The 288,358-nt window shown below is 38.8% G+C and overlaps 3 protein-coding genes across 15 annotated transcripts; all 3 read right to left on the bottom strand.

The window, feature by feature from the left end:
• Positions 1 to 9,732: 9,732 nt before the first annotated feature.
• On the bottom strand, positions 9,733 to 28,775 carry CHRNA9 (cholinergic receptor nicotinic alpha 9 subunit). Its single transcript, XM_036908420.2, has 5 exons — positions 28,567 to 28,775; positions 28,143 to 28,288; positions 27,056 to 27,210; positions 18,134 to 18,666; positions 9,733 to 13,516 (listed from the first exon to the last, which is right to left on the bottom strand). Exons 1-5 carry the CDS (start codon positions 28,628 to 28,630, stop codon positions 12,975 to 12,977), a joined length of 1,440 nt encoding a protein of 479 aa, XP_036764315.1. The 5' UTR covers positions 28,631 to 28,775; the 3' UTR covers positions 9,733 to 12,974.
• Positions 28,776 to 87,241: 58,466 nt separating this feature from the next.
• On the bottom strand, positions 87,242 to 132,200 carry RHOH (ras homolog family member H). Of its 2 annotated transcripts, none has more exons than XM_036908526.2 (3): positions 132,033 to 132,200; positions 90,917 to 91,039; positions 87,242 to 90,639 (listed from the first exon to the last, which is right to left on the bottom strand). In XM_036908526.2, the coding sequence occupies exon 3, from the start codon at positions 90,418 to 90,420 to the stop codon at positions 89,845 to 89,847; it is 576 nt and encodes a 191-aa protein (XP_036764421.1). In that variant the 5' UTR covers positions 90,421 to 90,639; positions 90,917 to 91,039; positions 132,033 to 132,200; the 3' UTR covers positions 87,242 to 89,844. The 2 variants fall into 2 exon arrangements, with proteins under 2 accessions (XP_036764421.1, XP_036764420.1); XM_036908525.2 differs by lacking the exon at positions 132,033 to 132,200 and adding an exon at positions 127,357 to 127,643.
• A 9,426-nt stretch (positions 132,201 to 141,626) lies between these two features.
• N4BP2 (NEDD4 binding protein 2) lies at positions 141,627 to 277,321 on the bottom strand. 12 transcript variants are annotated; one of them, XM_057502165.1, is made up of 21 exons: positions 277,168 to 277,318; positions 265,867 to 265,958; positions 238,440 to 238,529; positions 236,721 to 236,770; positions 234,171 to 234,263; positions 231,613 to 232,756; positions 225,629 to 225,753; positions 223,036 to 223,124; positions 219,211 to 219,287; positions 198,592 to 198,747; positions 194,574 to 196,954; positions 193,870 to 193,955; positions 193,305 to 193,350; positions 191,791 to 191,987; positions 188,856 to 188,974; positions 184,486 to 184,624; positions 179,406 to 179,594; positions 167,333 to 167,501; positions 163,012 to 163,080; positions 162,701 to 162,824; positions 157,710 to 161,459 (listed from the first exon to the last, which is right to left on the bottom strand). In XM_057502165.1, exons 6-21 carry the CDS (start codon positions 232,743 to 232,745, stop codon positions 161,414 to 161,416), a joined length of 5,145 nt encoding a protein of 1,714 aa, XP_057358148.1. In that variant the 5' UTR covers positions 232,746 to 232,756; positions 234,171 to 234,263; positions 236,721 to 236,770; positions 238,440 to 238,529; positions 265,867 to 265,958; positions 277,168 to 277,318; the 3' UTR covers positions 157,710 to 161,413. The 12 variants fall into 12 exon arrangements, with proteins under 12 accessions (XP_036764416.2, XP_057358148.1, XP_036764409.2 ...); XM_036908514.2 differs by lacking the exon at positions 234,171 to 234,263 and having other exon boundaries at positions 236,428 to 236,770; positions 277,168 to 277,319; XM_057502166.1 differs by lacking the exon at positions 234,171 to 234,263.
• Between the last annotated feature and the right edge of the window lie 11,037 nt (positions 277,322 to 288,358).

Below are 288,358 nucleotides of genomic sequence, written 5' to 3'. Positions count from 1 at the left end.
ACCACACAGGAACTGCTTTTTTTTTAAGAGAAAAGAATATTATCAGAAAAGTGTACCTCCATAGCTGATTATCTGACACCCTTTAAGTGATCAAAGTTAAGGATATTTAAAGCATGCATTAATCTTTGATTTACAGTTAGTTTTAACCTATCATGGAGTAATCCCCCTTTCCTTTCTTTTTTTTTTTTTGTTATCTTTAATCTACACGTACATGAAGAATATTATGTTTACAAGGCTCTCCCCTATACCAGGTCCCCGCTATAAACCCCTTTACAGTCACTGTCCATCAGCATAGCTAAATGTTGTTGAATCACTACTTGTCTTCACTGTGTTGTACAGCCCTCCGCTTTCTCCCCCCACATGCTTGCTGATCTTAATACCCCCCTTCTTCCTCCCCCCCTTATCCCTCCCTGCCCACCCATCCTCCCCAGTCCCTTTCCCTTTGGTATCTGTTAGTCCATTCTTGGGTTCTGTGATTCCGCTGCTGTTTTGTTCCTTCAGTTTTTCCTTTGTTCTTATATTCCACAGATGAGTGAAATCATTTGGTATTTCTCTTTCTCTGCTTGGCTTATTTCACTGAGCATAATACCCTCCAGCTCCATCCATGTTGCTGAAAATGGTAGGATTTGCCCTCTTCTTATGGCTGAGTAGTATTCCATTGTGTATATGTACCACATCTTCTTTATCCATTCATCTACCGATGGACATTTAGGTTGTTTCCAATTCTTGGCTATTGTAAATAGTGCTGTGATAAACATAGGGGTGCACTGGTCTTTCTAAAACTTGATTGCTGCGTCCTTAGGGTAAATTCCTAGGAGTAGAATTCCTGGGTCAAATGGTAAGTCTGTTTGGAGCATTTTGATGAACCTCCATACTGCTTTCCACAATGGTTGAACTAGTTTACATTCCCACCAGCAGTGTAGGAGGGTTCCCCTTTCCCCACAGCCTTGCCAACATTTGTTGTTGTTTGTCTTTTGGATGGCAGCCATCCTTACTGGCGTGAGGTGATACCTCACTGTAGTTTTAATTTGCATTTCTCTGATAATTAGCGATGTGGAGCATCTTTTCATGTGTCTGTTCGCCATCTGTATTTCTTTTTTGGAGAACCGTCTGTTCAGTTCCTCTGCCCATTTTTTAATTGGGTTATTTGTTTTTTGTTTGTTGAGGCATGTGAGCTCTTTATATATTCTGGACGTCAAGCCTTTATCGGATGTGTCATTTTCAAATATATTCTCCCATACTGTAGGGATCCTTTTTGTTCTATTGATGGTGTCTTTTGCTGTACAGAAGCTTTTCAGCTTAATATAGTCCCACTTATTCATTTTTTGCTGTTGTTTTCCTTGCCCAGGGAGATATGTTCAAGAAGAGGTCACTCATGTTTATGTCTAAGAGGTTTTTCCCTATGTTTTTTTCCACGAGTTTAATGGTTTCGTGGCTTACGTTCAGGTCTTTGATCCATTTTGAATTTACTTTTGTATATGGGGTTAGACAATGGTCCAGTTTCATTCTCCTACATGTAGCTGTCCAGTTTTGCCAGCACCATCTGTTGAAGAGACTGTCATTTCACCATTGTATGTCCATGGCTCCTTTATCAAATATTAATTGACCATATATGTTTGGGTTAATGTCTGGAGTCTCTAATCTGTTCCACTGGTCTGTGGCTCTGTTCTTGTGCCAGTACCAAATTGTCTTAATTACTATGGCTTTATAGTAGAGCTTGAAAATGAGGAATGAGATCCCCCCTACTTTATTCTTCTTTCTCAGGATTGCTTTGGCTCTTCGGGGTCTTTGGTGTTTCCATATGAATTTTTGAATTATTTGTTCCAGTTCATTGAAGAATGTTGCTGGTAGTTTCATAGGGATTGCATCAAATCTGTATATTGCTTTCGGCAGGATGGCCATTTTGACGATATTAATTCTTCCTAGCCATGAGCATGGGATGAGTTTCCATCTGTTAGTGTCCCCTTTAATTTCTCTTAAGAGTGACTGGTAGTTTTCAGAGTACAGGTCATTCACTTCTTTGGGTAGATTTATTCCTAGGTATTTTATTCTTTTTGATGCAATTGTGAATGGAATTGTTTTCCTTATTTCTCTTTCTATTGGTTCATTGTTAGTGTATAGGAAAGCTACAGATTTCTGTGTGTTAATTTTGTATCCTGCAACTTTGCTGTATTCCGATATCAGTTCTAGTAGTTTTGAGGTGGAGTCTTTAGGGTTTTTTATGTACAATATCATATCATTTGCAAATAGTGACAGTTTAACTTATTCTTTGCCAATCTGGATTCCTTGTATTTCTTTGTTTTGTCTGACTGCCATGGCTAGCACCCCCAGTACTATGTTAAATAGCAGTGGGGAGAGTGGGCATCCCTGTCTAGTTCCCAATCTCAGAGGAAAAGCTTTCAGCTTCTCACTGTTCAGTATGATGTTGGCTGTGGGTTTATCATAGATGGCCTTTATTATGTTGAGGTACTTGCCCTCTATTCCCATTTTGCTGAGAGTTTTCATCATGAATGGATGCTGAATTTTGTCAAATGCTTTTTCAGCATCTATGGAGATGATCATGCGGTTTTTGTCTTTCTTTTTGTTGATGTGGTGGATGATGTTGATGGATTTTTGAATGTTGTACCATCCTTGCATCCCTGGGATGAATCCCACTTGGTCATGGTGTATGATCCTTTTGATATACTTTTGTATTCGGTTTGCTAATATTTTATTAAGTATTTTTGCATCTACATTCATCAGGGATATTGGTCTGTAATTTTCTGTTTTGGCGGGGTCTTTGCCTGGTTTTTGTGTTAGGGTGACGTTGGCTTCATAGAATGAGTTTGGGAGTATTCCCTCCTCTTCTATTTTTTGGAAAACTTTAAGGAGAATGGGTATTATGTCTTCTCTGTGTGTCTGATAAAATTCCGAGGTAAATCCCTCTGGTCCGGGTGTTTTGTTCTTGGGTAGTTTTTTGATTACTGTTTCAATTTCTTTGCTCGTAATTGGTTTGTTTAACTTTTGTGTCTCTTCCTGGGTCAATCTTGGAAGGTTGTATTTTTCTAGGAAGTTGTCCATTTCTTCTAGGTTTTCCAGCTTGTTGGCATACAGATTTTTGTAGTAGTCTTTAATAATTCTTTGTATTTCTGTGGAGTCTGTCATGATTTTTCCATTCTCATTTGTGATTCTGTTGATTTGTGTTGATTCTCTTTTTCTCTTAGTAAGTTTCACTAGAGGCTTATCTATTTTGTTTATTTTCTCAAAGAACCAGCTCTTGGTTGCATTGATTTTTGCTATTGTTTTATTCTTCTCAATTTTGTTTTTTTCTTCTCTGATCTTTATTATGTCCCTCCTTCTGCTGACTTTAGACCTCATTTGTTCTTCTTTTTCCAATTTTGATAATTGTGATGTTAGACTATTCATTTGGGATTGTTCTTGCTTCTTCAAGTGTGCCTGGATCGCTATATACTTTTCTCTTAAGACTGCTTTTGCTGCGTTCCACAGAAGTTGGGGCTTTATTGTTGTCATTTCTATATATTCCTTGATCTCTACTTTAATTTGTTCATTGATCCATTGATTATTTAGGGGCATGTTGTTAAGCCTCCATGTGTTTGTGAGCCATTTTCTTTTCTTTGTAGAATTTATTTCTAGTTTTATACCTTTGCGGTCTGAAAAGTTGGTTGGAAGAATTTCAATATTTTGGATTTTGCTGAGGCTCTTTTTGTGGGCTAGTATGTGGTCTATTCTGGAGAATGTTCCATGTGCACTTGAGAAGAATGTGTATCCTGTTGCTTTTGGATGTGGAGTTCTGTAGATGTCTATTAGGTTCATCTGCTCTACTGTGTTGTTCAGTGCTTCCGTGTCCTTACTTATTTTCTGCCCGGTGGATCTATCCTTTGGGGTGAGTGGTGTGTTGAAGTCTCCTAGAATGAATGCATTGCAGTCTATTTCCCCCTTTAGTTCTGTTAGTATTTGTTTCACATATGCTGGTGCTCCTGTGTTGGGTGCATATATATTTATAATAGTTATATCCTCTTGTTGGACTGAGCCCTTTATCATTATGTAGTGTCCTTCTTTATCTCTTGTTACTTTCTTTGTTTTGAAGTCTATTTTGTCTGATATTAGTACTGCAACCCCTGCTTTCTTCTTGTTGTTGTTTGCCTGAAATATGTTTTTCCATCCCTTGACTTTTAGTCTGTACATGTCTTTGGGTTTGAGTTGAGTTTCTTTTTAGCAGCATATAGATGGGTCTTGCTTTTTTATCCATTCTATTACTCTGTGTCTTTTGATTGGTGCATTCAGTCCATTTACATTTAGGGTGACTATTGAAAGATATGTACTTATTGCCATTGCAGGCTTTAAATTCGTGGTTACCAAAGATTCAAGGTTAGCCTCTTTAGTATCTTACTGCTTAACTTAGCTCGCTTATTGAGCTGTTATATACACTGTCTGGAGATTCTTTTCTTCTCTCCCTTCCTATTCCTCCTCCTCCATTCTTCATATGTTGGGTGTTTTGTTCTGTGCTCTTTCTAGGAGTGCTCCCATCTAGAGCAGTCCCTGTAAGATGTTCTGTAGGGGTGGTTTGTGGGAAGCAAATTCCCTCAGCTTTTGTTTGTCTGGGAATTGTTTAATCCCACCATCATATTTAAATAATAGTTGTGCTGGATACAGTATCCTTGGTTCAAGGCCCTTCTGTTTCATTGCATTAAATATATCATGCCATTCTCTTCTGGCCTGTAGGGTTTCTGTGGAGAAGTCTGATGTTAGCCTGATGGGTTTTCCTTTATAGGTGACCTTTTTCTCTCTAGCTGCCTTTAAAACTCTTTCCTTGTCCTTGATCTTTGCCATTTTAATTATTATGTGTCTTGGTGTTGTCCTCCTTGGATCTTTTCTGTTGGGGGTTCTTTGTATTTCCATGGTCTGTTCAATTATTTCCTCCCCCAGTTTGGGGAAGTTTTCAGCAATTATTTCTTCCAAGATACTTTCCATCCCTTTTCCTCTCTCTTCTTCTTCTGGTACCCCTATAATTCGGATATTGTTCCTTTTGGATTGGTCACACAGTTCTCTTAATATTGTTTCATTCCTGGAGATCCTTTTGTCTCTCTCTATGTCAGCTTCTATGCGTTCCTGTTCTCTGATTTCAATTCCATCAATGGCCTCTTGCATCCTATCCATTCTGCTTATAAACCCTTCCAGAATTTGTTTCATTTCTGTAATCTCCTTTCTGGCATCTGTGATCTCCCTCCGGACTTCATCCCATTTCTCTTGCGTATTTCTCTGCATCTCTGTCAGCATGTTTATGATTCTTATTTTGAATTCTTTGTCAGGAAGACTGGTTAGGTCTGTCTCCTTCTCTGGTGTTGTCTCTCTGATCTTTGACTGCCTGTAGCTTTGCCTTTTCATGGTGATAGGAATAGTTTGCAGAGCTGGGACGAGTGACGGCTGGAAGAACTTCCCTTCTTGTTGGTTTGTGGCCCTCCTCTCCTGGGAGAACAGCGGCCTCTAGTGGCTTGTGCTGGGTAGCTGCGCGCAAACGGGGTTTCTGCTTCCTGCCCGGCTGCTATGGAGTTTATCTCCGCTGTTGCTGTGGGCGTGGCCTGGCTCCGGCAGCTGCTCCACAGTGGTGGAGTCGCGTTGGAGGGGGAGCGGCCGGGAGGCTATTTATCTCCGTAAGGGGCTTCCGTGCTCCCTGCAGCCCAGGGGATTAGGGTGCCCAGAGATCCCCGGATTCCCTACCTCTGGATTAAGTGTCCCGCCCTGCCCCTTTAAGACTTCCAAAAAGCACCCACCAAAACAAAACAACAACCACACACACACACACACACACACACACAAAATATTTTAAAAATAAAAAAAAATTAAAATTTAAAATTTAAAAATGGCCTCTCGTTTTTCTTTATTCTCTGGTGCCAGCGTCAGGCATCTGCTCACCGGTCTTGCTGCCCTGTTTCCCTAGTATTGGGGTCCCTATCCCTTTAAGACTTCCAAAAAGCGCTCGCCAAAACAAAACAGCAAAAAAAAAAAAATGGCCGCTCGCTTTTCTTATGTCCTCCTGCGCCAGGCCTCCAGTACCCGCTCACCGTTCTTGCTGCCCTGTTTCCCTAGTATCCAGGGCCCTGCATACGCACTGTGTCTGTGCTCTGGTCTGGATGGCTGGGGCTGGGTGTTCAGCAGTCCTGGGCTCCGTCTCCCTCCCTTTCTGCCTACTCTTCTCCCGTGGGGCGCTGGGGGGAGGGGCGCTCAGGTCCCGCCGGGCCGGGGCTTGTATCTTACCCCCTTTATGAGGCACTGGGTTCTCGCAGGTATGGATGTGGTCTGGATGTTGTCCTGTGTCCTCTGGTCTTTATTCTAGGAAGAGTTGTCTTTGTTATATTTTCATAGATTTATGTGGTTTTGGGAGGAGATTTCCACTGCTCTACTCACGCCGCCATCTTGCTAAGTCTTTAGTTTTTATATAATCAAATATGTCTTCTTTGATAGCTTCTGATTTCTGGTTTTTGTTGAGCTCTCAATAAATAAATAATAAGGATACAATGTATAGCACATTGACTAGTTTGCAATACTGTATTGCATATTTGAAAGTTGCTAAGAGACTATTAGTTAGTTATCACAAAAAAAAATTTTTATAACTATGTATGGGGACAAATGCTAATTGGACTTATTGTGGTGATCATTTCACAATATATACATGTGAAACAGCTGTAATGTTTTATCTCAATTACACTGCAATTTAAAAAGATCTCTTCCACTACTTGCATGTAGCCTCCTAAATGTTCTTTCTCTTTTTACCCAGTTTTATTGAGGTAGGATTGACAAATGAAAATCATAATAATTTAGGTAGTACAATGTGATTTTTAAGGTTCAACAGGTGTGATTTAATATGTGCGCACACTGTGAAATGATTATCACAATCGAGTTAACACATCCATCGTCTCACATAGTTATCATTTTTTCGTGTATATGGTGAGAACACTTAAGATGAAGATTTCAGTTCGGCCCCAGACCATAACTGAGAAGACCTGGAACCAAGTCACAGGGCTGCTATAGGATCCACAGTCAGACCAAGTTTGGTGGGCCTGCCTCTGGCCACAGGGAGGAATGTGCCTTCCACTGGGTCCTTGGCTGGGCAGGATTGGTCCTGGATTGCAGTTGAAAGGGGGTGAAACCAAGTCATAGGGCCATTTCAGGATTGTGGTTGGACTAAGTGAGGTCAGCAGGTCTACCTCCATGGGCATAGAAGGCATGTCTCCTGGTGGGCCCTTGAGTAAGAAGGAATAGTGCTGGCCCATGACTGGGAGGGGCTGGGGCCCAGTTATGGCTATCTCAGGATTTGCAGTCAGCCTGAGGTTGGCAGGCCTGCCTCAGGGAGAAGGTGGGCACGTCTCCTGGGTCCCCTGGCAGACAGTGTTGGAGTCAGGGTCAAGGCCAAACGGGGCCATAGCGAAGTCCACAGGGACTGCCTCCAGGACTGTAGCCAGGACCACCTTTGGTGAGTCTGCCACCTAGACACTGGCCTGCCTTCTCAAAATGGCTCTCTTTGGTCTTGGGCTCTACCAGGGTCCCACAGTGCTCCAGCAAAGGCACTTGTGCCTGTGAGTGCTTGCCAAATTATTGTTGCTGATGGGGAATACCTCCTATTCCACCATTTTACTGATGTCCTCTTAGATTTTCTTAAAGGATTTATATTTGTTTGATTTTATTTTTTACACCCAAGCCTTTAATCCACCTTGAATTAATATTTGTATCTTATTTAAGATAGAGGTGCAATTTATTTATTTTTTAATGGATAGTCTTACCCCACTGCTTTGAACTACCCTCATTCTCATATATTAAATTTTCACTTACACTGAGGTCCATTCCTAGACTCTTGGTTCATTTCTACTGATATTGTTTGTTTGCTTGCTAGCTTTTGTCTATTTCTAGCCTACTCCTAATCTGACTTGCTTATCATGGCCTCCAATATCTTCTCAGGCAAGTACTCCTTCCTGTTTTCTTTTGCATATTTTTCTTGACTATTGGCATTTGGTATTCATTCTTTCATATAAACTTTAAGATTCAAGGTCTCAGTTGAGGGTACATGTCTAGCTCAGCCTAAGTCACAAGCCCAGGGTGGGAAGCCAGCTTAACTCCTCCTTTTAAGACCAACAAACACAATGTTCCTATTTTTATACCCTGTCTCATAATGAAGACCCTGATTGCTCCAGGGATCTCAGACCCTCACAATAAAAAAGGTCTGATTACTTCCCTTGCAAGAAATAGTAGGGTGGTTACTTTTTAAGCCAAAAAGATAATTTACACTTCCAGGGTGAACAAAGAAACACCTTTTACTAGAGCAGCAGAAACATACACACACACACACACACACACACACATATTTTTAATCTCTGCTATATCATATTAAGGAAGTTGGGCTTTACCCAACTTGCAGGTATTCAGTTAGCAAATTAAAAGTTTTGGGTGGAAGAGTCACAAGATCAGCTTGGCCGTGGTGAAGAAGTTGGAATAGAAGGGGAGGAAACCGGAGACAGGAGGCCCAGTGAAGGTACTGCTGCAGCAGTCTGGGCAAAGGTAACAAAGACCTGTTATAAGACAACTGTCAGTACAGAGAGAAGAGGACAGATTTGAAAATCACTTAGCGTGTGGAAATGACAGGATCAGTGATTAGTTTCATGCCAGGTTAGGTAAGAATCCAGAATGACTGTCTGATTTTTAGCTTACATGGTAGAGTTAATGGTTGTACAGCTAAATGACACAGAAATACAGGAAGAGTAATAGACTTGGGCGGCAATGTAAATAATGAGGTTAGTTTGGGACATGGTGAATTTGCAGGTCTGTGAGACATTCGGGTTGACACAAAGATTATACTGGATTTGGAGCTAAAGAGAACACAAGACTGGACAGGTGGTTTTGAGAATTATCAGGATACATGTGGTAGGAAAAACCATGTGGGAGGGGAGCTGAGGATGGAATGCTGAGGGACATCCACCTTTACCAGAAGAGGAGAAATTGCACCCAGCCAGGGGTTCTGAGAACCTGCCATTGAAGGAGCAGAAAGTGGTAACACACAGATAAAAGAGGTTCAAGAAGGAGAAGGTGGACAGTTGTGTTAAAGGCAGCAGTAAGGCCTCAGTAGTATCTGGTGGATTTGGCAATTATCAAATGGTGAACTTGGCTAGAGGAGGTTCAGTTGAGTGGGATGAAAAGAAGTCAGGTTTTAAATGTAAAGTCAAAGAATAAGGGAATGTGCCAGATGTCTCCCCTTTGTCAAGATCCACGCTCTACTCTTGGCCACTTTGCTCTCTCCTCTCACCACGTGCCAGGTGGCAGCATCAGCAGAGTCCCACGACTCCATGGTGCCTGGCCAGTGGTGACTCCTGGGAGGAGACTGGAAGGGGGGAGAGTGAAGTGGGGCTATAGATACCCCCAATTCCCTCCTTACAGAGCCTGCTGCATTCATTCAACCAAAGGTCTCAACTGTCTCCAGCTGGGATCAGGTAACACTCCGTCCCGCTTCCTCTCAGGCCTCAGAGTGGTCCCAGCTCTGCTGCTAGTCCCGGGCTCTCTACCACTCCTTGTGTTTCTCTACATCCTTCCCACGACTTCATAAATAGTCCTTTCTTAAACCTTCTTTGAATTATCCTAATTTGAGCACAGCACCCATGTCCTGTTGGAACCCTGAATGATGTGGGGAGGGAGCTTGGCTGGGAAGAGTAGAGAGAGAGAAATACTCAAAGACAAGGAAGGCTTTGTTATGGTTTTTTTATTTTTTAAGGTTCATCTTTTTTGAAGGGTAGCGATACTTGGCTATATTGACAAGCTCATGGAGTTTTAATAGCCACAGCCAGTTTCATAGATCTAAGAGGAAGGAAGAAATAGGCAGAGAGCTCTTGGCTGGCCTCTGCAGCTGATGACATTACAAGTGGCCTCACCACTGTTGCTCAAGACATTCTAGAACCTGTGTTTCCAGTTTGACCAAGATAGCCCATTTGCCAGGTTTGCCCATGGCTGTGCTGGCAACAGTTGGTCTGAGCAATGAGCTCATGGAAAAGTAGACACAGAGGCTAAAGAAGGAGAAAGAACAAAGGTCAGGACCTCAACAAACCCAGGCACACCTCAGCGCACCAAGGCCATCAGATAATGAACAAAGTCATCAGTGTTTTCTTAAACTTTGCAAGGCTGTGCATGAACTGGCCTTGCTCAGCTTGCCAGCCTCCTCTCCTGTGTCTCTTGTGGCTCACGTATTTGATTGTACTGCTCTGCCTCGAGGGCCTCCTTTCTGTTTCTCAAGTGATAATAAGCCCCTTTCTGCCCTTGAGCCTGAGCTCTGAACTTTTCACTGCCAGCAGCCTGGCACTTATCCAGGATGATGCCATCTCACCTGAAGATCTCATCTTAAACAGATGATGCCACCTTAAAGCAGGCTGACCACCCAATCCAAATCACTCCCCTTCATTATTCTCCTTCAGAGGGGCCCTGGACTCCACCTTTTACAGCAGTCACCACATTAAAAAATTTATTGAAGTGGAGAATTCTATTCAGAAAATCTCCTAGATTTTCTTACAAGCTTTTTGTTTTTGCATCTAAATCTTTAATTCATCTGGCATTTATTTTGCTGTGTTGCATAGGATGAGGCCCTTTCGTAGTCTGAACTTGTGCAACACTTCGTTGGACCCTCTAACACACAGACCCTCTTCCTTTCACTTGCTCATCCACTCAACAACCATTTAGTGGCTAATGACCTGTACTAGGCCCTTTACTGTGCACAAAGAATAAAAAGAGAATAGCCTTACTACAAAGGAGAAAGCAAATAATGATAGAGCTTTTGTGCGGTAAGGCCCAGAGATGATCTCAGTATACTTGGGGAAGCCTACATATTAATGCAGAGAGGACACTGTAACAAGGTAAATGCTTTAGTGGCAAATGATGATTATAACTTTCCGGAATTGTGGCAAAGAATGTGTTCCTATTCATTTGAGACTCTCATGGTTTGTAATGCCGTGTCTTACCCACTGAAATCACTTAAAAAATACTTTAACAATTAACCTGATTGTAAAATCTTTTCTTTTGAAGCTTTCACTTTTCTCCAAAGTTCTAAGCACATGTTCCACTGCTTACCAGGCATCTCCACTGGGATGTCTTTATAAGCATTTTCAACTCGAGATGTCCTAAGCAGAATTTTTTTGTCAGAAGAAATATACAAAGACAAGGGAGTTTTTGTCATGGGGCTTATTCTTTTTATTTTTTAAGAGTTTTTTTTTTTTTTAAAGGTTAGAGATGCTTGGGTATGTTGACAACCTCATGAAGTTTAACAGCTAGAACCTATTTCACAGAGGTGATCTGAGAGGAAAGAAAGTTATTTCCCCCAAAACCTGTTCCTCCTTTACTCTTAACCTCAGCTGTCTGAGATAGAAAGGTCAGAGTCATTCTCAGGGCCACCCTGTCCCTCACACCACATCTAATCAGTCACCAAGGCCCGCTATTCTAGGTCACAAATACTTTGGGATCCCTTTTCTTATTCCCGCCATCTTGCGTTGAGCCTACATTATCGCTCCCCTGAAGTTGGTTGTTAGAAAAACATTCCAACAGAGCTCTCTGCCTCTTCTCCTTTCTCTACAATCTTCTAATTGCCACCACAATCTTACTGCTGAAACACAAATCTGATACTATCACTCCCTTGCTTAAAATCCTTTTATGGCGCTCCAGTGTTTTTAGGATAAAGTTCAAATTTTTTTGCATGGCTCATAGGAACATTTCAATCTGGTTATAGAAAAATCTCTCAAACAAATAATCTAAAATATGGAAAAACTTACATACACAGAGTTGTTCATTGGGTACAGTATTAGGTTTCTCCTGCTGTTGTAACAAGTTACGACAAAGTTAGTGCTTTAAAACACATAGAGGAAAGATGGAAAGATCCCTGGACTTTCTAACTCTGTTTTCTTTTGTGTGTGTGAAGATGAATAACCTCTATCTGCTTAAGTCATAGTCTATTGAGTTTTCTGTTGTTTGCAACCAGATGCAATCGCAGCTGATAAAAGTACTTCAATAATTAAAATAAAGAAGAAAAACTGTCTGATTCCAGGTTAAATTTCCTTAATTCCTCGTAGTCAATTCCATGAATAGTCCAAGGATTTCACTCGTCTCCACTCTGCTCTTTTCTTTTTCCTAGTGACTTCTAATCCCTACTCCACTTATCTCTCTGTTTTGAAACCCTCAAGTAGGCCCAGCTCAACTTTGTTCAAACCTCCTCAAGGACGCTCAGGTATAACTTAGTTATACCCCCAAAAAGTCTTTCTCAAGATTTCCCTCAGATTCATCATCATTTTTCCCATGGTATGCTGTTCATGCTTCTATGGTAGTACTCTTTAATACTATATTGTAGTTGCCTGTTTTCTTGACTGCCTGTAAGCAGCCCCTGAACTGTAAGCAACAGGTGAACAATGGGGGCTCTCCCCCTCCAACTCAGCTGCTGATCCTTAGACTTCCTTTATATGCAATAAAACTTTTTATTCCATCATTTGAGATATGGCTTGAAATGCACTATGCCTCAGAAAGGTAACATTGAGATTTAAATCACATTAAGGAATATGTGACTATTTTCCTTTTTTTGAAAGCATGTTTTAATAGGGGCTAAGGGGAAAATGAGCTTGTTTTGTTTTCTTTTAAGTTTTGAGCAGTAATATAGTGTACTTTGTTACCTGCATTGCTAAAGGGAAGAATAATTGTGTGATTATTACTACCACTCCAGCAGGCTGTAGAAGGGGTCCCTCTCTTTCTTCCATCTTCTTACTCTTGAAATTTTGGACCTCCTCGTTAATTTAATCTGAATGTCTATAATATTTATTAAAAAATAAAAAGTAAAGACAAGATAATCCCTAAATTATACACACACACACACACACACACACACACACACATATATCTTGGAAGAACATTAGAGTAGATTAGGTTAGATTATTGATTTATCTCCATATACAAAATGCTCACTACTTTTAATCTGCTCTGGCTATGATCAAAATAGTCATCACAAACACCATAATAAAAAAAATCCACATGAAAAATCGGTCTATGACTTTTGCAACCTTCTTCCATTCGCTCCCCTTGGAATTGGTGGCCTTGTGGTCCTTGAGGCACTGGGCAATATATTCAATATTCCTTGTCAGCACTGTGTACCGTGCACAGTGGCTGCCAGCATCCTGCATGTTCTCACCCTGGCACCCCAAGTCATTCTTTAAGAGTTTGTTCATTTCCTTCTTTCTGGGAAGGTCTTTGTTCCTGGCTATTTTCAGATTAGGCTCTGGAATTTTGCCATAAACCGTCATGAGATGATCCTGCTCCCTGTCTTGGTGGGGGCTAAGGCAGCTCTCACCCACATCGTAGACAAATAAGATCCTGGACATGTATTTCAGGATGACCACCCTAGCCCAGTGTGGCACTGGCCGGGCCTCGGCTCCACAGAAGTGGATATTCATCACCATGATGGTCAGGGCAGTGGAGGCTGTGATCAAGGCCATCGTGGCTATGTAGTATTTGCCTGGAAAATATTCACAACCAAGTTAGCTTAAAACAGTCATAAAAAAGAACAATAAGAAATAGCAAGTGTCAGCAAGGATGTGGAGCAAAGGGAACCCTCATACATTGTTGGTGGGATGGAAATTGGGGCAGCCACTGTGGAAAGCCATATGAGGGTTTCTTAAAAAACTCAAAATAGAAATACCATGCAACCCACTACTTCCACTTTTGAATATTTACCTGAAGAAAACAAAAACACTAATTTGAAAAGATATATGCACCCTATGTCATATATATGCAACATTATTTACAATGGCCAAGATATATAAGCAACCTAAGTATCCATAGGTAGATAAATGGATAAAGATGTGGTACATATACACAATGGAATATTACTCAACCATAAAAAAGAATGAAATCTTGTAATTTCTGACAACATGGATGGACCTAGAGGGTATTACACTAAGTGAAGTAAGTAAGACAGAGAAAGACAAATACCATATGACTTCACTTATATGTGGAATCTAAAAAAGAAGCAAACAGAAATAGACTCGTCAAACAGAACAGACTGGTGGTTGCCTTGGGGGATGAGGGGCGAGCAAAATAAGTGAAGAGAATAAAGAGGTACAAAATTCAAATTATAAATTAGTTAAACTCTGAGATGGAAGTACAGCATAGGGAATATAATTGATTAATAATATAATATCTTTGTTGACAGATGGTAACTACACTTATGGTAAGCATTTAGTAATTATTGAATCACTATGTTGTATACCTGAAACCATTATAATATTATATATTAACTATATTTCAGTTTTTAAAAACTGTCCTAATATTGGCTCAATGAAACAAAGAACTTTTCTAAGGAAGCTGTATATACTACCAGTTACTAGCATAGACTTTTTTTTTCCACTTTTATCAATGATTATTTTTTAATGTTTACTTTCATTTTTTTATTGAAACATAGTTGATATGCAATATATTGTTTTCAGACATACAACAAAGTGACTCAATAATTATATACACTACTAATGCTCACCATGGTAAGTGTAGTTACCCTCCTTGTTACTATACCAAGATATTACAATATTACTGGTTATATTCTCTATGCTGTACTTCCATTCCTGTGACTAATTTATGTTTAATTTGAAATTTGCACTTCTTATCCCCTTTATTTATTTATTTATTATTTTGGTATCATTAATCTACAATTACATGAAGAACATTATGTTTACTAGGCTCCCCCCTTCACCAAGTCCCCTCCACATACCCCTTCACAGTCACTGTCCATCAGCATAGTAAGATAGCATAGACTTTTGAATCAAACTTCCTGGGTTCAAATCCCAGCTCTGTCACTCACTAGACTTGTGACCTGGAGCAAGTTATATAATCTTCTAAGCCTTGGCTTACTTCTCTGTAAAATCAATAATAATACTATCTAACTCTTAAGAATATGGTGAGGTTTAAATGAGATGATCCATGTAAAGTTCTTAATATTCTCACTTGCACTGGGTTAAAAGGTTTGTAAATGTTTGCTGAGATCACGATGTGGAAAATTTCCACCTTCTACAAACAAACAGTGATCCTGGGCAGTTCTCAGAACTGTCTTCAGACTTCAGTAACAAGAAAGCTCATTACTACTGGGTAAGAAAGAGATGCTGTGTCACTATTAGTCTTCAACACGTAATTGCATAAAACAGATATTCATGAAAAAGGAAAGTTAAGGAAGGAAACAATAAAGATAAAGGCACAAATTCATGAAATATAGAACAAAATACCAAGAAGAGAAACAAAACCAAATGCAAGCAATTTGAAAAGAGTGGTAAAATTGATAAACCTCTGATAAGGCCATTCCTGGAATACAGGCAGGGTGGTGATAGGGGAAAGAAAGAGAGAGGAAAATAACAGAATAGAAATTTTAAAACAATAAGTAACATTATAAATAGCTGTATGATAATATGAAATTTCCAGATTTTGAAAACCCAGATGAAATTTCTAGAAACATGTAACCTGTCAAATTTAGTGTAAGAAGAAAGAACACTTGAATAGAAGTGGGAATTAATCAAATACCTTTACTCACCCTCCCCCAAAAAAGCTGTAGGGTCAAAAGTTTTACCAAACTTTTAAGGAATAGATAACTCATATCTTATGCAAGTTGTTATATAAAAAGAGGAAAAACTGCCTAGCTCATTTTATGAAGTCAGTTTAGCCTTGATTCAGAAAGTAACAAGAAAGTAAATATTAAGGTCATTTCACTTATAGACGTATTTGATAAAGACCTACAAAATTATTAGCTAACTAAATCCAATGGTGTCTTAAAATGATAATTCATCATGATAAAGGAGGATTTAGTTCAATGTCAGAAAATCTAATTCACTACATTAGTAGGGAAAAGAGAAAACTCACATGATTATCTTTTTTTTTAAGGTATGATTGATATACACTCTCACGAAGGTTTCACATGAAAAAACTATGTGGTTACTACATTTACCCATATTATCAAGGCCCCCCCCACACCCCAATGCAGTCATTGTCCATCAGTGCAGCAAGATGTCAGAGATCCACTATGTGCCTTCTCTGTGCTACACTGTTCTCCCGGTGATCCCCCACACCGTGTGTACTAAACATAATACCCCTCAGTCCCCTTCTCCCTCCCTCCCCACCAGCCCTCCCATGCTCCTCCCCTTTGGTAACCACTAGTTCCTTCTTGGAGTCTCTGAGTCTGCTGCTATTTTGTTCCTTCAGTTTTGCTTCATTGTTATACTCCACAAATGAGGGGAATCATTTGGCATTTGTCTTTCTCCTCCTGGCTTATTTCACTGAGCATCTCACATGATTATCTTAACAGTTGAAGACAATGCATTTGATAATGTTCATCATCCATTTTTAGTTAAAAGCTCTAATAAACTAAAAATAAATGGGACCTATCTTAATATGGTAAGAGCTATGGAGCAGAAACCTAGATCAAATGTTACACTTAATGCAGAAAAGTTAAACACATTTCTGTAAGATTGGTAGTACATTTAATGGGTATTAGAAATAACAAATTGTGATTAATAAACACTCTCAAGATCTGTGTGCACACTTTCTAACCAGATACATTTTATATTATCACAGAAACAGAACAAGTAATGCTTGTGAAATTCCTGAGACATCTCTCCTCAGAAATTGAGCCAGCTTGCTGTTGAATTGCACTATTAAGGAAGAGAGATCTGCTAAATGACCCTGCCTCAAATAGGGTTATTATTGGATATAATCACTGTCAATCATTCCTGTCTCAAGGGAGATATAATAAACATGCCAAAATAACTTTCCTCTTAGTGGTAATGGGTAAGAGGAAGAGAACCTCTGTGTCAAGTTTCTCAAAATGGTGTGTCTGTATGTCTGTGTGTATATGTATGTCTGTGTTTTGCTTGGAGAGACTTAGCAAGGAACAAATCTCCAAGCAGAAACCAATTTAGTAACATCTGAATATTTGGTAATAATGGATTCAGTAGAGGGTGTAAGTACAATATCCCTTTGATTGGTCTTTTAGTCTCTTTGGTGTTCTGAAATTTCTCCTCATTGCTTACTCTAAGGAACTACAAACCAAGTCTAGCTTTTGATTCTGGTGAGCATCTATTACAACGGCAAGTGTTTGAGACAGAGGTATTGGAGCTGAGTGGTATAGAGGTGGCAGGGAGTAGGTATTAAAGCTGTTAGGAAGGATCTCAGAACAAGGTAGGTAAGGAAAGGGGAGGTAGGGACACGCCTGCCCTTAGAGGAACATTTTGTTATTGCACGTTTTTGAAAAGGAGGTCTACTTTAGAATCACCTCAAATTCCCAAATCTTGCCCAAGATTGCTAAGTCAAACTCTTTGAGTATAAGAGACAGTATTTTAACAAGCTCTCCCACACCTATCATATCCACTAAAAACTGAAAACTTTTCTTTAAGGGTAGATGATAAGCTTAGAATCCAGTTCATCATTTTGCCACTATCGTGCTTGCCACCCTCTCCAAGAAGAGATTACCTTATGATGTGAAAAGGTAATAATAGTCACTATTTACTTGGTACTTACCCTTTGCTAGGTTCTACACTAAGCAGTGACACAATGAGGGAACAATTACACAAATTTCACAGGTGATGAAGCAAAGACTAAAAGATTAAGTAACTTGTCTAAGGTTGATCAAGGAATGAGCGATGAAGTCAGAATTCAAATGCAGATTTCTTTTACTTCAAAATCAGGGCCTGAACCTCCAAGCTAGTGGAACAGCAAGTCCACCAGAACACCCAGAGGGCTTGTTAAAACATACTGCCAGGCCTCACCTCCACAGGTTCTAATTCAGTAGGTCACTGGTGGGCCCCAAGAATTCACCTTTCTGAAATGATGTGGTGCTGTGGGTCAGGGGCCACACTGTGGGAACTACTGGCTCTAAACTATATTGCTTCTTCTTTTGTGTAAACCTAAAGACCATAAGACCAGCTCTGTTTCCACTGGCACATCTGTATTCAAAGATGCCAGCTGAAGGCACTAAGGGAAGTACGTGACAGCTTATATCGAGCCTTAAATTCAAGTCTAATTGTTATGAGGTTCAAGATGCAGAAACAGCCCCAGTCACCACTAAGCTAGGCTCAAAGTGTAAACCGCTTGAGCTCACCTATGAGAGGGACGTCTTCGGAGGCCGGCATGATCTCTGCCACCATGAGCTGGAACACGGTCATGGCCAGCAGGACGGTGACTCCTAGGGAGACCTTTTCCCCAGAGGCTGCTGGGAGATAAAAACTCAAGGGAGCCAGAAAAGAGATGAGGACACACGGCATGAGGAGATTGACAATATAGAATGAGGACCTCCTCTTCAGAAGGAGAGTGAACGTCACATCTGGGTAAGGCTCAGAGCAGCAGCCATAGGAGATCACATTCTTCACAGCAGGCATGCCATGGACCTCCCACTCCACATCTTCGATGAAATCAGAGAGGTCTCCACTGTCCAGGGCATTGAATATGTCCACCTGATTGCCATTGTAGGTCCAGGAACCAAAGGTCAGGTTGCATTGCTGGTTATCAAAGGGGAAGTAGGTGACATCCACCACACAGGAGCTTTTGGTGATGACCGGTGCATCCCAGGTGATCAGCCCGTCATACCGCAGGACCACGTTGGTGTTCACAGGCTCAGAAGACTCATCATCAGCCCTGGAGGTGAACAGAGGAAAATGAAAGTGCTTACCAGAACAACTCACTAACTTCCGGAACCCAGACAGCTCGCCGCCTGGTGCTCCTCACAGTAATGTCTTTGGCAATGATCACCATTCTCCCCATTACCCTAGCTTGTCTGCAGCCAACTCTCATTTGCCCTCTCCTCCATCTCTTGTAGCTAGCCAGGGCCAGGGTCTCATGGATTCTTCCTTGAAAGCATCGCTGCTCTTATCTCCTTTCCTCTCTATCCCTAATGTGACTTTGGGGTCTCTGAGTCCAAGTATGATTCAAACATTTCGCTTACCTGATTATGCTAATCAGGGGTACAAGAATATTAAAGTAGATTTTTGTTGCTGTTGGAAGAGTCCTACATGTGTTGATTGTGGAACATTTCGAAAATACAAAGAAAAAATTCATTTGTCCATAATCTAAGAGTTAATAATTTATGCTAGATATATCCTCTTCTGGCTTTATCAACATTTATGCCTGGCATTTTGGGTACAGAATTTCTATTTTCCTTTAGGGAATGACTCTTTCTGCACTAGTGCAAGGCAGGTGAATGTTGGTCAAGGAACCCCAGCCTCCCCTGGCCACGGGCTGACAGTGTGACCTGACCTAGATCCAACTGATTCACTCCCCCTGGAGTCCAGATCTTAATCAGAGTGACACAAAGACCAAAAACAGTCACCCTGGTGATGGCTCCCTATAAAACAAACAGATAAAAATTGAAAAAAAAAAAATACAGCGTAATAGTCTCTGCTGTTCCAAATTCTAGGGTGGTCTCAGCCTGTCCTTTCCAAGGTCTGGTCATTGGTTTTCTCCTTAAATTCAGTGAGCTGGGCTATATTCTTCCAACAAGTTTCTTTTTCACAAGGTAGTCAAAGTCAATTTCCAATGTAACTTAAATTGATATGTTTCTGTTAACATTTAAATGCATGTTTTTCCAGTCTTCCTCATAATTTTTTCCCTACATGTTAGGGCTAAATGTAATGTGGATCCTGAATTGATTCCTGGAACAGAAAAAAGGACATTAGAGGACAACTGGTGAAATCCAAATAAAATGTAGTTAATAGTATTGTATTCATTTTGACAAATATGGTTATGTAAGATGCAACATTAGGAGAAGCTAGGTAAAGGGTATACAGGAGCTCTCTGTACCATCTTTGTAAGTGTTCTGGAAATCTAAAATTATCCTAAAATAAAAAAGTTAATATATATTGACCAAAAAAAGATAAGACAAAATTTTTTATGTGGTCATACATTTCTGTGCAACATTATTTTCATGGCCAAATAGTTAGTATTCCTTTATATTCCATTGTATAGATAAATCAGAGTTATTTAACCAATTCCATTGATATTCAGCAGTGTTTCCAGTTCTTGCATTTATAAGCAATGCTCAAGTGAACATCCCTGTAGTTGAATTTTTGCTTTTATCCAGTGAGTCTTTCCCTAGGTTAAATTGCTAGAAGAGGAATGTGCTGGATCAAAGAAATGGCATGTTTTTAAAACAATTTTTTCCAATTATTCAGACCATTACAGATACCATTGTGCTACCCAATTTTTAATGAGATTCTTTAATGAGGGTTCAAAGAGAGGGATATTTAATGGGGGCTAGTGGAGATAACAAAATGAATCTTCTGAAAATGTTGAATCTACCCTCTGTAAGAATGAGAAATATGCATAGTTAACTATATGAGAAATGAGAACTGTGCATGAACTGAGAGTATCACTCACCCATCCTACCTTCCTCGGTGTAAGAGGAGAGATCTGAGGATTAGAGAGAATCTGTTTGGAGCCAGAACAGTTGTATTACTCATGGTGCTACAGGAAATGAATGGCCCATTCACATTAGATAATTTGGAGAGTCTACAGAAAGAACTATTTCCAAAGGTATGGATAAGTTGTAGGGCAGTCATACCACACCAGCTATGAACAGCAGAGCTATTACCATTCTAGGACATTAAGAGGTGGAAGAGAAGGTGTAATTACCACAACCTGGAAAGAGAGGGTTGCATGAAGAGGGTCACCATGATAGGAAGTGTGACTTTCTGTGGAGAGATACAGCCAGTCAAAGACAATGAAGGGAACAAGGGAATACATACCATGACCTCACTCTCTTTTCTCCAACTCATTTCTCACTGGTGACCTGCCAGTGGCCAAACCCAACCAGAAATCAGAGGGCAAGGAAGCCCACTGTCTGAAAACATCACCGCAGCTACTCAGGAGGAGTTAAAAGATGTCTATTTAATCACCTCATGAGCAATATCCTATTGTTTTATCTCCCTGGTTCTTCTGATCGTATCATTTTACAGCTCAAAATTTGCAGTGATCTCCTATAACCTGCCAAATACTTCCAAACTTCCTTAGTTTAGTGTTCAAGATGTTCCATGATTTACTCCCATCCCACTTTCTAACCTCATGTCTCACACTTGTCTTCATTCACATCTCACCAGTCAAGGCTGAAACCCTAATAGATCCTGTGAATTTCTCTCTTTTACTCAAACTCTTTCATTTATCTGTAATAGCCCTGCCTTTGCAGCATGTACAAATCCAGTACATCCTTCAAGATTCAGCTCAAATGCTACCTCCTCTAAGAAGCCTTCTCTAACTCTCCAATCAGATGAAATCTGTCCATTTTTGAAGGAGTGGTACTACTTAATTTCTGTCTTGTAAAGGACTTATATTTTCACCTTGTACTTTAATTTTTACATGTATTTCTTATTAGACTGTTCCTTGAGGTCAAAGACTCAGTCTTAAAATCTTTAAACCCCTCAGCACACTGCAGAATGCCTTGCACAGAAAACTTAACAAAGAAGGGTAGGTCGGTAGGTAATTGGGTTGGTTGAATGAATGAGGTTCATTGTCCACTAGAAAGTGACATGGTGTCACAGAAATATCACAGAGCTTTGGGTTCAAAACCGGTTCAAGTTTTGTAAACCTGAACAAATTACATCTCTATCACTCACCTGTAAAGTAGGGATTATAATACTTTTAAGGTTTCTTTTTAAAATTCATATTAAGTAAATAACTATATGTGTTATTTTCCTATTGCAGTGTAATAAATCACCACAAAACTGGGGTCTTAAAACAACACAAATTTAGCATTTTAAGAGTTCTAGAAGCCAGAAGTCAAAAAAAAGTCAGAGTAGACAGGGCTGCATTCTTTCTGAGGGCTCTAGAGGAGAATCTGTTTTCTTACTTTTCCAGCTTCTAGAGGCTGTCTGCCTTCCTTGGTGCAGGGCTGTTTCCCTCCATCACTCTGACCTCAACGTCTTTTGTGGTATCTCCTACTCTGACCCTCCTGCCTCTCTTTATAAGGACTACTGTGTTTATATGGGCCCACCGGGATAATCTCCTCATTGCAAATCCCTAATTTAATCACATGTGCAAAGTCCCATTTGCCACGCAGGTTGACATATTCACAGGTTTCTGGGATTTGGACATGGACACTTTGGGGACCATCATTTTGTCTATCATACTGTGTAAAGCTCCAACTCTGCCTGACACATACGTGTCCAATACATACCACTTTCTTCTCTGTCCCTTCCCTCTGTTTCTAACTGGATTCTATGTTTTCTCAACTAGAACATGACAAACTTAGAAAGACAAAATTCAAAATGAAAGTTGGAAAATAGTGTTCAATAATATGATCCTAAGAGAATAGTTAAATAGTTTTCCTCTTGTCTTCCCTTTCCTCAGCTGCTTAGTGCGCTTTGGGCAGCTCCTCCCCCCCTCATTTTGCACTTGAGCAGACAGGCCTTTCTCAGGCTGTAAGAAGCCACTTCCTTGGAACTGGAAAGTGTGGGCTAGTCAAGGAGAGAACAGTGAGTCAGCCGGGTTTTTCAGTCACCAGAGAGTTTCTAGAACCTCAGCATAGACTTGTCTGTTTATTTAACCCAACTATCCCTTCCTTTTTCCATATCCAATAATTCATCTTTCATGTACCCACTTTTTCTTCCCATCCATATCAAAAAGAAGTCCCCCTCTTTCTTTCTAAGGCTAACTTCCCTTGCTGCGCTGCAACTCCTTTCCTCCCAAGTGTGCCTCAGGATTTCCCCTCTCTCTAGAAGGTTCCTCTAGTCCCTTCCCAGCTCTGTCCTACCAACTTCCCTTCTTCCTAGGCACTTCCTGCCTCTGTCATCTCTTCCCACACACTGCTCTCAAGAGTTAAGTGATACATGCTACTTTTACTGCCCCATCTTTTTTTTCCTATTTTTTAAATTATCGTATCATTAATAAACAATCACATGAGCAACATTGTGGTTACTACATTCCCCCCATTATCAAGTCCCCACCACCTCCCCATTACAGTCACTGTCCATCAGCGTAGTAAGATGCTATAGAGCCACTACTTGTCTTCTCTGTGCCCCCCGCTACATTATGTGTGCTAATCATAATTTACTGCCCCATCTTGCTTGTATTCTTTCAGTTTGGCTTTTCCCAACATCTGCTCTTCCAGAGGTCATTCATGACTTGCAAATAAGCAAATCTAAAGACCTGGTTTAAGCCCTACCTTCTTCAACTCTTCCCAAGCATTTCACTCTATGGGTTGTTCCTAAACCTCCTTTCTTGCCTTTGTTTCTATGACACAGCTCCCTGTCATTTCTCCTTCTGCCCTTTTAACCATTTCTTCTAAGTGTCTTCTGAAAATCTCTTTAGTGAAGAGTTTCCCCAACTCCATCCTTTATCCTTTAGCCATTTGTTCCCTTCCTTGAACAGTGATATAATGGCTTAAAGGGCTTTTCATGTCTCTAACCCTGACCTTCTTTCCAGGCTTATGACTTGCCTTTGCAATCTCTTGATTGGTCATCTCCATGTCGATGTTCCCCAAACTGATCAGGACTCACACCAAACCCATCATTTTTTTTCTCCAGAACTGTTGCTCTTCCCCCTCTTTTATTTCCAATTTCATCTAAAAGTTTTGCTGTCCTCTCAATCATCTAGGCTACATAAGGGAAAGTTTTATCCAAATTCTAGACAAATCTTTCTGAATATAAAAGGGCACCCAATTCCTTGCTGAGTCTAAAATCCAAGTATTAAAAGTGTCCATTAAGACCCAACCTTTAGAACTCTCTCATAATGCACATTTGGAATTTCTGTAACCCAGTCTTTACCTAACCTGAAAATGTCAGGAATCCCTGCAGTCTCTTATATTAACAATTATATTGGCCATATACTTTCACTAAACAACTTCACCAGAACTTTGAGCTCCAATTTATCTATTCCTTTACTGACTTGGTAACAGAGCCAGTATCTGTATGAACTGTTATACTGCCAAAAGAGCTCCCTACCTCTTGGAAAAATTCATTGCTCAAGTTACTAGTTATATTTTTTAATTGTTTATTTTCCCTTTAACATCTATTCATTGTCTTGGGTTTTGTTCTGTGGTGCAATTTTCTTTCTTTTCTCTATGTTACTTTCTCTGTGCTCACCTAAGATAACCACCAAGTCTTCTCAAGAACTTCCCTCTTCCAAACTAAGCATCAACAAATCAACTGCTCCTCGAGTGCAGGAGCTCCCTGGTCCAGCACTACCCTGACCGCTCCCCAACAAGTCCATCCCCATGGATTCAGGTACCAACGGTGGATCCAGATGTTAAGTATCTTCCTGCTCAAACTACCTTCATCACATCTACCTTCTACCTGTTTTTCCCTCCCTTCACCACCACTCAGGAAGCCCATTTTATGGACTACCAGGTTCTGTACTAGGCTCCAAGAGCTAGTGATAGTATATCTGGTATTGAAAGATCCGGCAGGTCCAGGGATTCAGCTAGAAGGACCAGGTTCAGGGAAATGGCTATGACTGGGGTCCCTCCTTTACCCAATCCTATAACTCTCTTCTGTTGTCATTCAGTTGCTTAAAAGAATGCAAATGACATCCAACCATAGCTATATTTAGATTTTCCTTTAAATAGTAAAATGTTACTGAGAAGGAGAGCATGAAGGAGAATAGAGGATCTGAAACAGAACTATCCACGACAGGAAGGCAGAAAGACTAAAGAGTCAACCCAGAGGAACAGAAAATAGTTGGTTAATCAGTGTGGTGAAAAGGCTTTGTACATGAAAGGATGGGAAACAGAACTAACACCTCTCAAGGCCAGTGATCTGGGGGAAGGGAGGAAGATTGGGGCCAGAATTTACCAAAGCCACAGTAGGCTTGTGTGAGCTCATGAGTGCATGAACTGGCTTCTCTATGAATGGGAAACTGGGATAGGTTTAACTTAGGTTACCACACAAGCTGAAGTGTTTCAGGAAGAGCTGGATGGTCACTGCTTCAGCCAGTCAGAGCAGAGGCAGAAGAGGACCAGCATTCTGTTCATTTTCTAGGGAGAGTTGTTCAGACGTATAGAATGCTGTAAACAGCATATGTAAACTGTGTTCTTTGATTACTCCCCTGCACTCTGTGGGTGAGAGGAGGTAATGGGCAACACGGCTCATTCTCTTGTGTGTGCCTGTGGGTGTGTAAAGGGGGATGAACTAGGATAATAAAGCCAAGCACTTGGATGTTAACTTGCTTAGGAAGGGATATGCAGGACTGCTCTGACCACTCAGAGTGGAGAATGGTCAGCAGAATCAGGGCTGTGATTCAAGAAGTCATGACCCTAGAGTGAGAAGTGAGACTAAAATCCAGGCTGCTCCCTACCTGTGTTGCACGCTGAAGGAAAACTCATGTCCACAAGAGAGCTGAGCTCTCACAAAAGCCCCCCTGAACTGCCCCTCATTCACCTTGTTCTGAGTCAGAAAGGTACCCTTCCCAGCCCATAGAAACTTGGGTTCCAGAATAGTGAGAAGACCCTTTGACAACAGGTGGAGTAAGTGTGCATGAATCGTGATGGAATGACCTGGTTCCTTCTCAAAGTGTGGTTCATGGACCACCAGCACTAACATCAGGAGCTTATAGAAATGCAGAACAGCAAACTCTACCCCAGACCTACTGAATCAGAATCTGTAATTTAACAAGCTCCTCAGATCATCCTGTGTACTTTACAGTTTGAAAAACATAAACCATACTTACCCATTTACTCAAGGCCTCTTGCTCTGGCACCAGGAAAAGGCCAACTGGTGATTTTATGATCTCATTCATTTTCCACTCTATACAAAGTCGAAAATCCATAGGCCAACTTCTATCTGGCCTATTCTGATGTAATCTTAGTATCATTATTATTGATACATGATCTTGGGCAAAGGAGCACTGCTGTTACAGGTTGAATGGGTTCCTGAGAAATTCTTATGTTGAAATCCTAGCCTCCAGCACCTGAGAATGTGACCTTATTTGGAATAGGGTCATAGCAGATGTAATTCGTTCAGATAAGGTCATAGTGGAGACAGGTCAGCCCCTTATCCAATATGGCTTGTGTCCCATGGACACAGATAATACACAGGGAGAATGCTATGTGAGGAAGGCAGAGAGAGGGGTGAGGCTTCTATAAGCCAAGGAGCTGCAGAGAGTGCCTGCAAACCAACCAACAGAAGCTAGGAGAGAGGCCAAGAACGGTTCCTTCCTCACCACCGAGAAGGAGCCACCCCTCCCAGTACCTTTTTCTTGCACTTCTAGCCTCCAGAACGTGAGGCAATGCATTTCCCTCGTTTGAGCCACCCAGTGTGTGTACTTTGGTACAGCAGCCCTAGGAAACTAAACCAGCCCCTAATACAATTTCTCACCTGAAAAGCAGAATGTAGCTCTAAGCTTTTATGACCTGTTATTTTATCATCTAAGATTTCACGAGCATCATTTCAGGGCCTAGGTACATGAATTGGTACTTTAATTCACACATGTTTTAAACCTTGCTTTTTCATTATGTATAAATTTTGTTACATATAACAAAATTCTCATCAACATGTTTTGTTGCCCTTGTCTAGCTTGGATTAATACTTAGTCTACAGGCACACACCTGATCATCTACATTTGCCCTCTTACAGCACTAAACTATGTTTTCTACCTTTATCTTGCATCTACCTACCACTTCAGCATTTTATTAAAAAAAATAATAATAATAATAATAATGGAGAAATGTGGGATTCACATATAAATCAAGTATAAAAATCAAACAAATATTCATATGTGACCTGATTGTTTATAGTTCATAATGCATGATCAAAACCGAAAGTTTCTGTGATGACTGCCCTTGTACTGTTCACCACGTAAGAACTTATTCACTATGTAAGAATTTGTTCACCATGTAAGAACTTGTTCGTTATGCTTCAGAAGATTGGAGACTGATGAGAATTAGGCTTGGGGTGGATTAATGATTGTGCATCGAGTCCTCTATACAGAATTTTATTGTTGTTAACAACCATTTGATCAGTAAATATGAGAGATCCCCTCTCAAAAAAAAAAAATTCTCATCAACAAGTTCATGTCTAAGAAACTACTGGCTTGCACTTACTTGTTATACAAGACAATATCTGGCCTCCACACCAGGTCGCTGGGGATCCTGATGGAGTCTAGTCCATCATACTGGTCCCGATCCCATGTGAGATACGCATCATGCCAGATTTGGCGGATCCACAAATAGGCAGTCAGGATTTGGTTTCTTTCATCCTGCACAATTAACCCAGATACAACTTGGTCTGGTGGACTCCTCAACCAAATGTACCCATCTCTAGAATACTTGTTCTTCACAACAGGAATTCCAAGAGCACTCATCTATTCTCAATAAATAGGTGAGAGCTTTTCTAGTCTATTTTCTTGTTTGACTGTCAGGGCCATATTTTTTCAGCTTGGTTTCATGTTAAAAATATAAAGTGGACAAATATTTAAGTCATCAGATCTTTGTATGGGACAACTGCCCAAATTTCTTTGAAAATTGATCAACTGATGATTCACTTGAATGAGAAAGTCAGGAAATATCTACAACAGACAGACAAAAAGTCTTTCAAGTTTCACGATTTTGTGTAATTAAATGCATATAAGCACTAAATAAGATGTCATATTAAAACACCAACTTTCTTTTTTATAATCGGGATAAATTCACATAACATAAAACACACCATTTTAACCATTTTAAAGTCTGTGATTCAGTGGCTTTCAGCATATTTGACAATGTTGTGCAACCATGACCACTAATTCCAGAACATTCCTGTCACCCTCCAAAAGAAACCCTATCACCATCAAGCAGTCACCACCAATCCTCTGTCCTTTGGACAGCCCCTGCCATTGCTACTCTGATTTCTGTCTCTTTGGTTTTGCCTATTTTGGACATTTCATAGAAATGGAATCATACAATATGTAGAACCATCTTTCTTTAGATGCTCTAAGACTGTTGCTGCTAATGGCCAGGATTAGGTAACATTTAGTGAAATTAATTTTATACAAAACCTCCTTCCCGTGGTGTTCTTTTCTCTCACCAGCTTGCACACAGAGCTATCTGTTCTCATTCCCTCTCAAATTCCCAGTTAAGACAACCCCTTGGAAAGCACGGCTAATTTCATTCTAAGTACCATTCCAAAGAATCACCACTGCATGTTACTCACCATATCCTTAATCTGAGAAAGTGTGATCTGCAGCGTAACATTGAGGACTTTATCTGTATCTTCTACTGGCCGAAGAGCATTGGAATAATCTTCAAAAAGGTCACTAAACAACTTCTGAGCATATTTTCCATCTGCTGTATCTACAGCTGCCCAAAAAGAGGATCTGGATCAACATTCTCTGTTGTGTGTATTTCAAGGCAAAGAACAACAGACAGAGGACTAGACCTGGAGATGACCCAGCATCACGTAGAGACAAGCTCTGGGTAGATGAGAGTTACTTTCCTGGCATTTGCTACCCCAATCAGCACCCGTCAGTAAGAAGCATAGGAACACTTCCTTGCAGTTAGACCATTTGTTCTGCTCCCTCCCACCAAAGAAGTGCCCCGGATGAGCTGAGATGGTTATATACCCACCAGCCCCTTACCTCTCAGTCTGGAGGCAGCAAAATAAATCCAGCAAAAGGAGATACAGGAATGGAGCCAGTTCATCTTTTCTCCGAGCCTTTATAAAGTCCCAGCCAGGCAGCACAGTCTCCCACTTCCCTCTGTGAATGGGGAGGGTCTGGGGGCAAAGGTTCCAGTCTGCTGCAGTCTCAGTGTGGCAGGTGGAGAGCTCAAGCTTGTGTGCACTGAGACCTGCGGTCCTGATCCAGACCCGTCCTCCCTCCTCTCCAGTAATCTGAGACCTGCAGCTCCGGGAGAAGGGGTGGGCTAAGCCAGGCAGCACTTCTCTGTGGGGCTGTCCTGGGTGAGGGTCACTAGACACCTTCAGCAGGGGCAACCAGACCAAACCTCCACACCCCAGAGACTCCACCTAAGCAGAATGGGTGCACTACACCTGCAGCAAGCAGACTCAGACTGAGTCCCAGCACTAGGGAAGCTAAACCAACCTCACCACCTGGCAGCCCTCCAGGGAGGCCCTATGAATGCACTTTGAGGACATTGGAAGGGGGAAAGAGGCAGTTCCATGATCTCTAGAAGAGATGGCTTTCTGTTTCTCTTCACTCCTTTCGTTGTCCCACTGGGCATGCATCTTGTGTAGGAACGTGGGTGAGTCTGTGTGTGCGTGCGTGTGTGTGGGGGGTGCAAGCATTCACTCCCTTCCGAAGTAGAAGCATTGTGATTAGGATTAGAAGTCACAGATATATGTTCGACTGCCAGCTCAAACCTTTCCTAGCTCTATAACACTGAGCCTTCCTGTGCTGGGAACATAATATCCCCTCTCTCGCAGAGCTACTGGGATACTATATGTGAAAACACTCTGTAGTGTAAAGTACCATGTAAATGTTATGTACCATGTAAAGTACCAGAACTTCCTTCCATATGTATCAAGTCACTCTGGATTTACTAGCTCTAAAAAATATATAGTTTAAAGGCTAATCAAATCAGCACAAGAATGATTCATACTAATGAAGAGATTACTAAGGCTGCTACCCTTTGCATTTGAATGCTACTTTATTTAACTTTTTAAAATTTCACATGCATTTCTCATATGTGATCCAGTTTCGCTGCCACAAAAGCATGTTGATTTCCAATTTCTATAGCCTGTCCCTCTTCTTGCCTGGGGAAACAGCCTTGGAAAACCAGATTAAAATCATTCCGTTGCCTGGCATCAGAGCATAGAAATTGGATAGCTCTATTTTATCAGGTTACAGCCATCTGATGAGTCACCCTGTCCCTCTTCAGAAATATATCCTCCGAATGGAACGGACACTCCAGCCGTCAGCTAAGTGTGTTTCTTAATTGCCTATGCCCTTGTGTTGATTGTGAAGACATCACTTTCCCGACGCTCCTAGTCTGACGCACGCATCGAATGACACAGCTCCTGGTGCCCACGCTCAGGCCTCCTTCGACAAATCATCCGCTCTGGAATCTCAGAGGCTGAAGGTCCTTTGAAGCTAACTGAACTCCGTATTTTCACACAAGGAAACTGAGGTCTAGAGATGTTAGTGGCTTGCCTCCAGCACCGCTTGGCCAGCAGCAAATCCAGGCCACCTGCTCCGCCCCGTGAGCTCACTGTGCTGACCCTGCCCCACCTCCTTCCACTGTCACTCATCCAGCTAGGCGGGTCCTGCGGGCAGAGACTCTCTCCCATACGCGTCTTTGATCCTTGTGTCACGCAGAGCAGCCCCTGGTAGTAGATGCCCAGTGAATACTTCCTGCTCGCTACTACAGCTGCTGCTGGAAAGCTGCCTGGAAGACAGTCCTCCCTTGTTGTCTTTGATGGAATTTGATTAACTTGGCTCGTTCAATTGGTCACTTAATAATTTTTTTAAAATGGCAACAGTTGATGCTAACCTGTCAATGTTAGCACAATCCAAATTAAACCAATACTTGTAGGGGATAATTCTGCCTGTTTGAGCCAAGATACTAATGACTAAAAAGCAAAATCCTCTGAAATTCATTCTAAAAGAGCAGTGCCTCAACAAAGTGGGAATTTCAATAGAGACAGAAAATACATGTTTTTTAAAATTAATTCTAAAACCACTACTTGGTGTCTTCCCAGGGACCTGCTCATATTTATCCACTCACTACCTCTTCCTCATCTCCAAACCCTTTATAAAAAAAAGAGAGACCTGTCACTGTACCATAACTTGCAGGACACTAAATTGAAGAAGACACCTGTTGAATTTACTATTTAGGGCTCAGGTTCAATAAGGCTGAAAAGCAGGCAGATATACTTCAGACTGATCATCTAAAATGTAAGTCAGACAATGGAAATAATCTAAGGAAACCTCAACCATCCAGAAATTTAAACCCTCTTGAGTACACCCCATTTCCTGAGTTCCCCATTAACTTAGGATTGGTCATATGTGTTGGCATATTAATTCAGGTTAACAGAACTATGTGTTTGCAAGTTCATGATTTTCATGCCAGCCGCTATCATTCCCTGGTTCACGGGTAGAAATTCTGAATAGCATCTCACCATAGTTTGTATGAAATCATCACCCAAGGGAATACACTCGAGGGACCCACATTCACAGACTTCCTAGATATCACAATAATCTTGTCAGCATCTGCACCTTTTGCAAAACAGTGGTCCCTGGTCCCAAGTTCACAGACATGAAGTATTCCAGCCATTTCAGGATTTCTGGGAACCAAATCTTCCCCTATGGACCAATTTTGAGGTATTGCCAATTGTCAAAATATGGTATTAGGGTATTAGAGACATTTCATAAGATCTTAATATTTTTAAACACAATTTGTATTTCATAAGCAATATATATCTATTGTAGAAAGATTAGAAAGTATAGAAAAGCACAATGCAGGAAAAGAAAAGTCACCGAGGAGAATCCACCCAGGCAGAGGTGGACAGGGTTCACGTGGAGTTGTCTTTTTAAAATGCTCACGGAACCGTGTTGTCGTGTCCTTGAGATGTGGAAGGACACACACCATTAGCAGAACTCCATGCAGATCATGAGCACATAGAAGTGCAGGGAATGCTTTGAAATATTCCTTCCCTGTTCTCTTGGGCTTTCATTTTAGTTCACAGCCTACCTTGAATGGTCTCTCATCCTTTCCTGCCTCTCTTCCCACCCCCAGAGGGTCCCTGCTCCACCTTTTCTGGTTGAGACTGCTGAGAACACTTCACCCACCTGGGCCAAGCCTCCTGGGGGGCCTCCTTGTCTCCATTCCGGGAGAATGATGGCAGTGCTCCCATTCCTTAGAATAGGGCTCCTGCCTGACAGGGAATCCTGGTGTATTCTTTTTCTAAAAGACCCTCCTCCAGAGGGGAGTGGAGGAAGACAAATCCCTGTTTTCTGCTACAATTTTTTTAAATTACGAAAGTCAAGCATAATGTTTTGTAAAGGGTTTCCCCCACACACAAATTAATATAGCATGAATATTTTCTCCATTTCATTAAATATGGAATCAGAATAGTATGACCCATGAAGAGCTCTTAGAGACTAGCTAGCTGAGCTCCCCCGTTTGACAGATGAAAATACTGAGGCCCATCCTTTCCTGTCTGCCAACTCCCCATTGCCAGCCAAGCCAGAGACACTCAGTGCCCCTGGAAGCCCAGACTCTCAGCGGAGGAGACTGTCCTTGATGCTCAGAGCTGTGACACCCACTAACAAATGCTTCCCAACTCACTGAAATCTCTGGAGGTGCCCCCACCATCCTTTGTGCCTGAGGACCCGTTTCGCTGCTACTTTCTCAGTTTGCTGGGTTCATTCCTGGGCATGTCTCTTGAAATTAAAAACTCAAAGTTCCTTTAAAGGAGTGGCCTCCATGCACCAGAGTTTGGGATGAGGCTGGTAGCTGGGATGCCAAGTCATGCCCAAGGAGCTACCCACTAAGGCAGTGCTCTCTGACCACTCGGGGGTTTGTTTCTGCCTTTGTTTTCGTAACTGAGAACAGTATAATGAAGAGTTTAAGAGCATAGGCTCTGGAGTCAAGCCACTTGTATTTAAGTCCCTCCCACACTTCCTGGATGTGTGACTTTGGGCAGATTAATTGACCTCTTCGTGTCTTGGAGACGGTTATAAGAGTACCTGCCTCTTAAGGTTTTGTTCATAGTGAAGACTAAATGAGTTAATATATGGAAACCCTAAGAAAAGTGCTTAACCATGAAAGTGCTGAATAAGTGATCATGAAGGGGGGGAAATGCACCCCAGTATTTTTTTACATTGAACATGTACCCTTATAACCACAATTCCTCTATCATCTTCATATCATCTACCTATCATCTATCTATCATCTGTCAGTCTGTCTATTTACCTACCTATCCATCCATTCATTCATTTCTCTCTCCCCACCTTGCTCTCTCCACCAACTTCTTAACAGACCTACATAGAGGATAATTGTTTTATCTGACAAGCTGTTTGTACTTTGGGTGGAAGAGTGCTGGCCCTGCCAGTTGATTGTCCTTTTTTTTTGTAATGTTAATATTATTGTTAATCCACAGTGGATTTATTTGTTTACTTACTCATTTTTGTAGTAGTGTTTTTAATGCTTTTTTCCCCTTTGTGAGGGTTAGCCCATCTAAATCTATCAGAGGTCATCCAACTCTTTCTGTAAAGGGCCAAAGAGTAAATATTTTGAGCTTTGCAGGCCATATAGTCTGTGCAGCAGGCACTCTTCTCTGCTGTTATGCCGTGAAAGCAGCCACAGGCAACCTGGAAATGAATGCGTGTGCTGTGTCCAATAAAGCTTTATTTACAAAAGTAGGTGGCCAGCCATGGTTTACTGACGCTTGATATACATCATCAAATCCTTACATCCACATAACCAGGCCCAAGCAAACCGCAATGGAGTCAGCGTCCACATGCAGAGGAGGGCAGCCTGAGGAAGAGGGAGTTGCGATGCACAGACCTGATGTAGGCAGATGCATGTGCTGAGAGCAGCTCATCTAGTTAAATTCAAACTGTCTTCCAGTGCAGGCTCCCTGGGGCCCCACACCAGACCCCTGGAGAGCAAGTGCTCACACCCAGCAGGAGACCTTCCATTGAAGAGGCGGAGCCCATGGGAACTGAGAGCGCAGGGCAGCCCTGTTTGACGTCTAGAGGCAGGGCAGGCCTCCTCCCTTCCACATGGTGCCCTTAGAGGGTCATGGGCAAGGAATTAGGATCCTCACATACGGGTGACATACTCTGATGGTAGCTGGCTACAGCTAGGCTAGGGGCTGAGAGCAGTGGACACAGGGGAATGTTCCAGAAGACAGCCAGGGCCTGGAGGCAGGGCTGGAGCAATTTCACTGAGTAGAGTCCCAGAGCACTGTTTGGTTTCTAGGATGGTGACCCCTGTCCCTCATTTGTACCCCAATCCCTTTGGCTTGAGCAAATGCAGGTGAAATCAGAACAAAAAGGATTCCAGAAAGGAAGAGGGTAGGCGCTCCCCGAAAACAGGAGCAGTGGACTACACAGCTCAGTGTGGTGTTGGCACCAAAGTGTTCATGCTGATGTGGGGCCTTCCCCCTTTTGTAACTGCTCATGTCCGTGTCTCCCTCTTTCCCCCGGGTCTTCTGGCATAGTTAGAGGTGTGTAGTAGACGGCAAAACCCAGCAGGACAACATCTCTTGGTGCTTTGGAGGAAATACCCAACGCCCGAGCTTTCCTAACCAGGACATAAAACAGGCGCACCCTTGGGCATCATGTCAGATTCCTCTCTCTCTCTCACACCACAGACTGGGTGGTGTAAACACCAGAAACTTACTGGCTCACAGTGTTAGAGGGCAGAATTCTGAGATCAAGGTATGGGCAGGTTGGCTTTCCCTGAGGCCTCTCTTGGACTGCAGAAGGCCGTCTTCTCCTGTCTTCACCCGCCTACCCTCTGGGCATGTCGGGGTCCCAATCTCCTCTTCTTATCAGGACACCAGTCGTACTGGCTTAGGGTCCACCCCAACGGTAAGACCTCACTTGCCTTTAGTTCTCTAAAGACCCTTTCTCCAAATACAGTCACATTCTGAGTGCCAGGCATTAAGACTTCAACATATGAATTCTGGGGGACACAGTTCAGCCCATAACACCCCACATCCAATCTGTCAACACTCCTGGCTGTGCCACCTTCACAACAGATCTGGAGTCCAGCCACCTGTCACCCCTTCACCACTGTTTTCCTGGTTCAAGCCGCCGCCGACTCCTATCAGACCACAGGACTTGCCTCCCAACAGCAAACGTTGCCCAGCTCTCCATTCCAAACCATATGCGGCGGGGTGGTCATGTTAAAGCACAAGTCTGACCGTGTCACTCTGCTTGGCATCTCTAGTGGATTCTCAACTTGCTCAGAGTAATAAAGGCCCAGATCTTTACCAGCTAGCACCTGGCTTGGATTTTCCATCCCTAATGCCCTCCCTCTCCCTGACTCCACTCCAGCCGCAACAGCCTCTCTGAGGTTCTGCAAACACAGTCCTGCTCAGGACCTTTGCCTTTTCTGTTCCCTCTGCCTGGCTTACACTTGGCCACATCCTCTCAGCTCCCTCACTCTCTTCTGTCTTGGTTCAGCTCCAGTGGCCCCTTATCAGAAAGTCCTTCCCTGACAACCTTGCACACACCACACTCCATCCCTGTAGCTGTCTTCCCTGCTCCGCTTCCTCCTCACGCTGTGGCCAGCTGAGCTGTGGGCATGTGTGGGCCTTGCTTACGTATTGCCGGCCTCTCCATTAGATACCAGGTTTGGTGAGAACGGGCACTTGGCCTTGTTCTGTACTTTACTCCCAGATACAGAGGGGATATTTATTGACTGAGTCAATGAGTAATACCATGAATGAGAAAAGAAACCTAAGGAATTAAAAAGTGGAGAAAAGGCCACCTATCAGATGAAGGATGATGGATAGATTTCCTATGATTTATAAGTTTACCAAAATCATTTTAGCATTCATGGCTGGCGTGTTATTTACAGCCTTCCATTGCTAGCCTACCATTGTAATATATTTTAACTTGTGTCAAAGCAAAATTCCTTGAGAACCATAGTTTCTACTTCTCTGTATATGGACTGTGACTGATACATAGTCCTAGCTCAAGGGGAACAATCAGCACAATCATTAGCACCATCTGCCATGGATGCAGGAGGAGAGCATGAAGGCATCTCCCCCATGTCACTGCTCACCTAATGCAACAGAAAGAGTATAAATACCTGTAGCCCAGGTTCAAGTCCTAGGGCCACCACTTACTAGTTATGTGAGCCTGGGCAAGCCACATAATTTTCTCAGTTTCCTCATTTGAAAATTTGAAAATTGTAATATTTACTTTAGGGATTATACCAAGCACACATAGGACACATAGTGGGCTCTCTATGAATGTTGAGCCAGCAATCAGAAATTGCTGACAATTTGGCCCTGCTTACAGGGACCAGGGTGGGTGGGGTGTGGGGAGGTGAGGACTTGGGACCTTGGGGGCCTGCTGCCTTGGAGGGGGCAGCCCCATGGGAGATTGTCAGCAAAACCTCCCATGGTCAAGAGACCTGTTACATCACCAGAAGAAGGGCCAAGATTGTGAAGAGACATGAGCAGGTGGTTTTCTGGGTCAGGAGAGCAGCCGATACATGATACAGGGGATCTGATGTGGGCGGGTGAATGCTCCGGGGCCCTGGCAAGCTCTGGTGTCTGTGCTTTGCCAGAGGGCACATGCTGTTCTCCCTGAAATCCCCTAAGGGAATATATTTAAAAGCTATAAAACTTTACAGTTGTTTAGGGTGAATATCTCTTGGCTTCCCCTTATTTGGGAGACCTTTCTTCACCGTGTTCTGAGGAGCCCCATTCATGAGGCCCTCCTTGTTGGGCCTCTTGCTTCTTGGGGCTTTTCTGAAATTTTCCTTTGTTCTTGAGTTTCTGATCCTTTCTTACTTTGGTGTCTTCTCACCCCACTGGCTTTACTTCCTCTTTTCATAGCAGCTTGTGTGGTTACAATTGCACAACTTATTCCTGCTATTTGCAGCCGCCATCTCTCTGATGACAGTGTGACAGTCAGAGGAGGCAGGAGGGGACACTCTGCTGTGGACAGGGGAGCTGCTGCCAGGCCACTGGCCCTCATCAAGGGGAGGGAGGAAGGCAGAGAGAGCACCAGGCGGAGCAAGCACACACCCTCTCCAGGCTGCTTGGGAGCTTCTGGCCACCCACATCTCCCACAGGGCTGCCCCCTCCAAGGCGGCAGGCCCCCAAGGTCCCAATCCTCACCTCCCCACACCCCGCTCACCCTGGTTCCTGTAAGCAGGACCAAAGGGACAAGTCAGAACAGAAAAGAAGTGAGAAGGGGCTTTCTCACCAGAGCAACACCCTCCTCTATCCGTCACTCCCACCTGCTTCACAGTCTCAAAAAGCAGCTCAATGGGAATGAATGATTTCGGCCCCTGCTTCTGAGAAGCATGTCTGGAGGAGGGTCCTGAGAAGTAAAGCAGGAGAACTGGAAGGTTTAATCCCCAGTTTTCTCCCCAGGGCCACTTTTAATTTTCTATTTTCTATTTCTTCTGCTCACCTATTTTCACCATTGACCTAGGGCTCCTTACGCCTGATCTGAATGAGAGGCAACGGGAAGAGCCACAGAAGGGCAGGGGGATCCACGGGCAGGTGGGGACTGGATGGGCCCGTGGATGGGCAAGGTCAGGGGCGAGGCCATCTGGTGCATTCACTCTTTTCAGTGCCTTTCACATTGGAGCCTGAGATAGAAGAGAGAATAAGTAATGCTGATCCTGTATTTGTGATTTTGATATATTTTTACAGTAGTTTTGACTTTTTCAAATACTGCATGCAAATGTTATCTATAGTCATCACTGAGATTTTGGACATCTCCTTAGACTTGTGCTTGCCTCACCCTGGTCCTGGCCTTGGTTGAATTTAGCCCAGCTGATAGGGCAGGTCACTTCTCCTGGCTGGTGATTTCTTTAAGAAAGGCTGGAGACTATAAAGATAATCTAAAAGAATCAAAGTCTATTTTTTAAATATGTAACTGTAAGCCTATAGAAAGAATTGGAAGAAACAATGAAATTCTCAACCACACAAGTAAACCAAATTTTAGACACAATCCAATATTTTATTTTCTAACAAAGCCTAAGTACTTCACCTTATCAGCCACCAGGTGTCTCTGTAAACTCCCTCCAAGTCTGCACAGGACACTGAAGATAACGTCACAAGTGAAACTGGCGGTTTTTAACCAGCTCTAAAGAGACGGCACAAAAAAGTTTGAAATGTTAACAGTTTCAAATACCAATCACGGAGATCCATCCATTTATCCAGGATTTCTGGCTAACAGCTAAATGCTTATGACTATACAATCTGTTAACATGTATTTAAGCTATGAGATGGATTGTTGGAGTCAGTTTATCCTAATCATACATACTTTCTAGAATGTCCTGCATTATTTTTTTCCTCAGCCTTTAGCCAGATCAATTTCTAACAGAGCACAGTTCTGAAAAACCAAAGCAGTATTTCAGAAGGATCTCAGAGGAACTAACTCTTCCCTGGGTCTGCAGGACTAGCTCTCTCTCTCTCACTCCTTTAGGGCAGGGAATTTGACTACGTTTTTTTTTAAAGTGCATGAAGTGCTATGGTCAAGGTCCAAAAAACAAGGGGCTAGAAAAGTTGTACCATTCTTTAAAAATCAGTTTACTGAGGCGTGTTACCATCCTCCCCCTCCATGCCACCTCACCCTGCCCTCGGAAGAAAATGTGAACACTTCAGTGAGCAGACTATTTCCTCTGACCTTACTGTTTTTCTGAGTTCATTATGCAAATCGGCCCTTCTTCATTCAACACCTGAGATGGACCACAGCTCCTTCCCCCAAGGGTCCAGGAAAACGACTCTTGTGGTGAACCTCTGTGATGCTCCCTGAGTTCCCCCAGCCTGTCCAAGACAGCATCCGTTCTTCATTTTAACATTACGACTAATCATCACAACAGGAACAATGGCTAATATTTATGGAGTGCCCACTACATGCTTGTCAGTGTGATCAGAGAACCTGACAGATATCATGGCCTTGAAAGTCATTCCAGGACAGTCAAGCTCCTTCCAGGACAGAAAGCACCTGGTTTTCTCCTAACTCTCTGGGCAACTCCTCCTCACCCATCCCCTCCCTCCATACTGATTGCTTGAATTCAGTCCCAGGGCCCCCATCTCTTGATCAGTGTAGCAGAAAATGTAAGCAGTTAAAGTAAAATCTCAAACTATAAAAAGAGAAGGAGAAACAGTGGGTTTCAAGATGATGAATTAATTGTATGTCCTGAAGAGGAATGCCAACTGCAGGCTTCATTGCTCAACTCCAGGTAAATGAACTCTTTATATTAGTGCATCTCAACTTTAAAGTGCAATCAAATTACAGGGTTGGGCAATGTCTTGTTAAAATGAAGATTCTGAGTCAGCACGTCTGAAGTGCAGCTGAGATTCTTCATCTTGCTTGATGCTGCGGCTGCTGACCCATGGGCCACACTTTAAGTAGCAAGGCTGCAGATGACTCTATAATTATAATAAGGAACTGATAAAGCAGTCCTTAGTTGCCAATTACACCAACAGACCAAATCAATATATAATAATGGCTGAATTGTGGAATGGAGAATACAGATTGTGAAAATTATAAAGAATACATGGTTCTGGTTTCCAAAATTCAAAATCCATTTAAACTTAAAAACAACTTAAAATCTCTATGACATCAGAAATGAGACCTGATTATTTTCCAAACGGTTTAACCTAAAGACAAATTGTGTAATTTGAATTACTTGATATCCTCACCAAGAATCAATCATTTGAGAACTCACTATATATATCTTTGGCTAGCCTGAAATTTTGGGGTGAGGGGGAATTTATATGATTGTTGCAACTGTAAATTGATAAATAGGAATCACAGGAAAGTATTAAAAAATAAGAATTAAAATAGGGATAACAATGGAAATGATGAACAAACAACCAAATCCATGATATTAGCAACTTAAAAACTAATTTTGCATAATTTCTGTAATCACTGCAATAATTAGTATGTGTTTTGTCAGTTTTTTAAGGTGTTTAATGCATTTAAGAAAATTCAGTTGTGATTTTAATTAAATGGATAGAAGAATTTAATTTAGGCTTAAATGTTTCGGGAAAATTATTTTCTTTAGAATCATACATTTTGCTTTATTAGTTACATAGGTACTATATAAAGAGAGAAATGCTCACTGTTGAAGATTTTAGATAACTCTAACTGCTTCATAAATTTCTGAGACAGTGTCATTAACCTTCTTTTAGTGGCTCATGCACTCCAAGTTCACTGCCAAAACAAGATTCTTGCAGTACCTTTTTCTTAGAATGCGCTTTCCCCACTTCCCACATGTCTGTTTGTGTCTCAGGCACTTAATGACTCTAACCGTGGATTGTTAACTCCATGACACTGTAATCTTTATAGCCCTATGACTTTATTAGTTTTGCCTTATGTCCAGGCTTGGGACATTTTAAGCAATATGTCCAAGTGGCAGAGCTAGGAAAGAACAAAGGTCTCTCCTACTTGTGAGCCCAGGATCATGATTATTATGGTGAATTCAGTAAACAGTGATCTCTAAAGCTGGGTGATAATGCTGCTCAGGTAGTCAGCAGTGGTCTGCAAACATAGTTACACAATTACAGGAACTCCCAGAGCTTTTCTGAAAAAGATTTGGGAAAATCTTTAAATACTGCTTGCTTGAAGGACCAATCATGGGAGAACAAATGAAATACACACCATATTTAAAACGTAGTAAAAATTATGCCACCTACCCTTTACAAAACCAGAACACTGATAAGAAATCGATGACTCTGCAAAGTGGCATTTCCTAACTTTTTTTACACAGAGAGGCAGCATATCAGCAGTTAATTGTCTGTGAAAGGATTCTGGGCCCAGAGTGTCTGAGTTTAAATCTTGAAACTGCCACTTTTTAGCTGAGTGACCTTGGGTGAGCCACTTAAGCTCTGTGTTCAGAGTACCATCTCCAAAGCAGGCATAATAAAGGACTTACCATCAGGTTGTTCTGAGGATTGAATAAGGTAATACACAAAAAGAGCTTAAAACCATGACAGTATCTCTAAAGGCAGGTAGCAAACATTTACTGCACATTCGCTGATCTATCATGGACACCTACCTAGTCAGCTGAGGAATCAGTGCTTGAACCCAGGACGTTAGACTCTTACCTCTTTTCCACCAGAGCAGATCACTGCCTTATCTGTCTTGGCTGGGACTGGTCATGTTTTTACCCTGCAGGCCCCCTTTGCCCTTTAAAAGCCCCTCTTCCTCATTTCCACTGCTACATTTCTTTTCACTGTGTAATTGAAAACCCCAACTGCAAAAGGAGGTTTATTTATAGCTGGAAAAAATTAGTGTTATTTAGTTTGAGCTTTTCTGCAACCATCACTCCATTACGTAAGAGCATCCACATTTACATTGCAACATCGTTCTGTTTTCCCAGGGCCCTGTAATCATTAATTAGCTACTCAAAACAACGTTTATTGAATTTTTGCAGAGATAGAAGCCTGATCCAGCCTTCTTCCATAAGAAACCAGCGTCTCCCCTGAGCTCAGACTCCCACATACCAGCCACTTAGAGACAGCTTTGCTGGGGCATCCCACATGTAGTACTTTCGCCATGGCCAAAATTTCACTCAGCCACCCCCTGACCTTTTCCCCCCACTTACCTTTGTGTTCCTCATTTTCGTGAACAGAGGCACCATTCGCATCTCCCCATGCCCAGACTGGGAGATGTCCTAGACTTCCCTCACAAACCACATCCCATCTGTCACCAGGTTTCATCAGTCCCATCTCCTGTGGCCACACCACCCCCTCTCACCTCCCCAACACACGACCAGGTAGTTTGGCCTGGACTATTGCAAACCACCTCAGGCCTAGTCTCCCTAATTCAATCTCCTCCTCCTCTAGTCCCTCCTACACACTGTCATTACACAGATCTTTTGAAATCTGACTATGTCATACCCCACTCCCCATTTGAAACCTTTCCATATCTCCTCATCATCCTTAGGATGGAACCCCACTCTAAGAAGAGACAGCCTACAAGGCCCTTCATAATTGCAGCCAAATTCCCCACCGACCTCATCACCTGCCATCCCCACATAGCTTTAATGACCAGGTGGATCTGCAGTACCCTTTCATGCCTGCCTGCTGTTACACATCGTGTTCCCCCAGCCTGGAACACTCAGTCTACCTCACCCAAGCCATGAATGATTTCTCCTCCTGGAAGGCTCATTTTGAGAGTCACCTAATCAATGAAACTTTTCCCCAACCTCCGCAACAGAATTCTGTAATTCTTCCTCTGTGTTCCTGAGGTCTCTCACACATGCTTCTATTATAATGCCTATCCTATTGTTCAGTTGTTTACATGTTTGTCCCCCCAACCTGACTGAATGCCTCCCAAATGCTCTGTTTCTTTTGGAATCCCTAGTGCCTGACACACAAGAGATGCCCAGGAAATGCTCATGAAATAGGTGACTGTAGCAGCAAGAGCCTGTCAGGAGGTCTCTTAACTGCCAGTCGCCCACATCCCACACCTCATGTCCCCAGACAGAACTGGCCGGCCTCCTCTGAGGAATGGCACTGCCTGGTGTCCACAGCGAAGGGACTGTGGGAGCTGAGTGCTTTGGATCTTAACCATATTATGCAGGAGCCTGTGCTGAGGGAGGCTCCCTGGAGAGCACAGCCTTAAGAGGAAGAGCAAACAAACCCGATGTAAACACACCTGGCAGAGAAGCCAGCCCCTTGGTCCCAGGTCCATCAGTGTCTCGGCTTGTGCGAGGAGAACCTTGTTTTGGAAGGATGTGCTGTGTTTGGCTTCGGAGCCAACAGACTGCAGTCAGGATCAAAGGAACTAAGTGAATTTAGATTTCACCTGTCCCCTCAAATCTAGGTGGGTAACAGCCACACTAGTCTATGCTCAAGATTCTAAGCTCCTAGAGAAAGAGATCTTTGTTTAACTTATCTTAGGTTGTAAACCCCTCAGCAGGAGGGGAAAGTCACTTAGTTAGGTGTTTTTGATGAGAATAAATGTTTTTAGATAATACTTAAAGTCATTCTCTAGTTTCCTAATACAAACAGGCCCTGGGGGTAATGTTCTGATGGGAACTCCCCTACTTAATTTGGTTTTACTGCAAATATTTGCTGAATGCTGGGCAGAGTTCATACAAGAATTAATACATTGTCCCTTCCTTCAAGGTGCTTATGGACTATTTGGAAAAAAAGACAAACTTCCAAGAAAAGCTGAATAATTTTTTTTAAAAAGAATGGAACAAGTAATATAAGAAGAATATGCCTCAAAGGGGTGACTCACTGCCAAATGAGAAGTTTAGAGAAGGGAGACTGTTGGCCCCAGGGAGGACTGACTCAAAAGATGCAGAGCCAGGGGGGCTCTCACCTGACTGGTTGGACTAGCAAGATGCAGGGCATGTGGTGAGGTGTGGGGGTGGGGGAGGAGTAGCTGAGTCTTGGTAGAAAGAAAAGAGCAAATCCATTGGGACTTGGGGTTTGAGTTTCTGTTTTGCCATTTACTAGAGATCTCAGGCATTTTTTAACGTCTCTGTACCTCAGTTTCCTCATAAGCAAAACAGGACTAATGTTATCAATCTCCTGGGCTCCATATAGCATTCAAGGCAGCAAACATTAAGCACAAACACACGTGCTGAGCCTTTAAAGGAGGGGTGACCAGACCCAGTGGGCCATCACTAAGTGGAATGCAGGACATGGGTTCAAACGTTTGGAGACAGAATAAGCTCTTTACCATCCGCTTTGAAAGATTCCTGCCTTTCTGCCTCACCTTCTATTGAGAGAGCACGCCTGCCCTCCTGAGGCCAGAACCCCTGATTTGCTGCCTCCTCCTTGAACTCTGATGAAGTTTGCAGGGAGCCAAGGTCAAAGGCAGTTAGTTACCCTTAGTCAACTGCTATCATGTTCGAAAATGCCTGCTGTTTACCTCTGTCCTTAATTTTTTAATTGCAGAAGATAACCACTAGGGGGCCTACGAGTAAAAAGCTGAATTCTGACTCCATTTATCAGGCACAATGTCTTTCATCTTGCTGAAAAATGTAGTGGAGGTCAACAAAACATACATTGTGGGCTGATAACAATACCTCCTGCACCTTCTGCAAACTCTCCACGACGAATACAGCTCCCTTGAGGCTAAAAAGCATTCCACTCAGCCCATCTTCCACAGTCCATCAAGCTGGGCCAAGGGTTTCTTAACTCTGATTGCATTGTTCAGCGTTTCCTCCTGATTAAAAGCTCTTTGGCTCAGCAGGATTGTCTATAATGATAGTAAATGGCTCACAAGATGATGAGGCAATCTTTTCACATCTTGAGCTGCAATCCATTTTGTAAAGCCTTCCCACTGTCTGAACTCACAGCCTTGAATTCTCAGAAAAACCAAAGACCTGGGGTTATTGGTTTGGGCTCTTGTTCCTCACCCCTTTACCCCATCCATTTCCCACACCAGATGCAGAGACTTGAATAGCTAGCATACTCTACCTACCTATGGCAATCCTCATTAAAACCAACCATTCATATGCAAAAATAAAACAAAACCAACTCTGAGGTCGCTATGTGCCTCTGGGGTCATGATAACTCAAGTCACTGTGACCAAAACTGAGTGGCAAAGCTTGTTTTTTCTTAGCAGGAGTCTGCTTTCACAAGGGTTCATCTCTTACATTTCCTTTCAGACACACACACACTCTAGCAACAATGGAGAAGAACATGATTTCCCAACCAGGTTGCCTAGAAACCACTCCCGTGTTTCTGAAACTAATTTAAACATGAAAATTCAGCTCCTGACGCATGCCAGGAATGCATGTAATGGTTTTCTCAGTATTTTACTTTCTTTTTCTTTCACATTACAAAATAATACATCTCATTGCACAAGAGAATATGAAAATATTAAGATCCAGAAAGAGGAAAATCCCCCATAATTTTACTATCAAAGGCAGCCACTGTTGTCACTGGGGATATTTTGTTCCAGGCTTTTTTTTTTCCTGTTCATTTTTAACATCACTGATATTAATACTGAATTTACATATATCTTGCTTTATCCATTTAGCATATTGTCAGCATTTCCCCATCTGGCTAAAATTTTCAGAAAATTGATGTTTTAAATGGCTGCTTTATATTACAGTTAACTTTCCATTATTCTAGATTCTCTTGAATCTAGATTATTTCTAATCTTACACCACTTAATGTTATAATGATCATTTTAGTACAAAATGTTTACTATGTATTTCCACAGAATGAAATCATAAAAGGAGTTCCAAAAAGTCTGAACATTTAAAAAATGTTTTTAATTCTTTTAAAAAATTGAGATAATATATGTTTGTAATTTTTAAAAATTTAAACAGTTCATTAAAAATAAATTTCCCTCTCTTCTAACTAGTTCCACTTCCTAGTAACCACTGCTACCAGAAGTTTTCCATGAATATAGATGCACATGTGTATTATTTATTTGACACTATACTTTGTTCTACCACTTGCTTACTTCACTTATTGCATCTTGGACATCTTTCTTTATCAATCCAAATCTATTTTCTTTAGAAGCTGCACAATGTTCCATTAGATGACACACTAGCACTTACATCCCTGGATACAACTTCTTAAGGCACTCAATACATATTCCGTGCGCTGGGTTCCAGCAGAGGGGCTGCATCTGCCCCTCTTCCATCCACACCATACTTCACTGGAAATGGGAACAGGTGGTGGCAAAGATAACAGCTCTACTGCTGGAATCAGCTCATATTATGGTTCATAGATGTCCTCAAACTCTTCACTTAGTATACTACCCTCTAGATCCATCCATGTTGTCACAAATGGTAGTATTTCCTTATTTTTTAAGGTTGAATAATATTCCTTTATACACACACAAACACCATATTCTTTCTCCACTCATCCATCAACAGACACTTGGATTGTTTCCATAACTTGGCTATTATGAATAATAATGCAACAAACATGGGAGCACAGATATCTGTTTGAGATAATGATTTCATTTCCATTGGATATATACCCAGAAGTGGGACTGCTGGATCCTATGGTAGTTCTATTTTTAATTTCTTGAGGAATCTCCACATAGTTTTCCATAATGGCTGCAGCAATTTATAGTCCTACCAACAGTGCACAAGGGTTCACTTTTCTCCACATCTTCACCAGCATTTGTAATCTATTCTTTTTTATAACAACCATCATAACAGGTATGAGGCAATAATCTCAATGTGGTTTTGTTTTGTATTTCCCTGATGATCAATGATAGCAAGCACCTTTCCATGTACCTGTTGGCCAACTGTATGTCCTCTTTAGAAAAATGTCTATTCAGGTCCTTTGCCTATTTTTTAATTGAGTTATTTGGTTTTTTGCTATTGAGATGTATGAGTTCCTTGTACATTTTGGATATTAACCCTGTATCAGTTATGTGGTTTGCAAACATTTTCTTCCATTCCATAGATTGCCTTTTGATTTTGTTGATGGTTTCCTTGACTATGCAGAAGCTTTTTAGTTTGATGTCATCCCACTTGTTTATTTTTCTTTGTTGCTTTTGCATCTCCAAACTTTTCTGATATCCACCTGTTGATTAAAATTTTGAACATGTACCTGCTGCCATTTAGGTATATTTCTCTATTATATGCATATTCTACTTTATGAATATATTATTACTTACATGATAGAACATGCACAAAAATGGACGTTTTAATCTCTTGAATTAAAGATGAAATAGACAAAACATTAAATTTATTAATTTCTATACTAATATTTATAAAAATAAATAATAAAAGCATTTTCCTCTTTTCAGCAGGAGCAATATGATTGAATATGCTTCATTACATTTTAAAATGTTGGTTTAACATCTTCCTTACAGTTCTAAGTTCAGCTTCTTTCAATAGTTGATTTTAAGGGCTCTCATTGCAAGAGACCCCTCACCTATATGCAGATCCAAATGGAAGAAGAGTATTGCTGGCCCCACTTAGAGTCCTACCCACCAAAATGCATAGTTGTTTTCAAAATCCCTTGTGCTTGCATTATTGAGTTTATCTTTGATTTGTGGTTACTTTGCAGAAATCTTTTAAAGCTAGTTATCCATTTTATAAATTGTTGCTTAATTAAATGAGGTAACATATTCTGTAAGTCCACTTAACCAGGCACATATGTAAACCAGACTCAAGCTTCCCCTTCAGACCTGCTCCCCCCACCATCCTCCCTTCCCCATTACTGACTCCATCCCCCCAGGTGATCAGCCAGAAATCCCACCTGTGCCACTCTATTGCCTCCTTTCCTTCTCCAGAGCCACCCCCTTCTCTCACCTACAGTCATTGCAATGACACCCTAATGTTTGCCCTATTTCCTCCTTTTCCCTCCACAATATCTGCATCAGAGCAGCATGTGTGAGCCTTCTAAAAGTTGTGACTGTTTTTGGGGAAATTTCCAAATTTACAGAAAAGTTGCAAGAATAAGAATGGTAAGAATACCCTGTTCCCCTGCCCGATATTCACCTTCAATTAACACCCTGTCCATTTATCTGTTTATCTATCTATCAATCATCTATTTATCTATCCACCTATCTATCTAAAGGGCATATATCTTGGCCCTTTATATCTAAACACTTCAGTGCATATTTCCTAAGAATACATATATTGTCTTACATAACCATAGTACAGTTACCAATCTCAGTAAATACAACACTGATAAAATTAATTTTATATAAACTACCTCTGTCTTCCTAGTTTGTCAGTTGACCCAGTGATGCCCTGTATGACATTTTATTTCCTTTTGTGCAGGGGTACAGTCTGAGATCAGGGGCAGCTATAGGGTTTAATTTTGTTCAGACTCTTCAGTCTCCTCTAATTTGGGACATTTACACAGTCATGCTTTGTCCTTTATGATACTGATATTTTCAGACAATACTCGTTTTCTCTCCCCTAATTTTAAATAGAATTTCCTATTTTGGGTTTTGGATGTTTCCTCATCACTAAATCCAGGTTATGAATCCCTGGCCAGACCATTGCTGTGTCCTTCTCAGGGCACCACATCTGGAAACACACAGGGCTCCTCTGCCCCTCGCACGCAGCATAAACCACTCAGTTGAGGTGTAATCTGACCTCTCCACTGTGTAATTATTGTTTTATCCCTTGTAATTAATAAGTGATCTTCAAGTAGGTGTTTTAAGACCACACAAATATCCTGTTCTTCATCAAAATTTCCACTTAGATTTAGCAACCGTTGATGATTCTTGCCTGGGCCAATCTTTTACTGGATGAATGTAAATGGTAATTTTTAAACTCCAGCACACCCTGTAGATATACCAGTCAGCACTCAGCATTCTTCTGTAAGCCACACCCATTCCTTCCCCCTTATCTATTTATTATCAGTATGCAAGTGTGGATTCCTATTTTTCAATGGTTTATAACCCATTGCTGTCCTAGATCATTTTAGTTGTCTCAGGTTTAGCCAACGGGAGCCCATTCATCTTGGTTCTTGTGCCCTTGTTTTAAAATCAGATCATGCAACTCCAGTGCTCTACCTTCCAGCCTTGTCACCTCTCCAGATGAGAGGCCCATTTCTAGCCCTGGCTGTGGAGTCCTCCATCAAATAAATAGCATGCATGCCTGGAAAGTCTAGGACATAAGGAAAACTTCACCCTGAAAATCTCCAAGTGAAAATGTTTCTGTAAAAGATAAGAGGGTGCTTAGGTATGAGCCGTTCAGTTACTGAATCCTCCCAAGGACCAGGTACTACACACTGGCCGTGGAGACCCAAGTAAGACAGAGCTCCAGAGTGTGCAGGAGAGCCCGGAAGACTGATGTCTAAACAAAAAAGCAAAGAGAGGCAGCGTTGCAGAGCAGTTAAGAGCACAGACTCCCCAGCCAGACTGGGAGGACTGAAACCCAGTTCTTCCATTTCAAGCTCTTTGACTTTGGCAAGTTAACTAAGTGGTTGTGCCTCAGTTTTCCCCATCCCTAAACTGGGCATCATTATGATACATCTGTCTCACAGCCCTGCTGCCACAATTTAATAAATAAATTAGTACATGTAAAGTACTTAAATCAGTGTCTGGCACATAGTAAGCTCTCAATAAGTATTGGCTGTTGTCAAAATAAAATACAGTAAATGTGCTGTGAAAAGGAAGATGTAACCTTCCTGTGAGTTTTGAAGGTAGTAGCAAGTGAGCTAGACTAGAGCGAGGAAAAGAAGGCCCCCCCAGGCAGACTGGGGGTCACAGACTCTGGAGTCAGGTGGCACTGGGCTAGAGTCCTGGCTATGCCATAAACTGGCTGTGTGTCATTGAGCAAGTTACTTAAACTCTCTGGGCTTTAGTCACCTTATCTATAAAGTGGGGATAATAGTTGTTGCGAGATTAAATTAGATAATACACATTAAAATGGTGCCTGACACATAGTGAGAACTCATTAAATATTAACTACCAATATCACCCATGTAGCACTGAAAAAAGAGGTGTGACAGAGAAATCACACTAAAGTGGGCAGTTATCAAAGTTGGTAGGATCTAAGCCACTAGTCAGGCAGAAGGAGGCCAAATGTCAGCCAGCCCCAACAAAGAAATTGCTCTTACTTAGGTGAAGCCACAGTTTTTATCAGATTTTCAGACATACTCTGCCTTCTCTGGAACTTTCTGGATCCTTCCCCCTTTGATTCCAGGCTTGGTCTTCCTGACCCTAAAAAGTCATCCTAGTTAAAAGAAAGATGTTATCTTGGATGCTGCACCCAGGAGTGGATGTCCTCCTTATTGGACAGGCTGGTCTCTGCAGAGCCTCTCTCCAGTCAGGCTGGTGGGCCCAACAAGCAAGCAGGCTGGTGCCTCACTTCGTGATTGGGTGTCCTTTATTCTTCTTCTTTCTACCATGCAGCCCATACACTATGCTACATAGAGCTAGAAAAGTCGTATCTCACAGTCCTGGTGACCACCCACCAAACTGCTTCACTATCTGGCGCCAAGATGCAGACAAGGCAATGTGTTTGTTTGCAGATTGGCCATTAACCAAGGCACAGATGCTGGTGCTTGTTGGTTATTTGTTAGGAAGTTATCAGTGATAGCATATATTTTCCCCTCTCTGGGTGGGGGTAGGAGGTGTTTTTTCAAACATAGTGTGTCTTAGCAACTGAAAGGACCTCTGAAAGGGCTCCTTTCTGGTCTGTGGCTAATCCAGGTGTCTTTGGGATTCCCATTTCCAAGATTAGAGTGCTCACAACGGATACTCTCTTATCAATTGGCCACATATGCTTCCTGTCCCAGCTGTTTGAGATGGGCGATTGCAGCCACTACTAGCGGATGTAAACAGAGACACCAACGTGAGGTTCCTTGTCAATCACTTTAGCCCTAGGAAAATAAAGTGGATTCCCTGGCTAACAATTCTATTTCTAGCCAGTTCCTGCAGGAAGGAGTCTTGCTGTCGTATGACAAGATTACAAGGATACCTGGGGGCCAGCAGTTGGTTATCTATTCTTAATTATCCACAACATTGAGTGGTCACAAGGGGGAGAAAACGGTATGCTCATTTTCTGTTTAACTGCTTGCTTATACATGCCAAGACAGTGTTATATTGTCATAATGTCACAGCAGGAAGGGACCCTGGAAATGAAATTAAGTAAACTTGTTTCAGAGAAACTGAGGCCTTGGAATATTATAATTCTTTCTCAAGCCCTTGACATTGGCTGGCAATAGAGCCAAAACTGGAACCTCAGTGTCCTAGCTGTGGGTCTCCGGCATCATCCCACATGCCTGTGGCATTTTCACAATGGCAAAGAGAAAGGTGAGAGCCTGACCTTAGTCCTGGGACTCAGGTCTAGTTGGACCTGAACATTCCTCACAACCCCAGCAATAAGTTTGTGGAGGAGATACTGACTGTCTCCAAAATCCATTCTCCCATTCTTCAGTCATAAAATGCCAAATGTTAGCAGGGCATAGGGCTACTTAGGAAAAAAATGTCACCTTTCCTAATATTCCTTACAGTCAATTCATGTCCAAGTCCCACAGCAGGATGTAAGGCAAAGTGATTACATGTTTTAGAGGACTAGAGGTGCCCTTCTCTCACCCTTTCCTCCTGACTAGTGACCCAAATGCTGACCTAGTGTCTGGAGCTGGAGCAGCCATCTTGGGCCACAAGGTAGAAGCTGTGTATTGAAGAAGGTAGAACAAAAAACACAGAAAGAACCTAGCGATCAGGGAGCCACCATACCAGCCCTGGGTTGCCACTGTTCAATGAGAGATACAATTTTTAATCTTTTGTTTTTCGGATTTTTAGTTTCAAGCAAAATAATGTAACTTAACACCAGCAGTAAAATGATTTTGAAAGTTTCTTGCAGAATTTCCGGGAGAGAACTGTAAGGATCTCACTGCCCCTGGACCTGGATGCCTACTTAAGGAGAAGGGTTTATTTTGTGGAGAAAGACAGGAGCCAAGGAAAGACTCCCTCACAAACAACAGCCACTTCACTTCCTCCTGGCTTGACATCATTTGGATTTTAAAACCGTTCCTCTTTTAAAACAAATGTCCCTAAGCTCATTGGTCATTCACACCTGAGACTCAGAACATCCCCTATTGATTTGTAAGAGCTGGGGGAAGGGAAGTTGTGACTGCGCTGGAAGAGGAAGTGACACTCTGGGGAGGGTAGCCCAAGGCTGGGTGGGACTGAGAGGGGTGGCAGAGTGCTGGGGGCAGGAGATGAAGAGGTGAGAAAGGGGCCCTAAAGGGAGGTGCGGGGTGCTGGGTGCTTGCATGCAGGACCGTGGGACAGAACATGACCACAACGGGGTAGCAGTGGGAGGTAAAAGTCCAGGGCTCCACCCCGCAGCTAACTCCTGGTCCCCAGAGCAACCCCGCCTTCCCGTTCAAGCTGGGTCTCCTGCTTTTCTTTATCCAAAGTCTCCCTCCTTAACCAGGAGCAGTGGGAGGAGCCCACTAAGCAGAGGAGGCTGGTTTTCACAGACATCAGTTCGGGAGGCCTGACAACAGCCATTCCCTCCTACCACTTTGCCATCTGTATGTCACACATTTAATATTTTATTAAAATGGAACTTTATTAAAATAGAATTTAAATTTGATTGCATTTTTATACTTAGCCTTGCCCTAAGCAATGAGATCAGTGAAATGATGGACTTGATGGTATGCTGGTTTGTGTGTGTGTGTGTGTGTGTGTGTGTGTGTGTGTGTGTGTGTGTGTGTGTGTGTGTGTGTGTGTGTGTGTGACATAATGATTGCATTAAAACTCACCAGAAAATAATCTTGCTACCACCAGTGGTATGAATATCACACTTGGAGAAGCATTGCATTATTTCATTCAGTCCTCCTAATGACCCGACAAAGAAGGTTATAATAGTATTCCCATTTTATAGATGAAGAAACTGAGGCTCAGGGAGGTTAAATAGCTTCTTCAAGAGTTTTCACCAGAGCAGGATTTGAACCAAAGTCTGTCTGACTTTAAAGGCAGTGATCTTTGTTTCCCCCTAGAAGAAGGAAGGCAGAGACTCCTAAAGCTAAAGAAGAGGAGACAGACGAAAGACTCCCCCAGTCCGAGCTGAACACCCTCCCTTCAGCCTCCCTCACTTCCTCTCTTTTCTTCTTGGTATTCAATTTCTAAGATTGTTTCCTTCTCACCAAAACAGAACATTCCAGAATGCATCATGAATAAAGTTTACAACTCTACGTCAGGAGTAAGATTCCCTTTGGGACTTTTTATGTCCTTTTAAATGGTGATAGAGAAATTCAGCTGTTTGTAGTTCAGGATGCACTGGGAGAGAGGCAGAACTAAAAATTCTGGGGAGTCTCACCACACACTCGAGGGAAGCTGAGTAAAGTGAACTTACCAGAGGACTGCCAGGCACGGAAACCTAACATTAATCTTGAGTGATCGCTTATACCTGAGAATTATGGCAACAGGTGTGGCAGATAGAGAAAATCCTAGATGCTGCCACTTACCAGCTGTGTGACCTTAGGCAAGCCACTTATCCTCTCTAAGCTTCAATTTCCCCATCCTTAAGAGAGAAAAATCTCTGTCTCAGATGGTATCATAGCATTAAATGAGGAGTCTATAAACTATTATTTTAAATTACTGTGAGAGTAAAAAGGCCTCTGTGTTCCAAACCCAGTCAGCTTAAAGTAAATTATAGCACTTGGCAAATATTGCCTTTTCTACTTGAAAACTTCACTTCTAAAAAAAGAGAGAGAAAAGGTGAAGCGAAAGAACAATTTCTAAACTAAAAGAAAATTGTTTAATTCTGAACTATCCCTGACCCCAAAGTCCCACTTCAGACATTGTTTCCTTCCCTAATATTCTGGCTCAACATGTATAACCCTTTGCTCCCACCCCAGGGCCACATAGGAAGAACGGACAGGACAGACAGGTCGCATCCTTGCCCAAATTGGTTTCCCTTCCTCACAACCAGGCCAGGGTCTCAGCAATGGAGAACTGTGTTCCGCAGCTCTGAGGGCCACATTTCCGTTTTCATCAGTGCAAGGCAAGCAAGAGACTGCAGTCAGAGCCTCGGTGATGCGATGAATTTCCCAGCTGCCAGCTTCACTGGTACCTCATCACATTTCTTTGTCTTCTTTTCTAACCATCTGTCTAGCAGGAATCCATGTTCTCCTTAACAAAGTCACCTATTAGCGCCACTGCCAAAGAATGATCGATGAAGCAACCTCCGTCTACTGCCTACCTACCATCTGACCTCATAAGATGGAGGCTGTGCATTGAGAATAGCAGAGAAAAAAGATAGAAACTGGGTCGCCAACACCGTGGAGCCACATACCAGCTCTGGAAAGCTCATGCATGATGAAATCACCAAGAAGCCTTCTGAAAACCAGAGGCCCCCGTCCTTCTCAGGACCACTGTCATCCCCTAGAGCTCTCTACAACCTCACCCTGCTCTAAGGCCAGCACAAATGGAACTACAGATAGCCTTGGAAGCATTACTCTTTCCGTCTCATCCACATTTTTATATTCTTTCCTGCTCCTGTCTGGAGAATGGTATTCAATCACTCATTCTGTAGACTCATTCTGTAGAAAGAGCTTGATGGACCAAGGGAAGAGGACATTATTCTTTGTGACAGCCTGAATGTAGACACCTGGGGTCCCAGACTGACCCCTACAACTACTGAAGTGTAAACAGGTACATCTTAGACGGCTTCTCCATTTCAGCAGACTTTATCCAGCTAACTAATCAGCTTAGTGTTGAGGGACTTTGGAGCTGGCAGACGCCCATCAACGGCCGAGAGGAAAAGAAATATATTAAAAGATCTCTTAGCAGGCACTTCATGCCAAACACAATTTCATGTGTCTTATGTCTAAAAAGATGGTCATTGACTTTGAATGGGGTTTCACTGACGCTGTTAGAAAATGTTTTACCACTAAATGAAAATAGAGATGAACTGCCTCTCTGAAGAGGCCGAAGGTAAGAGATAATTTTTAAAAAGGAAAGTTGATAAAATTCTGTTTGGTGTTTGATGACGGTGTCCCAGAACACTGCCTTGGGAGTTATATTCCCCTTTGATTTTGCAAAAACAGTGAAAATGGACATAGAAGCTATCTATTTAAGAGAATAATCTGGGCATGTGTAGCAGTATAAAAGAATTTGCCAGGAATGGGGGAAAGGCACTTATTTAAATAAGCAGAAGCATTAACTCCTCTGTCTGGTTGACTATTAAGTTGGAATTCCTTTTCTGTATTTTACCAACCAATTACTCAGCAATATCCTTCAATATAAAGAACGTGGTAAAATTTATTTTTCAGATTATCCCATCTTGCTGCCAGGTCAGCCATGCTCACGCACATCTGCCACCTGCCTCTTCCATAACCTCTTCTCCCTCAGGGACCAGAGACACGCCCTCATCTTGACATCTTCTGTAAACTGTGGGGCCTTAGGATGATATGACGCAGGTATACAGTCTTTTCAACAAGTCTCTTTCATACTTTTTGTTCGCTTTCCTGCATCGATTGCAGACTGCCCCCCACACCCAGATACTCCAACCCTGACAGCTCGGTCCTTGATCTCGCTTGCCTCCTCCTCCTGACTGGGCCAGCCTGGGGGCACCCATGAGGCTACATGGTATGGCATGAACAAGGGTCCCCAGAATGTCCAAATCTTGGTTTTTTACTTCTTAGAGGTGTGACCTTTGTCAATTTGCTTAGTGTTTCTGCTTTAAGAAAAAATAGTTATAATACTACACTATAGGATTTTTGAGACAATTCAAACACATTCAAGACACACATAACACTTATGACACATTAAGTGCCCATTAGACAGTAGTTCTTTCTTTCCTTTGTTTGTTCCCCAAAACATCCTGGTTTGGAGGGTTCATTGCCACAGGCCACATTAAATAAGTTGGCATTGTTATTACCCGAATTTCATTCAGTACTTTCATTCATCATTCTAAGGAGCACATTAGCATGTCATTTTTGGTACCAGCCCCTGGGAAGACAGTAGCATCTTTTTTAGTCATAGATCATTTTCATAACTGGCCCTTTACCCTCACATAATACAGCAGGGACTGCTCAGTTCAAAACTGTGAGAATCCTCAATGGTTTCACACTTAGCACCCGGAAGCCTCTGTTGGCCCCTTGAGAGCCAAAACAGTACAAACTAAGAAGTTTCTACTTCTCTTCCATTCAGAGGGCACTGCTGAGAAAAGGTGGGAGGCTGTCTGCTCAAGTGTGGTCTTGAAAGACAAGGTGGCACAGAAAAAGAGGTGAGAATGTGGCCTAGTAGTCTGTGAACCTGAGATGGGCAGCCGTGGGGAACAGTGGTCCCTAAGGAGCCATTTGCACAAATCAGTTCACAGCCGGAAAATGGAACCACCTGGTGCACAGAGCCTGTGAGATGTGGACAGGGTTTTCCAGTATTGCTTTACCATAAAGATTATGCCTCATCTCAGCTATCAGTGCAATTTGATTTGCTGCTGCCTGCATAGGTTCCTTTTGCAAGGAAAAAGAACCTGCAAAATCATGAATTTTCTTTTCCTTTATCCTTCCATTCCAGTTAAGCCAGGATCCTAGACTCATTTGGAAACAGGGATGTGTTGATTAAGATACAGTTGAGGCTGCTGGAAAAAATAGACACAAAAATAGAATTTTATTTTTCTGATATAACAGGCTGAGCAGAAGCTTTCTAGAGCTGGTATGAGACTCCTTGATGGTAGACCCAGTTTTCCCCATTTTTTTGCTCTGCTATTATACCTCAGTTCCCACCACCACGTCCACACTCCAGCTGGCAAAAGAAAGAAAGGAGCAAAGGAGGGCCTTTTCCTTTAAAAGCAGTTCGGAAGTTCCAAATATCAATTCCACTTCGAAAGCATTGGCCAGAATTTAGTCGTGTGTCCACAGCTAACTCCAAGGAAGGTTGGGAAATGCAGTCTTAGACAGACAGTCATGAGTCCCACCAAAACATTACTATAGAAGAGTCCGGAAAGGATGACTGTAATATTGGAGGACAGTTAGCACTCTCTGCACATGGACCAGACAGGAGTATAAATCAATGCAGCTTGCTGGGTGTAAGGACAAATGCCCATTTTGAGGGGGTGGTGCAGCCTACAGGTGGAATTAAACAGGAGAGCCCCACTTTGAGGGACAACCACTCTCATTCTTGATAATACTGTCATGCCGAAATTTAGGCTCAGTGTTCCAGAAATGCTGGTTTTCAAGAGAAGCTAGAAGTCAACTATCTAAAAAAATATGACATCTTCCAATTATAAAACGTTGGCTCAAAAAAATGTTTTAAACACTGTATGACCCAAACATACCTGTGTACTGGCATTTGGGGCCCTGGGTTAGAATCAGTTTGCATGAAAATGTCAATTGTGCTTAACTCTGCCTGAAATGCGAATTTTGAAATCCAAAATTAGAGCTAAAAGGCAAAGAGTTGTGATTAAGACAAACTATTTAAAGTACATAATTTTTTGGCTTGTTACTTGGGCAGGGTAACAAATACCATATCCAAATACCACTGCATACTCTCATGACTTACATTATTTACAAATAGCTGTACAATTTACATTACCTGTACAATTGTTTACTTAATATTTTTCTGTAAATTAACTGATTTTTAAAACTTGAATATATTTATTTTTTAATCCCTTAAGTAAATAGTAAATTGCTATTCCCTTGCCGCAAGCAAAAGATAATCACAATAAAAACAACACAATACCTTCAGATGTTATCTAGACAATATTATTAACATTTAAGTAGGCACAGTATCTTCCTGAAGACTCCAATTCTTATGTCTGCACTCATTTTGTTGTGTTTTTCTTTTAAAGAGAGATTAGGAAGTGTTAGATGCTAAAGTGTTAGATGCTACTCCCTTCAAATGAACATGATTTTTCTTGACAAAACCAGGAAGATTGAAAAAAATCAAAAAGGGACTAATTTTCTCCATCTGTGACTCAATGCTCGTTAATGATGCATCTGCGTATCCCTAAAATCCTTTTGGGCAGTGTGCTTTGGGAAACAACTCATGTGGAAGTGGAGAAGGCTACTTTGGAGGGAAAAATGATTTTATGTGATTGTCCCCTGCCCCCTGAAGAAACAAAAAATCAATTTTGTTACTTTTCTGCAGCTGGAGATTCTCAGTGCACACAACTGTACCCTCTGGTTTATCTGGAGGGTACAATCTTTCAAAAGTAAAACAAACCAGAGCCTGCAGCATGCAGGAACCCTGCTTTTTGGGCAGGTGTATCCGGTAGAGAAACAAAACACCTCTCTGTGGTTAGGTGGCCTAGTACACTGGCATTCAGCACATTCACAAATCAGCCTGGGAGGGGGCTGAACCACACAGATCGACAATGTGGGGCCTGTGTAAAAACCTCCCAGCCTCTTTAGGTTGGGAACACAGTGCTGACCTGGATGGGTGGAAGAGGGCATGCCATACCACCTGCCAGGCTCTGCGCTGGGCCCTTCCAGCCAGAGCTGCATGTCACTCACAGACAGCAGATCAAATCCTACTGCATGAAAAGATAGCCCAGCTTTCCTGCAGTGTAAACACATTTCAAGAAATCATACCCCCACTCTCCCGGGTTTAACCCAAAAAGAACAGACCAGCATCTGGCCTCTCTCTGAACTGAAGAGTGCTTTCAACTCAGCAAGGAGTGGGGAGGGCTTTTTACCAGCCCTCCTTTCTGACTCTGAGTTCCTGAATCAATTTCTATTATGTGTCATTTGTATTTGTTTTGGTAAGTGGTTGGCAAATGTAGCTGGACCTGGAAATAGAGAAAGGACTGGGATACCATAATGGAGAAGTGCTTCAGGTCCTTCATTCAATATTTAAAAAATCCCCATCTTGTGCCCCCTTTGCATATGAGAACACAGAGTCACTAGCAACAGAAATGAGTGGCCGAATGCTGACACCCGACAGTGGGTCTGTGGTCTATTCCTCATTCTATACTTCCTTAAATCTCTGGATCTTTAGGATGTTATTCTTTTGAATAAGTCATCATCCTAGCAGACATAGTGATAGAGGAGGAAGAGAAATAGTTAACATGTGTTGGTGCTAAATTTAACCTTAAATACCTCACACACACACATTTATACTGATCGGAAATGAGAAAATTAAAACACAAAGAGGTTAATTGTCAAAGATCTCCAAAAGCGAGGATTCAGGCCCAAGTGGTCTGACCCCAATGGTCAAACTCATAACTGCTTCACAGCCTTTGGAATCAGACACACCTGAGTTCAAATCCAGGCCATAACTTCAGGTAACTGTGTCTTTTAGCAAGTCACTTGACCACTCTAACCACTGTTTTATGATCTGTAAAGTGAGGATCAGTACAACATTTATCACTTAAGCCTAGGAAGAAGAGTAGTTAAATGAGGCAATACGCTTTGCATGGTACCCAGCAAACAGGAAGATCTCAATAAATGCTGAGCATAATTAGCAACATAATTGTGGTCCAGAGGATGAATCCACTTCCTCTTTACTTCTCTAATGTCTGTCCTCTTCCCAGTTGCTACCTGTGGTTGACCTAAGTAGGACCTTCCATTTTACCTGATCAGGAGAGGAAAGCCCCCTCTAAGACAGAGAAAATCTCACCCAGCCTCCTCACCCAGCCTTCCCTTTGGGAGCTGCACACAGGGAGTCAGGGCCAGTCTCACAAAGCCCTTTCAGAACCACCAAGGATTTTTGAAGGCAGTGACAAAGTCCAGAAGATAGATGGCATCATAGAGCTGTCTGTCATAAAAGGTGACGTACCCAATGGGGGGGCCTCTGAGAACACGTCCAAGTGTGCTGAAGATCTGTGTTTGGCCCAGGACCTTTCCAAGAGTAAGTCCACTGTGAACCGAGGAATGACTGTTCTTTAATGAGAACCAGAGAGTTTGCAGAATTTCTACATATGATGGCTTTAAACATGTCTGTGAATTATTTAACATCCCTGGCTTCAAGAGGGGGAGTCTAAATCCCTCACCCTTGAAAATGGGCTGGGCTCAGTGACACTGTGTGACTTTGAGGCTAGGTTATAAAAGGTGCTCTAGCCTGGCTCTCTGTCGGGATTCCTGCTCTTCAAACCCAGCTCCTGTGTTGAAGCCAAGGGACCGTGGAGAGGACTATAGGTGCTCCAGCCCTCAGCTCCTGAGTGCTAGAGAACAGCCAGCCTTTGAGACGACTCCAGCCCCGACACCAGGTGCATGCAATCTCCTAAGAGACTCCAAGTGGCAACCACCTTCTGAGCCCAGGAAACAATAACTGGTTGTTTTGCCACTAAGTTGGGAGTGAGTCATTATACTGCAGTAAACAACTGGTATACTAACAATATACTTCACAAAGCACTCTTAGCTACCATGAGCCTTATGTTACCATTGATTTTTGTTTCTTAGGAACTATTAGTTTAGCACTTATTTTCATGATGCATAACAATTTATTTTTTAGGTACCTGTCAATTACTTTTATGATGCACAGTAATCCTTTTTATCAGTTTATTTAAAAATAGCTCTGTAATAAGAACTGGAAATATAAGTCATTTTATATGTTCTCCTGTGGGAAAAGCAGCTAGGAAACCCTTCCTTGGAATAAAACTGAGAAGTGTTCTTTAAGCCATCGAAAACAGGGAAGCTGTGGGATGAATTGACCCTCGAAGCCCTCTTTGAAGCAGGATTGGAGTCAGGAGACAAGCGGAACCTTGATCCCCAGGCAGCTCGGCAGGTCTGTGAAATAGTAATGCAGAGCTGTCTGCAAACTGTCAGCCTACTGTCAAACGTCTTCTAGGAACTGACTTTGTCATCAACATCATGGGGGTAAAACTTCCAGTCTTCAGAAACTACAAATAATGGGTATCTACATAAAGGTTAATATATATATGCACACACAAATATTCATACACACAGCACCCTACTGTCTTACCTATTATGTGTCTAGAATAAATTACTCAACCTCTTTGTGTCTCAGATTTTTTTGTCTCTAATATGGAGATAATAATAATACTTTCCTCATAGGGTTTTAAAAAGTCAATGAGCTTAGACTAGTTAGAACACTAGAATAGATGATGCTCAATAAATACAATTTATTATAATAATCTATACATATACATACATGCACCAGAAAGTGACTGGAAGAAATGGTAACAAAGTTACATTGGTTATCTCTGGGTGGTGGGATTATGGATACTTTTTATTTTCTTGTTTGTATACTTTCATATTTTTCAAAATATCCTATAATGAACCTGTATTTCTTCCTTTTTAAAAAACAATTGTTTTCTATTGAAACTGTTAAAAAAATTTTAATGGAAGTACTTACTGCAAAGATGATAGGATTAGGGATAACTTTTTTAATGTTTTAAATTCTTTTTTCAGTGTTTCAATTTTCTGATATTGACTTAATCAGTGGAATTTTTGGGTCTAGAAAATGAAAGTGGAGGATGAATTCATGTCCAGTCATTTGGTACAGGTGGAAGACGGCTAGATAGAAACACTGAGGAAGGCAGCAGTCATGGTAGGCTTCTCAGAGGTGACTGGGCTCGAGGGAGGCATGGAAGGATGGGGGCCGTTTGCAGAGGACCAGGCCATTCATGCCTCATACACATGCGTGCACGCACATACACACACACATACACTTGTGCACGCACACACACACACAGTTTTGAGCTCCACCTACTTCAGGGGCTGGGGTAATAAAGAATCAATCCCTATTTTCACGACTTCACTGCCTAATGGGGAAAGTGTACACATAAGCAAGTAATCTTTCAATTTAGTACAGTGAACACTAACATAGCTACATGCCCAAGTTTCAGTGGAACACAGGCAAAGCACATTAGTCCACCCTGGGATTCAGATCAGCTTCTTGGAAATGGTTTATTTTTAAGGCTTGAGGAATGTCTTAGCTCAGGCTGCTATAACAAAATACTATAGACTGGGTGGCTTAAACAGCAGTCATTTATTTCTCACAGTTCTAGAAACTGGAAGTCCGAGATGAAGGTGCCTGCAGATTCCGTGTCTGGTGAGAGGCCCTCTTCCTGACTTGCACATGGCTGCCTCTGGCTATATCCTCACATGATGGAAAGAGAGAAGGCTGTGGTCTTTCCTCTTCCGATTAGGGCATTAATCCCATCATAGGGGCTCTACCTTCCTGACTTAATCTAAACCTAATTACCTCCCAAAGGCCTCACTTCCCAAAACTGTTGTGCTGGGGATTATGGCTTCAGTATGTGTATTTGTGGGGAACACAAACATTCTGTGCATAGCCAGGGAAAAAGCAATTCCAGGCGTAGAAAGACAGGTGTTCCTAAAGGCAGGAAGAGCATAAACAAAGGAACAGAAGTGTGAAATGACATGGTGTATCAGTAAACGACCAGCATTTTGGTATTACCCAGTGAGGACTCTTCAAACTGCCCCCACCACACAGACACGGAGACCTTTCTGCAAACAAAAAGTTATATGTGGGAACCTGGTAGGTAAATAGACCAAATTAAGTTGGCTGTGGAGGGATTGCAGCAGATACCTCTTCCCAGGGCGGCCCTGGAAGCCTGTCCTCAGCAAGCCTGAGGCTGCAGGGGGGCGGGAGGCAGTGCCAGGGATCCCGCAGCACAGAGGACTTAGAGGGCCTCTGCGGGAGCAGCCGACTGGGGCCAGGTCTTCAACAGCCTAATGAACTTGGCCTTCGTGAGAATGCAATGGGGGTTTCCTGAGGGGGTTTCCTCTGAGGAGGGTGTGCTAGGATTTAAGTTTATTCAAAGTGTGTAACAGCCTAAGAAGGAAGTGCCTTAATCCAAGGAAAAGTTCACGAAGGCTTAAACTACGGCAGAGGCTGTGGAAAGGAGTGGGTAGGTCATTCGAGCCCTTCACTAATACTTTCTCAGAAGACGATTATCCACTAGGAGGTTTTACAGAGAGAGGCCCGACTGCCCAAGGATGTCCGCCCCTATCAGCAATCATGGCTCATCATTCATAGCAACCGCTTTCCAGCAGCCATTTACCCGTGGCATCCCAGCTGAATCATTTTGAAGATCAGGACAGAGGTATGCAGCTGTGGTGGTTAACTGTATGTGCCAACTTGGCCAGCCCAGTATCTAGGGGTACCCAGCCAACACTGATATGGATGCTCTGTGAAGGCTTTTTTAGGTGAGATTAGCTTTGAAATCAGTAGACTTGAGTAAAGCAGATTCCCCTCCCTAATGTGATGGGCCTCATACAACCAGTTGGAGGTCTTAGAGAAAAAAGAATGATTTCCCTGAGGAAGAGGGAACTCTGCCTGCAGTCTGCCACTCTCTTCCCTGGGTCTCTAGCCTGCCAGCCTATGCTACAGATTTTAGACCTCCTGGCCTCCACAATCGTGTGAGCCAATTTCTTAAAATAAACCCACCTCCCACTCCCTTCATATATTTTATATTATATTGTATTATATATTATAATATTATGTCATATTACATATTATAATACATAGATCTCCTTTCAGTCCTGTTTCTCTATCCTGACAAATGCAGTGGCTTACCCCACTGTCCAGACAGAGGCAGGAATGAAATGCTAATTTGTAACAATTTATTAATTCAACTTCACACTTCCTTCCTCTGTGGTGAGTTCAGTAGGTAGAGCAGGTCATGCTCTTAACTGGAGTTCTAAGGCATAAGGCATGGCTCTGATAACATCACCAGCCTGCTCAAAAATCTTTAGTGATGCTCTGTAGTGTTCTAACAAAGCCCCAATCACATGGTCTAATGTTCAGGGGTCTCTGTGCCCTGGATCCGCTCTCCATTCCCAGTCCTACCTTTTACCACAGATAAATTGACTATTGTGTGACAGTAATCACCCCCTCCCCCTAATAAGACTGTGTATCTACATCCTTTGCCTTGTAACTTGTAGTCCCCACCATAGGAGGAGCACAGATTTCTGCTTCATTTGATTTTGGGCTTGTCCACATAACTTGCTTTGCCCAATGAAATGTGATTGGATATGACATATGCCTGTCCTAGCAGAAATTTTAAATGCCTGTGTGGTTTGGCTGAACTGAAGGCAGGTGGGCCCTAGGGAGGATGGAAGAAGTGTGTAGAACTCTCTCACAAATATCGTTTTACTTTTCAAGTAATAAGAGAAACAGCTGCCCCTTTGAAACTTTGTCTTGGCAGTCCAGATTTTACACTCTGTGGTAGTGTGAAATTGCTTCATTTTAAGCAATGAGCAGCCTGTGTTTCTTGAGGGTTTGTTAAGTCACTTATGATTTTGGATGTTTGTATTACAAGCCAGTGGATTTCTTTGAATCTTAACTCAGTGTTTTTGGAAAAAGTGTCTTAAAATGATGTCTTGTTTTACTTTTACCATGTATCAGGGTAAGAAAAAGTATCTTAACAGCTGGTACCAACTCTCAGTTTGAATATACAATGTCTTTGTTTAGGGTGATAGCTTTATAGGTCATTTTAGATGGAAAGTGACACCCTGAGACATGGGAGAAGAGGTGGTGAAAAAATGAGAGATGGAGAATTTGTTCTGCTTTAGAAATAAATAAAAATGGGATCAGAAAGCAAAAGCAGGCTTGCTAAGATTAAGGGAGAATGGAAAGGGAACAAAGAGAATGAGACTAAGGACAAGAAGCTGGAATTTAGGTTGGTTGAAGCAGAGACCTTCAATTGTCTCCAAAAACCTGTTCTTCCTTTCTTGCATAGCTATTACTAGAGTGCTAGCTGGACACGTGACTGCCCTGGTAGAAACTACATTTCCCAGGCTCCACTGCAGCCAGTGTAATCACATGACTATATTGTTTCCATTGGAATGAGAACGGTAGTGATGTTTGCAACTATTTTCTTAGAGGGAAATCCTTGGCCTCCATTCCCTCCTCTTCACTTCCAATGGGCTGTCTGTGGATTGGTTTGACTCAGCTTTGACCATGCAGATGAAGATGGCAAAGCGACAGCCGCTCCCAGGAGATGCCATAGCAACGAGAAAGAAGGAACTGTGGTTGAAATGAGGGTAGGGAGCAAAGTACTACGGGCAGACTGGACTGCTTATTGCAGACTGTGAGAGAGAGCGAAACCAACAGTAGTTTTTTCATGGGGGGCCGAGGGGAGGATCTCATTGTTTTCAGCAGCTTAAACTAAATCTTAACTAATGCAATGGCAAAGTTACTAGGGGACTTCTGAAATATGGCAATAACTATTATTCAGTTTTTTTAATTTGCGTTTTTCCATGCTGTAAACCCTCCATCTTTTGACTTTTGGCAAAATGTATTACGAACATGAAGGTCTGTGTATGTAAAAGACTTGGTAGAAATCAAGGAGAGTAAGTGGGTCCCACAGCTGGGCCAACACGGCACAGCACAGGTGAGAACCCGAGCGTGACAGTCCACAGACTGCAATAATTCCACAGAAGCAGGAGCTCTGAGCCACAGATCACACGACAATGCGAGCTCACCTGACTTACAGAAATCTCAAGGAGAGCCTGGACCCTACGTAGGATATGGAATGGAGGGATGATTTAAGTCATTCTAGGCCTGAGGTGTTGGGATAAGGATTAATTCAAGAAGGCAGGAATATGTTGTGATTAAGAGTACAGATTCCAAAGTCAGACTGCATGAGTTCCTATTTCTACTCTACCGCCTACAACTATGTGAATTCAGAAGTTACTTAAAACCTAAGCCTCAGTTTCCTTATCTATAAATTGGATATAATGATAATAGGTACCTCACAGAGAATTAAAGGGAATAATGTATATAAAGCACTCAGCAAAATATATGACATTGGATGAGGGATCAATTTTAATTAGCTTTTATTATTATTATTAAATTATTAATAATCATAGTTAATATTATCAAATTTTAATATGAGATGCTAATTATTCAAGGCTTAGAGGAAATCATTAATTTGGAGACTGTTTCTGACTTTACCTGAGGGAAGCAGGTGGGAAAAGAGTGCAGGATCAGGTATTTACAGTAGCTCCATTGTGCAGATGAGAAACCAGAGAAGTAGAGAAAGGTGCCTGAAGCAGCAGGTTGGTGGGAGAACTAGGACTAAAACTGGGGTCTCAACCTGTTGTTTGATTTCTAAGACGTTTTAGCAAGGCCAGCTGAGAACAAAATTAAGATTGCTTTTACCTGCACTTTCACCTGCCCTGTGCCCCCTCCTGCTTCCCCCTGTGCTCCCCCTCTCAGAAAGCAACCACCATCACTCAGGAGCTCAGGCAGGAAAGCCACAGTCCTTCTGTACTTCCTGTTTTCCCTCACCCCCCGATTTCCAGGCAGTCCTCGAGTGGTATCTGCTTCATCTCTGAAACTGCCCTCCAATCCCTCTACTCCTTTCTACCTCCACTCCCAGAAGCTTACTTCAAACCGCCCACTGGAGCCTCTTAATTGGTGTCCACACTTGCTTCATTTTCCTCTCCTCTCAGCAGCCATTGAGATATTTAAAAACCCTATATGATTATTCCTGTCCCTTCATAATATGTCCCCTTGCTTCCCACTTGCCGCAGGATGAAGCTCAACCAGCCTTCTTCACTGATGTCAGCTTATAACACTCCCCCGACTCTCGGGGCTCAAACCATACCAGATGCTTCTGTTTCTAGAACAGAGCTCCAGCCTCTGAACGCTATTTCCTCTGCCTAGAACAATGTTTCCTTCTCCTCCTCCCTTCATCTAACTAATTCATTCATTCAAAACACTTACGTCAAGCTCCTACTATATGCCAAGCACTGTTCTAGGCCACAGAGGTAAGTAAATATTTGTTGTGCCATGAACTCTATTAGCAATCTGGTGAAACCTATGGATCCCTTTCTCAAGCTAATGCTTTTTTTTTTAGGATGACGAATTTCATGTAAATATCATTTGATATCATTGTTTACTTATTTCATTTGAACCTTACCACAAGACTGTGGTTATATAAGGTAGATATTATTGTTCCCCTCTTTTTCCCAACACATTACAGAATTGAAAGAAATATTGCCATGAACACTGGTATGGTAGGCCGAAAATGGCCCCCAGAGATGTCCCTGCTCTAACCCCTGGAACCTGTGAATATGCTGTGTTATATGGCAAAAAAGGCTTTACAAACAAAATTAAAGACTTGAATACAGAAAGATTATCCCCATGAGGAGATTATCCTGGATTATCCAGGTGAGTCCAATGTAATCACATGGGCACTTAAAAGTGGAAGAGGAAGGAAAGCAAAGAGTTAGAGAAATAGGATGGGAGAAGAGGTAGGAGAGATTTGAAACATGAGAGGGACTTAGCCTACCACTGCTGACTTTGGAGATAGAGAAGAGGGTTATTATGTGTTGAGTTGTGTCCCAGACTAATGCTTTTTAAATGCATGTAATAAATACTGAGGATTATAAAATAAACCAAATGTACTAAAATAGTTACCAAAATATTTAAAATTGTGATATAGTAACACACGTTTCTTTATTATTGCATTAAATAACAAGATCTAGCAGCGGGTCTACAAAACCATATTCATGATGAGTGTAAATGATATTTCAAGATACCTGCAAAATGGTAGTGTGTGATAGATGCAAATTCAGTTCATACGACTGTGGTCTGTTACCTCCCTTCACAGTGGAAGAAAATGCTACATTTCAGTTAGGGGTTACTTAAATTAAAGATGTGATTGTTTTTCTATCCAAATTCATTGAGCCCAAATTCTATCCACTCACTTCAGAGGGTCACTGAGATTAGGTTAAATCCAGGGACCATAGTAAGAAACACAGGAGTTTATATTCTAATCAATGGAGGCTGATAATAAACACAAACACAGCTTAAGAACAATAAACAAAATAATTTCAGATTACAGTGACCAGAAAAGCCCTCCCAAGGGCGTGAGCCTGGCTGAAATCCAAAGGAGACAAGCAGCTGATCTTGTGAAAAGCCAGGGGAGCGTGTCACAAAGAGAGGGGACAGTAAGAGGCAGGCCCAGACTGGCAGTGAAGAGAGATGAAGTCAGAGAAGCAAGCGCGTGTCAGTGTCAAAGGCCAGTGTAGTGCACCCTTGAGCTTCTGCTTCAGCTCCCACCTCTTGAAAATTAGGGTGACATTGACATTAGCATCTGGGGATTATTCTGCCCTTGAGGCAATGTGAGTGGAAGGACCTGGTGAACCAGCACACCCCAGGAGCTTCCTGTGGGTCACAACGTCCTCTCATTTAACCCTATGAGTGCATAATGTCGTCCTGTAAAGTGCATACTGTTAGGGTTAAGTCATTTGTCTAAGGTCACATGGGTGGCATATGACAAAGTGGGGTTTCAGACAAAGCTATCTGACCCTAAGGCCCTTTCATCTGACTACCACCCTTTTTGACCCCTTGTCTATGAAAAAAGCATAAATTCTTTCAAATCAAATTCACTCACCTCCCCATTGGCCTGCCTGTGATCCTTGCCCCTTTATAGAGCAATCTCTGTAAGGAAGTTAAAAATCCAAATGCAGCAGCTAAAACCTGCAGGAGCTGAGGGAAGCCACTTAGCCCTAATTTCCTAAATGTTAAAAGCAGCATAACCATGGCAACCCACTCCCAGGGTTTTTATTAAAGTTGAACAGTGGAAATCAGCCTAAATCATTATAAGGAGGAGAGGGGTTTGGCTCTCTCTACAATTCATTGATCCTGACCTCCCACCTGCCAGCCCTGTAGGGATTCGCAACCCCTTGTTAGAGCAGAAGCTCCAGTGAGCACTTCTCTGCACCCTTAGGCCCATCCGCTTCCCAAGGAAGGTTCTCTCTCAATGTAGATAAAGGTCTAAATGAGGGATCAGATGTGTGCTGTATTCTCCTTCCTAAAATGGCCCCAAGCCAGCCAGGTAGCCTTTCCTGCCCAGTTTCAAGAAGGTGAGAAGAGGGAGACGTTGAGGGCTGGGTCAAACCTTCTGCATTATCACTGTCTCTGCTTTGTCATTTCTCCAACTGGATCTCAGAGCCTTCCCCTCAAGATGCCTCCCAGGATCTCCCTCCAGTTGGCACTTTGGCCTAAAGTTCCAACTCCTTCCTCTGAGTGCATCGGGGCCGTTGGAGCCCTGTCTCCTCCTGCTGCATCCAGGATGAGGAGAGACACCAATAGCTCTGTGCCCTGGTTCTTAAGGCCTCCAGGCAGTTCTCTAAGACCTCCCTGGACTGGGAAACATTCCAGCACCCTGAGGCTAAGTCCATTCTGTGCTCTGTGGACAACCTATTTTAAATTAAGCAGTGCATCTTCCCAGCCCTGTCATTTCTCTGTCACCACAAGACCGAGTACACCCCAGAAATGACAGAGGTGAACTTTCTACTGGGTCTCCATATGGTGCAATCATGTGTTAAGTGCATTACCTCATTTAAACTTAATTATGTTATGAGGTGAGTACTACTGTTATCTCATCCAATAAAAAATTGTTCTTCAGGACAGGAAACTGTTATCTAGAAGATTTAATAATTTGGCCAAGGTCACTCAGGGTTTTAAGTTCAGGTCATCTGACTCCATGGTTTTTACTTCCCCAGATATTGTCTCCTGGCCAAAGAATGGGTCTAGATCTTTACAGTGGTAATTCTGATGCCCAGGTTCTTGTTCACGAAGCCAAAGAATGAGCTTCACAAACACTCAAGGCAGAAGAGCAAGGTACAGGCTTTTATTTAGAGATAAAGTGAGAGGACAGAGCTCCCGGCTCGTGCCAGGAGGGGATAAGAGAGTCCACCATTGGCTCATTGTCTAGGGGTTTTATGCGCGGTTGAGGGTTTTCAGAAATGAGGGTAAAGGGTTAGGAGTGCTGACTTGTTGAGTGGTCCCAGAATGCTCATTCTTGATGAGTAACAGAGGAGATTTTCAGCTCTGATTCCTTCTCAAGATAGCACTTTCCCTCTGGGAGCATGTCACTTAAGACCGCCCACCATGCCCCCAAGGTGGGCTGGGTTGTTGCCTGTTTGCTGAAGTAAGTTAAGAATCTTACTTCATAACTTCTTGGGCTGTTTATAGTTGGGCTTGCGTACTAAATTAGTCTTTTTCCTAGGTTGCAGATTACTTGGTTAGGATCAGAGAAGGAAATATAGCACATAGGTACTGTTAAAATAAGGTGGGCCTTTTAGCAGGCTAAGGTAAATTTTACAGTGAAGTCATGGGTTATGCTGAGACACTTTTATCTGCAGAACACTCAAACATTCCAGGCTAAGTTGCTGCTGGCCTTTTGAGTTTTAACTGATCTCACTGAAGATGTCTATATTCCTAGTCTGGTATCTTTACCCTAGAGAATTACTGTGACTGACTTTGCGTAATGCTTATCACAGAGTTTCAATAGGGACTTCTTTGCACATTGCTACATTGTTCTGACTGTAATTATCTTGCTCTGTTTTTTCTCCGGAGGCCCTCACCCTATTCTGACTAAACCCATGGTCCCTGTCTCAATTAGACCAAAGTTTATTTGAGGCACAGAATTGATTTGTCAACATGAGGTGACACAGGTAATGTTGTGTCATGGGACTCTTACATGTAGACCGTAAAATGGTGACAGATACTTTTGTGAATGGAAAATATTAACTGCCCCTAAGCTTGCTAATGACGCCTCATGGAAAAGAGGCGTCTGACTGACTCATAGTGCGGATACCTGATGGTGGCAGCAGCCTCCTTCTTTGATGTGGCTTCCCTCTCAAGCTTATCTTGCCAAACTGCTAGAGAGAGATTAACTTCCTTCCATGACACTAAATTTCTACTCATCTGGCTGCATCCCATGGGGAGAAGGAGAAGCAGAGAATTAAAGAGGGAGAGTAGGTGGCCTTCAAGCTCTGGCTCATTAGGAAGGTGGGCTTCCCCCCACCGCAACCTGCCAACCTGCCTCTCATGCCTGACAGATGGGAAGCAGGTGAACAGCCGGATGGTTCCCTTCAAGTGGCCTCGACAACACAACAGACCCTCGTAGGAGAAAAGCAGAAGCTGTGAAATAAGAATCTTGTTGGAAGAAAGGAGAGGGCCACTGGAGGAGTTGGCCTCAGCCTGTCACTAAGGACCGCAGGGCCTAAAGCCTCCCTCAGCCCTGAGGGCCCTCACTTCCTCTCCTGGTCTCTGAAGATGGCAGCCTTGCCCCCAGGGCGGGGAGGCAGCTTCATGTTCCCTGGTTTCTCAGCACCACGCAGAGCTCACCACGTAGTGGGAGCTCAGGGCCCTTCTAGTGAATAAGCTCATGAAATCCTGACATCCAGAAGGCAGCCTAGAGTCCTTGAAATTAAACCCATTTTCTCCTGGGAACATAGGCCCTTAGCCTAAGGAAGTACAGGCACTGGGGAGGACCAGAAGCTATGGTGGGATCAGAACAGAGGATCTCCAGGAAGACTCCTAAAAGGAAAAGTATGTATCAAAATACAATGGGCAGTTTTGAAATGTGATAGGAAGTGCTGCTCTGCATTTTCAATGCCGGCTTTTATTTGGGTTAAGAACATTTCTGTTTCCTTTGCTCAAATAGGAGACTTACAGCCACACTTAGGCACACTCACACGCAAGGTCTGGGAGGTAGCACGTGGAAGTCAGGGCCCACACAGCGCCGGGCATGTATGTGTGTACATGTGTATACAAGACCATACACGAGCCCAGAGAGAAAGAGTGTGTGCATATGTATACACTCCACTCACAACCACAGCACCACTGAGGCCTCTAAGCATGTTGCCCAATAAGTAGCACTTCTCTTCCTTACCCAGGTTCTGAACAAGTTATGAAATAAAATAGAAGAGAAAGCCGGATACCAAGGTGTCCCCTTTGTCACTGATAATGCGAGGTAGGAAAATATCAACTAGTGTGAGAGGTAATGAGCTTGCTTCCTGAATCCCAGAATCAAGAAGATCTCCCATCCATGCTCAGCAGTGCTCACCAGCGTCAGGGGTGAGAGAGACCAGAGTGGGGTCGCCAGCTCTGAAGGGACTTGCAGCATGACAGATGAGAGCAGAACACACGCTCCCCCTGACCAGGTCTGGCCCCAGGAGGATAAAGAGAACAAGCTGAACATACCCAGTTGTTTTCCCCAAATTACCAGTGAGATAGGTCACTCCACCTCCAGGGTGCAGAATGTATAAAAGGGCAGAGAAAGAGAGACCAAGATGACCCACAAACCACATCCAGTTCAGACATGATCTGTCTGACCACAGAAGGCTGGTCCACCCAGTGTCTTAAAATTTTGAAACTTAGTTGACAATACTTAAAATTCAGGAGATATCACATAAAGATCTAGATTTCTGGCTTCTCCTGAAAACTTGGAAGGCTCAGTATAGTAGATTGATTGCAAAATGGCTTTGATTCTTCACCCCTCCCTTTGTCCACATTTTGCAATGTCCCTTTACAGTTCTTTCCATAAAGGGCTGGAGTCTATATTCCTACCCTTTTTCTCTGGAATAGCCTCGTGACTTGCTGTGGCTAATAGAATATGACAGAAATGACAGCGCCAGTTCTGAGCCTGGACCTAAGAGACCTTGTACACTTCTCTCTTTCTTGGACACCTGCTATGAACAAGCTTGGGCTAGCCCCCTGGAGTAGGAGACATCCTATCAGACAAAGACAAGTTGTATCTGTTGGCCCAGCCAAAGCCCAGGACATGGGAAAGAACCTATCCAAGCTCAAAAAACCCACAGCTAACCCACCAGCTGTCTGCACGCATGAGTGAACACAGCCGAGACTAGACTAACAACCCGCGATCTGTGGATTGTGGACGGTCATAAATACTTACTGTTTGAAGACACGAGTTCTGGGGCACTTTGTTACACAAAGTGGTTAACTGATCTACCTGGCTGAGTTGGGCCCGCCGCCTCTCTTGGCAGTACTTGGCTGGGGTGAGCAGTGCCAACTCTTCCTGCCACTGCTCTCTGCTTTTTCTCTGACACAGCAGCTGAGTGAGAGATGACATTAATTATCATTCTTGAGCTGTAGGTTTTCTCATCATCAGGTTAAGGGGAAACTAAAATAGCTCTTATAACCATGACTGTTGATAGAGATTGAAAGAGCTATATTATCTAAGCCAAAGGAGAGAGTGTAGAAAGAAATATCTTCTCACACCGATTCCCTGTTTGTACCTCAGTTGGAGCTCTCGATTTAATCCCCCTCAGCCTCAATGTTCTCAGTGAAAACGTGCCTCAGAGGATTCTTTAAAAATTAAATTGGGTTTAGCAGAAAAGTGTAGGGGTGTGGTACATAAATTCTAGAGCTAAAATGCCAGGTTTAAATCCCAGAATTCACACTTACTAACTAAATCCATACATAGTGCCTAGCTAGGTAGATACATTCAATAAAGTTAATTTAGTCTGTTTCCCCTATAAGAATTATTTCTAAAATTTATATTGTTCTAGTAAATTATTTTCAATCAAAGCTAACTTTAAAGGAGAACATTACTTTAGAACTACCCTGAGAACTGACAGGGATCAAAACAATGTCCATTTTGCTGTGTTTTAAATAACTTTGGTAAGAATTAAAAAATATTTATAAATGCTGATTGAGGTAGAAACACCTTCTGATGATGCCCCAGAGAAATAATAAAGCCAAAAACAGATATTTATATGTATCTACTCATGCTATGGAGTAGTTAGCCATGAAATAAATATTGCCACAGAAAAACATGGAAATTTGTTCAGAAAATAATAAGTGAAAGAAAATACACAAAAGAATATATACACACTAATTGCAATCTACAGAAATATAACTACATGTTGAGAATATTGGTAACATAAGTAGTTGCCATCCCAAGTTTTTAAGATTTTAATAATTTTTAAGACAATTAATAATTTTAATTTGAATTGCTTGTTAATAATAAATATACTATTATTGTAAAATTTGGAAAATGTAGAGCATTATAGTATACTATCATAAAAAGTATATTTGTAAGCCCTTACTCCAAGTGAACCATAAAATATTCTTTTATTAGTATTCACCAATACATCTAATTAATATTGGTAGACATGAGAATATTTTTTTATATAAGCAAAACATTTTACTCTCTCAAAACCTGCAATCTGAATGCTGACAGGCTCTTTCCCTCATTCCCACTCCCCACCCCACATTCATTCCTTCTGGCTAATAAAAACCAAACAGAACAAAACAGAATTCCAACACTTTCAGCTCCAGATCAGACTCTATCAGGGAAAATAAACAAAGGTTACATCCCTGCCAATTATTCTGCAATGAGGCCAGGATGGTGTGTTTGCCAACCAGGTGGAACAGCAGAGTCCCAGTTCTGCCCAGTGCCAAGTCGTCTGATGGAACATTCACACCCCGTGAGTTCACACACAGTCACACTCAGTTCTGGGCACATGCCCCTCTGGTTGCTTGTGGAAAGGAAGATCCTCCTCTGGGTGCAACCACTGAGTACAAGCCAACAGTCTTCCAAAGGAGTCTTTGGATGCTTCTGTGGTTTATATTAACAGGGGAGGAAGGGAGCTACTGACTAAAGGCAGCTTAATTGATGAGCTGAGTAGGATTCAGTTCTCTTCCTCTATCTTACGAGTTGAATATGGACTCTGGTTTTCCTAAAATTCAACTGTAAAATGGGTTGATTTCCTACTTCAGGTAGTGGTGGTAGTGGTGATACTGCTCAGAGTAGCTAATGAATGCCTATTATGTGCCAGGCTGATGCTGGGTTTTTAACACTCATTTATCTCACTTAATCCCCACAAAAGCCCATGAGAAAGGTATTTGTATTATTTGCCATTTATATTTCAGGAAACAAGGATTCAGAGAAGCTACATAATACCACAGCTAGCAAACAGCCAGAACAAGTCAGTTCAGTATTATTCTTTGTATGTGTAGCATTGGGTTCTGAAATAAACTTCAGTACTGCAAAATTCTTCCCTATTTGTTGGAAAGAAAAACAAAAAAGGGTTTTTAAAAATTGCTCTCAACCCGTGGAAATTGTAATCATATGATACCAGCTCACAGCACCTTCATATAGAGACCAGTCACAGCTGAGGACCCTGCAGCTGGGAGAACAGAGGGTCATGTCAAGCCCCCCTGGAGCCCTGGTGCGAACCTAATTTTGCCTGGCTGGACCTGGTTCACTCCTAGACCCTTCCACAGAGTTTGAGTCTTTGTTCAGATGGTTCTCAGAAGCCTTGAAAAATTCACCTGCCCTTCTTCCTCCCTGTCTTCCCACTCTCCCACCCCCCACCAACCACATCCTTGGGACCTCGGTCATCAAGCTGTCTGTACTAGTTGGGCTGCTGTTTTCACAGAGCCCCACACAGGTGCAGGAAGGGCTGCAGGTGTGAGTTCTGATTAAATGGTGAGAGTCTCCCCGCAGACCCCAGCTATTTTCAGCTCACCACATTCAAGGTAGTCTCCTCACTCTGCCACAGAGAGTGGGTTCCCACCATTTGAAAGCAACTTCAGCCAAGATATTTGAAGTGCATTTCCAACTTTTGCACAAATTCATGCAATAGCAGAGGAGTGAAATATAACAAAATGAAATGGAGCTATATAAACACAGCTGATGAAGGTCCCATTATTTAACATTTCAGTTAGACCCAAACAGAAAATTCTCTATGGAACACACATCAATCAAGCTTTTGCCAACACCTTTCGTAAGGAACTGCTCTTGATAAGGTCACTACTACCTTAATAAATCCATTGGACAATCCTCAGTTCTCTTCCACTTGGACATCAGTAGCATTTGACACAGTTGAAGACAGGGTCAGCCCCCAGATAATGATGACACTTGGCTGAGAAGTTCACCCATACCCCAGTAACAAATGTTTGCTAGTTAACAATAAAGTGGACCAGCATTCTCTGCAGTTACTGAATATGTATTTGTGCTTTTTTATTCTTTACAAAGCACCAAACATATCAAATCGGTATAAATCTTTTAACAGAAATCTGTTACGCCTAAGATGTAATATTATCAACTACTACCCGCACCCCTGCCACTTGATGAGAGTTCACTCTACATCAGGAATTGCATTGTCTGTGGTTAAGGTCACAGAATTACTGGACCCTTCTGGATCCTCACTGCCTGTGCTCTAGTTCTGGCTCTAAGACTTACCAGCTTAGAAAACAAAGGAAATAAATAACATATAAGGCTACCACAAGCAACTGCATAAGCTTTCATTGAATAAAAGTGCACAGCCAATGGGTGAGTGGCAGCCACAATTCTACCCAAGATCCTCTCACCAAGCCCTATGTCCAGTGCAGGATTACATCCCCCTGAAGCAGTGGGCTCTGCTTGCAGAGGTATGTGCCCATGGGATGCATCTCTTCAGAAGAAGTGACTTTTTCTAATTCATACAAAGGTGCCCAATGGCTTGGCACCAACCCTGGAACCGGGTTCTCAAGAGGCAACTCTGAAACTGGGGGTCTCTGTCTTCAATATAATTTGTTATGGGATCAGCTACATTCAGAACCGCAATATCTAAAATACCACCTGGCCCATAGCACTCAACAAATATTTGTTGAATGAATATAAAATAATCTGCGAACAAGATATAAGTGATGGATGTTGTGGAGTATAATAGTGTTTCTCAAAGTGTGATCCAGGAACCTCTGGGGCTCTCCAGGACAAGTTCCAGGGACCATGAGACCAAAACTGTTTCCATTATAAAACTAAAGTCTTACTTATCCATTTCACTCCTTATCTACAAGTGTACAGTGTCTACTGACATGGTTTCAGATTCCACATAACAAATAATTTTTAAGAAAATATAACTATCAGTTTGTGGAATACTATCAAAGAAAAATATCCACAATTATCTGAAAAGGCTATAAGATACTTTTTTTGTGTTTTAACTACATTTATGTGTTAAGCTGAATTTTCTTCATATATCGCATACAAAACTACACATTGCAGGTTGCACAAGACTGAAACAGAAGCAGATGTGAGATCTAGCTATCAGCAATTAAGTTAGACATTAAAGCAATTTGAAAAAATATAAAACAATGGTCCTCATTAAAATTTTTGTTTAGGAAAACATAATTATTTTTCAGTTAAGAATGTGCCATTTATGTTAACATGTAATGGCTTTATTATTGTCACTTTAAGTGAACTAATAAACATTTGTCATTTATCCATTGTAAATTTAATTTAGTTAGTATTAATAGCTACAATTCACATCAACAAAAACTCCAGGTTTTTCAGTGATTTTTAAGAGTGTAAAGTGGTCTCAAGACCAAAATTTTGAGAACATACACTGAGAGAAAATTAGATTATCAGAATCACCTGTAGAACTCTAAAAATACAGATTCTGGGCCCCACCCCTCTAGATGCTGCTTCAGTAAAGCAGGAATAGAGCTATGAAAATTTGTATTTTATAAGAACTCTCTCAGTAATTCTGATCATCAGTCACTGGCAGAAACACGTGTAATAGAAGTTTAGGGAAATACAACCCCTTGGTGGGTCTCTACTAAAATTGTCAGAAAACTTCAGTTCCCCAGCAAGTATTTATCAAGCACCTACTATGTTCCAGGCAATGCTGGGAACACTGGCTAGACACAGGCCCTGTCCTAAAGAAACTCACAGGCCAGTGGGAGGGATGGACAGGCAGACAAGAGTTACAGCACACAATCGTGGGGTCCAAGATGGGGGGAAGAAAGTGGTAACAGGGAAGCTGGCACCTGCTTCAGAGAGCTGGCCTTGATGATGGGATGGTTCTGGACAACCCAGGGGAAAGGATCTACATTATGAGTGATGACTTGGAGGCAGATGGTCACGAGGCCTGTGGTAGACGGTACCCTGACCGGCCTGGCTGGCACGAAGGGCTGGCTGGAGAACAAAGCAAGATAAGGCCACAGAGGCTGGGTGAGCTGGATGACAGTTTGACCAAGCTGCGTGGAGTTTGGTGGAGATACGCTTTAGGTTACATGTCTGGTGACTTAATGGAGGGTGAGGGACGGAAGAATGGGAGGCCTGCTAGATGTCAGTTAGAATAATGATTCTGGGGACCATCCAAGCTAGGCAAGAAAACAAGTCTTGGGGTTCATGCCCACGGACTGAAAGAAATTAGATAATCTGTGAAAATCGAATAGAGAGATAAAATAAACTGAAAATGTTTCCTGAATTTTCTATGCTCTTTTTATTTGGATTTCTTGGATATTTTTGTAGCAGCAGTTCTTGAAATTTTAGGGTCATGGCCATCTCTGAGAATCTGATTAAGTTTTAGACATTCTTTCCAAGGGAAAAGAAATTAATTACAACAAAAAATTGTGTCTAGGCAGGATTTCCTCCACTCTCACACACATTTACCCTCACCTCCTTTTCTCCTTCTTTCTAAAAGAAGTGTCAGTTAGTAAGAGAAAAAAAGAAAAACAAGGTTCTTTCAGCAGAACAAGACACCAGAGTTCTCCTATGAGAAGAGGTAGTAAGTATTAGTAGTGAAAAAGTTGGGGGTAGAAATTCCACCCTGAAGTCCAGGGAGCCCCAAGGGAGCAATCCAGGGGGAACCAGGCAGAGCCCAAGTTTGGTGGAGGTGGAGGGGCTGAACCAGACGGTGCAGGGTTTGACCCATGCCTCAGCGGGGAACATGAAGAGCTTGGTGAGGAAGAGTGACTGCCTGGTAATGAGGCTTGCTTTCTGGAAATGGGCTAGACCAGAACACAGCAGCCTCCTCCTCCCCTCAGCCCAAGCCTTAAGCTAAGAGAAAAGTTGTGAAAAAGGACAGCCCATAAGCACTACTTAACAGTCACAGAACTGCAACAGCAGGGGAGCTCTGCATTCTCTCATAGCTTTGGGGTGAATCCAGATCACACACCTGCTGAGGCCCAGGCTCCATTGTCAGTATTTTGGCCAGAATCAGCCCTAACCTCATTCTGGCTCAGTTCCCTCCCTTCTATCCTAGAAGGACACTAAACATGTGGGAAATGGAAGCTCCCCCCACCGCCCCACCTCCTCCTGCAGGCCCAGCTGATTCACTTGCTTCAGGCAGCCCCCTCCTGCCCCTGGAGAACCGGGCTCCTGCTGTCATAAACTGTCCCTTTCCCGAACCCCATGGCAGGCCTGCTCCTTCTGCTCCTTCCTGCAAGAGCGAGCTAAGACCCAGAGCCTGACCTGGCGTAAAGATATGACCTGGTACTACAGGGTCATATGACCTGGTACTTCAAGGAGATGAGGAGTCCAGAGTCATCACCATCTTAACGTTTATGGTGCACTGACCTCCCAAAGCCCTTTCCATTCAGTATGTCGCCTGACTCTCACCCCTGCCTCCTGCAGTATTAGTCTCTCCATTTCGTAGATGATAAAACTGAGACTCGGAAATACTATAAAGCTTGCTCAGGGTCACTGGCTCCCACCAACTGCACCAACCCATGAGAATGGTGTCCTCTTTCCTCTTCAGAAGCAATCATGTGTCAGATGATATCTGTGCCTTCCTTCATGGGAGGGGGTCTTAAGTTCATTTCAAAGCACCACACTTGATAGGAATGGGCAGATAATCTTTATTAGACTAGTCACAAAAAGAAAAGAATGTCTGGAATAAAGGTCAGCCAGTCTGTTGTCTGACAGTCAGTCGGTGAGGGCGGTGAGAGGGTGACTGGACCAGAACAAGTCTTAATCCCTTCACCAGCCATCAGTTACTGCATAGCCGTTTTCATCGGGCACTCTGATTTTCTTCCCTGAAAAAGGTTTTGAATCACATCAGACACAGAAAGGGACTCCCCCAGACCAGGTCTGGGACAATTTTTCTTTTCAGTGCTTCTATGGTGAGCATCACATTATATTGAATTATTTTGTGACTGTGACAATTTAATTAGGCAATAATAACACATAATCATGGTGTCTAACTCCAAAAAAGTAGGTATCAACCTATATGGCTGGTCTATACTAGGTGCTTAATAAATGTTTTATTTAGAGAATGAGTAAGTAATATATGAATTTTCCCAAACCGAGAAGAAATGAGTGAACTAGATCAACACTGCTCGAAGCTTTGTCCAAAGACCAGGGTAGGCCTGCAGCTATTGGACCACAGCAAAATAAGCACAGAAATGGGGAAGACTATTCAGCAGAAAGTTTTTAGCAACTGGATAATGTCTTCTGAATCTATAATAAAAAACAAGACTTGCATTTGATATGTTCTTTTTTAAATGTCATTTTTTCCTATTTTTTTTTTCTTCTACTTCTAGAAATTCACTGTGCTTTTAAACAGTATTGGTCTGCAATGATTGAAAATAAAAAAAAAAAGTCTTTTACCACAGCAGATCAGACGATCACAGACCCATTGGAAAGGCCAGACGATTTTATCACATGAGAAGTTCCACTTTGAAGAAAATACCCTGGCAGAGAAAGAGGCCCTGAGTCTACCCTACACAAAACTTCAGCCAGTCCGCTCTCACAACAGCCTTACTTGTGATGAGTCATCAATTTTTTGTGTGTGGAGGAGAGGGAAATGGAGACGTCTATTCAAGGCTCCTTATCTGAAGCTCCTTAGAGCCAGGCCATTGCCTGGAGGCTCTGCAGTTCTCACACCTTTGTCCCCACCCTACCCTCAAACTTCAGAACCAACTGGGAGAATCAGAGACAGCATTATCAAAGCAGAGCAAAATCTAAGGCTCTGTGTTGTGTCAGGATGGGGTTTTCTTACCCCCTCACCCCTCCTGTCCTTCCTCCCCAGGGCCTCCTCCCAGCCCTTCCTGGGAGGAAGTCTGGTAAAATGAAGGAAGGTGACCGTGAGCTCCTAACAGTGCATACAAGTTGCTTATGACGGGTGTCAACAGTAACAGAAGAAAAGTGTGTTTGGTTCATAGCTATCTTGTTCTGAAGGACTTAAGCCTCCTCCAGGGACCTTCTACATGGAGCCCAACCCCCTGTGGGAAGGTAAACATGGTAGTAAAAGACTGGGGGAGAGTGGGGGAAAGATGGGCATAGAAGACCAAAGAGAGAAGAGCTGGATGGTTGGCATCAAACTGCAATGAGCTTGTAGGTGACTTGAGAGGACAGTAAAATCTCTGGACACCACATTGGTCAGACTAAAATTTTTTCTGTCTGGCACTGGATGCTCCTGCAGGTGCTCCCAGTTATGTAACCAAGGGCCTGGAGTGGCAAACCAAAGAAGTGGCACCACTATTAGAAGTGTGGTGGTCAGCAACATAGGCCTGAGCCAGACTGCCTGCCCTGAATCTCCACTCTGATACATGCTAGTTACTGACCTTGGGTAAGTTTTCTCATCTGGTTAAATGGGGATGATAATGGCACCTTTATCTTGGGTGCTTACAAGTAAATAAATTAATATATGTAAAGCACATAGTGTTAGATATATCTGTGTTTTTTAATATCTGTGGCCTTTCAGCAAGGCCAGACACACATGCACACACACACACGCATTTCCAGTAGAAAGTTCAATAGGTGCCCAGAGAGACAATTAACAATCATGTGGTTATAGGTTCCTCAGAAAAATCTGGGATAGTTACCAAGCTGCCTTACACACAACAGTGTAGGAGTATGTATATTCATTAACATACTGACAGTGAAAGCTGTTCACAATATAGTAAGTGAAAAATGCAGATTGGAAGTCAGATTTATACCATCTTATTTTTTAAAAGATACACACATATGTGCATAGGAAAAATTCTGGAAGGGTAAATACAAAAAAATGATACAACAGTGATTACCATAGTGATTTTTATTACTGTCTTTTTCTAATATTTCAACAAAATCATGATCATTTGGAGGGGACTAATACAGACGGTTAACATCAAACTCTGCAATGAGCTTGTAGGTGACTTGAGAGGACAGTAAAATCTCTGGACACCACATTGGTCAGACTGAAATTTGTTCTGTCTGGCACTGGATGCTCCTGCAGGTGCTCCCAGTTATGTAACCAAGGGCCTAGATATATCTAGATAAAGAAACTCTTTCCTTTATGATTCCTTCATCTTGCCCAACCCTTCTGAGCACAGGGGGTGGAGGGTGGGAGAGTCCCCTCAGGCTCCCCCTGAACCCACAGAGCCCCAGCCCTGAGCTGTTGAGGGCTCACGGCGCTGGCTGTTGAGCTTATTAATAATGGGCGATCGTGTCCTGTGTCTCCCTGCTCCTCTACTGGTGCTGGTTTCATGTGCTGGTTTTGCCTCTGACATTTTCTTTTCTTTTTTTTTAAATCACCCGCCAAACAATGCCGCTGACATTTAAGCAAAGGGTAAACCTTTAAACTTCCATCACTGAAACCCGAAACCAATGGACAGAGTCCACAGCTCAAAGGTAGGCTGGAAGGTCTGGGGCCTGAGGGAAGTGGGAAGAGCACCTGGAGCCAAGACTTGGCACTCAAGCCCTGACTTTATCTGCATCCAGCTGTGTGTCCTTGGGCCACTGGGAGAGTCAGTTTCTTCATCTGTAAAGTGATGAAGTTGGGCTAAATCATCCCTGAGGTCCCTTCTAACTCCAGAAGTATAAGTCTAGTAATAGTAAATCATAACATAGTATTAATAATATATTGTACCGTATTAAATAGTGACACTATATAATATAAAAGTAGTGGAAGCAGAAGAAAATCTTCCTGTCATGTTGATCTAGAAATTAGACCCTCGATATACACTAACAGAGGAGAGAGAAAAATTAGCATGAGTTTGCGCGCAATATCCAGAGAATTAATGCAAATATGGTTTGGGGCCTGGATTGACAGATAATTTCCTTCCTTTAGACTTTGCCCTTTGTCCAGCTATGTCTGTTTAAGTCACCTAAGAAATGCTTATCAGACAACCACACAGTGGTGGGTCTGCTTTTCTTTTTTAATGTGTTCTGATAATAAGGATGATAATAGTGACAGCCAGGGCTTGGAAATGGGGACCTCACTTTTGGTCAGTATCTGTGTGTGCGGCCTGGACATGTCCCTTCACCATCGTGGCCTCATTTCTACTTCACAAGGTCCTCTTGAGCCTCAGATAAAAGCCTGGTGGAGTGGAGGAAGGGGAGTTACAAGCTCAGAGACCAAAGTACCAGCCCAGTTCCTCCAAGCATTAGTCCGGTGAGTGACGACGAGCCATTTATTCTTCCCGAGCCTTCCACAGGCAGGTCAGGGCACATTATACTAAGTTCTGCTTAAACACCACGGCTTCAAAGGGCACGCCTGTCCAGCTGCACGATTAGATGAGCTCTAGTGTGCTGTAACCTGGCTGCTTCTCAGGCCCATGATGTCATGCTCACAGACAGATTCTTAGAATTGCTCCCCAGGGCCCAGCAAGCAAACTCTTGGCTCTTCTGCGAGTCCTATCTAGACCCTGAGTTGTAGTCATTTCCTTCCTTGTTTTCAGAATCCGTTGGAAGCCACTAGCCGGCCTAAGGCCCAGCACCACCCCACCTCTGTAAATCATGTCACTTTCTGTTTCAGTGGATTGGCTAATGCACTCCTTGGAACAGCCCTAGCCCAACAGGCAGATGGGGTGGAATCCCCAGTGAAGTCAGTCATTTCTGAAGGGAACTGATTATTGTGGAAAACATGTGTGTCCCCTCAGGGCAGAGAAAAAGTTAATCCTGCTTTCTTTTACAGAGCCCTGGCTTAGTTTTAAGTGATTCCATCTGTCTACATTATCCAGGCTTCTTCTCAAACGGAAGAATAAACTACTGAATATTCTCTGTCCCTTTTCCTAATTTACTTTCTTTAGAGCACTGCTCACCCATCCACATTTATCTGATTTGTTTACATAATTATTATCTGCACATACCCACCTGTCCCTACTTAACTAGACCCTAAGCTCCACAAAAGCAGGAATTCTGGCTATCTGCAGTGTTGATGCTAATAAGGCCACAATGCAACAGGGGAACGGAAACATACACACATAATTATGAAACAACATGGTAAATCAAGCGATGGAGATATGCTCGGGTCATTATCTCGTTTAGTAACTGAGTCCTCCATTTTCTTTGAATCACCCCCATGTAGCCTAAGGAGTTTTAGTAAATGCTGAATGAGATCTGTTTCCCCTTAAGGAACTGAGGTTCTGTGGATCCCTTTTGAAAGACACTAAAAGGTGCCTGCTTTCTGCTAAGAAACTACCACAAATCATAAAGTACAGGAAACCTGGACTGAGAAGCAAAATGATAAAAGTGAACACGTAACAACACACAAACAACTTTCTACTCATGAGGCTTGGGGAGAAGAGCACCCAAAAGGGTGGTAGAAAGAATGAGGTGGTCTGGGTCTGCTTGGGGTGTGTCGCTCAACAGTCCCAAGACTAGTGTCTTCATCCACAAAATTGCAGGGTCCTCATAGCTGCCATTATTCAGCACTTACCTTGTGCCCTGTATTAGTCTCTTTACTATGGCCTTAACCTGTATTATTCCTTTAATCCTCACTATCCTATGATATTATTTTCTCCTTTTTACAGATGAGGAAACTGAAGCACAGAGAGGTTAGTTAACTTGCACAAGGCTGCAAAGCCAGGGAGTGGCAACACTGGAATTTAAGTCCAGGCAATTTGACTATAAAACCGGAACCTTTAAAATTTTTTTAAATTATGAATTGTATCAGGTACACAAAAGAGTCTATAAAACATAAGAATATTTTAAAGGAATAAATGAGAGAAAATATTAAATGATCACTCATGTACCTACTTCCCAAACTTAAGAAACAGAACATTACCAATATCTCTGATACCCCTGGCTGACTCTGCTCAATGGTATTCCCTTCCCTATCCATTTATCCAAGTGCTGTGTTAATCATCCCCAGGCTTTAAAGATTTTTCTTTACTCTAAATATTATATTGTTAAGTTTTATTTGCATTTGAACTTGATATAAATGGAATTATACTGTAAGACTCACAATTCTTGAATATTACTGTCTAAGAACTATTCTTTTGCTTATTCGAATTAGAATTAATCAACACAATCCTCCTATCTCTTCCAAGCAAATAGATGTGATATTTCCTGGGATTTGAGGCTCATGACAGGGCAGTTAGCCAGGCTGCCAAGACTATATCCTTCAGTAGAGATTTAAGCACTCACTTAATGTCAGAGCTCATGCTGAAGTACTGTTTCTATGTGGATATACTTCTTTTCTCAACATTGTCTACATTCATCTATTTTGGCATATATAGCTATGATTCATTCATTTTTCATTATTGCATACTATTCCATGTATGAAAATACTGAAATTTACTTAACCATCTCTGTTGATGATGTTGGGTTGTTTCTAGTTTTTGCTATTATCTACAATGCTACTAAGAACATTCTAATACATATCTCCCAGGAAATTTATGAAAGCATATTTCTAAGGCATGAAATTTCTGGGTCAAGTGTGTAAGATATTCAGCACTACTAAGTAATGACAAAATGTTATATCAATTTATACCCATACATGTGCTCTTACATGAGCAGCATATAAGATTTCCTATTATTTCATATCATTGCCAGTGCTTAAGAGTCATACCTTTTAACTCTTTGCCAATATGGTACTGCAAAAACGGTATCTCATTGTGGATTTTGTTTGCATCCCTCTGACCACTAGTGAGATTGAGCACCTTTTCTGTTTGTTTGTAATTTACCTTGTTTGTAATGCATTTTTCCTCTTCTGAGAAATGTCCATTTAAACACTGGGCTGTTTTTCTTGTTACTTCTTAGTATTCCATAGTATATCCATAATATTATGGATAGTATATTATGGGTAATTACATATTACAGATAATAGCAGAGCTTCTTAAATATAAATACGTCATTGAAAGACCCACAGTTCTTGAATATTGCTGTCCAAGAACTATTCTTTTGCTTATTCAGATTAGAATTAATCAGCACAATCCTCCTATCTCTTCCAAGCAAACAGATGTGATATTTCCTGGGACTTGAGGCTCATGACAGGGCAGTTAGCCAGGCTGCCAAGCCTATATCCTTCAGTAGAGATTTAAGCACTCACTTAATGCCAGAGCTCATGCTGAAGTACTGTTTCTTGTACCAAATCCCTAAGCAGGAAGAACCAGACTCTACTCTCCCTCACTCCCTCATTCAAAAGCAACAGAGATGACTTACTATTTAGTGAGAGTATTGGTCAGAACCCCACAGGAAGCCAAATTTATTCCCGATGGTTCACGTGATATCATCTGAATGAAGATACTACTTGCAGAGGTCTGAGTGAAGGGAACACATGAGAGATGTTGCTGCTTCTGAGTCTAGCAGCAGCAGGAAGCCATTACCAACTCTAGGACTGATGGGCCACTGTCCCAGGTGCAGGAAGGGAAGCAGGGTGCAGTCTGGAGCCCAGTGAAAGGTGGATACATGGAGGAGAAGCAGCCCTGCAGGAGCTGTAGCCATGGAAGACTCACTGGAACAACTCACATCTGTTGACAGTAAGCATCACAAAGCAGGAAAGGAGTAGGAAAAAAACACCCAACTAGTCCCTCCTCTTACCATCTGGCTTCCAGCCAGTCTCCCACTGGCTGTACCTAAGTGGAAGCCAACCAGGAAGAGATTCTAGGGCTGCCATCCACGACATTAGCCTCCTATGCAGAGAGGGGGCAGTGAAGGGCGGAAAATGGAAATGGGGTCATAGGGACAGCCAGCAGAGACCACCAGGACAGGGAGATATGAACCACCTGAAACATTTTCCCAGGAACGATGACAAAGGAAGCTCACACAGGAAGGCTACTGAGCCCTAAACACAGTGTGCCAGGGACTGTTCTCACCATCTCAGCTAAATTAGCAAATGTAATTGACATTAAATATAATTCATACCATTTTTAGCTGGTCAATTTAATTACACCAAATTATATGGTAAAACTGGGACATTTTGCAAAGTAACTGTATGAGGGAAATACCTACATATATCTGTTCGAGCCGAATAATATCTACCTTATGGTTATGTTTGAGGTTTAAATGAGATGATGTGTATAAAGTGCCTACTTCAGGCCTGGAACCTATAAGCACTCAAATATACTTATTGTTATTTATTATCAATGTGTGGCATTTTACTCATCTTATTCTATTTAACATTGCTACAAATGGCTCCTGCTTTGGTGTGGCTTTCCCATCATTTGGCCCACTAATGACAAGTTTCTTGAATATTCTAATCTGATCTAGAATATGCAGCCTCTGTATCTGCATTGGGATCCACCAAAAACATAATGATACCATCATCTGAACAACAGTTTACAGATATAAAGCACTTCCACCATCATTATTGCACTAATTCTTAGAGTAAATCAGAAATTAGTATCTGTTTTAAGATAGGGAAATTGAGGCTTAAAGACATATGACCCAGACTTCCTGACTCCAGAATTATGTCACAACTGTCTGGTCTCCTATTCCTTTATTACTAAGTATTAAGTTCCCTGTCAGGGTATATTTTAGAATCAACCAAAAAAGTTAATGTGGACTTTAGGTTACATCAGGAACTTTTTGTGAACTTACATTGCAGTAACTTCTATGGCTTATTTGACCTTTTCTAAGGAAAACCACTTGAGATCTTGGCCAATGATCGTGTTTTTTTGTCTCTTTGAGATGTTGAGCCTGGGTAAAAATAAGGCCCTACCCTTGAGTTGCTCTGATCTGACTCAACCCATAGGACTGCCTCTTGGTATTGGGGATGAACACTCACAGATGCCCTGTCCCCTCTTTTGTATCACAGCCTTACAGAGCTCATGCTGAAGGACCCTTTCTTGTACCAACTCCCTAAGCAGAAAGAACCAGGCTCTCCTCTCCCTCACTCCCTCATTCAAAGGCAATACCTGAACACTTGAGGGATAGAAAAGTGAGACAAGAAAAATAATATTTTCCAAGCTTTTTAAAGCGTCAAATCATGAAGTATTTAATCTCTGCCAATTCATATGCAATCAACTTATGAAATTATACTTAAAAGCCAAGGGTTAGAGCAGGGACCTTTGTAAACGACAGTGACTTAGGAGGGTCCTGTTCTCACTGCCAGAAAGAAAAATAAAAAGGGAGAATTAGCATCAGACTTGGAATATTTTATTAAAACTAACTTTTAAAATATAGGCCGCTTGACTGGAGGAGGGGGTTGCATATAAGGCTACATGAGATCAGATGTGGCATAGCCGCAGTCAGGCTGCTCAGGGAGGAAGTGGGGCATAGCTGTTCGGAGCAGAGCTCTGGAGTCGGGCAGACCTGTTTGAGACTCTGGTGTTGCCACTCACTTGCTTCAAGGCCTTGGACTTGTCACTCAACATGCCAAGCCTCAGTTTCCTCATGTAAGATGGCAGTTATGATAGTGTGGCCACCTGCCCACATGTGGTAAGGTAACGCACACACAAGTGCTCAGCACAGTGCCTGGCAGAGCTGAAGAGCTCGACAAACTTTGCCCATTAGGATGTTTTCAGCTTTCTTGTCACTCAGCCTAATCTCATCGCACTAGATTCTGCTGCCCCATGTAGTTTAGTATAAAGTAAAACAGAATAGGATGAATTATTCAACCACTCAAATGGACTCTTAGATATAAACAAGAGTATATTTAATGTCACAACTTGGAATAATTAAGAATCGACATACAATCGTCTACAAAAAGGTACGACAAGTTTGGAGGTGTAAGAAACATATGCCTGAGTCTAGGCAGGCAAAATAAGTATCCACTCATCAACTCATGTCACTCATCTATTGCATGGATTCCAATAAAGTGACCTATTTTCACTTCTTACCCTGCAAGGCTGACAAGGGACTCCTTCCTTCCCAAAACAACTTTGTGGCACAGCAGCCCAATTTCTATTTTTCTCTCTCCAGTTCAATTCAACACAACTTTGTTTAGCTGTGGTTCCTTCCCCATGCTGGGCCTGGGCACACTGAGACACATGAGAGGTGGCTGCCCTCAAGACCTCATTGTCTGGTAGTGGGACAAACATTGACTGGCCTCGATTTCTACCAGATTCCTGGAGAGAGTTTACATATGCGTTCCTGTTCTCAGATATGAGGGCTCCCAGAGGGAGCCTGTAAGCTTGGCTCTGCCGAGAGACAGGCTCATCTGTGTGTCTTTCCAGGTGAATGCAAAGCTCTTTGTACCCTCTCTGGCCTTCCCTTCTTCCTCCCTATCCACCACAGAATTAACTTCTCTTCCCTCAGCTGGAATTAGATATCTGGGCCCTTCCCATTTTCAGACACTGCTTCCCCAACCCCCACAATCTCCTTTCAACAAGAAAGAAGACAAAAACTTGGGAACAGCCAATTTAGTGAGTAGAAATTCATTCCTGCTAATTTTAAATACACTCCACCCTATAGACAGGCCCTGTGGGAAAATCTGCACGAATTATTTACAGCTGTTTGCATGTTGGAGGAGAGGCTGAGAATCAACAGGGATATCAGAGGAGGTGAGCTCACATCAAGCCTGCCAACCCTCTGGATGCACAGTGAAGAGAGCTGGATATGTGGGCTCTCGAGTCCAGGGACACAGGTGACAAGGACAAACCACAGGACTGAAGGGCTGGAGATGTCTCAGTGAAGGCAGATACAGCCCCAGGGAATTGAGGGAACCCCAGACCAGAGACTAAAATCCAGGTCCCAAGCTTTTTAGGGGATTGAATGAGAGAAGAGAAGGAAAAAGCAGTGTGAGGATGAGCATGAATTTGATTTTGATGCTGATTATAGCTCCTAAGAATTGACCACATAAGGAAACTGAAAAATTGGTTTGGTTATGTCAGCGTAAGTCTAATGTAGGCATTTATGCCAACTGCCTTACCATCTGTACGAAATGGCCATGGTATACCATAACAAAGATGCTCTGTAATCAGTGTGGCTCAGAGTGGTTCTAAGTTTTATTTGATTAGGTGAGTACATGATATACCTGGGTGCCAGCCTTCATAATTTTTTCCTCAAATGCATAGTCCTCTGTTCTCAACTTCAACAGACGACCAATACCATTGCTTTTAACTATTAGAATGGGCTTTGGGGTGTGGGTCCTTCTTTATTCAGTATTTCCCCTGATAACTTTTTATTATCTGAGCAATTGCTATATGGTACAGTTTCCCTGCTCCCTGTGCTTGGAATGTGTGATTTATTTTCATTGAAGTATATTATATTCATGAAATAGTAAAAGCTATAAATTCCACCTTTCGCCCCCTCCCCCACACATATGTAGACACCTTCCCAGTCATTCTGATCAGATCCTACAATTAATAATGTTGCCAAGTCAGCTCACTTTAGGCTCGAATAACAAATTCACAAAATTACCACCAACCAGAACGGTGAGCCTCCTCTCTCTCATAAGACCTACCCCTGGCGAGGAACACCTGTGTCAGAAGACGCAGGCGAGGGGCAACAGCTCCTGAAATGAAAGTGAGACTTCCTTGTTTCTGTGCCAAGTTCTGCTGCTGTTACTTGGAGTTGGTTCTCCACCTGAAAGGTTTTCCCTGTTTGATGAAGAGAGGAGTACTTAGGGCATCCTGAGAGTTCTTTGGGGGAAAGGTAATAACATAAATAAATGTGTTTTTTTTAAATAATTACAGAGAAATATAGTGATAGCTGTTTAAAATCATTAGGCAGTGTTAAAGTATCTTATGTTATTAAACTGTATTTCATATATGACTGAATAGCAGGTGGGTGGAAATTTATTGCAAGGCTCAGCTTACGATCACTTTAAAATTTGACTGCCTAGAAAATCTAGCAGGCAAGTAGTCTCAACAAAATTACTACTTCAGATGAAAATAATAACACTACAAACATATGGGGAGCCCTGTAAGTTTATTTCACTCATACAGCAGTTTGTGCTTATGAGCATATAGGAAAGGCATGAAAACTAATCATATGCAAGAGCTGTACATTTTGTTATTATTTAAATTAAATGTGTCTTAAATATGGAATCCTCTGTCCAAAATTGCAGAGACGATTTTGGTTTTTTAATCGAAGACGGAATATTCATTACAGCTTCTCAAGGGATCTTCTATTGGACTGGGCAAGGAGTCCATTTGTAGAGTGTATCTAGTGGTCAGGTCTCAACTTGTAGCAACAACTGTATCCGAAAGGAATCACAGCTCGGGGTTCCCCAGAAAGAGCATCAGTCCTTGCTGGCTTGCCTGCTCTCCCTGCCCCTATTCATCTTTGCAGTGAGTAAATGAGTACTCACTGAAGTCTCTCGGGGCTTAGAAGATCTTGCACTCATTAATAGAGAAGAACCTCCTCCTTCTGCGTCTCCTGGCTTGGTTGACAGCAGTTCGAACAGCACACTCAAACACCTGCTGTACCCCCCGGTTGCTGAGGGCTGAGCACTCCAGGTAGCCCTTTGCTCTCACTTCCTGGGCCAGTCTCTTCCCATCTATGGCACTGATGCAGGAGGCTCTGTGGGGCCCCACCTCCCTCTGGTCAGTCTGGGTGGCCACCACCAGCACAGGGGTGCAGGGCAAGTTGCTCCTGACTTCACCAATCCACTTGCTCTTCAGGTTCAGGAAGGAGTTATGGTTGGCCACAGAGTAGCACATAAGCACCACGTCTGCCTGCTGGTAGGACAGCGGGCGAATGCTTCTGAAGGCATCGTTGCCGGCCGTATCCCAGAGGCCCAGGCTGATCTGGACGCCATCCATGAAGACATCTACACCTGTGTTCTCATACACCGTGGGCTTGTAAGCCTCCGGGAAGGTCTCTGAGGTGAAGCGCACCAACAGAGAGGTCTTCCCCACGGCAGAGTCTCCCACCAGCACACACTTGATGGAACTCAGCATCTTCCCAGCCTGGATTCCTAGTTACAAGTTCAGAATCCAAGAAAAAGAGCCCTCAGTGGGCTGTCGCAGCAAACGCCATTCAACACAGGGAATGAAAACCAAATAGATGGGTTTGTATTCTCAGGACCTCTGATGGCAATTTGCAGAATGTTACTTTTCCCTGTCCATCCAAAGGAGACTCACTATTTGCTTGGAAAACCTCCAAAGGCCTGTCTTCAGCTGGAAGAGAAAGAGAAGGGGAACGACTGAGTCTTTTATTTTCCTATTTTGATGTCAGGGAGCATCCTCATTGGCAAACTGATTAAACGTGGGACCCACAGCAGTGTAGCTGTCCAACCTACTCTTCCCTTCCACAAGGAAGCCCAGGTCTGTTAACATGCACCCACAACTCCACCCAGTCAACAAGCAGGAGCTAATTTTATCTCTAACATCAGCTTAGCAATAGAAACGCAAGCAACTGCTCTGATGGCAACATGAAAAAGATGTCAACAGCAACCTGATATGTGAAGGAGACGTTTTCAAACAGCTCTCTACTGGTTCCTGCTCCACGAAGGGGGGAAGGGAGCTGTCCACACTCTCCACAGCTTCAGTTTCTAATAGATCCCTGCCATGGTGGGAACTGAAAGAAAGAGAGATGTAATGAGTGACAGATGCCATAAGCACTTCCTTTCATTTACTGATTAACCAGCCAGTCCTTGGTTTATGTGTGAATTCAGACTGAGGTCAGAGAAAAGAAAGCACCAGAACTGTAAAACTTTTCTGTGGTTTCTTTCCCTGGAGATTTTTCCAAAACCTGGTTGTGATGTACTGGAAAGGGCACTGTCCTTGGAGTTTTCTGCATCTCAAGTCAGGTTCCATTAACAATACAGAGACATGGTTTTAGGGACCTTGCTTGATCTCCCAGCCTCTGCTTATACATCTGCAAGATTGCAATAAATTTCAGAACCACTTCTCAGAGACATTGTGAGGATTAAATTATTTCTGTCTGTCAAATATTTCTGGACAGCTATCTGTGTATCACAAATACTGCTAGGCCCCTCATTAAACAAAATAACTTGTTTAAAAGCAAACATATTCAGTGCCTGTCACTTAAACAGCACTGCATAAGTATGACAGAATCTGAATTCCATGAGAGGGTCAAATAAATTCTCATTCATTGCAGGTAAGAGAGCTCTAGACGGTGAGATCAGCCTTGGAGACAGTGTTCTGTCTGCCAAGGGATGTCATCACAGGGCCAGCCCATCTTCAGACAAAGGTCTTTCAAACCAAAATTCAGAGTAAAGGTTATTAATACAATCTGGGCTTATAAACTCCCCCATTGGCGATCTTCCTGACATATTACATGTGATGCAATAAAAAGCAGAGTTACAGAACTGCTTTAAAAAACAATTTTTAAAATTCACTCCTCTAAATCCTGACATTCCCTTCCAAGAAATTTTTATCCTTGTCAACCCACAGTCTCTTTTTGTTTAGTTAGACATAAGAGCCTTTGCAAATGAGTTAATCAAATAAATAACACATGATTTTCACATATTCATTTTTTACACAGAACCTGGCACAAGGGACTTCTAGGGAGCCATCATCTATTTCCACTGTTATTTATTTAAGATGACAAATATTCAAGGTCCATAGCCCAGGGGCTGGGATGTCAAATGTTCTGCTGGACATTATCTGAGAACTCACACTGGGTCGCTCATGCATCATGAGCCTGAATGCCTCTTTGTCCCCAGAACTGTGAGAAAGGTCTCCATCAGGTCTCAGGCTTTAGCTCCTTAGATCTACGGATGACTTATATATATACATTTGCGACCCCCTGGTTACTTGGTCAAGAGCCGAGACCTCTTAAGACATTTTTAAGTTTTATTCTGATACCAGTGCAGCAGAACTAGAGGGTAGGAAATACATGCATGTGTAAGGACTTTTTATTAAATAAAATCTTTCTAACTGATTGAGTAAAGGGCAGATTTCCTGAGTAAATACCTGCAAAAGAAGTCGATGCAGCAAAATTGTTAAGAACCCAGCTTCAAAGTTGGGCATATCTGCAATTGAATCTGGGCTGCCCAACTGACCACCTGTGCAACTACCTTAGAAGAGTTGCTTGATCTCCATAAGCCTCAGTTTCCTCCTCTGTAAACCAATGTAGTAATATCTACATCATAGAGTCATTGAGAATATTGTGTGCTTAGATGTATAAAATCTTTAGCATAGTGCGTAATGTAAATGTACTATATGTACTTAGTCAATACATAGCAAATCACAATAGTCCTTATTAGTATCAATTACTAAATATAATGCTAAATATAATGATGAACAATTACAAATTATAAGTGAGGTATTTGAAGTAGGACTAAAGAGTCTTCTCTGGCTGAGAGCTCTGTTTATCTAATACCCAGCTATGACATCAAAAAGGGGCAGAGAGGGGGATCTCTTCTTGCACCATAAAAATAAAAATATGATGTGGACAAAGAAATTCCTGTCTGAGCTTTGCCACCTAGAGCGCTCCAACGACTCAGCGCCCTTCATTCCCCAGCCAGTTCTGGGGCCAAGAGGCTAACAGGTTAGATTTCAGGGCTTCAGTTTACCAAACTGTAAAGTAGTTAGACAAGATTAGATTTGTTTTCGCTGTGATTCAACTAAAACTGAGGCCAACAGAGAAACCTTTGTTATCTGCCACCTGCCACAGCAAATACAAAAACAGGAGCCACTGCCTCATTCCATAGAGTAAACCTCAGTGGCATGCATAGCCTTCAGATGACAGCTAAATATGGAGCTGGGAGAGGAGGGAAGGGGAGGAGCCGCAGGCCAGCTTAGGGCACTACCCTATATAGACATGAAAGATCATCTTCAGGCAGCGTGCCACATGTGCTCACGGGAGAGCTGCTCTGGGTTACATGGTCAGTGTAACCCAGAGGATGATGGGCTTGTTTTCAGGAGAATGGCTCCCAAAGGGAGAATTTCTTCCTAAAAGGGCATCAGAGTGAAAAACCAAAGCAGGTTCACAGTGGCGCTTCACAAGTGGCTAACTGGCAGGGGTCCCCCAACTCTATGTGTCTGAATACAGAAGAGTTGCCAAGAGTAACTGCAGGTAGCATCATGAGTAATGCCCCTGAGTGGCCCTTTGAGGATCTAAATCAGGCTGGAATTCATGAACATTCAATACCAGAACTCTCAGGTCTCAATAACTTGATTTCTCTTCCCCTTTCTCCTTGTTACCATTTTCACAGAAAGGAACACCTTCAACAGGCCCATGGTTTACACACAGAGAGGAGGCGGGGAGGGAGGCCCCATCTTGCAAAGGCAAGGGTGTTGGCCATTGCTGTCCACTCTGAGAAAGGGACAACGGCGAGGAAAGGAAGGGCAGGGAAGCAGCATCCTGACCAGGTTCATCGTCTGGATGTCTGAGGGCTGTCCAGCTGGAAATCCTGGTTTCCTTTAGCCATGATTCTCTTCCCAATTAACAGATACCTGCTCTTCATTATCCTCTTTCTTCAGACACATTCTGCTCCCCTATTTGCCACCATCACCCTCAGCTGAAATGGCTGGTCCTCTTGTGCTTATCCCCCATCTGTGAATTGGAATAAGGCCTGCCCTACCTTCCTCCTGGGAGCTTATAAGGATCAAGTGGAAATGATAGTAATACGGCAATAACTCGTGATTGCATTTTACAAGTCTGCATACGTTTGGAAGGACTCTCTTGTTTGTTCTGTGAGAAAGCCCCTTCAGAACAACAGAGCACAATAGAAAACTAAGCTGAAATGACAACCATTATTAATTAATTGTTGTTATTGCAAGTTTTCAACTCCCTGGGCTTTGACTGAGATGGCTTACCTCTAAATGCTGATGGAATCTTCAGCTATCTTTTTTCAAAAATTCAAACTGATGGCTATTAGCCAGGGAAGGTCTGTCAATTACAGAGAATACATCTAAATATCATCCTCCCCAAAAGAGCTTTGGCCAAAGGACCTATGCTGGCAGCAGCCAATTCATTCATTAAGGAAATTGCCACCAATCTAACACACTAAGATGATTGGGAAATCATCATGCTCCTCATCTTCTGCCAGCACCTTCCACCTGCCTAGCAGGGACATCACAGCAAGAGAAAGCCCTGCTTGGGACGGGGAACCCACGGAGAGCTCCCCGTCTGACAAGGGGCCGGGTGCTTCATTTCCTTCCTTTCTTTTTGGGGAAAGAAAATGGGTTCAAAAAATCTTAAGCAAGTTAATAGAAAAAAAGCACAACCATCTCTAAATTTTGTCACTCCAAATTCAATTTAGATTTCATTCTCTAATAAATATCCACTTGTATATGTCACCTGAACATTTTTTTCAGATTTTAAAACATTTTTATTTTCAACATAGTCTGCACACTTGCCAGGTTTTATCGAAATAGCTTTTCCTTGTTTCAACAACTCATAAATGTACAGCCATTCCCCAATGTCAGCAGCCTTTGAGTTAGTTTCATTATTTCACCACAGTCAACAACTGCACTGTTTTACATATAAAATACTTATGCATATATACATACATCAAATTACTTTTATGTGGGATGATTTTCTTGGGAGATATATTCACAAATGTGGCATTATTGGGTCAATGGGTCATTCTGTGACTTTCATTTACATTATTCAACCATCTTCTGGGGACTGGTCCAAATACTTTGTATATATTATTCATTAGTTTTATTCATTTGAAAAAACGTTTGTTTAGGGTTTCCTGTGTGGCGAGCCCTGAGAGCGTACCAGCTAACAAGAGAGTTGCTGTCTTCCTGAGAAGGCCACCATTTCACAACTACAGAGACTTTAGGAGGCTGAGAATCTCACCTACAGTCACACAGTGAGGAAAGGGCAGAGGCAAAGTTTGGCCTAAAGAGAGTGAACCCAACCCTGTGGCAGCTGTGCATGCCCATTACTCCAGTTAACCCTAGACGAGGCATCGCAGATAACACTGCCTCCTGCTCAAACACAGCTTCAAGAAACTTTTAGCCAAGCTAAGGTCCCTAGCCCTATTCTCCTACAAATAAACCAGTTCTTGTCATTACACTAGAAGTATGCTATTTCTTGATCTGGAAGCTGGTTCCACAAGTTCAGTTTGTGAAAATTCATCAAGCTGTAGACCTGTGGTGTGTTAGTGTGTTCACTTTTCTGCATGCAGATTATTACCTTCAGTATAAGTATTTTTAAAAATCAAGTTACTGCTTTTGCAGTGAAGATCTTCTGAAGTAGTATTTTACCTTAAGTTTCATCTTGCTAGACTTCATTTTACTAAGTCTCAACCCTGCTTTAGTAACTCCCCTTAGCATGTTTCTAATGGCCACAAATAATGATTAAATTCCTCCCCAAAATCACAAAAGGAAATCACTTTTAAATCACTTTATTTTTATGCACCATCACATCTATTCTAAATGGTGGTTGTTCTGAAAGTCTGTTTTCAAGATACCAGTTTACAACTTTTAATACACACGATGGCCAGAGTCAAGGTTCTAAGCACTATTTATGTTCCTAAGCCTAAAGCCTACTAGTTCCACCATGGTTGAATTAAAAGGGAACATCACCAAGCCCTGAGGCTGCCCAGTATCTCAGCACCCTGAGACGCAAAGCCTCTCTGAGCCGTGAGCCTTGCCCTGCTGACCCGCAGGGACCGTGCACCCTTCCCCTCCTCGGTTCCTGACACCCCATCCCGACTGGCCCCTTTCACTCCCAGGAGCACAATAATCAAATGGTCACCACTGGTCTAGAGTTCCCAGCTTGGTCCAAGGAGGGTCAAAAACAAGGCTAGTCAGCTAGGCAATTGACCAGAGCATCATTAAGAGACAGCAGAACCTCATCTCAGAGTTAAGGTTATGGGAAAATGTGGTTATCACAATTTCTCTCCAAGTAATGGAAGGATTATTTTGAAAAACGGCTTGGAGTTGAGGGTATAATCCCCAAGGGGCAAGCTCTAGGAAGGTCACATGGTCTCTGGACAGTCTAAGGAATGTGAATTTCATTTACCAAAGGACTCACATTTTCTCAGCTGGGCATGCATGTTTGGGGCCAAAGATGAACTGTTCTAGGAAAGAGAGAGCAAAGAGGCAGATACATGCTCTGTAGAACGAATAAGATTTTGACATACAAAGAAGAAGAAAGGGCCTGGGAAGGGAGGGGAAGCATGTGCAAAGTGGCATGAAGGTACATATTTGGTTTGGGGTAGTGGGAAGTCGTTCAGGGAGGCCAGGATGTGTGGTGGGGACAGAATTATGGGGAATGAGCCTGTATTTGTTTTCATATAATCTAAAATTGCTTTAGGCATGGCAGCACCCACAGCACACTATTAGCTCTGCAACAAGTGAGAATCTCTGGGTCTTTTGCCTATATACTCTTACCAGTCCATTCTCTTTTAACTTAAGTAGTACCTATGCACTAGACTTCTTGAGCACCTATTATGCGTCAGACATCGTGCTATACAAGGGAGCTGATACCAAGTTGAATAAGACACAGTCCCTTCTCTCCAGAAATGTAGAGTCTAAAGCAAAATATAAACCATAAACCTTTACAAGTGTCTAAAGGGGGAACAAAAAAAAAAGTGCCAACAAAGGAAAAATGTGCAGCTTGCAACAGGCAGGAACCAAGGAAGGCTTTGTGGAGTCTGGCACATTAGAGCACGGCTCTTAAAACAGCCGAGCTTGAGATACGCAGAGAGGAAGGAGGAAAAACATGAGCAATGACTATTTCAAGTATTTGAAGGAATGTTGGTGCATCAAATACCAACTGGCCTAAGGGTAGTCAGAGTGAGGAAAGGCTGATAGCCTGCCTCCCAGTGGAAGGGATGTGGACGAGGAACAGCCACAGCTCTGGGTAACAATCTCCAGGCAAGTCAGAAGAAGAAGAGAAACTTGAACTTCAAGTATAACTTCTACCTGCATCCCAAAAGATATCACCATCTGTCCGTGGGAAGCAAGGGACACTTCTAGAAAATGTTCTAACTACAGGATGCTTCTGAAGTTACTTTGAGATGACCAACTCTTAACTTCCTAACTGGTATAATTACATTCACTAACTTCCCTTGGCCCTCCTTCCCCCAATTCTGCAGAATTAGCTTTTTGCACAAGAGCGAAAAGTCATAATGAGAATCACTTAAAGAGAAAAGAAAAGAAACTCAAGAGTGATACCCATACAAAACCCAATCACAAATGAAAGCATAACTGAGAATCGGGAGGCCCTCTGCCCTGGGGATCTTTTTTGTCTACAAAGGTGAGGGGGCAATGAAAAGTTTCTGCTTTAGAATTTTACGTTTTCCCCTTAGACTTAAAGTAGCTCCCTATCTGATGTTTACTTATTGTGAAAACATGAAATCAGCCTTATGTCTGGACAGAACTCCACCAAGCCCAAGATTCCTCTCAGCTCAGAAGACCCATCTATGATGAAGAAAGCCATCACATGCCAGAGTTCCCTCAAGCCCCTCACGGGGAACCACCACCATCATTCAACACAAAGATTTAAGCCATGGCGGTGAGTGATTCTGTTTGCTGATCTAATCAGACTGAAGATGGCCTCCTCATTCTGGCTAACTTCTCTCTCATTTCCTCTGGATCATTTCTACATACCCTTTGTGTCTGATTATAAAAGTAGTACATATACATTATGGAATATTTTGAAAATACTGACTGATCTAAAGGGCTTAAAGGAGAAAACCAGCTGACACCTAGGACCAAGAGCTGTAAGGTTGTAGTGGACCCTGTTTTCTTCTTTTTCTTTGTGCATTTTTAAAAAAAAGAATGCCATACTTTATATGTAGTTTGGCATCTTGCTTTTTTTATTTAACATTTACATCATAAATATTTCCTATATCATTAAGATTCTTCAAACATACTTTAATGACTGTGTAATATTTTATTATATGAATGTAGTATTATTTATCTAGCCAATTGCCTATTGTTGGGCATTTAAACTGTTTCTAATTTTTACTATAATAATATTGAGTGAACACTTAAAAAATAAATTTGTATAAATATATGTGATTATTTCTTGGGTATAAATATATATGAGTGCAATTACTGGAACAAAGGAGATGAAAAAATTGGACAGATTTATACTCCATAAGTAGTGTGTGAGAGTATTCATTCCATCACACTACCAACTATCACTGGGTATATTTGCCAGTTTGATTCGTTTTCATTTGCATTTCATTTTGATTAGTGAAAATGAAAATTCTCTCATCTGTTTTTTGGCCACATATTTTTTCTTTTCTAAGTCATCTGTTTATCAATTTCTCTAGCAAGGTAGTCATGAATTCTTAATGTCTTTTGTTTCATCTTTTTAGAGATTAAGACTATTAATCCTTTCTTGGTTAAATATGTATGTTGCAAACTTTTATATATATATATATAATATATATATATATTATATATATATATATATATATATTGTGTGTGTGTGTGCCGTTGAATTCTGGGAATCCCCCAGATTCCTGACACTCCCCCATCATTGAGCAACTCTTCAACAGCATGTAAAATAGCATGGGCCCTGACATGGAAAGAAACTTAGTATGATAAGATGCCTGAAAGGTCATCTAGTTCAACCCACTCGTTTCCCCCTGAAGAAACCAAGGCTGAGAGAGAAGTGGTTTAGCTACTGGGCTGCCCAGAAGCCCAGAAAGTGGGTTGGCTGAGTCAGCACTCTTCTCATCTGCACAGGGTTTTCTAAAAATGTATGTTATGTCTACATCTTATATCCCATACTTAATTTCCCTAACATTTTAAATGGGAAGCTTAGCTTGATATTCCAAATTGGTGGATTTTTACTCAAAAGATAGCTCCCAGCTTTAATATAAAAATCCTTTTCAAACAGATGCTCCTTTTCTCATTAACTTCCTTTGAGATAGATCATCTCTCTTTAGGGGCATTAGTAAGTTTTCCAACATTCTCTAGGAATAACCTTTAATTTACAAATTGCTCATACTGTAAAGAAGTCAAGGTATTTTGTTCTGCATATTTAGCCCAGAGCACTGAATGGAGAGAGGTGATCTCATTTCAGTTATGACATATAAAATTACTGATTTTCTATATTTTGCAAGGAGCCCAGGTTGGATAGTTGGGATCTTGATGATATTCTCATCACTGATTAGCAGTATAAACTTGGGCAAACACATAACCAGAACTGCAAAATGTAGACAATGATGCAGTGTGTAGGATTTTTAAGGCAATTAAAAAGAATCTATATCTCAATCTTAGTGAAGTGTCTGACCCTTTGTAGAAAAGGAGAATAAACACTTACATGGTACTTATCACTGGCCAAGAACTACTTGAAGTGCTTTATGAAAATTAGCTCATTTGGCCATTCTGCCTAAAGCAATGTACAGATTCAACGCAATCCCTATCAAAATACTGACAGCATTCTTCAACGAACTGGGACAAATAGTTCTAAAATTCATATGGAACCACAAAAGACCCCGAATAGCCAAAGTAATCCAGGGAAGAATAAAGCAGGGGGGGATCTCACATCCCAACTTCAAGCTCTACTACAAACCCACAGTAATCAAGACAATTTGGTACTGGCACAAGAACACACCAGTGGAACAGAATAGAGAGTTCAGATATTGACCCAAGAATATATGGTCAATTAATATATGATAAAGGAGCCATGGATATACAATGGGGAAATGACAGCCTCTTCAAAAGCTGGTGCTGGCAAAACTGAACATCTACATGTAAGAGAATAAAACTGGATTACCGTCTAACTCCATACACAAAAGTAAACTCGAAATGGAACAAAGACCTGAATGTAAGTCATGAAACCATAAAACTCTTAGAAAAAAAATAGGCAAAAATCTCTTGACTATAAACATGAGCAACTTTTTCATGAACATATCTCCTTGGGCAGGGGAAACAAAAGAAAAAATGAACAAGTGGGACTATATCAAACTAAAAAGCTTCTGTGCAGCAAAGGACACACCATCAGTAGAACAAAAAGGCATCCTACAGTATGGGAAAATATATTCATAAATGACATACTGATAAGGGGTTGACATCCAAAATATGTAAACATCTCATGCATCTCAACAAACAAAAAGCAAATAATCCAATTAAAAAATGGGCAGAGGAGCTGAACAGACACTTCTCCAAAGAAGAAATTCAGATGGCCAACAGACACATGAAAAGATGCTCCACCTTGCTAATCATCAGAGAAATGCAAATTAAAACCACAACAAGATTCACCTCATACCAGTTAGGATGGCCACCATCCAAAAGACAGACAACAAATGCTGGCGATGATGTGGAGAAAGGGGAACCTTCCTACACTGCTGGTGGGAATGTAAATTAGTTCAACCATTGTGGAAAGCAGTATGGAGGTTCCTCAAAAAGCTCAAAATAGAAATATCATTTAAACCAGGAATTCCACTCCTATGAATTCACCCTAAGAATGCAGCAGCCCAGTTTCGAAAAGACATATGCACCCCTATGTTTACCACAGCACTATTTACAATAGCCAAGAAATGGAAGCAACCTAAGTGTCCATCAGTAGATGAATGGATAAAGAAGATGTGGTACATATACACAATGGAATATTATTCAGCCACAAGAAGAAAACAAATCCTATCATTTGCAACAACATGGATGGAGATAGAGGGCATTATGCTCAGTGAAATAAGCCAGGCAGAGAAAGACAAGTACCAAATGATTTCACTCATTTGTGGAACATAAGAACAAAGCAAAAACTGAAGGAACAAAACAGCAGCAGACTCACAGAACCCAAGAATGGACTAACAGTTACCAAAGGGAAAGGAACTGGGGAGAATGGGTGAGAAGGTAGGGAGAAGGGGAATAAGGGGCATTATGATTAGCACACATATAACATAGGGGAGGGCACAAGGGTGGCAGTATAGCATGGAGAAGACAAGTAGTGACTCTATAGCATCTTACTACCCTGCTGGACAGTGACTGCAAATGGAGTATGTTGTGGGGACTTGATAATGGGGGAATCTAGTAACCACAATGTTGCTCATGTGATTGTGTATTAATGACACCAAAATTTTTTTTAAATTAGCTTGTTAATCAGTATGACAATGTTGTCTCATCTTACAACTGGGGAAACTAAGGGATGGAAAAGTAAAGTAACTTACCCCAAATGACAAGCTCTTGGAGAGAGCTGCTGGGCTTTCAACCTGGCCAACTGGCCTCTGAGCCCATTTGCGGCTCTGTGTCACCTCCCCTCCATTGGCTCTCATTTGGGGAAAGCCTACCAACCTTTGCAACCTTGAAACTAAGCAATCTGCTGTGGTCTGCATCTTTGTGTCCTCCTAAAATTGATATGCTGTAACCTAACCCTCAAGGTGTTGGTATTAAGAAGTAGGGCCTTTAGGAGGTGATTAAGTCACAAGAATGGAGTTGTCTTCAATGGGATTAGTGCCCTTGTGAAAAAGACCCCAGAGAGCTCCTTCACCCCTTCTGCCAAGTAAGGACACAGTGCAAAGATGACTTCTAGGAACTAGGAAGCAGGCCCTCACCAGACACTGAACCTGCTAGCACCAGAATCTTGGACTTACCAGCCTCCAGAGCTGCAAGAAATAAAATATTGTGGAATTTTGTTATGCCAGCCCAAAAGACTAAGACACAATCCTAAAATAAATACAGGCAGTGAGGAGGTAGAGCTGGAAAGACTCAGCTACTGGGTGATATTTTTCTTAATACAATCCTGATTTCTAACATTTGAAAGAGTTCTCCCTTAAGTAAACATTGTCACCATTGACAGATATGGAAAAGAGTAATATCTTTGTAGAGGGCAATTTGACAGAATCCAGCGGCATACTTAGTGTATTTGACACCTGGAGCCCATCATTTCTTAACCTCCCTAGTCTATATGACAAAATTAGTTTCAGTAATAATTTGGAAGAGTCAGGAACAATCATTATTTTCTTGATTCATTCATTAGCTTTAAAACAAACAACTGCAATTTACCAAAAAAAGTAATTTCAATTTTTAAAGTACTGTTCAAATGTAGTAAAATACTTCATGTATGACCTAAAAGCTGCAGTTACACTTTGTAGTTTGTCCTCTGCTTCACGCTCATTCTCTATTTCTAATAGACTGTTTAAACTCAACAGTATCTAGAATCTAAAAGAGTATCTAAGAGTATTCCGTGCCACTGGGGCAGGAATCTCAATCTGCCCCCAAAGTCAGCTCTATGGAATCCATACACACCACTGCCAACTTACTCTGACTTCATCACTGCCTCACTCTGTGATTACGAAAAGCACACCCACTTTGATTTCATTATTGTTTTTTTTTTAATTTTTTATTAAGGTATGATTGATATACGCTCTTATGAAGGTTTCACATGAAAAAGCAATGTGGTTACTACATTTACATATATTATCAAGTTCCCACCCATATCCCAATGCAGTCACTGTCCATCAGTGCAGCAAGTTGCCAGAGATCCATTATGTTCCTTCTCTGTGCTACACTGTTCTCCCTGTGATACCCCACACCATGTGTACTAAACATAATACCCCTCAGTCCCTTTCTCCCTCCCTCCCCACCCACCCTCCCATACCCCTCTCCTTTGGTAACCACTAGTTCATTCTTGGAGTCTCTGAGTCTGCTGCCATTTTGTTCCTTCAGTTTTGCCTCATTGTTATACTCCACAAATGAGGGAAATCATTTGGCATTTGTCTTTCTCCGCCTGGCTTATTTCACTGAGCATAATGTCCTCCAGCTTCATCCATGTTGTTGCAAATGGTAGGATTTGTTTCTTTCTTATGGCTGAATAATATTCCATTGTATATATCTACCACATCTTCTTTACCCATTCATCCACAGATGGACACTTAGGTTGCTTTCATATCTTGCCTATTGTAAAAAGTGCCGCGATGAACATAGAGGTGCATATTTCTTTTTGAATCTGAGAAGTTGTATTCTTTGGGTATATTCCAAGGAGTGGGATTCCGGGGTCAAATGGTATTTCTATTTTTAGTTTTTTGAGGAACCTCCATATTGCTTTCCACAATGGTTGAACTAGCTTACATTCCCCCCAGCAGTGTAGGAGGGTTCCCCTTTCTCCACATCCTCGCCAACATTTGTTGTTCTTAGTCTTTTCGATGCTGGCCATCCTTACTGGTGTGAGGTGATATCTCATTGTGGTTTTAATTTGCATTTCCCTGATGATTAGTGATGTGGAGCATCTTTTCATGTGTCTGTTGGCCATCTGAATTTCTTCTTTGGAGAACCATCTCTTCATATCCTCTGCCCATTTGTTAATCGGGTTATTTGCTTTTTGGGTGCTGAGGTGTGTAAGTTCTTTATATAATTTGGATGTTAACCCCTTGTCGGATATGTCATTTACAAATATATTCTCCCATACTGTAGGATACCTTCATTATCGTTTTTAAATTCTCTTCAGGTGGTGCACCCCTTGATTGCCTGTATCTGAGGTGTACCCCTTCCTGCACCCTGCCCTTGGCATGCCCTTTGCCCTTGCCATTTGCTGTCAAAATTTTCAGCATACCTTTTAAGCCAGCAATGCCCATTTTGTAAACACATTGTCCTGTCATACCTGCACAACTAGTTGAGACTAATGTGCAAGAACTTTCATGCTGCATTATTCACACCAGCAAAAAAAGAACTGGGAATGACTGAAAGGTCCATCACAAGGCAGTAGTTAAATTAATTCTGCCCTAGCCATACAGTGGAATCCACTACAGCATTAAAAAGAATTAGGTCTATATCTATTGCCCAGGAAGGGAGCCCATGATATATAGGTAACTCAAAAAAGCAAGCAGTTGAACAATTTGGTAAAGGATCCCATTTAGGTAAAAAATAGATGTACAAGCCTGGTCTGTTGCCTCAGAACCATCAGAATGGTCAGAAGGGTGCTGATGCAGGTAAAGGCAAGGTGCCTGTGCAATGGTGGGCTAGCCCAGGCTCACTGGGAATTCTCAGCTCATCTTATACACGTCCCTCGATAGATAGAATGCACTGGGGGACAGCAATTATTCCCCAGATGGTCTCAAGATGGAGAGAAACAAAGAGGAATAAACTAAGAACACAAATTAGTACAGCTTTTCTATGTTTTTTAAACCTCCTTTTGGATTATAGCTGTGTGTATTTTCCATATTGATTACATTGCAAATTTGATACACAGCAGTAGGACTAAATATCTCTCTAGATGCTCAACTCCTGATCAAGTACATACAGAAACTGGAAAAAACAAGTTCATGAGGACCCTGAAGCCACCAGGACACTCCGGAGCAAAAATTTTCTTAACTGTTTAATTCATTGAGTATGCATGCATAATATTACATTAAGTTGAAAATTCATGGACATCTGAAAAAATGACAGAATATCTGGTTTTAATTGGCTTTAAACTAGGCCTACTTTTATAGAGCCTAATGGGGACAGAAGATAATAAAGAAAATGTTAATATAGTTTAGACTAGGCCTAGAGGTTTTGTTAGAAAAAATTTTCTTGCCTAGTTAATAATCTCTCTGACCCTCACTTTTTTCTTTTTTTCTTTTTTTCTGCCTATAGAAGAAATGACTTCGCAGAGGGAGTTAATATGATGGCTGTACTTCATCACAGTAAGGTTCCACATAGCTGGGAACCAAGAGAATAAAATCCTAAATTGAAGTGAAAAGAAGCGACATTCTGCATATAAATGACCTCTTACTCAGCTTCATTCCACAACAAATTAAAATGTAAAAGGACAAATACTGTAATAAAAGTAAATGCAAAATGCCAAGAGAACACTAGAGTGTTTAAATCTTCCAGGCAGGTGGAGGTGGAGGGGTGGAGAGGAATGACATTTGAAATGGGTCTTGGTGGAGGGAAATAAAATGGGATTGGTGGGCCTCATCCAGACAGAGGAAGTGGCTGGGGCCCAGGTGTGCATGTGGGAAAAGCTGCATATTTAGAGGGTAGAGAGAGTTGCCTATTTTTTCTGAAGCCCAGGTGGGAAATGACATTGGAAGGGGACACAGGCCAATCTGGAAAAAGGACTTTTCTCACATTACGTATAAAATGACCTCCATCCAGCTGTCTCTCTAATTAACTTTCTCCTCTTCCATGTCACCACTTCACCTATTGTCTGTTCCCATTGCCACAATCTTCCAAACTATATAACATTCCCCAAATTCTCCCTGCCTTTCCTGCCTCAGTAACCTTAAGCATGCTGCTCTTTTCCCTGCTCTGACTCTTCCTGGTAAATACCTACCTGTCCCAGAGCCCAGCTCGAAGGCCGCCTCCTCCATGAGGCCTTCTAGAAACCCCCAGTAAGCATTAGTTTTCTCCTTTATGTGGGCCCATGTGTCATCCTTAAATGGTCTAACACTTTTTTGAGTAGTTAACACATGCCTTTAGTAAAATTCAAGGAGCACGAAAGTGAATGCCTCCGTCCCATGCCTGCCCTCCATGGCCCAGGCATTTCCCAGAGGCAGCCATTGTATTATTTCTCATACATTCTTCCAAAACTTTGACTTATGACATGCATTCACATGCACATATGCATGAATGCATATGTGTAACTACCATACAACACATTCTTTTTTTTTATATGCAAACTATACCATTACTCTACCAGATTCCCCAGTACTTTCCTCAAGTATATCATGAAACCTTTTCCTCATTGGAAGATTTTGAGTTGCCTCATTTTAAACTCCTTTAGTAAGTGGACTAAACAATTGTCGTCAGTTACAGATAAATCTCAAAATACAACTATAATGCTAAATATAAATGGAGAATCAGTGTAGTGGTTTAGGCTTTTCCTCACTGTATTATATGTAGAGGCAGCTTGCAGTAGACAAAGCCCTGGATGAAAGTCAGGCTTGAATCCTGGCTCTACCACTGTGTGACTGTGCTGTGACATTAGCCTCTCCAGAATTCTATTTCCTCATTTGTAAACTCAGACACCAAACTCTAAGGGCTGCTCCACTGCTGATATTTCATGTTTCTATGAAAGCACTGATATGTGCTGTTTTGAAAGCAGAAGTTAACAGAGAAGAGGGTGAAGGGACTGACAGCAATAAGTACCTGTGGCTGGTGATCTTTCCCTGCACACAGGCTTTCCCTCTTGCCTTCTTTGCTTGCCCTTCCTTCTTCTCCTCCAGTCTTGACCTGGAGGCATGCATGCTAAAAAGCCCTCAGCATGAATGCATCAGCCAGACTAAGTAAACCCCCAGCAGGTGTCTGACTTCAAGACTGTTCAGAAGCAACCATCTTAGATGTACACACAATAGAAGCAGAATTTGGACCTCTTCCTGGAAACATGTCCCAGTGTAGTTTGGAGTTCATGGGCCTAATCTGTGACAGAGAGAACTTACAAATGCTGAGTGCCTTAGAGAGTTTTTCAGAGACTGATTGGTAAAACACAACCCACTTATAGACCTCGGCAGCAGCACAACTAGGTGGCCAAGGGGCCGAGAGGCCCAAAGGTGAGTGTCAGGCCCCACAAAACCCCTTAGTTTTCTAAGGCATCCTCATGGCTTCCCAGGACAAAAAAAGCAGCTGTTGGCCACATCACTCATTTGCCTCCCGAATGTCCACACCAAGGACAAAAGTTCTCAGACCTTGACTAATGAAATGACTCTGAACAAGTCCCAGACCCGTTCCCACCCCAGTCACCTCCTCTGTCAGATGAGCAGGTCTTACTGGGCCTATAAGTCCCTTTCTTGCTCAGTCTGGAACTCCTCACAGCAGTAGGACACCACTTTCAGACCACTCAAGTCAAAACAAACAAACAAACAAATGAAACTTGAAATGTTCCAGTGATATGGTTGCACCCAGGCCACCCTGTTCAGCATGCTAGAAAAATTCCTGGGATAACTGAGATCCTGAGAAAAGATGTTTCTTGTGTGGTAGAAATGGATGCCACTGTTAGGATTTATGGTAACAGCTTTCCTTTTGCCACTGTATACAGAATGGTCAAGAACATGATTAAGCCTATGGCTCATTTCCTCCTTATGGTCTTATGAATGTGATCAAAACATAGAAGTTCATCAGCCAAGGTTCTCTCTCTACTGACAATGCATGGATGGACCTGCCAAGGTATGATTCTCACATTTGCTTGTTTTCTATGCTTCTGTGGATAACCAACCTTCTTCCTTCTGATTAACATCTCTTCGTATAAATGCAACTTCTCTAGTCACCTTCATGTACTAGGCTACTTTAGTCTTGCCTCAGTGGTATAAGACCACCTGAAATTACTTTCAAGGAATGATAGTAAGACTCCCAAAGGAACCACCCCAGACATCAGCATTAGCCAACCTTCTTAAGTCCCTAAACCCACAGGGAACTGAAAGGCACCAGAAGATGATCCGCTCACTTCATTCCATTCTTCTCTAACCACCTCTTCACTTGTACACTGTGCCCATATCTTGTAACACTCACATAACACTCACCATGCAGATGACCATCAAAAAGCTTCCTTCTGCTTTGTCATCTGAAAAATACTTACCTAGTAAGATTAAATTTGAAAACCTCCCAGTGAACTCTTCAGTGTTCCATTTCCCTTGAAGCCTTACTAGCCTGGACCAAGAGGGTGTGTGTGTATGTGTGTATGTGTGTGTACAATCAGGAAGTAGAACAGTGAGACCCACACTTGCTATTTTTCTAAAATAAGGTCCCAGGACAACATGGATGGACTTAGAGGGATTATGCTAAATGAAATAAGCTAGGTGGAGAAATACAAATACCATTTGATTTTACTTACATGTGGGATCTAAAAACAAAACAAAACAAAATGAACAAAATAGCAATAGTCTCATAGACACTGAGAAGTGACTGGTGGTTACCATGGGGGAGGGATTGGGTTGGGTGGGTAAGATAGGTGAAGGGAATAAAGAGGCACAAATTCTCAACCATGGTATACATTAGTCACAGGGATGAAAGTATAGCATAGAGAATACAGTCAATAGTTCTGCAGCATCTTTCTATGTTGACAGATAGTAACGACACTATGAGCATTTAATAATGTATTTAATTGTTGAATCACTGTGTTGTATACTTGAAACCAATATAATACTGTATATCAACTATACTTCAATAAAATAAAGATATAAAGTAAGTTCTCCAGAAACTTCACTATCATAGAGTCAACTCAAAGTGGGCAAACTCTGTCCCCTCCTTTTTGCATCACTTTTGGACACATAATGAGATAGTCTTCCTTTCTTTATCACATGAAAAGTCTATTATCTCCTCTTCTCCCTTCAATGATATTTTGGCTGAATTCCAGTGTTTTGTCAACTATGAGTCATCACTGCTACTGTTGCATAGAACTAAGTATTCTGGGATCCTCATTTTGAAGGACTGCAATTCAGAAGCATCTGATTAAGATCCCCACGACACAATTCTTTATCTGGGATCATCAAGAGGTCCACCTCATCAGCAGCTGCCCTCCCTGCAAGAAAGTCTGATCCCCAGGGTCTCCAGCCCACTGGCACAGCAGTCACCCAGCACATCCCATCAGGGGATTAGTGAAGGTACCCGCCTATGTGGGGTGACATCAAGGGGGGTGGGAAATCCCCTCCCTACCGAACATCGTTCCCACCCTCATGACAGCCTTTTCTCTGGAGGCTTGGTGCTTCACTGAAATGTGAATATCCTTGGGAGGTAAAGCCCTTTTTACCATTTGCCCATTTATATGAATGTGCTTCTAGTCTCATTTTTTCCTTAAAGCCAGTTTTGAGTGAAGGAGGAGGAAGTTTCACAAAAAACAAAAACTGTAAACAAAGAGAGGTGAAAAGACAAATACTGATGATTTCACTTAAATGTGGAATCTAAAAAATTAAACACATGAACAACCAAACAGAACAGAGAAGTAGATTCACAAATTCAGGGAACAAACTGGTTGCCATAGGGGCAGGGGGTGGGGTGGTGGGTCATGCTAGAGGAGAGATGGGCAAAACAGGTGAAGGGGATAAAGGAGTACAAAATTCCAACTATAAAATAAGTCATGGGGATGAAATGCACAGCTTAAGGAATACAGTCAATAATATTGTAATTATGTGGTGACAACTATACTTACTATGACAAGCATTTCATAACGTCTATAATTGTTGAATCACTATGTTGTATACTGAAGCCAATACAATACTGTATATCAACTATACTTCAATGAAATATACACATATGTATTTTTATAAAAGAAAAAATACAAAAAGAGGTGACACATTGGAAGATATATTTTATTGGGTATTAATCCCATAGTCTGGGCCATTCCCATCTAAGTCTGGGCCTCTCCTAAATTAGAATAGCACTGGTGGTCAACCAGTTTCCTTTATTGTTTGTAGATTGATAATCTGAAGTGTTATTGATCTGAATTCTCAATAAAATCATTCATGTCTTCATTCCTCCAATATGTACTGCATTTTGATTACATGCTGGGTGCTACAGTAGATGTTATAATAGAAGATGAAATAAACTGAGGCATTCTAACCCACCCCGAAGTCAAGTGTCCAGATTATGGATGAGGCTCATAATACTGATCACGACTAAGGTGTTCAGGAAGCATTTGGTATTTATTCATTGCATTTGCTACCCAACCCACAACACTGTGAATACCATTAACCCTGGGGAGTATTATTATTCACAATTTATAGATAAAGTGATTGAAGTCGATGATCTCCAAATTTAATCATCATCAGAATAACCCTGGGAGATTGCTTCAAATATTTTCCTGGGCCCCTCATGGAGACATTCTCATTCAGTAGGTCTGGGAAGAACCAGAGAAACTATATTCAAAACACTGGATGACTCAGAAGCACAGTGAAATTGGAGAAAGGCTGTTATACATTAAGCACAGCTTTCTCAGACAGATTCACATTTGACCTTCACAATCTGAGTAATATGGATTATTATATTATCATCCTCATTTTACATGGGAAGCAGCTTTAGCACAAAAAAAATCAGCAACCAAACAAAATCTCTACCCATTTTCTCTCTTTTTCATCTGCTATAAACAAAGCAATGGAACAACTATAATTGATCATCTTATAAACGATCATTTATGACATTGCTGTTTGCAAAGGCTCTTTTGGTCTTTGAACCATATACATAAGAGCAATCAAACAGCTCGTTAAGAACCTAATAAAGCTACCCCAAGACATCAACCAACATTTTTCTTCATCACTTCATTTTTGCCATTAAAAGTAATCAACATTAGGGATACTTAAGAGAGATAACAACCATATCGGGGATGGGCTTTGGATACTGAATTGAATAAACCAACTACTAAATGTTTTTCTTTTTTTGAGACAATCAGGGAAATATAATTATGGATTGGGTATTAAAAGGCTCCAAAAGATTACTGCTAATTTTGTTAGGTGGGATAATAACAGCATGGTAGTATAAGAAAACATTCTTACAAAGGTAAACTTGAAATGGATTAAAGACCTACATGTAAGACATGAAACCATAAAACTCTTAGAAGAAAACATAGGCAAAAATCTCTTGAATATAAGCACAAGCAATTTTTTTCTGGACACATCTCCTTGGGCAAGGGAAACAAAAGCAAAAATGAACAAATGGACTACTTCAAACTAAAAAGCTACTGTATAGCAAAAGACACCATCAGCAGAACAAAATGGCATCCTATAGTACAGGAGAATATATTCATAAATGATTTATCCAATAAGGGTTTAACACCCAAAATACATAAAGAACTTATATGCCTCAACACTCAAAAAACAAATAATGGGCAGAGGACCTGAACAGACATTTCTCCAAAGAAGAAATACAGGTGGCCAATAGGCACATGAAGAGATTTTCCACATCACTAATCATCAGGGAAATGCAAATCAAACCACAATGAGACATCACCTCACACCAGTTAGATGGCCACTATCCAAAAGGCAAGAAATAACAAGTGTTGCCAAGGACGTGGAGAAAAGCAAACCCTCCTATGCTGTTGGTAGGAATGTCAATTGGTGAAGCCATGGTGGAAAGCAGTATGGAGGTTTCTCAAAAAAAATTAAAATAGAAATAACCATTTGATTCAGTAACTGCACTTCTAGGAATTTACTTGAAGAAAACAAAATCCCTGATTTGAAAAGATATATGCATGCTATATTTATCACCACATTATTTACAATAGCCAAGATATGGAAGCAACCAAAGTATCCATCAATAGATAAATGGATAAAGATGTGGTACATATATACAATGGAGTATTATTCAGCCATAAAAATGAAAGAAATCATACCATTTGTGACAACATGGATGGACCTAGAGGGTATTATGCTAAGTCAAATAAGCCAGGTAGAGAAAGACAAATACCATATCATTTCACTTATTAGTGGAATCTAAAAACAAAACAAAACAAAATGAACAAAACAGCAATAGACTCAGAGACACTGAAAAGTGACTGGTGGTTACCATGGAGGAAGGGGTTGGGATGGGTGTTGGAGAGGGGAAGGGGGATAAGAAGGCACAAAAATCTCAACCATAATATAGGATGGTGGTGGGGATGGAAGTGCAACATGGAGAATATGTTGACAGATAGTAACTGCACTAGTTGGGGTAAGGATTTAATAATGCATATAATTTTTGAATCACTGTGTTGTATACTTGAAACCAGTACATTGTGTATCAACTATACTTCAATTAAAAAAATACACTTTAAGAAAATATTCTTGACTTTAAAGATGCTTAGCATATATAGGTAAAGTGACATGATATCTGAGATTTACTTTAAGCAACTTCAGCTAAAGGCAAAAAAAAAAGATAGATGAAACATTTATGGCAATATCTTGACAATTGCTGAATTTGGTTGATGGGTTACGGGGACTTTTAGATATGTTTGAAATTTTTATAATAAAATAACTTAAAAAAAAATCAACGACCTCACTTCCCCAAAGTGCCATTTTTCCCTTGTATAGCCAAGTTCTAATGCCTATCAAACAGCTTGCTAATAAGCATACTTATGTATCAGATATTCCCTACACATGTATTTTTTTCTAATTCATTCTCCAAACAGATTTTTTCCCCTTAACTAATAGCCATAGAACATACTTACACTAAAAATTGTTTATCTGAAATTCAAAATCTAACTGGCACCCCATTTTATCTGCTACATCTAACAACCCTAGATAAGGAAAAGAAGAACTAATCAGGAGTCAAGATATCTGGATTCAGTTTCACCTCTGCCACTTGCCTTGTAACCAGGAACAAGCTATTCACTTTCTCTGGTCATTTCTTTCATCATCTGAAAAACAAGAGGCTTTCATTCCAGGTCAAAATGTTATGAAATGTGGATACTACTCCCATTCCAACTCCTTGGATAGAAATACCTTGTACATAAGTACACCTAAGTGGAATGTTAAGAGGGAAATTCAGTGAAATAAAGGTATACTGCCCCCAAAACATCAGGTGATAAACCAAGCCATCCACAGCACATAGACTGAGAGCCTACAGGTGTCAGATCCTGAAGCAGACCCTTTTCTCATATGACCACATTTCATCCTCACAACAGTCCTACATGGTACATAATATGCTACCTGGTTTACAGATGTGATGACTGAGACCCAGAGAAATTAAGTAACTTGTCCCAGGTTAACTTTAATGCCCTGAGCTTTATATACCACAGCTCCATGCCTTCAGTTCTCCCATGCAGGAAAGACCTGAAAAGGGAAGGCAGAAGAGAGCTAGCGGACAGCATCTAGCTCCCGAGGCAGGCCTTGAGATTGTCCCTTGTGAGTCAATCCCCGTGATGCTGGGTATAGCTATGTTGAAGCAAATACAATGGATTCTAGAACTGCAAAGCAAACAGAATTTCCAACTACTTATTGGCTCTCATTTTTTCTATTGATATTTACCAATTTATCTATATCTAACCAGCTTTTATTAATTGCTTCCTAGATGCCCAGCAGTACACTGGACATTGTGGGAGATTCCCTGTTCTTCTGAAATTTAGCCCATTATGGAGACAAAATACTGTTTCTTCAATCAGGCCACTCACAAGTAAAGACATTAGGTACACGTAATCACTTAATTAAGTACACCAAAGAATAAAGCAGACCAGAAACATGGTAGGATTTAAAGATGGCAACACACAGGCTGGGGACACTGAAAGAGCTTATGGAGGAAGCAGGACTGAAACTAGGCTATGAAGGGAAGGATTTGAAAAGGTTGGAGAGGAAGGAAAAGGTCTTCTAGACAAGTGGAACCACTGGAGGACTTCCAGAAGAAGTAACTTGGAATAGTCTGGAGGGCAAAGGAGTTTGAAGGGTAACAAGTGCATGTGCAAAAGCACAAAGGATTGAGACCAAAGGCATGTTTAGGGACCAAGCATATCAGTGTGCACCCCAGACTGTGGTTGAGGAAGGGGTAGGAAATAAGAGTGAGAAGTTGGACCTTGTACCTGTAAGGAATTGGAAGCACTGAAGGCTTTTGGATAGGAAGACTGTTCAAATTATTGCTTGGGAGTAACTCATCCAGCTGGAAACATTAAGTAAAATGTTTTTCCCATGCAACCTACAAAATACGTACATTGAGGGCCTACTGTACTAATATACAAAGATGAATAGGACATGGTTCCTAGTCTTAAGAAGTTCACAGTCCAATGAGAGAAGACCACCAACTATGAGATAGCGTTAACTGTTCATTAATTTATGACATTATCTGTAGCAGGCATTGTTAGTTTTCTACTCAATATCTGTTCTCTCTTTGACATTAGTAATAGAATCTAATTTTCTTTGTAAAACAATGTGCAAAGCTTCAGGTAATGGATCTTCCTCGGTCTGGACCACATTTTTTAACATTCTTTTCCATTTTCATTGTCCTAAGAGCATTCTTAGACACTTTTTTTCTAATTGCCCCACTCACAAAATTTTAATATGTCTGTTTATGTACTGCGTACACATCTGTGCTTTATACATAAAAAGAGTAAGATTTTTTCTGCCTCTCTTCCCCCTTATAAGATCCTCCTTCTCAGAGATGATATCAAGAGCACCATCCTCGCCCACCTTCATCCTATCCCCCATGCCCCCCAGCCCCCTCCTCACCCACTCTCCCCTTTAAGAATGCATGATCTAAGGCAACTATGACAGTTCTATTTCCTGTTTCTCCAATTTTCTCACAGCTAGCCTGGCCATGGAACCCAGTTCTGGCAGTGACACAGAAGCTGATACCTGTTTGAGAGGTCTCTGGGAAAATTTTCATTTTCCTAGAAAAAGAGAGCCTCTGCCAAGCAGCCTCCTTTCCACCTCCACCCAGCCCTACACCTCTCCATGGATGCACAAGGATCATGCAGCAGCCATCTTGCAACCATGATAAAGGTCAAGAGAATTGCAGAGATGGTATCACTGAGTCACTGGACTGATGACAGAAACACAGACCTCCGGACTTCTTGCTACACGGGAGAAATGAATCTAGGTTTTTTTAAAGTTACCATTAGACAAGTATCATATAACTTTCAGCTAAAAGCATTACTAATTGATGTGATGTTTGTCTCAATGAACATTAGCAGCTCTGACATGATCATGAGTTATTATTAAACCAAAGCCAGAGGGAAGCACACACAAAAACAAACAAAAAATGTAATCAGGGATATTACACAAACCAAACACAAAATTTCACCCATGTTTAAAAGGAAAAATTTCTCCTTCACTAAACTATTAAATTTTCCAAATAATTGTAAAATATTCCAACTAATATTTGGCACTTGAAACTAACAAATGTCTTAATATGATATTCTGTGTAGAAAAATAGCTAAAAGGTAAGTTAAACCTTTTAGGTGCATAAGGAAAATGTGCTTCTTAAAGGATCCTTATAGGAATCCTTTCCCAATGTTAAAAATTTTTAAATAGTCATCTGTATTCACCACTTGAATATTTTATATTTTGATTAAGTTCTAATACTATCTAAAGCTAATTCGCTCTTACTTTAAAAAACATAAAGCACTATAAACCTATGTGATAATTCCAACATCTCTTGTTTTTTATTTATTTATTTATTTATTTATTTATTTATTTTTTTTATTGAAGGGTAGTTGACAACAGCATTGCATTACATTAGTTTCAGGTGTACAACACAGCGACTCAACATTTATATACATGATATTTCTAGGTACCAGGTATCACCATACCAAGTTGTTACAATATCTTGACTATATTCCTTATGCTATACATTACATCCCGGTTACTTATTTATTTTACAATTGGAAGTGTGTTTATATATATATATATATATATATATATATATATAGTGAGGGCATCTCTCATATTTATTGATCAAATAGTTGTTAACCACAACAAATCTCTGTATAGGGGGGTCAATACTCAATGCACAATCATTAATCCACCCCAAGCCCAATTTTCGTCAGTCTCCAATCTTCTGATGCATAACGAACAAGTTCTTACATGGAGAACAAATTCTTACATAGTGAATAAGTTACATGGTGAACAGTGCAAGGGCAGTCATCACAGAAGCTTTCGGTTTTGTTCATACATTATGAACTATACACAGTCAGTTCAAATATGAATATTCATTTGATTTTTAAACCTGATTTATATGTGGATACCACATTTCTCTATTATTATTATTTTTAATAAAATGCTGAAGTGGTAGGTAGATACAAGATAAAGGTAGAAAACAGAGTTTAGTGTTGTAAGAGAGCAAATGTAGATGATCAGGTGTGTGCCTGTAGACTATGTGTTAATCCAAGCTAGACGAGGGCAATAAACATCCACATATGCAGAAGATTTCTCTCAGAACAGGGGGGGTGAGGTTCTAAGCCTCACCTCTGCTGCTCCCCAATTTCTCACCTGATGGCCCCCCTGCGACTGTGCCTGTCTTAGGTTCCAACATCTCTTGTTAAAGGTGATTTTCTGTGGCTATCAAGGTTCAGGATATAAGAGACTCAAGATCCATTTAAATCTAAAGATTCTCTAACTCTCAAAAGATAAAATTTAATTATAGGCTTAGGGGTTTCAAACCTTTACTTTTCCTTCAAAATATAAATCTCTTATCAAAGTCATTTGACTGGTTTCATTATTATCCTAATACCACAAATTGACTTTTTTAAATAAGGATTTTTGGCCTTTTTATTATAAAAATAACACATGCTTGTAAATTACAGAAAATACAGGGAAAATTTAGAACATTTAAAAATCATATATAATCTTATATACTAGTTGATAACTTTTACCATATTAGTTTATCTACAGATTCTAAATTGATGCATAAAAAATATACAGGTCTTTTTAAACAAAAGTATATAATTTTATACTTTGATTTTTTTCACATGTCATTAACTATTCTTCAAAAAATATTTTAGTAAATATTTAACAGGCTGAAATATAATATTTTAATCATACCTTTTTGTTGGACATTTTAGGTAATTTTTAGGTTTCTCTATTATTAAAAAATTTGTGTTGAAAAGCTTTGCTCTTATAATAAAACATTTACTGTTTTAGGAATAATTCTCAGAAATGGTCAAAGACTATGAACATTTTAAGGCTATTTATTCATGCTGCCCATTCAGAATTGCAGTTTTTCTGAAAAGAGGCCTTTCTAAAGCCATCTAAAAGAGTTCAAAGTAATAATTTAGAACAGAGCACATGAAGTGGTGAGAACAAGTTTCCATTCAACTTTTTCCCTGTCTGGCTGGTGATATTGTTTTTAAATTGTACTTTGGCCAATATTTTATAGGAAAAGGAAAACATGATAACAATTTTAAATGTCCTAATCAAACAAGACTGCAAAGGCAACTGAATTTGTTTTGTGAATTGACCTGCATTTTTAAACTAGTAATTAATTTGTTAAAGATCTAGTATTTCTAGGTAAAAATAGGTGAGGTGTATTAAGAGGTACAAACTTCTAATTATGAAACAAATAAGTTGTAGGGACAAAAAGTACAGCATAGGAAATAGAGTCAATAATATTACAATAAATTTGTATGGCAACAGATGGAAACTACACTTACCTTGGTGAGCATTTTGAAATGTATGTAATTGTTGAATCACTATGTTGGACACCTGAAACTAACACTGTATGTCAACTATACTTCAATTAAAAAAAAGAAGTTTTTTAAAATAAGAAATGCATGCAAAACAGAAACTGTAGGAAGAAAAAGAATCTAGTACTTAAGAATTGTTTAACACTCTCAAAATTGTAAAAAGAAACAAAAAGTAATTATAACTGGTAAATAAAATAATGAGCTACATACCTGTTGAGAAATAAAACCAGTCATAACCAAACATATAAAGAAAGGAAGACGAATATTTAAGCTCCCAGTAGTGTGAATGAATGTAGGGAAACTTTTAAAGTATGACCATTTCAGCCCTCTAAAGAAAGGACCAGTAAGTCAGAGGAAGTTTTAAGATAATATAACTTCATGAGATTGGCTGGTCACAAGACAAAAAAAAAATTGAACATGAATCTAAGCTGAAAACGTGGCGATTTTTTTTTTCGTGAGCATGATTGCACAATCTAGCTTCTAAACTGAAAACCACAAAAGTCTAGCCCCTGCTGGAAGAGAAACTTTTATTTTTCCTTCCATATACGTATATACTGGGTCTTTACTGAATGACATGTCAAATGGGAAGCCCTTGGGGAAATCCAAAACTATTGGTTTGGGTTTTGAACTTTTGATCCAAATTTTACTTAGAACTACCCTGACACCATACAAAAACTGTACGTGTACTGTCATGGCTCTAGAATTTAGTAGAAACATGGTCACAATCTACATTTTGAAATTGCTTTTCCTGAGATGTAGAGGATGAAAAGAAAGAAAGGATAACTATAAGACCCAGAAAACATACCACAGTTGCTTACCCTTCATTAGTTCAAGTGTTCCATTTAAGCATCAGCTGTATTTCTGTTAGATTAGAGTGTAATGTTTACTTTAAGCTTCTTTCTATAGATTCTGCACATTTTAGAGAGAAAACACTAGCATTTTTGTGTTTCTAATACATAAAAGCTTAATTAAATACTTACAAATAAAATGTATACACATATATTCAAAGTTAAAATGCATATGCCACATTTGCTACAATGAACATGGATGGATTACTGTTATAATTTTAAAGTCAACATTATTACAGATATTTCTCTGATATTACCAGATATTCTGTGTATAGGAATATAATAACAATATTATTTCAGAAGATGTAGGAAACTGTGGTACTGTCAACATGTAAGCTTTTTCTGCCTTTTCCGCTATTTCCTGTATACACGTCCAACACCCTCTCCTATTCCTTTATTACAACCAGAGTAAGAGAGAGAGAGACTGTTTATATAAATTTCAGCAAGTTACTGCCCTACGATATTGGAGCTTGAGGAAAGTCATGTCTTTTCCAAAAAAAAGTATATCAATTTCTAGACCCTTTAACAGTTTTTATAATTGATGGCAGTGACTTTACATCATTTCATTTTGAATCCAAATACATGGCTTTCCTTTTCCTTATTAGAAGGAATAATCACAGGCATTCTTACACTTCCCAATCATGGTTAAGATCATTTACAGCTCACAATTGAAATAAAGATGGGCAGAATTTGTTGTGCAACTGAGAAAAAGTTACATGATGAGATATGTATACTTAGAGGTCCTCAAGAAAGCAACAGCTAGACTAGCAATGGGGGAAAGCAAAGGGAAAGTACAGATCCTGCCCAAAAGAAAGGATCCTCTGAAAGGATGGAAAAGCATCCAGGAAGAGACACATGCTAGTCAGTTCCCTGCATCAGCACCTGGGCTGCTAGACCTAATGATGAAGCGGGGGAAGCAATCTTCAGGAGACAAGGGGCAGAGTTTGTTGCTGGCCTTTGGTATACAAGAATGTTTCCCTTTTGAGGTTGTAACTGATGATTCTATGTGCAGTATTATTATTAAATGCATGAAATATCTTAAATTAAAATACATTGAAAAATATAATGAATACATTGAACTGAAACTGGCAGAAGGCCAAGCCGTGGGCATGCAATAATTAAAATTGTTGAACTTGAGGCGCACTAATTGCTTGAATATGTCTGTCATAGATTTTCCTTTTCTACTTCAAGAAAGATGTATAATCCTTACACCATTCCTGGCCAAGATAATCTGACTCGTTTTCATAACTTATTTACCCAACCGCACATGCTTTTTCTCTGGAGGGTTGATGATGGGGCACATTTCCTCTCCCCATCCTGTATCTCCCCACTCTGCTAACAAACATGGCATGATAATATGGTCTTATCACTTTCAACAGAGTTGGCTAATTAAAACAGACGGGTTTAGGGTAAATCTCCATACTATGCCTGAGCCCCTATCACAGTTCAAGTGGATAGTAGATTAACAAATGCACAAGTTTTCAACCAAAAACACCCAGTTCCCCAAATTGCAAGTCAGGTACCACTAACAGAAGATGGCCAAGTGGCTTCCATGGCCCAAACGGTTCACAGAAAAAGGACTATCTCCAAAGTCATCCGGGCCCAAGCAGATGTTCAGTGTCAGATAGGAAAGCCTTTATTTTACACTCGGAAGCAAGCACATTATACACTGACTGATGACTTTCTCCCCTAAAAGCAGCCTGACTGGGTATCCAGTACTTCCTGAGGGGCATCAGTTCACCCCACATCAGTCACCAGACTCTGGAGTTGGCCAGACAGGCATCTGCACCTTGCCTGCCCTTCAAGTACCAACCAAGGTACCTCATGACAGTAAATCAGACATTAAACTAGAATTTTGAGACTGCTTTCCCACATGGGAACTGACCCCAGCCTCACATTAGGGAATTCAGAATTAAGGATTTGGAACATCAGTCTTGCATACTCTGAAATGAACCAACTCCAGCCCCATACGTTTACTCAACTTAAGGATTCTGCCATCTTGTCCTCATTACAGCCATCAACTGGAGAGTCAGCATTTCTCTATAGCAGCTAATTCTGACATCAGCAGTAATCAGAACGTTCTCAGCCTCTGCAAGGCCTCCTCTGTCATACTGACAGCTTGTGAGCAGGAGTTCTTCATATGAGGCCTCTGCACTACTGGGAATCTATGAATGGGTTTTAGAGGGTCCCTGAACCCCCTAAAATTGTATGGCAAACATGCATGTTCCTATATTTGTGTTTTTCTCAAGGTCTTTGGTTCTCATCAGAGTCTCAAAGGAATATGTGAGCAAAAAAGTAATTAGGAAACATTGCTCTAAAGGGTGAGTCAATCAGTCCGTGAACACTCCTGTTGAGTGGGGAACAGGACAGTGAGCAGGCGCCTGTGGAAGGAGGCCTGACTTCAGGTGTCAGGTCCTTCCATATCCAACAGACCCTGAGTTGTGCCCCGGTGCCAAGAAGGGTTGTTGATTTATCCTTGGTTTATCATGCCAGGTCTCAAGAGACTAGTGACTCTGATGATAAAGAATTGGAAACTTTTTTAAGGTAAAAGAATCACCTCAATGTTAAATTGGAAGAATCCCAGATATTAAAGGCTATTTGCAAGCTTTGTAACGATCGCTAAAGTTCTTCTAAACCAGGCGAAGCACATAATCTCAGAACCTTGGCTTCTGTTACTGCAATGTCATTACTCTTGATATGTTTGCTTTGTGATATTTCATCGTTATGGCATGTCTAATTATTATCACTATTTTGAATGCTTAAATTTTAGCGTTTCTCTCCATGCCACCCCCTGTAGTTCCCTTGTTCATAGCTACTTTCAGTCAGTCCAAACGCCTGACCAAAGGTGTGTAACTGTGGAAGAGAATTTGGTGGTACAAACTGTTTCCTCCTATTTTTAATTTGTTTCTACAGTCCAATACAGTAACTTGCCTCTTGTGGGCTTTCTCTGCTGTCACACCACTTTTACATCAAAAGCCCTTATCCTAAGCTTCAGGGTAACAGCCTTACCCCCAATACACACACACACACACACACACACACACACAGATATACATTCTCTTGGCCAGTCCAAACTATTACCTTAAATTTGTTAGTGTTTCTCAAAGTTTGATCTGCAGAACATTTTTTTGGAAATCTTTATGATGCAGGAGGGCTTGATAAAAATGCAAATTCCCACCAAGTCCCCAGACCAGCTGAATCAGACACCGTGGAGATGGAATCTAGGAAGCTGCATTTGTTAACATGTCCCACAGCCTCCAGGTGACCCTCAAACACACTAAAAATTCAGAGCCCATGATATAGAGGAACTATTTCCCCTCTGGCTTGAGCCCTATTGTTTTTGGACCTAAATGTAATTAGTTGCACATCCATCTTGCTTATTTCTGAGATTAGCATCTCCCCAGTCTCTTCTTAAGTGTCCTCTCCTCTTCTTCTGGGCTTTGCCAGTTGCTTTTCTCTGGGCTCTTTCTCATTAGTACCCAGCCTGTCACTTCTTTCCCGAGCTGCCCTAAAGAAACTGCCTTAGCATCCACCACTCCAGACTCCAGACTGCCTGGATCCACACCGCTGTTACATACCCTGCCCAGGATGCAGAGTACACATCTGCATGTCAAAGGCAAACCACATCTGGTCCACAGAACTCCTCATAGGCTTCCCCTTCAATATTAACACTGCTTAAGACCACTTATTTACAGGCCTTCTCCACATTTTTTAATGCATACACATACTACTACAATAAATGAAATAAACACAAAATTCTACCATTTCACCCCATTTCTAACACAACAAATGCTTTCATTTTTTTACACTCATATTTAATCTTCACTCATTACAAAATCAGAATGTAAGTGAAATTTTTTAATCCTGTTTTTCTAATTTAATACCATGTCAAATATATTTTCATAGGTAGTGTAACTATTACCTTTAATGACTACAAAATATTCCATAGAGTTAATGCTGCCAGAACCCCTTTGCTTAAATGATTTTCAGATTTTCTGTTATAAATGATAATACAGTGAGTGTGTTCATGCATGTTACTTTTTCCTGCTTTGAATTATTCTTTTCGAATAAGTAAAATTAATGGATCACAGTGTATGAGCCTTTTAATGGCTCTTGACACATATTGCCAAGTTGCCGTATTTGTGTTTTACACAGTTCCTTATGCAGTACTTTGGAAAAATGTTTAACAGGCTCTCCTCAAAAAAACTGGGGGAGCCCTGATTTGCCATTTCCATGGTGTAAATACTCCTACGATGGGCAGTTTCAAGCTGTGAACATGACATCACCAAATGCAGAGTTGGAAAGAGATGCTCCATAGTACACCATTATATGACATTCCTATCATACAGATACATTGAAATAAATAACTTCAAGGGCACAGATAATAGTAGAATGTAGGAAATAATTAGGAAGTAATGAGGTTTGAGTATTACCTTTCTTTTTTTTTTTTTTGTGGGAGAAGAATTGCTTTATTTTAGGAAGTGCATAGACATCAGAAAATTGATTGTAGTGAATCCGAACAGTTTATTTAAACATACATACTTCATCTAAGTTAGACTTAATTAATATTGTCCATAGGTTTTCATATGTTATGAATGGGATATTTTCTTAAATAAAATGATAATTTCCAGGCTATCAGCTGATAGCCAATTCAGCTCTCTACATGGTGATATCTTGTCAGTATAGACAATTAATGGAGGACAAATAGTTTACCTTATTTATCCTGAAAAATCCCATAGTGTGCAGCTGTCATTTAACCTGGGATTGCTCAGAAAAGTTCCAACATCCAACACAGTCCAAGACTGTTAAGGCATAGTGTGTCAATAGCCGGCCACAGCTAGGTTTAAAAGGCTCGCACACTCTTAGAGTGACGGAACTGTGCTAGTCCAAGAGAAAGCACTGCAGAGAGTGGACCCCATTGGCTATCCACGTGACCTTCTCTGGCAGCTCAGACAGCCGTATCTGGCCCCGTCCCTCAGTGAGGTCAGCTGAACCCTAAAGTCATGGGATATGAGGTTCCCTACCCGCTGACTTTGGTGTCTGTGGCAAGATAAGACAGAAGTCTGATTACATCCTACCCACTCATGGTATTACCTTTCTTTTTAATACAACTTACTTAACTATGAGTTTTAAAATTTGATTTTTCAGGGTGGCTTTATTTAATGACTGGCTTGCAAAATTTCTGGAAATATTACAATCAGTTCTTGCAAGCAAGTAAGGTGGGTTCCCACATACCACTGCAGATAGCTCACTTGGTATTTTGCAAGAGCATGTCTTATTTTTTTTTTAATTAAGCCATTGCAAATTCACCTGATTCCCATCTGTGTCACAAACAATAATCATGCTTTTAAGCTAGGAGATTATGCAAAGTACATAATTAATAAAACATAATGCAAAAGAGAGAGAGCAGGAGCTCTAGCTAGGTCAATAAATTCTGCCCACCTTCTCCCAATTGGGACAACACTCTCGTCATGCATTCATTTTAGTAGCATTTTTCCATCGGGTCATCCATAAAAACTACTCATTTATTTACTTAAACGGTAATACACGTAGATCTCATGGCAACTGTGGTGAGAACCATACTGCAAGTGACTTAACCACTCTCTTCCTTGTTGTTCTTTTCTACGAAATGGGGAAGAGGTCACTGCTGACTTCAGCTTTACAAGAAACTCCATGTAGAGATAACAAGACTCAAACTTGTGCTTTAAGGAGCAACTGAGCATTCCTTTTGTAATGTTTTGAAATTTTCTTTCAAAAGTAATTCATTAGTATTGTCTTGTAGGAAGGAGAAATGGGAGGGTGATTAGGCACTTTCTTCCTTGAGAGAAATTTCTTTTCTTGAGGCTTTTCCTGAGTAATGATGAATAGCCTCTCTGTGCATATAATACTTGAGGATTTTTCCCATGACAATGCTCTACACATCCTCATACCTTTGACTCAGTCATCCCACTCCCAGGAATTCTTCTAAGAAATAAATTCAAAACAAAGGGAAATATTTTTGTGTGATAATATTAATCACAATAAAGGGAAGATAGTTTTGCTTCATTTCAGCACTTACTCAACTTACCATTTCAGTGCTTGAAGCCCTGGTAGGAGAGTTCTGGATAAGCAGCTCCCAAATGCTCAGCTGTCGAACAACTGCCTCCAAGCCTTCTGGGGGGTAAGGGTTTGCATTTATTATCACACAGATTCCTGGACCCCACTCCAAGGCTGGGATGTGATACATGAGAATTGCTAGTTTCAAAAATCTCAAGGGGTTTTAATGTCCAGCCAGCTTTAGAAACTACATTTTCAGGCCAGAACCAGACCAATCAAATCATCCCTGAACAATTGTCCACATCCAAGGAACAGTATGACATTTTATGCAACGTGTCAAAAAGTTACTCAGGACTTTCAAGCAGCTGCTAGATTCAAATGCTAAGAGCCCCATGGGAGGAGCCTTTGTTTCTGGCACCCTTCCTCCTCTTATTCCCCCTTTCCATCTCTGACCCCCTCCTTGCTCTCATTGCCCCCCACCCAGCACCCAATACCATCACACTGTCTTCCAGCAAGCTCCACTCTGGCACTCCATCCTGACTTGTGTCCATCCCCTTCCACACACACAGCCCCAAACCTTCCTCCCTATGTCATTAATGGGGCTCTAAAAGGAACCGAATATTATTATTTGACCAAAGTAATCCGCACATATAATTGAGAATCCCCTGCATAATGAACAAACCAGTTGTATTTGCATTTTTTAAGGGGGGCTTACTAACTGAAAAGAATTTCTAGCCTGGGGGGTGGAACAGGAAAGAAGGATGCTTTTTAATCTTAGCTTTCACTCAGATCCAAGCCTCTAGAGCCCAAATGGGCCCTTTGGGCACTCGTTGTCAAAATGGTCCCAACTCCTGATTTTTAGCTATGCCTTGCTAGCATAAGACTAAAATATCATAAAAGTAATCATTTTATTTAAGCTAGCCAAGGAAGAAGAGTCACTCTCTCTGCCTCTAATGCCGTGCACCTCTATAATTCCACCCAGAACATTCAGAGAGAAACATCAGCCACAGATGCCCACAAACACAGCAGCCACTGTGAGTGTTGTCTCCTAAGTCTGAGAATTTGATGCGGAATGGCTTAAAATGTCAGTTTTTAATCTTATTTTCCTCTTTTCACATACATTATCACTACAAAACATCCAACCCTGTGCTTATTTCACATTTGGTGCTCAAAAAATACTAATTTCCAGCCTCCACATATCAGCCCCATTTTCCTTTGAAAACAATATTGGCATCAAAAAGGAGACTTTACAGATGTCTTGTTCCCAAGGCAGAAACCATATCATCCTCCCTCTAGTGTCCCCAGCCAAGTCCTTAGTAAAAATCATAACAACTACATTTATTGAGAGTTTACTTTTGCTAGGCACTAGGCCACAAGCTTTACATCTTTTTATCTCATTTTATCCCTACAACTTCCTGAAGGAGGTATTTTCAGTTGTTATTAGAGCTACTTTACAGACGTTTTAAAATCAGAGGATTGAGGAAGCTCTGCTCCTGGGTTCCCACAGCTCAGAAGCAATAGCATGAGGATTCAGCATGAGGCAATCTGACCCTAAAGTCTGGGTTCTTATTCAGTATTTTATTATATGTATTTTTACTATCATATGGATGCAGATATTTCACCATCCAGAGAAAAAAAGTGCTCTGAATCATTAGGGAGAAAACAGCAGCAAATCTAATACCTCATTCAGACCTGCAAAGTGAGTAACGTACTTCATGGAATCTTTGGACTGGCTCTTGAAGAACAGAGACCTACATAAAGTTGGTCAACCAATTTATCCACCCAAGAGGAAGACTGCTTTAATTACCAGATGATTAAAGCACCTCCTCAAACATAAAGGACTTTCTTAAAAAGAAATGGAGGTCTTACAGGTACCCCAAGCCACACAAACCTTTCTCTGCATAAATGGTAAACTGAGGGAAGACAGCAGAGGGATGGCAAGCGGAGGCTCAGGGTCACAGACATGGAGATGCACAGAGCAGACCCCAGGATGAGGAGGCGAGGAGCTCCAGGCGCCCTCTCACAGGGAGTCCTGCTGGCGCTGTGAAAGCTGAGGAAAGGGGGCCCAGTGGCACAAGAAGACTAGGAAACAACTGGAGTCTATTCTCCTCAGCAGCCTCTCAAGGTCCCCTGTAACAGCCTAATTTCCCAGGCGTAGTTCCTGCTGATGAGTGAAACAAACTTTCACCGTTTCTCACACTGGGCTCCTCAAATGGGTGGGCCATCTCCTGGTCGGTCTCCCTTGAGCCTTTGCCCACACACCTGCCAGTGTGAAGTACCCTCCAATTCTCTATCCACTCCAACCTCGTATCTTTCCAAGGCCCATGTCTTCCAGATTACTGGATCTCCTAGCCCTTACAGCCTTTGTCACCCCATTCATCACTTTTGAACTGTTTTCCGAATTTTGCTTCTCACCACAACTACTAGATTACAAGGTCCTTCAAGTAGAAAATTGTATTTCTTTTATATCCTCCACAGAACAAACTTAGGATCAATAAATTATTATCAACTCCTTGTTGCTTGCTTATTTTGATGGCACCTTTAGTAAAGCACTTAAAACTAGTGAGTTCCCAAACTTTATTTAATTACAACCCAGGCTACTCAAAAACTAAATTTAATTTAATTTTTAAAAATATACTTAGGCATCATGTACCACTTTCAGAAACAGGACCTTAGCACTGGCAATAGGTGATACAAAGAAGCTAGGAATGCCAGAGCCAAATCAACATCATTTGGATTTTGGCCTAATTCTTTTCTGAATTAGAAAATTTTTAAACTCCTACTTGTACAACTTATAGGATCTTTAGGTTTACTTCATCAAATATAGGGTGATAAACCCAAATATTCGAGCTGAGTCATAGTCAATCACAAGCATATGAATTCTCCAGGAGAATATCTGGATAACCAAAAGCCAACTATTAGAACTTTTAATGTTGTAAAAACTATGTGAATCTTGTTAGGACTTGGGGAAGGGGTAGTTGGATATCAGAGCAACTCCCAGAGTAACATGGTTCCATACTTTACAACAGGTAGAACAAGGTAATTACTGTGTTTAGACTAGAGTTAAAGCTAAATAAGTTAGAAAGAGCTCTCTTGACACTGAAGAAATATTATTTAAAAAAGCAAGAGTCTTACCTGTTGTAGAACTCCAAAGAAATTTTTTTGACACCAAAATGACTGACTCCGGAAGTCAAATTTGTTTCGTGCAGGTAGGTAAGAACAAAAGGAGTCCAAGTCCTTTCAGAGTTCTGGTTTCCTTCTAGCACCAACCTCTCCTTCCTCCCCAAGAATTTAACTGATTCACATCTGAAGAGCTAGAAATGTAAGAGGAGCTGGTAGAGAATCCAGCCCAGGACGGTGGGGTTTAGTGTGCAGGATGACTGAGGCAGCAGGAACAATCCGAATATGACAAAAGAGATTAGCAAGTTCCTGTACATAAGTCAATTTCCTGTAGCTGGCTTCTCTGAAGAGGGGGTTTCATCTATGTGGGTTTAGACTTGTGTGTGTGTGTGTGTGTGTGTGTGTGTGTGTGTGTGTGTGTGTGTGTACGTGCTCGCGCAAGCACGTGTGTTTCTCTCCACGACAATATGAAAACTTCCCCATATAAGAGGCAAAGTAATGCCTTTGCTGCACAGCTGGATTTGTGTGTACCAACACTCCTGGGCCATTTCCCTCTTCGTTTCCCACCAATAAATCACCTACGTGAAACTGAGGAAGGGAGGAGTGAAAAAACAAGATGATTCTTTAAGGAAGTGAAATAAAGCAGAAAAAAGAGAAAAAATGTCCACTGTCCTGACTGGTCTTGGTTAATTTAAGCTTAGGAAAAAGCACCTAAGAACTTACACATCAGCTTGTGAACATACTAACTGGGGGAGGGGAAAACAGTAGGCGGGTGGTTTGCTTTGCTTTGCTTTATTGATAACTACCAAATAAGAATTTGGAAAGAACCGACTCAGCCATAGGGAGAGTTCAAGCAGCACCCCGTGCATTCACCCTTTCATGGATGGGCACCTGCATTATGAGGTTCATGACTATGAGCCATTTTCAGACTCTTTTTTCATTATTTGTCTCCAAACACAAATATACTTATTTTGTCCTTCTGGGCAATCCAGGTATAGAGACCATCTGCATTTAAATTATGTTTAAGTTGCCTACATTAAAATATGTAACTTTCATGATGTGGTCACAATCCCCTATGCCTCAAATCCCTGAATAACTGTAAATATTACTCTCCAGGGTGAAATCTTGGTCAACATACCTATGTGCCATAAGGATAAAGTCAAAAGCATTCAAGTCAATAAACATTTATAGAGCCCCATACTGTGTGTAAGATCCAAGGCTGGGTGCTAGGGTTGGGGGTGGGAACACAAAGATTAACAAGATGGACTCCCTCACTCATAGCAGTCAAAAGCAAGTGAAGGAGAAAGACATGGCCATAAGGGAGATGCTGTGACTCAGAATCTATTCACAGATTTCATGAAAAATCCTGGACACAAGTCAGGTAAAGGGAAAGTGCATGCAACCATTTGCCAGTTAAAATAGCTACTGGTCATCAACACAGATTCCCTTGTAATACTCCAGGGAGTGCCGGCTGGCTTTCAGGAGGCCTCACAGAGCAGTACACCTCATTTGAGGGCCATCCTTATCATTGCAGACTCAGAACCCTGTCGTGGGCCTGATTGGTGCCCTGAAGTAGAGCACAAAGACCAAGACAGACATGTTCCCTGCCCTCACAGCACCTTCGTCCTAATGAGGAGGGAGACAAACAAAAAGTTTCAAATAAATGCCATAATTACAAATTGTAGTGATTATCACAAAGGAAAGAAGCAGCTAAGCTAGAGAGCAAGACAGTATCTGTGTCCTAGACCCAGTGAAAGACAAACTCTGTGAGCAGCTGACATTTAAGCTGAGACCTAAAGCCATGACTCTCAGCCCTGGCTGAAAATTAGAATAATTTGAAAAACTTAAAAAAAAATAACAGTCCTTATGCTCCACCCCCAGAGACTAGTTTGTCTGGGCTGGGGAGCCTGGGCATCAATATAAACTCCCCCCATCATTCTAATGTGCCGCTCTCATGGTAGCGTGGGGAGAGCAGGCGGAAGGGCTTTCCAAGCAAAAGCAATAGTATGTGCAAGAGCCCTGAGGTGGGAAAGTACTTGGTATGTTCCAGAGAGCAAAAGAGGATTAATGTGTCTGGTGTGCAGTGGTGGCAGGGATAAACAGTGCAAGATGAGCATTCTTAGAGATGGACACACAGTTACCAACCCCACAGGAGACTCTTACATGAACCCAAGTGTCAAATGTTAATGTGCAGTAAGAACTCCACCTGCCAGGTAAGATCCTTGAGCCCTCCGACAAGCACATTATCTCTTCCTAGAAAAGTCTCCTTGGAAAGCCAGATCACCAGCCTGATATGATCAGGTAAGCAGAGTAACTTACCTAAGCATATGATGTTTTGAAACTTTATTTACCACTGGCTTTGTTCACCAAAGGATTTAGGGCAGCTTCTAAAGATACATACATCTTAGCAAGATTAAATTAAAGACAAAAAATGAAAAGATGAGGCCAAGAGAAATGAAGAAAAAAATTAAGCCAAAACCGGGGATGAGGCTGATACAGAAAACGTATGCCAAGTGGTTGTAAGCTTGTAAGCAGCTAGTGTGATGTGACAAATGCTACCATGTAAAACACTGAGTGCCCCCGAATAAAAATTAATGTATGGCTCAGGATGGTGAGACCTTCCTGGCTTCCCAGTGCCAAGACTAAAGAGAAACCTGGCCCCTGGATTCTCATAAGGAAGACATCTTGACTGAAGTGAAACAACATCCTTAGACTAAACACAGCCGATAACAAGTTTCATTAAATGGTTTCTTACATTTTTCCTCAGTGTAGGCTGATTTCAACTCACAAAAGAGTTGACTGAAAGCAATCCCAGCATGTGTTTAGTGGAGGCTGTGGGGGGAATTCATACAGTGCAGGTTAGACCAAGACACTGATGTGCCAATTTAATGCAGAGATAAAGATGTTGGGTATGCTTCAGAAAATTCAGGATAAAAGGGTTTTCTCGATTAGAGACTGTTGAGAATTAGGCTTGGGGTTGATTAATGATTGTGCATTGACTCCCCTATACAGAATTTTATTGTTGTTAACAACCATTTGATCAATAAATATGAGAGATGCCCTCTCAAAAAAAAAAAAAAAAGTTTTCTCATCCAAGTTGCTAAAAGATTTGGGACAGCAGAGTTCAAAACTGGTTGTATTTCCAGCATAGATCCAGTGGTTTCTTAGTGTCCCAGTGTCCTTGGGAAAGCACAGGAGTGGGGTAAGGACAGCTGCCTGCACGGACAGCCCCCTCTCCCTCCAGCAGATATGAGACAAGATTCTGCCCTTTGAGAAATGAAGCAAGAGGTGCCACAAGCATGACCTATACGTGCAAAGGGTCAGGCCTTGTGCATCTTCTCCACAAAAAGATATGTATCGAGAGTCAGGACAGATGGGCTGAGTCCCCAGGCCCAAGCATTCAGGCCACCCTGGATGGTGGTGAGGACACTGCTGTGTCCAGCTGCAAGCTTCCCTTCTCCCTCGGGGCTCCCCGGCTGACCCCTTTCCTCTTCTGATGGGCTTGCTCTCCTGCGTGTGTAACTGTAGCTTCAGATGTTCTCACGGAGTCAGGTTCTGGGCTTCCTCCTGCTCCTAACAGCGAGAAACAGTTCTTTTCCTATTGCCTCTTAGGATCTCTAATCTTCACATATAATTTAATCTCAGAGAGGATTTTCTTGGTTGGGCGGGGAGCAGCTATCTAAATACCTTCCTTTCCTGGAAGTCTTTCTCTTTTGGCTCTCCTCTCTGTAACACACACACACACACACACACACACGACACACACACACACACACACACACACACACACACACACACACACACACCCGACACACACACACACACACCCGAGTGTGTCGGTTCTGATGCCATGTAGTCTCACTTTAAGACAGAGGTGGGGAAAGTCCTGGGGAATTTAGAGTGGAGGGAAAGAGGAAACTCGGGTATGGAGTTCCTGGGAGGAAACGGACCTTTGTTTTAAGGCATATTCCGGGAAGCCTTCCCGGATCACCACGTAGCCGCCCCCACCACCAGCCAGACTACACATCCTCCCGTGAGCTCCCCGACAGCTTTTGTCGGCACCACCAGAGCGCTCGCCCTAACCAGATAAGAATATCATTTTAAACATCTTTAGCTTCCCTCTTAGAGCCATAAACATAAAAACACCATTTCCCCCTGCTGTTATTCTCATCATCTATTTCTCTTCAACTGTTTTAATGTAACATAACATACTGCTTTTTGTTTCAGTGAATATTAGGTTCTCCGGATTCTCAACTGACATTTTTATCCTGGTTTGCTTGCCCTGTATAACTGTGTTTATCGAGCAAACATTTACATCCTGCTTCTTTTTATTGCAGAGCCATAATTCATAACAGTGGGGGGTCTTGTTGCAAAAGATGACAGCACCCAAAATAATTATTTATACTCAAAGTAATCATTCAAGCTATGGCTCCAATGTTATTTATGGTACAACCCTTTTTAATTGTCAGAGCAGAGCTAATATATAGTTAAATGACCATTACCCTTCAAAGCAGTGCCTTGGTAGTTGATGCACTTTTCTAACACTGCAGACCTTATTCAAAACACTTTTAGAAACTTTTTACAATATCCTTTTTGACATCCTTTAATAAACTACAGAAGAAAACCACTATCACTGCCCTCTACTCACAACTTGTTTTTGACTCAGAATATCACCTGGCTTGGTCACCCACCTTGTTCAGTGGATGTTGCTCCAAAGTTCTGCCTCCCAAAATCAAATACACCCCAAAAGGACAAAAACTTGCAAGGATGTGCTCAGGCTCTGACAGCAAATCCAGAGAAGTTTGAAGCATGATGTGCCTAAGAGCAGTGTCTTTGGGTCAAGTGAACAAACTCCCAGGGGACTCCTGCAAAGTGTACAGCATTTGCTATGATGTAGAAATTCTGGTTTGCTTAAAAAAGAGGAAGAAGAAGGCCATCACTGCTTTTCTTGCATTTGTATTTTACTCTGCCTTGATAGGGATCTTAGGTTTGGGCACAAACATCACAGAGTAACTGCAACTCAGCGCACCTGCTCAGAGCAGTTGGTTGCAAACGTTTCAGTTATAAGGCAAAGCCCAGTGAGTGCTCACTTGCCATCACTTCGAAACAACAGATCTCCTGCACAGTTCTGGAGGGCACTGGTTGAAGCCTGAGCCCAAAGGCAATGTGTCAGTTTGGATCCAGAGAAAGAAAGAAAGATTCAAATCCAGCTCCACTTATTAGCAAGGAAGAGGCCCTGATCTTCCCATCTGGAAAACAGGTATAACAATATCTACCTTGGAAGGGTTTTGTAAAAAAAAAAAAACAGAACGGTATAGTCCTTAGAATATAGTAGACACCCAAGACATGATGGCTATTACTGAGCACTCCAGTTATAGACTTTTGCCTTTAGAGTTTTTTCCCTCCATCCCTACCACCTCTTTGAATAACAAATGTTGAATTTTAGAAATTGAGAAGCTTTGCCAGTGCCCAAATTCTGCTCTAAAATGAAGTCGTACAAGCTTATATATCATGCACAGGATTCTAATTTTAATGTGTTTATTATCCCAACAGTTTAAAAGTATCTAGAAATTTTAAAACCAAGTTGTTGATGGTACTTTATTCCTTATGTATAATCTGAACAATCACAGAATCTTCAGAAATGCCTTCTGAAGTCATGTGCTCACCACACTACATATGAGAATCTATCCTTTCCTTTCTCATTCAACAGATATTTACTGAATACTTGATATAATATTTATTTAGCACTGCGCTAGGCACAGTGAATAATAACAACCATGAGAATAAAATAGCCTGCTCTCATGAGCTTACATCTACTGGAGAAATAAGCAATGAACCTGATAACTTAAGAATATAGTATTTTATAGTGTGCTAATTAATTAAAAGGAAAATAAAACACGGAGGAGGCATAGGAAGCTTGGGTGGAGTGCATGTTTAAATAGGATGGTTAGTATAGACCTCAGAGAGAAGATGAGGGAGGTAAAGTCGTTTTTAAAAATATCCAATAGCCATTTTAATGTTAGTCAGCCTATGTCCTCAATTTAATGAGCACTTGCTTGCCTTCTCCTCGCTGATGGAAGGTCTGCTTCCTCTTCTGCCCGTACCTGGGAGAGGAGCCGACTGCTCCGCTCTGCACAGCAGCCTCCCCCTCAGAAGGGGGTCTTCTGGGTGCTCACCTCCTAGCCCCAGCCCTCCACTCAGCCGCTCACTCCTCCTCCTGTCTGGTCCTTTCTGAGTGTCTTCTCCGAATCCTTGTAAGTCATTTTCATGATGGACTGCTGGCCCCTAGAGAGAAATATATGACCAGAGTTAAGTGTCTAATGGAAAATTCCAGGATAGTAGGAGCTGCCTTGTTTTTCAGCTTGCTATTCTCTACTCCTTTAGCTTTTTAACAAAGTCATAATAAGTTAGTAATAATAGTCACAGTGGCCTACCATTTACTGAGCATTTAACATACGTCAGTAAAGCACTTTATATGCATTTTCTTACTTAACTAGCCTAACAAGTATAAGGTAGGTACCATTGTTATGTTTGCAAAAGAAGAAACTGAAGCACAGAGAGCTTAAGTGTCTTTCTCAAAATCAGGCAGGCAAAAAATAGCACAGCCTGATTCCACAGCCCATCTTCGCATTTCTTTATGATAGTAGTCAGTTGAATTTTGCCAGTATATTTGATACCCTTGACTATGGGATACAGCTGTATTATTTAAATACTATTTATTAGGTCTCTCACACCAGGTGGAATTCCAACCTCCCAGTCTATTTGCCTGAATTCCACATGGGTTATTGATGAAGACTGACTTTAATCTTCAAAAAAACCCAAATATTTTCCTTTGCCTTCTCCCTGCTTGTGCTTTTAAAGAACAGTTCTTTCCCTGTTTTTGTCTTTTTATCGTATCTAAGATGGCTTTCATTTCCATGCTTTAGTTATAAGCATGAATTTTAGAAACATTTCTTTTTAGACACTTTTTATTGGCTACTGCCACTTTACAAAGAGGTGAGAAGAATTTAACCCACTACCGTATTGCTGACAATGTGAAGAACATGGAAAAATGTCTTCATAGGCATCCCACTTACTGGTGTTCATTTGAATAGAAATAATCATATTTGGTCCGCTGGCAAATCTGGAATAACTTGGCCAGAGCTTTGTGAAGCCAGATACTCAGATTAGCTCATCCCTTCTTCCTTAGCAATTAACTTCTCTTGAAATATCCACTTGTTCAAATGATAAATGTTGAGTCGACTAAGTAGAATTGTGAATGCCACTTACTTTATTACTCATGCAACCTTTATGAAGAGACCTAGCTTGAAACAACTGCATGAATGTTCGTACTTACTTATAAACTGTAATTAGGTCCACAGACAAAAACAAGACATCATTTCATCCATCTGAAACTTGACACATACTATTGGCATTATTCATCCAGGAAAATAGTTATGGGCTCAATGAGAGACAGGTGTGGGCAGTACAGGTAATCACTTTCTAAGGCACTGATTTCATCTCTGCTGCTGGTGCTCAATTCTAAGAAGCAGGCAACTTCAGCTCACTATAAATCAAAAAAAATTTAATGATGTGGGAACATGCTCACAATATACTGTTAAGTGAAAAAAGCAGAATACAAATCTTGAATTTGATTTCAACTTGTTATTATATATACATATGCAAATGTTAATGGAGGTAACCTTTGGGGGACAGGATATGAGTGATTTTTATGTTTTCCTTTTCCCTTTTCTGGATTTCCTGTTTTCTGTAATAAACATCTATTAATTATATGAGCCAGATGGGGGGAAATTATTATTTCTCTTTAACTGTGTTCAAGTCTACCTAAGTTTTCTCCATAACCCTTATCACTGCTTCAGTCCCAATAGGTTTCGTGTAATAACCAGTGATTTTTATAGCAGTTGATTCTCAGAGGAGAATCACTGAACCACAGCTGAACCTTGCAAAGTCACCTTCCTCATCACTCAGACTATATGGGGTCACATTTAGATGATTCTGACCAGATGCAAATTCCACTTCCATATTGACTCCAAAAGCAAGGGATTCCAGAGACTTCTGCATTAAACCTTTTGGAAGTCGTGCTTTAAATTTCTCTTAAAATGGAAATCATAGCTGGGAAGACATCCTAGGCTATCTAGTAGCTTTATCTGCTCATGGGAAAGATAAAGAAGTACTCAGAAATAAAGAGTGAGGTTTCCGGGAAACTTATTCAGTGTCTGAGCTCAAAAAGAAAGAGGTAGTGGGAAATGCTTGATGCTTATTAGAGGAAAACATGTTTGTAACAAGTGCAGTCAACGATTGCAAGATCTGGTTTCAAACTAAGCCTGCTGTTTTCTTATTATTGTTACCTAAATTATTATAGCTGTGCATTTTTTTAAAATCATTTTGGAGAAGGGGGATTTTTTTTTCTGTATATCTTTTTCAATGAGCAACTTCTGTTTAAGTGACATTTTAAATTACACATAAAAATGTCAAGATTAGTCATAAATATCTATTCTTTTTACTTTTTTTAAAAAACACATACATCTTTTAAGAAAGCAGAATTTCTATTAAGACATTTTTTTCCAAATAAAATTTTAAGGTCTCAAATATCTATCAAAAACAAAATGGTCTTTATAATTTTGAGCAAATCTATCTCTATAACATTTAAAATATAAAATAAGATTGTTTTGCTCCCTATGCAATTACTGTCTCTTCTTCTAAATATAAAATAATGATTTTTTAAAGTGTTTTGGAAGAAAAAGATTAAATTTTAAGATTTCTTTTAGCTTTGAATTTTTGTTGTTCATATTCAATTTACAACTTCTAAGTACTTCATGTATATTATACTTGATCCTCACAAGATCACTGTAAAATAGCAAAAACCAGTATTACTATTCTTAGCAACTTAATTTTATGAGAAAACTGAAGCTCAGAAAGGTTAAGCACCTTATATAAGGCCCCACAGCCAGTTAGTGAGTATAGATCCATTTACTTCTACAGCATTTCCCTACCAGAAAACAAATTACTTTTCCCTAATTGATTCACCAGAAGATTATAAGAGGTACACATTGAAGTGAGACATGTGAGAAAATCTGTTATATTTTTTTTTTGAAAATCTGTTATTTTAAAAGGGTCATATATTTGTAAATATAAAAAAGTGAGATGCAAAACTAAAGTGTACAGTAAAATCCTAATTTTACATTAAAAAATTTATTCATGTCTGAAAGACTAAAATAATTATATCAAATAATAATAGTGATTATCTCTGAACAATGAAATTGGAGATGATTTTTTCACTTATTTTTCTTTAATTTTTTATACTTTGTAAATGTTTAACAATCAGTAAGGATTAACTGTATAATCAGAAAAATAAACATTACAAACTTTTTAATAAAGTGCTATAACCATACAATTCATTCTCTTCAGTAATTCTCTAATGTACTTGGTTTCACTTCAGTTTTTTGGTTTACTGCTGGGAATTTTTTATTTTTTAAAAAAAGGCAGATGTGGTTTCAACATAATTACAAAAAAAAAGTAATGTGAAATCACGGTGCTGAATTTTGAGGGCTTGGTTCTCGATTCTCACCCCTGTAGCAACATAGAGCACGTTTTGAGAACTTAACCTGAGAAACCATTTCTATAGTTTTGTCTCCACAATAAATTCCAATCTTTAACTGTTCCCTTGGATGACTACCTGCCCCATAGTCATTTCTCCTTCCTTGCTAAAAGAACCTCTGTTTGGGGATGGGCAAAGTATGCCAAATCAAGAAAAGAATCATTATGTCTGGTCTAAGACAATGAAAGAGAATCTTCTGGTTCCTGGTTTCCCAGCTTCCTTTGCAGCTATGGGTACCATGTGATCCAGTTTACTCAGTGAAATATTCACAAGTCTTCTTGGATGCTCCTGGGAAAGGTGTTCCTCACCCATTAGATCAAGGAGACAAGTCAGAAAGCATCTGTCTTCCTTTCATGCTTTGGGTGTTGTCATAGGAGACTGTGATGCTCTGAGAGCTCCATCAGCTGTCTCAGGACAAGTGGGAAAGCCAAGGAAACTGCAGAGACACGGAGCCAGAACACTGTTGATCCATTCACCACCTCTTAATTTTTATTATGTGATATAATTAAATGTACTATCTAAGTCACAGTTCATTATTCTAATACTTGCAACAGAGCATCTTCTAATGATGGAGTAACAAAAAAAATTTGAAGTTGAAGGTATCAACATTTTACAAAATGTAAAAAAGTTAACTAATACCCAACCTACATAGCCAACAGTGTAGAATGTCATATAGAAATGGTTAGGTGCATACAGTATTATATATCAAATATATCTCAATAAAGCTGAAAAATAAAAAGAAATGATTTGGTAGGTTATTTTATTGGGAAATTCCCAGTTATTTAAAAGTAGTATTTAGGAAGACCATGGGGCCACATAAGGAGATGCTCATGATATAAGATTATATGGGGGGAAAAAGGAAAACAGGAGTTGGGATTATACATGTACTATAATTACAATAGTGTTTTCAAAGTCTGTGAGGAAACTAACCAAACCACTAACAAAAATTTTCTTGGTGTTATGGAGTCCAAGCTGGTGCCTTTCACCACACAACATACCAATTAGTCAGGAGACAAATTGTTGGGGAAGCAAAGCATCTTTATTCAGAAAGCCAGGAGACCAATAAGATGGTGCACTAATGTCCTAAAGCACCATCTTAACTTAGTGTTGATTTTAAGCTTTTTTTATATTAGGGAAGGGGAGAGCAGGAGGTGATGATAGATCCCAGACATCAGACATCAGAAACGGTCTGAGGAGGGCTGTGAAACTCCTTGTCCTCAGCTGGCTGACTCCAGTCATGTTGATGACATGGGTCTGGTGGTGATGGTCCTGTAAGGCCTGTCACTTTTGTACATACTTTATCTTCTCAAGGAAGTTAACTTTCAGGTAATGGGAAGGTTGTATTGATCTTAAGTCATGAGCAGAATTCCTTTTGATGATTAGCAAGCATATGTGCAGGGCTGTGGGCTGAGCAGAAGCTTTTTGACCAAAAGATTGAGGCAGCAAAGGAGACAGATACAATATGAAGGCAGAGATGCCAACTTTTTCACTCTGTTACATTGGGGTATAGGATTGCCAATAGATTGTTTTATCCATTCCTCCATTTTCTGATTATTGGGCCTTATCGGATACAATTTTTATATTAAAAATATAAAATATTAGATAATAACCATCATATCATTGATAAGTTTTCACAAATGCCTAGGGTGCCTAACTGGTTTTCTTGGTTTCACTGGAGATGGCTGGTAATTACAGATATGCTTTGGTTATGTAACTATACTCCTATTATGTTAATGTGTGTGCGCAATTTAAGTAGTAGCTTAAAATCTATACATGCTGAAGTTACTCTACAAGAAGATATGTCAAAGAAATAATCAATCTTCCCATGTTTTCTCCCGCCTGCTACTTCTATAGCTTTTCTTCTTCCTTCCTAATTACAACGAATTCTTAAATAGAATTCGTGCCTCATATCAAATTTACCGAGTATCATAACTCCTCCAAGTGGTAAAGATACCTCAAGACAAATGCTGGGCATAGAAGCTACAGGGCATAAATATGCAAAGAAATAAAAAGCTAACCATTTCAAACAATAAGGCTTCTCTCTCACTTACCAACTTAACATTTCCCTGTATGGCCCCGGAAGATGACTGGTTAGCCAGAGACGGGTAAGATTCCTCAAGGGAGGAACAACCTAAGACAGGCACAGTCGCAGGGGGGTCATCAGGTGAGAAATTGGGGATCAACAGAGGTGAGGCTTAGAACCTCACCCTCCCTGTTCTGAGAGAAATCTTCTGCATACGTGGATGTTTTATTGCCCTTGTCTAGCTTGGATTAACACATAGTCTACAGGCACACACCTGATCATCTACATTTGCTCTCTTACAACACTAAACTATGTTTTCTACCTTTATGTTGTATCTACCTACCACTTCAGCATCTTATTAAAAATAATAAAGAGAGAAATGTGGTATCCACATATAAATCAAGTATAAAAATCAAATGTGTATTCATATTTGAACTGTTTATAGTTCACAATGCATGAGCAAAACCAAAAGTTTCTGTGATGACTGCCCTTGTACTGTTCACCATGTAACTTATTCACTATGTAAGAATTTGTTCTCCATGTAAGAACTTGTTCGTTATGCTTCAGAAGATTGGAGACTGACGAAAATTAGGCTTGGGGTGGATTAATGATTGTGCATTGAGCATTGACTCCCCTATACAGAATTTTATTGTTGTTAACAACCATTTGATCAATAAATATGAGAGATGCCCTAACAACAACAACCAAGAAAAAGTACACACTTCCAATTGTAAAATAAATAAGTAACCGGGATGTAATGTATAGCATAAGGAATATAGTCAAAATATTGTAACAACTTGGTATGGTGATAGCTGGTACTTAGAATTATCATGTATATAAATGTTGAATCACTGTGTTGTACACCTGAAACTAATGTAATGTAATACTGTGTGTCAACTACCCTTCAATAAAAAATAATTATCTAAAAAAAAAAAAAATAAAGTAACTCCTATAGACAAGCAATATAAAACCCTGAAAGAATTCATATCAAACATAAGAAAATATTTGGCTCCCTATTGTCAAACTCAAATTTCCCAGCTGGACTTTCAAAGCTCTTCCTTATATGGCCCCTGCCCACCTTTGTAGCCCCATCTCCCACCACACACCCTGTTCCAGTCACAGTGAAATACTCTTTCATGCCTTCATGCATATTCTTGCCTCAGCCTGAAAAGCCTTTCTTTATGTGCAAGGTAAACATTGGTAGTTGTGGCTGAGACTGCTGGTTATTCTCCAAAACCCCTTTCCTCAGTAATAGAAAATAATTTTCAACTTAAATTGAAAATTTAAGCCCAGGTTAAGGGTTACATGTCTCAGCCTCCCTTTCAGTTGGATGTAGACATGAGGCTTTGTTCTGGCTGCTGAGGTGTGGGCAACATCGAAGAATAGAGGAAGAAGTGCTCTCTTCTTTGTCCATTTCTTCTTAGATGCTTAAGTTGGAGCAACTAATCTGGACCATGAAATGAAAGCCATAAATTGAGCTTGGAAGAACAAGTTAGAAGAAGGCTGAGTCCCTGAAGATTGTGTTGTTGCCTCACAAGCCCTGGAGCACCTACCACGGGGTTTCATCTACGTGGAAGAGAGAAATAGACTCCTATCTTGCACATTCCACTGTTGTTTTGGGGTTTTCTGTCACATACAATCTAACCTAATCCTAATTAATATATTAATTTATGAGAGAGGCTAGTAGAAAAACACTTTCAGAAGAGGGATGACAACAGTATGACTGAATTGCTATCTAGAATAAATGAACAGAAAGTTGGGAATTTAGGGCTGGCATGCAAAGGAAAACAGGCTGAAGAAGAGAGAGGTTAGCAATAATAATCCAGGGCCACAAATGACTTATTTGGGAGAGAGGATGGGGGAAAGATTTGGCCAAAGAAGTTTTAAGATGAAAGATGACTACAATTAAATATTAAGTCACCTACAGTCCTTGGTTACAATGTAATTCTCTAATGTAACCACAAAATTTTAAGTATGTTTAATATATACAACACCCTGGCATGAGCAGGTGTTTTGGAAAATCAATGAAAAGGGGTCAAAGCAGAGTAAAACAACTGTAGAAGTAAAACGTCAAAAGGCTGGACACTGGAAATCAGAGCTTATAAGGAACATAAGCTTCCCCAAATCTCCAGAAAAATGGGTAGAAATGCTGTATTTCCCACTCAATATGGAATTTTTAGAGCCAATGTTGTACATATATTAGCATGTTTAATGACAGATACACATATATTAGTACCTCTTTTTTTTTTACCAGAATGTGTCATGCTAGACATATTTCTTTGCAGTTTACTTTTGTTTTGATTTAATCAATCAATATGCCATGAACATCTTTTCAAATAGGTTAACTTCACCTTTTAATAACAGCATAGTGTTCCATTAGATGGAAGTACCCTGATCAATTTAAATAGTCTATATTGATGTAAGTTCATTTTTTTGCTATTGCAGAAAGTGCTATACTTGTCCAAACAATGTAACACTTGAATGCAATTGTGCATGACCAATTAAGTACTCCTGTGGATAAATGACAGGTCAGGAGACTGCACAATTTTGGAGTAGATGTCTTTTTTATTGCAGTAGCTATTACTAAATTACATTCCAGAGAAGCCCACCAATGATGTATGAGAACATCTATTTGCCTGTACTCTCACCACTAAATACTACAAATCTTTTTGTTAGCTGAAAAGTGGTATCACACTAATTATTAGTGAGCTTCAACATCTTTTCACCATATTTGCTCTATTTGTATTTCTCTGAAATGCATGTTTATATCCTGTGTCTCTTTTTTCTATTGCATTCTATATTATTTTCATATTGACTTAGAAAAATTGTTTATAAATTAAAGATATCAATAATCTATATATATTTCACAAAAAATATCTCTCGGTCTGTTGTTCGTCTTTTAATTTTCTTCATAGTGTCTTTGGCCATGCCCAAGATTTTAATTTTAGAGATTGTTTAGAAAGACTTTACCACTCTAAAATGTAAACGATATTTTCCTATCGTTTTTTTCAAAATTACATGATCATTTTTTTCAAAATTACATGGCAATAATGTAACAGTTAAGAGTACAGTCTCTCCCACCAACCTGCCTGAGTTCAAATCTTGACTATGCTGTGTAACTTCAGGAAAGTTTCTTTGTGCCTTGGTTGACTCAGCTTTAACTGGGGATACTAATAGCATCTAAACATCATAGGACTGTTATGAGGATTAAAGAGTTAGTACATACAAGATGCTTAGAACATGTCTTGCAACCCAGGAAGTTTCAATGAATATTAGCTACTATTATTTTGCTGTGTCTTAATGACAGTAGTTTTCCAAAATATTTTAATACCTAATATGACCCATAAATAAACACTCCAGAAATACATCCTATCCTTACAAATGATCTTAATCTTCCTGCCACCTGCCTGCACCAGTAAAAATGAAACTCTGTAACTGAAGGCAGACAGAATGAGAGGGGCAGGGTGCCACGCAAATCAAATAGAAATACCAGCTGCAAACACTCAACAAGCTATAAGCAAATAGAAAAACATATGGTAGCAATTATATGTTTCAACTGTGGGTCTTGCCCTGACAGGACTCTAAAACAGCACCTGCGCAAACCTGGCTTATTCCAGCTGAGACAAATGTGCCTTTCACATTTAAAGGAAGCTTGTTTTGTATACAGTTAGCCAATACAGTTAGCAACTCTAAGGCATAGTCTTGGGCAACTTTACATTGCTATTCAGACAGCCTGATGGATGTCCTTGTTAGACATTGAACCTGAGAGACCAAGATTGTTCATTGTTTTTACAGTGGTAACGTGTGCCCATGCTTTGTTAATCATCACTGAAATCTACCAGAAAGGCACATGCTGCCCCAGTATAGCCAGTTCTTCTTATGATTCTTTTATCTCTTCCATATCTATGAATACCTTTTTTGGCCTAAAAAAGAATTTTTTTCTTTTTCTTGGTGAGTCTTACAAGAGTTTTCTCTATAACATTTATATATCTTGAGGAACAGCTTTTGGCTTTACTTACCACTTCTTGTTATCTTTTTACTTTCTAATTTATTTTATCTATTTCTGATTCTTACCTATCTCATTTGCGTTGACACTGACAGGAAACAGAATGGTAAAGATGGCTTTTAGATTGTCCTCGTTTCTGAGCAAACAATTCATCTCCATTACTTTCTTTGATTTATTTTGTTGTTTTCTGGTTGCTCAAGTTAAATAGTCTTTTTCTTTTCAGCTACTCTCATTTCATAATAAAAGCATTTAGTTGTGGCATTTTTTTTTTAATTTCCAAGGACAGGGTGACCAGAGCAGACAGCAAGGGTACAAATGATGTATAAACTTAGAGTTGTTCTCTCAAAAAAAGGCCTGTGTGCCAGATAACTGCAGAGAAAATGGTATACTGTTAGTATTGAGAACAACTTTAAGGAGAGTCAAAGTCCTATGCTGTACAAATGAGAAATCTGATGCAGATAATGATATAATATGCCTGATATTAAAAAGCCAGATATCCTCACACTGAGTCTGTGCTCTAGTTGAGCAAGAAGTATTAAAAAACAACGTAATGGAGAACTACTTCTTTCCCTACTTCCTTTCTCTCTGCATGATAGCACATCACCTAGTATCCCACAAAGAACCTAGTAAACTTTCCTTTCATAATCAACCCAAGCCCAAAATACTGTGCAAATTCTGTTTTCAAAGTTGAGCTTCAGCTAAGCACTACCCAGGCCTCCAACCTCCCCAAATTGGAGGAAAATTCTGGAAAGCAGAAAAACAAAGTCTACTGTTGGTGACATCTACTTTGTGAATTCTAGATGCAAGCACAGGAAGCTTGAATAATTAATTAACTCGGTGGGAAAAAGTATGTCACAATTATTTGGGCATTTATTATGGTTCTGATCCTTCTGTTTTCTCCCAGTCACCACAGAGTGACCTTATGGATTTAATTTAATCTTGCAGCTCTTAACCAGAGCTTGGGGAGAGGTGGGGTAAGCCTATCCACACCACCTTGGGAGTTTTTGTCAATATTAGACACTCTCCACTCCTGGAATGATAAACAGTGATCTAATCAAAGAAGAGGAAAGACAACAAGAGACGAAAAGGAATCTAGGAACCTAGTTTGAAAACAATTCGAAATGAGAACAGATGTTCTGTGAGGAAAATTTTGATTAGCATGAATGTCCAACAACAGAAAAATAAATTATATTACAGGCATCCATATTGTGGAGTATGTTTATAACTACTATAATTACTTTTAATAACATGAGGAAAGATGTGTAGTTTAACTTTCATTGCAAAGTGGAGGATACAAAAATATATACATAATATGATCTCAACTATTTAAATGTTTATGTACACAACAAGAAGGTTGAATGGGAAAGTCATCAAAATGTTAACAGATATTTGTTTTGAATGGGATTAGTGAAGAGTTTTTAAATTCTTTTCTCTTTACACCTGTCTTTGTATTTCCAGTGTTTTTCTCAGATGCATTATTGCTTTTATAATCAGAAATAAATCAAGAAAGGTTTTATAGGTAAAAACTTCAAATCTGTGCCTTCTCTTTTTTATAATCAGTTCCAGAGAGAGAAAAGAAAAAAGAAAAGGAAAATAGAGAAGGAAAGGGAGGGGAGGAGAAGAGAAAGTTATAACTTGGAGAAAAGGAAATGCTGGTTTACCAGTAGGGGTGATATTCAAAATCTTTAATGGGAGTCTGGTCCAGGCTCCAGAGCAAGAACAATTTGACTGCAGCTAACTGGTTCACTTACGCCGGTGTACTCCCTCTGCATGTCAGATTGTTTTCAGGCTCCCTTTAGAAAGGAGGTTTGCTGGGAATATCCTGACCATCACTTTGAACCTTTGAATACACTGTCTCCTTGCACAGAGCACATTTCCCTCTATCTGCCTCTGTCAAAACCCTGCTCAGGTGTTTTGTCTTCCATGAAGTCTTTCCTGGCTATCCCAGTCAAAATATACTTCCTTCTCTGTTCCCCACACCTCTAATGTAGTACTTACAATAAACACTGCCTCAGGGAATAGCAATTATGTGTCCTATTATCTTACCTGCTAGTCTATACAGTCCCAGCAGGGCAGGGGCTGTATCCCACAGGACCTAACATGGTAGAAATCACATTTGAATCCTCATCCAGCTATTATAGCAAGGATGATATTATTATTGACTCTTTGTCATCACAGGGTACCTTCCAGAAAGTTCGTGGGGTTAGGGTAGCCAATTGCCTTTTGCAACTTTGGGTTGCAGATTTGCTCACATACAGGACCTGAACAGCTTACTGAGGTGGTAAAACAGACAGGTTTCCTAAATCAGCCCCTCTGAAAAGAGAGGGGAGCTGGCCTAATTGCAATGGAATTCCTTCTATTGATGGTGAGAGTAGAACTAGATATACATGAAAATGCTCCTTTTTTCTGGGGGCGAGGGAGGGAGTAGGAGGGAATGGGGAAGCAAAAAGGCTATATCAGGGAGGTGTCATCTGGATGTACTCTCAGAGATACCTATAGGGAATACTGGGTGATGCTTTTGCAAAAAGACAAAAGGTTGCAGTGAAATAGTCACTGTCACAGACTTAAACACAAAATCAAACCCACTACATCGGTTTGCTAGGGCTTCCGTAGCCAAGTACCACAGACAGGGTGATTTAAAGTCCAAGGTCAGGGTGGTGGTAGGGCTGGTTCCTTCTGCGGCCTGTAAGGGAAGGGTCTGTTACAGGCCTCTCTCCTTGGCTTGTGGATGGCTGTCTTCTGTGGTCTCTTCATATCATTTTCCCTCTATGCATATATCTCTCTGTCTAAATTTCCCTTTTTTATAAGGATAACAACCAGTGTATTAGATTAAGGCTCACCCATATGATCCCATTTTAACCTGATTACCTCTGTAAAGAGCCGAATAAGATCACATCTGGTAGTGTTGGGGATTAGGACTTCAACAAATGAATTGGCAGCAAGGGGGCTGGGGGACAAAATTCAACCTATAATACCTACTCCCATTTTAGGGGATAATCCAAAACCAAACCTAGACATCATCAGATAGGCCTGAACTGCTTCTCTGGCCATACTGCATGGGAACTGCCGCCCAGCATTATCCCTGGGAGCAAAGGTAGCAGAAACACAAATCATAGCAGCAATAGGTAAGGTACAAGACAGCACTCATGTTGCCAAGGAGGTTGGCAATCTTCTGGAGCTTGGCTTCTGTTTTTCTGTCTAGCTTCTGCCAGCAGGGATAGGCCTGCCACAAACAGTGACAATGACAGTATGTCCTGGTACTTCAGTCTGGAGGGCTTTGCACGGGCAGAAGACAGCCTGAGAAAAGTAGTAGTCCTTTAAATATGCAACCCAGCAAGATAGGCTAAACATATCTAAATGTCTCTACCCAACCCCAACATAACTGATAAAATCATAAAACTGGACACCACTGAGTAAAATATATTAATCTGCTTTCACTGCAATTAAAATTGAAGTCACAAATATGTTCCAAAAAATAATTAAATATCTCAACTGTAAACATGTGACAAATATATTTTACATCACTATTCCTTAGTTTCAATCCTTTTCCAATACACCAAAGAACTAACATACAAAAGACATCACAGAATAAAATGAGGATATTTTAAATATAGTTACACTGTCTTAAATGGCCCATGACACATTAACACAATCATTTAAGTTAATGCATAACTTGATGTAGTGAACAGGAAATTATCTCATTTAGAAGTATCTGGCCAAAACGATAGACCAGAGAAAATATACATAGTCAACAATTTCCAGTTAGAGCACAAAAATGGATGAGGACTGCTGAGCTCATATATGTATCCTTACTAGAAGTCTACATAGTTCATTTTGTTTTATTTATAATCTTTGAATATATTACCACAATGAACAATTACATTGAGATGGTGAGTAATAAGTGTGTATAGTGAGTAAGGAAGAAAAAAATCAATTTAGAGATTAATGATTGAGGGTGGATTGTAGTGAAGATTCCAAGTAATCCAGTTGCTAAAATTTGGTGTAAAAAAGATAAAGTGGTTCCCTTTAAACCTCAAAAGTATCTGGTTAATGTTCTGAAAAATACATAAAACTTTATCTACCAGCACTCTCTCAATGTTAGTTGTGCAGGATTCATGTGCTGGTTTCTGACCTCTAGTGGTAAAGTTGTAATAAGGTCCTCAAATATACTCAGTTCTGAATTACTGCTCCCATTGGGGAGGAATCCATCTATAAAGGATTAAAAGGAAGGTAGTTATCCACACTTACAGATGGCATTGGTCTCTTTGACCCTAGGTGGTTCTGGGATATTAGTGAACTCATTGGCTGACTTCCACTTAAACACTGATTTTAAGCCTATTCCAGCAAGCCTTATTCAAGAACTCCAGACAAAGCAATAGTCCTTGGGTTTGCGTTCAGACTCTTTTCTCTTCCTCCAACTTCTTCAGAGTACTGGTGACGTACATACTTGTACTCTTCAGAGTACATACTTGTAAGTATGCAGGTAAGTATACCAGGTAAGTGATAATAAGAAAACCCAAAAACAAGCAAGCGAAGAGAGGAAAGGATAATCAGTGTCCATATAAGGTGCTAACAAAGGCAAACATCCAAAAACAAAAAGTAATACTGATACACCAAGGAGAATGATTTGGACATCAGAAAAAAATCCTTCCACTATCATTGATAACTAGCCTTAAAATTCTGAAACCATAAAATGGATATAACCATTGCCCCCATAAGTCAGAGATTGCACTTCTAAAGAGAAAGTTTGCCAACACAGTAATTTTTTTTTTTAAATAACAGCAGAGCAAATATAAAATTTGGGGATAAGCATCTTTTTTAAGAAAAACAAAACTACTTCCCTGATGATAACAGGGCCATAATTTGATTCAAGTCTATTTCTGATAACGTAGGCGATGAAATTGGAAATTCCTCCATCTTAATTATAAGAGCTCCATAAAGATAGTGCTGTTTCTGAAGCTCACTACCTACGGTTCATATGACAGCCCTTTCCATTGTTCTAAATTTTGTCCTTCAGAATCCACATACACATGCAGTATTACCATACCCACTCTCCATACTTTTATCTCTGCTACTAGCACTTTCTTGTATTTGTAAGTATGCAGGTAAGTATGCCTATACTTTTATCATTGTTTACCTCTGTTCTCCATCTAGCCCTTCAACCAAAGTACCTACTGTTTATCTTTGCATAACCTTCTTCCTGTTCATAAAATCATAAATACATATATCAGAGTTGTCATTAAGGTGCTATAAAAAAGGATTATATTGTATACACTTTTCTGATTTTATTGTTTGTTTGCTTAACAAAAATACATTGTGAAATGCCCTCAAAGTTAACTGGTAGGGCTCTGTGGCAAATTGTATTTTCCAAAAATAGCCACAACAATATGTCCTGTTGCTCTTCCAAAACTTCCTGCTCTGCTATAAAAATCTGTAGTCTAGTCCTGCTTCTTGAACCTGGGTGGGTCTGCAACTGTCTTGAAAAACAGAATGTGGCAGAAGTGATGCTACTGAGTTCTAAGACTATGTCAGAGAGGATGGTACAGTTTCCACTATTCCTCTCCTCTTCTCCTCTCCCTCCTTCTACTTCCTCATTTTCTCCTCCACCTCCTCCATTTTCATTTCTGTCTCCTTCTCCTTCCCTCCTTCACTCCTCTCCCCTGGCCTCTCTCTCTCCCCCTGCCACCACTCTCTCCAAGCTGCCATGTTGGGAGGGAACCCAGGTTACATTGGGAGCCCAAATGTAGACGTTCTGGCAGACATTTCTAGTTAAGTTTTCAACCAACAGCCAGACTGCTGAACATGTGAGTGAATGAGCCTTCAGATAACTCCAGATTCTTTCCATCAAGTCCCCCTCAGCTTTCTTGTCTTCCAAATTAGGCCTCAGACACCATGGAGAAGACAATCCATTTCCATGGTGCCTATAGTCTCTGCTGAGTCTTGTCCAAATCTCTGACCCCCAGAATGCATGAGCATGGTAAAATTGTCTTTTATGTCAGAAAGTTTTGGGGAAATTTTGTTACATGGCATAGATAACTGGAACAGGATTAACTCGTTCTTTCTAATGGCTATATCATGTTTCAAAGTATGGCTATAACACACTTTAATCATTACCTTTGCAAGGAAATTCACCTGTTTTCAGTTTTTTGCCACTATGAACATTACCACAATAAATATTCTTGAATATATATTTGAGGTTTATGCTTTTATTTCCTAAGAATTATAGAGTAGAATTGCTGGATTAAATATGTATTTTGATTTTTACCAATTTTTTCAACCCTCTGAATCATAAGGGGTTTGTCTTTTGGGGGTAGGGAGATTTGTTTATCTTTTCTACTTTCTACATTTAATTTAATTTAAACCTTTCTTATTAATTCTCTTCTACTGTCTTTTATGGTTCCTTTTCTGATTATTTAAGGTGAACATTGAGTTCTTATATTTCTAATCTTTGTCTAACCCTAACCCTAACCCTGTCTGCACACAGCTTCCATTAGATCTTATAAGTTTGGTTATGTTGGGTTTCCCTTTTTTGTTTTAGAGATCTTACAATTTCTATTTTAGTTTCTAATTTGATTCAAGGATTATTTAGGAGGATAGTCTTTAAGTTTCAAATAATTGGTTAAATTATCTTTTAAATTTTATTTGTAATTTCATCAATTTACTTCTAATTTTAACAGATAATATGACCTAGAAAAGTCTCTACTTTCATTTTTATGTGTGTGGCAAAAAATATTTTTGTGTATGCCTGCATATATATGTAGTCTGTTTGAAGAATGCAAGATTCTGGAAAAATACCTCTCAGGTTGTGTTCCTTTTCTTTCAATAGGTATAGATATTATTCCTCTGTCTGATGCAAGTCTGATTCTTTTCCCTTCGTAAATAATTTCTTCTTTCTGTCTAGAAATTTATAAGATTTTTCTCTTCAGTCTTGGGATTCAGGAATTCCATCAGGATATGTTTAAGTGTGTACCTTTTCTTATCAATTCTGCCTAGAACTTAACAAGCACTTTTAAATGGAAATACAAGTCTTCATTAGCTCAGGAAAATTTGCTTAAGTTTGGCTTTTCTCTTGTAATTCACTCTGGAGTTCGTATTACACACATAATATGTGTCCTATATCTCTCCTGCCTTCTTCTAACAGTTAAAGTAGTCATTTCTGAGTTTGAAAAGGTATATTAGTGCTTTTCCTGATAATACTGAATCATTACATATATGAGCTAAATTATCTGATTACATTTGGACTAGAAAGCAGCCCCAAGTGAAGTATAATACAAATTTGCACACTAGATAATTCAATCAAGCATGATACTTTTCACTGTATTTTAAAATATGAACTTATTAATCTATTTCTATTTTTTAAAAATAAAATTCTAAAAGCAATACATACTGCTTTTAAAAAAATCTGTTCAGACAATGAAAGCAAAATCTTCCTCTACTACCCCAGGCCCAATCCTAAAGTGACTCACTCTTCATAGTTTCTTAAAGAACCTTTCAGAAATTCTTACTATAAATTTTTATAAAATTTTATAAAAATTTTATAAAAATTATTACTATATTCACAGCCTCTTTCCATCATCCTACCTACTATCAAAAAACTCTGACATTTACACCCTGACACCTTCCCACCTTCTACATGCTTACTTCCTACTGCCTTATTACATAGTTAGGACAAATTGGGGTTGGGGTGGGACTTACAGGTGAAGATCCAAAGGTGAGGTATCCTAAAGGCCCAGGCCTATTCACTACAGGTAGTAAAATAATCAAAAGAAAGAGGCATGGGGTGTTAGATAAAGCCTAGCAGTGGCAGAATTATGGTGAAAGGGGGAGAGTAAGAAATGTGGAGACAGAGGCTTTGTGGTATCTATGGGATATGAAAGAGTGAGAGACAGAAAAACTTTGTGGAAATGCAGATTTAAGAGGTGTTCATACAAGTTATGTTTTATATAGCTAGTGCTATATAAAATACAAGTTTCATATACGTTTCTTGAGGAATACAAATAAAGATTAGAATTACTTTTACTGAATCTATTCTGCTCACTTCATGTGTGCATTTGCATTCGTGTGTGTGTGTGTGTGTGTGTATGTATAGAAAGATGTATGGTCTACATACTTTAAAAAAATGGGATCATACTGTAAGTACCCTTTTGCACCTTGCTTTTTTCCCTTAAACATGTAAGATTGGTTTATTTATATCCTGCCTACTTCCTGCAAAGATCTGCATTAGTTTACAGTGAAATCACAGGCACATGACCTAAAATTGTTTACTTGATTTCAAGGACAGGAACCAAGAAATGTTAAGTGCCAAGGGAGAAACTATATTCATAAAATCAAGCTAATAATTTTATTTCATGAGTGTAATAAAAAAAATTGATAAGGTACTTTAAAAGTAGATTCTTAAGTAACCAAACGCCAGATACTACTTTTGAAGGGAAGAAATTAATGTTAATTTTTTAGAAGAACAATGAAAACTTAGGCCAGAGCTTAAAATGACAGTGCTTCTTAATATACAGAATATGCAGAATCTTAGCAGAAATTCAAGAGAGTGCTGTCAATTCTCAGTTGTTTATATAAATGGAGAAACTGAGATAACCAAAAATAATGAGTAATTTTTAAAGTATATTTCATTGGTTTTCATATATTTAGATGGATAAATGATCAGGAAAGAACTGACTTCAAACAAAGCAGTTTAGTTCCACTGCAAAGAATTTTTCTGTAATGACTGATAAACTGTCCATTTCCCACAATCCTCTCAGCTCTTCCAATGACCCCATCCATCTCATCCCTTCACTGGTGCAAAATAGTAGATTAAAGCAGAGTAATCCTTATAAATCTTCCCTCAAAGTAGGGCTATGTGGAGTCAGATCCTATCGGTGTGAAGGAGGAGGACCATGGAAATAAAGAAAACACTTTCTGATCCATCCATACCTTCAGCAGACTGGCTTCCAATCTTCCTCTCCACTCTCGTACCTGAAACCTTCCTGGACAATAAGTACGTAAGGATGATCCAGAAATTGGTATCAGTTCTGACCTCCACTCTGATCTCCATGCTCAGCGACAAATCAAACTCTGCTGGGAATAAATATGCACATCCCTAATATCTTGAATTATGAATCCTATTCCTATAATCTTACACTTTCCCACTCTCCCACACTTTCTGAATCTGTTCTTTACTTCTACTGTACCTTCACTATTCACCACCATTTCCCCAGTTTATCAGTCTCCTCTGGATTCCACTTGACTATACCTGAGTCAACCTTTTCAGTTTTATACATACAGGACCCTAAATTCCTTTTCCCCACCTTCTCTCATTGAACCCTTGCCAATAATTTACCTTGCTTAACCCAACTGATGTCTCTGCTTTTCCTCCCTGACTCCTGAGAATTGCTGGGAAAAAAATCACCTAATTGATGCAATAAACAAGTATCAGGTGTTTAGAATATACAGCTCTCAATCTGAAACCTGGTTCTGGGTTTTGTTCTGAAACAAATCCTGGTTTAGTTTTCACAGGTCTGCTTCTGTTCTTTGCCCCTGCCAGTTACCACTCTTGGTGAAGCAATTCCTTGTATGCTTGGTTATTTGTTACTGTAAACTGGTTTCCTTGGAAGTAATTTGCAGGATTTTTTTTAATCCTCCAAAATTTAAGTGTATTCTCCTTGAGATTTGTCTTTGGCTCTGTCAAGCTGCTAATGTTGGCATTATCAGGCTGGGACTTTAAACTGAATTCATAGCTTGAAGTGTTTTGGACTATCTCAGTAATTTGACTTTGGGCTGCTAATGTGTGAGGGTCAGTGCTGGTTGTAGCTTTTTAATTTGTTTTCTCTCCTGACAAGGCAACACTCCTTGCATTCTTCTGGGAGTGGGAAGGAGGGCAAAATTACTTCTGATTCATCCACACTGAGTGTGAAACCCTTTAGGGTGCTGTCTTTATGGTTGTCTCTTACCAGTCTCTAGGTTAGCTGGCCATCATCTTCTGTTACTACTACAAGACTTTGAAAACTGAAGCCAAAGGTGAGCCAGGATCATAGGTACCTTTTGTAAATTCTCCTCAAAATGCTTTCTCTTATTGTCCAAGCCCTTATTATCTCATCAACTCTGCAATGCTTTTAGAGTATTTTTAGTTATTTTCATCCAGAATGTTTAGTCTCTCCCACCCCCCCCAGTGGGAGGGTCACTGTATCTAACTACAAAACATATACACACATACAAGATATATATATATATCTGACACTCTGTAGGGAAGGCTGATGTAGCAGTGCCCAAACAGGCTTTGACTAACATACTTCTTTCTATAAGCACTGAAAGAGCTAGTCTGTTACTTGGTTTCTTTCCTAATTAAGGATTGAACAGTAATGACCCTCCCAAGAGAAATTTCCATCTTCCCCTCCTGTCTGCTGTAGGTGTGACTGTCTCAAATCTAGTGGTTACACTGATGCTATTGGTGTGTCTTGCTTTCCTTAGAGGGAACCCCAGACTTCTCAAATTTTAGTCAGAACAACATTCTGGGGCCTCACCTTATTTATTATACACCATTGGTATAATAAAACACAATCTACATACTGAACTATTAAAGTCAAATAAAGGTTATTTATACACACTTCCACAGTTTCCTGTATAAGAGTATTTTCATCTGATGCCTTTAAATTTGGAGAAGGAAGGCATATTCATTCATTACTTACTGCTTTGTTATCTTTTAAATAAATGACACAACATGTTCCAGTGCACTCCCAACCCACAGGTGAAGGTCTTTCCTTACCAGATTCAGTCCATAAAGTCCAGAATGGGTGACTGCTTCTCCAAATGTGTAAACCCTACTCTAGGCTACAGGGATGAGAAACAAGATGTCACCAAAGGAACAAGTAAATTTCCAGTAACCTACTCAAAGTAGAGAACATAATTGCCCAACAAATAATTCAAAATAGTTCTTCTAAAGATGTTCAGAGAGCTTTAAGAGAGCACACATAAACAATTTAACAAAATCAGGAAAACAACACAAGACCAAGGTCAACAAACAGAAATGTTAAGAGCTGAAGAACACAATGACTAAACTGAAGAATCAATAGAGAGCTTCAACAGCAGACTAGACCAAGTAGAAGAAAAAAAATCACTGAGCTTGAAGACATATCATTGAAATTATTCAGTAAGAGAAACAAAAAAAAGAATGAAAGGAACTGAAGAGAGCCTACTAAGAAAGACATACAGGACACCACTAAGAGAAAATCTATGCATCACTGGAGTCCCAGAAGAAGGGACTTTACAAGTGTGTTTTAAATTTTTAGATGTAAATTTTAACTACCTTAAGTGTAAATAGATTAAAGACATAGTGTGGCAATAAATGCCTTCATTTAAAAAAAGAAACATCTTAAATAAACAACCTAATTTTACACCTACAGTAACTACAAAAACTAAGTCCAAAGTCAGCAGAAGGAGGAAAAAAAATAAAAGAAATAAGTGAAAGAGAACAGAAAAACTTGAGAAAGGATCAACAAACTTAAGAGTTTGTTGTTTGAAAAGAAAGCAAAATTGATAAACCCTTACCTCAACTCACCAAGAGAGAACTCAAAATTATTAACAAAAGAGGACATTACACCTACTATGAACAATTATGTGCCAAGAAATAGAATGGGTTAATTCCAAACCAGAGATGGATAAATTCCTAAAAACATACAACCTACCAAATCTGAATCATGAAGAAATGGAAAATATAAACAGAACAAAAAGGAGATTGAGCCAGTAATCAGAAATCCCTTAACAACAACAAAAAAACAGGACCACATGGCTTTATGGGTGAATTCTACCAAACATTTAAAGAATGAATGCAAATTCTTCCTACACTCCTCCAAAAATTTGAAAAGGGAACTCCCAAACTCATTTAATGAGGCCAGCATTACTCTGATACCAAAGCTAGATAACAACTACAAGAAAAGAAAACTACAGGCCAAATCCCTGATGAATGTAGATGAAAAATTCTCAACAAAATACTAGCAAATCAAATTCAGTAGTATATTAAAAAGATCATACCCCATGATCAAATGGGATTTTTCCTTGGCATGCAAGGGTGACTCAAATCAATAAATTTGATAAACTAAATTAATAGAATGAAAGACAAAAATCGTATGTTCATCTTCAGAGAATTAGACAAAATTCAACATTCTCAGGATAAGAACTCTCAACAAAATAGGTACAGAAGGAACGTACCTCAACAGAATAAAGGCCATATATGACAAACTCACAATTAACATCATACTCAATGGTGAAAAGTTGCTTTTCCTCTAACATTGGTAACATGACGAGGTCCCACTCTTATCACTCCTATTGAACATAGTAATGCACTGAAGTCCTTAGAACAATTAGGCAAAAAAAAGAAGAGCATCCAGATCAGAAAGGAGAAGTCAAATTGTCTCTGCAGATGCAATGATCTTACATATAAAAAGTCCTAAAGACTCCACCAAAAACAATGCTAGAATTCAGTAAAGTTGCAGGATACAAAAATCAACATACAAAGCTGTTGTGTTTATACACCCACAATGAAATATCTAACAAAGATATAAAGAAAACAGTCCCATTGGCAAGTATCAAAATAACTTTGTATTTTTATATTTTAACCAAGGAAGTGAAAGATATGTACACTAAAAACTATAAGGCATTGATAAAAGAAAATGAAGACACATATAAACTGATCAGAAGAGTTAATATTGTTAAAATGTCCACACTACCCAAAGCCTTCTATAGATTTAATGCAATCCCAATGATCACATTCTGTTATTTCTCCACCCCAAAATAGTCATTCCTTGTTAATTTATGCACATTTTGAAACTTTATTAAAATACTAATATTAAATCAATTAAAATAATTATGCCTATATAAACCTTTATTAAAAATTAAATAAACCTCTAGCAAATTGAATTCAAATTGAGATTACCTGGAAAAATGCCTCAGAACCTAAGAAAGGTACTATTGTACCTTTATAGTACATATACACAGAAGCTAGAATTTGAAGTGTTTACTCTTTTTCCTACAGAAAGTCATTTAAACATTTTTATCAGGAGAGCAAAATTCAAATTCACCACCTTATCTACCCTGTCCCCAGCCCCATGTTTTCACAGTTCTCCTTTATGCAGTTTCTAGTCCTTAAGGTATTTACATCTCCCTACCTCAGTTTACTCGGCTTTAAATCACTTGTGCCAAGTTCTGAGCCTTCACACATGAATGTAATTCATAAGTTATGTAATTCATAAGTTAAGAAAACACAAGTCAATATGCAAATATACTAAGCAGTATCACTAGAAATAACTTACATACCTAATCTAGTAGCCACACTGAGTTATCAGATCAAAAGTGATCCCATTAAGCAGTTAACTCATCAACTGAAAGCCCATTCCATTAGCCATGTTGGTTAGTATCAGATGAATATTTAAGTTAAACTACAACTGTTTCCTTTTTATTATTCCCAGCATATAGTAGTCATCAACAAAGATCTGTTGAAGTAATGTATCAAAAACCAATTTTCACATTATATGCATCTAATAAAAATTATGTGGCAGAGACTGCTATTCATTCCCCTAACATACATCTCTTTCTAAAGAACGCCCAAATTTTAGCCGAACATATGGCAGTCTGACATAAAGCCACTTTTTCGGCCTCTTTTGCAGCTAGATGTGACCACATGACTAATTTCTTAACAGTAAGATGTAAGTGGAAGTGTCCTATGGCAACTTCCAAAAATCTGTGTCACTGGCAATTGCCTATTGCTCCCTTCTCCTTTGTCCTCACTCCATAGTATGTAGATATGGTGACTAGAGCTCTAGCCAACCACCATAGTTTAGGAAAATAGGGGCCATGTCTTAGGTATGACAGTGAGCTAAAACAATCCTAGATCCCCAAAAACTTCATGAAAAAGAGCATGCTCATCAGTCCTGGATGCTATCTGTCTCTGGAATTTACTTTAATTCTTTGTCTTGGAAAACCCATAAAATCAAGTTCTTTTGGATAAAGGACAGCAGATTTATAAATGGGAGACTTTCACAGACATATGCTGTGGGAGCACATCTCTCAGGGAAAACAGGATGATCTTTGTTTAAGTAATTATGTTTACTCTTAAGATAGATGCTATTGCTCTTTACTAGGAGTCAGAGTATCTAGGTTTAAGTCTTACCTCTGCCACTAACTAGCAAACCAGTCTACTTCTTTAAGCTTTTTTAGACACCTATGTAATAAGATTTCCTTGAGTCTTAAAATACAATGTATATGAATGTGTTCCACAGTATAAATTACTATACACAAAATGGTTGACGAGAATAATTATAAGATACCTGTAGATAGAATCTCTGTCTTATATTGTGTCCCCAGTAACAAGTATTCAAAAAATATTAGCTGAGTAATAATTTTTAAGTACTTGCTAAATAAGTGAGTTATTCTGCTTTGGAGTGGAATAAAATCCAAAGATCTTTAGCATTAATTAAACTAATACTTGAGTCCCTTAGGGATGCAATTCTTAATCTTCTTATCAGTCAAAAAGATACACGGGTGTGAAGAAATAAGCCTAGCTAATGCATTTATCTGGTTCAAAAGCAGACCCCTATTTGCTATAGCAAATGATTTAAACTAGAATGAAAGTGTGGTACAGAAATGAAATTTTTATGACACTTTTTTCCCTTGAAATTACAAAATTACACATAAAAAAAGTTTTAATATTTAAAGTACTAACCCTAACATATTAAATGAAGGATTTCTCCACACTGGACTGTGGCTAAAGTATTTTATTAAATTAAGTATGTTATTTGCAAATGGTTTCATAAGAAATTTTAAAAGCAAAGTTATAAAACATTTTCAATAAAAAAGTACAGAGTTAACAGCAAAATTACATTTTCTTTATAGTACAAATAAAAACATTTTGTTTCTGATATATTGTCTGAAAATTTTATAATATATTCTCCAACTGATAGCTGCAATATTGTATTTTAATGAGAAGCCTTACAGTTAATTCAATCATCTGTTAATAACAGGTTCATCATTTGGACCATAAAAGTCAATTGCTCAACTTTTAGGAAAACAACAAAGTTTGTCATCCTATAATGGTGAAGTTATAAAAGGCTTTTCAGGATGTGGATGTATTCTAGCCTTGTTTTTCTATTAAATTCTGTAAAGAGGCATTAATACTGTAAACTTGAATTACATTTTAAAAATAAGCACCATTAACATATACATTCTACATAAACTTACTTTTAAATGACATTTTTTTGGCCACACAAACACTTAAATCTGTTTTCTTTACCATGTAAATAAATATAAGCAATATTTAACCACAACACAGAAAAATCATCAAACTTCACCTCATTGCACAGTGGAAAAGCACTTAGAAAAAGCACTTGGAAAAAAGCAGCACACATTATTTTTGTGTCTTTTTTATACATTTTGTTATTTCCTTATATTGAGAGCAGTTAAAACATTGTCAGAGCAATTTCCTGAGTTACAAAGTTTCCAATTTTCAGCTCAGAAATAACCAATCTTGCTATTATGTTTCCTTTTTCTAAGCATAAAAACACTTGAATTTAAAAAGAAGAAGATGAAAATAAAAGACTAGAAACAATCCAACGAACTGTTTAGTTTTTCTTCTCAAAGTGTTTTATAAGTCAGGATTTCTACTATATAATATGTCCTGTATTTAAAGGCCATACAATTGCAAATAGTAAGGAAACACTAATAAATTGAAAAAATCTGAACTTGAAAATAATAGAGAGATATATGAACAGCCAATAAATGTAAGACAGCATTCTTCCATGTCTCACACTGATAAGGAAGTAGATGGTTGAAAATACTGTTAAGAGTCTCCCTCAGTCCAGCCCCACTTCCCCTGCGGTTTCCACATTAGTTCTTTTTCCCCTGGTGAATACTGGTAAGAGACTACTGAAAGGATACAGTTGTTACTAAAACCATCCAAACTACAGAACTGCTGTACTTGCAAAATATTAATATGTTTGCAAAGAGCTATTCTAATGCTTCATGTATTAGCACAAAATATACAAATACATGAAAACTTTGATAATCCCCACTATCATTACTTTTGATACACAGAATTAGAAATGGGCAGAAGAGAAAAAACTGATAATCCTTAAACTATGTTTCCTTTTGGCATATAGAATTTAGAAATGGGCAAAACAAGAAAAGAGCAATTATAAAATTTTCTTCCATAATTCTGTGTTGCTAGATTGCGGCAGAAAGTTTAGGATTAAACAACTTGATAAAGACACATATGACATTCAAAATTTGCCTATATATTTATGAATGAATGATGATTAAGAAGAAATGCCCTTATCAAAATAAAGCATAAAATTAAAGTGGATACAGTATAAAATATAGATTCTTCATTTGGTTTCTGCCCACAAAATACATCCTCTTTTTCTTTTTGACTGCTCCCACATTAACCATAATTATAGTAATACTGAAATAAGTCTAGCTGCAGTGCTCAAAAGCGATGTTTTTTTTCAATTGGGTGAGGAAATATAAAAACACAGAAAATGAGTATGCAGCTGTACACATTCAAACAATTCCAGTTTTAGCATTATTACATTTCTAATTGTTACATATTAACTTATACATAGAAATATTATAATTGTAGTTTTATAATATGTTGTCAAAATGAACTGCTTTATTTTTAATGTATATAATTCTTCTAGACATCACAAGAAAGTATGCTAAGCTGCTGGCATTTTTTTAAACAAATTATTACAAACATAAGCATATGAATACTTCAATGCCAGTCACTAGCTATTTCTAAATAATAAACACATTTTTATTTTTGTGGAAATAAATTCAATGATACAAGTCTTATTTTAAAAGCATGCTTTCAAGATATACAAAAACGTGTTTCTGAGTTTTATTTTCATTAGAATGTCTTCTCTTTTGGGAAACCATTCTCTAATTCAGGATTCTCTCAGTAATAGTTCAAACCTGTAATTCTTGAACCAGATGACTTTTTAAGCTTATCAAAAAGCAACATTGTTGTTTGCTAAAACTGTATATATTAAAAATATTTTCCACATCCAAAGTTTAATTTGTTTAATCTACTGTCTTATACTGGAAAATCATACTTTACTACTGTAAGGTTGGAGGCACCAGAGGGAGGGGTGAGCACTTCGGACACTGATGACGTGCCAAAGTCCCCGGCTGCTGCCCCCTCCCAACCTGAAAAATGTGCCTTAGGCTAGCCAATCCTCGAGCCGCTGTAAATCTAAGCTCTGCCTCCCCCTACCTTCTTTAAAAACTCCCCACCTGTCTAGTTGCGCATGACTTCTCCGGCCTGTAACTAGCCAGACCAGGAAACATCGCTCAGGATTGCGCTCAAATAAACTGCCTGGCCCTTTGTTGCCTCTTGTCGCCTGCTTATTTTGGTTAGAATTTATCTTACAACTACATTAAACTTGTGTAAAGGAAATTATAATGGACATACTAACAGAACTTTTTAGCTCACCAAAAAACAAGTCAACGGAAGTTTCCTTTCAGAAAGTTGGCTTTTTAAAAATAAAGGTAAAAAACTTTTAAACTGTAAGGATTCCTTTTATAATCATTATCAAAAAAATTTTTTTTAATTAATAGGATTTTGACCTACTGCAGTTGAGAAGTTTCATGCCTCAAATATATGAGATAGCTCTTTAGTACTCTCCTAAATATCACTTATACAGATAGTTCTAGAAGCAGTTCTATGAGACTGTAACACTTGATAGATATCTGTTTCCCTTTTGAAAACTTTTCTACCTTTGGAAAGGTATAAAACTGCAATGTAATATCAGACCCCAATACAATCTGAGATCTCCTAGAAAATGTATACATGGAGAACAAAGGAACAAAAGGTTAAGAGATCAGGATCATTTACAAAGCAAAAGAAAAGTGCAACAGCCTAGCATGTCTTCCTGTAGGATATGGCAAAATGAAATAAAAAAGTATTCAAGTGTTTTTGTTAGATCTCCTTTGATTCATTACTACTAGGACTACTGCTTCCTTTTTCAGTATAAGCTATTCTAATGCCTCATGTATTAGCACAAAATATACCAATCCATGACCCAGATCTCAAAGCACTCAAAGCACCTCTCATAAACATTTTTAGGACTTACTAAATGTCAAACAATTAGTACAAAAGTAACATTTCTCTCTAAGAAAGAATCAGAGTACTTCACACTTTAAAACTGCAGCTAATAATTTTCTTAGACATTTTGTAATCAATAAAAATTCTCAATATTTTTAACAGATAATGTATTTGGCATTTTGATTCAGTAAAAAATTAAACTTTTGAATTTTGTCAAATTCAAAAAATAAAACATCATCATAATGTTTTCCTGTTTTGTAAGTGGACATTATTTTTAATAAAACACATGTTTGCAGTAAAACTAATCGTAAATAAAACTATTATTAACCTACAAATCTTCACACTTCCAAGTCAAGGTTGTTTATTTTATTTTAGCATGACTTTCAAGCACCCTGGTTTAATTTCAGAGAACCTGCAGAAATGAGAAAGAGAGTTATTTTGAAGATAAAAATTTCAAACTCATTAAGGAATATATCTTGTAACCAATTACAAGTGCCTGTGCTAAATGTAATATTTACTATCAAAGCACTCTCCTTTATTACATCAATATCCAAGACCAATATTTATGCTTATGCTCTTTTCTACTGTCAAAACAAATACAATCCTAAGGCTTGGGGCTACTCCTAACTTACTAGAATTTAAGATTTTTCAATACTCTCAAGCCTGAATTTGACCTTCATGAAGAAAGTGTTGTATGATGGCTATGGTGATGTCTACATGACATTATTTCTATGCATTATGTCAGCACCAAGAAATCTCTAATATAATAGGTAAATCTGACTCATCAGGCCATGAAATGCTTTCAGCCCCCTCAGGATAGAATTTACACACTAGTCTCTAAAACAGATCATTAATCCCAACATGATAATGTTCTGGTCTAATTACTCCCTTTGTAAAAGTAACTCTAACATGTCATCTGTTTTCATACTCAGAATTAATGCTATCATTTTCTATAACATAGCCTAACAACATTTTATTACATGGCATAAGCAAAATATGCTATACTAATTGAACTACAAGCAGGAAGGGAAGTACTTAATGTTATGTACATCCTCAGGAAATCTATCCATCAATAGATCTTTATTCTAGGACTTTTCTTGCCATTTTATGTTATTGCATAATAATCTCTTAATGAGAAAGGACATTTCATGTTTGTCAGCTGAGATCATTAATAGCATTTAACTTACAAAGATGTATAAATTCATATTAATGGAGTGTTTTCTGCTAAAGTTTAAACATATCCAAATTATAACTATATTTCAGCAGAAGCCCAATTCCTTCAAAAATCCACAAATATTACCAAAGGAATAATTAAAGAGCAACCTTACACTATGGTATGTATAATCTAATTATCTTGGATAATACATTATCAAAAAATGCAAATATACTTAATTTTAGATTTTAAATTTATGATAGAAATAGTTTTGTCAGATGATTACTTCAACAACAACCATATTTTTCTTTCATTTTTAGATTACTGGACATCATAAATCCAGCAGGGAATGTTACATCATAATTCAAGCATGAATTTAGGGCTAAAATCACATGGTTAAATTTACTTAACTATTTTAAGAAGTCATTCTGAGTATACTATTAATTTTACTATCTGTGTACAGGCTATTGCCATTATCAACAACAGAAATCTTTACTCACCTGAAGCTATGGCTTGTGAGGTATTTAATGACAGCTGGTTTGATTCTAGCAACTCCCCCCTGGCTGTGGTTTCCTCTCCCCGTAATCACAGAGAGATAGGGCTTACCACCACTCTGCTTAAATTCTGTTATGACAGGAATTGGAACAGTTACAATTCATTTATCTTATATTCTCAATAGAAAACAAACTTCAATTACTCAAACACATATGAAATATTTGCATGGAGATTTAGAGATTTATTATTTCAAAAAGCCCTAGAATTAATGTTTTTGATGTATGTAAGTATGCAGGCGTCATAACAAGTCACCCACCTAAAGATTTAAGTAGGATTTCTTCCCCTATGGGGAAAGGAGATTTCCATGTGCTACCAGAATTTTTCTCTGAAATAATGACAAAAGTAATATTAATGATACCTAACAATTATTACACACATGGCATCAGGCTTTACTTTAAGTAACTTATATTTATTAACTAAGAATCTTCACAACCCTTTGAATTAATAGCTCTGCTACTAAATGACTACATGATAGGACCATGGACAAGTTACTTAGCCTACCTGTTTCCTTATCAGTAAAATGGGATATAAATCAACTACTTTACAGAATATCACCCTCAGGAATAGCTATTAGCAAACTATTAATTATAGCATGGACTGGGTTGTACTGTTAATCAATTGTTAATTTAAGGAACTCTTCCAAATAGATGATTTTTAAATATTGAATGACCCTGAGCCTCCTAAAAGACTGCAGCTCTTGCTTTGGATATGACCTTGTGAGAGTCAAAATAGCTGGAATAAAATGACCCAAGAAATTGTTAATAGTTAAGAATTTATTTAATGAATTTAATAAATACTTGTTCCTCATTTATAAATAGCACAAGTTTTGATCTTTAGCATAAAAAATACATATATACATAATAAAAAATTCCATATTCTACTCACCCTAAGACTCTAGCATATACACAAATAGATGGTTTTTCAAGTCTAGTATCTCTAGGGCAATATCTAGCTTGGAATTTTTAGAGGATATGATGCTGTTGCATTTGTAATTCCTTTTCGCTTAAGATCTCCATTTCTATTCTAGTACATATCCATTATTTCAAGCACTATTTTGTTTAAACTTCAACTATTCTGGGCACTGGCTAAACAAGGGTATTCACTTTGTAAAACATTTTATACTATATTATACAATGATTATTTGTGCATTGTTTCTTTATGGATGTGATGTCACAAAGCTTACTTAAAAAAAAACTTAAATGTCTTAACTAACCATAATTCACTCTCATCATTCATTCACTACTGCTTCCCTTACCAATTAGATCATTTATACCATATCACTTTTCAATGTTCTCTAGTTGAATCACACGCCTCAAATAAAGTAGGTATTCAAAAGATGTTTGCTGATGAATTAATGTATATGTTTAAGTTCTCAAATTTCAGGCTATTACTACTGTTTATGACCTTTAGAAATCTCTTTAACTCGTTTTGAAGCATAACCCAATTTCTTATCATTTCAACTGTAAATTTTCAAAATGTATCTCAAAAAGCTCTTAAAAAATGTAACAATGTCATCCTCATATCTTACAAAATTAAAAGCAGTTTCTTAATTTCTGAATGTGGATAAAAATTTTCCCCAACAGATCAACAGAGGTGAGGCTTAGAACCTCTCCCCCCATTTTGAGAGAAATCTTCTGCATCCGTGGATGTTTTATTGCCCTTGTATAGCTTGTATTAACACATAGTCTACAGGCACATACCTGATAATCTACATTTGCTCTCTTACAACACTAAACTAAGTTTTCTACCTTTATCTTACATCTACCTACCACTTCAGCATTTTATTAAAAATAATGATAATAATAATAATAAAGGGAGAAATGTGGGATCCACATACAAATCAAGTATAAAAATCAAACGAATATTCATATTTGACCTGATTGTTTATAGTTCATAATGTGTGATCAAAACCGAAAGTTTCTGTCATGACTGCCCTTGCACTGTTCACCAAGTAAGAACTTATTCACTATGTAAGAATTTGTTCACCATGTAAGAACTTGTTCGTTATACTTTAGAAGATTGGAGACTGTTGAGAATTAGGCTTGGGGTTGATTAATGATTGTGCATTGAGTCCCCTATACAGAATTTTGTTGTTGTTAACAACCATTTGATCAATAAATATAAGATATGCCCTCTCAAAAATAAATAAATAAATAAATAAAATTTCCCCAATAGTCTCAAGAAAAACAATTTTATAGTGATTTGTTTGAAACAGAGTTGAAATAAGTCCACACATTATATTTGGTTGATATATTTATTAAACAACTTTTAATGTCAAGATTCTCTCTCTCCCTGTGTTTTTCTTTAAAATTTATTGAAAAACTGGATCATTTATCCTAGATTTTCACTGTCTGAATGTTCGCTGATTGTATTCCCATGGTGCCATTTAACATGTTCCTCTGTTCCCTGTAAATCCCTATAATGTAGTCATCAGATCTAAAGGCTTTTCTTTTTAGATCTAGTTTATTTGGGAGCAAAAAATACTTCATAGGTGCTGTTGGTATGTATTTCAATCAGAAGGCACATAAGATTTTTTTTTTTTAATTCATCCCCAATTTTGAAAATCATCTTTTATGACTAAAAGTAATTCAGGGCTGAGCCACAGTTTCCCTTGGACACATTTCTATTCAACAATACTACCATCTGGTGGTAATTGACAGTAACTACAGACGTGGAACATCAACTGGAACATACGATGTTTAACCAGATTCTGGATTGAGATGGGCAGGGGGTTGGGTTAGGGTAGCAGAGTGGGTAGCACAGCTATACGTGACATTTCCATACAACTGGAGAAATCTGAATATGGCCTGTATATTAGGCAATAATGTTGTAACAATGTTAAATGTCTTAAAAATGATAATGGTATTGTGATTACATAGGAAAATTAATTTTTTGTCAAGAGATAAACATGATGAAATATTTAAAGGTGAAGCACAAAATGTTTAACAACTAATGTTCAAATGGTTCAGCAAAAAGAAATTTTAGAGAGATTAAGCAAATGTGGCCAAATGTTAACAACTGAACAATCTAGGCAAAGGATATATGGATCTTTATTATATAATTCTTTCAACTTCTCTGTAGGTTTAAAGTTTTTTAATATAAAATGCTAGGAAAAAAGATACTGTGATAGGAGTTCACATGGTGATATGCAAAATAAAGTTCACTGCAACATTGCAACTGAATGTCCATCAACAGAGGAATGGATACAGAATGATGCATTAACAGAATACTATGCAGCAGTTACAATAAAGATAAGGAGATCTTATTAAACTGTATTGAATGACAATACATACTTGGCTGATGACATAATATGATACTACATATGTTCATTTTTTAAAACTCACAAAGGGAATACTATAGGCTGATTATGGATGAATGTACACACAGTAAAGGTATTTTTAAAACTGGATAGGAAGGATGTAGACCAAAACTGAAGTATGTTTATTTACATTAGAAAGGAGGCAAGAAATAGAAAGGATTGGGAAGAATACGAAGGGAGGGGGGGAAAAAAAGGAAGCATACATGGTAAAATGTTACCACTTGTTACTTGGAGTCATGTGTACAGTAGATGTTTACTATATTACTCTGTGACCTTTCAACATGGTTTTCATGATAAGTGAATTTTCAACTTTTTATACCAATCACATTTAATCAAGTATTTAATTGCAAGTGATATGTGTTGAATTGATAAATGTGTATACAGTATAAAGCTTTAAAAAAATGTATACAAATCAATGAACTAGTACAATACAGCTATCAACGACAGGGCAGGGCTATGGAGTCATGAAGTAATAGCTGAGTCATGACCCTCCATATTTCCACAATAAAATGGAAGAGAAAGTCAAGTTCAGAACTCAAAAATATTCTAATAGGGGTGAAAGGAGAAGATATCTAGTAGTAGAGTCTGGGGTAACTAAAATAGTTTGAATTTTTCTAAGTGTTACCATTCGGTGATGAAAAGGAAACTAGATACTCAATCAAAAAGCTACGTTAATATATGGAAGTACATGATATTGAATGGAAGCATGAAAAAGATTCTTATCCAAAGCCCTGGGAAGAAGTAGAACTTAGAAAAGAGGCAGGCAGTGGCCTTTCTTATTGATCTGCAAAGAAAAATACAAGCAGAAAGGAAGAAGGGTGCACCACCATAATGCAAACACTCAAAAATCCTATCTTTTGTAATAATTCTGTAGAAATCCTATCACCTTATTTACTTTAACTGACACCTAATAAATATCTATCAACTTTAATAAGTGTCTATTGAACAAATATGTGCAATATTCCCAAAAGTTACCATCCATAAGTCACAGATGATACTCAGGTTACACCATGTCCTCCCTTTAATAAATATAAATATAATGAATACAAATATAACTGAAACAGGGAAATATAAAAGAAAATGTAATGGCCATGCCAGTGAAACCAAGAAGGTTCTCTTGAAGAATGAACCCAGTACAAACATGTGTAAATGAACAGATACCCTCAGCCTGCACATTCTAACTCCAGAATTTTTACATTTTACCAATATAAGCAAAGACATAATTTCAATCGAAAATTTGTCATCACCACAATCCTACCTTCAGTTTTCTGCTGTAAAACTGTCATCAAATGTTCTATAGCTTCATCCACATGCAGCCCATGAAGATCTAAAACATTCTGTGGCAAAAGGGAGGCATTGACTTTCTCAAAGATCTCCACAGCAGCAAGGTGATTGGCTTCTTTCATCTTCTGCTCATGGAGACTACCCTTTAATTATAAACATCACCAGGAAACACTATGTTACTCAATAGGCAATGAGGAAACAGTGCCCCAAATAAAAGACAGAAAAAAGGGAACAAATCTAAAATTTTAAATAAAGCAATGGGCTAATATACAAGAATGAACCAAAATTTAGATGAATTTCAGTGGATTAATAATGTATCTCTTAAACTACTAATTCATCTTCCTAACATATTTCTTGATCCAAGTCATAGAAGAGGGAAATGTAAATAAACATTACCCACCCAACTCAAGAAGGAATCCACTGGTTTATCCTTTGATAATCTTGGGTCTCACCCCTTTCAACACCTTGTATACCTCAGAAGCCATCACCCAAGGTTTGCTATTAGGGCTCACAGAGTTACACCAGTATGGTATCTTTCTCTGCTCAACCACGAAAAAGTTGGCCATATGGAACCACAAAAATAAAGATTAATCAGGCAAGGATCTTATAATACCATGTCAAATGAAACCAGGTAGAAAATTTTACCTCCTCAAAAGATACAATTCTAACTTTGTTTTTCTGACTATAAAAGTGATACATTAGGGGGAATCACAGGAAGATGGTGGTGTGAGTAGTTCAGAGGAAATCTCCTCCCCAAAACATACATATTTATTAAAATACAATAAATACAACTATTCCTAAAAGAGACACCAGTGGATGCAGTACAACAGCCAGGATACATCTACATCTGTGAGAACCCAACATCACTCGAAGGGGGTAAGATACAAGCTGCGGCCAGGCGGGACCCGAAAGCTCTCCCACCCCAAAATCTGGCGGGAAGAAAGGAGTGGGAATGGGGAGGGAGTGAAAGCCCAGCACTGCTAAACAACCAGATCTAGAAATCCACACCCAGAACACAGACACAAGGTGCATGGGGTGCTGGATATTAGAGAAACGGAAAAGCAAAACCTGTGGGCAGGTCCCCACAACCGGCGCCCCTGAGACAGAAGAAAAGTGAGTGCTTTCTGCAAGTCTGAAAGAGACAGGGACCCCATAGCTGGACGAAATTGTCCCAGCAGCTGAGAATACCGGGGAAACTTAGGCGCCTTTAACCCTGGGGAGGCAGTGCAGCTCTGAAGCCCCTCACAGCACTAAGCAGCCTGCTAGTCGTTCCTCCAACTGGCACAGACCCCGACACACCAGCCCAGTAGCAGGAGAGTGGTAACACACGCAGGGAATGGCAGCGCCAGAAGGGACCGAGAGCAGATCCGTGTGCTGCAGGACTGGCTTGTGCTAGCCCACAGCGGCGTGACTGAACAGCCCGGGCGTGGCTCGCGCACACCGTCAGCAGCGAACCCAGAGGAGCCTGGTAGAAGCCTGTGCGGAAGGGCCCCGCGCGCACCTGCAGCGGAGCCAGAGGGAGCAGGCGCACTCCCAGCAGCCGACCGGAATCCCAGCCCAACGCACAGCTACCTGGGCGAGACCCAAAGGCCACTGTTGCTACACAGCTGCCCGGAAGGGTCACCGCTAGCATGGAGGAGCCCACCTGGCATGCCTGCCACTCCCCGCAGGGCTCCACGCTGCTCTGACGGACACCCCGCCCACAGCAGCTTAGGGGACTAACCCGGTGGCTGCTCCAGGAGTGTGAGAAGCCGTCACAGGCAGCGGAGGAGGGCAAGGCATCCAGCAAGCAGGAAAGAACTTTCTTCTCCCAGCTGACACACCCGCAACCTGCCTACAGCCACTGCGATCACCATGAAAAGGCAAAAAAATCTGGTTCAGTCCAAGATAGTTACACCTGAGAAAGGATCTGCAGAGGCAAACCTAACCAGTCTCCCTGAAAAAGAATTCAAAATAAAAATCATAAACATGCTGACAGAGCTGCAGAAAAACATGCAAGAGCTAAGGGATGAAGTCCGGAGGGAGATTACAGATGTCCGGAGGGAGATTACAGAGGTGAAACAAACTCTGGAAGGATTTATAAGCAAAATGGATAAGATGCAAGAGGCCATTGATGGATAGAAACAAGAGAACAGGAACGCATAGAAGCTGATGCAGAGAGAGATAAAAGGATCTCCAGGAATGAAACAATATTAAGAGAACTGTGTGACCAATCCAAAAGGAACAATATCCACATAATAGGGGTACAAGAGGAAGAGAGAGAAAAAGGGATAGAAAGTGTCCTTGAGGAAATAATTGCTGAGAACTTCCCCAAACTGGGGGAGGAAATAGTTGCTCAGACTACGGAGGCACACAGAACTCCCGAGAGATGGGATCTAAACAGGACAACACCAAGACACATAATAATTAAAATGGCAAAGATCAAGGACAAGGACAGAGTAGTAAAGGCAGCCAGGGAGAGAAAAAAGGTCACCTACAAAAGAAAACCCATCAGGCTGTCATCAGACTTCTCAACAGAAACCTTACAGGCCAGAAGAGAATGGCATGATATATTTAATGCAATGAAACAGAAGGGCCTTGAACCAAGGATACTGTATCCAGCACAATTATCATTTGAACATGAAGGAGGGACTAAACAATTCACAGACAAGCAAAAGTTCAGGGAATTTGCCTCCCACAAACCACCTCTACAGGGTATCTTAGAGGGACTGCTCTAGATGGGAGCACTCCTAAAAAGAGCACAGGAAAAAACACCCAACATATGAAGAATGGAGGAGGAGGAAAAAGAAGGGAAAGAAATAATCATCCGACTGTGTCTATAACAGCTCAATAAGCGAGTAAGGTCAGACAGTAAGGAAGTAAACAAGCTAACCTTGAACCTTTGGTAACGACAAATCTAAAGCCTGCAATGGCAATAAGTACATATCTTTCAGTAATCACCCTAAATGTAAATGGACTGAAAGCACCAATAAAAAGACAGAGTAATAAAATGGATAAAAAAGTAAGACCCATCTATATGCTGCTTACAACAGACTCACCTCAAACCCAAAGACATGCACAGATTAAAAGTCAAGGGACGGAGAAAGATATTTCATGCAAACAACAGAGAGAAAAAAGCAGGTGTTACAATACTAGTATCAGACAAAATACACTTCAAAATAAAGAAAGTAACAAGAGATAAAGAAGGACATTATATAATGAAAAAGGGCTCAGTCCACCAAGAGGATATAACCATTATAAGTATATATGAACCCAATACAGGAGCACCAATATATGTGAAACAAATACTAACAGAATTAAAGGAGGAAATAGAATGCAATGCACTCATTTTGGGAGACTTTAACACACCACTCACTCCAAAGGACAGATCCACAAGACAGAAAATAAGTAAGGACACAGAGGCACTGAACAACGCTAGAACAGATGAACCTAATAGACATCTATAGAACTCTACATCCAAAAGCAACAGGATACACATTCTTCTCAAGTGCACATGGAACATTCCCCAGAATAGACCAGTTATTGGCCACAAAAAGAACCTTGGTAAATTCCAAAAGATTGAAATCCTACCAGCCAACTTTTCAGACCACAAAGGTATAAAACTAGAAATAAATTGTGCAAAGAAAGCAAAAAGGCTCAAAAACACATGGAGGCTTAACAACATGCTCCTAAATAACCAATGGATCAATGACCAAATTAAAATGGAGATCCAGCAATATATGGAAACAAACGACAACAACAACACAAAGCCCCAACTTCTGTGGGATGCAGCAAAAGCAGTCTTAAGAGGAAAGTATATAGCAATGCCGGCATATTTAAAGCAGGAAGAACAATCCCAAATGAATAGTCTAATGTCACAGTTATCGAAATTGGAAACAGAAGAACAAATGAGGCCTAAGGTCAGCAGACGGAGGGACATAATAAAGATCAGAGAAGAAACAAATAAAATTGAGAAGAATAAAACAATAGAAAAAGATCAATGAAATTAAGAGCTGGTTTATCGAGAAAATAAACAAAATAGTTAAGTCTCTAGCCAGACTTATTAAGAGAAAAAGAGAGTCAACACACATCAACAGAATCAGAAATGAGAAAGGAAAAATCACAACAGACCCCACAGAAATACAAAGAATTATTAGAGAATACTATGAAAACCTATATGCTAACAAGCTGGGAAACCTTGGAGAAATGGACAACTTCCTAGAAAAATACAACCTTCCAAGATTGACGGAGAAAGAAACAGAAAATCTAAACAGACCGATTACCAGCAACGAAATTGAATCGGTAATCAAAAAACTACCCAAGAACAAAACCTTCAGACCAGATGGATTTACCTCGGAATTATATCAGACATACAGAGAAGACACAACACCCATTATCCTTAAAGTTTTCCAAAATATAGAAGAGGAGGGAATACTCCCAAACTCATTCTATGAAGCCAACATCACCCTAATACCAAAACCAGGCAAAGACCCCACCAAAAAAGAAAACTACAGACCAATATCCCTGATGAACGTAGATGCAAAAATATTCAACAAAATATTAGCAAGCGGAATTCAAAAATAAATCAAAAGGATCATACACCATGACCAGGTGGGATTCATCCCAGGGATGCAAGGATAGTACAACATTCAAAAATCCATTAACATCATCCACATCAACAAAAAGAAAGACAAAAACCACATGATCACCTCCATAGATGCTGAAAAAGCATTTGATAAAATTCAACAACCATTCATGATAAAAACTCTCAACAAAATGGGTATAGAGGGCAAGTACCTCAACATAATAAAGGCCATATATGATAAACCCACAGCTAACATCATACTGAAAAGCGAAAAGCTGAAAGGTTTTCCTCTGTGATCAGGAACAAGACAGGGATGCCCACTATCCCCACTGTTATTCAACATAGTACTGGAGGTCTTCCCACGGCAATTAGACAAAACAAAGAAATACAAGAAATCCAGATTGGTAAAGAAGAAGTTAAACCATCACTATTTGCAGATGGCATGATATTGTACATAAAAAACCCTAAAGACTCCACTCCAAAACTACTAGAGCTAATATTGGAATTCAGCAAAGTTGCAGGATACAAAATTAACACACAGAAATCTGTGGCTTTCCTATACACTAACAATAAACGAATAGAAAGAGAAATCAGGAAGACAATTCCATTCACAATAGCATCAAAAAGAATTAAATACCTAGGAATAAACCTAACCAAGGAAGTGAAAGACCTATACCCTGAAAACTATAAGACACTCTTAAGAGAAATTAAAGAGGTCACTAACAAATGGAAACTCATCCCATGCTCCTGGCTAGGAAGAATTAATATCGTCAAAATGGCCATCCTGCCCAAAGCAATATACAGATTCGATGCAATCCCTATCAAATTACCAACAGCTTTCTTCAATGAACTGGAACAAATAGTTCAAAAATTCATATGGAACCATCAAAGACCCCGAATAGCCAAAGCAATCCTGAGAAGGAAGAATAAAGTGGGGTGGATCTCACTCCCCAACTTCAAGCTCTACTACAAAGCCACAGTAATCAAGACAATTTGGTACTGGCACAAGAACAGAGCCACAGACCAATGGAACAGAATAGAGACTCCAAACATTAGCCCAAACATATACGATCAACTAATATTCGAAAAAGGGTCCATGGACATACAACGGGGAAATGACAGTCTCTTCAACAGATGGTGCTGGCAAAACTGGACAGCTACATGGAAGAGAATGAAACTAGATCACTGTCTAACCCCATACACAAAAGTAAATTCGAAATGGATCAAAGACTTGAATGTAAGTCATGAAACCATAAAACTCTTAGAAAAAAACGTAGGCAAAAATCTCTTAGACATAAACATGAGTGACCTCTTCTTGAACATATCTCCCCGGGCAAGGGAAACAAAAGCAAAAATGAACAAGTGGGACTATATCAAGCTGAAAAGCTTCTGTACAGCAAAGAACACCATCAATACAACAAAAAGGTATCCTACAGTATGGGAGAATATATTCGAAAATGAAAAATCCGATAAAGGGTTGACATTCAAAATATATGAAGAGCTCACACACCTCAACAAACAAAAAGCAAATAATCCAATTAAAAAATGGGCAGAGGAGCTGAATAGACAGTTCTCTAAAGAAGAAATTCAGATGGCCAACAGACACATGAAAAGATGTTCCACATTGCTTGACATCAGAGAAATGCAAATAAAAACCACAATGAGATATCATCTCACACCAGTAAGGATGGCTACCATCCAAAAGACAAACAACAACAAATGTTGGCGAGGTTGTGGAGAAAGGGGAACCCTCCTACACTGCTGGTGGGAATGTAAATTAGTTCAACCATTATGGAAAGCAGTATGGAGGTTCCTCAAAATGCTCAAAATAGAAATAGCATTTGACCCAGGAATTCCACTTCTAGGAATTTACCCTGAGAATGCAGCACTCCAGTTTGAAAAAGACAGATGCACCCCTATGTTTATCGCTGCACTATTTACAATAGCCAAGATATGGAAGCAACCTAAATGTCCACCAGTAGATGATTGGATAATGAAGATGTGGTACATATACACAATGGAAAATTACGCAGCCCTAAGAAAAATCAAATCCTACCATTTGCAACAACATGGATGGAGCTAGAGGGTATTACGCTCAGTGAAATAAGCCAGGCGGAGATAGACAAGTACCAATGATCTCACTCATATGTGGAGTATAAGAACAAAAGAAAACTGAAGGAACAAAACAGCAGCAGAAACACAGAACCCAAGAATGGACTAATAGTTACCAAAGGGAAAGGGACTGGGGAGGATGGGTGGGAAGGGAGGGATAAGGGCGGGAAGAAAAGAAAGGGGGCATTACGATTAGCATGTATAGTGTTGGGGAGGCACGGGGAGAGCTGTGCAACACAGAGAAGACAAGTAGTGATTCTACAGCATCTTTCTATGTTGACGGACAGTGACTGTGAACTTGGTGACAAGTAGTGATTTTACAGCATCTTACTCTGTTGATGGACAGTGACTGTGAACGGGGATGTGGTGGGGACTTGGTGAAGGGGGGAGCCTAGTAAACATAATGTCCTTCATGTAATTGTAGATTAATGATACCAAAAAAAAAAATACATCAAGATGATCATACACCATGACCAAGTGGGATTCATCCCAGGGATGCAAGGATGGTACAACATTCAAAAATCCATCAACATCATCCACCACATAAACAAAAAGAAAGACAAAAACCACATGATCATCTTCATAGATGCTGAATAAGCATTTGACAAAATTCAACATCCATTCATGATAAAAACTCTCAACAAAATGGGCATAGAGGGCAAGTACCTCAACATAATAAAGGCCATATATGATAAACCCACAGCTAACATCATACTGAACAGCGAGAGGATGAAACCTTTTCCTCTGAGATTGGGAACAAGAAAGGGATGCCCACTCTCCCCACTGTTATTCAACACGGTACTGGAGGTCCTAGCCACGGCAATCAGACAAAACAAAGAAATACAAGGAATCCAGATTGGTAAAGAAGAAGTCAAACTGTCACTATTTGCAGATGACATGATAAAGTACATAAAAAACCCTAAAGACTCCACTCCAAAACTACTAGAACTGATACCGGAATTCAGCAACATTGCAGGATACAGAATTAACACACAGAAATCTGTAGCTTCCTATACACTAACAATGAACTAATAGAAAGAGAAATCAGGAAAACAATTCCTTTCACAATAGCGTCAAAAATAATAAAATACCTAGGAATAAACCTAACCAAGGAAGTGAAAGACCTATACGCTGAAAACTACAAGACACTCTTAAGAGAAATTAGAGAGGTTACTAACAAATGGAAACTCATCCCATGCTCCTGGCTAGGAAGAATTAATATTGTCAAAATGGCTATCCCGCCCAAAGCAATATACAGATTCGATGCAATCCCTATCAAATTACCAACAGCTTTCTTCAATGAACTGGAACAAATAGTTCAAAAATTCATATGGAACCGTCAAAGACCCCGAATAGCCAAAGCAATCCTGAGAAGGAAGAATAAAGTGGGGTGGATCTCACTCCCCAACTTCAAGCTCTACTACAAAGCCACAGTAATCAAGACAATTTGGTACTGGCACAAGAACAGAGCCACAGACCAGTGGAACAGAATAGAGACTCCGGACATTAACCCAAACATGTATGGTCAATTAACATACGATAAAGGAGCCATGGACATACAATGGGGAAATGACAGTCTCTTCAACAGATGGTGCTGGCAAAACTGGACAGCTACATGGAAGAGAATGAAACTGGATCACTGTCTAACCCCATACACAAAAGTAAATTCGAAATGGATCAAAGACTTGAATGTAAGTCATGAAACCATAAAACTCTTAGAAAAAAACGTAGGCAAAAATCTCTTAGACATAAACATGAGTGACTTCTTCATGAACATGTCTCCCCAGGCAAGGGAAACAAAGGCAAAAATGAACAAGTGGGACTATATCAAGCTGAAAAGCTTCTGTACAGCAAAGAACACCATCAATACAACAAAAAGGTATCCTACAGTATGGGAGAATATATTCGAAAATGAAAAATCCGATAAAGGATTGACATCCAAAATACATAAAGAGCTCACACACCTCAAAAAACAAAAAGCAAATAATCCAATTAAAAAATGGGCAGAGGAGCTGAATAGACAGTTCTCTAAAGAAGAAATCCAGATGGCCAACAGGCACATGAAAAGATGCTCCACATCGCTAATCATCAGAGAAATGCAAATTAAAACCACAATGAGATATCACCTCACACCAGTAAGGATCACCATCATCGAAAAGACAAACAACAACAAATGTTGGCATGGTTGTGGAGAAAGGGGGACCCTCCTACACTGCTGGTGGGAATGTAAACTAGTTCAACCATTGTGGAAAGCAGTATGGAGGTTCCTCAGAATGCCCAAAATAGAAATACCATTTGACCCAGGAATTCCACTTCTAGGAATTTACCCTAAGAATGCAGCACTCCAGTTTGAAAAAGACAGATGCACCCCTATGTTTATCGCTGCACTATTTAGAACAGCCAAGATATGGAAGCAACCTAAATGTCCATCAGTAGATGAATGGATAAAGAAGATGTGGTACATATACACAATGGAATGTTATTCAGCCATAAGAAGAAAACAAATCCTACCATTTGCAATAACATGGATGTAGCTAGAGGGTATTATGCTCAGTGAAATAAGCTAGGCGGAGGACAAGTACCAAATGATTTCACTCATATGTGGAGTATAAGAACAAAGAAAAAACTGAAGGAACAAAACAGCAGCAGAATCACAGAACCCAATAATGGACTTATAGTTACTAAAAGGAAAGGTACTGGGGACGATGGGTGGGAAGGGAGGGATAAGGGTGGGGAAATAGAAAGAGGGCATTACAATTAGCATGTATAGTGCGTGGGGGGCACGGGGAGGGCTGTGCAATACAGAGAAGACAAGTAGTGATTTTACAGCATCTTACTATGTTGATGGACAGTGACTGTGAAGGGGTATGATGTTGGGGGGACTTAGTGAAGGGGGGAACCTAGTAAACATAATGTTCTTTCTGCAATTGTAGGTTAATGATTGCAAAAAAAAAAAAAAGTGATACATTACTAAAAATTCAAACATGTTAGCAATGACAGGCCCCTGTAGTCCCACTGAGATGGCCAGAATTAACATTCTATTGTCTTTCCACCAGAAACCTTTTATCTGTTTAGTAGTAGTACTGAATGAGAGAATCTAACCTAAAAGAAAAAAATATGGATTTTCAGAAGAACCTGAAATTCATGTAAGCTGTACATGCAAAAGCAACCATAGAAATTGAGCATTTCAAGAGATGAAATTCTCAGAATCATACATTCATTTTTTTAATTAAGGTATAATTGATATACACTCTTATGAAGGTTTCACAAGAAAAACAATGTGGTTACTACATTCACCCTTATTATCGAGTCCCCCCCCAATATCCTATTGCAGTCACTGTCCATCAGTGTAGTAAGATGCCATAGAGTCACCACTTGTCTTTTCTGTGCTACACTGTCTTCCCTGTGACCCCACACACACCATGTGCACTAATCATGATACCCAACAATCCCTTTCTCCCTCTCTCCCCACCCACCCTTCCCCACCCCTCCCCTTTGGTAACTGCTAGTCCCTTCTTGGAGTCTGTGAGTCTGCTGCTATTTTGTTCCTTCAGTTTTGCTTCGTTGTTATACTCCACAAATGAGGGAAATCGTTTGGTACTTGTCTTTCTCCACCTGGCTTATTTCACTGAGCATAATACCTCTAGCTCCATCGATGTTGTTGCAAATGGTAGGATGTTTCTTTCTTATGGCTGAATAGTATTCCATTGTGTATGTACCACATCTTTACCCATTCACTTACTGATGGACACTTACTTAGATTACTTACATACCTTGGTTACTGTAAATAGTGCTGCAATAAACATAGGGGTGCATATGTCTTCTTGAATCTGAGAACTTGTTTTCTTTGGGCAAATTCCTAGGAGTGGAATTCCTGGGTCACATGGTATTTCTACTTTTAGTTTCTTGGGGAACCTCCATATTGCTTTCCACAATGGCTGAACTAGTTTACATTCCCACCAGCAGTGTAGAAGTGTTCCCCTTTCTCTGCATCCTCACCAGCATTTGCTGTTCCTTGTCTTTTCGATGTTGGCCATCCTAAGTGGTGTGAAGTGATATCTCATTGTGGTTTTAATTTGCATTTCCCTGATTATTAGCGATGTGGAGCATATTTCTATGTGCCTGTTAGTCATCTGAATTTCTTCTTTGGAGAAATGTCTGTTCATATCCTCTGCCCATTTTTTAATAGGGTTATATGCCTTTTGGATATTGAGGAATGTGAGTGAGTTCTTTACATATTTTGGATGTTTTTACATTTAGGGTTATTATCGATAGGTATGTACCTATTGCCGCAGGCTTTAGATTCGTGGTTACCAAAGGTTCAAGGGTAATTCCCTTACTATCTAACAGTCTAATTTAACTCATTTAGTATGTTATTACAAACACAACCTAAAGGTTCTTTTTTTTTTCCTTCCTTTTTCTTCTTACTCCATTCTTTATATGTTAGGTATCATATTCTGTACTCTTTGTCTATCCCTTGACTGACTTTGGGGGTAGTTGATTTGATTTCACATTTGCTTAGTAATTAATTGTTCTCCCTTCTTTACTGTGGTTTTATTTCCTCTGGTGACAGCTATTTAGCCTTAGGAGCACTTCCATCTATAGCAGTCTCTCCAAAATACACTGCAGAGATGGTTTGTGGAAAGTAAATTCTCTCAGCTTTTGCTTATCTGAAAATTGTTTAATCCCTCCTTCAAATTTAAATGATAATCTTGCTGGGTAGAGTATTCTTGGTTCAAGGGCATCATACATTTATTTTATATTAAAATATAAATTCCCCAGAATAACTCAATCTAGTCACAACACAGTATTTATCTGTTTCAAGATTATTCAGACATTGTGACAAAGGAAAAAAAAATACAGGTATCCCCCCTTTCTGAAAGTTTCTGTTACACCCATTTGTTTTTATGAAAGACCTATATTAGCACCTGTTTTCACTAACCAAAAAAATACAGAGAGGATTTTTGCCTTTATGAAAAAAGGTGAAAAGCAAAAACAGCATTCAGCATTTGTTTTGCAACAAGCCATTACAGAGACACCAACACACCCAAGCAGTGAGAGTGGCACCGCCAAGCTCCTTCCCTGGGAACTACACTCAGCATCTCAACATCAGGCAGCCATGGCTTTGAACTGCATCTGTGAGTGTCTGCTTTATCTCGATTTATTTTGTGTATCCATTAGCAAGATGTGTCCTGAGGTATCAGAAAAATCTAAGAGAGGTTACTTTTTAGGTCTAGGAATACTAAAATTTTTCCATATAAAATAATGGTAATTGATTCTTCTTTTTATGCCATTTTGGCCTACAAAAGTTTTCTTAGGAATACTCTACTTTCAGTTATCAGGGTAACCTGTAATCAGTTTTCCTCTTTACCTGCTGGGCATAAAATGTGGCAACATTTTTTTTCCCCATCCGATAAGCTTCTTTTGCCTTGCTGTAGCATTCCATCCTCTTTTGTTGGTGCAGAAAAGCCTCTGCCCTATAGTCATTGTACTCTGGGTACTCAAAATCCTGGAAAGATGGTTCGCTTGGTGTATTTTCAGTCTCTTTCAATTTCTTTGCCTATAGATGTTACACAAAAGTAAAATACAAAAAAGTAGAAAACATTAGCTTTATTTTCAGAAAATGTATATGGAAATTGGGCTCTACTATTTATCTTCCTTCTTAGAAAACAGATTCTCCCCAGTGTCTACCTAGTAAGTCATGCACTTAGAACTATCATTAACTTTTTCATGACACAAATGTACCCCTTTTTTAACTACTCTTTGTTAGAGCATGTTGAAAGTTCTCTAAAATGATCAAAATGTAATTAATTACAAAATCAAGCCAAAAGAGGGACTCAAAGATATTCAAAGAATGAAACTCATTTATGTAATGTAAAATCTTCCAAATTTTAGTTTGTAAACCCACTCAAAGGGTCCAGTCATTGAAGGTAGTAATGGAATATTTTAGTTTATATTTTCTAAAAAACAGTCAATAAAATAATTCAATAATATTCTTTGTACGGCAGAAGGCCATGTGGAGTGGAGGGCCTTGTAGTTAATAAAAATTAGAAGTAGGTTTATAGGGCAGTTCTCAGTCAGTTGGCTACCAACTAGCACTATGGTAGTGTTGACTTTTTGAAAAATTATCTATCAAGTAATTGTTACCCAAAATGGACCTATAAATTAAAGAAGTAAAAGCAACTCTACTAAAACACAAGGTGATGAAAATAATAATCACGTAAATTTGCCTCAATGCTATCCACCAGATAGAAAATTATATTTTTCTGAAGAAACTTCTTAGATAGTACATCCACATATCTCTAAAATACCAAAAGTCAGTGTTAAAAAAAACTACAAATATAATGACTTCTATATCCCACTTGGCTTTTCATTTATTCCATTCTCCAAGTGTTATTTGCAGAAAACTACTTGCAAACAGCAACCTGATATTTCTTAGCATGTCATGGCAGGGGGAGGGATGGGAGATTAATTACTATGATTTAAGTTGATTTTTTAAAAGCTTAAAAGAATTCCAAGTATCAGGTGCCATAACAAGTAATTTAAGGAACATTTTATGAACATTCAACCAATAATCACCCTGAAAATATCATCTTCAATTTTTTAAACAAATCATGCTTTTCTTATATGATTAACTAAATTAAACAGTGTTGTTACTTGTTTATTTTATAAATGCTGAAAACTCATTACATTAGAAATAATATCAGACTGTAATTACAATATACTCTATAACACAATCTTTAAATGCTAAATTTTTATGTAATATCATTTAATATATTAAATGCTACATAAACATATGTATTTTATATATTATTAATTGACAAAAATAATTTTTAAATTTTCTGTCTGTGAATGAAGTTCAGAAGCCAAGAAACATTGGCCTAATATATAATAGTGATTGGTTGCATAATTTCTTCACTCACTATTACATTTTGCTTACTTAGCCCTTAGAATTTAAGAGGTTTAAAAGAGTTAAAGAACAGAAAAGAATAGAATAAAGGCATCACTCCTAACTCATTACCAGAGTCAAAAATCTGTAAATACACGTCAATTTATTTTTGCAAAAACTACCCAGCTTATTTTTATGAAAGAATAAAAAGCTCTCACATAAGACTATTCATAGGAACTACATCCTCATGTCACTCTAGCCAGTACTTAATCAGTTTGTTTTCATACTAATGTTTAAATATTAAGTATATGGCTTGCATCCCTGTTAAAAATCAAAGATTTTGAGGAAAAAGGATAATAAAAATGCTATCTCTACTTTTGAAAAGCCCATAATACCACACAGTATGAACAAAAACATTTCATACCATCAGTATTAGTTTTCATTCTAAAAAATGTAAATCATATTTGGTTCTCTGGGAAGACACCCTTAATTTCTTTTTCTTAAAAAAGAAAAAACAGTATATAATTAGAGAGTTACTTTTCTTTAAAATAAAACTAAAATTTATTTTTATATCTATTTCATAGTGATATGGTTTACTATAGCTTCATTAACAAGGGCCAAGTAAAATATATGCTTAGTAAGAATTCACCTAATTAGTGCCATCTATTCTCTTGAAAGCTTGAGGTACTGTAATACCTAGGTAAATACTGTAAAACCATTTCCTTTGGTTTAAAAAAACTTGTAAATTTTATTAGAGGCTAAAGGGAAAAAGCAGTAGTACTAATAAAACACAGTTTTAAGTGTTAGTTTCTTGAAAACAGATAAACCAAAATGTTACTGGTATCATGATACTCCCCTTTAGTATCTGTGGTCCTTTAGGGTTCTGGGATATCAAAGACAGACTATTCTGCCCACAAATCTTGTATGATTTTTTTTTATCAGTGTTGTGAGACTTGTCTATACTTTGTGAGGAAGGCTAAGAAAAATCTCCAGAATAACTTCAAGTTCACATTTTGGCCAACATTTACATAACTCACAAAATCTTTTCTGATTCCAACATTTTCCAACCATCTTCCACTTTGAGCAAGCACATCTTCTCCCCATTGTCTCCTCTTTTAACTGATGACCCACAGTGCCTTGCTTTATTATCAGGAGAGAGAAGTAATCTTCATCCCCACTTGAGCCTTAAAGGTCTTATTATCATCTTGCATATTCTGTTTCTTACAATATACTGTACCTATCTATCCATGATGAACACAGGCATTAGTGGTATCACTTGGTTCCTATCTCATATACAGCACTAAAAGATCACATGAATACCAAAATTACATACACACACATAGGTTACACACATACATATATACATATATATCAACTTAGTCATAGTAAAATATTAAAGAAAAAAGGGAGACACAATTTATCCCTGAGTAGTCTTATTAATTAGTATGAATAGCAGGGTGATAGAAGTCTGTTAAAAAAAAGCTTACAGCTAATTCAAGATCAATCGTGTTTTTATGCATTTGCAAAGTATAATCCAAAAATAAACAATTCCATTTGCAGGAGCATCAAAAAGAATAAAATACTTATAAACAAATTTAACAAAAGACATAAACCTTATACTCATAACTGCAACACACTAAAATTAAGAAGACCCAAATAAATTGAAAGATACCTCATTTCATGGATTAGAATATAATATTGTTAAGATAGTGATACACCTCAAATTAATCTACAGACTCAACACAATCCCCATGAAAATTCCAGCTGGCTTCTTTGCAGTAACTGACAAGCTAATCATAATTGACAAGCTAATTCACATGGAAATCCAAGGGGACCAAAAAACGATCTTGAAAGAACATAGTTGGAAACCCACTCCCAACTTCAAAAATTTCAATGCTACAGTAATCAAGACAGTGTGGTACTGGCATAAAGATAGACACACTGATCAATGAGATAGAACTGAGTCTAGCAATAAACTTAGTCCCTTCATTTTTGACAAGAGTGCTAAGAAAATTCAATAAAGAAATAACAGTCTTTACAACAAGTGGTGTTTTGACAGACAACTGGATATCCACATGCAGAAGAATGAACTTAGACCCCATCTCATGCCACATATAAAAATTAATTCAAAATGGGTCAAAGATCTAAATGTAAGCACTGAAACTATAAAACTCTTAAAAGATAGGTGTAAATCCTCATAAACTTGGATTAGGCAATGGTTTCTTAGATGACATGAAATGTACAAGCAACGAAAGAAAAGACTGTACACTATCAGAATTAAAAACTTTCACTGCTTCAAAGGATACCATCAAAAAAGTGAAGACAACCCTCAAAATGGGAGGAACTTTACAAATCTTATTTCTAATAAGGAACTTGTATCTTTATAAAATATATAAAGAACTCATACAACTCAAGAACAAAAAAACAATAATTTTAACAGGCAAAGGATATAAATTCATTTCTTCAAAGAAGATACACAAATGGTCATTAAGCACATGAAAATTTGCTCAACGTCACCAGTGGTAAGGGAAAAGCAAATCAAAACCACAAAGCGATACCACCTCTGTATTAATCATGTCTTTTAATTGGGGTATTCTGATGATTTGACATCTGTGGCATTGCTCACCCCTGGAAAGACAGTCCCTCACCCCTCTAATTCCTAGAGATAGCCAAACAACTCACCTGCCAGTGCACTTTACATATGCAAACCAACCAGTCTAGAGCCCATGCCCCCAAGCACCTCCTTAATGGGGCTCTCACTCTCCAGGCCACCATCCATACACCTTCATCACCCAAGTCAGGTACCAGAAAACTAGAGACAGTTTCTATGCCCTGGAGCTTCCTGAAATTATGTAAACTAGCCAATTAAAGTCTGTTACCTTGCCTCAGAATGTCTTCCCACAGAAACCACAAAAAAGGCTCCTGCCCACATTTCTCGTGACTCTCTCTGCCCCACTGACCAACCCTGGTGCTTCCCCATTTGTCCCTGGGTGGCAGGCAATGAATGCCTCCTGTTTCTAGAGCCCTGGGAGTAGTACAATGAACGTCTTCCTTCATGACATTTTCAAGCCTGGGTACTTGCCATTCCTGATTAAAAACAAATCCCAGGTACCCTTAGAATAACTTTATACTCACTAAAATGGCTATAATCAAAAAAATAGATAATAACAAGTGTCAGAGAGGACATGTAACAAACATAAAATGGTATGGCCACTTTGGAAGAATGTTTAGGAGCTTCTCAATGGTTAAATATTTCTGGCGAATATTTATACCTAAGACTCATCATATTACCACCCCACTGCTACTCAATTAAGTCTCATACTCTACTGTGTATAGTCTACACAGAAAAAGCAACAGGGAATTTAACTGCTTGTCCTACACAATGATACTGAAGAAAATCAACTATAAATTATTTTAAGCAAACAGATATTATAAACCAAATATGCTATTAGCAGTTAAATTCTCAGTCAAGTCAAAATGATGAAAAATAATTATAAATTGTCAACAAACATTTTCATACATAGTTATTTACCATTACAGTAAAAAATAAGTAACTCTATACCTTTTTCTCCTTAGACTTCTGTGCAGTATGAGAAGTGACATTCTCATTTTGGTGAACAAACTCTTGCGCTACAACTGTTTTTACAGGGTCTCCTTCAAGAACACAGTTTAGAAATTGTACTGTGTGTTCTAATGAATAGCTGTAGAGAGTTTAAGTACAAATATGATGTCAATAAATAAAAATAAAATTTACATGGTAACATTAACATAAGTAATCCTTCAAGTATATTAGAATATGAAAAATTAGCTTACTTCTAAGTTTTAAATATCAAAATTAAGTGCTCATTATGTATCTCAAGGCTAAAGAGTGACCAGAGAGAAACTGTCGAGTAATAGGCTCTCAAAATTAATTCTTTAAAATGAATACCAAAAGGAAACATATTAATAACTAATTCACTTCCCAATCTTTTATTCCAGGTAGATTATCCACATTAAATCTTTCTTCCATGTTAATACCTATACTCCTTAAGTCCTTTGTTGGATTCACACATGGTTTAAGTTTCCTTTAAACATCAAACAATTATCTTTAAACTGACATTTTTATTGCGTCAAATTTCACTTTTTACTTACACCATGGAGTTCTTGTTAACAAAAATCTAAGCAGGGATACAGAAAAGAAAAAGTAAAACACTACCCCTACCTTCCACCTCTATATTATTCAGATATATTTTCATGGTGATACTCTACAAATTGACAACACTCATGTTCCAATATCTAAAGAAACTCATTCCAATGGAAATCACACTTGACCCTTGAACAACACAAGGGTTAGGGGTGCCAACTACCCATGCAGTCCAAAATCTGCATATAACTTATGATTCCCCAAAAACTTAACTACAAGCAGTCTACTGTTGACCGGAAGCCTTACCAATAATAATCAAGTAACACATATTTTGTATGTTATACGTATCATAAACTGTATTCTTTCAATAAAGTAAGCTAGAGAAAATTATTTTTCAAATTGTCACAAATATCCAAATTTTTCCATACATTTATTGAAGAAAATCTGTATCTAAGTAGACCCATGCAGTTCAAGCCTGTGTTGTTCAAGAGTCAACTGTACAAATGATTTTATACTGCTCATTATTTCAGACTATTTATGCCTCTGATCATTCCAACGGCCAGATGATTAAGATCCACAAAGGAATATTTTTGAAATGTAATAAATAGTTATTCATATAGTGTGATATTTTGCTATTCTTCAATTTATTAAAGACAGCCCTTGAAGGGGAACCATTTGGGACTACCAATTCCTCTTTAGTCCTCTCATCATGTTGCCTCAGATACACTCAATAAATAGGGGTTTTAGGGTTTAGAAGCCACCAGCAATTACCACATCCTAAGTAGCCCATAATAATTGCCTGACATGCCCACTCATGGAACTGGAAGCCACTGGTGGTGTTACAAGGAGTATGGCCCTGGAAGATTATACCACAGACATATACTGCAGTAACTGAACTCACCTACCCTTCTTACCAGGATGAAGCTGAAACTACTGCTAACTGAGAAACTATTCAGTTGCTGGCAGACAGATGGAGGCAATCAACAGACCCAACTAACCAATCACTCTGGGCACCCACCCCCAGGAAGGAGTCATTCAGTCCCCTTACCTTGTGTCTGGGTTTCATATCAGATCATCTTGCCCTGGGTCCCCAATAGAAAAGGGTTGTCATATGCCAGCACCACTCCCTTAACCCCTATCCCCTTAGGAGATTTTAACACATAACTCTACGAAAATTGTAGATAAGGCAGCAAAACTAAACAGGGACATTGTGAACTGGAATAATACCATTAAAAACCTGATTAAAATGACATATTTAGAACTCCACATACTCTGAAGAGAATACTCTTTTTCAAAAGCACTACCATGTAAAATTTATTTTAAAAAGCTGGTCATGTATTATTAAACCACAAAGAAAATCTCAAATTCCAAAAAGTAGAACTCTTCCAAGACACATCCTTGTACCCCAACACAAACAAAACAGAATAAACAATAACCTTCCCCTCACCACAACCACTACCAAAGCCATTTACTAAATTCAAAACACTTGGGTAAATGAGGAAATCAAACTGAAATCGATTATTTAGAAAATAATTAAAATGAAAATACTATATATCACAAATCAAAACATTACATACGTATTTAAAACACTATACAGAGAAAAATTCATACCCTTTAATGTATTTAAGCATTGAAAGGAAACTAAAGAGTTGAAAACAACAAATTTTAAGAGAAAGGAACCATCAAAAACAGAAGAGAATCACTAAAAACAAATGATTTTTTTCTCTCAATCATTAGAGAAAGTAAAATAATGGACTTTAATCAATAAACCAAAAGCTGTTCTTTAAAAGGGCCAATCAGATAAAAAGCAAAAACAAAGATAAAACTGAAAAAAAATTAGGAAAGGAATAAGGAATATGATCAAATACAAAATAATGTTTCTACTTACCAAAGAATATTACATACTACTTAACAAAAATAAACCTGAAAACCAAGGTAAAATTGATGATTTTCTGGAAAAGAAACCACCAGAAAAGACTCATGAAAAACACAAACAGTGAATAAAGCAATAAATAACCTTAAAAAGATAGTGAAAGGTTCTAAAGACCTCCTCCCTGAAAAGGCACAACCCCAAAACCTTCAAGGTGCTAATTTATTTAAATTTCCCAGAGCATAAAGAAAAACAGCAGTTTTACCAGGTTATTTTATTAAGCCTCATATGGAAAAAAAAAACCTAAAACCAAAATCTGAACAAAGATAGCACAGGAACAGAAAATCACAGACCAATCTCATTTAATAACTGTTGTAAAATTCCTGAAATCAATTCCTACACTCCATTAAAGGAAAAAAAAAAAAAATCTGAAGGTAAAGTAGGTTTTATTCCAGAAATCTATTATTGTGACTGACATGAAATATACTAATAAAGAAAAAAATCTGTTTTAGATTCCCAAAAAATTTTTAAAGGATCTATTTAAAACAACTCTGGCTAAATTAGGAATTTATGAAATACGTAGGATCATAAGTATGTATTCTTCAAATCAGAAGCTCTCCTACCATATCAAACATCCAATCACACCATTAACATTTAATAATTGTTAAAATATGGTGGAAACCCAGGAACAAACAAATAGCTCAATGGAACTGAAGTCTTTAAAAGGAAATGTGTACTTGGGAATGTAGTGAATGTTAGGGATTATATTTTATATCAGTGGATAAAGATGATCTACCATCCAGTTAATCACTTGGAAGAACAATTAAGTTAAATGTCTACCTCATATCATACACATAAAAAGGCTAGACAAATTAAAAATTGTTAACCACTAAAAATAGTCAAGAAAATATTTTTACAATATTGGGGTAGGACAGACTTCCTAAAAAAGTAAAGAACACATAAAACTTGGAAACAATAAAGGAAAATATTTTCTCATAAAACATATAAATTAAAGCATGTATAGGACCAAGGAGATTAAGAGAGAAGTATAACAGCAGGAAAAATAATTATAATCCAAATTAGCAAAGATAACTATACAAAATATATAAAGAGCTCTCACATAACTAGAAAGAAATACAAACCACCAAAGGAAAACAGGCAAAAATAAGCAATTAATAGAAAAAGAAATGAATTTTAAAAAAAGATCAACCTTACTAGTATTCAGGACAATAAAAATTTAAACAATAAAAAAACTTTTCCCATCAGATTGGCAAAAATTTTAGAGAATCTTAATAACCAGAGTGGGTTACACTATCAGTGCACATAACTAATAATGAAAACGTTTTACCATCTAAGGAAATTTGGCATTCATTGTAAAAATGTTAAATGCACACACTCTGAGCCAGCATTTCTTTGAGGAGCTAGCCTATACTAGCATTCACCCATGTACACAAAAATGTATGTTCAAGTATGCTTACTGCCAACCTGGTTTCCAATTTTTCTAATAGTCAAAAAGCTCATAAATAGGAACATGTTAAAATAAATTACAGGACATCAAGAATACTATGGAATACTCTGTAGACTTTAAAAGGAAAAGAGCAGATCACTAAGTATGGACAGGGAAAATAAGTAACAGTGAATCAACACAACCATACATAAAATACAATCTATTTTGGTGAAATATGTATTTATATATAGACAAAAAAGCAAAGAGGTACACATGTATGCAGGCACACATCAGTATATGAGAAAAAAATGAGGAATATGAACCAATTGCCAGAAACTGCTCACTTTCTACATTATATACATTGCATTTAACTTGTTTAAAATATAACTATATTATCTTTATGAGAAAAATTAAACTAAAAGATTAAAATGCAGGACATATACTTCCAATGGCTTAACAGAAGAACCCACAGACAATCCTTCTAACACTCACTTGTGGTCCTTGAAAATGTCTACCAGAAAATTTTGGTTAATGGCCGGAAATATCTTAAAAAGCTGCTTCTCTTTTAGTTTAGTGGCACAATCTTTTTCAAACGTAAGTGGCTCCCTTTTCTAAAACAAACAACAACAAAAAAAAGACAAAAGTTATCCTTAAGATGGAGTTCATAATACTAATTGTGCTGACCCAAAAGCATGGTTATTTTGTTGCTAATAATTTAAGACTAATAATTTAAAAGCAATCACAGACTTTCTTCACTGATTAAAGGCTGAAATTAGTAATATAAGTATTCTTGCACTATTTATTTATATCCCATTTTTTCAAAGTATTTGAAGCTGCTTCTTAATACACACTCATACATACACATGTATGTGTGCATGTGTATATAAATATATACATTCATACTCTCACATATATACACCCAACACATTCAATCATATGTAAAAAAGGATGAAGGTACATATATATATACACATAAAAACAGGATATAAATAAATGAAGAAGTCAGAAAGTAGAGAAAAGTTAAGAATACAGGATGATAAAGCTAGCAAGTAAAATTAGTAATATAAACACATGCCACAATATCCTGTACAATTGCTAAAGGGGGCCATAAATTCAGTTCTGAGCTTCTTAGTGGCCAAAGCAAAGGGGGAAACAAAGATTCTCAGTGTCCATAAAATAAAAACAAACCAGTTACTCAGGAGAAGTACAGCTTTTTCTGGTACTGAGACCTGAGAGAAATTTCTCCCATGGGTCCTCATAAAAGGGACACTGTGTGATGCTCTGAACAACGTCCTCAAAAACATATTCTCCTCAATGAGCAGAAACTACAATGTACAAATAAGTTGCAAATTCAGTTTGACAGAATATCTTAAAATTCACAATTAAAAAAATTTTCACAAACATGTATTATTCCAAAATAACTATATGAGAATTTTTACTAATTGTTATTTTTCACAAGTCATATTTGGATCTGATTAAATTGCCAGAACAAAAGAACTTTCCTAAAATGTGCTTTTTAAAATTCTAACAGTGGATTATGGTAAACATTCTTAAAGTGATTTTTAACTCTAGGATAGTTTGTTGACCTTGTGATATTGCTAAATATTTCTGATGCTACAAAAATCCTAATATCTGAAAAAAAAACTTCCTATAAAATTTCAAAGGTGATTCTGAAAATATAAAAACTACACTAATCTAAGACAATCCTAGATTACTGGTTTTTGAAGTCTAACCATAGTTAGGCCATTTGTAACATCAACAACAATAAAAAAGAACTACAATAGGTAACAATCTGACCAGTAAAATGAACTGGCAAAGCTAAACATATCACACATCACAAGAGTGACATAAACAAGCCATCTCAAGAAATTAAAAATATTTCCCATTTTAAGATACACATTATAACCTGAACTTACTAAAAAATTTTTGTGATCAGATTTATTAGCAATCTAACAGATCAGATTCTAAACTACAAATTCTAAGTTCTCATTAATAAACTGAAATCCATGACCTTTAAATTCTTACTATAAATTCTTCTATTCATATATTATGCATAAAGTACATTTTATATTCTTTGCTTTAAAATATATATAGTGTATTTTTCTTCTGGGGACAAAGAGTGAGGAGAAAGCATCAAGAAATTCTCTTCCTGAGGCTCTACCTAAGGGGGAGTATCATTGGGACCAAAAGAGGACAGCTTCTATTACCCAACCCTTAGAAAGACAAGCAAAAATCACTGATAGAAAAAAAAAATCCATTAAGTTGGGATGTCAAAGATATTCACTTAATCACCACTACAGTGAGAAATTAAAAGTCAGGTTAGAATCATAAAGATAAGTTTCAAGTGGAAAATGGCATTTAAATTAAAAAATGTCACATCATTTGGATGTAAGTCCTAGGCTTTCCTTATTTTTTAAGAAAATCCATTTCTCCAATTTATTGTACATATAAATTGAAGAGGATATCTGGAACAAACTAAACTCCAAGATCCTAGTGCAGAGATTGTTCCTTGGATTATGTAAACATGCAAAGATGGGAATGGTAGCATACTTCCAATTTAATTAACAAGATAACTAGGGAAAATACATATGAAGGTGGGGATGTCCCATCATTTCTCCTATGTCCCAATTATACATATATTAGCCAAGTATGAAGGTACTCCTGTGAGCACTCAAATGGGTAAGAAAGAGAATAAAATGACTTAAGATCACCAAAGATTATTTTTTTCTTGAAAATTGGACTAAATAATCTCTAAGGTCTTTTCCCTTTTGTTTTTGAAATTTTCTAATACTAATTTTCAAAATTTCAAAAAAGGCCAAGAAGAAAAAATGCAAAAGAAACTAAATTATGGTTTCATATAATTAGGTATGTTGATTAAGGAACAGAAAATATATAAAGTTCAAGGTAAGGTGACATTTCTGTTTGAATTTGTTTAAAAGAAGTGGATAGAAAAAGGGTACTTAATTCTTAATTCAAATTCGTAAGTTTCAAAAATATTTCTCTAAAAAATAGTTTCAAAGATGGACATTTCTTTACTAGCAAGGCAGACATTTCTTATTAGTAATTTATAAATGAAATTATCTTTAAGTGAGTTCTTTCATAATCTTTCAGAATTAAAAAATTAGAGGTAAATGCTAAAAATCAGGAAATACGCACCTCAATCACCAGCAAAATTAAATCTAGAACAACATATTTCACATAGATTGGCTTACTGTTATAGATACCAACTGATTTCCCAGAAGCAAAACCTCCACCTTCAAAATATATTTAACACATTTGTCAATTTTAACACTAACTTCAATCAGTTAAATAAAGTTCATTTTGCAGACTAGGAAATGCAGAATCAAATGAAAATCACAAAATAAGGAATAATCATACAATCAACCTAGAGTCAGAGACAAAGACTTAATTTTTTACTAACTCATACCAAATCATTTTTTTCCTGTAAGGCAATTTCTTCTGACATTATTTCTCTGAGTGATACTTTTTTAGTTTGAATATTCCAATGATCCAATAAGGGTAGCATTTCAGGTGCTGCTAAAGTCTTCAGTAATTTTTTGCCTGTTCTCTGAGATGATTTTTGTTCAGGATTATCAAAACCAATAGGCCCAACCAGGGAAGGATCTACAAAAGCATATAAATAAGTATCAGATCTTCCACAATAATGTACAAATTAAGCATTATTCACATCTAACTCAGTGACCCAGGGAACATGATTTTTACTTTTAGCTCATCAATACCACACAACTTCAAAGCTTCAAGATACATCACATAATTGCAAACAAAAAAATACATATATATATGTAGGAATATTTCAAATGAGCAATGATCTGGGTATCACTGTCAATCAACTCAATACCTCCCATTCTTTTTCATATCATATAGACACACAGAAAATAGTGATACATGTACACTGGTAAGTGGAGGAAGCTGGGACCAGCCGGAAGTGACCAGCTAGAACATATCTGATTGTCAGCTCTGTTCAGCCACTCCAAGGGCTGAAAGGATCATTTTGGCAAACCTCTAACCTACTGGAGGCACACAATAAATTTTGAACAAATATTCAAGGTTGATATCCATTAGAGATGTGGAAGTACTATATATTAAATCTTATTATTGTGAGCTTCTTAGAATGTTTAATTCTGTCCTTATGTTGAATATCAACACATTTTCTTATGTTCCTTTGCTTTCCTTGAGAGTGAAGAAAGAGCAGATACCGTCATCCACTTAACTCTGATACCCTTTAGGCACCTCTAGCCCTCAAACAGCTCTAGCTTTTAAAGCTACAACATAAGCACAGGTCTGAACTAAGCACACCCTAAGAATCTCCAACCTGAATTCCTAGTGTGAAATAAACAAAAGAGGTATCTGGAAGAACTCATGCACAAAAAGGAGGACCTTATTAACAGGTGTGCCACCCTGCATTAATCACTGAGGACAATGCTATCAAAGAAGTCTTTTGGTATCAAATATTTTCAATTTGGCAGATTGAAATTTAGTTTTGGTATCAAAAAAGCAGGCTGACTTCTGTGCTCTAACAATACTGACATCAATGAAATTGTGAACAATCAAATAGTATTTCAACAGTGTTCTCAATCAAACACATGAACATGTTACTGCTCTCAAATCAGGTTTCTTTCATTCAAAGCAAAATCTTAAACAGGAAACCTCTTAACAATATGTATTACAGGACACCTTAGGTGTTTCCATGGCAGTCATTAAAGTTAAATAAAATAGAGGGGTTTTTTTCTCCTTTAAGTTTTACTTTATTTTATGTCAATACTAAATTTTATATACTTTTCCAAGAACTTCTAATTGCAAATCAAAATTCTTGGGTAACATATTTTGTGGAAGTATATTTAAAATGAGTTGAAATTCAGACACATACACCAAGTTTCAAAATCAAGACAAAAACATTAGAAGTAAAAATATGTGCTTTACCTCGCATAAACTTGCCACAGGATACCTCTTCTTGTCTTTGTCGCTCCTAAACACAAATGCAGAACAGGGGATTGGCAAAAGAAGGTGCATTAGAAAATAAGACTGTATTCTTTTTCTCTAGAAATCATCTCTCCTTGTAAAACTATCAATCCTTCTTGCTAAATCTAAGCAAAACAAAATTAGATAAATAAAATTATAAAGTATGACTAATGATTTTCCACTTACAGAGCTCTTATGCTCTATTTTTTTAAACTATTTTTGAAATTTAATCAATCAGCACTCCAAGTCTTTAGGAAGGACAAAATTATGATTTTTTTTTTCCTTAAAACAAAAAAATCAACAATCATATGGAGCTCCATTGTTAATCACATAGTTTGACCACTCTGGAAATCATCTAAAATACAGGAAAGATAAAAAAAAAATCAGTCATTTGTTAACTGGTAAAAGTTCACTCTCTCTCAACATCAAAGTTAAATGGAACTGTTTCATATAACAGATTTTACTGAAAAGCAAAGGTGACAAAATGGGCACAGGAGGAGCTCTTTATAAAAAGAAGCCTACCAACCATTACAGATTCTTTCCATTTCTCATGAATCACTTTAGCCAGATTCAGATCTATATGAACCACACAATCCTCAACTGTTAGAGACCCTTGTGAAGGGAAAGAAAGAGAAGAAAATATATTCATTACTCATTAAACATTTGCAGAAAACATATTCAACCACCTTACACACCAGAAAATTAATTTGTATTAGGAATTACTAACCTATAGTCCTCATTCTAAATCTCTTGGAATATTTTTCTTTATGTAATATGTTACTGTCTTAACACTTCTTAGTATGTGCAATTATACAATGCTTCATATTTTTAAGTTATTCATGTCCATTAGTCTCAATATATTCAATTTAGCCATTTCCATTAGTCAAAAATTTTCAGTAAGAGTAGCCTAAGAAACTAGTCTTGCCTTAAATGTATCTGGAGTAGAACCAGATGATTTTTAAAAAGTCATCTGTGCAAATAACTCTAAGGCAAATGCTGGAGAAAACTTCTAAAATACATGGGATGAACATAAACTCCATGTAAATTCTATTTCTTCAAATTATATATTTTTTTAATTCTCAACAAACACATTGTATCAAAAATGAGGTAGACAATACAAATTACTTTGACATTTCAGTTAACATATGAAAATTTTTAAATTGAAACAGAACCCTCCTTCTATATCCAATTCACAGAAAGATACATACAGTTAATTTACTTTTTCCCTACCTGAATCAATACCAACAGGGCCAAATAATTCATTGAGCTGAAAAGCCAGTTCAGGAGGTAAAGCCAGTTCCAGACAGTCTATCGTCAGAGATTTGGCCATCACCGGTGTAGGATTCAACATCTCAGTTTTGTCTTCTTCATTAATTCCAGCTGACAAAGTACTCCCTGCCATTAGAATTTTTTCCATTTCTTGTTCATCCTCATTCATAAATTCTTCTGTGTTTGAAAATTTCACATAATCCCTTGAGAGATTTTCATTTTTCTTTATTTCAAAAGAGTCAGTAAAATCAACTTCTTCATTTAATTCAAGATTTGAAGTGCTCGATACAGAATTTAAAATATCAGACAAATTCAAAGACGAATGTATACTGTCTCTAACCTCTATGACTTCTACATTCTTCTCCATTTCATTCACATCCTTAGCAATAGTAGCTTTTAGACTACCTGGAAAAAACTGCTTAATGTTATATAAACCTGAAAGTTCTGTTTGAGAATTAGGAAGTACATCATTAGTATTCTTTAGATCTACAGTGGCATTGGGAAATATAGTTGTTATTAATCCGGGTTTTTCAGTATTTATAGCTCTTACTTCTGCCTGCTCTGAGTTTCCCTTTTCTGAATCACAGGGAGACTGCACGTCAATGTTAGTGATGCCAATTCCATGGCTAAGTTCTGGCAGAGAAGAACTAGAATCTTCTAAGGTACCTCTTTGGCTAATAATTTCCTTCAAATTCAGTCCCAGAGAAAATGGCCCAATTTGTGCTTCACCATATGATCTTTGGATATTCTCAAATTCAGTATCTTCACATAATTTAGTTTCAGAATCCAACAAAAGGCTTGTGGCCCAAATAATATCTTTGTTACATCTCTCATATAAGTCTTTTAGGGCTTCTAATGAAAAGGATCCAAACAGTTTACAAAGAATGTTAAGATTTTCAGATTCATCAGCACTGGTAAGCTCACTTTCTTCAACATATGTGCTTTTATCATACATTACCCTATATGGAATTGTTTCTTGAACATCTAATTTTGTGTTAATATTGAAAGTTTTTGGTTTAAATCCATCTAATCTTCCTGTTAAAACTCTCACAGAATCTGAAACATTAATATTATTCTTTTCTATTTTCCATAAGAGAGCAAAATCCTGTGGTTCAGTCTGGGTACACATGCCTACTTCTATTCCAGGGAATTCTTGAGGCTCTCCTTCTGGAAATTCAGCTAAAGACTGTGGTCCTACTACTCCAGGAATAGTTGGTACACTATTTGTAAGAGACAGTGTGCATTGCCTATAAATCTTTTCACTTGGACAAGTTTTATCCTCCTGGGCCATTTCATTGGATAGCATTTCAGAACTTTCGAGAGTAGAACTACCCAATGTTTTTAGTTCTTCAGGGCTTGTGCCCCAACAGGCTTCATGTGCCTTATATAAGGATATTTCATTCATACTATCATTAGTTCCAAATTCTAGCTTGGGTTCATTTAAACCTGCTTTTGGCATTCTTGATTTGTGTTCTCTCTGAGCTAAAGAATCAGATGATGGCCAGTCACCCATGATGTCAAATGAGTTTTTTTCAGTATTTTTGCAAGTATTGTATTTACAGCTATTGAAAGATTCTGAAGTATCATCACCCTGTGTCACCTTGTCATCCTCTACACTTCCAGGTGGAGATCCTCGTTGCTGGATATGATCTATACTTGCATATAGGCTATTATCTAATACTTTGTGTGACTGAGTGCGATTATGCTTTTTGTCACTTTGTATAGATGAAGATTTTTCAGTTTTCCGGTTCCTTTTTGTCCTCTGACCAATAGTCTTATCAACTGGCCAGTCACCAACAAAATTTGTTAACTCATGTCTTGGGAACTTTTCCAAAGGTGATTTGCTCTTTTGTTTTCCAAAGGCTTTTTTCTTTACTGTTGTTCTATCTTCCAACATTTCACCAGGTGAAGATTTTTCATTTTGAAGAGGTACAGTATTTGAAAGATCACAGACTGCTTGGTTATTTTCATCACAGAAAATACTTGGTGACTCTCTCTCTACACAACTATCTACACTGGTTTTACTACATTCTTTTTCAGAAGACATTTCTACTTGCTCTTCTTTTTCACTTTTGTCTGTTACTTGTACTTGGCTTTCAGAATCAGAAAAATATATGTCTGGAACTTCCTGAATGAAAGCACTCTGAATGTTAGGACTCATACCACCAGTTTCTTTTCTTCCTGGGCTTAAATCTGCATTGGGGAGATATGTAACACTCTGAGGTACCATAGTTTCTTTGGTCATTACAAGTTTCTTCTCTTCAGTTAACTCTACATGCTTCAAAGATGAGGATACAACATTTTCTTCTTTTTCAAAGGAAATATCTTCACTGTCCTTTGGGCTGTAAGATTTTTTAAAAGTATTGTAAGGAAATCTCAATGTTGCCATTAATATTATGATTTAAATTAAAGTAGCATTCAACTGAAATACAGGGCACTTAACATTTATTTATTTTAAATATTCTAGAAATAAACTACATTAAAGTCAGAAAAGCTAATCTTGATCTTTCCATAATACACTTTGAACACATTCCTTTACTGTAACTCCAACACTTATTGGCATATAAGAAGCAAACTTTTTTTTATCCATTAGATATTAAAATAAGGTTCTAAATTTGTTCCCAGAAGAAGACACGACCTCCCTGGCTTCTTTCTGACCTATTTAAGCTTAATATGGTGAACTGAAAGTCTGCTTCTTTACCACCTGACATTTGTTACAGAGGCAAAAGTTTAAGCTTCATTTACAAAGTTGCAAAGAATCAACCAACATGACCTGCACAGTTAAGAGAGGTTAAAGGGAGGAGAGCTCTCCTTAACATGTTACTTGTTAAATTTTTAAAAAGACATCCTTGATATTAATTTCAGACTCAGAGCATTTTTACCTAATCATTACACTCACTTAAACTTCAGTGCTTTTTGCTTATTCATTTTGTCGACTCATCTTCCTTTCTTTCTTTATTCCAGGAGCTCTCAATGTCCCAGCCCTCCCATGAAGAATTCCTAAGTGAACTCACATCTATCATTGAGTTTCCTATACACCAGATGCTATTCTAAGTCCTTTATAAGTATTAATTCATAATCCTTATGACAACTTTATGATCAAAGTGTTATTAATGCCATTTTAGAAATGAGGAACTGAAGTATAGGAGAGATTTTAATCAAAGAGTACAAAGCTTTCAGATTTGAAGCCAGGAAATACAGTTCAGGAGCCCATGCTCTTAACCACATTGCAAAACTGCTCTTCAATTAAAAAAGCATTTATGAATATCATCTTCCCAACTCCAGCTCCTTTTAACAGAGGCTCTCCATCCTTTGCCATCAAAAAATGTGGGTGATTCAGACCTCTTCATATGCTTAAGGTTCTTTTTTTACTCACTTATTTATTCAATTGTTTACATGTCCTAAATGTACACCACCATCAGTACTATTCTGAACTGCTAAATTTCAAAAGGCTGTGCCTTGTACTACTTAGCAAAGTATACCATCCATAATTAACTTTTATGATACTAGCTTGAAAGTGACTCTTACTAATACCTAAGGAAATTAAGAAGTGATATGACTATATACAAAATAATAAAAGAAGGGCGATAACAGATAAATACTGAAGAGCAGTATAAAGAAGGCAGGAGTACTCAAATATAAACATGGATCCACAAAACACTGAGGACAATGAAAAAACTCCCATGCCATCGCTCCTAACTTCTACTTCTCTTGCTAACCATATATATCCTACTTTAGGTAAGACTACATACTTAAACCCTACAGTAACAAGTGTTACTGTTATTTGTAGGGTTTGGTATGTCTAAGAGACATAAAGGTCTAGTATATATGTAATCTAAGTCCCAGAAAGAAAAAAGAAAATACATGGGACAGAGAGAGCACAGACCTTATTTTAGTTATTTGGCAGTGATTTCACAAGTTCCACATTTTTTCAGTTATGCTTCAAATTGAGTTTTTGTACATAGGGACTTCAACCTACCTAGTAATTCTGTCCTCACATGAATATGCACACATCTCAATACGTTCAATTTTCTCTGGAACCGAAGAACTCATGATTATTGGGACTGAAACAAAACGTTGGTAGTGTTCCAACATTCTTGTTATTTTATCTTTGCTTACCCCATGAATATTACGCCTAAAAATTCCACAGGAGAAAACAGTAGAAGAGATATTGGTAATTAAGTTTAGAAAATAATTGGAAACAAAATGTCAAAAAAAACAATGATATATTTTTCTAATACATAAAAATATAAAAGCTAGTTTGTTATAACACATTATATACTATTTGATTTCAATTTTCATTTTATTCAGTATGTCTTACATTACCAAAGTCTAAATCATTCCAAACAAACCTGTATCAACCTGAAAAAAACTAGTAGATTCAATAACTTTAAAAGATGTTATTTTAAAGCTCTGCAAAAAAAAACAATCTCAAAAGAATATAGCCACGGGGAGGGGCGGAAGATGGCGGCGTGAGTAGAGCAGCGGAAATCTCCTCCCAAAACAACATATATCTATGAAAATATAACAAAGACAACCATTCCTAGAATAAAGACCAGAGGACACAGGACAATATCCAGACCACATCCGCACCTGAGAGAACCCAGCGCCTCGCGAAGGGGGTAAGATACAAGCCCCGGCCCCGCGGGAGCCGAGCGCCCCTCCCCCCAGCTCCCGGCCGGAGAGGAGTGGGCGGGGCGGGAGGGAGACGGAGCCCAGGACTGCCGAACACCCAGCCCCAGCCATCCGGGCCAGAGTGCAGGGCCCTCGATACTGAGAAAACAGGGCAGCAAGAACAGTGAGCAGGCACTGGAGGCTGGGTGACAGAGGACATAAGAAAAGCGCGCGAAAATTTTTTTTTTTTTTTGAACTTTTTGCTGCTTTGTTTTGGCGAGCGCTTTTTGGAAGTCTTAAAGGGACAGGGACCCCAATACTAGGGAAACAGGGCAGAAAGACCGGTGAGCAGAGGCCTGAGGCTGGCACCAGAGAATAAAGAAAAACGAAGGACCGTTTTTTTTTTTTAATTAAAAAAAATTTTTTTTTTTTAATTAAAAAATTTTTTTTTCTTGTTTTTTTTTGTGGTCGTTGTTTTGTTTTGGCGGGTGCTTTTTGGAAGTCTTAAAGGGGCAGGGCGGGTCACTTAATCCAGAGGTAGGGAATCCGGGATCTCTGGGCACCCTAACCCCTGGGCTGCAGGTTGCAGGGAGGCCCCTTACGGAGATAAATAGCCTCCCAGCAGCTCCTGCTCCAACGCAACTCCACCATTTTGGAGTAGCTGCCCGAGCCAGGCCACGCCCACAGCAACAGCGGAGATTAACTCCATAGCAGCCGGGCAGGAAGCAGAAACCCTGTCTGCGCGCAGCTGCGCAGCACAAGCCACTAGAGGCCGCTGTTCTCCCAGGAGAGGAGGGCCACAAACCAACAAGAAAGGAAGTCCTTCCAGCCGTCACTCGTCCCAGTTCTGCAGACTATTCCTATCACCATGAAAAGGCAAAGCTACAGGCAGACAAAGATCACAGAGACAACACCAGAGAAGGAGACAGACCTAACCAGTCTTCCTGACAAAGAATTCAAAATAAGAATCATAAACATGCTGACAGAGATGCAGAGAAATACGCAAGAAAAATGGGATGAAGTCCGGAAAGAGATCAGAGATGCCAGAAAGGAGATCGCAGAAATGAAACAAACTCTGGAAGGGTTTATAAGCAGAATGGATAGAATGCAAGAGGCCATTGATGGAATTGAAATCAGAGAACAGGAACGCATAGAAGCTGACATAGAGAGAGACAAAAGGATCTGAAGGAATGAAACAATATTAAGAGAACTGTGTGACCAATCCAAAAGGAAAAATATCCGTATTATAGGGGTTCCAGAAGAAGAAGAGAGAGGAAAAGAGATGGAAAGTATCTTAGAAGAAATAATTGCTGAAAACTTCCCCACACTGGGGGAGGAAGTAATCAAACAGACCACGGAAATACACAGAACCCCCAACAGAAAGGATCCAAGAAGGGCAACACCAAGACACATAATAATTAAAATGGCAAAGATCAAGGACAAGGAAAGAGTGTTAAAGGCAGCTAGAGAGAAAAAGGTCACCTATAAAGGAAAACCCATCAGGCTAACGTCAGATTTCTCAACAGAAACCCTACAGGCCAGAAGAGAATGGCATGATATATTAAATACAATGAAACAGAAGGGCCTTGAACCAAGGATACTGTATCCAGCACGACTATCATTCAAATATGATGGTGGGATTAAACAATTCCCAGACAAACAAAAGCTGAGGGAATTTGCTTTCCACAAACCACCTCTACAGAACATCTTACAGGGACTGCTCTAGATGGGAGCACTCCTAGAAAGAGCACAGCACAAAACACCCAACATATGAAGAATCGAGGAGGAGGAACAAGAAGGGAGAGAAGAAAAGAATCTCCAGACAGTGTATATAACAGCTCAATAAGCGAGCTAAGTTAGGCAGTAAGATACTAAAGAGGCTAACCTTGAACCTTTAGTAACCACGAATTTAAAGACTGCAATGGCAATAAGTACATACCTTTCAATAGTCACCCTAAATGTTAATGGGTTGAATGCACCAATCAAAAGACACAGAGTAACAGAATGGATAAAAAAGCAAGACCCATCTATATGCTGCTTACAAGAAACTCACCTCAAACCCAAAGACATGTACAGACTAAAAGTCAAGGGATGGAAAAACATATTTCAAGCAAACACCAGTGAGAAGAAAGCAGGGGTTGCAGTACTAATATCAGACAAAATAGACTTCAAAACAAAGAAAGTAACAAGAGATAAAGAAGGACACTACATAATGATAAAGGGCTCAGTCCAACAAGAGGATATAACCATTCTAAATATATATGCACCCAACACAGGAGCACCAGCATATGTGAAACAAATACTAACAGAACTAAAGGGGGATATAGACTGCAATGCATTCATTCTAGGAGACTTCAACACACCACTCACCCCAAAGGATAGATCCACTGGGCAGAAAATAAGTAAGGACACGGAAGCACTGAACAACACAGTAGAGCAGATGGACCTAATAGACATCTATAGAACTCTACATCCAAAAGCAGCGGGATATACATTCTTCTCAAGTGCACATGGAACATTCTCCAGAATAGACCACATACTAGGCCACAAAAAGAGCCTCAGAAAATTCCAAAAGATTGAAATCCTACCAACCAACTTTTCAGACCACAAAGGCATAAAACTAGAAATAAACTGTACAAAGAAAGCAAAGAGGCTCACAAACACATGGAGGCTTAACAACACGCTCCTAAATAATCAATGGATCAATGACCAAATCAAAATGGAGATCCAGCAATATATGGAAACAAATGACAACAACAACACTAAGCCCCAACTTCTGTGGGACACAGCAAAAGCAGTCTTAAGAGGAAAGTATATAGCAATCCAAGCATATTTAAAAAAGGAAGAACAATCCCAAATGAATGGTCTAATGTCACAATTATCGAAATTGGAAAAAGAAGAACAGATGAGGCCTAAGGTCAGCAGAAGGAGGGACATAATAAAGATCAGAGAAGAAATAAATAAAATTGAGAAGAATAAAACAATAGCAAAAATCAATGAAACCAAGAGCTGGTTCTTCGAGAAAATAAACAAAATAGATAAGCCTCTAGCCAGACTTATTAAGAAGAAAAGAGAGTCAACACAAATCAACAGTATCAGAAACGAGAAAGGAAAAATCACGACGGACCCCACGGAAATGCAAAGAATTATTGGAGAATACTATGAAAACCTATATGCTAACAAGCTGAGAAACCTAGGAGAAATGGACAACTTCCTAGAAAAATATAACCTTCCAAGATTGACCCAGGAAGAAACAGAAAATCTAAACAGACCAATTACCAGCAACGAAATTGAAGCGGTAATCAAAAAACTACCAAAGAACAAAACCCCCGGGCCAGATGGATTTACCTCGGAATTTTATCAGACATACAGGGAAGACATAATACCCATTCTCTTTAAAGTTTTCCAAAAAATAGAGGAGGACGGGATACTCCCAAACTCATTCTATGAAGCTAACATCACCCTAATACCAAAACCAGGCAAAGACCCCACCAAAAAAGAAAACTACAGACCAATATCCCTGATGAACGTAGATGCAAAAATACTCAACAAAATATTAGCAAACCGAATTCAAAAATACATCAAAAGGATCATACACCATGACCAAGTGGGATTCATCCCAGGGATGCAAGGATGGTACAACATTCGAAAGTCCATCAACATCATCCACCACATCAACAAAAAGGAAGACAAAAACCACATGATCATCTCCATAGATGCTGAAAAAGCATTTGACAAAGTTCAACATCCATTCATGTTAAAAACTCTCAGCAAAATGGGAATAGAGGGTAAGTACCTCAACATAATAAAGGCCATCTATGATAAACCCACAGCCAACATTATATTTAACAGCGAGAAGCTGAAAGCATTTCCTCTGAGATTGGGAACTAGACAGGGATGCCCACTCTCTCCACTGTTATTTAACATAGTACTGGAGGTCCTAGCCACGGCAATCAGACAAAATAAAGAAATACAAGGAATCCAGATTGGTAAAGAAGAAGTTAAACTGTCACTATTTGTAGATGACATGATACTGTACTTAAAAAACCCTAAAGACTCCACCCCAAAACTACTAGAACTGATATCGGAATACAGCAAAGTTGCAGGATACAAAATCAACACACAGAAATCTGTGGCTTTCCTATATACTAACAATGAACCAACAGAAAAAGAAATCAGGAAAACAACTCCATTCACAAATGCATCAAAAAAAATAAAATACCTAGAAATAAACCTAACCAAAGAAGTGAAAGACTTATACTCTGAAAACTACAAGTCACTCTTAAGAGAAATTAAAGGGGACACTAACAGATGGAAACTCACCCCATGCTCGTGGCTAGGAAGAATCAATATCGTCAAAATGGCCATCCTGCCCAAAGCAATATACAGATTTGATGCAATCCCTATGAAACTACCAGCAACATTCTTCAATGAACTGGAACAAATAATTCAAAAATTCATATGGAAACACCAAAGACCCCGAATAGCCAAAGCAATCCTGACAAAGAAGAATAAAGTAGGGGGGATCTCACTCCCCAACTTCAAGCTCTACTATAAAGCCATAGTAATCAAGACAATTTGGTACTGGCACAAGAGCAGAGCCACAGACCAATGGAACAGACTAGAGAATCCAGACATTAACCCAGACATATATGGTCAATTAATATTTGATAAAGGAGCCATGGACATACAATGGCGAAATGACAGTCTCTTCAACAGGTGGTGCTGGCAAAACTGGACAGCTACATGTAGGAGAATGAAACTGGACCATTGTCTAACCCCATATACAAAAGTAAACTCAAAATGGATCAAAGACCTGAATGTAGGCCATGAAACCATTAAACTCTTGGAAGAAAACATAGGCACAAACCTCTTAGACATAAACATGAGTGACCTCTTCTTGAACATATCTCCCCGGGCAAGGAAAACAACAGCAAAAATGAATAAGTGGGACTGTATTAAGCTGAAAAGCTTCTGTACAGCAAAAGACACCATCAATAGAACAAGAAGGATCCCTACAGTATGGGAAAATATATTTGAAAATGACACATCCGATAAAGGCTTGACGTCCAGAATATATAAGGAGCTCTCACGCCTTAACAAACAAAAAACAAATAACCCAATTAAAAAATGGGCAGAGGAACTGAACAGACAGTTCTCCAAAAAAGAAATACAGATGGCCAACAGACACATGAAAAGATGCTCCACATCGCTAATTATCAGAGAAATGCAAATTAAAACTACAATGAGGTATCACCTCACACCAGTAAGGATGGCTGCCATCCAAAAGACAAACAACAACAAATGTTGGCGAGGCTGTGGAGAAAGGGGAACCCTCCTACACTGCTGGTGGGAATGTAAGTTAGTTCAACCATTGTGGAAAGCAGTATGGAGGTTCCTCAAAATGCTCAAAACAGACTTACCATTTGACCCAGGAATTCCACTCCTAGGAATCTACCCTAAGAACGCAGCAATCAAGTTTGGGAAAGACAGATGCACCCCTATGTTTATTGCAGCACTATTTACAATAGCCAAGAATTGGAAGCAACCTAAATGTCCATCAATAGATGAATGGATAAAGAAGATGTGGTACATATACACAATGGAATACTACTCAGCCATAAGAAAAGGGCAAATCCAATCATTTGCAGCAACATGGATGGAGCTGGAGGGTATTATGCTCAGTGAAAAAAGCCAAGCGGAGAAAGAGAAATACCAAATGATTTCACTTATCTGTGGAATATAAGAACAAAGGAAAAACTGAAGGAACAAAACAGCAGCAGAATCACAGAACTCAAGAATGGAGTAACAGGTACCAAAGGGAAAGGGACTGGGGAGGATGGGTGGGTAGGGAGGGATAAGGGGGGGAGAAGTAGGGGGGTATTAAGATTAACATGCATGGGGGGGTAGGAGAAAAGGGAGGGCTGTACAACACAGAGAAGGCAACTAGTGATTCTACAACATTTTGCTATGCTGATGGACAGTGACTGTAAAGGGGTTTATAGGGGAGACCTGGTATAGGGGAGAGCCTAGTAAACATAATATTCATCATATAAGTGTAGATTAGTGATAGCAAAAAAAAAAAAAAAAAAAAAAAAAGGGCAGTTCCTGTGTGGTAACCTCCAACGAGTTCTACACAAGGGTATAAAGGGCATATAAAAGTGTAGGCAAAGGGTCTGTTTGTGTTTATACAGAGGATCAAAGCCTAATTGGGCTACCCCGAAAATGAACTAAGACACGATATGAAAAAGAACTTCCAACATCTGCACTCTCTGGAAGACTCATGCCAGAAGATGATCATCAAAAAACCCCAACAAAGATCCACGCACTGCTACAGCTGTAGATGCACTCATCCCACCAGTTCCTGGACCTGCCATGGGAATGAGGAAGGAGATATCTAAGCTGGCCTGTGCATACAGTAAAACAACAAAATTGGACTGGATCTATACTGTTGGAACTCAACCAAGAATTTGGAGAAGTGCAAATTGTAGCACTCCAAAGTCTTACAACTACAAACTATTTACTGTTAAGAGAACATAAGGGATGTGAACATTCCCCAGGAATGGGTTGTTTTAATTTGTCTGATTTCTCTCAGACTGTTCAAGTTCAGTTGGACAATATCCACCATATCATAGATAAGTTTTCACAAATGCCTAAGGTGCCTAACTGGTTTTCTTGGTTTCACTGCAGATGGCTGGTAATTACAGATATGCTTTGGTTATGTAACTATACTCCTATTATGTTAATGTGTGTGTGCAATTTAAGTAGTAGCTTAAAACCTATACATGCTGAAGTTACTCTACAAGAAGATATATCAAAGAAATAATCAATCTTCCCATGTTTTCTTCCGCCTGCTACTTCTATAGCTTTTCTTCTTCCTTCCTAATTACAACCCTTAAATAGAATTCGTGCCTCATATCAAATTTACCGAGTATCATAATTCTTCCAAGTGGTAAAGATACCTCAAGACAAATGCTGGGCATAGAAGCCACAGGGCATAAATATGCAAAGAAGTAAAAAGCTAACTTTTTCAAACAATAAGGCTTCTCTCTCACTTACCAACTTCACATTTCCCTGTATGGCCCCGGAAGATGACTGGTTAGCCAGAGACGGGTAAGATTCCTCAAGGGAGGAACAACCTAAGACAGGCACAGTCGCAGGGGGGCCATCAGGTGAGAAATTGGGGATCAACAGAGGTGAGGCTTAGAACCTCACCCCCCCGTTCTGAGAGAAATCTTCTGCATACGTGGATGTTTTATTGCCCTGGTCTAGCTTGGATTAACACATAGTCTACAGGCACACACCTGATCATCTACATGTGCTCTCTTACAACACTAAACTATGTTTTCTACCTTTATCTTGTATCTACCTACCACTTCAGCATTTTATTAAAAATAATAATAATAAAGAGAGAAATGTGGTATCCACATATAAATCAAGTATAAAAACCAAATGAGCATTCATATTTGAACTGTTTAGAGTTCATAATGCATGAGCAAAACCGAAAGTTTCTGTGATGACTGCCCTTGTACTGTTCACTATGTAACTTATTCATTATGTAAGAATTTGTTCTACATGTAAAAACTTGTTTGTTATGCCTCAGAAGATTGGAGACTGACAAAAATTAGGCTTGGGGTGGATTAATGATTGTGCATTGAGCATTGACTCCCCTATACAGAATTTTATTGTCGTTAACAACCATTTGATCAATAAATATGAGAGATGCCCTCACAAAAAAAAAAAAAAAAAAAAAGGACAGACTTCCAATGGTAAAATAAATTAGTAACCGGGATGTAATGTATAGCATAAGGAATATAGTCAAGATATTGTAACAGCCTGGTAGGGTGATAGCTGGAACCTAGAATTATGTATATAAATGTTCTACCACTGTGTTGTACACTTGAAACTCATGTAATGTAATACTGTGTGTCAACTACCCTTCAATAAAAAATAATTATTAAAAAAAAAAAAAAAAGAATATAGCCACGATTTCAAGGCTTTAACTGTTGACTAGTAAGTAAAGAAGTTCCACTACAGAGGCTTACATTTATGCCGGTAAGGCCAACCTGATGTCTCAGAAGGCCCTCCTTTTGTAATAAAACTGGATCACAAGTGAATTAAAGCAAAGACACACTTTAACACATTTTAAGTTGAAAAAGAAGAAAAAAAATTCCTTAGTATTTGAAGTTTCTGGATGTCAAAATATGAAGTTTGTTACATTGTGCTTTCACTCAAGCTGGCATATTTCTTTGGGTTTTGTTTATGAGCTCATATTTAGTATAATCTAAAATCCTTAGGTCTTAAAATTGAGGTTCCTTTCATTTATACAACATCTGGATTTATATCTGCCAAGAACCAGATGGTGTGCTTTAGTCCCTCAAGAGTCTTGCCTTAATGAAAACATCTCATTGCAACTCTCCTATCTTGGGTTGGATCCTGGGTTGGATCCAAGACTTAGTGCCAAGATCCCAGGGCTAATATTAGCATTTGCCACCCAGGCAAATCTAACTTTTGTATTACCTACCTCAATCTTGTCTGGTTTCAGATAACAGAGAAGCAGAGATAGAAAGATGAGAGACAGGTTAAGAGACATAGACATTGAAGACAGCAAGAAGGTCTAGTAAACATCTAATCCAAGTTCTAGAAAGAGAAAAGAGAGTACATGGGACAAAAGTAATTTAAAGAAAACGGCTGAGAATTTTCCAGAACTGATGAAAGACATCAATACCCTGATCTTGACTCCAAACAAATCCCAACCAAGATACATAAAATCCACAGTTAGAAACATAATAGTGAAATTGTCATTCATTCACCAAAGATAGAGATGATATTAAAAGCAATCAGAAACTTTTTTTAAAAGTCATCTACAGGGGAGGAGCCAAGATGGCGGCATGAGTACAAGATTAGAAATCTCCTCCCAAAACCATATATATTTTTGAAAATACAACAAATACAACTATTCCTAAAAGAGAGACCAGATGATACAGTACAACAGCCAGACTACATCTACATCTGAGAGAACCCAGCACCTCACAAAGGGGGTAAGATACAAGCCGCGGCCAAGCGGGACCCGAGCACCCCTCACCCTACCTCCCGGCGGGAGGAGAGGAGTCAGAGCGGGGAGGGAGAGGAAGCCCAGGACTGCTAAATAGCCAGCCCTAGCCATCCGCACTGGGAGCGCAGACACACAGGGAAACAGGACAGTAAAATCTGCGAGCGGGTCCCCGCAGCCGGCGCCCCTGGGACAAAGAAAAGCGAGTGCTTTTTGAAAGTTTAAAGGGACAGGGACCTCACAGCTGGATGGAAGTGTCCCGGCACACTTAGCCCAGCAGCTTGGAATCCCAGGGAACTCCAGGCGCCCTAACACCGTGAGCGACAGGACAGCTTGGAGGCCCCTCACGGTGATAAACAGCCTCCCATCCATTCCACCTCTGACAGCCCCTCCATAGCGGAGCAGCGGCCTGAGGCCAGCGACGCCCACAGCAACCACACGGAGCTTACTCCACATCAGATGGGCAAGAATCAGAGACACCATCTGCACACAGCTGCCCAGCACAAGCTGCTATGGGTCTCCATTCTCACAGGAGAGGAAGGCCACAAACTAGCAAGAAGGGACGTTCTCCCAGATGACACACGTGCCAACTCCCCACAACTAACTCTAACGCCATGAAAAGGTAGAAGAATTTGATCCAGACCAGAATCACAGACATCCTCCCCTAAGAGGGAACCTGGGGAGATAGACCTAACCAATCTTCCTGAAAAAGAATTCAAAATAAAGGTCATAACCATGCTGATGGAGCTACAGAGAAAAATGCAAGAGATAACTGACAAAGTAGGGAGGGAGACTACAGAAATAAAACAATCTCTGGAAGGACTTAAAAGCAGAATGGACGAGATGCAAGGGGCCATTAATGGAATAGAAAACAGAGAACAGGAACGCATAGAAGCTGACGCAGAGAGATAAAAGGATCTCCAGAAATGAAACAATATTAAGAGAACTGTGTGACCAATCCAAAAGGAACCATATCCGCAATATAGGCGTACGAGAAGAAGATGAGAGAGGAAAAGGGATAGAAAGTGTATTTGAAGAAATAATTGCTGAAAACTTCCCCAAACTGGGGGAGGAAATAGTCGCTCAGACCACAGAAGCACACAGAACTCCCAACAGAAGGGACCCAAGGAGGGTAACAACAAGACACATAATAATTAAAATGGTAAAGATGAAGGACAAGGACAGAGTTTTAAAGGCAGCTAGAGAGAGGAAAAAGGTCACCTACAAAGGAAAACCCATCAGGTCATCATCAGACTTCTCAACAGAAACCTTACAGGCCAGAAGAGAATGGCATGATATATGCAATGCAATGAAACAGAAGGGCCTTGAACCAATGATACTGTATCCAGCACAATTATCATTTAAATATGAAGGAGGGATTAAACAATTCCCAGACAAGCAAAAGTTCAGGGAATTTGCCTCCCACATACCACCTCTACAGGGTATTTTAGAGGAACTGCTCTAAATGGGACTGCTCCTAAGGCTAAATAGATGTTACCAGAGAAAATAAAATCACAGCAAAGAAAGGAGAACAACCAAATACTAACTAAAGACAAAAAATAAAATCAAATACTCACAAAAGCAGTCAAAGGAAACACAAAAGAGCACAGAATAGAAAACAGAGAACAGGAACGCATAGAAGCTGACCCAACATATAAAGAATGGGGGAGGAGTAAAAAGAAGGTAGAGAAATAAAGAAACATCAGACAGTGTTTATAAGAGCTCAATAAGTAAGCTGAGTTACACAGTAAGATAGTAAAGAATATAACCTTGAACCTTTGGTTATCACAAATCTAAAGCCTGCAATGGCAATAAGTACATATATTTCAGTAATCACCCTGAATGTAAATGGACTGAATGCACCATTCAAAAGACACAGAGTAAGAATGGATAAAGAGGCAAGATCCATCTATATGCTGCTTACAAGAGACTCACCTCAAACCCAAAGATATGCACAGACTAAAAGTCAAGGGATGGAAAAACATATTTGATGCAAACAACAGAAAGTAAAAAGCAGGTGCTGCAGTACTAGTACCAGACAAAACAGACTTCAAAACAAGAAAGTAATAAGAGATAAAGAAGGACATTACATAATGATAAAGGGCTCAGTCCAACAAGAGGATATAACCATTATAAATACATATGCACCCAATATAGGAGCACGAACATATGTGAAACAAATACTAACAGAATTAAAGGAGAAAATAGAATGCAATGCATTCATTTTAGGAGACATCAACACACCACTAACCCCAAAGGATAGATCCACCAGACAGAAAATAAGTAAGGACACAGAGGTGCTGAACAACACACTAGAACAGATGGACCTAATAGACATCTACAGAACTCTACATTCAAAAGCAACAGGATACACATTCTTCAAAAGTGCACATGGAACATTCTCCAGAATAGACCACATACTAGGCCACAAAAAGAGCCTCAGTAAATTAAAAAAGACTGAAATTCTACCAACCAACTTTTCAGACCAAAAAGGCATAAAACTAGAAATAAATTGTACAAAGAAAACAAAAAAGCTTACAAACACACGGAGGTTTAAAAACATGCTCCTGAATAATTAATGAAACAACTACCAAATTAAAATAGAGATCAAGCAATACATAGAAACAAATGACAATAACAACACAAAGCCCTAACTTCTGTGGGATGCAGTGAAAGCAGTCTTAAGAGCAAAGCATGTAGCAATCCATGCATATTTAAAGAAGGAAGAACAATCCCAAACAAATAGTCTAACGTCACAATTATCAAAATTGGAAAAAGAAGAACAAATGAGACCTAAAATCAGCAGAAGGAGGGACATAATAAAGATCAGAGAAGAAATAAATAAAATTGAGAAGAATAAAACAATAGAAAAAAAATCAGTAAAACCAAGAGCTGGTTCTTTGAGAAAATAAACAAAATAGATAAGCCTCTAGCCAGACTTACTAAAAGACAAAGAGAATCAACACACATCAACAGAATCAGAAATGAGAAAGGAAAAATCACAACGGACCCCACAGAAATACAAAGAATTATTAGAGAATACTATGAAAACCTACATGCTAACAAACAGGAACACCTAGAAGAAATGGACAACTTCCTAGAAAAATAAAACCTTCCAAGACTGACCAAGTAAGAAACACAAAATCTAAACAGACCAATTACGAGCAACGAAATTGAAGCACTAATCAAAAAACTACCCAAGAACAAAACCCCTGGGCCAGATGGATTTACGTCAGAATTTTATCAGACATACAGAGAAGACATAACACCCATTCTCCTTAAAGTTTTTCAAAATATAGAAGAGGAGGGAATACTCCCGAACTCATTCTATGAAACCAACATCACCCAAATACCGAAACCAGGCAAAGACCCCACCAAAAAAGAAAATTACAGAACACTATCCCTGATGAATGGAGATGCAAAAATACACAACAAAATATTAGCAAACCAAATTCAAAAATACATCAAAAGGATCATACACCATGACCAAGTGGGATTCATCTCAGGGATGCAAGGATGGTACAAGATTCAAAAATCCATCAACATCATCCACCACATAGACAAAAAGAAGGACAAAAACCACATGATCATCCCCACAGATTCTGAAAAAGCATTCAACAAAATTCAACATCCATTCATGATAAAAACTATCAACAAAATGGGTATAGAGGGCAAGTACCTCAACATAATAAAGGCCATATATGATAAACCCACAGCCAACATCATACTGAACAGCGAGAAGCTGAAAGCTTTCCCTCTGAGATCGGGAACAAGACAGGGATACCCACTCTTCCCACTGTTATTCAACATAATACTGGAGGTGCTAGCCACTGCAATTAGACAAAACAAATAAATACAAGGAATCCAGATTGGTAAAGAAGAAGTTAAACTGTCACTATTTGCAGATGACATGATATTGTACATAAAAAACCCAAAAGACTCCACTCCAAAACTACTAGAACTAATATCAGAATTCAGCAAAGTTGCAGGGTACAAAATTAACACACAGAAATCTGTGGCTTTCCTATACACTAACAATGAACTAACAGAAAGAGAAATCAGGAAAACAATTCCATTCACAATTACATCAAAAAGAATAAAATACCTAGGAATAAACCTAACCAAGGAAGTGAAAGACCTATACCCTGAAAACTATAGGACCCTCTTAGGAGAAATTAAAGAAGACACTAACAAATGGAAACTCATTCCATGCTCTTGGGTAGGAAGAATAAATATTGTTAAAACGGCCATCCCGCCCAAAGCAATATACAGATTCAATGCAATCCCTATCAAATTACCATCAGCATTTTTCAACGAACTGGAACAAATAGTTCAAAAATTCATATGGAACCACCAAAAACCCCGAATAGTCAAAGCAAACCTGAGAAGGAAGAATAAAGTGGGGGGGATCTCACTACCCAACTTCAAGCTCTACTACAAAGCCACAGTAATCAAGACAATTTGGTACAGGCACAAGAACAGAGCCACAGACCAGTGGAACAGAATAGACACTCCAGACATTAACCCAAACATATATGGTCAATTAATATACAATAAAGGAGCTATGGACATACAAAGGGGAAATGACAGTCTCTTCAACAGTTGGTGCTGGCAAAACTGGACAGCTACATGGAAGAGAATGAAACTGGACCATTGTCTAACCCCATACACAAAAGTAAATTCGAAATGGATCGAAGACCTGAATGTAAGTCATGAAACCATAAAACTCTTAGAAAAAAACATAGGCAAAAATCTCTTGGACGTAAACATGAGTGACTTCTTCATGAACATATCTCCCCAGGCAAGGAAAACAAAAGCAAAAATGAACAAGTGGGACTATATCAAGCTGAAAAGCTTCTGTACAGCAAAGGACACCATCAACAGAACAAAAAGGCATCCTACAGTATAGAAGAATATATTCATAAATGACAGATCTGATAAAGGGTTGACATCCAAAATATATAAAGAACTCATGCACCTCAACAAAAAAAAAGCAAATAATCCAATTAAAAAATAGGTAGAGGAGCTGAACAGACAGTTCTCCAAAGAAGAAATTCAGATGGTCAACAGACACATGAAAAGATGCTCCACATCGCTAGTCATCAGAGAAATGCAAATTAAAATCACAATGAGATATCACCTCACACCAGTAAGGATCGCCACCATCCAAAAGACAAACAACAACAAATGTTGGCGAGGTTGCAGAGAAAGGGGAATCCTCTTACACTGCTGGTGGGAATGCAAATTAGTTCAACCATTGTGGAAAGCAGTATGGAGGTTCCTCAAAAAGCTCAAAATAGAAATACCATTTGACCCAGGAATTCCACTTCTAGGAATTTACCCTAAAAATGCAGCAGCCCAGTTTGAAAAAGACAGATGCACCCCTATGTTTATTGCAGCACTATTTACAATAGCCAAGAAATGGAAGCAACCTAAATGTCCATCAGTAGATGAATGGATAAAGAAGATATGGTACATATACACAATGGAGTATTATTCAGCCGTAAGAAGAAAACAAATCCTACCATTTGCAACAATATGGATGGAACTGGAGGTTATTATGCTCAGTGAAATAAACTAGGCAGAGAAAGACAAATACCAAATGATTTCACCCATATGTGGAGTATAAGAAGAAAGAAAAACTGAAGGAACAAAACAGCAGCAGAATCACAGAACCCAAGAATGGACTAACAGTTACCAAAGGGAAAGGGACTGGGGAGAAAGGGTGGGAAGGGAGGGATAAGGGCAGGAAAAAGAAAGGGGGCATTATGATTAGCATGTATAATGTGGGGTGGGGGGACACGTGGACGGCTGTGCAACACAGAGAAGACAAGTACTGATTCTACAGCATGTTACTATGCTGATGGACAGTGACTTTAATGGGGTTTGTGAGGGGGACTTGGTGAAGGGGGGAGCCTAGTAAACATAATGTTCTTCATGTAATTGTAGATTGATGTTTCCTAAACAAATAAATAAATAAATAAATAAATAAGGGGTGGGGGGAGTCATCTACAAAGAAACCAAGTATTATAATAACAGCTGATTTAACAAGAATAATGGATGTCAGAAGAGAGATAAATTTTATCTTCAGTAATGGAAACTGTCAATTTAGAATATATATACCTAGCAAAAGTACGTTACAAGAATGAGAAGAATTTTAATCTGAAAAATTGTTAAAAAGAGCTTGACATGAAGCAGGCCTACAGCATAAAGAAAATCCTAAAAGATGAATGTCAGGAAGAGGGAAATTCCCAGATGAAAGGTCTATAATGAAAGAAAAATTAAGCACAAAGCACTAACTACATGAATGAAAACAAACACTGCCTGTACATTCTGGACAATCATAGAATGTTAAGTTGGAAGGGAATTAAGTATCAAATTTAAAATGTTTGAAAGTCCTTGTGTCTGTTGTTGTGTCTGTGAGAAGAAAGCCTAGGAAAATGGTTTAACTTTAACTTTAAAGTGTGCATGATAAAATATTTAATGTAACCACTAAAAGAATAAAAATGTGTGCATAGTTTCCAAATTGGTAGAGAAGGTTAAAATTAATTTTAAAAACTTGCATTCAATCAAAAAAATCCAAAATAAGGCACATAAGAGGGAAAAAAATCATATATATAATTTTCTGTGATAGGAGAAAAAAAATCACAGAAAAGGTGAGATAAATAGAAATCACATAGAGTGAGACAGTAAGAAACAAGACCACTTACAGGAATAACTAAAATAACTGTAAAAGAACTAAGCTTATCAGTTACAGCCAAAGAGAGCAGAGTGAACTTTTTAAAACCTAGCCATACTGCCTATGAGAGATATACCAAAAACAAAGCAACTGAAAGGTTAAAAGTAAAAGTATGGGAAAAGAAATGCCCAAATACTAACTAAAAGAAAGCTGGTGTAGTTCACTAATATTAGACAAATTAGACTTTATAACAAAAATTAATATTAAGGATAAAAGAAAATCACTAGATAAGGGTAAAGGTTATTAGGGATTCATTATTAAAAATTAATTAGTGATATAAAAATCTTAAGCATTTACTATGCACTTCAAAAAATATCCTCAGAATATATAAAGCAAAAATAGGCAGAATTGTAAGGAGAATCAGACATAGTCAATGTAATAGAGGGAAATTTCAACACACCTCTCCAAGATTTTCTCATCCCCTTCCTAAACATTAATCCATCAAGCAAATTTTTTTTAAAAAGTAAAGCTATAGGAGATGTGAACAACAGAGTTAATAAGCATGACTTAATGATCTATTAATACATTGCAACCAGTAAACATTCTTATCAACTGACAATGAACCAGACCACAAAATGCATCTTTAAAAATATCATATAATTATCACACAAACTGCACAATCTTACCTACTGTTAAGTTGAAAAATAATTTTGAAAAATATAAACTTAAAAACCATCTGTTCAAAAATATAAAAACACAGCTCTGAGTTAAGGAATAAAATTAATCATAATATAAATTAGAAAATAAGTGAAAAGAAGAAACTATTATATGTTAAAATTCTAGGAGCAGCTAACATAGTACTTAGGGAAATATATGGCCTCAGATGCTTTCAGGTAAAGCCTTTTAAAAAAAAAGAGCAAAACAAAATAGATTTTTTTAAAAAAATAAAGACAGTAAAAGAAATGTAGAAGTGAATTAAACATAAAACAAACTTATAATAGAAAGACCATCAAGCAAGAGGTGTTTATTTGAAAAGGCTAATAAAAAATCTGACCTCTGAGAATAATCAAGAAAAAAAAGGAAGATACACATAAACATATTAGGACTAAAAAGGGGAACTTAAGTTTAGATGCAGCAGAGATATAAACTAGTAAGAAAATACTGTAATTGTTTTAATAAAGTGATCAGGGGTGGAACCAAGATGGTGGCGTGAGTAGGACAGTGGGAATCTCCTCCCAAAAACATATATATTTTTGAAAATACAACAAATACAACTAATCCTAAAAGAGAGACCAGAAGACACAGGACAACAGCCAGACTACATCCACACCTGCGAGAACCCAGCGCCTGGTGAAAGGGGTAAGATACAAGCCCCACCCTGGTGGGACCCAAGCGCCCCTCACCCCAGCTCCTGGCGGGAGGAGAGGAGTCGGAGCGGGAGGGAGAGGGAGCCCAGGACTGCTAATCACCCAGCCCTAGCCATCTGCACCAGAGCACAGACACAGTGCATGCGTGGGGTGCTGGAAACTAGGGAAACAGGGCAGCAAGATCTTTGAGCGGGTCCCAAAGCCGGCACCCCTGTGACAAAGAAACGTGAGTGCTTTTTGAAAGTCTTAAAGGGACAGGGATGCCACAGCTAGAAGGAAGCATCCTGGGTCACAGTCCAGCAGCTGGAAATTCCAGGGAACTCCGGGCGCACTAACCCCCTGGGCAACAGCTCTGAGTCCCCTCACGGAGGTAAACAGCCAAACAGCCCCCCGTCCATTACCCCTCCGGGGCCCCGCCATAGCAGAGTAGCGGCGCGAGGCTGATCACGCCCACAGCAAGGGAGCTTCCTCCATACCGTCCAGGCAAGATACAGAGACCCAGTCTACATGCAATGGCCCAACACGAGCCATTAGGGGTCGCAGTTGTCCCAGTAAAGAAAGGCCAGGAGCAAGTGGAAAGCCTTGGCTCTCCCAGCTGACAGAAAGTCAATAGCTCACCATTGCACCTATCAACATGAAAAGGCAAGAAAATTTGATGCAGACAAGACTAACCCAGACAGCTTCGACATCTTCTACATCTTCCCCTGAGAAGGAACCTGGGGAGATAGATTTAACCAGTCTTCCTGAAAAAGAATTCAAAACAAAAGTCATAACCATGCTGATAGACTTGCAGAGAAATATGCAAGAACTAAGGAGGGAGAATACAGAAATAAAACAACCTCTGGAAGGACTTCAGAACAGAATGGACGAGATGCAAGAGACCATTAATGGACTAGAAAACAGAACAGGAACGCAGAGAAGCTGATGCAGAGAGAGACAAAAAGGATATCCAGGAATGAAAGAATTCTAAGAGAGCTGAGTGACCAATCGAAACGGAACAATATCCGCATTATAGGGGTACCAGAAGAAGAAGACAGAGAAAAAGGGATAGAAAGTGTCTTTGAAGAAATAACTGCTGAAAACTTCCCCAAACTAGGGGAGGAAATGGCCTCAGACCACAGAGGTACACAGAACTCCCATGACAAGGGATCCAAGGAGGGCAACACCAAGACACATAATAATTAAAATGGCAAAGATCAAAGACAAGGACAAAGTATTAAAGGCAGCCAGAGAGAAAAAAAAAAGGTCACCTACAAAGGAAAACCCATCAGGCTATCATCAACCTTCTCAACAGAAACCCTACAGGCCAGAAGAGAATGGCATGATATACTTAATGCAATGAAACAGAAGGGCCTCGAACCAAGACTACTGTATCCAGCACGATTATCATTTAAATATGAAGGAGGGATTAAACAATTCCCAGACAAGCAAAAGTTGAGGGAATTTGCCTCCCACAAACCACCTCTACAGGGCATCTTACAGGGACTGCTCTAGATGGGAGCACTCCTAAAAAGAGCACAGAACAAAATAACCAACATATGAAGAAGGGAGGAGGAGGAATAAGAAGGGAGAGAAATAAAGAATCATCAGACCGTGTTTATAATAGCTCAATAAGTGAGTTAATTTAGACAGTAAGATAGCAAAGAAGCTAACCTTGAACCTTTGGTTACCACAAACTTAAAGCCTACAATGGCAATTAATAAAGTGTTTATAAGTTTGAAATCTTCAGCATAATGGACAAATTCCACCTGAAAATTCTCACAAAGATAACACCAGATCCAGTTTCATAAGTAAATTCTATCAAACATTCAAACTTGCATAAACTCAGAAAAGAGAAAAAGAAATACTTCCCAACTACTTTTATGAACCAAAAACCATGACATGAAAGCCAGGCAAGGTAGGGCAAGGAAGAAAAAAACCACAGGTCAATATCACTCATTTATACAGATGCAAAAATTCTAAACAAAATATTGGAATGTACCAAAAGGATAATAAAAAGAAATTAAGTACTGATACATGCTACAAAATGGATGAACCTGGAAACATTATGCTAAGTGAAAGATGCTAGATATTAAGGTCACATATTGTATGATTCCATGTTTATGTAATGTCCAGAATAGGCAGTAAGTTCCCGGAAAAGGACTTAGTAATTGCCAAGGTGAGGGCAGAATTAGAAGTGACTAATAAAAGGTTTGAGGCTTCTTTTTGAAAGGTGATGGAAATGCCTTTTAATTAGACAGTGGTGATTGTTGCACAACATAGGGAATATACTAAAATTACTTGTCTTTTACTTAGTATTGAAATTGGTTAAAATTACCAAGAAGAAAATACCGTGACCAAAATTAAGTTATGGCTATCTCTATGGGAATACAAAACATGCCCTAAGTAATATTTCTATTCAAATCAAACAATCAAATTTTTAAAAAGAAGTATAACTTTCTCGGGGAGGGCAGGGAAGAAGGTAGTGAAATACCCAGACAGCTAGACATTTGCTACCATAACCTCCTCAAATCCTTCCAAGATTCTAAATCTCTAGGCAGCTCCAATAATTTATTCTTTCCAGTAGCACATTAGGTATGCCAAACCCTACGGTCTGTTCTACTTTCAGAGAGTGACATTATATTATTAATAAGTAATAAGAACTGACTATGTAAGACAAATGGAATTTTTCTGTTGATTCAATTTTAGGAACAGAAGACACAAACTCTTCATAAAGTGAAAAAGAAATCCTTTGAACAATACAAAATTTGTTTTCAATTTTTAAGTGGCAAAGCTTCAGTCTAATCCATTTTGTTCTGTTCATTACTTACAAGGGTGAAAAACCCAGATGGACTTTCTGTCACTGTCATGAAATTAAAAACATGTTAGATAACTTCGAAGTTTTACCTTGCAAGTTCCTTTGGTTTAAACTTCCACCATGTATCTGGTTCCCGGAAAAGGACTTTATATTTATGTTTCTGAGACTACATACAAAAAAGACAAACATATTTAAAAATAATTACTTCCATGAAATTAAATAGATTGTTTCCAAATTCATACTATTTTTAAATTAAAAGAACCTAAAACATACTAACACACTTGATGAGTGTTTATTAAAATTGAAAAAAGCACAATCTCTTTGACATAGCAATTAACTTCTAGAAATCTATGCTACTGATAAATACTTAAGTAAGAGTGCAAAAATATACACCAGGATATCAGGTTCATCATTATTTGCAATTGCAAAAAAATACAAACAACTCAGTAGCTATTAATATGGAACTGGTTAAATAACTGAAGGTACAACCATACAATGAAAATATATACAGTAATTTTTAAAATTCTGTTATTGAGAAAGTCCTTAGTATAAATTGTTAAGAAAGTACGAAACAGAATTTCCACTTGGGTAAAAAAAAAGAATTATTCACACATTTATATATTCACAGAAAACTTCTGGAAAGAGTCTCAAAAATACTACTAAAACAACAAAGAAAATATAGTTAATAATATGTAACAATTTTATATGGTGACATATGGTAATGAGATTTGTTGTGATGATCACTTTTTTATGTATATAAATGTTGAATCACTTGTTGTACACCTGAAACTGATATACTGTATGTCAGTTTTTTTCAATAAAAAGTTAATTGTTCAAAAAAGCAAGATGTACTCTTCCTGTCCTTTATCCCTCTCTCAAAATGATGCTCTAAAAGAAAAAAAAGCTACTCTTCAAAGCATCCACTTCAAGGGAGAACTTTAGGCATTCTTTTTTATGGTTTGTGTATTTATCATATACATGCATGACTTTTGTAATTTTAAAATTATTTTAAGTAATAGCTCATTCTATTTTTCAAAATTCTAGTATGGCTATAATCTAAAAGCCAAGCCCTACACTTGTACAGTAATCCATCCTCTCTCCACCTCAAGAATAACTGAGTTCGACAATTCTCCCCTAACTTTGAAGCATCATTAATTTTTCCCTCCCTCCTGAATCAATCCCATCATATTCACTTATTTCTCCCATCTTACTTTTAACCTCACCTTCCAGCTTTCTTCTCATTTTCCTGCTACCTTTTACATTCTCTTCTCCAATTCCTTTCCTTCTAGCCTCTCTTAAACCCACCCAAGCTGGCTACTCTGCTGAAACTGGGTATCAAAACCATAAGTCACCTTCAAACTGAAAAATGCTGTGGTTAACTCTGAGTCCTCTTACTTGCCTCTCAACACGTATCAGTTCATCACTCCCTTCTCCTTACACTGTCTTCATTACACACTATTGCTTCTCCTCTTACTCCACTGGGTGGTGGTCTTAGTCTTTTTTGATAGTCCGTCCTTTTCACGCAGACCTCTTCTCACAATGGAACACCCCAAGACTGTTGGTCCTCTACTCTTGATCTACATTCACTTTCTTGGTAATGTGACTTCATTCCCTGGCTTTGAACATCGTCCAAATGGTAATGACTCTCAAATATATGTCTTTAGCCCTGAATTCACTCCCAAACTCCAAACTTGTAGGTCTATCTATTCAACAAACTTATTATATCAAAACCTAAACTTTTAAGATGCTTTATTCCACACAACAATTCTACCTGAACTTTTCTCCATCTCAGATGATGACACCCTCCAGTTACACAGGCCAAAAACCAACCTTGATGACATACATTTAACTCCTCTCTCTTTCACATTCATATCAATCCAACAAGAAATTTCAGCAAGTTGTCTCTATTTTCAAAATATACCCAGAACCCAATCACGATTTATTGTTACTATAAGTGTTACCAGGTTGATCTGAGCCACATAACCTCTTATAATAACCACCATTGCCCTCTCTAAGTCTCCCTGATTCCATCCTTGCCACCCCCAGCCAAATCTATTCTTAACACTGCACTTTGGTGATTCTGTTAATAATTTTGCTCAAAATCTCCTGTTACAAACTCAATGTCTGTTGTCTGTATCCCCTCAAACCCCATTACCTTGAAACCCCAATCGTACCATATGACTATGTTTGGACATAGAGCTTTTATGGAGGTAATTAAGGTTAACTGAGATCACAAGATAGGGCCCTAATCTGTTAAGTGTCGTTATAAGAAGAAACACCAGAGAACTCTCTGCACCATGTGAGAAGCAGCTATCGCACTGCTTCCCACTGTCAAAAAAATACAGATGGCCTAGAGCCAAATTCAGCCCAACAGCCAGTATGTCAGTAGCCTAGGAGTTAAAGAGAGTTTTTGGAAGTTAAAGGGTTGTTTTAAAAGAAAAAGAAAAAAAAAAAAAGAATATGCAACAGGGACTGTATGTGGCCCCACAAAACCTAAAATATTTACTATCTGGTGCATAAGAAAAATGTTAGCCAGCCCATGGCCAACATAAAAACAGTGTGCTCAATAGAAGCCACAGGGCATAAATGTGCAAAGAAGTAAAAAGCTAACCTTTTCAAACAATAAGGCTTCTCTCTCACTTACCAACTTTACATTTCCCTGTATGGCTCCGGAAGATGACTGGTTAGCCAGAGATGGGTAAGATTCCTCAAGGGAGGAACAACTTAAGACAGGCACAGTCGCAGGGGGGCCATCAGGTGAGAAATTGGGGATCAACAGAGGTGAGGCTTAGAACCTCACCCCCCCTGTTCTGAGAGAAATCTTCTGCATACGTGGATGTTTTATTGCCCTTGTCTAGCTTGGATTAACACATAGTCTACAGGCACACACCTGATCATCTACGTTTGCTCTCTTACAACACTAAACTATGTTTTCTACCTTTATCTTGTATCTACCTACTACTTCAGCATTTTATTAAAAATAATAATAATAAAGAGAGAAATGTGGTATCCACATATAAATCAAGTATAAAAATCAAATGAGTATTCATATTTGAACTGACTGTTTATAGTTCATAATGCGTGAGCAAAACCGAAAGTTTCTGTGATGACTGCCCTTGTACTGTTCACCATGTAACTTATTCACTGTGTAAGAATTTGTTCTCCATGTAAGAACTTGTTCGTTATGCTTCAGAAGATTGGAGACTGACGAAAATTAGGCTTGGGGTGGATTAATGATTGTGCATTGAGCATTGACTCCCCTATACAGAATTTTATTGTTGTTAACAACCATTTGATTAATAAATATGAGAGATGCCCTCAAAAAAAAAACAACAACAAAAAAAAAACAGTGTGCTGAATGCTGTGAAGAAGTAAGCCAGGGCACCAAGAATGCAGAAAGAGTCCCAACTTTGCTTTTTAGTAAGTTAATGAATGCTAACTTCCTGAAAAGGTGACATCAAGATGAGCAAAAAAGGAATATGGCAAATTTGGAGAACTGAAAATAGTTGAGTTTACAGGATTCTGAATTTCTCAGAATAGCAAAATTTCAGGACTAACAAAGGCAACCAAATTTTGATTCTGCCAAGTAAAAGCAATAAGAAAAAAATATTGTGTATGTACATATACACACACAAACATAAGATTATAACCTGTGTATACACACACAATTTAATACCACCTTTTCATAGAAGACATTTAAAAAAATCTCATATTTTAAAAATATCAGCATTTAAAAATTTAATAAATTTAGCTTTATGAAAAAAACTATCCCTATTTTTCTCATTTTGCTGAAGATAAAATGGGAGAAAGCTCAGTTAGACAATCCAAGGACTAAGTGAGATTCATTTGTGTAATTAACATCCCCTAGTAATTTCAACCCCATTATTATAGATAGGACGATTTATGGTACAAACCAAAGCAACATATGGCTTCATTTCCCATGCCTGTAGGTTTGTATTATCTATTATTATAGGAGAAACCTTCTTCTCAAATGCTTCTTTTGCTGAAAAACACAAACAGCAAATGACAAATCACTTTTAATAATGACTTTAAGTATTATCTTGATATTTTAAAAATCTGATCTTGTTTTTATAATTTGAAAATCATAAATATGTGCTAATTTTACTCACTTCTCTACTTCTAAGTACAGTATAGGTCACTGTTTACTAATACTGTTGATTAATAAATACTAAATAAATAAATACCAAAGTTATAATCAGAGAAAATTATTAAAAAGTCTAATTTAAGTTTTATGTGGGTGTTACATATATAAACAGTATAAATGTGGGAAAAAAGGTATCATTAAAAACAAGCAACATGGTATCTTAAATAAGATTCTGGATTGGAAAAGAACTTTAGTAGGAAAACTAAAATCCAAATAAAGTCTGCAGTTTAGTTAACAGTAATATACCAATGTTAATTTCTTAGTTTTGACAAGTGTACCATGGTAATACAGATGTTATATTAGGAGAAAATGGGGGAGGGGTACACAGAAACTGTAGTACTTTTGCAACCTTTCCATAAATTTAACATTTTTCCAAAATAAAGTTTAAAAACAAAGAAGCCAAAAATAAAGAAAAACACCAAAAAAAAGGAAAAGTAATGATTTGAAATAAAACATATACTGTTATGCAAGAGATTTTCTTATAAAACTACCTTTCTTCCTAAGGAATTAGAACATTCAGAAAATTAATGATGAACCATGATAAATAAGCCTTGCAAGGAAATTATTTGGATGCTTTTAAAGTTCTGTATACGCTCTTACAACTCAATAACGAAAAAGACAAATAGTCCAATTTAAAAACGGCAAAGAATTGAATAGACAATTCTCCAAAGATAATCAAATGGCTGATAAACACATAAAAAATGCTCAACATCATTAGCCATCAGGGAACTACAAATCAAATCCATATGAGATACTACTTGAAATCCACCAGGATAGCCATAATCAAAAAGACAGATAATTACAACTGTTGGTGATAATGTGGAGAAACTGGAACCCTCATAAACTACTAGTAGAAATGGAAAATGGAAAACAGGCTTGCCAGTTCATAAAAAGGTTAGACATAGACATATTTTCACAGCAACATCATTTATAATAGCCAATAAGTGGAAACAACCCAAATGTCCATCAACTGATGAATGGATTAACAAAATGTGGCATAGCCAAACAATGGAATAGTATTTAGCTATAAAAAATAATGACATACTGATACATACATGGATGAACCTTGAAAACAATATGCTAAGTGAAAGGAAAGCCATTTACAAAAGATCACATTATATGACTCATTTAGATGAAATGCCCAGAATAGGCAAACCCTATAGAAACAGAAAGTGAATTAGTGGTTGCCATGGGCTGGGAGAGGTTGGGGAGAAATGAAGAGTGACTTACTAATGGGCACAGGACCTTTTGGGGTTGATAAATATGTTTAAAACTGATTATGGTGATGGCTGCACAACTCTGATGTGCTAAATGCCTTGATTTGTATCTCCAGAAAACTGTTTAAAAAAAGAGTTCTGCTATTAACTTAATATTATTGCTGTCATTGTTGCTGCTATAAGGCTATGTTGAACCATTGCTAAGCACTTTTCATTTTCATTTAACCTTTACAATACTCCTGAGAGGTAAATATTATAAAGCCCTTTTATAGATTATGACACGGGGCCTTGGAGAATGTAATTGCACAAGGTCACAAAGCTAATCACTGGCAAATCCAAGATTGCTCTTTACCACATCATACTGTTCCCTTTATTTTCAGTTGTGTTGGTATCTTCATATTTCTGAGTTCTTACTTTAATATTTAGTTCAAGAAAGAATACAGAAAAATTTAACCATATCTGCAGATGGCAAGCTCAAGAATTGCCCTCATGGTGCATTTATCAAAAAAAGGCTAAATATTGTTTATGTCTATCAGGAAGAATTGCCCATATAAAATTCAAACTATTCATAAATAAATATTTCTTGATAAAACCATCTTCAGTGAATAGTTGCACTGATAAAGAAATGAAGGTTTTACCTATGCTGCCCTTGCAGATTCAGTTTGTGGAGACCCATTTTTACTTTCACACTATCCTCCATAAAAATTTAACCAATCTTGGAAGACTGGTGGTTAACAGTGCAAATTCCATTTTAGGAAACAGGAACCAGAGCATACCAGACAACTCTAACCATCTTGAGCTATTCTGAGACCCACGTAGAAAATCTGAGTTACCACGTAGAAGATCTGATAAGATCTCCACTGATTAAATAAGATGTAAATGTGCCATGCAATGTTATAAGCATTTTATAAAAATCAACTCATTTAATCCTCATAACAATTCTATATGACTACCTCTTTTACCTCTAACTATGTAATGTAAGAATTGTTTTAATTTTATATATACTTATATAACTACAGTGAATTATAACTTTAAAAAAGTTGTATGTCTCCCAAAATACAAATACTAAGTGGATTTTTTTTATATTGCTCTTAGTATTATCCAGAATCTGATGTCGATTCTTACCACGATTCTGGTTCCATTCATGTGCTTCTCCTAAGTACTTTACATCAAATTGGTACTGTCCATTTATGTAAAAGTAGTCATCAGTACTAAGAATGACTCCACTTGGATTATCCTCTTGCAAAGTCCTGCAAATGACAAATGGAATTATTTTCATTATCTTTTCTTCTAAATTCTCTCTTAACTTTTACAAGGTCATAGTCCAAATAAAAAACACAAAGAAGAGATTTTATAATCTAAATAAATCATATTGGAAATGCTCAGTTTGACTCTCAAGAAACCTGACCTAAGGCAAGTCTATTTTACTTTATTAAGTTATTATTTCAGAAACTTTTTTAATGTTATGAAGTCCGTTAGCCTTAACTATAAATGTTTGCAGATTAACAGATTTTTAATTATCAAGAACACCTGGTAACTGAAAATGCTGAAGAACTCAGTCACAGGCATCTCCCTGATCTGGCCATTTGATACAAACTGATCTACTTCACCAGACCTAAATTAAAGGCCACGTTCAGATAGGCAAATACCTTGATATTTAACAAATCTTCTAAAGTAGATATGAAGATCTTTGTATATGGTATTATAAATTCAGTGAGTATGTCAAAAATACCCAAAAATATAATGTTAGTAGACGGTTTTTTGTTTTTCTTTTAATTTTCCCTATTTATTTTTACATCGTTGAGTGGAAGACAAATTTTAAAACATAATCTTCAATTTGTTTTTTTGTTTTTTTGGTATCATTAATGTACAATTACATGAGCAACATTATGGTTACTAGACTCCCCTTATTATCAAGTCCCCACCACATACCCCATTACAGTCACTGTCCATCAGCAGAGTAAGATGCTATAGAATCACTACTTCTCTTCTCTGTGTTATACTGCCTTCCCCATCTCCCACCCCTATATTATGTGTGCTAATCGTAATACCCCTTTTTCACCCTTATCCCTCTCTTCCCACCCATCCTCCCCAGTCCCCTTCCCTTTGGTAACTGTTACTCCATTCTTGGGTTCTGTGAGTCTGCTGCTGTTTCATTCCTTCAGTTTTTTCTTTGTTCTTAGACTCCACAGATGAGTGAAATCATCTGATACTTGTCTTTCTCCACCTGGCTTATTTCACAGATCATAATACCCTCTAGCTCCATCCATGTTGTTGCAAATGGTAGTATGTTTTCTTCTTATGGCTGAATAATATTCCATTGTGTATATGCACCACATCTTCTTTATCCATTCATCTACTGATAAACACTTAGGTTGCTTCCATTTCTTGGCTATTGTGAACAGTGCTGCGATAAACATAGGGGTGCATATGTCTTTTTCAAACTGGGCTCCTACATTCTTAGGGTAAATTCCTAGGAGTGGAATTTCTGGGTCAAATGGTATTTCTATTTTGAGTTTTTTGAGGACCCTCCATATTGCTTTCCACAATGGTTGAACTAATTTACATTCCCACCAGCAGTGTAGGAGGGTTCCCCTTTCTCCACATCCTCACCAACATTTGTTGTTGTTTGTCTTTTGGATAGTAGCAATCCTAAGTGGTGTGAGGTGATATCTCATTGTGGTTTTAATTTGCATTTCTCTGATGATTAGCAATGTGGAGCATCTTTTCATGTGCCTGTTGGCCATCTGAATTTCTCTGGAGAACTGTCTGTTCAGCTCCTCTGCCCATTTTTTAATTGGATTATTTTTGCTTTTTGTTTGTGGAGGTGCGTGAGCTCTTTATATGATTTGGATGTCAACCCCTTATTGGATACGTCATTTATGAATATATTCTCTCATACTGCAGGATGACTTTTTGTTCTACTGATGGTGTCCTTTGCTGTACAGACACTTTTTAGTTTGATATAGTCCCACTTGTTCATTTTTGCTTTCATTTCCCTTGCTCAGGGAGATATGTTCATGAAAGAGTTGCTCGTGTTTATGTTCAAGAGATTTTTGCCTATATTTTTTTCTAAGAGTTTTATGGTTTCATGACTTACATTCAGGTCTTTGATCCATTTTGAGTTTACTTTTCTGTATGGGGTTAGACAATAATCCAGTTTCATTCTCTAACATGTAGCTGTCCAGTTCTGCAACACCAGCTGTTGAAGAGGATGTCATTTCCCCGTTGTATATCCATGGCTCTCTATCATATATTAATTGACCATATATGCTTGGGTTTATTTCTGGGCTCTCTAGTCTGTTCCATTGGTTTATGGATCTGTTCTTGTGCCAGGACCAAATTGTCTTGATTACCGTCTCTTTGTAGTAGAGCTTAAAGTCAGGGAGTGTTAATTCCCCCTACTTTATTCTTCCTTCTCAGTATTGCTTTGGCTATTCTGGGTCTTTTGTCATTCCACATGAATTTTAGAACTATTTGCTCTAGTTCATTGAAGAATGTTGTTGGTATTTTGATAGGGATGGCAATGAATCTATAGATTGCTTTAGGCAGGAAGGCCATTTTAACAATATTAATTCTTCCTATCCATGAGCATGGGATGTGTTTCCATTTATTGGTATCTTCTTTAATTTCTCTCATGAGCGTCTTGTAGTTTTCAGAATATAGGTCTTTCACTTCCTTGGTTAGGTTTCCTAGGTATTTTACTCTTTTTGATGCAATTGTGAATGGAATTGTTTTCCTCATTTTTCTTTCTGCTAGTTCATTGTTAGTGTATAGGAATGCAACAGATTTTTGTGTATTGATTTTGTATCCTGCAACTTTGCTGAATTCAGATATTAGATCTAGTAGTTTTGGAGCGGGATCTTTTGGGTTTTTTATGTACAGTATCATGTCATCTGCAAACAGGGACAGTTTGACTTCTTCCTTATCAATCTGGATGCCTTGTATTTCTTTGTGTTGTCTGACTACCGTGGCTAGGACCTCCAGAACTATGTTGAATAAAAGTGGGAGAGTGGGTATCCTTGTTTTGTTCCCAACCTTAAAGGAAAAGCTTTAAGCTTCTCGCTGTTAAGTATGATGTTGGCTGTGGATTTGTCATATATGGCCTTTATTATGTTGAGGTACTTGCCCTGTATACCCATTTTGTTGAGTTTTTATCATGGATGGATGTTGAATTTTGTCAAATGATTTTTTGGCATCTATGGAGATAATCATGTGGTTTTTGTCCTTCTTTTTGTTGATGTGGTGGATGATGTTGATGGATTTTCTAATGTTTTACCATCCTTGCATCCCTGGGATGAATGCCACTTATCATGATAGATGATCTTTTTGATGTATTTTTGAACTCAGTTTGTCAATATTTTGTTTAGTATTTTGTATCTATGTTCATCAGGGATATTGGTCTCTAATTTTCTTTTTTTGTGGTGTGTCTGCCTGGTTTTGGTATGAGTCATGTTGGCCTCGTAGAATGAGTTTGGGAGTATTCCCTCCTCTTCAACATTTTGGAAAACATTAAGGAGGATGGGTATTAGGTCTTCACTAAATGTTTGATAAAATTTAGGAGTGAAACCATCTGGTCCAAGTGTTTTGTTCTTAGGTAGGTTTTTGATTACCAATTCCATTTCCTTGCTGGTAATTTGTCTGTTCAGATTTTCTGTTTCTTCCTGGGTCAGCCTTGGAAGGTTGTATTTTTCTAGAAAGTTGTCCATTTCTTCTAGGTTATCCAGATTGTTAGCATATAATTTTTTATAGCATTCTCTCATAATTCTTTGTATTTCTGTGGTGTCCGTAATGATTTGTCCTTTCTCATTTCTGATTCTGTCTGTATGTGTAGACTCTCTTTTTTTCTTGATAAGTCTGGCTAGGGGTTTATTTGTTTTGTTTATTTTCTCAAAGAACCAGCTCCTGCTTTCATTGATTCTTTCTATTGTTTTATTCTTCTCAATTTTATTTATTTCTGCTTTAATCTTTATTATGTCCTCCTTCTACTGACTTTGGGCCTCATTTGTTCTTCCTTTTCTAGTTTTATTAATTGTGAGTTTAGACTGTTCATTTGGGATTGTTCTTCTTTCCTGAGGTAGGCCTGTATAGCAATATATTTCCTTCTTAGCACTGCCTTCGCTCGTCCCACAGATTTTGCAGTGTTGAATTATTATTGTCATTTGTCTCCATATATTGCTTGATCTCTGTTTTTATTTGGTCATTGATCCATTGATTATTTGGGAGCATGTTATTAAGCCTCCATGTGTTTGTAGGCTTTTTCATTTTCTTGGTGTAATTTATTTCTAGTTTCATACCTTTGTGATCTGAGAAGCTGTTTGGTACAATTTCAATCTTTTTAAATTTACTGAGGCTCTTTTTGTGGCCTAGTATGTGACATATACTAGGCCACAAATGGATATACGAGATAAAATATTATGCACTGAGCATACATAAGTGAACAAAAAAGACAAAAATTCTTGCACTACATTCTAGTGAATGTTCACTTGGTCTTACCTTTTATTACTTCTACATTTATCCTCTCTTTTATCACTAAGTTTTCCCTTCTCTGTCACTTCTTCCTTTCCCTTTAAATACATACCTACCTCAGCTATCTTCAAAAATTTTAACCACACTCTAAGGACCCCTTTCAGCGATTACTCAACTTCTCTCCTTCCCTTAACTGCTTTATTATCAATGCTTTCTTAACCATTTGTATTCCACCTTTGTAAAAACAAAGCTGTTTTTAAGATAACCATTCGTGACCTTATTTTCAGTAAATCCAAAGCCTTTTTTCATAGCTTATTTTCCTTGGGTTGGCACACTAGCTTAATACTGTGGGCCATTCTCTCTGAGAAAACTCAGCTTCTATGTCTCTACACTTGGCAGTTATTTCTCTCTATTCATTCAAAAAATACATGTAAGTTCCTAGTGTGTGACAAGCACTTCTTTCTCTTCCCATTCTCTAAATGTACTTACTGCCTTTGGCTCCAAGGACCCTGAAACCTAGTTCTTCAAATCTCTGTCACAGCTATATTACCTTTTAAGGTACACTCCCCTTTCATTCCAATCTCTTTCACAAAATGCAGCACCATGACTGATTGTAATATCCACTATATTACATTAAAACATTTCATTATTGTTGGTGTTATTAAATCAATTGAGAAAGCCTATGTCTATAGAATATGCTTATAAGTATATGATTAGAGTATGTGTAAATTTATTGGAAGATAAATCCAGACAAAGAAAATCAGAAAAACAACTAAAAATGAGCTCATCAAAGACATTCCCAAGTATATGCATACTCACTAATTCTAGATGCACCCAGGATCAAAGAGAAAAGACCCAGCTAAGAACAGAATAGGGCAAAGAGTTAAAATTTGGAAGAAAAGGGGAAAAAAAAAAAAGAACTGGCAAGATATTAGATGTAAATCTTCTGGAATTTAAAAAGGTGGGTAGGAAAGACTTTGGAAACAATACTCTAAAAGTGCCACTGGAAAACACAATAAAGCTGCCTCTAACCCCAACCCCATTCTCCCAGACCAAGGTAGGCACAGCCCACCTTAACTACAAAAAAGACACAAATGGATATATGAGATAAAATAATTGAGGGTGCTTTTGCAACACATAAATCATTGAAAATTTGAAATTCTCTGACTACCAGTGATTCATCCCATATTTTCTTCCTTCAAATCACACATATCTAAAAGCATTATTTAACAGCATGTCACAATAACAAATTTCTAACTCAGTAGAACTCTTATATTTAAAACATCTTTGAATTTAAAATCAATTATGGACCTTTAACTCTATATGAAAGTTGAATTCATCTTTCTCCCACTCAAATTAGTTCCCTTCCACATGAAGCTATTTCTGTTGATTTCAAAAGCTTACAAATTGGAATCATCTTTTTTTCTTCTGTCTCTCAAAATAATATTCTGAGATGAAAGAATTCAATAAAAATTTCTAGAGAAAACATTGGTGTTAGCTATATAGAAAAAAATTAGTAAAAAGAAAATATTTTACAGGTTACTGAACATCTCTATTAAGCATTTCACCTATTCATACTCTGTTATAAATGTTTAAGTTCATGCATTATATATTTTTTTAAACTCAATTAAATCTCATACCTTGCCAGAAAAGATTTTCCTGATCCCGGAAGCCCTCTGAGAAGAACAAGAACTAGTCCAATATAAGATGATGCCTTCTTTCTTACAACCTGAGAAACTGGAGTTTCTTGTACTTGATAAGCATTTGTTCCCTCTTTATTTCTCCATACCTTTGTTGGAGAAGTGTGAGAAATAACTGGGGGAGGAAACGTATAGTTGACAGGTCTCCAGTGTGTAGTTGTGGTTACAACAGGAGATACAAAGCCATGGTTTCCTTGAAAGAGGTCAAAAGCAGGAATCATTGGATTCCACAATGGTGGAGGTGGAGGAGGAGGCAGCAGGAGAGGGAGAGGGGTAAGTACTGGGCAATAATTCACATCCTTCCCCTTTGGCAGCAGTTCATTATGTTTGTGTGGCTTGAAACTGAATTCTTCAGAAGGTACAAACACATCAGGGACAGAAGTAGATTGCTGATCCCCCCCTATACCTACCAAACCATGCCCCGGATTTTGCACAATAAGGTTTAAAGGAGCCTGAGGTTCACTGGCATCCAAATTTACATGAGCTTGAGAGACCTGAGTCTCAACACACTCAGATTCTAAAAGCTCTTTCTCTCTTTGATTGAGACTGCTACAATCCACTATACTGTCATTTGCTACATTTAAAGAACTACTGAGGAGGCAATCTTCCAGTGCCAATGTGTTATCCTTTATAAAACTTTTGGACTCATTCAAAACTGACTGTGACATTAAGGGGTCTGAACTTAACAGAGAGGCTGAATTCTCTAAATTTTCACTGCTCAGATCTATGTTTTGTGTAGAAAGAATGGGAGTCATACTACTTGAATCTGAATTTATAAATGCACTTGGGTCACTAAAACTGTTAACATCTTGCAAAGGCAAAAATGGGTATACTTGGTCATCAGGAGAAGAGTTCAGTTTCTCAAAAGCATTCTGTATTAAGGAATCCAAGTCTTCAGTTAGCTGCATATCCAAAAATGAATCCATTTTTGAATCTTCATTCTCTTCTTCAGGACACTTTTCCATTATTTCACGTCCTACAGCACTTACTCGGTTCTCAGAAGCAATGAAGCTTTTTGAAGATGATTCTTCTATCTTGGCATCAGTAGCAGATAATTCTAATAAACAATCCATGGCATTTTCAACTGTATAATAACAAGAACAATAACAACAATAAAATATATATTTATGTACTGAAAATAGTAAAATATGTTTGATTAAAATCCACTTAAAATTATGCTGGATTTTGCAGTGAATGAAATATAGAGAAATTTATAAATATTGAACTCATTTTTTAAAGCTTAATCTTTTACTAATATACCAGTCTGTTTTAGTGAAGGGCTAGAAGATGGAAACATGCAATGTGTTAGTTTCAGATAATGTTAGTTTCAGGCACATAAACCACCATCAAGTAGATATTCTCTGATGAATTTATTGAGTAAATGCAAAAATATCTGTAATTGTATATATTAGGTTATTTATAAAGATCCTAAAACCAGCTGATTTATTAAACAAATACCTACTGCATGTCCTTGTCCTTTTAAGTATTAAGTGTTTTAAGTACTCTCTTAGTAAATCTAATCTGTCAATATGGTCCATGCTATGAATTTCACTTAATACAAACAAAGTAAGTATCAGCATGTACTATTATTTATCAGGCATACTCTGTGCAAAGATGAGTAAGACACAGTTTTTACTACACTCAAAGGATTTTTTCAATCTAATGGAAGTAATTAAAGATAATTAAATTAGATGACAATTACATTATGATATAATAATATATTAAATGCACACTTTTAGTACTATACATATGCCATAGAAGCCATATATAGGAGAGCAAGGAACATTTCACATAAGTTAACATGTGAACTGGGACTTAAAGATTAAAAAGAAACTTGTCAGACACAGAAGGGAAAGACAAAGCCAGTCTTTAAAACACAAAGGATGTCTTAATACAGAGAAACTGCTTGGAGTGTGGGCACACAATAATATAGCGGAGATAAGAGAACAAATTAAATTGGACAGGGATATTAAGTGAAATTGGGTAAGGTCCTATATGTCATGGTGAGAAATATCAACTTTATTTTTTAATGGAAATTGAAGGAAAACCAGTCATAGATAGCAATTGGGCTAGAAGCCATATACATATCACCTTGCTGAATCCTCAAGTAATACTAGGAGGTACAATATTCCTAGCAAATAGATGAAGAAAATTAAGTTCAAAAAGTTCATTCACTTGGCCCAAGTCACACAAATAAGTAACAGGGCCAGGACTGGTTAAGTCCGACTCCAATGCTGAGTTCTTTCTTTTATAACAAACAGGAAGTCATTAGAATTGCTAAACATTTGAAGTTTGGTTTGTTTTTGTGTTTTGTCATGTTTTATTTTAAGAAAGATAAATATGGAAAGCATAGCACAGTAGGTTAACAGCTCTGGTCTGGAGTCAGAACACTGACATTTAAATCTCTACTTGCTGGCTATGACACTCTGCACAAGTTACTTAACTTTCCTAAGCCTTGATTTTCTCCTATGCAATATAGGGATAATAAAAATACCTACCTCATAGGGTTGTTGTGAGGATTAAATGAGATAATCCATGAAAAAGTGATGTGCACAAGGAATGGCACCTAGTAAGCACCCAATTAATGTTCCCTTAAGAAGACAAAAAAGAGGGATTGAAGGGGGCATGCCTGGCAGAGAGACCAGTTAGGAGACTATAGCAATATTACAAAGGCCAGAAGCCCTAAATATGGAAAAAAGAAAAAAGAAAAGCAAATGTAAGATGTATTTCTATGAAGAAAAATTGTATGATAGAAAACCACAAGAGAAAAGATCAACCAAAAAAATTTGTGTATATAATGAAAAATAGTATTAAGTAAATATAAGTGAAAGACCAAGATGTATGTATGTTCGTATATGTATGGATATGTGTGTATACATACATACACACATATATGAATATATATATATATATATATCACACAAACGTCCTTACAAAGTGTTGGAAAAAATTAAATGGTATAAAATGGTATGAAACAATGAAAAACAGAAGAAAAATTAATAAAAATTATTTTTTAAATGCTCAAAATTTCTTTTTATTTAGAAAAACACAAATTAAGGAAAGGTGAAATTTTATTCCTATTAAATTCTTAAAATACTACTACATAATGCTATGGTTAAACCATTATACTTATACAGTGCTGGTGGTTTACCAATCACCACACTTCTTTGGTAAGCAATTTAGCAGTGTTCCCAAGAGGTGAAAACTGTTCTTACCCTGTGACACAAGAAAATAAAACTCTGGGTCTAAGAAAAAAAGCCAAAGAAGGAAAAGAATATATATACCAAGATACCCTCTGCAATGTTAGTGATCATGAAGCATTTAGATATAATTAAATAAATTAGAGCACAACTCAGTGGAATATTAGAAAGCTTTAAAAAATAAATTTAAAAATTACAGCAACACTGAAAAAATGTTAAGTTTAAAAACCAGAATATAAAATTTCATCAGTGTTATTATTCAAACTATTCAAGATACCAGTATTTATGAACAAGGTGTAGAGAAGATCCTGGAAAAAAGAAATGTTTTTTATTAGGATGTAAGGGTAATATATTTTTCTTGCAATTTCTCATGGCTATGTTTGTATATGTGCAACAAGTTTTAAACACATCAAAATCAGGAAATAGATGTTGAAATCATAGATAGAATTCTATATACTATCATCTCTGAGCATCACGTGGACTGTTGAAAACTGATTTTCTGCATACATATCAAAGCAGATAGATATGATCACATCAAAGACCACATAATGAATAAAAATGGAAGTTTATCACAGATTACCAGAACGTCCCACATCTAGAATAATTTTATCATATACTAATCAAGGTTAACAGCAATACTAAGAATCAACATTTAATTCACTCAGGCAGTCAACTTTTGATAGTTTCCCCTCTGAAGAACATACTTTAAAAGAATTCAACAATTCTTTTAACTGTATTGAAAACTTTACCAAAAAAAAGACCAGTCAATCCTCACCGAAAAAATCCTATGAGTTACATATACTATTATTTTCCTCATTAACAGAGAAGAAAACTGAGACCCAGAGAGGTTAAGTGGCAGAACTGGAAATCCAACCTAGGTTTCCTGACTCTAAAGCCAATGTTTTGAAACCACATTACTTTACTAGCCTCAACTCTTTATCAGCTCTCATTCCCACAATTATAGTTACCTTTTCACTCAGTAAATATTTACTGAAGTCCTACTGTGAGTCATTTGACAAAGCAGTTTTTAAAAATCTCTGTTTCTGGAGTTTATATTCTAGACAGTGGTTCTCAACTGGGGATGACTCCGCCCCCCAAGAGACACATGACAATATATGGAGGCCTTTTCAATTGTCACAACTGGAGGGGGTGCGGAGACTGTGTGCTACTGGCAGCTGCCAGGTACAGGCCAGGCATGCTGAACATCCTACAAGGCACAGGAAAGCCACACACAACAAAGGATTATCCAGTCCAAAATGTTAAAAGTGCCAATCTGTTCTAGAGGGAAGATAAAAAGAAATAAAACATAGAATATGATATCTATACATACATCTTACATCTAGTACTGTATATTTCTTGAAAGTAAAAACCATGCTTCATTCTCCTTCATATCCCTCATAATACCAAACTTAGTACCTTGCCCATAAGAGATGTTTAATAAATGATGAACAAAATAAGAAATAAAGCAGTTGTTTTTCTGTATTACTACAGTCATGGCATAATACATGAAGTCTTCTTGTAAGATGCAAAGGGTTCAAACTAAACTTTTTCTCACCTTTGAAATCACATTCAGAAAGCATCAAATACACTACATCGGGATCCAGAGCAGAAAACATCTCTGACATACTGGTGACGAGTTCTTCCTGATCAACTTTTGTCTCACACATGGAAAGAAGAGTAGTGGGTGGCTCCTCATGACTAGCAACACTGGATACAACAACTTCCTTAGAGTTTGCAGTCTTCTGAAAAGGATTTCCCCCAAGGTTTTTCCTTCTCCTTGGCATTCTGACTTCCAAAACTAAAACGTTTCCCTTTTCTTACTTAAGATGTTTGATATTTAAGTCATACCTCAAATAAAACAGAGTTAATTATCTTGCACAGTCCAGCAGTAATAGGACCTAAAATAGAAAGTAGAAACACTCAGACTATATAGTTATAGTTCCATCTAAAATTGGAGTAGCATTTTTATTTAACTCTAAGAGAATACCATCTACTCTGGTAGCAGATGTAAGCCAAAAAGCAGTCAAAATATTTCTCTCTCCAAAATATTCAAGTTTTGCCAGAATTGAACATGTTAAAAATTAGGATATTAAAAATGTACTTCCAGAGCAGTGCATATACTGCTTTAATATCATTACTTTATTTTTTTAAACATAAAACAGTATTCATAATAAGAACATGACTGAACACCAACAGCTGGATGTCTAACAGGCATCATAAACTTAACATGTCCAAAACTGAGCTCCTGATCCTTCGTACCTGCTCTTCCCAGGCTTTCTCATCAATTAATGCAATCCTTCTAACTGCTCAGGTCAAAATCTTATAATAATTCTTGACTCCTCTCACCCCACATCCAATTAGTAAGCCAATTCCATCAATGCAACCCTCAAAATGTAACCAGAATATGATCATTCTTTACCATCTCCACTGCCACCAGAGCCTCTTTCCTGGATTACTGTTAAGTCTCCTACCCAATGTCCCTGCTTCTGCCTTTGCCCCTTCAGTCTATGGAGCACAGCAATCAGAGCGACTAAGCTAAACCACAGGCCAGATCATGCTTCTGTTCAGCTAAACTATCCACTAGTTTCCCACCTCACTCAGGGTAAAGACCAGAGCCCTTAAAATGACTTATAACCCAGACCCGTGTTGCTTCAGTGCTGCCACCCCAATCCTCTTTCCCTTGCTCACATCACTCCAGCCACACATCACCTCCTTGTTCTTCAAACACACCAGCCATGCTCCCACCTGGGAACATTTGTATTTTGTTCTCTCTATCTAAACCACTATTCTCCCAGGTATCTAGATTTATTTCATATCATTACTTGTATGCTTCCTTCTCAGGAAATCAGCCCACTAACACCACTTATCCTTTTCTTACTTGAATTTTCTCCATTAAAGACTCACCATCTTCTAACATAGTATATCTGTGTATGTTTGACTGTTGCTTATTTATTTACTATTGATTGACTGCCTGATTGACTGTATTTACTACTCATATTCTAAATAAATAAAGTGTAAGCTCCACAAGGGCAGGGACTCATAGATCTGGAAAATACTAAACAGTCTATTTGGTTTTTTATCTTGGATATATTTAATAAACATTTCAAACTTAACATTTCTTCAACTAAATGTTTCCCCAAAATTTGATCTAACCATATGGTCTGGCTACCATCATCTTTCACCTGTATTTGTCTCCTAAATGGTCTCCCTGCTTCCCAACCTTGTTCCAACAGTCTATTTTCAACATGCCAGTCACTGTGATCTTCATACAACATAATTGAAAATGAATCAGGGTCTGCTCTACATCTTCAAGTGGTTCTCCATGTCACTCAGAGTAAAAGCTAAAGTTCTTACAAGAGCCCACCTGTCTGCTGGTCTCTGACATTCTCTTCCCTAAGTCTGCATTGTTAATACTCTTTTAAAAATTATTATTCAAGTGTCACATTCGATTTCTTCCTTGATTACCCAATTTAAAATCATATTCCCCACTCCCTCTGCCCCATCCTCCCTCTCCTATTGCTAACCACCCACTGCCCTTAACAATTTCTTACATACTACATAATTTACCTTTTAATTTAATTTATTGTGTCATAGCTCTCTCCAACTTCCAGAACTGCAGTCAATATGGCAGCCACCAGCCACTTGTGCCTATTTACACTTAATTAAAATTAAACAAAATTACATTTTTATATATTAATTCTCAAAGAAAGTAGAATTTGGGGCAGAACAGATTGCCAGAGACAGAGAAGTACATTATATAATCATAAAGGATCAGGCCACCGAGATGACATAGTAACACTAATGTGTATTCATCAAACAGAGCCATCAAATAAACAAAGCAAAACTGACAGAATTGAAAGGAGAAATAGATGAATCCACAATTATAGTTAGCGACTTCAATACCCCTCTCAACAATTGATAGAAAAGAGAAAAAGATGACAAAGTAGGAAGGCAAGGCAGAACCCTCTTCCCAGGGTACAACCAAGCAACTACAGCAAATACAACTAACCCTAAAAATGACTTGCAGATTGCAAAACAAGCCACCTACATCTAGGGAAGAAGAGAAGATAACACTGAGAAGGGTAAAGTGGCAGAACCACAATCGATCAGAACCCAAGCCCTTTCCTCCATCCCAGACCACAAGAAGGAGGGAGAAGAACAAAATGATGAGAGGTAAGTGCTCAGGAATCCTGCACACCAGGCCCCGGAGATCCGCTCTGGGAACACAAGTCCACAGTGCATTGGGATTTGGTGATTAATGGGGCTAGACACCAGGCAAAGTAACAGTCATTAAGATGCTAACCGACCTGGGGAAAAAAATTGGTGATCTCAGTGAGAACTTCAACAAAGAGATACAAAATATGAAAAAAAGTCACTCAGAGCTAAAGAATACAATAACCATAATTAAAAATATAATGAAGGGAATGAAAAGCAGATTGCTACATATAGTGAAAAGAATCAATAAGATGGAAAAATAGAGAACAGGAAAACAACTAAGATGAGAAACAGAAAACTAAAAGAATTTCTAAAAATGAAAGGATGCTAAAAGAGCTGTGTAACAAATCACAACAAAACAATATTCATATTAACAGAAGTACCAGAAAGAGAAGAGAGAGAGAGAGAAAAAAGTAGAAAGTCTCTTTGAAGACATAATTGCTGAAAACTTCCAATCTGGAGAAGGAAACAGACACCCATGTCCTGGAAGAGCAGAGAGCCCCTAACAAAAGGAACCAAGAAAGATACCACCAAGACATATAGTAATGAAGATGGCAAAGATTAAAGATAAAAAGAATTTTAAAAGCAGCAAGAGAGAGGCAGGCAGTTACCTATAAGGGCAATCCCATAAGGCTATCAGCAGATATCTCGGCAGAAACTTTACAGGCCAGAAGGGAGTGGCAGGAAATATTTAATGTATTAAAAAAGAAGGACCAAGTGGGAGCCAAGATGGCGGCGTGAGTAGAGCAGCGGAAATCTCCTCCCAAAACCACATATATCTATGAAAATATAACAAAGACAACTCCTCCTAGAATAAAGACCAGAGGACACAGGACAGCATCCAGACCACATCCACACTTGCGAGAACCCAGTGCCTCATAAAGGGGGTAAGATACAAGCCCCGGCCCCGCGGGACCCGAGCGCCCCTCCCCCCAGCTCCCGGCGGGAGAAGAGCAGGCAGAGCGGGAGACAGAGCCCAGAACTGCCGAACACCCAGCCCCAGCCATCCGGGCCAGAGCGCAGACACAGGGCGTGCGCGGAGGGCCATGGATACTAAGGAAACAGGGCAGCAAGAACAGTGAGCGGGTACCGGAGGCCTGGCGACAGAGGACATAAGAAAAGAGAGCGGCCATTTTTTTTTTTCCTGTTTTGTTTCGGCGAGCGCTTTTTGTAAGTCTTAAAGGGATAGGGACTCCAATACTAGGGAAACAGGGCAGCAAGACCGGCGAGCAGATGCCTGAGGCTGGCGCCAGAGAATAAAGAAAAATGAACGGCCATTTTTTATTTTTTTATTTTTTTATTTTTTTAATTAAGAAAAAATTTTTTTTGTGTGTGGTCATTGTTTTGTTTTGGCGGGTGCTCTTTGGAAGTCTTAAAGGGGCAGGGCGGGACACTTAACTCAGAGGTAGAGAATCCAGGGATCTCTGGGCACCCTAATCCCCTGGGCTGCAGGGAGCTCGGAGGCCCCTTACGGAGATAAACTCTCCAGGCCGCTCCCCCTCAAACACGACTCCACCACATTGGAGTAGCTGCCCGAGCCAGGCCACGACCACAGCAACAGCGGAGATTAACTCCATAGCAGCCGGGCAGGAAGCAGAAGCCCGTCTGAGCGCAGCTGCCCAGCACAAGCCACTAGAGGTCGCTGTTCACCCAGGAGAGGAGGGCCACAAACCAACAAGAAGGGAAGCTCTTCCAGCCATCACTCGTCCCAGCTCTGCAAACTATTCCTATCACAATGAAAAGGCAAAGCTACAGGCAGACAAAGATCACAGAGACAACACCAGAGAAGGAGACAAACCTAACCAGTCTTCCTGAAAAAGAATTCAAAATAAGAATCATAAACATGCTGACAGAGATGCAGAGAAATACGCAAGAGAAATGGGATGAAGTCCAGAGGGAGATCACAGATGCCAGAAAGTAGATCACAGAAATGAAACAAACTCTGGAAGGGTTTATAAGCAGAATGGATACGATGCAAGAGGCCATTGATGGAATTGAAACCAGAGAACAGGAACACATAGAAGCTGACATAGAGAGAGACTAAAGGATCTCCAGGAATGAAACAATATTAAGAGAACTGTGTGACCAATCCAAAAGGAACAATATCCGTATTATAGGGGTCCCAGAAGAAGAGAGAGGAAAAGAGATGGAAAGTATCTTAGAAGGAATAATTGCTGAAAACTTCCCCAATCTGGGGGAGGAAATAATTGAACAGACCACGGAAATACACAGAACTCCCAACAGAAAGGATCCAAGGAGGACAACACCAAGACACATAATAATTAAAATGGCAAAGATCAAGGACAAGGAAAGAGTTTTAAAGGCAGCTAGAGAGAAAAAGGTCACCTATAAAGGAAAACCCATCAGGCTAACATCAGACTTCTCCACAGAAACCCTACAGGCCAGAAGAGAATGGCATGATATATTAAATGCAATGAAACAGAAGGGCCTTGAACCAAGGATACTGTATCCAGCACGACTATCATTCAAATATGATGGTGGGATTAAACAATTCCCAGACAAACAAAAGCTGAAGGAATTTGCTTCCCACAAACCACCTCTACAGGACATCTTACAGGGACTGCTCTAGATGGGAGCACTCTTAGAAAGAGCACAGCACAAAACACCCAACATATGAAGAATTGAGGAGGAGGAATAAGAAGGGAGAGAAGAAAAGAATCTCCAGACAGTGTATATAACAGTTCAATAAGCAAGCTAAGTTAGGCAGTAAGATACTAAAGAGGCTAACCTTGAACCTTTGGTAACCACGAATTTAAAGCCTGCAATGGCAATAAGTACATATCTTTCAATAGTCACCCTAAATGTTAATGGACTGAATGCACCAATCAAAAGACACAGAGTAATAGAATGGATAAAAAAGCAAGACCCATCTATATGCTGCTTACAAGAAACTCACCTCAAACCCAAAGACATGTACAGGCTAAAAGTCAAGGGATGGAAAAACATATTTCAGGCAAACAACAACAAGAAGAAAGCAGGGGTTGCAGTACTAATATCAGACAAAATAGACTTCAAAACAAAGAAAGTAACAAGAGATAAAGAAGGACACTACATAATGATAAAGGGCTCAGTCCAACAAGAGGATATAACCATTATAAATATATATGCACCCAACACAGGAGCACCAGCATATGTGAAACAAATACTAACAGAACTAAAGGGGGATATAGACTGCAATGCATTCATTCTAGGAGACTTCAACACACCACTCACCCCAAAGGATAGATCCACCAGGCAGAAAATAAGTAAGGACACGGAAGCACTGAACAACACAGTAGAGCAGATGGACCTAATAGATATCTATAGAATTCTACATCCAAAAGCAACAGGATATACATTCTTCTCAAGTGCACATGGAACATTCTCCAGAATAGACCACATACTAGGCCACAAAAAGAGCCTCAGAAAATTCCAAAAGATTGAAATCCTACCAACCAACTTTTCAGACCACAAAGGCATAAAACTAGAAATAAACTGTACAAAGAAAGCAAAGAGGCTCACGAACACATGGAGGCTTAACAACACGCTCCTAAATAATCAATGGATCAATGACCAAATCAAAATGGAGATCCAGCAATATATGGAAACAAATGACAACAACAACACTAAGCCCCAACTTCTGTGGGACACAGCAAAAGCAGTCTTAAGAGGAAAGTATATAGCAATCCAAGCATATTTAAAAAAGGAAGAACAATCCCAAATGAATGGTCTAATGTCACAATTATCGAAATTGGAAAAAGAAGAACAGATGAGGCCTAAGGTCAGCAGAAGGAGGGACATAATAAAGATCAGAGAAGAAATAAATAAAATTGAGAAGAATAAAACAATAGCAAAAATCAATGAAACCAAGAGCTGGTTCTTCGAGAAAATAAACAAAATAGATAAGCCTCTAGCCAGACTTATTAAGAAGAAAAGAGAGTCAACACAAATCAACAGTATCAGAAACGAGAAAGGAAAAATCACGACGGACCCCACGGAAATGCAAAGAATTATTGGAGAATACTATGAAAACCTATATGCTAACAAGCTGAGAAACCTAGGAGAAATGGACAACTTCCTAGAAAAATATAACCTTCCAAGATTGACCCAGGAAGAAACAGAAAATCTAAACAGACCAATTACCAGCAACGAAATTGAAGCGGTAATCAAAAAACTACCAAAGAACAAAACCCCCGGGCCAGATGGATTTACCTCGGAATTTTATCAGACATACAGGGAAGACATAATACCCATTCTCGGGAGCCAACATGGCGGCGTGAGTAGGACAGTGGGAATCTCCTCCCAAAAACATATATACTTTTGAAAATACAACAAACACAACTAGCCCTAAAAGAGAGACCAGAAGACGCAGGACAGTGGCCAGACTGCAGCTACACCAGCGAGAACCCAGCGACTGGTGAAAGGGGTAAGATACAAGCCCCTGACTGCGGGACCCGAGCGCCCCTCCCCCCAGCTCCCGGCGGGAGAACAATAGGCAGAGCGGGAGGGAGACGGAGCCCAGGACTGCCGAGCACCCAGCCCCAGCCATCCGGGCCAGAGCGCAGACACAGTATATGCCCAGGGGGCCCTGGATACTGGGGGAACAGGGAGTAAGACCTCTGAGCAGGTGCTGAAGCTGATGCCCCTGTGACAAAGAAAAGCGGGGGCTTTTTGAAAGTCTTAAAGGCACAGGGACTTAACAGCTTGATGGAAACAACCCAGGTCACAGTACAGCAGCTGGAAATTACAGGGAAAACCGGGTGCACTAACCCCCTGGGCAACAGCTCTGAGACCCCTCACGGAGGCAAACAGTCAAGCAGCCCCCCCATCCATTACCCCACCGGGCGTTGCGAAAGCAGAGAAGCAGCCTGAGACAAATTCCGCCCACAGAAAGGGGAATTTCTCCCTTCCGGCCAGGCAAGACACAAAGACCCACTCTACACGCAATTACCCAACACAAGCCACTAGGGGTCGCAGTTGTCCCAGTAAAGAAAGGCCAGTAGCAAAGGAAAATTTTGGCCCTCCCAGCTGACAGTCAATAGCACCTGTCAACATGAAAAGGCAAAAAAATATGATCCAGACAAGACTAACCCAGACAGCTTCAGCATCTGCTACATCTTCCCCTGAGAAGGAATCTGGGGAGATAGATTTAGCCAGTCTACCTGAAAAAGAATTCCAAACAAAAGTCATAACCATGCTGATGGACTTGCAGAGAAATATGCAAGAACTAAGGAAGGAGAATTCAGAAATAAAACAAGCTCTGGAAGGACTTCAAAACAGAATGGATGAGATGCAAGAGACCATTAATGGACTAGAAAACAGAGAACAGGAACGCAGAGAAGCTGATGCAGAGAGAGATAAAAGGATCTCCAGGAATGAAAGAATTTTAAGAGAGCTGAGTGATCAATCTAAAAGGAATAATATAAGAATCATAGGTATTCCAGAAGAAGTAGAGAGAGAAAAGGGGATAGAAAATGTCTTTGAAGAAATAATTGCTGAAAATTTCCCCAAACTAGGGGAAGAAATGGCCTCTCAGACCACTGAGGTACACAGAACTCCCATGACAAGGGATCCAAGGAGGGTAACACCAAGACACATAATAATTAAAATGGCAAAGATCAAAGACAAGGACAAAGTATTACAAGCAGCCAGAGAGAAAAAAAAGGTTACCTACAAAGGAAAACCCATCAGGCTATCATCAGACTTCTCAACAGAAACCCTACAGGCCAGAAGAGAATGGCATGATATACTTAATGCAATGAAACAGAAGGGCCTCGAACCAAGACTACTGTATCCAGCACGAATATCATTTAAATATGAAGGAGGGATTAAACAATTCCCAGACAAGCAAAAGTTGAGGGAATTTGCCTCCCACAAACCACCTCTACAGGGCATCCTACATAATACCCATTCTCCTTAAAGTTTTCCGAAAAATAGAGGAGGGGGGGATACTCCCAAACTCATTCTATGAAGCTAACATCACCCTAATACCAAAACCAGGCAAAGACCCCACCAAAAAAGAAAACTACAGACCAATATCCCTGATGAACGTAGATGTAAAAATACTCAACAAAATATTAGCAAACCGAATTCAAAAATACATCAAAAGGATCATACGCCATGACCAAGTGGGATTCATCCCAGGGATGCAAGGATGGTACAACATTCGAAAGTCCATCAACATCATCCACCACATCAACAAAAAGAAAGACAAAAACCACATGATGATATCCATAGATGCTGAAAAAGCATTTGACAAAGTTCAACATCCAATCATGATAAAAACTCTCAGCAAAATGGGAATAGAGGGCAAGTACCTCAACATAATAAAGGCCATCTATGATAAACCCACAGCCAACATTATATTGAACAGCGAGAAGCTGAACACACTTCCTCTGAGATCGGGAACTAGACAGGGATGCCCACTCTCCCCACTGTTATTTAACATAGTACTGGAGGTCCTAGCCACGGCAATCAGACAAAACAAAAACATGCAAGGAATCCAGATTGGAAAAGAAGAAGTTAAACTGTCACTATTTGCAGATGACATGATACTGTACATAAAAACCCTAAAGACTCCACCCCAAAACTACTAGAACTGATATCGGAATACAGCAAAGTTGCAGGATACAAAATCAACACACAGAAATCTGTGGCTTTCCTATACACTAACAATGAACCAACAGAAAGAGAAATCAGGAAAACAACTCCATTCACAATTGCATCAAAAAAAATAAAATACCTAGGAATAAACCTAACCAAAGAAGTGAAAGACTTATATTCTGAAAACTACAAGTCACTCTTAAGAGAAATTAAAGGGGACACTAACAGATGGAAACTCATCCCATGCTCGTGGCTAGGAAGAATTAATATCGTCAAAATGGCCATCCTGCCCAAAGCAATATACAGATTTAATGCAATCCCTATGAAACTACCAGCAACATTCTTCAATGAACTGGAACAAATAATTCAAAAATTCATATGGAAACACCAAAGACCCCGAATAGCTAAAGCAATCCTGAGAAAGAAGAATAAAGTAGGGGGGACCTCACTCCCCACCTTCAAGCTCTACTATAAAGCCATAGTAATCAAGACAATTTGGTACTGGCACAAGAACAGAGCCACAGACCAATGGAACAGACTAGACAATCCAGACATTAACCCAGACATATATGGCCAATTAATATTTGATAAAGGAGCCATGGACATACAATGGGGAAATGATAGTCTCTTCAACAGATGGTGCTGGCAAAACTGGACAGCTACATGTAGAAGAATGAAACTGGACCATTGTCTAACCCCATATACGAAAGTAAACTCAAAATGGATCAAAGACCTGAATGTAAGTCATGAAACCATTAAACTCTTGGAAGAAAACATAGGCAAAAACCTCTTAGACATAAACATGAGTGACCTCTTCTTGAACATATCTCCCCAGGCAAGGAAAACAACAGCAAAAATGAACAAGTGGGACTATATTAAGCTGAAAAGCTTCTGTACAGCAAAAGACACCATCAATAGAACAAAAAGGAACCCTACACTATGGGAGAATATATTTGAACATGACAGATCCGATAAAGGCTTGACGTCCAGAATATATAAAGAGCTCACACGCCTCAACAAACAAAAAACAAATAACCCAATTAAAAAATGGGCAGAGGAACTGAACAGACAGTTCTCCAAAATAGAAATACAGATGGCCAACAGACACATGAAAAGATGCTCCACATCGCTAATTATCAGAGAAATGCAAATTAAAACTACAATAAGGTATCACCTCACACCAGTAAGGATGGCTGCCATCCAAAAGACAAACAACAACAAATGTTGGCGAGGCTGTGGAGAAAGGGAAACCCTCCTACACTGCTGGTGGCAATGTAAATTAGTTCAACCATTGTGGAAAGCAGTATGGAGGTACATCAAAATGCTCAAAACAGACTTACCATTTGACCCAGGAATTGCACTCCTAGGAATTTACCATAAGAATGCAGCAATCAAGTATGAGAAAGACCAATGCTCCCCTATGTTTTATCGCAGCACTATTTACAATAGCCAAGAATTGGAAGCAACCTAAAAGTCCATCGATAGATGAATGGATAAAGAAGATGTGGTACATATACACAATGGAATACTACTCAGCCATAAGAAAAGGGCAAATCCTACCATTTGCAGCAACATGGATGGAGCTGGAGGATATTATGCTCAGTGAAACAAGCCAAGCGGAGAAAGAGAAATACCAAATGATTTCACTCATCTGTGGAATATAAGAACAAAGAAAAAACTGAAGGAACAAAACAGCAGCAGAATCACAAAACTCAAGAATGGAGTAACAGGTACCAAAGGGAAAGGGACTGGGGAGGATGGGTGGGTAGGGAGGGATAAGGGGGGGAGAAGAAGGGGGGTATTAAGATTAGCATGCATGGGGGGGTGGGAGAAAGGGGAGGGCGGTACAACACAGAGAAGGCAAGTAGTGATTCTACAACATTTGCTATCCTGATGGACAGTGACTGTAAAGGGGTTTATAGGGGGGACCTGGTATAGGGGAGAGCCTAGTAAACATAATATTCGTCATGTAAGTGTAGATTAATGACACCAAAAGAAAAAAAAAAAAGGCAGTTCCTGTGTAGAGACCTCCAATGTGTCCTACACAAGGGTATAAAGGGCATATAAAAGTGTAGGCAAAGGGTCTGTTTGTGTTTTTACAGAGGATCAAAGCCTAATTGGGCTACCCCGAAAATGAACTAAGATACGATATGAAAGAGAACTTCCAACATCAGCACTCTCTGGAAGACTCATGCCAGAAGATGATCATCAAAAATCCCCAACAAAGATCCACGCACTGCTACAGCTGTAGACGCACTCATCCCACCAGTTCCTGGACTTGCCATTGGAATGAAGAAGGAGATATCTAAACTGGCCTGTGCATACAGTAAAACAACAAATTTGACTGGATCTATACTGTTGGAACTCAATCAAGAATTAGGAGAAGTGCAAATTGTAGCGCTTCAAAATCTTACAACTACAGACTATTTACTGTTAAAAGAACATATGGGATGTGAACAGTCCCCAGGAATAGGTTGTTTTAATTTGTCTGATTTCTCTCAGACTGTTCAAGTTCAGTTGGACAATATCCACCATATCATAGATAAGTTTTCACAAATGCCTAAGGTGCCTAACTGCTTTTCTTGGTTTCACTGGAGATGACTGGTAATTACAGGTATGCTTTGGTTATGTAACTGTACTCCTATTATGTTAATGTGTGTGCGCAATTTAAGTAGTAGCTTAAAACCTATCCATGCTTAAGTTACTCTACAAGAAGATATGTCAAAGAAATAATCAATCTTCCCATGTTTTCTGCCGCCTCCTACTTCTATAGCTTTTCTTCTTCCTTCCTAATTACAACCCTTAAATAGAATTCGTGCCTCATATCAAATTTACCGAGTATCATAATTCTTCCAAGTGGTAAAGATACCTCAAGACAAGTGCTGGGCATAGAAGCCACAGGGCATAAATATGCAAAGAAGTAAAAAGCTAACCTTTTCAAACAATAAGGCTTCTCTCTCACTTACCAACTTAACATTTCCCTGTATGGCCCCGGAAGATGACTGGTTAGCCAGAGACGGGTAAGATTCCTCAAGGGAGGAACAACCTAAGACAGGCACAGTCGCAGGGGGGCCATCAGGTGAGAAATTGGGGATCAACAGAGGTGAGGCTTAGAACCTCACCCCCCCTGTTCTGAGAGAAATCTTCTGCATACGTGGATGTTTTATTGCCCGTGTCTAGCTTGGATTAACACATAGTCTACAGGCACACACCTGATCATCTACATTTGCTCTCTTACAACACTAAACTATGTTTTCTACCTTTATCCTGTATCTACCTACCACTTCAGCATTTTATTAAAAATAATAATAATAAAGAGAGAAATGTGGCATCCACATATAAATCAAGTATAAAAATCAAATGAATATTCATATTTGGACTGACTGTTTATAGTTCATAATGCATGAGCAAAACCGAAAGCTTCTGTGATGACTGCCCTTGTAAGGTTCACCATGTAACTTATTCACTATGTAAGAATTTGTACTCCATGTAAGAACTTGTTCGTTATGCTTCAGAAGATTGGAGACTGATGAAAATTAGGCTTGGGGTGGATTAATGATTGTGCATTGAGCATTGACCCCCCTATACAGAATTTTATTGTTGTTAACACCATTTGATCAATAAATATGAGAGAGGCCCTCACACACACACACACACACACAAAAAAAAAAATATGTATATATGTACACACACTTCCAATTGTAAAATAAATAAGTAACCGGGATGTAATGTATAGCATAAGGAATATAGTCAAAATATTGTAACAACTTGGTATGGTGATAGCTGGTACCTAGAATTATCATGTATATAAATGTTGAATCACTTTGTTGTACACCTGAAACTAATGTAATGTAATACTGTGTGTCAACTACCCTTCAATGAAAAATAATTATCTACAAAAAAAAAAAAAAAAAAAAAACAGAAGGACCTTCAACAAAGAATCCTCTACCCAGCCAGGTTGTCATTCAGAATTGAAGGAAAGATTAAGTTTCCTGATAAACCAAAGTGAAAGAATTCACCATCACTAAACCAGCCTTACAGAGTATGTTACAGGGATTTCTGTAGCTGGAAACATTCTTCAGCCTGAATACTTTTCATCAGTGAAAATAAACCCACCGTAAAGGCAGTAAACCAATTCCTTACTAAGCAACTATGAAGTTAAAAAAAAAAGAAAGTAGTAAAATCAACCATCCACAAAATCAGTCAAAGAATATACAAATAGTGCAGATTATGACATTTACTACGTAAAGTGTGGAGGAAGAGAAAAAATAAGAAAGAAGTACTTTTAGACTGTGTTTGAAATAGAGCAACCATCAACTTAATATAGACTGTTCGATATACAGGAAACTATGAACCTTTGTAACCACAAACCTAAATACTATAATAAATACACAAAAAAAATTTTTAAATCCAAGCATAACACTAAAGAAAACCATCAAATAACAAGAGAAGAGTATAAGTGAGGAAGAAAGGAACAGAGAGAAACTACAAAAACAACCAGAAAACAATTAATAAAGTGACTATAAGTACATACCTATCAATAACTGCCTTACATGTAAATGGACCAAATGTACCAAAAGACATAGGGTGGAGGAATGAATATAGGCTGCCTACAAGGAATTCATTTCAGACCTAAAGACATATACAGACTGAAAGTGAAGAGATGGAAAAAGATATTTCATGCAAATAAAAGGGAGAAAAAGCAGGAATAGCAGTACTTATATTAGGCAAAGCAGACTTCAAAACAAAGAAAGTAACAAGAGACAAAAATGGACATTACATAATGATAAAGGGATCAGCCTACCAAGAGGATGTAACAATTGTAAACGTGTATGCACCCAACTCAGAAGCACCAAAACATATAAAACAATATATACTAACAGACCTAAAGGGGGAAAGAGACAACAACACAATCATATTAGGAGACTTTAACACTCCATTTACATCAAAGGACAGATTATTCAGACAGAAAATAAAGAGGCCGAGGCACTGAACGACATATTAGAACAGATGGACTTAAGAGATATATACAAGACATTCCACCCGAAAACAGCAGGATACACAGTTTTCTCGGGTGCACATATAACATTCTCCAGAATAGACCACACATTAGGATGCAAAAACAGCATCAATAAATTCAAAAAGTTTGATGTAACAAGAATCTTTTCAGATCACAATGGTATGAAACTAGAAATCAATTACATGAAGAAAAAAAAAAAGCCCATTAACACATGGAGGCTAAACAGCATGCTTCTAGCCTCCACAAATGGATCAACAAATCAAAGAGGAAAGTAAGGAAGAAAGGAACAGAGAGAAACTACAAAAACAACCAGAAAACAATAAAGTGGCTATAAGTACATACCTATCAATAACTGCCTTACATGTAAATGGACCAAATGTACCAAAAGACATAGGGTGGAGGAATGAATTTAGGCTGCCTACAAGAAACTCATTTCAGACCTAAAGACATATACAGACTGAAAGTGAAGAGAATGAAATGAAAACACTGTTTACAATAGCCAATGGAAACAAATGAAAACAAAATTACAACAGTTCAAAATATGTGGGTTTTGCCCCAAAAGTGGTCCTCAGAGGCATGCACATAGCAATAAAAGCCTACCTCAAGAAACAAGAACACTCCCAAATAATGTCTAAACTCACAATTAAATAAACTGGAAAAGAACAAATGAAACTCACAGTTAGTAGAAGGAGGGACATAATAAAGATCAGAGCAGAAATAAAGAAAATAGAGAAGATTAAAACAATAGAGAAAATTCAACAACCAAGAGCTGGTTCTCACAGAAAATAAAGAAAATAGATAAACCCATAGCCAGACTTATCAAGAAAAAGAGAGTACACAAACAAAATCAGAAATGAGGAAATAGTTGAAACAGATACCAGAGAAATACAGAACAAATTATTAGAGAATTCTATGGAAAATTCATATGCTAATAAACTGAACAACTAGACAAACTGGACCAATATTTTAGAAAATTATAATCTTCCAAGACAGACCCAGTAAGAAACAGAAAATCTGAACAGACCAGTTACCAATAACAAAATTGAATTGGTAATCAAAAACTCTCAAAAAAAACACACCTCAACAAACAAAAAGCAAATAATCCAATTAAAAAATGGTCAGAGGAGCTGAATAGACACTTCTTCAAAGAAGAAATTCAGATGACCACCAGACACATGAAAAGATGCTCCACGTCGCTAGTCATCAGAGAAATGCAAATTAAAACCACAATGAGATATCACCTCACACCAGTAAGGATTGCCACCATCCAAAAGACAAACAACAACAAATGTTGGCGAGGTTGTGGAGAAAGGGGAACCCTCCTACACTGCTGGTGGGAATGTAAATTAGTTCAACCATTGTGGAAAGCAGTATGGAGGGTCCTCAAAAAACTCAAAGTAGAAATACCATTTGACCCAGGAATTCCACTCCTAGGAATTCACCCTAAGAATGCAGAAGCCCACTTTGAAAAAGACATATACACCCCTATGTTTATCGCAGCACTGTTCACAATAGCCAAGAAATGGAAGCAACCTAAGTGTCCATCAGTAGATGAATGTATAAAGAAGATGTGGTACATATACACAATGGGATGTTATTCAGCCATATAAGAAAACAAATCCTATCATTTGCAACAACATGGATGGGGCTAGTGGGTATTATGCTCAGTGAAATAAGCAAGGCGGAGAAAGACAAGTATCAAATGATTTCACTCATCTGTGGAGTATAAGAACAAAGCAAAAACTGAAGGAACAAAACAGCAGCAGACTCACAGAACCCAAGAATGGACTAACAGTTACCAAAGAGAAAAAGAGAAAGGGCCTGGGGAGGATGGGAGGGGAGGGAGGGATAAGGGGGGGAAAAAGAAAGGGGGTATTATGATTAGCATATATAATGTGGGGGGGGGGCACAGGAAGGGCTGTATAACACAGAGAAGACAAATAGTGATTCTGCAGCATGTTACTATGCTGATAGACAGTGACCGTAATGGGGTATGTGGGGGAGAGTCTAGTAAACATAATGCTCCTCATGTAATTGTAGATTAATGATACCAAAAAAAAATGCAAAGTACAATATTGTCAAGAAATGTGAGTTGGAGCTTAAGTTTTGTGTAGGATTATGTTCTGGTAGTAGAGCTGAAATGACAAAAAAGCAGTCTTAGGTAGTTATACAGATTAAGGAATTCATGCCATGAAATACATTAACACACTGGTTCATCAATGAAGTCTTGTTATTAAAAGACAAAACTACCAAATGAACTTAACAGTGTGTATAGTGATGTAGTAAGAATTTTCAATTATGTAAAGGTTAATGTATTAAATTTGGGTTATTCATTTCATTTTATGATAGTATAGAACTGATAATTAACAACTGTTATGACATTCTGAAAATGCTTAGAGGGGAAGGTGCTATCAAAAATGGTTGAACTACAAAGAGGCAGTTTGATCTCAATGTCTTAATGATTTTTTAATCAGGCTTCATTAAAAACAAAAATGGCTATAAAATTAACAATTAATAAAAAGAAATAAATGGTTAAAAAAAAAACTCTCAACAAATAAAATCGAGGACCAGATGACTTCACAGCTGAATTCTACCAAACATTTAATGAAGAGCTAATACCCTTCCTTTTTAAAGTATTCCAAAAAGTAGAAGAGGGGAGAATACTTCCAAACATATTCTATTAGGCCAGAATCACTCTAATACCAAAACAAGACAAAAGCACTACAAAAAAAGAAAATTTTAGACTAATTTCTTGATGACCATAGAGGCAAAACTCCTCCTCAACAAAATATTAGCAAACCAAATTCAAAAAGACATAAAAAGGATCATCCATCTGACCAAGTGGGATTTATTATAGGGATGCAAGGATGGTGTAGTATTTCAAAATCAATCAATACCATAAACCACATTAACAAAAAGAAAGATAAAAACCACATGGTCATCTTAATACATGCTGAAAGGGCATTTGACAAAATTTAACATACATTCATGATAAAAACTCTCAACAAAATGGGTATAGAGGGCACATACCCTAACATAATAAAGGCGATATGTGACAAACCCATAGCCAACATCATACTCAATGGCAAAAAGCTGAAAGCTTTTCCTTTAAGATCGGGAACAAGACAAGGATGCCCACTCTCACTACTTTTATTCAGCATAGTACTAGAGGTCCTAGCTAAAGGAATTACACAACACAAACAGATAAAAGGTATCCAAAATGGTTAAGGAAAAGTCAAACTATCACTATGCAGAACTAATAGCTGAATTAGTAAAATTGCAGGATACAAAGTTAATATGCAGAAATCTGTTCCATTCCTATATACTAACAACAAACTAGCAGAAAGAGGTATCAGGAAAACAATTTCATTTACAATTGCACAAAAACATTAAATACCTAGGAATAAACCTAACCAAGGAAGTGAAAGACCTATATTCTGAAAACTCATGGGAGAAATTAAATAAGACATAAATGGAAAACTATCAAACGCTCATGAATAGGAAGAATTAATATTGTCAGAATGGCCACCTGCCCAAAGCATTTTACAGATTCAATGCACTCCCTATCAAAATACCAACAGCATTTTTCAATGAACTAGAACAAATAGTTCTAAAATCAATATGGAAGCACAAAAGACCATGAATAGCCAAAGTCATCTTGAGAAAGAAGAACAAAGCTGGGGGAATACACTCCTTAACTGCAAGCTATACTACAAACGTACAATAATCAAAACAATATAGTACTGCAACAACATAGATGGAGCTAGAGGGTATTATGCTCAGTGAAATAAGCTAGGCGGAGAAAGACAAGTACCAAATGAGTTCACTCATCTGATGGAGTATAAGAACAAAGCAAAAACTGAAGGAACAAAACAGCAACAGACTCACAGAACCCAAGAATGGAACTAACAGTTACTAAAACGAAAGGGACTGGGGACGATGGGTGGGAAGGGAGGGATATGGGGATAAAGGGAGCATTACGATTAGTACACATAATGTAGCAGGGAGGCACGGGGAAGGCAGTACAACACAGGACAAGTAGTGATTCTATAGCATCTTACTACACTGATTCACAGTGACTGTAATGGGGTATGTGGTGGGGACATGATAATGGGGGGAGTCTAGTAACCAACCATAATGTTGCTCATGTAATTGTAGATTAATGATACCAAAATAAAATAAAATAAAATAAAACAATATAGTACTGGCACAAGAACAGGCCCATAGATCAATGGAGCAGATTAGAAAGCCAAGATATAAACCCACACATATAGGGTCAATTAATACATGATAAGGTAGCCATGAATATACAATGGGGAAAAGGCAGCCTCTTCAGCAACTGGTGTTGGGAAAACTGGACAGCTACAAGCAAGGGAATGAAACTGGATTACTGTCTAACTCCATACACAAAAGTAAACTCAACATGGATTAAAGACCTGAACGTAATACATGAACCCATAAAACTCTTAGAAGAAAACATAGGCAAAATTCTCTTGAATATAAACATGAACCAGTTCTTCATGAACATACCTCCATGGGCAAGGGAAACAAAATAAAAAATGAACAAGTGGGACTACATCAAACCAAAAAGCTTCTGTACAACAAAGGACACCATCAGCAGAAAAAAAGGCAGTCTACAGTATGGGAGAATATATTCATAAATGACATCCAATAAAGGGTTAACATCCAAAATATATAAAGAACTCACATGCCTCAACACTCAAAGAGCAAATAACCCAATTAAAAAATGAACAGAGGATCTGAACAGACACTTCTCCAAAGAAGAAATTCAAATGGCCAACAGGAACATGGGAAGATGCTCCACATTGCTAACTATCAGGGAAATGCAAATTAAAACCACAATGAGATATCACCTCACACCAGTTAGGATGGCCACCATCCAAAAGACAAGGCACAACAAATACTGGCGAGGATGCAGAGAAAGAGGAGCCCTCCTACACTGTTGGTGGGAATGTAAATTAGTTCAACCATGGTGGAAAGCAATATGGAGGTTCCTCAAAAAACTAAAAACAGAAATACCATTTTACCCAGGAATTCCACTCCTAGGAATTCACCCTAAGAGGAATTCACCCAGTTTCAAAAAGACATATGCACCCCTATGTTTATTGCAGCACTATTTACAATAGCCAAGATATGGAAGCAACCTAAGTGTCCATCAGTAGATGAATGGATAAAGAAGATGTGGTACATATACACAATGGAATGTTATTCAGCCATAAGAAGGAAACAAATCCTACCATTTGCAACAACATGGATGGAGCTAGAGGGTATTATGCTCAGTAAAATAAGCCAGGCAGAGAAAGACAAGTACCAAATGATTTCACTCATTTGTGGAGTATATCAACAAAGCAAAACTGAAGGAACAAAACAGCAGCAGACTTGCAGACTTCAAGAAAGGACTAGTGGTTACCAAAAGGAAGGGGGTACGGAGGCGGTGAGAAGGGAATTAAGGGGCATTATGATTGACACACATGGTGTGGGGACGTCATGGGGTAGACAGTGTAGCACAGAGAAGACAAGTAGTGACTCTGTGGCATCTTGCTACACTGATGGACAGTGACTGCAATGGGGTGGGGGTGGGGAACTTGATAATATGGTGAGTTAGTAACCACAATTGTTGCTCATGTGAAACCTTCATAGGATTATATATAATAATACCTTAATAAAAATAAAATAAAATAAAAATAAAAGTGATAAATTCTTGGGAAGAGTGATCTAAAAAAGCAACAGAAGACACTAATAACTGATACCAGAAATGAAAAAGCATACATCATATCAAGCCCACAGAAATATTAAAAGAGAGCTAAGAGGATATCATAAACAATTTTATGTCAATAAATTTTAAACTTTATATAAAATGCACATATTTTTTAAAAACATATCTCATTCCAAATTTGATATAAGAAACAAGATCTGATAGTCCTTTATCTATTAAAGAAGTAGAATTTGTAACTTAAAACCTTCCCACAAAGAGAACCCTCAGTCTAGATGGCTTCATCCCCTAAATAGCTTCTAATACCAATCTTACACAAACTCTTTCAAAGAATAGAAATAGATGAAATACAATTCATTTTATGAGACTATCATAACAGATACCAAAACTTGGCAAGGATATTAAAATAAAGAAAAAGTACTGGCCTATTTCACACATAAATATAGATGTAATTCCTAGACAAAATATCAAAGTAGTAATGTATACATTATATGAGTGATAATGGTAACATAAAAACTGTATTATATAAGAATAATGCATTAAAACTAACCTGGATTTATCTTAAGAATATAAGATTGTTGTGGAGTGTAACAACGAGGCAAAACTGAAGGAACAAAACAGCAGCAGACTCACAGACTCCAAGAAGGGACTAGCAGTTAACAAAGGGGAGGGGAGGTGGAGGACGGGTAGGAAGGGAGGGAGAAGGGGATTGAGGGGTATTATAATTAGTATACATGGAGTGTGCGAGGGTCACGGGGAAGACAGTGTAGCACAGAGAAGATAAGTAGTGACTCTAGCATCTTACTACACTGATGGACAGTGACTTCAATGGGGTATGGGGGGGACTTGATAATATGGGTGAATGTAGTAACCACAATGTTCTTCATGTAAAAGCTTCATAAGAGTGTCTATCAATGATACCTTAATTTAAAAATTTAATTTAATTTAAAAAACACACAAAAAAGAATATAAGGTTGCTTTAATATATGAAAATATCAATGCAATTTCTGACATTAACAAAATGAAGAAAAATTACACAATCAATTCAATATATGTAAAAAATACATTTGAAAAAGTCAGCATGTACTCATGATTAAAAATTAGAAACAAGGTAATTAATAAAGGATCAAATCATTTTTAGACACACCTGGTTTGAAATGTCTATTAGATAGATACACAAAGTGAGTACGTTTAATGGGTAGTTTGATGTGGGTCTGGAGTCAGGGAAGATGCAGGTCTTTACCCAAAAAAAAACACCTTGTACTTAATCATGAAATGCTGAAAGCTTTTTCTCTGCAATCAGAAATTAGATAAGAATGACTGCTATTATGACTTCTATTCTACATGGCTAAGTGTGCCTGAGGATATAGCCAGAGCATTAAGACTTGAGAAGGAAATAGAAGTTACAGGGATTGGAAAAGAAGAAATGAAACTATCATTATTCACAGAAAATACAACTGAATGCATATAAAATCCAAAAGAATTTACAGATTATCTGTTGAATTACCCAGATTAATTTATCAAGGTTGCTGGACTGTATTTCTATATATACCAGTGATTAGAAAATAAAATTAAATCTAATGGTGTAGACCTATATAGCAGCATTTACATAACTGATAAATCCCTCCTCCAAAGAACATCCTAAAAACATAATTTTTTTCTAAGGACATTGCCACTCTAAGGATTTTCTCATTACTCAACTTGGAAACAATGGAGTGCTCAGGGCTTAGCCCTAGGTTTTCTTCTTTTGCCTGACTTACTCCCTTTGGTGATCTCACCCAGTTTCACGACTTATATCACTAACAAAATGTCAACTCACTTACATCTCAACCTGCATCTTCCCTGACTCCAGACCCACCTCAAACTACCCATTAAACATACTCACTTTGTGTATCTATCTAATAGACATTTCAAACCAGGTGTGTCTAAAAATGATTTGATCCTCCACTGCAGACCTGCCCTAAACACAGTCCTCTCAATCTCAGCTAATGGCAATTCCCAATTGCTGAGGTCAAAAAACTAAGAGTCATTTTTGCTTCCTCCTCTCCCTCATATCTCATGTCTGATCATTCAGCAAATCTTGCCTGATCTAAATTAAAATTTTATTCAGGTCATATGGCAGCTCAACGTTTAAACTTCGGAGAAACTGCCAAACTGTTTTCCAAATGACTGCACCATTTTCAATTTCCACCAGCAAAGTATGGGGTTTCCCACTTTTCTACATTTTCATCAACACCTGTTATTGTCTATCCATCTTTTTTATTATGGCCTAATGGCCACTGTGATTTTATTTTGTGTTTCCCTAAAGACTTATGTTGCTGACCATCATTACATGTGTTTACTGGCATCTGTATGTTTTATTTGAAGAAATACCTACTTATATCCTTTGTCCATTTTTAAATTAAAAAATTATTAGTCAATATTATTGAGCTATCAGAGTTCTTTATACACTCTGGATATGAGTCTCTTATCGAATATTTTCTCCCATCATGTGGATTGTCTTTTCATTTTCTTGATGGTGCCCTTTGAAGCACAAACGTTTTATCTTGATGAATTTTTTTTTTCTTTTGTCACTTAGACTTTCACTGTCCAAAGAAACCACTGCCTAAACCAATGTCACAAAATTTTAGGCCTGTTTTCTTCTAAGAGTTTTATGGTTTCAACTCTTACATTTAGGTCTGTAATCTACTTTGACTTAATTTTTAATATATGATAAAAGATAGGGATCAAAGTTAATTCTTTTCATATGGATATCCAGTTGTCCCAGCACCATTTATTGAAAAGACAATTCTTTCCCCATTAAATGGTCTTAACTCCCTTGCTGAAAATCAACTGTAAGTATAAAGATTTACTATTGGACTCTCAATTCTATTCCATTGATCTATATGTCTGTTTTTGTATTATTATTAAGGTATCAATATACAATCTTATGGGGGTTTCACATAAGTAACACTGTGGTTACTACATTCACCCATTATCAAGTCCCCCCCCACACACTCCATTGCAGTCACTGTCCATTATCGTAAGATGCTATAGAATCACTACTTGTTTTTGTGCTATACGGCCTTCCCTGTGACCCCCAACATTATGTGTGCTAATTGTAATGCCCCTTAATCCACTTCTCCCTCGCTCCCCACTCCCTTTTTCTTGGGTAATAGCGAGTTTCCTTCTTGGAGTCTGAGTCTGCTGCCATTTTGTTCCTTCAGTTTTGCTGTTATGTTCCTTCAGTTTTTCTTTGTTCTTATACTCCACAAATGAGAGAAATCATTTGGTACTTGTCTTTCTCCACCTGGCTTATTTCATTGACCATAATACCCTCTAGCTCCATCCATGTTGTTGCAAACAGTAGGATGTTTTCTTCTTATGGCTGAATAACATTCCATTTTGTATATGTAACACATCTTTATCCATTCATCTACAGATGGACACTTAGGTTGCTTCCATATCTTGGCTATTGTAAACAGTACTGCAATAAACATAGGGGTGCACATGTCTTTTTGAAACTGGGATCTTGTTTTCCTCAGGTAAATTCCTAGGAGTGGAATTCCTGGGTCAAATGGTACTTCTGTTTTTAGTTTTTTGAGGAACCTCCATATTGCTTTCCACAATGGCTGAAATAATTTATGTTCCCACCAATAGTGTAGGAGGGCTCCCCTTTCTCTGCATCCTCACCAGAATTTGTTGTGCCTTGGCCTTTGGATGTTGGCCATCCTAACTGGTGTGAGATGATATCTCATTGTGGTTTTAATCTGCATTTCCCTGATAATTAGCGATGTGGAACATCTTTCCATGTTCCTGTTGGCCGTTTGAACTTCTTTGGAGAAGTGTCTGTTCAGATCCTCTGCCCATTTTTTAATTGGATTATTTGCTTTTTGGGTGTTGAGGGTGTGAGTTCTTTATTTATTTTGAATGTAAACCCTTTGTCGGATATGTCGTTTAAGAATATATTCTCCCATACTGTAGAATGTCTTTTTGTTCTACTGATGGTGTCCTTTGCTGTACAGAAGCTTTTGACGTAGTTTGCAGAAGTTTGATGTAGACCCATTTGTTCATTCTTGCTTTTTTTCCCTTGCCTGAGGAGATGCATTCAGGAAAAAGTTGCTCGTGTTTATATTCAAGAGATTCTTGCCTATGTTTTCTTCTAAGAGTTTTATCGTTTCATGACTTACATTCAGGTCTTTGACCCATTTCGAGTTTACTTTTGTGTATGGAGTTAGACAATAATCCAGTTTTATTCTCTTACATGTAGCTGTCCAGTTTTACCAGCACCAACTGTTGAAGAGGCTGTCATTTCCCCATTGTATATCCATAGCTCCTTTATCGTATTTTAATTAGCCGTATGTGTGTGGGTTTACAACTGGGCTCTCTATTCTGTTCCATTGATCTATGGGTCTGTTCTTGTGCCAGTACCAAATTGTCTTGATTATTGTGGCTCTGTAGTAAAGCTTGAAGTTGGAGAGCATAATCACCCTGGCTTTATTCTTTCTTCTCAGGATTGCTTTGGCTATTTGGGGTCTTTTGTGGTTCCATATGAATTTTAGAGCTATTTGTTCTAGTTCGTTGAAGAATGCTATTGGAATTTTTTGATAGGAATTGCATTGAATTTGTAGATTGCTTTAGGCAGGATGGTCATTTTGAAATTACTAATTCTTCCTATCCAGGAGCACTGGATGTATTTCCATTTATTGGTGTCTTCTTCAATTTCTCTCGTGAGTGTCTTGCCTGCTGGGAGGAAAGAGCTCTTTCCTGCTTCCCGGCTGCAGTGTCTGCTTCCACTGCCTGGGCCAGTGGGCCAAGAGCACAGGGAGGAGCCTCTGTGCTATGTCCCTGTAGCTGCTGAGGCAGAGCCGCCCTTCAGGCTGGCCTGGCATTATGGTGAGAGGAACAGGTGAGCAGACAGGTGCCTACTGAGAGGAAGGAGTGACAGGCTGAGTATCACGGTGGGGGGCCTCGGTACTGCATTGCCAGCCAGGGGGATGGAGTACCTGAAGCTCCTGAATGTTCCCTACCTGCTGGGCTAAGTGTGCTGGGAGGATTTTGCCCACTTCTCCTTCCTCCTGAGCAGCAAGCTCTCTTCCTTGGCCCTTTAGCATCCCTCTCACTGTTGAGAAGTCTTTCAAAGTGCCTGCCATTCTTTTGTCCTGGAGCAGCCAGTTGTGGGTACCTGTTCTCTGCAAGCAGCTGGAATCTGTCTCTCCAGGCACTCTGTCTGTCTTTGCTTTCCGACCTCTCTAATCTCTAGAGCACCATGTAATGTGGACTCATGCTCCTAGAGCAGATCTCCAGGGGTGAGTGTTTAGCTGTCCTGGGCTTCTATTCCCTCCCTGCTCTGTTTCTCTTCCTCCTGTCTGTGAGCTGGGGTGGAGGGAGGGCTTGGGTCTGGAACAAGGCTTTGCTACTTTACCCTTTTCTGTGACGTTTTCCCCAGATGTAGGCAGTCTATCGCAGACTTCTTTCAGGAATAGTTCTATTTGCTGTATTTTCATGTTATATGTGGTTTTGGAAGGACGTTTCTGCTTCACTTCTCATGCTGCCATCTTTTTCCCTCTGTATGTCTGTTTTTATGTCAACATTACATTCTTGATTATTGTAGCTTTGTAGTAAGTTTTAAAACCAATAACTTTATATTAAGCTTTAAAACTACCAACTTCATTCTTTTCCAAGACTGTTTTGACTATTCTGGGCCCCTTGCATTTCCATGTGAATTTAATAGTCAGCTTGTCAATTTCTGCAAAGAAGCCATATGGAATGTTGATAGGGACTGTGCTGAATTACTAGATCTTAAGTCAAATCAAGTCTCTCCTTTGCCTTAAAATCTCCAACATCTCTGCATCTCATACAGAGTACAAGCCCAAGTTCTTAAAATGGCCCAGTTAAGATCCTCAACAGTGTAGTTCCCTAATAACTCTCTCATCATTTCTTGCTATTCTCCCTCTTGCTCTTTCTTAAATTCACCCAGTATTATTCTGCTTCAGTGCCCTTATACTTGTTAAATTCACTTCCCCCAGATGTCTACCTGATTTAGTCCTCATAATACTTTACTCATGGCATCTCTGCAGTAAGGCTTTCCCTAACCACTCTATGTAAAACTGCATACACACACACACATTCTCTCCACCTCCCCTTCATTATTTATCCTCCAAAGCAATTATCACTCTTTAATTTAAATGTTTATTTTGTTTAATGTCTGTATATCCTAACACTAAGAAGTAAGCTCTTGCAGGCAATTGTTTTTTGTTAATTCTGTTCAATTCTGCATTGCTATTACTAAATAAAATAATAATAAATGGTATTTAATTTATCAAAACTAAATACCAATACTGAAATACTACCTAGCATAAAGTAAGCACACATAAATTTCTGCTGGATGAATGAAAGATTAAGCTAAGGAAAAAAGAACAAGAAAGCAGTAATTATAGAATTCTAAAAAAAAAAACAGAAACACTAATTATTAAAAGTTTAACCCCATTAATAAAATTGAATTAAAAGAGAATATTATATTGCCTATTAAGTAAAAAATAATTTCAAAAATAATAATAGCCAGTGTTGGCAAAGCTATAATAAAGTAGGAATTCTCATACATTTTCATGAATATAAAATGGTATAAACTTTTTGGAAAACAAACCAGCACTATGTATTATGAACTTCTAGACTTTATCATAAAAAATAGTCACAGATTTACATAAATCTCTATATAGAGATACTCAAAATAAGTAATATTTTATAACCAAAAACTCAAAAGCTAAACATTTAATGAGAAAGAAATGATAACTTCTGGTGATAATAAGTATAGTTTACTAAAATCATGATTTTACTTGATTTTTAAAACAGTGAGTAGTATTATACCTATTTTGCAAACAAGAAAACAAAAGGCAAAAAAGTAAGTATCAGTATTAAGGCTCTTTAGTAGCAAAACCTTGAGTCTTAACAAACCTGGTTTCAGATCCTATCTCTTCAATTTGTAGATGGAATTTTATACAGTCATTAAAGACTATATTTTGGATATTTAGAGTTCTTTTAAGACAATGTTAGAAAAGGAAGGCACAATACTAAATGTAATTTATACAGGCACCAAATGGGACTGGATTAAATTAGCCTGGAATATTACACTGTAAAGGAAGTCTCTCAGCAATGAGATTATATGTAACTTTATTTTTAATATACTACTTTTGCATTTTCCAAATAACCTATAATATATACATTTTTTCACAATTAGAAAAAGACAAAAATCACTACTAGCAATTAAACTGAATTTTGGACTTCCATCTATACTTCCTCCAGCTTGCAAACTATATTATCTCTTATACCTTTTTTTCTCATTGTGTCTACTAACATGGTAAAAGACCTAAACATATAGGCAGTTTGAGTGTCTAAACAATATTTAATGTAGGGAAGGAACCCTTGGATATAAAAACATGTAGCTGACACTACCTCCCAATTACCAGTTTTACTTTGTATATCCAGTATTTCAATCCCATTTATTCACTTATGTAATGTTCATGTTTAATTCTTTTATCACCTGATATTATGTAATTTCCTTTTTCCATGAAGAGAGCCTTATTAATACAATAGTTTAAACAAGTTTGTGTAGCTTCTCCACATTCATACCTGACCTAAACAGAGAATGTATTCTAAAAGGATATATGAGGTAAGGATGGGTAAATAAGGTTTGATACATTATGGAGAAAGTAAAAGGACTGGATCAAACAAAGAGCTAAAATCAAATAATAAAAATTTTTATTAATAGTGATACCATGAACATATAAATTTCATATATACACATTTTCCAAGCTCTTTTACCCTGATTATTCACTTTTAACCTGGTAAAGAACCTTACCAATACAACTTGCTCACTGATTATCATCAAAATATTCCAGCATGCATGGTAAGCCATGGCCTTATCAACTCTATAGTTTCATTTTTTTTTTAACAAGTAAGGATGTATGTTCTTCTAACCATTAAAAAAAATTTAGGGTAAATGTTAAATCTATAAATAATAGAATGAACACAAACTCTAAACAGTGGAAAGGCAGTGGTCAATACTCTCATTAGAAGTGGATATATCAATAAACCCAGCTCCAAAAAAACCTTCCTAATGAAAAGTACATCATCAACACAACACTAACACCAAAGAATTTCCCATGTCATTTTATGAATAAATCTGCTATATATATTATAAGGACAAGTAGTTTAAAATAACTTCACGGAGAAATATCCAGAATATAATAAATTTCTGAAACGAAAAAAGGTATTTGATTAAATAGTCACTATCAGCCATGTAGTAAAAACAGGCCTAGGAAAGCTGATACTGACAATCAAATATATTAGTAATACTTCAGGTCTTTAAAACCATCAAAAAAGGGAACAAAGCAAAAAAACATCTCTCTATAAAGAATATGTAGGGAAGTTATAACTCAAAAAAAAATGATCCCACAATATCAGAAAACATCTTTCTCAGAAATAAATGCTATCAAGAACCAATACAAACAATACCAGAGATTAAGTACCTACAAGATGATTTTAAGTGTACTGCTGTGATAATGGTAAGGTAGATACTAAATCTTATCAAAATACCGAAGGGTGTGTCATTAAAAAAGATGGTATTTATAAAAAATGAAACCAAACTAAGGTAACCAATAATCTTAAAAATATCTGTCTGTCATAAGAACCATTATAACTGATAATTGAAGACATCCTAAATATTGATGGATAAGAGTAGAGTTAAATAAATTATGACAAAAATTACTCTTTGGAATATTAAGCAGCTATTAAACAGTTTAAGGCAGAATGTAAAAACCAGATGTGGGTGGAGACCAGAAAGACCTCCAAGACATATTCTTAAGCAGAAAAGCCACTTGCTAAACAAATATACAGCTTTTGGCCAAAAGAATGGCAAGAAGGCATATTTCTCTAAAATTCTTCAACACTTTCTATAGTTCTTCATTACTTACTGCCAGTACTGATCTTGCTGAGTTATTTTAGACATTCAAATTGTTGGTTTTACTGACGTATTTTCATCTGTATATGCATATTTCCCCCAATTAGTCATGTTCCTTCAGAACATGGATTATGACATACACTCCAATCTGGCATTTACCATAGTCCCAAACATACAACAGATGCAATAATATCTGTAGATGGCTAACAATATGTACCATATGAAGGAGCAAGAAGTTGCATTTTAGAAGCATAGAAACTAAAACACATTAAATGAGAAAACCAGGAACACAATACAGTTCTCCAGACTTCAGGGTCAACATGGTTTATGCAACCACATATTCTTTGAGAAGTTCTAATAACAAAACCTGTTACAGTACCCTCTCAAGAAAGATTTTTTTTAATCACTCAAATATGGAAATAAAAGCTTGAAAAACTCCTGTGTGAAATATTCATACTCTATGACTTTAATAATGCTTACTTACCATCTGTCTAGAATTGATGCTATCAACCTGCTTAATAAGGCCACAGATATCTGCACAGTCTACAGCTCTTGGTTATCCAGCATGTCTTCTTACTATTAAAAAAATATAAATTACATACTATAGATATAAAATAAAAGCAAAGTCATATCAAACTATAATTCTAAATAAAACCAAAATCTAAAATATATAAATATATATGATATTCGAAAGAAATCACAGAAGAAACAGAAAAAGAAAAAAGACTGACTTCATTTGGCACCATTGGAGGTGACTGCTGCACTCTGGAAATTGTTATACAAAGGGTAAGAACTAAACATTTACTCTGCCTTTTAAGTAAAACATTTTTTCATGGTAAAAAAACAATAGCCCTACATCTTACTAGACTCATGGACAGTGACTTCAATGGGGTATGGGGGGGACTTGATAGTATGGGTGAATGTAGTAACTACAATGTTTTTCATGTGAAACCTTCATAAGAGTGTATATCAACGATAGCTTAATAAAAAATAAATAAGTCCACCTCAAAAAAAAACAGCCCTAATTGCTTAGGGAAACAAACCTATTTTTTTAATAGAAGTATAGTAGACATATAATACCACATTAGTTTCAGGTGTACAACATAGTGATTCCACAATTATGTGATTATGAAATGCTCACCACAATAAGGGTACTTACCAGTTATCACCCTAAGTTATTACATATTATTGACTATATTCCCTGTGCTGTACAAATTGTCCCTGTGACTTATTTTATAACTGGAAGTCTATGCCTCTTTATTCCCTTCACCTATTTTACCTGTCCCTCCACCCCATTCCCCTTCAGCAACACTTCAACAGTCCACTGGTTTGTTCCCAGTATTTATGAGTCTATTTCTATTGTTTTGTTTTGTTTTTTAGATTCCACATGTAAGTGAAATTATATAGTATGTGCCTTTCTCTGTCTTATTTCAGCTAGCATAATACCCTTTAGGTCCATCCATGTTGTCACAAATGGCAAGACTTCATTCCTTTTTATGACTAAGTAATATTTCATTGTATTTATATACCACACCTTCTTTACCTATTCATCTATCAGTGGACACTCAGGTTGATTCCATATCTTGGCTACTGTAAATGCTGCTGCAATAAACATGGGGATGCATATATCTTTTTGAATTACTGTTTTTGTTTTCTTCAGGTAAATAACATGGAAGTGGCTAGGGTATATGATATTTCAATTTTTAATTTCTTGAGGAACCATCATACTGTTTTCCATAATAGCTGCACCAATTTACATTCCTACCAACAGAGCAGTAGGGTTCCGTTTTCTCCATATCCTTGCTTAGTAGTATAGTTTGAAATCAGGGAATGTGATACCTCCAGCTTTGTTCTTCTTTTTCAAAATTGTTCAGGGTCTTTGTGGTTCCATATGAATTTTAGGATTCTTTGTTCTAATTCTGTGAAAAATGCCATTGCTATTCTGATGGTAACTGCACTGAATCTGTAGATTGCTTTGGGCAGTATGGACATTTTAACAACATTAATTTTTCCAATTTAACTTTCCATTTATTTGTGTTGTATTCGATTTCTTTCATCAATGTCTTATAATTTTTAGAGTACAGGTCTTTAATCTTCTTGGTTAAACTTATTCCTAGGTATTTTTCCTTTTTGATGCAATTATAAATGGTATTGTTTTCTTCTTTCTTTCTCTGCATGTTTGTTATTAGTATTATAGAATCACAACAGATTTCTGTATTTTGATTTTGTATTCTGATTCTTTACCAAATTCACTTATTAGTTCCAGTAGTTTTTTGATGGAGTCTTTAAGGTTTTCTATGTACAGTATCATGTCATCTGCAAATAGTGACAATTTCACTTTTTCTTACCAATCTCAGTGTCCTTTCTTTTTTTTGTCTGATTGTTATGTCTAGGACCTCCAGTACTATGTTGAATAAAGTGGTAAGAGTGGACATCCTTCTTTTGTTCCTGATATTCAAGGAAAAGCTTGTAGCTTTTCACCAGTGAGCATGATGTTAGCCATGTGTTTTGTTATATATGGCCACTATTATGTCAAGGTATGTTCCCTCTATAGCCACTTTGTGGAAAGAGGGAAACCTCTCCTTTATAGAAGAAAACAATGTAAAAGAAAAATAGAATCCAAAACTACCTACCATTTTGCAACCCGTAATTAAATAACGGATCAAGAATCATCAGCAATCTTCAATGAAGGCTAAAATCATTAGGTGAAAGGCTGATAAGAGATTTACCTGGTGCCAAAGTACCATGGCACAGATTGCTTGCTAATTGCAAAAAGAAAAACATAACTTTACAATAAAATGATCTGGCTGTCACCACCTTAGGCTGGTGATCAAATACAACATCAAAATGGACAGACAACTAAATATTACATGCCTTTTAATGTACAACAATGAGTGAACAGCATTTCTAAATGAACTATTCTTGCAAAAATGTTTAGCCTGAATCTGAAACACCTTTAGATGTAACTCCCAGTTTACATGAAATATAGGAGACAGGGGTAGGAGTTATACTACACCATGAGGAAATAATCAGCAATACAAACTGGCATTCTCAAATGAGCTAACAAGTGTACCATGGGGTGGAAGGAGGATGGTGAAGGCAGGTGGGTAGGTTAGGTTTATTTAAAAATAAACCTCAGAAGAGAGCAACCAAATTCAAAGGGTAGAAATTAGTTGGGTTTGAATATTAGAAAAAGCAATGAAAGGTTGTTAGAATCATTGGAGAAATATGAATATGGTGTGTTTAATATATTAGCAAATCACGGATAATTTTGCTAAAAATGATGATAATGGTTTTGTGGTTCGATAAGAGATACATGCTAAAGGGAATATGTCTTCTTACAACTTTTTTGAAAGAGCAAATTTCAAGCTAAATCCTTAAATGAAATTTTATCGAAGTACAAAATATATACATTTATAACACAAATGCATAGTATTAAAAAAAAAATCTCATTTGTCCCCATTAACCATTAATTTACTTTTAAATGGCTCAGGGAATTTATACAAACACATAAATATACATATATGTATAATGAATGTGGCAACATTATTAATAACTATTGAATCAAGAGGTATGAATATATTAAGTCAATGTACTATTCTAATTTTCTATATATCTAAGTATTTTGCTAATAAAAATTTTGAGAACACCATGCTTCAAGTAAACTGGTTTACCTCAACAAGGTAAAAAGCCATTTTTTAATTCAAATACAAATTTTTAATTTGAACTTCTGATTCAAATATGCCAAGTTTTTATAAGGAAGGGTACACTCCATATTTTAAAGGTCATACCTGGTTACCTGTCCATATGTGTTCTGAGAAGAAGAAAAATTCAATTGTGGTGCAAGTAAAGGGAAAGAAGATAAAAAGAAATTTCTTAAAGGATAAAAATTAAGAAAAGGAACCTGAATAGCCAAACAAGCTTGAGAAAGAAATACAAAGCTAGAGGCTTCACATCTTGAATTCAAAACGTAAAATTATAGTATAAAAACAGTATGGTATTGACATAAAGACAAACATAAGACCAATGGAACAGAATATAGAGCCCAGAAATAAATTCTCATATATGGAGTCAAAGAATCTTTGACAAGGATACCAAGGGTACACATAGAGGACTGTCTTTTCAACAAATGGTGCTAGGAAAACTAGATAAACACATGCAAAGGAATGAAGTTGGGCCCTTACTTTACACCATATATGAAAATTAACTCAAAATAAGTTAAAGAGCTAAACATAAGCCCTGAAACTATAAAACTACTAAGAAAACATAGAGGGAAAGCTTCATAACATTGCATTTGGCAATGACTTCTTGGATCTGGCACCAAAACCACAGGAAACAAAAGTAAAAGTAAATAGGACTACATCAAACTTAAAATTTGTGCATCTGAGGAAACAAACAATAGTGTGAAAAGGAGACTGGCAGAATAGGAAAGAATACTTGCAAACCATCTCACTTTGAGTTAATACCCAGAATACATAAAGAACTACAATTCAACAACAAAAAATAGTAACTCAATTTTTTAAATGGGCAAAGGACGTGAATAAACACTTCCCCAATACAAATGGCCAACAAGTATATGAAAAGATGCTGAACATCACTAGTATCATGGAAATACAAATCAAAACCACAATGAGCTATCACCTGACACCTATTAGGATAGCCACTATCAAAAAAAAAAAAGTTTTGGCAAGGATATGGAGAAATTGGAAATCTTGTGGACCGTTGGTAGGAATGTAAAATGGAGCAGCCACTATGGGAAACAGAGATTCCTCAAAAAAGTAGTAAATAGAATAATATTAATCCAGCAATCCCACTTTTGCGTATATATCCAAAAGAACTGAAAACAGGATTCAAAGTGGTACTGTACACCCATGTTCACTGCAGCCTTATTCACAATACCAAGAGGTGGAATGTCCACACAACCTACATGTTCATTGACAGAAGACTTGACAAAAGAAAATGTGTATGTGGGGGGGGTGGCAGTACACATGCATACACACACATGTGCACACATACACACACACACACACACAATGAAATACTACACAGCCTTAGAAAAGAAAAAATCTTTCATATGCTACAACATGGATGAACCTTGAGGACATTATGCTGAGTAAATTAGGTCACAAAAAGACAAATACTGTATGATTCCACTTATATGAGGTATCTAAAGTAGTCAAGCCCTTAAAAACAGAAAGTAGGATGATGGTTGCCAGGGGCTAGAAGGGAGGCAGAGTGGGGAAGCTGTTCAATGGGTAGAGTAGATTCAGCTTTTCAAGATGAAAAAGTTCTATAGATCTGTTGTGTTAATGATATACATATAGTTAACACTACGGATTTCTTTTTTTTTTGCTCACTCTTTCAATATCATTGCTGATACGGGCTCTGTCCCCAATCTTCTGCTCTGCCAGCTTTTTCTAGGTCCATCGAAACCATGGCTTCAATACCTATAACTGCGACTCTAGCCAATAATTCTCTCCCAAACTCCAATATTATTAACTGCCTAACAAACATATACACTTGGATATTACATGAGCATTTCAAGAATGAGAAGTACAGCTTAAAATCCTTCAATGGTTCTACAGCTTTCAAGATCACGTTCCAACTCACTGGTAAAGCATTCAAGGACTTCTACAATCTGGCCCTTTATCTACCTCTAGCCACCTCCTCTTCTACTTCTCCTTAGGTAATCTCTAATGCTCTTATGCCTAATTATTTCTTTTTGACACAAAGTAGGTCATTTCACATCTGTGTCTCACATATATTCTCCCCAAAAGTCCCTCTACCCCAACCCACCAACCCATATTTCTTGGCTCAATTCACGTTCCTGCAGGGAAGTTTTCCACTATCCCAAGATCCAATTTAGACACAACTCTCACTGCACTCGATATACCTATATCTAGGCAACTTTGTATTTATTTGTTCAGACTTTTAGTCTATAACCACTTTGCAAATAATGTGTTCTTATTCAGCAAACAAGAGGACAATAAATATTGGTTATATGCCAGCACAAACCAAAAATCCAATTCAGTTCTTTGTAATATTGGACTTAACATTTCAGTACTTGGAATACTCAGGTCCATATACAAGGCATCTCTTTCCCACAGAAAAAGTAACTAGGAAAATAAATTTATAATCAGAAGGGTGATTAAGAATTATAATGCATATTCTGTGTCTGCCCCCGAACTCATCCCTCTCCTTTCCTACTCTACCAGCGGTTTGTCTTTTGCTAACAGACCACTGCCCATGTAAGTGAGTACAGCCCCTGATCTAGTCTGAGCTAAGTAAACATAGTACTCATTCCCTTAGCTGCAGGAATTGGTCAAGGGATGGGCATGGGATCAAATCTATCTAGAGTCTCTGACATCAGGCTCTTATCCATATGATCTCTGCTGTATGGTTACTGAACAACTAAATTTTCCCTCCACAGGCTATATCAAAATGCATCTCCATTACTTGCAAGCCAAAAAGTCCTAACAATAGGGAAACTGAATAGATAGAAATTATATGTAAGGATATATTGCCCTGAAACTGTAAAACGGCCCACCTAGTAAGTCTTTCCTGACTTAAAAAGCTTTCATCTATCAGACATAACGTCTTTTTTTATTCCCTGCTAAGTAAACCCCTAAATTATTATTTAATCCCATTTTCAATACACTCCATGCAAATCACATCATTTTTAAGACAGTCAATTTACCTCTTTCTTTTGTTACATCCTAACAAGCACATGGTGAGTTGACAAATAAGCAAGCAATTACAATATAAGAGAATACAGAGTGCGAGGGAAACAAATAGAAGGTGCATGTAACCCAGGATACATTCCCAGAGTTATTGCCTCAACTGAGACCTGAAAGTCAAGTATGAGTTAACAAAACCAAAGGAGGGGGAAGTTAAGGAACTAGGGAAGGCATTTCAGAGAGAAGGAAGCTTCTGTAGAAGGCCTAGATTTAACAAACTTGGCATCTTGAGGGAGAAATGCAAGTAAATGAATACGACTAGTGCATTGAGGGCAAAGGGAGAAAGTGACAGAGGATGAAGATGAAGTGGTAAACAGAAACCAGATCATGAGGGCCCTGAAAGCAAAATTAGGAAGTTCTTACTTTATCCTGAAGGCAATGAAAAGCCACAAAAAGATTTTAGCAGAATAGTTACATGTTGAAATGTGTCAATTACTCTGGCTACAGTGGAAAAAATGGATTGGAAAAATGGGCTAAAAGCAGGGATAACTACTAAGATGGCTACTGCAGCAATTCTGGTGAGAGGTAACTGTGGAGCCGAATGGTATCCTGGGAATAGAGAAAAGCCATATACTAAGGACAAAGAATCCAACAGGGCTCAGTAATTAATCAGAATATGAAAAGAAAAAGAGGACAAGTAATAGCCCATGTTTCTGTCAAGTTATTATTAGCAGTGTCTACGAATTCTTAACACACATGCATTATCTCATTTAATCTTCCCCTAGAAAAATGACAGAAAAGAGGCAGTATCTTTCATATTTTGGTTTGAGGATGAGAGAGGAAAGGTTGATAAGGACTACAGTTTGGGATATGCTCTGTTTAAGGTATCTGGAGGAACACACAGATGACATCTTATAAAGAGAGATGACATGAGTCCAGTTAGCAGGAAAGAGCTTGGTGTTGGAGACTGCAGAATTGTCATACAGAAGATGACTGAGAGAAATATCTTTAAATGTAAAATACCTCCTTTATTCATGCCAATATTTAATACCTACAGTGTTGGGAGCAGTGTTAGGGGAAGAAAAAAAAAGGGTAAGAAAGAGGAAAGTTCAGTTACCAAGGCAAGGAGGTAGCTCAAGACAGCAAAAGGTATATAATGGAAATAGATCAAAGGTTCAGAGGAAATACAAAAAGTGATTATCTTTGCTAAGGAAAGGAAGACTTTTTACAACAAATGCCACCTAAATCTTGCAGTATGTTAGCAGAGAATTAGGGTAACGAAGACAGAGATAACAGTGAAGACACTCCAGAGAGAAGAAATAATAAACTCAAAAAAGAAAAGAATTTTTTTAAATGCCCTGCTTCAGAACAGAAAACTTAAATATTCCTCATATCAGTCTCCCAAACGAATTCTTAAATTGAGTGAATAGAGAGGACACACAATTTTTTTTAAAGACATCTGGGGAAATTCACTCTCCTAAATACTGTATTTTGAAAGTAACATACAAATATCCAATAAAAGATTGAAGAACTATTCTGAGAAGAGTCCAGAAACAGTCATAATTGTATCTCAAAATTTACATGCAATAAGATAGGCTTTCTAAAATAAGAAAGAGAATTTTTTAATAGTGTTAAAACTAAAATGATTCAATAGCAATTTATAAAACAAAATGGTGTTACACTTTATATTAAAATAAATTTTGACTATAGTTAATTTTAGAAAATTAGAAAAAAACTGATCATCACAGATATTTCTTAATTTGAAGTATGAAACGATGGCAAAAGAATGGTAAGATTCATATATGAACATTTTAAGCATACAACAATTAAAACTAACCAAAAAGTAAAACAGCAAACTAAAGAAATATTTTCAAGACAAAAGACACCAATAATCCTATGTTTGGGTCTTAAAATTTCATGAAAAAGTTAGACCCAGTAGATGATCAAAGTATAGAACAGACAACCCACATTTAGAAAAATACAGTGTCCACCAAGAGTCTGGTGAGGTTTAGTGAAACTGGTACACCCAGAGCCAGTGCCCAGGCAATTGCTATATGGGAGCTCTTTGATCAAGTAATTCCCCTAATAGTCATGAAAATCTAGCTGACTTAGATTAAAAAGTTCCTGTCATGGATGTGTGTGTCTCACTCACACACACACACATACATACATAAATACATGGTAGCCATTTTTATTACTATAGCATAAGAGTGATGAGGACAATGTTTGACTTACTGTCTTGCATGGTAAATATTTTTTTAAATGTACAATCTCTTCTTTATTCTCTCATTCTCCCATGAAAATCAATGAAACGCTTTTTCAATTTTTGAAGTTATATAAGTTTGGACACCACAAACTGATTAACCAAAATCTAGATGTACTAATAAAATAATTCATAGAGGACAATGCTGAGATTCTTCCATTAGCCTGCCAATCTAAACATATCTTAAATCTTTAGTACAATGGGTAGGAAGGTTAAAGTAAATACAACTAACCAAAACTGAGAGTATGAATACGGTTTTATATAAGCAAACTAAATTATTCATTGTGATGTAGAGGAAAAATGTTCAGGACAAACCAATATACCTTATTTCATCAATCCTATGACATATTTTTATTTCTGCAGTAAGGATACATCCTAAAATCAACGACATGAACAGTTTACTTGGAGCACTTTTGTTTTTTGATTTTGTGAAAGTACATAAAATAATAGTCAAGATATTTGGAAATGTAATCAATTGATGTCAAAGGTTGTGTTTCAGAGGACCATGAAAAGAAAGTACTAAGAGTAAGGTTTGGGGTCACAAAGATCCAGGTTGACTGAACCCTGGCTCTGCCAAATACCAGTTAGGGGACCTCAGGCAACTTTCTTCACATTTCTCAGATTTTCTGTTTCATTTCTAAAACAGTATCAATAATAGTGCAATACTCATTGTGAGAAATACAGCAGCATATGTAAAGTGCTTAAAACAGTGCCTATCACACACACACACATATCTATATAAATATATGGTAGCCATTTTTATTACTATGAGAGCAAGGGTGACGAGGACAATGTTTGACTTACTGTCTTGCATGGTAAATATTTTGTTTAAATGTACAATCTCTTCTTTAATTCCTAATAAAACTATTTAATAGTCGTCTGTTACGATTCATGCTGGACCTGTCAAACTGAGATTCTTCTTAAGACAAGGTGAGTATGCATATAAAAAAACTTAAGGGAAAGAAAGCAGAGAGCAGTTGTTTTCTAAAATTCATATTGACTAATAAACAGTATTGCTTTGCATATCAAAAGACATGCATAACCAGAATAATCATAAAGAAGGGAGATTTTAAAAGAAGGAAAATCTTCAGATGGTGTTTAAAAAATATATACATCTACATTGTTATTTCGTTAGCCTCTGTGTACAACATACTATGACTACTTTAATAAAGAAACACATTCCTTTACCATAACTTAAGCCCACCTTTTCTCTTAAGGCCAGTACTCGGTCCTCTTTACTCTGCCCTTCAAAGCAACTGAAGTCAACAGGTACACAAATTGACATTCCTAAATACTGTAGGCTGATTTGTACTGGAGTTGTTTTGTTTTGTTTTATACGTTAGCCTTTTTTCAAGATCTTAATTGTAGCCTCCTTGGAGAAAAGCTGCCATTTCTTTCCTATTCTTCCTACCATCTTCATCACTGCAGCCCCTCCGCCCACCATCCTAGCACAGTCACTTAAATAATAAAGGCTCTGGCACAGGATCTTAAAAATTGTTGACTTAAATTCTGACCTTTAAAACCGGACAATGTGAGAAAAGAAAACTGAACCGAGCTGATTATCAAAACATCAAACACCTGATGTTTACATTTCTTACAACGTGTAAGGATTCTTTCACTGAAAATTGAAGGATGAGATTAAAACGAGCTCCAGAAGAGAGCTGGACATTTGAGAGAAAAACAATGGAGATAATAAAATGGAACAAAAGGCTGACGTTGGGATGAAAAGATAACATTAAAAAAAAATACTGGGAGAAGAAAGGAAGCTGCAAAATCAGTCATTGTTTTCTGAGTCCAGGTTCATCCAGTATTTTCTTCTCTGAGATCAACCAATCCCCACCTTTCCTGAGTTAACCAGTCTCCAGGCAAAGAGCGCTTCTTGATTGGCTTAAAAATGTCGAGTAGAAAAACCGGCCAATCCTGCCTTCAAGTCAGAACTGTGCTATGGAGGCATTACAACCACTGCAAGGCGAGAATGTGTACAAACCTGCCAGTGCCACAAATATCAAATCCTAGTTCTAAAGGCTGTTTCCGAAAGTAAGATTCTTTTAAAGTCAACACTGAGCGTGATCTGGCAGCTACACTTTATAATACTCCAGCAATCTTTCTGACAGGGGAAAAGAACTGTTTTAACCAAAAGAACCGAAGGAACAAACCGTGTCCCCGGTCAGATGACTCATTCTATCGAAGACATATTTCCAAACGGACACCTGGGCGAGGGTCCGCAAGGACAGCAGGATTCAAGGAGGGTCCCAGTGAGGATTAAAGTTGCGGGGGAGCGCGGGGGTGGGGAGTCTATGAGAAACAAATACCTCTGACGGGGAATGTCTCCCTGCAGTATCCAAAATCGATACGTGTGGAGTGAGAGAATGCGTGGATTTGAAGGAGTAAATAAACGGCTTTGCTAGGGCTACGTGCTCTCGGGAGGGTAGCCCAAAGTTCCAAGGCTCTGCCTGGGAAACGCTGAAGGTGCTCCAATGGGCACGAGGTCAACTCCCGGCGGAAATCTCCAGACAAGAAGCCCGGGGGATCGAAAGGGGTGTGTCTGGGGCCTGGAGGCCCGCCAGGTACAGGAAGACCTGCGAAGAGACCTCGGCCGCTGCCCCCGCCTTAGCCCGGCCTCGGGCGGTGCGCCAGGATCCGCCTCTCACCGACGCCTTACTTCCCTTCCGTCCGGGTGGCCGGGCCCGCGCGCTGGACTGGAGGTGGCCCGCGCCGCGCACCCACGTTCGAGGATTTGGTTTCGGTCGCAGATCCGCCCGCCACTGCCTCCGGCCCTCCGCTTTGCACCTTCCGAGACCCTCGCCCCGGACCGGCCGCCCCGCCTCCCTCCCGCCGCCTTTACCTGCCCCGGGAGCGGGCGGAGGGCGTCGAGGCCGGGCCCGCGTCGTCGAGGGCGCGACGCGGGGCCGCGGGTACGCAGCCCTTTCCCGCCGCCGCCGCTGCGCTCTCCGGCGCGGCGCTGGGCTGGCAAGCAGCGGCGGCCGCCGCTTGGGGGGGAACGCTCGGCGCGCGCCGGGCAGAGAAACACTGCCGCTCTCCGTCCGGCCAGGGAAGAGCAGCCTTACAGCGGCCAGCCGCGATAGGGCGGGCGGGAAGCCGAATGGGGAGGGGTCTCGGGGAGCTGGGAATGGCTGCCACGTCGTTCAGGTGGATCGCCGCTCTCCGCCTTCCCCGCACCCGCCGGCTCCCAGCAGCGACCTCTGGTTCGTCCCCGAGCTCCGGCGGAGCGTCGGCCCGCCCACGGGGCCGACCCTGCGACCCGGACCCCCGGACGCTCTCGCCCCTCCCTCCTCCCTCTCCTTAGGATATCCAGTCCCGGCGTGGCCGCTTCCGCGGCCCCGGGCCAGGTTCACACTCTCCAGAAAAAAGGCTCGCTTCAAATCCTGACGTGTTTCCCCCTTCCCTTGTCGCAGGGTCACAAGGAAAAGCAAGTCCTTTTCACTGGGTCGGGTTTTCGGGGAAGATGGGAGCCGTTTTGGGCTGGTGAACGTAGCAATAAGGGCTGGAAATTGCTGCCGAAATAAGCGGAGTGGTAAACCACAGCTGTTTCTAGCTCTCTTCACTCCCAGCCCTAAAAGCTAAACAGAAACACAAGGTTGCGCTCGCTGGTCAAGACGCGGGAGGAAATGAGAGCCTGGGCGGGCCCGCCAGTGCGGGGGTCCCACCCGTAGGTTGGGGGGGCCGCGAGGCCAGCCAGCCGCCCTCAGCGTTACCGGACTGAGCTGCTGACTGGCGGCGGGCAGGGCCACGGCGGGGACGTGAACCCCGGCTCCGCGCGCACGGCGCAGCCCGCAGGTTTGCTAGCGCGCGGCCCGCGGCGCCTCTGCGCGCTCAGGCGGCGGACACACCGCGGCTGCTGGGGAGCCGGGAGACAAAGGGGCCCGCGGCGGCTGCGGCCGGGGCGAAAGTTGCCTAGTCTCAACCCGCGCGGCCAACGTGCTGACTCAACATGCTGGCGGAAGCGCAAAAACGAGTGCACGTTTGCAAAGCAGAGCCGCAGGTACAGACCTTTGCCCGGCTTAGACCAGATATCAGGCGCCAAGACAAAGCAACAAGGTTTCCCTTTTGCTTTGACTGTTACTAGCCGGTTCCCCAAGCCTGCTCCATTTTTTTCCCCTCCGAAACTCTGGTTTCCTTGGTGTGTTTCTTCTGTGTTCTGACGTGAAATGGGCAAAGTTTTCAGGTACACGAATTTTTTTAAATTTAAGGTGATGGTGGTGGTTTTCCTTAAATGTTTTTTCCTCATTTCCCCTTCATTTGTAATTATTTTTATTCCATCGCTGTTTTTTATAAATAGCTTCCTGACACAGTATTCCTTTGCATTGAAGAGACAGACTGTTGATGATGTTACAGTAATTGCTTTAAACTGAGTGGAAACTGGGGGGAAGTGCAAGTGGATTTTTATCTTCATCTAGGTATAATTGGGACATCTACGCACACTCAAAGAAAACATTTCAGTGGCTTTTTTTTGAACCAGAAATGTTTAACCAGATACCTGGGGATAAACTTTCTAATGAAACCAATCACATAGAGAAAATTACAAAAGAAAAAAAAGGGTTTTTTTCCATGTGATTTTTGTATTTTTAGAGTTCCGTCGAGTCTCGATATTTAAAAATAACAATACAAACACCTTTATTGCTTTTGTAAAATTTCAAAACAGCAAAAATTTTAATGAAGGACCCAGAATGAAGTTATAAATAGCTATTACTGAGAACCTAACATTAACTCTGCCTCTGAACAGCCATTAAAGGAGACTAATAACAGTGATAGATGCCACTTTAGAAATGAAAGAACCCTAGTAATTATAAACTTCAAACAAATCCAGCAAATTAATATTCATTTTGTTCATATGAAATATGTTCAACATGATAATAAAAATTGGCATTTAAATTATTGGTTTTCCTTTGAACATTATTAAAGATTCATCACATCTTGTCTGAACAATGAGAAATGACACTGAAAAATACATTTCAAGCCACCAAGACCTAACCCTGGCCAAAAAAATTTTGCCTACTACATCAATACTATAAAACTCTGAAACTCAGACTCAAAGAACAAAGCAATCTTTACTCAACATTCACAGTGTCAGCCTTCCTTTCTGAATATTTATAAAGATTTCCTTCTTCCTTATTGGTTTAAATTCTAAGCCAATAGAAAAAATACAACATCTTTTAAAGGATGAGACGTCAACAGGAGATCAACACCCTGGATGAATGGGTTGTGTATCATGCCCATTCTCATTCAAGATCATGATCTTTTAATTTCAAAGAAGAAACTTTTTTGAAACGAGTATCTTAATGTACCTTAAATACCAAACTGCTACTCCAGATCACACTGTACTCTCTAATCTTCTAACTGGTTGGGTTACAATATTTAATTCTCAAAAATGTCAGATGTCTCACAGAATGGCAAAATACCTACTACTTAACACTTTAAATAAGATGAACCCTGTCATTTCTTTAGGTGAAAGACTGGCTTTTAAGAAAATAATAAAGTTTATATGTCTTGATTTTTTTGTCAATAAAATGACCAATGCATCATAAATCTTTTATATTTGTCTAAAGCCATCTTTGATTCTTTGGTCTATTTAATGGCCAAATGCTAAACATTCTTGTTTACGTTGATGTTTAGAACATAAGAAACATAAGTTTGGTTTCCTCCCAATCAAAAGTAATCTATGCCATCATCTTTTGCATTCCTATACTTTGATTTTGACTTGAACTATCTTGCTTAATTATAATTATTTACTATTTATAATTTCCCTTAGTAGATCATCAGTTCCTTGAAGATAGGTTCTGTTTCCCATTCAGCACTGTATTCCTTACTGCCAAACTCAGTGCCTTGTACAAAATAAACATTACATGGATATTTGCTGAGTGAAAGAATGAATGAACATCACTCTATAACACAGCATATGGCAAATCAAAAGAAAATCTGGGGATTTTTTTCCTCCTCTATACATAGCAGATAAATACTTGTTTTCACTCCCAAATAAACTTAGAATAGCATTGTTACAAGAATTTAGCAAAAGAAAGTAGGACCAACATATGCTGGAACTCCTGTGTTTTTCATTTTAAATCTGGTGGGAACTGGATAGTGGGTAATACTGCTGTTATCTAAAGTAAATAAGTATCAAAGGGCTTATCTTTATAAGATTGCTTTACCACTCTCAACAGGAACTGCAAGCTCTGTGGCCTTAAAAAAAAGTCAACTTAAAGCCCTCTAAAACCTGGTTTTCTCATTTCTCAAATACATTCATTATATCTACTTTCTGATTATAAAATAATGAAAGCATGTAAAAGTAGAGGTTCAATAGACAGTAGTTAATACTTGCAGTTATTAGTGGACTCAATCATGAAGAAAAATTTGTGCAGTTATCTATAAAAGGTAGGCATAAAGTGCTATTTTTAAAAAATGAAGAAACATTCTGAGGGAAGAAATAGGATACTAAGGACATCTACTGAGACAAGATAGCTTTTAAGAATTGAAATTTGCTAACAGAATAGATCTTAAGTATTCTCAACACACACCTAAACGGTAACTGTGAGGTGATGGATATCTTAATTGTGGTAGTCATTTCACAATGTATATCAAAACAGGTGTAAAGTTTAAGTACATACAGTTTTGTCAATTATACCTCATTAAAGGTGGGGGATGGGAAATGAGGGGAAAAGAAACCAATCTACTCCTGAAAAACTAACAACAAAAAAATAAACAAAAAACATAAGCAAACTAAAACAACAAGAAAACAAAATTGAGGGTGATGGCATTCCAGCCTAAGTGAAAACCTGATGAAAAATCAAATCTGTCTGAGAAATTTCACAGCTCTCCACTGTTAGCTTTTCTCAAAATTGTAATAAGCATTATTTGAGAAGATGTGTAAATGAGGGATAATGAAATTTTACATTTCTTTTAAATTGAAGGCTTCTCATTGTAGTCTGTGCTTCAACTTTGATTAAATTCTCAGAGCTTTTAATATGACAATGTGCACTATAATCTCTAAGAGAGGGATATAGAATTAAATATTTCAAACTAACAACCAAAAATCCTTTATTCATGGAGAGTACCTCAAGACATCTGCTCTTATATCATTTTTTGGGAGGAAACATTCATCTGTATGTTTGAAGATAAAATCCAAACCCCTCAGCCCATGCTTCCAAGTCCTGCCACTCCTACAGAAATGGACTTCAAATAGACCTCAAGTCTACATCCACTAAGGGATACTCTTGAGAAATTTATTTTGTTTTACCCAATTTCTCCATAAGTGAATGGGCAGACATGAGGCAGTCTATAACCTGACAGGGACAGGTGGAAACAGGACTGGCAGAGTGTTAAAAAAACAAAAACAAAAAAACCAGCCCAAAAGAACTAGAACTGCAGAGTGGCGAGGATAGCTTCCTCATGCCTGGTGGAATCCTCCTGTGATTGTGACAGCAACCACAGTCCTGTGTCTGTGAGGGATTTTTACAGGAAGCCATACTTAAGTATATTGTGGTAGTTCCAGCTATCTGTTACTGTAAGATTTCATATCATTTGCTGATAAGGAACCATTATGACCTCTAACCATATGTGCTGACATCTTTCTGTCAGTCACATTACTCTTCCATTTGTGACAATCGCAATTCCCAATACATCCAGTTCCAATGATGCTGAAACATTAGCCAACCTAGTCATTCTTTTTCACTTATTTGTCTCTTTACAGACCAGCTGAAATGCCCTTTTCGCCTATAAAGTTTTCCCAGATGCCCCAAACATAATGAACTCTTTCTTACTAGGCCTCAAACAATTTGTATTTACCTCTCTTACTCAGTTGCCATGGTAACTATTTGTTATGGTGTATCTTCACTAAACTTGTGAGGTCATATCCCCTAGACAAAGAGATGTGTCCCCAATGACTAGAAAATGTTCTTAGATATTGAAATATAGTAGATACCTTTAGCATAGCTCATAATTTCCTTTTTAGTTTTTACTCACCCCCATTCCATAGGGCAGACTCCAGGGTATTAAAAAATGACTCCACCTCCCTGGTGACAGTTGATTAACCAAGGGTCTTTAGCCAATTAGCACCTTCCTGGGAAACTTTAGAGTTGCAACAAAGATAAAAACACCATTAGTATAATCAAATAACAAATGATAACAAAATGCAATTCACATCAGAAATAAAGGACTGATTTTTCTAATATACAAATACCTAGAAATTAGTAAAAGACCAACAACCCAATAGAAAAAACTGGGCAAAGCATAGAAAAGACTGCTCACAGAAAAAAGTATAAATTACTCTCTAAAATTATATATGTATATATGTGTGTGTGCATGTGTGTTCCTGCTTTTTCATTGCAGCATTATTGTAATAGCAAAAAAATGGGAAAAACTAAATATCAGTGGGTAACTAGTTAAATATGGTATGCTACATTAAAACATGGAATCCTATAATATTAGAGAATGATGATTTTCTCTGCTGATACTGTACAGATTTCCAGGATAAACTGCTCAGTGAAAAATGTGTATATGGTCCAGTTAGAATGGCCACTATCCAAAAGATAAGAAACAACAAATGCTGGTGAGGATGTGGAGAAATAGGAACCCTCCACACTGTTGATGGGAATGTAAGTTGTGCAACTGCTGTGGAAAGCAGTATGGAGGTTCCTAAAAAAAGAAAAACCACTTGACCCAGTAATTCCACTCCCTGGAATTTACCTGAAGAAAACAAAATCCCTAATTGCAAAAGATGCAGAGATACAAGGAGATGTGTCCCCAGTGACATATATATATAGTGATATATATATATATATGTTCATTGCTGCACTATTTGCAATAGCCAAGACATGGAAGCAACCTAAGTGTCCATCAATGGATGACTAGATAAAGACGATGTGGTACATATACACAGTGGAATATTATTCAGCCATAAAAATAAAGAAATTTTGCCATTTGCAACAACGTGGATGGAGCTAGAGGATATTAAGCTCAGTGAAATATAAAAACAAAGCAAAACAGAGAGAACAAAACAGCAGTAGACTCATGAACACTGAGAAGTGACTAGTGGTTACCAAGGGGAAGGGGTTGGGGCATGTGCAGGGGGGAAGGGGAGGGGATAAAGGGGCACACTAATTTGCAATCACAATATAAGTTGATAACAGGGACTGTTGAACCACTGTGATGTACATCTGAAACCAAGATAAGATTGTATATTAATGACACTTTAATTTAAAAAATGTGTGTATGGTATAATGTCATTAATGCAAAAAAAGTGGAGAAAGAATAGATAAATAATTAGGTAGATGATAGATAGATAGATAGATGTATTTTATCACATACCTATAATATCTCAGGAAGGAAATGGAATAAACTGGTACCACTGTCTTTGAGAAAGGGAACTGGGTAGCTAGAGTAAAGAGGCTGGAGAGACTTCACTCTACATTTTTGAATCAAAGACTCTATTTGCTTTTTTAAAAATACCATTTATGTAAGAAAAAAATATATGGGATTCTAAAGAGATTCCATTTCTTTGTGCGACTAAGCCTTATGGGGTTAACTCAGGAGTTGGAGGCAGCTATATTCTGCGTGAGGCCAGGTGAGCAAAGCAAGCTGTCCTAGAGAAAGGAATAAAGCAAAGAAGCAAAGAGGGATTGGAGAAGTGGAGAGAAAATACTATCTGGGCTCTCAAGAACTTAGTTCTAGTCTTTCCTGGGGCCAGCTGTATCTCCATCCTTAGTTTCTTTAAAACACTCCTGTATTGTTATAATAAACCTCCCCTTTTCTGGCCTAAGCTAACTTGAGTTGTTTTCTGATAGTGGCATCCAAAAGAGTTTAGCTCCTACAATAGGTTTTCTGTAAATGCTTGTTAAAATGAAATGTGAAGTTCTTTATAATGAAATCCATTTGGGTTCTCAAAATTTGATTATACTGTTTTTTTAAAAACCTCTCTCAAGTTGAAAGAGAGCAAATTCAAGGGCATTCTAAAAGATATTCACCCTAAACTAGTGTTTGCTGATGGAAAATATAAACTGGGCCAAGGGCCAAGTAGCACATCCCATCTACTAAATTCAGTCACATTCTTTGCCTGGAACTGAGACTTCTCCATTAATGTTTAGAGATGGTCTGCTTCAGGGACAAATTCTTGAATTTTTCTAGTTAGGACGGAGTTTGAAGATTGTGGGACATTTTTGTTTATTTGGTTTAAGCTGGTTTGGGGGAACAGGGCAAGAGCACTAATCCAACATAAAGAGAACTTGGGTGATCATTATTTGAGCATAATCAAATTGAGATAAACAGCACCAAGGGCTAGTTAACACTTCGAGGCTAACCCTTTCACAAGACAATGTCCATTTCTTTTCCATGCTTTCAAATCTATATATAGTATTATCCTTTTACTATTTATTTTATATCATTTTTTCCAGAACTGAAAAGATAGGAAGTTCTGACATTTCATTAATGTAGGAGCTCTGGAAAGGTAAATAACTGTTCTTAGCCTCAATTTCCTCAATTTTAAAGTAGAGATAAAGATGCTAACCTTAGAGGGTCATTAGAAGGATTAATATGATAATCTGGATGAAAATACCTAAGTAAATGCTCGATAAATATAATTTATTCTCTAATTGCACTGAAAGGATTATATATGTTTTCTAACTCATTTGTCAATAATAATGTTTTAGTACCAAATGACTTCACTCATTTGTGGAGTATAAAAACAAAGCAAAGTTGAAGGAACAAAATAGCAGACTCACATTCTCTGAGAAGGGACTAGTGGTTACCAAAGGGGAGGGCCTGGGGAGGGAGAATGGGATTAAGAGTACTGTAATTCACTATCGCGATATAGGTAGGTCTCGGGCATGGAGAAGACAATCAATGACTCTTACTATGCTGATAGATAGTGACTGCAATGGGAGGGTGAGGACTTGATAATAAGAGTGAATGTTGAAACCACAGTGTTGTTCATGTGAAACCTTCATAAGACTGTCTATCAATGAGACTTTAATGAAAATAATAATAATAATAACAATCCTTTAGTTCTATCATCAATGAATTTTTAAATTGAAGTTAGCAAAAAACTTCATGTTGAGAACCAAAACTTATAATTGCTTTAAAACTAAAACTCAAAAAATACCCAGAATTTTAATCAAGTAAACTAATTAAGAGGGGGAAAAACAAGAATATAATTAATTTCCTAGAAAAAAATGTTATTTGTAATTCCAACTTGCTCTCTGAATATATTATATTACCTAATATAAGTGACTTTTTATTAAGTAAAGTACTGCCAGATTTTGCTCTGTGTCTCACATAGATGTATGTGAGTGTTTCAAAATAAGTCCTACATTGGACATTTATTCATGGTAGGGCATAGCATGTCTTATTATGTGCTTTCATGGATTATTGCAAAAAACCTGTTCCAAGTCAGAAGTCAATCATGATATGTAGGATAATGTCAGTGCATTTCCTCATCTTTCTTTTGGCTTATTCCAAAATATAGACAGGTTTGATCTGCATGAAGCAGAGAAAAGGCAAGTTAAGTTAAAGGTATTTTGGCAGAGATTGACCAGCATTGATCAGGGTAGCAATGCTCCCTACATAAATTCTCCAGTCTCCTTCAACTCACTTCAGTAAATATATATTCCTGAAATTTATATCAGGGTCTTGAGGGAGCCCAATAATAGCTTTGTTCTTCTCTGTCCAAATTGAGAATAAAATGCAAGCATAGGTAAATGATGGGTCAGATAGCCCCTTGAACTGATCAGGACTAACTGAGGATGTAGCTCATGAGAACCAAGCAGACCTGTCACCCAAACCCCTGAATAATTTGCCCACCCTGTTCCACAGGCAGCCTAGGATCACCTTGTGTCTTACACTGGGCCCCAGGCACTTCTGCCTTCATGAGTTCCTTCCTCCACAAAAAAATAAATATTTTATGTCTCCAGTAATATAAATAAAGATATATTAATATTTTTAAACATTTTCTTTGACCAACAAGCTTATTTTTTTCCTTCTGATTTTAAACTAAAATAAAACATTTTAAAGGCCCCTGAAAGTATCTTGGACCCTAGACATCGTGTCCATTGTGCCTTAATGGAGAATTTGGCCCTGAGTAACACTCTGGACCAAGTAAGAAATATGCACTCTGAGAGCAGCCTTACTGAAGAAAGAAAAATAGAGAGAAAATGAAGCAAGATGCCTAGGTTGTTCTTCTTGAATTTACCAACCAGATGTCACTCTCTTCACTGGGATGGGTAATGGGATAGTGTGAAACTAGGAATTATACCACTCCAGCTAAATCTACATGAAAAGAGGATAGTAGTGAAGAAAAAGAAACCCTCTCTTGGCAAATCTGTCCTTACCACTGAAATGGTTGCAGTCAGTTATCATAATTTGACAATCATACATTTAGATTAAGCACCTAATTCTTCTTGCTCCAAGTTCCTATTTCTCAGAAAACTTTCTGATTATAACTATATAGCTTCCCATACAGATTTCCCTGCCAAGAAAGAGTATATCAAGTAGCTAGTAAAACATACAATCTGTTCGTTGGTTACATTTATCATTGTAAATTAACAAATTAGCATTCTGGTTTACATATTCTCACAATAAACAGTTTGGCATGAGAATCCATGGATTCATTTAACTCACTCATCAAACTGACTTAACCAGGTTACTAAACCAGAAAAAAAAAATTCAAAATCTGAACTATTGATGTCTTAATCTAAGGCATCACAACATACTCCACTGCCCTCATGCTACTTCTAATAATAGTATGTCCTCACAGATGAATGGGAGGAAAAAAGGAAGAAATACTCTGGCACATTTTCCCACAGCTATTATTTTCTTCCAGTTCTATCCAATGTCAGGGGATTAAGAATATATGACTTTTCTCCCAAGAAGGGACTAGCAGTTACCAAAGGGAAGAAAGGGTGGTGGAGAGTGGGTGGGGAGGGAGGGAGAAGGGGACTGAGGGGTGTTATGATTAGTACACATGGTGTGGTGGGGGCATGGGGAAGGAAGTACAGCACAGAGAAGACAAATAGGGACTCTGTGGCATCTTACTACACTGATGGGCAGTGACTGCAGTGGGATATGGGGGGGACTCAATGATGTGGGTGAATGTAGTGACCACGTTTTTCATGTGAAACCTTCATAAGAGTGTATATCAATACTTTAATAAAAATAAGTAATTACAAAAAAATAAAGAATATAAGTCTTTTCTCCATGGCTCATAATTAGGAAGAACTAATCATCATTAGTTCTGTACAAAACAAATCATATACTTTACAACAAATCATCCACTGGAAATTGTCATTTGGTCTTAACCACTTTTGTAGCCCAATGAGATGTCATCCAGAATCAAGAAAAGGAAGAACTGATGACACAACAAAGATTGTAATAGAATATATCAATAGTTATATTCTTTCATTAAATATATATTGAGAGAGGTGGAGCCAAGATGGCGGCATGAGTAAGACAATGGGAATCTCCTCCCAAAAACATACATATTTTTGAAAATACAACAAATACAACTATCCCTAAAAGAGAGACCAGAAGACACAGGACAGCAGCCAGACTACATCCACACCTGCGAGAACCCAGCGCCTGGTGAAAGGGGTAAGATACAAGCCGCTGCACGGCGGGACCAGAGGCCCCTCACCCCAGCTCCTGGCGGGAGGAGAGGAGTCGGAGCGGGGAGGGAGAGGGAGCCCAGGACTGCTAAACACCCAGCCCTAGCCATCCGCATCAGAGCGCACACACAGTGCATGCATGGGGTGCTGGAAATTAGGGAAGCAGGACAGTAAGACCTGTGAGCGGGTCCCACAGCCAGCGCCCCTGGGACAAAGAAAAGCGAGTGCTTTTTGAAAGTCTTAAAGGGATAGGGACCCCACAGCTGGACAGAAGCATCCCGGGTCACAGTCCAGCAGCTGGAAATTCCAGGGAACTTCGGGCACACTAACCCCCTGGGCAACAGCTCTGAGACCCCTCACGGAGGTAAACAGCCAAACAGAGCCCCCATCCATTACCCCTCCAGGGCCCCGCGATAGCAGAACAGCAGC

This window comes from Manis pentadactyla, chromosome 5, assembly GCF_030020395.1.
Source record: "Manis pentadactyla isolate mManPen7 chromosome 5, mManPen7.hap1, whole genome shotgun sequence".
Lineage (NCBI taxonomy): Eukaryota > Metazoa > Chordata > Mammalia > Pholidota > Manidae > Manis > Manis pentadactyla.
This window is presented reverse-complemented; position numbering and strand designations above follow the sequence as displayed.

Bases quoted from the DNA above. Each gene is read 5' to 3' on its own strand.
- CHRNA9 (XM_036908420.2), bottom strand. From the start codon at position 28,630: ATGAACTGGCTCCATTCCTGTATCTCCTTTTGCTGGATTTATTTTGCT. The intron at 18,667-27,055 runs GTAAGTGCAAGC...GTTCACCTCCAG, and splicing joins GATATTGTCTTGTATAACAA to GGCTGATGATGAGTCTTCTG. The intron at 13,517-18,133 runs GTGAGCTCAAGC...AATATTTTCCAG, and splicing joins CGAAGACGTCCCTCTCATAG to GCAAATACTACATAGCCACG.
- N4BP2 (XM_036908514.2), bottom strand. From the start codon at position 236,656: ATGCCAAGGAGAAGGAAAAACCTTGGGGGAAATCCTTTTCAGAAGACT. The intron at 167,502-179,405 runs GTAAAGAGGAAA...TTATAATTAAAG, and splicing joins CCACATTTTATGCCCAGCAG to GGTAGTCTCCATGAGCAGAA. The intron at 162,825-163,011 runs GTGGGTGACTTG...CTGTCATAACAG, and splicing joins AATCCTACTTAAATCTTTAG to AATTTAAGCAGAGTGGTGGT.
- RHOH (XM_036908526.2), bottom strand. From the start codon at position 90,420: ATGCTGAGTTCCATCAAGTGTGTGCTGGTGGGAGACTCTGCCGTGGGG.